The sequence below is a fragment of the Pyrus communis genome, chromosome 16, assembly GCF_963583255.1.
Source record: "Pyrus communis chromosome 16, drPyrComm1.1, whole genome shotgun sequence".
Lineage (NCBI taxonomy): Eukaryota > Viridiplantae > Streptophyta > Magnoliopsida > Rosales > Rosaceae > Pyrus > Pyrus communis.
Window position 1 is genome coordinate 356,351 of NC_084818.1, and position 271,167 is coordinate 627,517.

General features: G+C 38.9%; 46 protein-coding genes, 2 long non-coding RNA genes and 3 pseudogenes across 74 annotated transcripts; 22 read left to right on the plus strand and 29 right to left on the minus strand.

Annotated features, from left to right (window-relative positions):
- Positions 1-2,020: 2,020 nt before the first annotated feature.
- On the minus strand, positions 2,021-10,215 carry LOC137721334 (serine/threonine-protein kinase TIO-like). The gene is made up of 23 exons (XM_068460434.1): positions 10,174-10,215; positions 9,452-9,580; positions 9,296-9,370; positions 9,068-9,160; positions 8,848-8,922; positions 8,612-8,704; positions 8,390-8,453; positions 8,199-8,283; positions 7,729-7,801; positions 7,580-7,648; positions 7,396-7,476; positions 7,084-7,186; positions 6,857-7,000; positions 6,566-6,704; positions 6,293-6,464; positions 5,827-5,925; positions 5,199-5,735; positions 3,865-5,010; positions 3,422-3,655; positions 3,081-3,224; positions 2,846-2,926; positions 2,518-2,706; positions 2,021-2,380 (listed from the first exon to the last, which is right to left on the minus strand). The coding sequence occupies exons 2-23, from the start codon at positions 9,539-9,541 to the stop codon at positions 2,132-2,134; spliced, it is 4,035 nt and encodes a 1,344-aa protein (XP_068316535.1). The 5' UTR covers positions 9,542-9,580; positions 10,174-10,215; the 3' UTR covers positions 2,021-2,131.
- Positions 10,216-10,847: 632 nt separating this feature from the next.
- LOC137721399 (uncharacterized) lies at positions 10,848-20,429 on the minus strand. The gene is made up of 5 exons (XM_068460493.1): positions 20,238-20,429; positions 19,177-19,642; positions 18,805-19,038; positions 17,782-18,683; positions 10,848-11,148 (listed from the first exon to the last, which is right to left on the minus strand). Exons 1-5 carry the CDS (start codon positions 20,349-20,351, stop codon positions 11,110-11,112), a joined length of 1,755 nt encoding a protein of 584 aa, XP_068316594.1. The 5' UTR covers positions 20,352-20,429; the 3' UTR covers positions 10,848-11,109.
- Positions 20,430-21,806: 1,377 nt separating this feature from the next.
- On the plus strand, positions 21,807-26,820 carry LOC137720322 (uncharacterized protein At1g51745-like). Of its 2 annotated transcripts, none has more exons than XM_068459375.1 (4): positions 21,807-22,288; positions 23,195-24,225; positions 24,731-24,969; positions 25,465-26,820. In XM_068459375.1, exons 1-4 carry the CDS (start codon positions 22,098-22,100, stop codon positions 26,383-26,385), a joined length of 2,382 nt encoding a protein of 793 aa, XP_068315476.1. In that variant the 5' UTR covers positions 21,807-22,097; the 3' UTR covers positions 26,386-26,820. The 2 variants fall into 2 exon arrangements, with proteins under 2 accessions (XP_068315476.1, XP_068315477.1); XM_068459376.1 differs by having other exon boundaries at positions 24,737-24,969.
- An 880-nt stretch (positions 26,821-27,700) lies between these two features.
- On the plus strand, positions 27,701-32,958 carry LOC137720324 (altered inheritance rate of mitochondria protein 25-like). The gene is made up of 11 exons (XM_068459377.1): positions 27,701-27,779; positions 28,306-28,923; positions 29,256-29,342; positions 29,776-29,817; positions 29,925-29,969; positions 30,190-30,255; positions 30,359-30,415; positions 30,528-30,589; positions 30,715-30,835; positions 31,389-31,570; positions 32,586-32,958. Exons 2-11 carry the CDS (start codon positions 28,306-28,308, stop codon positions 32,614-32,616), a joined length of 1,311 nt encoding a protein of 436 aa, XP_068315478.1. The 5' UTR covers positions 27,701-27,779; the 3' UTR covers positions 32,617-32,958.
- A 412-nt stretch (positions 32,959-33,370) lies between these two features.
- Positions 33,371-34,875, plus strand: LOC137720924 (gluconokinase-like; annotated as a pseudogene).
- A 53-nt stretch (positions 34,876-34,928) lies between these two features.
- Positions 34,929-37,907, minus strand: LOC137720923 (cell division cycle 20.1, cofactor of APC complex-like). The gene is made up of 5 exons (XM_068460043.1): positions 37,591-37,907; positions 36,706-36,975; positions 36,320-36,589; positions 35,622-36,203; positions 34,929-35,496 (listed from the first exon to the last, which is right to left on the minus strand). The coding sequence occupies exons 1-5, from the start codon at positions 37,687-37,689 to the stop codon at positions 35,356-35,358; spliced, it is 1,362 nt and encodes a 453-aa protein (XP_068316144.1). The 5' UTR covers positions 37,690-37,907; the 3' UTR covers positions 34,929-35,355.
- A 457-nt stretch (positions 37,908-38,364) lies between these two features.
- LOC137719506 (uncharacterized) lies at positions 38,365-39,448 on the minus strand. The gene is made up of 2 exons (XR_011066400.1): positions 39,150-39,448; positions 38,365-38,818 (listed from the first exon to the last, which is right to left on the minus strand). It is a non-coding gene; the product is annotated as an uncharacterized lncRNA (long non-coding RNA).
- Positions 39,449-40,181: 733 nt separating this feature from the next.
- LOC137720968 (protein VASCULATURE COMPLEXITY AND CONNECTIVITY-like) lies at positions 40,182-42,553 on the minus strand. Its single transcript, XM_068460094.1, has 3 exons — positions 42,365-42,553; positions 41,212-41,414; positions 40,182-40,875 (listed from the first exon to the last, which is right to left on the minus strand). The coding sequence occupies exons 1-3, from the start codon at positions 42,458-42,460 to the stop codon at positions 40,533-40,535; spliced, it is 642 nt and encodes a 213-aa protein (XP_068316195.1). The 5' UTR covers positions 42,461-42,553; the 3' UTR covers positions 40,182-40,532.
- Positions 42,554-43,274: 721 nt separating this feature from the next.
- On the minus strand, positions 43,275-44,295 carry LOC137721571 (uncharacterized). The gene is made up of 3 exons (XR_011066655.1): positions 44,145-44,295; positions 43,741-44,032; positions 43,275-43,631 (listed from the first exon to the last, which is right to left on the minus strand). It is a non-coding gene; the product is annotated as an uncharacterized lncRNA (long non-coding RNA).
- A 377-nt stretch (positions 44,296-44,672) lies between these two features.
- Positions 44,673-45,278, minus strand: LOC137721021 (uncharacterized). The gene is made up of 2 exons (XM_068460146.1): positions 45,153-45,278; positions 44,673-44,945 (listed from the first exon to the last, which is right to left on the minus strand). The coding sequence occupies exons 1-2, from the start codon at positions 45,276-45,278 to the stop codon at positions 44,673-44,675; spliced, it is 399 nt and encodes a 132-aa protein (XP_068316247.1).
- Positions 45,279-46,747: 1,469 nt separating this feature from the next.
- LOC137721372 (late embryogenesis abundant protein At5g17165-like) lies at positions 46,748-49,490 on the plus strand. The gene is made up of 2 exons (XM_068460466.1): positions 46,748-46,973; positions 48,959-49,490. The coding sequence occupies exons 1-2, from the start codon at positions 46,870-46,872 to the stop codon at positions 49,233-49,235; spliced, it is 381 nt and encodes a 126-aa protein (XP_068316567.1). The 5' UTR covers positions 46,748-46,869; the 3' UTR covers positions 49,236-49,490.
- A 1,918-nt stretch (positions 49,491-51,408) lies between these two features.
- LOC137721439 (pentatricopeptide repeat-containing protein CRP1, chloroplastic-like) lies at positions 51,409-54,075 on the minus strand. The gene is made up of 4 exons (XM_068460533.1): positions 52,790-54,075; positions 52,536-52,688; positions 52,335-52,406; positions 51,409-52,210 (listed from the first exon to the last, which is right to left on the minus strand). The coding sequence occupies exons 1-4, from the start codon at positions 53,309-53,311 to the stop codon at positions 52,100-52,102; spliced, it is 858 nt and encodes a 285-aa protein (XP_068316634.1). The 5' UTR covers positions 53,312-54,075; the 3' UTR covers positions 51,409-52,099.
- Positions 54,076-60,732: 6,657 nt separating this feature from the next.
- On the minus strand, positions 60,733-61,814 carry LOC137721023 (protein LEAD-SENSITIVE 1-like). Its single transcript, XM_068460147.1, has 2 exons — positions 61,649-61,814; positions 60,733-61,516 (listed from the first exon to the last, which is right to left on the minus strand). The coding sequence occupies exons 1-2, from the start codon at positions 61,797-61,799 to the stop codon at positions 60,966-60,968; spliced, it is 702 nt and encodes a 233-aa protein (XP_068316248.1). The 5' UTR covers positions 61,800-61,814; the 3' UTR covers positions 60,733-60,965.
- A 527-nt stretch (positions 61,815-62,341) lies between these two features.
- Positions 62,342-64,352, plus strand: LOC137720355 (large ribosomal subunit protein eL13z). The gene is made up of 5 exons (XM_068459415.1): positions 62,342-62,499; positions 62,967-63,082; positions 63,202-63,335; positions 63,722-63,880; positions 63,978-64,352. The coding sequence occupies exons 2-5, from the start codon at positions 62,974-62,976 to the stop codon at positions 64,197-64,199; spliced, it is 624 nt and encodes a 207-aa protein (XP_068315516.1). The 5' UTR covers positions 62,342-62,499; positions 62,967-62,973; the 3' UTR covers positions 64,200-64,352.
- Positions 64,353-64,511: 159 nt separating this feature from the next.
- On the minus strand, positions 64,512-66,467 carry LOC137720353 (protein AGENET DOMAIN (AGD)-CONTAINING P1-like). Of its 2 annotated transcripts, XM_068459414.1 has the most exons (4): positions 65,863-66,467; positions 65,247-65,693; positions 64,759-64,776; positions 64,512-64,727 (listed from the first exon to the last, which is right to left on the minus strand). In XM_068459414.1, exons 1-3 carry the CDS (start codon positions 66,316-66,318, stop codon positions 64,762-64,764), a joined length of 918 nt encoding a protein of 305 aa, XP_068315515.1. In that variant the 5' UTR covers positions 66,319-66,467; the 3' UTR covers positions 64,512-64,727; positions 64,759-64,761. The 2 variants fall into 2 exon arrangements, with proteins under 2 accessions (XP_068315515.1, XP_068315514.1); XM_068459413.1 differs by having other exon boundaries at positions 64,512-64,776.
- Positions 66,468-68,508: 2,041 nt separating this feature from the next.
- On the plus strand, positions 68,509-70,218 carry LOC137719677 (uncharacterized). 4 transcript variants are annotated; one of them, XM_068458722.1, is made up of 5 exons: positions 68,509-68,900; positions 69,010-69,063; positions 69,176-69,301; positions 69,455-69,675; positions 69,910-70,218. In XM_068458722.1, exons 1-4 carry the CDS (start codon positions 68,544-68,546, stop codon positions 69,638-69,640), a joined length of 723 nt encoding a protein of 240 aa, XP_068314823.1. In that variant the 5' UTR covers positions 68,509-68,543; the 3' UTR covers positions 69,641-69,675; positions 69,910-70,218. The 4 variants fall into 4 exon arrangements, with proteins under 4 accessions (XP_068314823.1, XP_068314821.1, XP_068314822.1 ...); XM_068458720.1 differs by having other exon boundaries at positions 69,976-70,218; XM_068458721.1 differs by having other exon boundaries at positions 69,985-70,218.
- Positions 70,058-79,988, minus strand: LOC137719676 (cullin-associated NEDD8-dissociated protein 1-like). The gene is made up of 29 exons (XM_068458718.1): positions 79,697-79,988; positions 79,202-79,310; positions 78,879-79,048; positions 78,161-78,368; positions 77,219-77,384; positions 76,665-76,794; positions 76,340-76,454; positions 76,042-76,199; positions 75,823-75,946; positions 75,649-75,699; positions 75,491-75,573; positions 75,079-75,163; positions 74,894-74,995; positions 74,697-74,795; positions 74,448-74,558; positions 74,285-74,368; positions 74,054-74,194; positions 73,828-73,920; positions 73,576-73,697; positions 73,306-73,465; positions 72,989-73,228; positions 72,482-72,730; positions 72,218-72,394; positions 71,966-72,112; positions 71,669-71,785; positions 71,234-71,402; positions 71,054-71,131; positions 70,834-70,972; positions 70,058-70,679 (listed from the first exon to the last, which is right to left on the minus strand). The coding sequence occupies exons 2-29, from the start codon at positions 79,235-79,237 to the stop codon at positions 70,583-70,585; spliced, it is 3,651 nt and encodes a 1,216-aa protein (XP_068314819.1). The 5' UTR covers positions 79,238-79,310; positions 79,697-79,988; the 3' UTR covers positions 70,058-70,582.
- A 1,364-nt stretch (positions 79,989-81,352) lies between these two features.
- Positions 81,353-97,001, plus strand: LOC137720263 (protein MOR1-like). Its single transcript, XM_068459310.1, has 54 exons — positions 81,353-81,774; positions 81,924-82,029; positions 82,118-82,241; positions 82,837-82,916; positions 83,009-83,186; positions 83,278-83,342; positions 83,434-83,516; positions 83,706-83,791; positions 83,936-84,049; positions 84,229-84,348; positions 85,111-85,213; positions 85,406-85,542; positions 85,933-85,998; positions 86,100-86,217; positions 86,311-86,345; positions 86,552-86,623; positions 86,734-86,841; positions 86,938-87,043; positions 87,703-87,815; positions 87,930-88,017; positions 88,149-88,249; positions 88,400-88,507; positions 88,609-88,714; positions 88,794-88,873; positions 88,953-89,102; positions 89,217-89,292; positions 89,383-89,507; positions 89,603-89,713; positions 89,788-89,937; positions 90,209-90,283; positions 90,379-90,457; positions 90,533-90,645; positions 90,738-90,833; positions 90,912-90,986; positions 91,076-91,171; positions 91,255-91,356; positions 91,456-91,557; positions 91,663-91,845; positions 91,947-92,058; positions 92,189-92,265; positions 92,375-92,454; positions 93,297-93,359; positions 93,473-93,602; positions 93,778-93,904; positions 94,003-94,076; positions 94,206-94,364; positions 94,447-94,605; positions 94,754-94,851; positions 94,963-95,119; positions 95,209-95,325; positions 95,470-95,565; positions 95,695-95,766; positions 95,885-96,167; positions 96,272-97,001. The coding sequence occupies exons 1-54, from the start codon at positions 81,615-81,617 to the stop codon at positions 96,526-96,528; spliced, it is 6,051 nt and encodes a 2,016-aa protein (XP_068315411.1). The 5' UTR covers positions 81,353-81,614; the 3' UTR covers positions 96,529-97,001.
- Positions 97,002-98,938: 1,937 nt separating this feature from the next.
- On the plus strand, positions 98,939-101,675 carry LOC137721024 (ABC transporter B family member 19-like; annotated as a pseudogene).
- Positions 101,676-101,761: 86 nt separating this feature from the next.
- LOC137721025 (ABC transporter B family member 14-like) lies at positions 101,762-103,932 on the plus strand. Its single transcript, XM_068460148.1, has 2 exons — positions 101,762-102,137; positions 102,257-103,932. The coding sequence occupies exons 1-2, from the start codon at positions 101,762-101,764 to the stop codon at positions 103,720-103,722; spliced, it is 1,842 nt and encodes a 613-aa protein (XP_068316249.1). The 3' UTR covers positions 103,723-103,932.
- Positions 103,933-107,329: 3,397 nt separating this feature from the next.
- LOC137720264 (autophagy-related protein 13a-like) lies at positions 107,330-110,885 on the minus strand. 2 transcript variants are annotated; one of them, XM_068459311.1, is made up of 4 exons: positions 110,680-110,885; positions 108,749-110,267; positions 108,475-108,656; positions 107,330-107,839 (listed from the first exon to the last, which is right to left on the minus strand). In XM_068459311.1, exons 2-4 carry the CDS (start codon positions 110,123-110,125, stop codon positions 107,536-107,538), a joined length of 1,863 nt encoding a protein of 620 aa, XP_068315412.1. In that variant the 5' UTR covers positions 110,126-110,267; positions 110,680-110,885; the 3' UTR covers positions 107,330-107,535. The 2 variants fall into 2 exon arrangements, with proteins under 2 accessions (XP_068315412.1, XP_068315413.1); XM_068459312.1 differs by having other exon boundaries at positions 108,749-110,277.
- A 4,280-nt stretch (positions 110,886-115,165) lies between these two features.
- On the plus strand, positions 115,166-116,041 carry LOC137720908 (protein RESPONSE TO LOW SULFUR 3-like). The gene has a single exon (XM_068460029.1). It carries the CDS (start codon positions 115,231-115,233, stop codon positions 115,555-115,557), a length of 327 nt encoding a protein of 108 aa, XP_068316130.1. The 5' UTR covers positions 115,166-115,230; the 3' UTR covers positions 115,558-116,041.
- A 1,569-nt stretch (positions 116,042-117,610) lies between these two features.
- LOC137720382 (chloroplastic import inner membrane translocase subunit HP30-2-like) lies at positions 117,611-120,701 on the minus strand. Its single transcript, XM_068459448.1, has 6 exons — positions 120,273-120,701; positions 119,390-119,505; positions 118,610-118,736; positions 118,111-118,259; positions 117,926-117,988; positions 117,611-117,841 (listed from the first exon to the last, which is right to left on the minus strand). Exons 1-6 carry the CDS (start codon positions 120,561-120,563, stop codon positions 117,811-117,813), a joined length of 777 nt encoding a protein of 258 aa, XP_068315549.1. The 5' UTR covers positions 120,564-120,701; the 3' UTR covers positions 117,611-117,810.
- Positions 120,702-122,957: 2,256 nt separating this feature from the next.
- LOC137720009 (DNA-binding protein BIN4-like) lies at positions 122,958-125,905 on the plus strand. Its single transcript, XM_068458998.1, has 11 exons — positions 122,958-123,084; positions 123,369-123,474; positions 123,699-123,981; positions 124,063-124,139; positions 124,221-124,274; positions 124,456-124,573; positions 124,709-124,755; positions 124,872-124,898; positions 124,989-125,064; positions 125,164-125,303; positions 125,387-125,905. The coding sequence occupies exons 2-11, from the start codon at positions 123,427-123,429 to the stop codon at positions 125,489-125,491; spliced, it is 975 nt and encodes a 324-aa protein (XP_068315099.1). The 5' UTR covers positions 122,958-123,084; positions 123,369-123,426; the 3' UTR covers positions 125,492-125,905.
- A 151-nt stretch (positions 125,906-126,056) lies between these two features.
- LOC137720010 (pathogenesis-related thaumatin-like protein 3.5) lies at positions 126,057-127,418 on the minus strand. Its single transcript, XM_068458999.1, has 3 exons — positions 126,660-127,418; positions 126,306-126,567; positions 126,057-126,204 (listed from the first exon to the last, which is right to left on the minus strand). Exons 1-3 carry the CDS (start codon positions 127,150-127,152, stop codon positions 126,057-126,059), a joined length of 903 nt encoding a protein of 300 aa, XP_068315100.1. The 5' UTR covers positions 127,153-127,418.
- Positions 127,419-127,536: 118 nt separating this feature from the next.
- On the minus strand, positions 127,537-130,059 carry LOC137720011 (uncharacterized). Its single transcript, XM_068459000.1, has 2 exons — positions 129,897-130,059; positions 127,537-129,458 (listed from the first exon to the last, which is right to left on the minus strand). The coding sequence occupies exon 2, from the start codon at positions 129,451-129,453 to the stop codon at positions 129,016-129,018; it is 438 nt and encodes a 145-aa protein (XP_068315101.1). The 5' UTR covers positions 129,454-129,458; positions 129,897-130,059; the 3' UTR covers positions 127,537-129,015.
- A 1,229-nt stretch (positions 130,060-131,288) lies between these two features.
- On the plus strand, positions 131,289-133,417 carry LOC137719430 (probable ribonuclease P/MRP protein subunit POP5). The gene is made up of 4 exons (XM_068458468.1): positions 131,289-131,619; positions 132,288-132,475; positions 132,551-132,688; positions 132,939-133,417. Exons 2-4 carry the CDS (start codon positions 132,298-132,300, stop codon positions 133,085-133,087), a joined length of 465 nt encoding a protein of 154 aa, XP_068314569.1. The 5' UTR covers positions 131,289-131,619; positions 132,288-132,297; the 3' UTR covers positions 133,088-133,417.
- A 559-nt stretch (positions 133,418-133,976) lies between these two features.
- On the minus strand, positions 133,977-134,402 carry LOC137721026 (uncharacterized). The gene has a single exon (XM_068460150.1). The coding sequence runs from the start codon at positions 134,400-134,402 to the stop codon at positions 133,977-133,979; it is 426 nt and encodes a 141-aa protein (XP_068316251.1).
- A 1,798-nt stretch (positions 134,403-136,200) lies between these two features.
- On the plus strand, positions 136,201-136,704 carry LOC137721028 (cytosolic calcium-binding protein 1-like). The gene has a single exon (XM_068460151.1). The coding sequence runs from the start codon at positions 136,201-136,203 to the stop codon at positions 136,702-136,704; it is 504 nt and encodes a 167-aa protein (XP_068316252.1).
- A 476-nt stretch (positions 136,705-137,180) lies between these two features.
- LOC137720255 (UNC93-like protein 1) lies at positions 137,181-138,983 on the minus strand. Its single transcript, XM_068459297.1, has 2 exons — positions 137,698-138,983; positions 137,181-137,513 (listed from the first exon to the last, which is right to left on the minus strand). Exons 1-2 carry the CDS (start codon positions 138,852-138,854, stop codon positions 137,282-137,284), a joined length of 1,389 nt encoding a protein of 462 aa, XP_068315398.1. The 5' UTR covers positions 138,855-138,983; the 3' UTR covers positions 137,181-137,281.
- Positions 138,984-143,252: 4,269 nt separating this feature from the next.
- On the minus strand, positions 143,253-145,559 carry LOC137720538 (UNC93-like protein 1). The gene is made up of 2 exons (XM_068459622.1): positions 143,944-145,559; positions 143,253-143,759 (listed from the first exon to the last, which is right to left on the minus strand). Exons 1-2 carry the CDS (start codon positions 145,098-145,100, stop codon positions 143,528-143,530), a joined length of 1,389 nt encoding a protein of 462 aa, XP_068315723.1. The 5' UTR covers positions 145,101-145,559; the 3' UTR covers positions 143,253-143,527.
- Positions 145,560-147,626: 2,067 nt separating this feature from the next.
- On the minus strand, positions 147,627-149,367 carry LOC137721518 (UNC93-like protein 1). The gene is made up of 2 exons (XM_068460611.1): positions 148,211-149,367; positions 147,627-148,023 (listed from the first exon to the last, which is right to left on the minus strand). Exons 1-2 carry the CDS (start codon positions 149,365-149,367, stop codon positions 147,849-147,851), a joined length of 1,332 nt encoding a protein of 443 aa, XP_068316712.1. The 3' UTR covers positions 147,627-147,848.
- A 1,443-nt stretch (positions 149,368-150,810) lies between these two features.
- Positions 150,811-152,307, minus strand: LOC137721458 (UNC93-like protein 1). Its single transcript, XM_068460554.1, has 2 exons — positions 151,284-152,307; positions 150,811-151,097 (listed from the first exon to the last, which is right to left on the minus strand). Exons 1-2 carry the CDS (start codon positions 152,297-152,299, stop codon positions 150,842-150,844), a joined length of 1,272 nt encoding a protein of 423 aa, XP_068316655.1. The 5' UTR covers positions 152,300-152,307; the 3' UTR covers positions 150,811-150,841.
- Positions 152,308-156,332: 4,025 nt separating this feature from the next.
- LOC137719494 (bark storage protein A-like) lies at positions 156,333-165,165 on the minus strand. 16 transcript variants are annotated; one of them, XM_068458542.1, is made up of 16 exons: positions 164,828-165,165; positions 164,640-164,706; positions 164,258-164,437; positions 164,043-164,128; positions 163,784-163,973; positions 163,588-163,669; positions 162,809-163,416; positions 162,156-162,251; positions 161,973-162,029; positions 161,280-161,360; positions 161,070-161,179; positions 160,611-160,678; positions 160,192-160,347; positions 159,089-159,139; positions 157,167-157,231; positions 156,333-156,472 (listed from the first exon to the last, which is right to left on the minus strand). In XM_068458542.1, exons 9-14 carry the CDS (start codon positions 162,011-162,013, stop codon positions 159,098-159,100), a joined length of 498 nt encoding a protein of 165 aa, XP_068314643.1. In that variant the 5' UTR covers positions 162,014-162,029; positions 162,156-162,251; positions 162,809-163,416; positions 163,588-163,669; positions 163,784-163,973; positions 164,043-164,128; positions 164,258-164,437; positions 164,640-164,706; positions 164,828-165,165; the 3' UTR covers positions 156,333-156,472; positions 157,167-157,231; positions 159,089-159,097. The 16 variants fall into 16 exon arrangements, 14 of the variants coding, with proteins under 14 accessions (XP_068314643.1, XP_068314644.1, XP_068314642.1 ...); XM_068458543.1 differs by having other exon boundaries at positions 161,070-161,140; positions 162,771-163,416; XM_068458541.1 differs by having other exon boundaries at positions 162,771-163,416.
- Positions 165,166-167,060: 1,895 nt separating this feature from the next.
- Positions 167,061-170,671, minus strand: LOC137720719 (uncharacterized). The gene is made up of 9 exons (XM_068459825.1): positions 170,172-170,671; positions 169,770-170,016; positions 169,529-169,678; positions 169,171-169,228; positions 168,985-169,077; positions 168,726-168,791; positions 168,499-168,590; positions 167,708-167,767; positions 167,061-167,600 (listed from the first exon to the last, which is right to left on the minus strand). The coding sequence occupies exons 1-9, from the start codon at positions 170,384-170,386 to the stop codon at positions 167,358-167,360; spliced, it is 1,224 nt and encodes a 407-aa protein (XP_068315926.1). The 5' UTR covers positions 170,387-170,671; the 3' UTR covers positions 167,061-167,357.
- A 309-nt stretch (positions 170,672-170,980) lies between these two features.
- LOC137720227 (L-type lectin-domain containing receptor kinase VIII.2-like) lies at positions 170,981-173,800 on the minus strand. The gene has a single exon (XM_068459268.1). It carries the CDS (start codon positions 173,673-173,675, stop codon positions 171,630-171,632), a length of 2,046 nt encoding a protein of 681 aa, XP_068315369.1. The 5' UTR covers positions 173,676-173,800; the 3' UTR covers positions 170,981-171,629.
- A 1,993-nt stretch (positions 173,801-175,793) lies between these two features.
- Positions 175,794-177,586, minus strand: LOC137720038 (large ribosomal subunit protein uL6-like). The gene is made up of 3 exons (XM_068459036.1): positions 177,122-177,586; positions 176,139-176,261; positions 175,794-176,006 (listed from the first exon to the last, which is right to left on the minus strand). The coding sequence occupies exons 1-3, from the start codon at positions 177,494-177,496 to the stop codon at positions 175,920-175,922; spliced, it is 585 nt and encodes a 194-aa protein (XP_068315137.1). The 5' UTR covers positions 177,497-177,586; the 3' UTR covers positions 175,794-175,919.
- A 2,599-nt stretch (positions 177,587-180,185) lies between these two features.
- On the plus strand, positions 180,186-182,286 carry LOC137720949 (WAT1-related protein At1g09380-like; annotated as a pseudogene).
- A 5,737-nt stretch (positions 182,287-188,023) lies between these two features.
- Positions 188,024-191,832, plus strand: LOC137720867 (uncharacterized calcium-binding protein At1g02270-like). Its single transcript, XM_068459979.1, has 10 exons — positions 188,024-188,862; positions 189,055-189,159; positions 189,259-189,364; positions 189,582-189,802; positions 189,895-189,971; positions 190,068-190,176; positions 190,255-190,380; positions 190,470-190,580; positions 190,685-190,792; positions 191,053-191,832. The coding sequence occupies exons 1-10, from the start codon at positions 188,713-188,715 to the stop codon at positions 191,287-191,289; spliced, it is 1,350 nt and encodes a 449-aa protein (XP_068316080.1). The 5' UTR covers positions 188,024-188,712; the 3' UTR covers positions 191,290-191,832.
- A 2,785-nt stretch (positions 191,833-194,617) lies between these two features.
- Positions 194,618-198,089, plus strand: LOC137719987 (NAC domain-containing protein 91-like). Its single transcript, XM_068458975.1, has 6 exons — positions 194,618-195,032; positions 195,580-195,857; positions 196,409-196,936; positions 197,100-197,190; positions 197,296-197,558; positions 197,643-198,089. The coding sequence occupies exons 1-6, from the start codon at positions 194,852-194,854 to the stop codon at positions 197,940-197,942; spliced, it is 1,641 nt and encodes a 546-aa protein (XP_068315076.1). The 5' UTR covers positions 194,618-194,851; the 3' UTR covers positions 197,943-198,089.
- Positions 198,090-198,526: 437 nt separating this feature from the next.
- On the plus strand, positions 198,527-201,026 carry LOC137719988 (IAA-amino acid hydrolase ILR1-like 5). Its single transcript, XM_068458976.1, has 5 exons — positions 198,527-198,955; positions 199,076-199,201; positions 199,671-199,985; positions 200,224-200,352; positions 200,535-201,026. The coding sequence occupies exons 1-5, from the start codon at positions 198,605-198,607 to the stop codon at positions 200,919-200,921; spliced, it is 1,308 nt and encodes a 435-aa protein (XP_068315077.1). The 5' UTR covers positions 198,527-198,604; the 3' UTR covers positions 200,922-201,026.
- A 3,177-nt stretch (positions 201,027-204,203) lies between these two features.
- On the plus strand, positions 204,204-206,864 carry LOC137720117 (heavy metal-associated isoprenylated plant protein 9-like). Its single transcript, XM_068459128.1, has 5 exons — positions 204,204-204,437; positions 204,664-204,841; positions 205,050-205,222; positions 205,330-205,420; positions 206,149-206,864. Exons 1-5 carry the CDS (start codon positions 204,417-204,419, stop codon positions 206,649-206,651), a joined length of 966 nt encoding a protein of 321 aa, XP_068315229.1. The 5' UTR covers positions 204,204-204,416; the 3' UTR covers positions 206,652-206,864.
- A 2,553-nt stretch (positions 206,865-209,417) lies between these two features.
- Positions 209,418-210,671, plus strand: LOC137719453 (heavy metal-associated isoprenylated plant protein 24-like). Its single transcript, XM_068458487.1, has 2 exons — positions 209,418-209,740; positions 210,197-210,671. The coding sequence occupies exons 1-2, from the start codon at positions 209,617-209,619 to the stop codon at positions 210,544-210,546; spliced, it is 474 nt and encodes a 157-aa protein (XP_068314588.1). The 5' UTR covers positions 209,418-209,616; the 3' UTR covers positions 210,547-210,671.
- A 7,189-nt stretch (positions 210,672-217,860) lies between these two features.
- LOC137719976 (uncharacterized) lies at positions 217,861-222,912 on the plus strand. Of its 5 annotated transcripts, none has more exons than XM_068458961.1 (7): positions 217,884-218,021; positions 218,250-218,296; positions 218,551-219,251; positions 219,383-220,956; positions 221,084-221,200; positions 221,317-221,491; positions 221,583-222,912. In XM_068458961.1, the coding sequence occupies exons 3-7, from the start codon at positions 218,558-218,560 to the stop codon at positions 222,725-222,727; spliced, it is 3,705 nt and encodes a 1,234-aa protein (XP_068315062.1). In that variant the 5' UTR covers positions 217,884-218,021; positions 218,250-218,296; positions 218,551-218,557; the 3' UTR covers positions 222,728-222,912. The 5 variants fall into 5 exon arrangements, with proteins under 5 accessions (XP_068315059.1, XP_068315063.1, XP_068315061.1 ...); XM_068458959.1 differs by having other exon boundaries at positions 217,885-218,021; positions 218,543-219,251; XM_068458958.1 differs by lacking the exon at positions 218,250-218,296 and having other exon boundaries at positions 217,861-218,021; positions 218,543-219,251.
- A 598-nt stretch (positions 222,913-223,510) lies between these two features.
- Positions 223,511-225,053, minus strand: LOC137720278 (nascent polypeptide-associated complex subunit alpha-like protein 2). Its single transcript, XM_068459324.1, has 4 exons — positions 224,891-225,053; positions 224,690-224,807; positions 224,210-224,328; positions 223,511-224,111 (listed from the first exon to the last, which is right to left on the minus strand). Exons 1-4 carry the CDS (start codon positions 224,981-224,983, stop codon positions 223,761-223,763), a joined length of 681 nt encoding a protein of 226 aa, XP_068315425.1. The 5' UTR covers positions 224,984-225,053; the 3' UTR covers positions 223,511-223,760.
- Positions 225,054-225,667: 614 nt separating this feature from the next.
- Positions 225,668-227,532, minus strand: LOC137720279 (nascent polypeptide-associated complex subunit alpha-like protein 2). The gene is made up of 4 exons (XM_068459325.1): positions 227,341-227,532; positions 227,129-227,231; positions 226,490-226,608; positions 225,668-226,395 (listed from the first exon to the last, which is right to left on the minus strand). Exons 1-4 carry the CDS (start codon positions 227,425-227,427, stop codon positions 226,048-226,050), a joined length of 657 nt encoding a protein of 218 aa, XP_068315426.1. The 5' UTR covers positions 227,428-227,532; the 3' UTR covers positions 225,668-226,047.
- Positions 227,533-228,244: 712 nt separating this feature from the next.
- LOC137719477 (RPM1 interacting protein 13-like) lies at positions 228,245-229,622 on the minus strand. The gene is made up of 3 exons (XM_068458514.1): positions 229,198-229,622; positions 228,758-228,844; positions 228,245-228,646 (listed from the first exon to the last, which is right to left on the minus strand). The coding sequence occupies exons 1-3, from the start codon at positions 229,528-229,530 to the stop codon at positions 228,512-228,514; spliced, it is 555 nt and encodes a 184-aa protein (XP_068314615.1). The 5' UTR covers positions 229,531-229,622; the 3' UTR covers positions 228,245-228,511.
- A 2,210-nt stretch (positions 229,623-231,832) lies between these two features.
- Positions 231,833-232,504, minus strand: LOC137721029 (uncharacterized). The gene is made up of 2 exons (XM_068460152.1): positions 232,207-232,504; positions 231,833-232,137 (listed from the first exon to the last, which is right to left on the minus strand). The coding sequence occupies exons 1-2, from the start codon at positions 232,502-232,504 to the stop codon at positions 231,833-231,835; spliced, it is 603 nt and encodes a 200-aa protein (XP_068316253.1).
- A 4,178-nt stretch (positions 232,505-236,682) lies between these two features.
- LOC137719672 (caffeic acid 3-O-methyltransferase) lies at positions 236,683-239,437 on the plus strand. The gene is made up of 4 exons (XM_068458711.1): positions 236,683-237,183; positions 238,318-238,628; positions 238,801-238,865; positions 238,990-239,437. Exons 1-4 carry the CDS (start codon positions 236,765-236,767, stop codon positions 239,290-239,292), a joined length of 1,098 nt encoding a protein of 365 aa, XP_068314812.1. The 5' UTR covers positions 236,683-236,764; the 3' UTR covers positions 239,293-239,437.
- Positions 239,438-244,070: 4,633 nt separating this feature from the next.
- Positions 244,071-247,949, plus strand: LOC137721282 (caffeic acid 3-O-methyltransferase-like). Its single transcript, XM_068460388.1, has 4 exons — positions 244,071-244,550; positions 246,709-247,019; positions 247,180-247,244; positions 247,378-247,949. Exons 1-4 carry the CDS (start codon positions 244,132-244,134, stop codon positions 247,678-247,680), a joined length of 1,098 nt encoding a protein of 365 aa, XP_068316489.1. The 5' UTR covers positions 244,071-244,131; the 3' UTR covers positions 247,681-247,949.
- A 284-nt stretch (positions 247,950-248,233) lies between these two features.
- On the minus strand, positions 248,234-253,819 carry LOC137721552 (protein DOWNY MILDEW RESISTANCE 6-like). 2 transcript variants are annotated; one of them, XM_068460649.1, is made up of 5 exons: positions 253,369-253,819; positions 252,946-253,193; positions 250,303-250,627; positions 249,580-249,849; positions 248,234-248,387 (listed from the first exon to the last, which is right to left on the minus strand). In XM_068460649.1, the coding sequence occupies exons 1-4, from the start codon at positions 253,564-253,566 to the stop codon at positions 249,595-249,597; spliced, it is 1,026 nt and encodes a 341-aa protein (XP_068316750.1). In that variant the 5' UTR covers positions 253,567-253,819; the 3' UTR covers positions 248,234-248,387; positions 249,580-249,594. The 2 variants fall into 2 exon arrangements, with proteins under 2 accessions (XP_068316750.1, XP_068316749.1); XM_068460648.1 differs by lacking the exon at positions 248,234-248,387 and adding an exon at positions 249,108-249,394.
- Between the last annotated feature and the right edge of the window lie 17,348 nt (positions 253,820-271,167).

A 271,167-nucleotide genomic window follows, 5' to 3' on the forward strand; every position in this document is an offset into this window, starting at 1 on the left:
TGCATGAGATATCAAACTATGCTAAGCATATGTTTTGCTCGTCCAATGATAGTTTAGAGATGTGATTTCAGGCAACGCATCATTTTACATTCATACACAAACTTTCTTAATTTTAACATTTGAATTGAATGAATTAAAAGAAAACTAACAAACACTATATAGAATGACAAAAAAATATGTGAAAATTATTTTTCATATTTTATCTTTGTTAAAAAAAAAATTGATAACCAAAGAAATTTGGTGCGCCTAACGTCTTGCAATATTGAATGAGAACTATAGTGGTAAATGATGTGAAATATCGATTAATATTTTTAAACTCCCCATGTAAAATTAGGGAGGTTATTTTTAAATGATGTGAAATATCGATTAATATAGATTATTTCACCCTGTATTTCAAGCACATCGAAAAATCTCTTATACTGAAGTGGATTTGACTCAAATGTGACATTCTGCTCAGCGGCTTATAACGAGCTGAAATGTTTTCTTGGGCAAGCGACCAAGAAATAATCATTATCCTTAAACATGAAATCAAATATATATATATATATATATATATATATATATATATTAACAAACGATATTAACGATATCTAAAAGAAGAGCGTTGGTTTAGCCTCACAAATAATTAGCAATAATGTAGTTCAAATTCACATTTGGCGATGATTGAACCTAAGACAGACTTACAAGTGAAGAGAAATATCATTAACCATAGTATTAAGTAGCAAATATTTCTTTATTAAATATGTATTTTTAATGTTTAATTGTAATTTTATATATCAAATTTAATGGCAAACGACCACCTTTTTTTTTATAATGAAAAACCATCAATTTTTAATAACTAACAAACGAGATTGAAATACAAGTGTTCACGTCACTTGTATTTCTTTTAACAAATTATTTATAAAGGAGTAGGAGAGTAGACTGAGAAAAGTAGTCTAAGCCTCATAATGAGCTAATAATAACATAGTTCAAATTTACCTTAAGCAAAAATCGAATATAAGATTTCTCATTTACAAATAAAAAAAATATTATTAAACCATAATACTAAAAATAATCACATTATTTACATTTTAGTTTAATTGATCGTCTTCTATCCTAAAACTATCAAAATCAAAGAGACTTGTCCAAGTATTTCTCTTAAAAAAATACACCAACAACATTTACACACATGGCCCCCACTTTCCGACAAATTTGAAGTCCAACGTATTCAAAATAAAAAAGAAAGAAGAAAAAGAGTGCAAACTCGAAAGTTGTACGATGGCCATCTCCTTTTCACCGATACTCTCTCGACCACTCAATTCGCGACGCGACATTTGAGACGTTATCTTATCAACCACACCGCCTAACTGTAAGGAAACCCACAAGAGTCGCTCTTATTTTGAGTAACTTATATAAGACGCATTATTTTTCACTGTCATATATCAATTTGATAAAATAATATTACATTTGAAAAAATTACTACATAACGCATTATTGAACGAATAATACGTTAATACTGTAAGTTTTTATTCTCAAATATTTAGATTCCGTTTCTATGAATACTAAAATAAGATTTAATTATACTAAGGTCAGATTTTTTTTTTTTTTTTTGGGTAAATAGGTCAGGGAGAAATTTCCAACATGTGGCCATTGGTTCATTAATTGACCCAATTACCACCCTTCCTTTCCCCTGTAATAAACTCAAATTATAATACCTTATCAAGATTAAATCATCAGTTGCTACCTAACCGTGGTGAGGACCTAAACCCAAAATATATGCTACTATGCTCGACAAATTCAAAGCCTTAAGGACATACGAGATACTTTTTTTATTTGACGATATTCTAAACTAATTTAATTAACGGTTAAGAATTCAATCTTGGTGGAAGAACTACATAATGCATGTATGAGGCGTGCAAGAAAAACTAACCAGAAACATAATTTAGGAAACACCCTCCCACAGAACAGAATAATGAATTTGCTGATTGATGAATTAAACAAAGATCCATATACAAGCATACATACGTACAAAGGATTAATGTTACAGCATCTTACCTCAAAATCTGCAAACCTTCTTGCATTTGCATGCCCCATTTTCGAAATTCTCCGGTGAAGGCGACGGCTGATTAGTGGTAATGAGCCTCATTTTGTATCAGGAATCAGCAACTTTGGCGAATATCAGGGAGGCATGATTGGCAATTGTTGATTCCGGAGACTGCCGAAGCCGTCCGATCACAGTGAACAACGGTGATGAACCGAGGAATTGTCTGCAAGGCTGATGCGAACACATATTTGCCAATGCAATCAGAGCTATTTTAAGAGGTGACTCGTTTAGTGAATCTTTTCTACTAGGCGGGTTCAGTGCTACCACCGAACAATCAGCCACCAACTTCAGTAAAGACTACAACACAAAAGTGAGGGAGTTCATGATTCTATCCTGGCAATGTATATAGAAACAAAGCTTGAAAAGAGGTTTGATTTCGAAAAGCATGGTTAGTGTGAATATCTAAGACAGAGACATCAATTAAGACCGCAAACCTGCATGGCTCCTTTGGATACAATGTCTTCCCAAAGCTGATCGGAGTGGCGGACAAGATTGCTTAGTGCACCTGCTGCATTTGCTTTAGTCTTGTCTTCTTCAGACGAAACCAACAAATTCGCAAGAGAGGGTATGGATCTTCGTAGCTCTTCATATAACATCTTGTCATGGTAGGCGGCATTGCCAATCTGCAGAGAGAAATTAAGTTCAACAGTTAAGGTAGACACATATTCTTAATAGGATAGTGAAGAACAAAACTTAATTGATCTACTGCAACAGACAGCTCAAAGTAACATAAGAGTTTTAATTCACGGGAAGAGAACTTACAGCAAAGCAAGCAAATTTTCGTGTCCGTTTATCTGGATCAGTACATCGATCAATAAGGAGATCAATGATTTGATTCCTTGCCTGAGATCATCATATTCCATTTTAAGATACAAATAAGCAATCCAATCTCCTCCATATGTCTATGTGTATGCTTAAAGATGATAATTAGGATCGCTTTGATCATCAAGACAGTGTATTCGCAAAACCTTAAAACAATATATCCTTCACTACTTACCAGGGAACTATAAAAGTAGGAGCTGTGCCGGCACATATTTCCTAGAGCACTGCAAGCCTTGGAGCGCACATTAGGATCTTCATGGGTGAGAAATTCCTTGAAGAACTCCAATACAGATGCTCCATTAATGTATTTGTAGAATCCCTAAAGACCAAAAGGAGGAAGAAATCAGAAATAAAATGTTTCTTTTTTACCTTCCTATTACTTAGATGACAACAATTCCCCTAAACAATACGATGTTCCTTCCACAGCTCAGACACCAACATTAAAAAGATGAACATATATTGAACCACAATATTACATCCAGCAAGAACTATATCCAATCAAAAACCAAATCTGACCTTGTCCATGCGAGCCAAATCAGAAACAATCATCAGAACATCCAGCATCACCTCTCTTGGACTAGAACGGTCCAGCAATCTTCTCATCCTTTTAGGATCCAGCAAGCCTTTACCCACAATTTGAAATGCCAATGGTTGGTAACCAACCATTTTTGCAAGAAAGGCCACCGGTCTTCCCATGTCCTTTAAATCCAAGTGTCCTAAACACCAAACAACGATGCCTGGCACTCCTACCTGTAAACTTCAGAAGAAATTGAATTAGAAACACAGATCAAGATTCAGCTTATCAATTCATTCCGCTATCTAATATAATAATGATCTATATGCTGTGTATCCTCCAAACAAAAATGTCAAGTATCCAATGTACACCATCCTGGAAGATGATTCTAAACAAACTCCACCCGTCTTCACAAAGAGGAAAAATAAAGGAACGAAAATCGAACCTCAAAAAGGTTTTTAATATACTTCCCAAGGTCTTCTTCAATTACTTTCACCATGTCTTTGTCTTCCATGCCAACTCTCAGCCCTGGTGAACCCAGGTTGAGAAGGGCCCCGCTATTAACTGAAGCAGTGGCTGATGGCAATTCTGGAGCATTCTGTACGGCCACAAAAGGAAATGCCAAGACATCAATTACTGCATTTGTTATATCTCTTACACCATCTTTCCCTCCACCAGGCCCAACCCAAGACTTTACAAGCTTGAGATGCATATCAGCTATCAAGTCAGAGATGAGCTTGATATGATTACATCTAAGCAGAATCTGACGAAAAGTTAAGGCTCCACCTGAAGGGCAGTGACATATTGACGATATTGTCCATATGACTCCTATAGGGGTAAGCCCAACTTGATCATTGGTGCTACCAACTTCTGGTCGGTTGTTGGCTAACAAATCCACTAGAAGCAGAGGGATATTGCTTGCACACAGCTGTTTAACAGCTAAGGGTCCTCCCCACCTCAGTCTAGACTCCAGCAAGCCAACACATCCATCCCTTAGACCATGCCAGTATGAGAGAGTACCACTAGGGCCATTCGAATGCAATTCAATTCCATTGCCTGATGAAAGCTTCAGGTATTCACATAGTGTGGCATTTCTAGGAATCAAAGGCACTGCTACCTCGAGGATAGAAGACTCAACAGAACTGCCAGATTCAAGGGACAAAATGGAAGCCAGTGCTAGCATGGCCGATGCAGCATGAGCTTGAATGGAGGCACTTTTGCTCTCATCAGAAGAAAAATGATGAGCAAGAACAGAAAGTCGAGAAAGCTGCTTCTTTGGAGATGTTGTTAGCATAAATAGTGCAGAATTTCTTCCAGTTGCCTTCAAACATTGTGCAACTGTTGCAAGGATGAGGCATGAATGCAGAACCAAGGTAGTGGGATTGGTTAATTTGTTCTTGAAGGTGGCTGTCTCAACTGCTTGGGGATCTTTATTTTGAGATGAAATGCACAAAGACAACAAAGAGAATATCTCTGAAATAATGGTTCCATCACCTCCACCACTAACAACCGTAGTTACAGGTAGGGAACTAGGCAGGCCACAGAGAACACCTGGAACAATTCCATTATGCAAGCAGCACCTCAACAATAACTGAAACATGGAAAAATTTGTGATCATGAAAGCTAGATCCAAACACAAATGTAATTAAAAACAAAATTTCTCAAGAAAGTTTCCTTCCTACTTTACAGTGTAAAAAAAAACCCTGTTTACAGGTGGATTTCTTGAGAAATTTTAGGTGTTGTCTTTTGGTGTGCACGTAAATAGGATGAGATAAACACCTGAACGCCAGCATATAGCGAAGCTTCAAGTCGTTGATGAAGGCAATAATGAATAGCAACTTGTACTGCTTTTGATCTAAGGAATGCTCTCGTAATTACAGCAACAAGTTTTGCTGCTTCTGTCCTAATCAAAGAATCTTGATCTTGATCCCTAATGTCAAGTTGGGGTGAAGGCCGGCGCAAAGTGTTTAGGGGGAATAAATAGGCATTTCTTTTCATAGAAAGATTTTCTGATGCATCTATCAGAAACCAAATTGCCGTACATGCCTCACAAGCCGCACGCAGCATATTTGAAGAGCCTGAAATAAGACTTGACCCTGCGGTTGCTAAGCAGAGACAAAGTTGGTCCACTAAACCAGATGTTTTAGTGTGATTCAGAATCTGTTTCAGTGCTTCATTAGGATCAGAAGCTGCCTCAGGAACTGAAGTTGAGGAAAAAGCTTTAAGGCCCTGTGTGACTCTTCTTAGCATGACAGCAATGCAAGCAATGGACTCATACAAAACTCTTCCAGATGCATCTTCACTACAACCAACAACCTACACATTCAATGAGACCAGAAGTTGAGAACTAGAAGCAGGAACTTAAATTGTAGCAACAAAGCAATATGCACCATAAAAAGAATCATACCTGTGAAAAAATATCTGATAAGACAACCCAGTGCCTGAAATATGAGCCACCAATGCTGCTTCCAGCATTGTCAACCAAAATTTTAATTATTGAGAAACTCTGCAAAAGTTAAAAAACAATGTTTTTATCAGACACCTTGATCATCAAACAGAAAGGGGAAAGACCTATCTCCGCACTTAATGATCTGTTCAACTTAAAACTTCTTACGATGCTAAGTTTAAAAAACATAGAAGGGATAGAAAACACATTGCAGAAGTGTAAGATGAAATGGTGGGGGATGGAGAACATAATATGCTAGAACTTTTTTTTTTTCTTTTCAAAAAGTTACCAGCAAACAACGCATTAATTTTACTAACAGTCAATCATCTCCACGTGAAAACCAAATTCAAGCAAAGGGCATGGGGATGTGGCAAAATTCAAGATGCAGTAATCAGAGGTAAGAAACTTATAAATGATGCACTTATACCTTCGCTTTTAACTCATTTACTTCAGAAGATTTCATGCTCACAATGATGGCAGAGTAAGCAAGAAGTTCATGTATTATTTCATCAAGCAGCTCGCTGGAATGGAAGGCACCAGCTGCAACTAAGTTTGAAAGAATTCTAAAAGACTGGTTTGAATTAAGAATATCTTCATCCCTGTAAATATTTTAAAACAATCAACTCTTACAGATAAAAAAAAATGTAGGTTTCTGGATATATCATTGTCCAATAAATATAGGAATGCAATTCAGCTTTACCTGCATGAATCTGGGGGTCCATTGGAGCATCTTTTTAGTGGTAACAAAACATGTGCTAATGCTTCATTATCCTGACTTATTATTTGTGCACCCTTGACTGTACGAGAGTTATTTTCCAGTCTGTCCAAAATTTGGCAACCTGAAGCAAAATGTTACTAGGAAGTAATAATTGCAATAATGATGCTTCCGTTATAAAACATAAAGCCAGGGCCTCAATCATAATATACTAAATTTTAATTTATTGAACAAAATAGAGACAGACTATTTTTGCTCAAAATGAACTTTAAATACCTGACTGTTTGACTTCACTAGGATTTGTGAATCCTGGGAACTCATTTGGGGAAGAATTGACTGTTGTGGATTCAGGAGTATTTGCTTGAGCATCATTCTGAAAACATATCCCACTGTTGTTCTCTGAAGAAGCTGGAGAGTGGACTTTACCAATGACAGTGGAAGTATTTTAATAACAATTCAAAGAAAACCATTTGAAACTTTGAAGTAAAGAAAAATGTAACTACCAGGAGATGAAACAGCCAGACCATCTGATGTTTGAACTTTGTTTCCTTCACCCCTCCATGCCACAACACATCCCCTTTCTGCAGTAGTTGCAGAACGCATTTCCTGGAAAGATATAATAATTGCTATAGTTATGTAATTCTACAATTGACATTTAAGATGTTACCGTAAGTACAGGACAAAGATGTATGGACCTCATGTATAGTGAAACATTGTAAAATAACATAAAGGTCTTATTAGCAGAAGTGTTCTATACTTCTGCTAACTTTTCAAAAGTAAATATAGAAAATGCAGATAAGATGAGATATCAGTACCCTAGACTCCAGTTCGGGAGGCGTCTCTTTGACAAATGGGTGTTCCAGAAGAGCTGGCCAAGTCAATCGATTTTGAGGCACCTGTTTCCCAAAAATAATACACCTGTTAACCCTGGAGGCTAGCAGAAATAACTTTTGAAACAATTCAACTGTAAAAGCCATTAGTTCAAATTGTATAGCAAACCTTATTAAGCAATCCCTTAAGAAAGTTTTTAAAACTTGGACTTATGTTGTCAGGATATTTAACTGGATCCTGAAACATTCAATGTAGCATAGATCATACCTTTTATTGACATACCTAACAAAACTCACATAAAATTTGTTGACATGTACCTTAACAATGTGCCTGATGAGTGCATATACAGAGTTTGTATAAAATGGAGGCTGGCCTACAAATAATTCATATCTGTTGTGTACACAAAAATAATATTTTTCAACAAATATGGAAAAAGAAGATAAATAAAGATGAGACAGAAAAAATGGACCAACCCAAACAGACTGGAACTTGCTATTCCAACTATATTTATTTTGATTGTGATATACGGTAAACTGGGATGAGTTACAGAAGTGAAAGAATATACTATGACCTGCACAAAATGTCACATGACAGCAACACTAAAACAGAAATAAGGAAAGAAAGCATCTGACATGAAGGAATATATTAAATTAGAGCACTCTTGAACTAAGTTAGAGAAGTAAAAGTATCGCATGGGTCAAAATCTAACAAATCAGAAGCAGAACAGTTTAATCGAAACTCAAGGAAATTATCTTGATAGAAAGATAAAAGAAGGGATGCAGCGTACAATATTACTCCTAGAGACCACAGATCTGCAGTGTGGTTGTAGGGTTGTTCCCGTACTAGTTCAGGCGCCATGTACAGAGGAGTACCTAAGGCACATTAATGAAAACTTCACCTAATAAGCAAACACAATAACATAGTTCTTCAGGATCTTTGGGGAGTTTCCTATAAGTTAATCAAGAATTGTAAGCTAACCTTTAATGGATCGCAAAACAACAGTGTTTGTGGACATTGCACGTGCAAAACCAAAATCACAGAGCTGTGACAAACAAGAAAAGTTATCTGCACTGGACATACACTTATAAGAAACACCAGATGTATAAAACAGAAAGAGGGGGAAAAGTAAGAATATGAATTAATTTGATCAGTTGTTCCTATGTTTATATTAAACATACAGAGCTTATCAGGAGAATCAACCTTAACAATAGAACCAGCACCAATGAGAATGTTTTGTGGTTTCATGTCACGATGGATGATACGGTTGGAATGCAGATAATGTAATGCTCTCACCTGTGAAATTCAATACAGGAGAAATTTAACAATATATTTTATGGATAATAAAAGAAAAAGTATAAACAACAACCGGAAAAACTAAACAGTCAAATATGATAAATAATTGGGATGGACCCTAAAATTCGTAATAAATAAGGCACCAGCTGCTTTGCAATAGCTTGAACTTGTTCTTCAGGAAGGCACTTATCATCCTCAAGAATTTCAAATAGTTCACCCTGCATACCAAGAAATTCCTTGATAGTTAATGCGTCTGAACACATTCCACAAAAGCTAGATATCCTTGTACCTCTGGAAGAGTTTCCAAAATAACAACTAGTCTAAATAAATTAATGCAGTCCTATTGAAGAAAGGGATCAGTACTTGTGCAAATTCTGTGACAACACAGAACTCTTGTGGGCTTTCAAATGAATCAAGCATTTCAATGATGTTTTCGTGCTTCAACTTTCTTAGGATCTGCACATTTAGGAACATTGGATATCAACTAACTAAAAACTGAACAGGAAAATGTCAATCATAAATGCTAAACCAAATCAAGGAAGTTTTAAATGTAAACTACGTTTGATTTGAGATAAAAAATGAGTCCAATACCTCAATTTCTTGTCTTAAATTGTGGATATCTTTGTCACTTTTGCCATGCTTCATAATGAATTTCATCGCAACAGTCTGAAACAGCGACAAAAACAAGTCACTGGCATAAACATTAAACATTAAACACAAAGAAGAAGAAAGATAGAAAACAATTACCTGACCCGTGTGCTTTCGCCTTCCCTTGTATACCTTCCCAAAGGAACCTTCGCCTACAAGCTCAATCACGTGGTAGTTCTCGACACCCATCTTTTGAACCTACTGCTCTATATCTCTGCCCTTTCAGTCCTGTAAGATAAACAAATACGCAAGAAGTACTAAAATCAATCCGGTGCGGCTACCATTAGACTAATTCATGAGATTAAAATTTGAAAACTAATGTTTGATTACCAGTTAACTCCGGAGGCCCCTTGGAGCTGGTTTAGTCAAAAATTGATGCAATTCCCAAATACAAACTCAACCAAACCTAAATTGACATAAATATTTACAAACATAACCAAATTGTGTTTTGAAATTCAAATAATACCCAATTAAACTGGACCCTTTTTCAGCTTAAATGAAATAATAATAACTTCTACTCGTAGATCCTGAAATCAAAATAAAACAAAAACCCTAATCATCCTAATGGATTCTCGGACTGCCATCGGCATTTAAAATCCAACCCAAAAACAAGAGGGAAACAATTGTGTTCGGCACCAAAGCGAAATGAAGTGAAATAAATGAATCGTCGAATAATTTACCGAGCAACTAAATGAAAAAGGTAAGCATATTAGGAAAAATGAACAGATGAACAAATGCATACAAAACCCTGAAATTTAATCTGAAGTCTGACCATATAAGGAAATTACAGATAGTTTTTGGAAACAGTATCGAAAGCGTACCTGGGACTCAAGTTAGAGAGAAAAAGAGAGATTTGAAAATTGGTATAGACTGGACTGAGAGAGAGGTCAGGTTTTTGTGGATTTTTCCCGCTCATCTTCTATTTTCATTTTCAAGTTTTAATGGACAGTGTGCGAGCGACGGGTGAGCCTTATTAAAATGGAGTAGGATTCTGTAACATCTTTGGTCGATTTATTGTGAACGGTCTTGATTAAATTATGTCAACGATCTTCTATCAGATTTTTTTGATAAAGAGAGATTCTATAACATTTTGAGTCGACTTTTTATGGACGGTCTTAATTAAATTATGTCAAAGATCTTGTGTTAAACTTTTTTATAGAGATAAACTAAAGAGAGGAGGGGAGGTGAGGAGAAGAAACTTGAAGGGTAGAAGAGTAGAGAATTCTACTCCTATGAAAATATTAGAAAATTTGACTTTGACTTTAATACATTGTACTTGAAATGACATTAAATAAAGCATTACTTACCACTTAGAGATTTACCCTAAAATTGTTTGTTTTGTTGGGCCACATTCTGAATTATACTTTCTCATTCTACATTCTTCTTTCTTTTTATTATCTTGAAACTTTTCTTGATAATGAAACCCATTTATTTGAAATTGTATTTTATTCACATTGTTATAATTTCAATCTTTAAATAAAAATGTGGTTCATTAATTTACTAAATAACAATATCATATGATCGCTAAAATGTGACAAAAAAAATAAACTGTTCGAATCGAGTAACAATGCAAGTTTGGAAGGGAAAAAGAGGAGGTTGAACGACTAGAAAAATTCCAAAATTCCAATTTGATATGAGAATCTCCCGCTACAATTGCCCACAATTACTCACAAGTAATCTCAATTAAAGCAAACCCCGCAAAAAAATCATCATGTAAAATGACTATTCTCTCGCCTCACTCAGTCTGCATTTCTGTTTCAGTTCCCACCGCCTACCATTTGGTTCTCTGGTACTTCCTGTTAGGTTTTGAACTTCCGTATCATGATAAGGATACCTAAAAACGTGGATTGAATCAATTAGAAGTCATGACCATGTCAACAAATTGTCTCCTGAAATTGAGGGATTGTGGGAGACTAATCTCCTGAAATTGAGGGAATGTGGGAGACAAGTTTCCTGCAATTAAGGGACTGTGGGAGTATTATATCTTATCCCATTTTGATGTAAAATATAATAGGTATTAACTGATCCCATGATAGCTGGGATCATGTTAGGAATATAGCCTATAAATATGAAAGTCCCTGCTCACCAGAAATTAGTTCACTCGATCACTAGACTATCGCTAGTATTGGACATAAGGGCTGTGTGAGTAGAAGACTTTCATATTTATAGGCTATATTCCTAACATGATCCCAGCTATCATGGGATCAGTTAATACCTATTATATTTTACATCAAAATGGGATAAGATATAATACTCCCACAGTCCCTTAATTGCAGGAAACTTGTCTCCCACATTCCCTCAATTTCAGGAGATTAGTCTCCCACAATCCCTCAATTTCAGGAGACAATTTGTTGACATGGTCATGACTTCTAATTGATTCAATCCACGTTTTTAGGTATCCTTATCATGATACGGAAGTTCAAAACCTAACATTCTCCCACTTTTGAACTTCCGCTGATCATGTCCCTTGTCCAACGCATCAAACCAATCCCTTCAGTGATCACTTGAATCATTTCAACCATACAACAATTCATATCTGCCATGAAGAGTTTCAAAGAGTTGAACCCCAGAAAATTCGTACGTTATAATTTGTACTAACACTCTGAGATCACATCCCCCAAAACTGCTCATGCATGATATTCACAGAGCAAGCAGACATATTCATCATGTCATTCATTCACACTCCCACTGATCAAGCCAAACATCATTGTCAAGCTTTTATTTAGCTCCAACGATAAGCCTTTTATAATGACCAGCTCATTAAACATTGGTTTGATCAGTAATTCATCATTTCATAAAACTGCACATATATATTTGTACATATACACAGTAGTTGAAACAATCATATTGAATTCATTGTCATAAAATAAACCAACATATGAATACAATAACTCATGCTTATTAAGCTTTCATGAAAAAACAGAAAATGATGAGAGAAGTTAACCTTCATTCACGCATCACATAAGCATCAAAAGATTCCACAACACCCATGTACGTAACTTGATCTTTAAACACTCCAACTCCAAGAGGTTTTGTGAGAGAATCTGCCAGCATTTCCGATGTATTAATGTGCTCAATGGAAACTATCCCAGCCTTCACCTTTTCTTTCACTGACTGATATTTCACGTCCATCAACCTAGCTGCATAAGATTTTTTATTGTTTTTGGAGAAGAACACGGCTGCCTTATTGTCACAGAAAATGACAATTGGTCTTCTTATGCATTCAACAACCTGCATTCCAGTGATGAGATTCCTCAAGAAACTAGCTTGTTGTGAGGCTTCAAAACATGAAATATACTCAGCTTGCATTGTTGAAGTGGCCAAGGTTTTTTGTTTTGCACTTCTCCAAGATATTGCACCACCAGCCAACAGGAAAATAAACCCACTCGTGGACCTCCTGTCATCCTCACAACCTGCGAAATCAGAATCACAGTAGCCAACCAATTCTAATTTCTCAGATTTCCCATACACCAACATGTAATCTTTTGTCCTTTTCAGGTATCTCAGAACCTTTTTAGCTGCTGTCCAATGCTTTTCTCCTGGATTTGCTTGAAATCTTCCAAGCATACTTATGGCAAAGGCTAAATCCGGTCTAGTGCACACTTGAGCATACAATAGACTGCCAACGATAGACGCATATGGCCTGTTAGCCATCCCTCGCATTTCAATCTCATTACTGGGGCATTGAGACTTGTTTAATTTATCTCCTTTGCTCACTGGTGCTTCACCCTTTGAACAATCTTGCATGTTGTACCTTTTGAGCATTTTCTCAATATAGGTCTTCTGTGAAAGACCCAAAAGGCATCTTCTTCTATCACGAATAATTTCTATACCCAAAACGAAGGAAGCCTCACCCATATCTTTCATCTCAAACGTTCGTGACAGTAGTTTCTTTGTTTCCAGCAAGAGATTAAGATCATTACTTGCTAATAAAATGTCGTCAACATACAGAATTAGAAAGATAAACCTCGAGCCACATACCTTGAGATACAAACAATCATCAATTTTGTTTTCAACAAAACCAAAACTGGTTATTTTCTCATCAAACTTTAAGAACCACTGCCTGGAAGCTTGTTTTAGCCCATAAATCGACTTTCTCAGTTTGCACACCATTTGTTCTTGCCCCATTTCAACAAAACCAGGTGGCTGGACCATGTAAATCTCCTCATCTAACACTCCATTTAGGAACGCAGTTTTCACGTCCATTTGGTGGAGTTCTAGATTGTAGTGAGCAACTATAGCAAGGATGATTCTGAGAGAATCCTTTGAAGAAACAGGTGAGAATGTCTCAGAGTAATCCAATCCTTCCCTTTGAGTATACCCCTTTGCAACTAGTCTTGCTTTATGCCTCTGAACCTTTCCTTTTAAGTCACTCTTTGTTTTGTATACCCATTTGCATCCAATGGGTTTTATGGACTCATTTGCTTCTGTCAAGGCCCACACTCCATTCGAATACATGGAGTCCATTTCTTCTTGCATGGCTATCTTCCAATGCTCAGCCTTTTCACTTGTCATCGCTTGCTTGAAGGTAACTGGATCAATCTCTATGCCTTCCTCATGTTCAGTTCTATCTCCATTTGCTTGCTGAAAATCAAGTGAGTCATCGACAGTCTTCTCTAGTTTCTTAGCTTCTCCCACATAAACAAGAAAATCTCCTGAAATTGGAGACTTTCTTGTACGTTGAGGTTGCCTTCTTGTTGCAGGAACCATTACTGATTGCATGGTAGTTGTACCATGATTTTCACCTTCATTATTTTGCATGTTGCAGACTTGTGTATTGCTGCTGCTTGATGCATGCTGGAAACCAGTAGCCCCACCAAAATCACTTTGATAAAAATCTTCATGGACTTGGTTTTGCGTGTCAAGAGTTGCAAAATCAATTTTGGTTGATGACATTGGGGAAATTTTTGTCACAGCCTCTTCTTCTTCTTCAAAAATAAAATCACGAGCCTTATCTCCATTTGATTCTTCCGCTTCAATAAACCTTGCACTATTTGTTTCAAATATTCTCGTATGTAAGGTTGGAGCATAAAACCTGTACCCCTTTGATCTCTCGGGAAAACCAATAAAACTGCAGCTTACAGTCTTAGAGTCAAGTTTCTTTGCCTCTGGATTGTACATTTTTGCTTCTGCCTTACATCCCCATACATGAAGGTGATTCAAACTAGGTTTTCTTGAAGTCCATAGTTCAAATGGAGTCTTGAGCACGGATTTACTTGGGACTCTATTCGATATATAATTTGCCATTTTAAGAGCCTCACCCCATAGAAACATAGGAAGATCTGTCCTACTCATCATGCATCTCACCATTTCAATCAAGGTCCTATTCTTTCTCTCGGCTACACCATTTTGCTGTGGTGTTCCGGGAGTAGTATACTGAGCTTGGATCCCGTTTTCTTCTAAGAACATGGCCATTGGACCCTTTTGTTGACCTTTCTCTGTGTACCTGCCATAATACTCCCCTCCACGGTCCGATCTCAAGATTTTAATTTTCTTTTCTAGTTGTCTTTCCACTTCATTTTTGAAATTTTTAAAACAATCAAACACTTGATTTTTCTCGAATATAAGATATACATATGCATATCGAGAAAAATCATCAATGAAAGACACAAAATAGGCATTTTTGCAGATTGTTTGCGTGGAGAAAGGTCCACAAACATCTGAATGGACGACTTCTAAGAGGTTAAGACTTCTTGTGGAACCAATTTTCCTTGTGTTTGTTAATTTCCCTTTCCAACAGTCAATACAATTTTGCATATCATTAAAATCCAACGTTGGAAGCATTTGTTCTTTAACTAGAATTTCTAATCTTTGCTTGTTAATATGTCCAAGCCTTCTATGCCAAAGCATTGAAGACCCTTCATTAGTCAGAGACCTTTTCAAAGATAAATTTGATTCCACTGTCAAACATTTTGAATTTAACATTACTTGACAATTCATCCTCCAAAGATCATTGTTTAAGAAACAAATACCAAGCAAAAGATTCATATTACTTTTCTTATAAATCCGTACACTTTCATCTTCCCCAACAAAAACATAACCGTCTTTTACAAGCTTTGAAGCAGAAATTAAACTTCTAGTTAACCTAGGAACATAAAGAACATCTTGCAATTGTAAAACGAAACCACTTGACAACTTGAGCTTTAGGGTGCCTATTGCCTCTGCAGCTACTTTATTCCCATCCCCAACGTGGACATCATAGACTTCATTTCTTGAAATTTCCCTTCTTGTGAATCCCTGCAAAGAATTGGTAATATGCACCGAACAACCAGTGTCAAACCACCAAGAATTTGGAGGGATTTCAACAAGATTAACATTAACACAGACAAAAACATTTTCAATTTTATTACCTTTCTTAGGTGCCCATTTCTTTCGTTTTTCACAGTCCCTCTTCAAGGGCTGTGTGAGTAGAAGACTTTCTGTTAACTTCTTTTCAGTGTGTTTGCATCAATTCTCATGGCTTCTGCAGGTATATATGTATATATATATATACACTGATTCATTCATTCAAATCATCTTATTGTTTATTGTAATCTTAGCTTGGGACTAAATGCTTCTTCTAACAATTGGTATCAGAGCTTGTTAGTCTCACTGAGATTCAAGTTTTTTTGTATATATGTATCTGTACTTCATATTGCTTCTGCAGTGACTGCAAAATAAAGGAGGATCGTGAGTGGTTATGTTTTCTTTGTATAATTAATCGTATGAACTACATCAAAATGGGTTCATATTGAAATGTTAAACTAAGAAATCAGAAGTATGGGAATTCGTAGTTCATTTAATCATAACATGCATATAAGATCTTCTAAAGAAGGCAATGTATGAATGGTTCGATTAATGGAATAGGGCATAGTTTGGTGAATGGTTAACTGTGTTTCGGATTCTTGTCTAAAGACTTGAGTTTTGAAATATTTTTAACAAATAACTAAATGGATATGCATGGATTAAGTTCTTGCAGTAAATGTTCCTCACCCAAAGGTGTTGTATCTTACTGTGTTTTCCCTACTTCATTGTTTTCATAATGTCTAACCTCATGGCTTCTGCAGTGAATCCCACTTCAATGAATTTTTCCTCTATTGAGCCTTTAAGTGGAGGAAATTACAAAAAATGGAGACAGGATGTAGAGATTATTCTTGGACTAATGGACTACGATCTGGCACTGAGGGAAGATGAACCACAAGCACTGGATAACAATAGCACCGTTGAACAAAGGGTGAAATTTGAAAAATGGGAGAAAGCGAATCGCATGGCACTATTGGTGATCAAACGATCCATTAGTGAAGCTGTTAGAGGAGGCATTCCTGCAACTGACAAAGCGAAGGATTTCCTGGAGGCAATTGAGGCAAAATTTAAGGTTTCAGAGAAGGGAGAGATGGGAAACCTCATGACTACCTTGACAACTCTGAAATATCATGGGAAAGGCACTGTCAGAGAACACATTCTGAAGCTAGTGGAGGCTGCTGCGAAGCTCACAGACCTGGAGGTTCCCATTGATGATGCTTTTGTTGTTCATATGGCCCTTAATTCCCTCCCAGATGCATATGAACAACTGAAGACGTCATACAACACACAAAAGGAGAAGTGGAGTCTAAATGATCTCATTTCCATATGTGTTCAAGAAGAAAGCAGGATCAAAAGGGTGTCAAATGAAACAGTGAATTTCATAAAGGCAGAGACTACGAGGAAAACTATCTCGACATCTGGTAAGCCATATAAACCTTTTTCCTATTCTCATGCTGCTGGAAATGATACTCCATCATCCTCCAAGGGATCTCAAGGTTTTAAAGGCAACATAGAAAATATTAAATGTTATTTCTGCAAAGAATTTGGTCACTTGAAGAGGGACTGTGAAAAACGAAACCACTTGACAACTTGAGCTTTAGGGTGCCTATTGCCTCTGCAGCTACTTTATTCCCATCCCCAACGTGGACATCATAGACTTCATTTCTTGAAATTTTTAAAACAATCAAACACTTGATTTTTCTCGAATATAAGATATACACAAATTGTCTCCTGAAATTGAGGGATTGTGGGAGACTAATCTCCTGAAATTGAGGGAATGTGGGAGACAAGTTTCCTGCAATTAAGGGACTGTGGGAGTATTATATCTTATCCCATTTTGATGTAAAATATAATAGGTATTAACTGATCCCATGATAGCTGGGATCATGTTAGGAATATAGCCTATAAATATGAAAGTCCCTGCTCACCAGAAATTAGTTCACTCGATCACTAGACTATCGCTAGTATTGGACATAAGGGCTGTGTGAGTAGAAGACTTTCTGTTAACTTCTTTTCAGTGTGTTTGCATCAATTCTCATGGCTTCTGCAGGTATATATGTATATATATATATACACTGATTCATTCATTCAAATCATCTTATTGTTTATTGTAATCTTAGCTTGGGACTAAATGCTTCTTCTAACACTTCCTGCAATGCAGTTCTTGGCTTAATCTTATCTTCTGTCTTGATATTTAATTGACTTTTGAGCATTTTCCTTAGCTGCCTTAGACTCATAGCCTCCAATTCGCTCGCCACGCTATCCTTGTCAGTGGCATCCGCGTCTCTCTTGATCTCAACTCCTCCATTGTCAGTGCCATCATCAATGTTCTCCTCATTGTCGTCAAAGATGTAGCTCATGACTTCCGATCGCTTCTTGCTTGGAGACTTCCCGGGTTTTGAGAAAGTTGGACGGGGAAACTGAAGTGAAAGCTGCTCAGCTTCAAAGGGTGCCAATATTGGAGCTTTGTCCAAAGCTGGATCGCTTTTTGCACAAACATCAACTTCAGAGTTATTGATCTCTTGCATCTTTGCCCTGGTGACAACTTCTGCTACTTCAGTCACATTATTAGCATCAACCAAACTTTCATCACCAAATTCTTCTCCTTCCGAAGATTCAAATTCCTCACACTCAACTGAGTTTTCATCCGTGGCTTCATCTTCACTAAATTCTCCTTCAGTGAAGTCTGATCCAGAACTTCCGTCCTTGATAGAGTCTGATTCAAAATCGAATTTCTCGTTATAATCAGCCTCTGGCACCTCATACATTGATTCCTTGCCACCAAGCATAGGCTGCTGTTCACCGGACAAGCTCAGAGTCAATGCCTTAGGCTTAGCAGCTTCTTCTACATTAGCCACATCCTTAACTTCTTCAGTCTCCCCAGCAGCAGATTTCGAGTCAGAATCGTCATTCTCAAGATTTTGATCCTCCACCGCAGTGATATAATCTTCCGGGTTCTCAGCAGCAATAAAATGGTCTATGTCCACAGCAGAAACATCATCAGAAACTTTAGCGGCCAAACAGTTTTCGGTTCCTTCATCATTAGGTTCTGCAGCAATCACAAGCAGATTCAAATACGTAAAACGACATGGAACCCTGAATTTTGAATTGAGAACCATAAAATCAAATTCACAAATGTCTTGGCCACAACAAAATGTCATTAAACTTACTCTTGTCATCTGCTGCATCCATAACTTCTGAAACCACAATGTCATCTGAGGCTGACTTTGATTCACATACCTCAGATTCTGGTTCGGATTTTTGCTCGATATCATCTACTTCAAACACATCAGCCTTGCTATTTTCCTCCACATCACCTTTCAACTGCCCTTCATTCTCCAGTGAAACTTCAGAAACATCAACTCTCTCTGAGCTTGTCTCCGATACTGTCTGCATACTAGACCCTGTTCCATACCAACAAACTATGTCAGATAACATGATTTTACATCCAAACATACTTCTGAGAAACAATACATTTAGTTGACAAAAAAGACAATTTACAAGTAATGAAAACTTGACGTGCAAATGAGGAATGGACTTACCCTCATCAACTGAGCCATCATCAGTCTTCTCGGAATCATTGTTCATTTCTGTGGAAAGTTCATTCATCTTAAGAGGCATAGTGTTTTCATACCCCAAGCTCAAGCGAGCCATGGTCTTTTCCAGCAGCCTCACGGATCGCCTAGTGTTATACACGCTCTTCTGCACCGAAGCTGTCTCCTTCTGGGTTTCCATCTTCTTGCAAGCTGAAGTGGCAGGAGCCCTTCTCCGGGTGCTTGGTGCAGCAGGAGTCCTAGGCACCACCTCAGTCTTTTCCTGGTCCATCACCTCTTCAGCAACTGCTCGCCTTGTCCCACGGTGACTGCGGGTCAATGTCTGTGAGCTTTCTGGCTCTTCAATGATTGGCTTTCTTCGAACAGAGGTTCTTCCAGCAGTACGAGGGATACTTAATGAACCATTCATTGTTTTCTGCGGAGATTGATTCAGCAAGTCTTCAATTCCTTCCACCTGACATATTAATTAGTAAAACAGTCAGATTAAATGAGAGAAATAATTTCAATCATTCTGTTTGGCTGCAAAGAAAATACATGAATATAAAATCAAATACTTAGATGTTGTTTTCTGATTGGAAATAGGATCAAATCAGCTGTATATTGATTTACATCATAAACAAGCCTGTGATTCTCAGCTACCTAACAGAACAGGATTTCGTAGATTGATTCCCCAATTTAATTTTCTTATAAAATTACGATTCAGCTCAAGACGATTATATAGAATTGAATCAGATTTAGGAACGATCTGTGAGGATTGAACTCAACTCAACATAAATGATTACGAGAAAAAAATACTCAATGTCGCTTCCCATTTCCCCTTTCCCCTTTCCGGTCATTTTTTCTCACCAACCAAACACAAAATAATGTGGAAAATGCTATCTACAATCCAAATTAAATAGAACAGCAATCTCCAGCAGATTTGAATCTGGAAATGTACCGATCTCAGAGATTTCACTTTTCTATCAATTTTCTCCGGATCCAAACGGATACAAACTTAAACATATTTTACACCAAATCGGGAAAAAGAAAATGGGGGCTAAGAGCATTACGAGTTCGAGATTCTTGAGAGAATCAGCCATGGCGACATTGGTGAGGTTGGCTGGGAGTTTGTTCCTCTTGCACAGAGTCTGGAGCTCTCTTCTGGAAAGGGTGGAGAAATCCATGGCGGTACGGAAACCCTAGATGATCAAAACAAGTTGTTTTGGTCTTCGAAAGAGAGACGGCTATAAGATTGAGAGTGAAGGATGTAGAAGCGTTGGAGAAAACAAGCGAGCAATTGGGGATATTTATACAATGAGAGAGAAGTTTGGACAACCCTAGAATTTGTGACCGTTAGAGCGCGGATTTGAAATTTGAAATTTGTTTATTATATTTTTTATTAGGTGCGTGAATCGTATCCTTGAAAAAATTATGACAAATTCGTATTTGGTAAATATATCGTTGTATGTTAAAAATAATTAACACGGTAAATGAATCGTGTGTTATATTGCATTGTTATTTATTAAATATGAATTCATATTATGATTAATAATCGATTCATAATATGGAGGAAAGATGAAGAGTTCGAAATTATTATAATAATTTAGAAAATGAGTGGAGAAAGTTTCTAACTTGAGACGTATGAGTAAAATCATAACATCCTATCTATTAGGATATTGAATCACATGCACACACAAACTTATAACATTGTGCAACGGTGTGACCTAGGTCAAATTTTTTTCCATTCCAAAATCTTCACTACGTTATTTTTTCCTTATTTATTAAACATCGACATCCAATCAAATCACCTCATCCAGAAACACATATAACCGTGAGGAATAATAATGAGGTTCCTTGGGTGACATGATCAAGGAGAACTTTTTGTTTGGGTCAGTTGGGCCTAGAATGTTTTTGGGCTTGGAAGTTGTAAAAATAGAAGCCCATACATCTAACCGTCCACGTGTTCGAGATAAAATAGCTTTGGCAGCACGAGACAAAAACTCGTCCGATTTCCGCGTGGTAATTATTTGGCATATTTGTCGACAAGCGCTGAACTGGTATGGTATTGCGAAATTTTAATTTTAATTGATTACCTTCTCAAATCTTTATAATTAGTTTTTTTTTTTTTTGAATTTTAATTTTAATCAATTATTTCATTGAACTTTAATAAATAGCCAACTCCCTTTGCCGTTAGATTTTAAAATTTTCATCTAATTTTCTATCTATCTTGATTACAGGAACAACATATGATAACTGTATGAGGGCAAAAAGAATGGAAAATTGAATGGATGAAAAATTGAATGAAAATTTTTAAAATATAATAAGGAAAAATTGGTTATGTATAAAAGTTCACAAGAGTAATCGGCTAAAAGTTAAGTTCATAAAAAAATTAACTAATTATAAAAATTTAGGAAGTAATTAATTAAAATTAAAATTCAATGAAAAAATTAATAGTTATATACAAATTTAAGAGATAAACCGACAAATACGCCTGATTATTTATCCTCCCACACAGAGACCACAACGACACAGACCCACTGTTTGCTTGCTTAAGCCAGCCCACCTTCTTCAACCAAACCATCCAATATTATAATATATATATATATATATATTTTTCCAATTTTATTTTATTTTTAATTTTTTATTTCTTACAGAGAGAATAGAAACAGAAGGCCGGAAAAAACAAATAAAATAAGGCACAGAAATGAAAAATCCCCAATTCTGAATGGAAACCCTAGCCCTAGCCCTAACCCTAACCCGAATCCCTCAAATTGGACCCTCCATTTTCGTAATTCTTCGGATCTTCCTTCCCGCACTGCTCTTTGCTGGAGGCTGAGCTCAGCTCCGACTTTCTCCATTGTTCGCCGACCGAGAGAAATATAGAGAGAGGAGAGAGAGTGTGTGTGGGTGGGTGTGTGGTGCATGCGTTTATGTGTGTTATGGATAGTACGGATTCAGGTGCGGGCGAGTTCAGTGTAGGATCGATCGTCTGGGTGAGGCGGAGGAACGGGTCGTGGTGGCCGGGGAAGATAGTGGGCCCGGAAGAGCTCTCCACTTCGCATCTCACGTCGCCTCGCTCTGGGACCCCCGTCAAGCTCCTTGGCAGAGAGGACGCCAGTGTGTATGTCTCTCATTTTTTCCCCTTTTCAGTAAATACTTGTTAGTCTTAGCACTTTGGGTTGTGGTATGTTTATCCAGAAATTAGAAAAATAATAAAGTTTAGTGAGTATATTATCATGTTTTATTGTTGAATGAGCCGAAAAACTTGCGCTTTTATCTGTTGTACTTGAACAAATCACAACATATTGGAGCAGCAGTAGAAACCCATATCAGAGAAATACTGCAACTTTGTGGCCAACCAAGTTTTTAGGGCTAAAAGACACTGAAGATGAGATTATGTATGGAAAATATTTTGTTAGACTACTCTTCGGGATCAAATGCAATGTTAAATGCCAGGACTGAAACCCTATTCTATGCATACCTTTAGGTACACCTTGTCATGAAATACTTTGGTTATTTCTCAAAGGATAAAGAACCAAGCCCCAAAAATTCTGTATCTTTCATATTTTCATGATGTTGTTGTTGTAAGGTATATCTTTTATGTTGAGATTTATTTGTTAGCTGGTGAGTGGTTGGAGCACAGTAAAATCATGAGAGCAGTGGAATTCTCGGAGACGTTGTACTAGTACCATGGAGTCCCCTGTCATTATTTCCATGCCAATTTAATGAACTGTGTTCAATGTACATACAATTGGTTGTCATGTAGAACTATTTAGCAGAATCCTTCGAATGGTTCTGGCCTCCAGAGAATTATTACATACTGCTGATTCTTTTGGCCTTATCCGCCTAGCGGAAAATTTCATTACAAATTAGTTAAGATGGATTTCATTAACTATGTTATTCTCGCAGAATAGTCTAATTCAAACTGGAGTCTGTTCATACTTGCTGGTTCTTGTACTCTCACTTCTTTGGTTTTATGGTTTTACCTACTGTTATAGTAATGATATTCAGTGGTATTTCTTTTCAGTGACTGGTACAATTTGGAAAAATCGAAGCGTGTGAAGGCATTTCGATGCGGTGAGTTTGATGATTGTATTGAGAAGGCTGAATCAGCGCAGGGTATGCCTATAAAGAAAAGAGAGAAATATGCACGTCGAGAAGATGCTATTCTTCATGCACTTGAACTTGAGAAGCAGCTATTGAAGAAACAAGGAAAGTTAGGTATAAATTCTGAACGCTTGAACAGTAAGTTATCTGGTGTTGTGAAAAAGGAGTTAGTTATATCTTCCGAGAGTTTGGGAATTGACAATGTAAAACTTGGAAATTCCAAGTCACATATGTCTCATAGAAACGACATTATAGGCAGTCCTATGCCTTTTGAAAGAGTCAAAGAGGGGATTCAACCAAGTGGTGATGATGATCATTCTGAAGTCATGCCTCGGATGAGAGGCTTGCAAGACTTTGGTCTCAAAATTGCCCCTTCAAAGCGAAAAATTTCTTCTCTTGCTTCAAATGGTTCTTGGAAACCCACATTTAATGGTACCAATCCAGCTCTTAGTCGTGGTGGTCTTAGCATGGGAAGAACAAGTCATGTGAATGGTAAACATTCTTTAGAGAAACGGAGAAGGTCACATGATGGATTGAGTGATGAAATTTTGGTCAAGAGACCTGACAAACGTCGTCCTCTTGTTCAAGTTTTGCAGAATAGTGCAAAATTAGCAGTCCCACAGTGCTTGCATCCTGACAGTACTACTCTTTCTACTTCTATTTCAGGAGTGGAGTCGACTGGAGTTATTTGCAAGGCAAAGAGGAGTAAAATTGTATATTTGCCAGCTGAGTCTGGTGAATCCTTGGAGTATGAAGCGTCTCCTTCAAACCATGTAGCGATCTCAGCTTCCCCAGTTGGTGCTCGTCCTCATGCTGAATCCATGATTTCAGAGAACACTTCTGGCTTTACAGAGGATGACTCTGATTCTTCTGAAACTGATACTTCCGAGTCTGAGTTGGATTCATCTGAGACCGAACCAGATATGGATGAAGACATGCCTTTACTTTCAGGTTCAGCTTTTTACTACCTTTATATTTTGAAATTCCATGGTTTATGAGTTGCTAGATTGTCTGATTTAAAATAGCCTCACTCTTCATATTTGTTGGAAAGTTCAGCTCTATGATTCTTATTTATAATACATATGCTACATGCAATATTTTGAGTTCTTTTTGCATGTACCTCCATTAACGTTTGGTATGAATATTTTGATCTTTTATGGAAGATTCGATCTGTAGCATGTTTCTCATCTTAGTGCGCAGATTGTGATTTGGCAATTATGCTTTTAAATGTTTGCATTCGAACTACAGTCTATTTTTTTAACATAAATGAAGTCTATCGTTCCTAATTCTACCTTATTTTATTGTTTATATTTGTAAGTATGTGTTGTTATAGCTTGTGGAGTATGCACTTTATGCTATTGAGTTGGTTTCACTGGCTTTGGCCTCAATTGTTCATGATGGCTTCGCCACTTCTTTGTGAACACCCTCTAAATTTTGTCTGTAAATCAATCTATAGTACCAGAAGTGGGAAGATATGAAGCACAAGAACACAAAATCATGGTTGATGAGGAGCCTGATGAATTCTCGCATTCTGGTGATATGTCTCACCTCTATAGTCATGACTCTTTATTTGCTAGTGAAGCTGTTTCCAAATGGCAGTTGAAAGGGAAAAGGAATATCCGCAATCTTACGAAAAAGTCAGTGGATGCAACTTACGGCAAAGGCTATAATTATGGACCATATTCTGAAGAAAAGGTATGAACTTTTACCTAAATTATTCTTCAATCTCAAGTTTCCATTGATACATCAATGTTTTAAAAAATGATCCTTGAGGTGCGCCTAGGCAGCTTTGGAGGCGGGGCGGTGATGAAACGCCTCTGCCCAGCTGGAATAGGCTTAAACTTGCCTAGACGCCGTCGAGGCACGCCTGAGGCATTCAACTGGGCATTTTTTCTTTTCTTCAGAAACTGCCCAAGTTCAAGTTCAAGTTCAACTAGACTATATGACACACCCTTTAAGTTCAACTAGACTATATGACATACCCTCCGACTAGACTATATATGAATAATTTTAGGTCCCGTGAGACTATCGCCTCATGCCTCAAGGCTTTCATCTCACGCCTCAAGGCTTTCCCCTAGCCAGGGCTATCCATGAAACGCCTTGGCATCGCCTTTGCATTTTAAAACATTGTGATACATTGCTCTTAGTGATTATCCTCATAGAGTTAATGTCGATAGTAATGATTTTCAGACTGAGTTTGTTGGACTGGAAGATGAATACTCCATGGCATCAAGAGCTGCAGCAAGAAGTCGAAACAGTGTTGGTCAGAATATGATTGATTGGGAGGACTGGACCTGGGAGGATAGGTCTGCTAGGAACGAGTACTGGGACATCAAAAGAGAACGTTTTCACCCGGTATATGATGGCCATCATCGTTATCGCAGGAGGCCAAAATACTTGATAGATGTTGACTTGAAGGTCCAGGCAAGTTACCAAAAGGAGCCTGTTCCAATTGTTTCTCTGATGAGCAAGTTAAATGGGAAGGCAATAATAGGGCACCCAATCCAAATTGAAGCCTTAGAAGATGGGTCATCCAACTCGCTTCTTTCAACAGTTGATGAATTTGGTGAAGCAATTGACAATAATGGGGTTGTAACTCTTCCACATGCATGGAGGACAGCAAGGAGAACAGCAAATGTTCGAGTCCCACGCCCTCATTTATCATCTGCATTGGATGGTGATGAAACTGCTGACTACCTTCGCTTTTCAGATGAAGAAAGCAGACCACCATTTAAGAAATTAAATATAGGGAGCTTCAGTAACAAGGCAAGCCAGGGCAAAAGGAGCCTTCCTAACAACTCTCGGCTTCCCACTGATAGAAAGTTCTCAAAAAAAGCGGCCAAGAAAGTGATCCTATCGTCAAGCCAGAAAACGAGGACTATATCTTCAATACCCGTTGAACAGAATTTTAGTAACAAGCCTATACACCATGACAGCAGTAGTTATCAAAGGGATGGGCTGATCAAGCCGGAGTCTTCTGGGGCTGCTAAGACTGTAGCTTGCATACCTGTGAAATTAGTATTCAGTAGGTTACTTGAGAAGATCAATAGGCCGCCATCAAAAGCAGTTAGTACGGTTTTATTGAATAGCGAAAAGGGGAGAAATTCATGATAGATTTACTTGTACATTGTTATATAAGTACAATAAGATCAAACTGCTAGCACAATATTTTACAGCTATTCTCCTTTCTGGACGAGACTACCCACAAGGACACTAGAAGACTCTGTTTTTCTGCCGTCTTTTGGAATAATCAGATGAAGCGGGTTACCGACCCGAGGAAGCAGCCATGGAACAAACAGAGGGGTTGTCAACTGCATTGCATATTTGCTGGATATGGAATTCTGAGGATTTGAAGGAACTAGGCTTATGTAGGGAGGAAGTAGGTATAGATAGAATTCATAGGGAAATGTACATGTGATTCCATACAAGGCTATTAATTTGTATCTTGGCCGTCTTTCATTAACTAATTAAGTAACATGTAGCTATAAAAGGTGGGGAGTATGCTCTGTGAATTTGTAGTTGCTGATATTTCATTCCTTCTACGCTCTTTTTATTTTCGTACTCTGATTTTCCATGTATATATTTACAAGTAAATTGGATTACTAGTCCATATGCATTAGAAAAATGGGACAACTGGTGGCAAACTACAGTTTTTCACCACTTCTGGGACCGGATGAGGCTGGTTGGGAATTGCACCCTACTCGTGGCTACGATCAAGCAGATTCACAGCTTACAAAATATCAAACCTAGGACCTTCCTTTATTTCTTTTAGAGAGCTATTGTCTGCACTTTTCAACTGAACCACTTGTCTGTTAGTCCATAAACGTCAACTCTACGAAAATTACCTAAATTATAAATTGCAGTAATTTGTAGTTTTAGTTATCGAATTAAAAATTTATTAAAATTGACAAAATGTTTACGTCAATTCTCTAAAAAAATTCGTAAAAATTGTGCACGTACCTAAAAAGATGAAATTTTTTAATACCAACGAAAGTCCTACTCTAAACTAACACTATTGGGACGAAAAAAATTTAAACTTAGAATACATTGAATTAAAGAGAACCACCAGAACAAAAACCCAAAAAAAGAGAACCACCAGAACAGTTCAATTATTACTTAACACAGGAATTTATTTCTGTTCAATCACAATTTCCCGTGCTAATTATGCACGTGTCAAAATGCAGTGCAATTTTCAATTTCCTCCTTAAAAAGTTCACATGGCCCTACATTGCTGGGACTAGCCCAACCCATTTAAAGTTGGGTTGATTTAGATGTTAGGAACTCAAATTACCATACTGGGCCAGCCCAGCTTTTGTGGTATATAATTGACAGTTGACATGGCCCGGTCCAATACCACAGTGAATCCAAACCCTTTGAGAAACTTTTTGGGTCATTGTCCCGTTTCGTTCACAGGTAGAGAGAGATTGAGAGAGAGAGAGAGAGAGAGCGGGGAAAGCTTTGGAACCTCATCGGAGAGAGCGAGCGAGCGAGCGAAAGCTGCACTGGTGAGTTCGTCTTCCTCCATACTGTAAAGAAACAAGAATTTTGTGTTTCTTGATAACATTTTGACGATGATCAAATTCTATTGCGATCAAATGTGACCTGCGTTCTTCGATTAATTCGGTTTTTTCTAAATTGAATTTTGGTTTCTTGCACAAGACGCTAGGGGATCAACAGTTTCATTTTTTTTTTCTTTTGGTAATTTCATTGAAAACAATCGATGGAAAATAAAAATTAGAGCTTCAGAAAGCTTACTTAAGCATTGGAATTAATTGTGATTTTTAGCTTAATTTCATGGAAATATTCTTTAATTTCTGTTCATTATGTTTGTTTTTTATTTATTATAATTATGAAGCATTGGAATTCATCGTATTTTTAGCTTAGTTTCTTTGCTTTGGCTTAATTTCATGGAAAGATTCTTTAGTTTCCGTTAATTATGTTTGTTTTTATAATAATTATGATTCTGTAATCTGCATACACAGATTTATGCTTTCGGGTTTGATCAGTTCAAGAAATTGTAATATATTATAGATGAATTGGACAAGGTTTTCCACCAAGGTTTACAAAACTTGTGCGGCAGATTCCAAATGTGGATCCTCATTCCGTCATATTAGAAAACCCCATCAAAATGCTACTGAAGACACCAAAAGCATTCGTGTCCACTTTGGTTTTCAGTCTCAAAGAGGAAGTCTACCTGCTACATCATGCCCTCAGGATGGATCCTGTGTTTCTACTGTGGCTAAAGATTTTGAGCAGCGGTTGATTGGAGCAAGAAATGTAATTTCGAAGTTTAAAGGAAGTTCTATTTCAAAGTTTAAAGGAAGTTCTATGTGGTCTGAACAGAGACCGGTATCTTTGTCTCGTCAGTTTGGACACAAGGCTGGTAGTGGTGGTGATCCTGAATTGACTAGGGACTTCCTTGTACAGCTCTGGGTTGCAGATAGGAAAATGGAACAGTCTAAAAGAAAGAGAAGAGGGAAAGCTGTTAAGTATAGTAAAAAATCACCGTACCATTATTCATCCTATGGATGGTATCCAAGTGCACCTTTCAGTCAAGCAGTCTCTTATGATAAGGATGAACGCAATATGACACAACCGCCTCCAAGCCAATCCATCTCAGGATATCTGAAGCCAGAATCTCCAGAAGAGGTAAATTTTTTGCTCCCTGTTTTCTTTTCTGCCCTTAGAATTACAGCTTTTAAGCTTTTTCACAGAGATGCAATCACCTCATTTGCCATGCCCCCTGGTAATGTTTAGTAAGTATCGTCGTTTAAACTTAACTATAGTATGCTCTTAAAGAGTAGCAACTCAAATGTGATTTTTACTGCTGATAGAGACATTCTCTTATATAACTATGCTATAATTATTTGCCACAGTTATTTATTTATGCTCATCTTTCCAAGCATCTAGTATCCAAGCCATTGCTCGTTGTGCCTAGTTTGAGTAACATAAAATGTCTTGTCATTCGTTTTATTTTTTAGGCCCAGGTGATGCCTCTTCTTGCTAGATCAAATCTGCTGATTACTAGGGATATAGAGTGGGCAAATCTTGCTTTTGGATTTGAGCAGGTGATTCTTTTCCCTAATATTGTTCTCCCATGCACTAATTTGTATGTACATTTTGTCATGGCCGGAAGCATAAGATTATGTGCTTCAGTGCTTGACATATTTGCTGGTTCTATAACTGTCAACTTGACTTCTTTTAAAAGCCCTTGGTTTTCTTTCTGTTTGCCCCCCTCCCCGTCAAATTGTTCTCCTTGAATGTTCGGAAAAATATTTTATAAATTTAATAGGTCTGATGTTTCTATTCCAAATATATTTTGAGAACCAAGTCACGTGTAAAAGTTAGTAGAATTCTCCATCCCAGTAACTCTCTCTCTCTCTCTCTCTCTCTCTTTGAATACGTTATTTTCATGCAATCTGACATTTATTGGGCATCTCTTTCAGTTTGTCTTCTTGCTAGTGGTACTCTAGTTACTAATTCTATTTGACATAATTCCAGGAAAATCGGTATGGAATAGTGGATGTGTGCTACCCGGAGTCAGTGAGTAATCATTCTAGTTCATCTCACTCTCTTGACGTTTCCCATACAAGAAGTTTATGTTTTAAACTAATGGACCATATCCTGTTACTCAATGTTTTTTTTTGTAGCCTGTTGGTTTGATTCGTGAGCAGAGTCATGTTATTGCTAGACAGGTACTTTCTAACCCAATCTTTAAATTTTTGCTGATATTCTGTCATGTCCAGTTATGCAGCTTGAGCATGACATTGTTACTAAGTTACTTCATTTTGAATATTAAAGTTGATATGCGGATTCAAATATAAAATTACCTCCATTTGACCACTGATTGCTTCTTGTGCTTTATGTTATCTTAGGGAGGTTTTCCTGTGCTGATGTTTGCTTTTCATTTTGCAGTTGCTTCGTCTCAGGCGCCCTTTTGTTGCTCTTGTAACTGATGCCATGGGTAATGAGCTCTTTAGGGTGAGGATATAGAGCATTTATTTTTTATTTTTTGTGGAAAAATAAAAAGCATTCTGAATTATACTGACATTTCAGTTTGAGCCCTCATTTTTTTCTTATTTAGGTTCGCAGGCCTTTTTGGTGGATAACCAGCTCAATTTATGTAGAGATCAATGGTAAGGTAGGACAACTTGACATAATTTATCTGTTTGTCACCAAGCTGTTATAGAGATCGTTGAGAATGTAAATTCGCATTCAGATTGTTGATGGTGTTGGTTATCTGTTATTTCTAGGAAATCGGTGTGGTTCACAGGCGATGGCATCTTTGGAGGAGGGTGTATGATTTGTACCTAGGGTAATTTCCAAATGCTATTTTATTTTAATGTATTGTTTATTTGAATTCAGAATGAGTTACCTCATATAATCAAAGTTAGTGCCCTATACTGCACATTGTTGCCTTATGCTACATGGTTGTTGTAGGGATAAGCAGTTTGCAGTTGTTGAAAATCCTGGCTTCTGGCATTGGACTTTTACTTTGAAGGACATTGACGGGGGAGTTTTGGGTGAGATAGATCGTGAGTGGAGGGGTTTTGGCTTTGAGGTTTGTTTTCTTATCTTCTACAACATTAATATTGTATGAAGAAAATATTTTATGTTTCGGAATATGCATTTAGGGACCTAGATATCTTGTGATTAGCAATTAATGGTAAACTTGATCTTATGAAATCATGAATCTTTTAATTTTAGTTCAGTCTTTATGCGCGTATTTGGACTTTTTTGTCACTTTTTTTTTTCAGTTGGTTTCTTAAACTTTAAACATAAGGTATCATATTTGATCCCAAACGGATATGTACACTCCTGTGGGCCACCTCCGTTTGTTTGTGCTAGCCATCCAGATTGGAGGGTGTACACATGCCCTTGGGAATTATTTAGTTGGATTGAAGACCCAGATACCCCCATGCTATGAAAAAAATGCATATTGAGTTTGAGATAGTTCTCTGACTCAACAATATTCACCAAAGATTAATGCTCTATATATTCTTTTACCAAAGATCTTATATATTTTTGTATTTTTCAGTTAAGATATTAGATTTTATGTGGCATTGTTTGCAGATTATGTTGTAGATATACCAACTAACTTCCATATCATACAGATTTTCACTGATGCGGGGCAATATGTGATTCGGTTTGGGAGTTCTGATCCCAGCTCTATTACTGGTCCTTCTAGAATTGAAGAGTTGGAAGTCGTTCGACCACTGACTCTGTTAGAGAGAGCTGTAACCGTTGCTCTTGCTATATCGTTGGACAATGACTATTTCTCAAGACACGGTGGATGGTAAGCCAAAATCCAAATGACTCTTTCTTAAGTCACCATGGCTAGAATGTTCACGTTTGCATGTAGATACATACATCCTGACTTGGGTACAAATCACCGGCGTGTGCCATAAAAATTTAGAAAAAGTTCTGATCTATAGAGTATAGACTCAGGCAATCCAATTTCTGTCATCTTCACATTGTTTTCATAGTCCCATCTGAAGAAATCCATGGGAAATTTGGAAAAATAGCCAAAATTTGGCTTTGTCTATAATTTTAGCCTACTGTTTTAGTTTATCATAATTCTAACCAAAAGTTGGCTTGAAAGTACTCACATACTCTTAATGATTAGAAACTTGATTTCTTTCTGTCATTTCCCCTTCCCCACCCCTATATACTCTATTTGGTTCGGAGCCTTCTCTTTCATAGCATACTTGTCTCATAATTCCCAGTGCCGATTAACTTCCATTTTCTTGATCTACTTATGGAAACTCCGCCATAACTGGTACCATACTTCCCAACATACTCCTCTGTAACTCTTCCAATCCTTATTTTGGTTTTATTGAAAGAGAAAACGAATTAACAATCAGCATAGCTTTGATACTTAAAAGTCTACAACAACGGGAACGTATGACACCCAATTAACTTGCAGTAGTGTTTGTATAAAACTTTAGATATTTCTAATTTGATCATTGATTGATCGATAAAGATGAGAAGGAAAAGAGATACTTCAGATGATGAGAATTGGGAAGATGAGAAGGAAAGGGGAAGAGAGATGTGGTAGGCTAGGGTTTAGGCTAAGATTATCACAAGTCAAAAGAGTTGGCTAAATTTCTATATGGGACCTAAATTATGACTATTTTCTAAACTTCCTGAAATCTACGCTCTTTTATTCTTTATATCCTGTATGCCTTTTAGACTGTTTCAGTACTATTGCTGTCTCTGTCCTTGTTGCCTATTGAGCAAGAGTTGAAAATGCACGCTAATTTTGTTTGTATGTGTGTTGTGCGTGCGTGTGGTTTTTGTTTCGGTTCCAGGAGATTGCCATTTTATGAAGTAGGAGAATAGGCCTGGCTGGCTGTATGCTGAAGAAACAAAACTCCATATGGTATTGTCTTCGTTCTTAATAGGCGATGACTCTCAAAGACAAGGCCTTTCCGGCTGTGTTTAGGCGTGCGATTCTAGTGGATGATACGCTGTTTTTCTAGTTTATTTGTGAATACATTATTGTACTTTTAAGTCGTAAAGTGCCCATCTTGGATGATGAATGAGGATAAATTGTAAAATTACCATATCTTGGTATTGAAGGCGGATCAGTCTTCTAATCCTCGATTAGAAACCTCTTGTTAACTTCAAATTTCGACATGATATCCTTAACTTGTACAAACATGGCTTGATTATCCCGTTTAACTCAGTTTGGAATTTGGAATTTGCATAATATCAACTGGCAACCATGATAGTGGGAGCATATCCGCTCCCTTGCACCACAAGTTTAATTTGAATCATGGTACGTGAGATAGTTATAACTCTTCACTTTGTTTCTTGAGATTTAAAATTGATAGACGTGGTTCATGAGATTGTTCATCATCAATCATTTTGGTAAAAAAAAAAATCTTTTAAAATGAATAACTACCAGTTTAGGTAGAGGGATTGATTTGACAAAATAGTTGACAGTAGACAATTTAGGGACTACTTTATCGATTTTAAGTTTCAAAAGATTCACGTGACGAGTTATGTTAATTTCAGAAATTATGTTAGCAAAAAAAACCTCCCGTAAATTAGAAATATAAAAGGGACAAATGTGAAAATAAACCATAGAGGACGAGTGTAAAATCTAATTCAACCAAACCAAAACCAAATGCGTGGTTATGATTCGTGATGTCAAAATTGTCAACCTTTATGCTCATTACCATAGCTGGCATGATATCATCGCTCCAAATATCTCATCAGCACCATTTTTCACGTGTAAATTCACCCGACCTCTACCAGCATATGATTCATGAAGCTTGAAGAGGGGGGAGAAGAAAAGCAGCATTCTTTGCGGATCCATTTGATCGGTGAGCGCGACGAACATGGCTTCAGCTCTCGGCGGAGGTATTGCTTTGCTTTTGGCTGAATTTAAAAGAGAAGTTGGGAGAATTTCATATCTGGGTTTGTTTGGAAATTGAATTTTACTTCCAGTACGCGTCTCGTGAAATTGATTGGTTGTGAATTGTACAGGGATGGCTGTTGTGATCATGGGAGTCAGTGGTGCTGGCAAATCGTAAGCCTTCGACCTCAGCTTTTGTTATTTTTCATTTCTCTGTAAATATATATGTAACACTGTAGCACTGATGAGTTCATCATATCAAACTAGCATTTACATGCGCCCGAGCGAGGTCCTGAGTTCGATTACCGCTCCCTCCCCAATATTGCTTGTACATGGAAAAAACTAGCAGTCTTCAGAAGCACCACCGCACTGGATGCCAATGACTTTCTCAAATACCTTGGTGTGATTGGATTTAGATATAAATGGCATCACTTAAGAAAGTTGCAGTTTCTTATGTTCGATCCTCGAATGTTGTAGTTTCTGCTTCTTATGCATTCCGTTATGTGGTTCAACAGCACAATAGGCGAGATGCTGGCGAGAGAGACAAATTCTAGCTTTATATATGCAGATGATTTCCACCCTCAATCAAACAAAGGTAGATGCTGGTGTGTGTGTAGTTTACTTTCGATGTTAACAAGTTTTCTAGTTTCTAATCAATCTTTTATCTTCTTGTAATCAGAAAAGAAGCGTAATGGGAGCCCTCTCACTGAAGAAGACCGAATTCCTTGGCTTGAAACACTTTGAAATGGTGTAAGAGACAAGTTGCTAGGTGGAGGAACTGTGATTCTTGGGTGTTCAGCTCTGCAGAAGCGATACAGAGAAATTTTAAGATCTGCCGACCCTAATTATAAACCGGGAAATTGTGTCAGTTTGGTGAAGTTCGTCTTGTTGGATGCTCAGGCAGAGGTGTTGGTTGCTAGATTAGAAAAACGAATTACAGAAGGGAAGCATTTCATGTCACCTGCACTTTTGCAGTCTCAGTTAGGGTTGCTTCAGATTGATGATTCGGAAGGAATACTTAAAGTTGATGCCACTCTAACTCCTCAAGAAATTGTAAAGACCATTCAAAGATCGATTTTCGATTTAAGAGTTCAGAATTGTAATCATTAGGCCTGTTCAGTAGCGGCCTCGCACGAAACTGTAGATTTCTTCCGGTTCATAACGTTCTACCAGATGAAACTGTAATTTTCCACCATTTTTATGCAAGTTTGATATTAAGATGCATTCATATTCCCGCCTCTTTTGAATGACAGAAGAAGTGCTGTGAAAAAAACCTGTATTAATCATCGGAATGTAGCATAAGTATCCAACTTGAAGGTAAAGAGAGAGAGAGAGAGAGAGCAGAAACACACAAAAGTTACGTGGTTCAGCAATGTGCCTACATCCACGGGAAGCCAGACTGAAAATCCATTACTAAATAATTACAAGGATTTCCTATTTTCTATCACCCTTTCTATACAGGGGTATTGTACAAAGAATGTGGACTGAGATTGCCCTGTGATGCAGTCTGCAACTTTTGATGAAGAGAAGTTAGAACACAGCAAATCTGATGCACTTTTTCATGTTTAACTTGCGCTGCTCCAAAGTAAGGGTGTAACTTCTCATGTTCTTGAATCTTGATCAGCGATACTTCTCAGAGAAAGAAAACTACAGCTCCATCTGATGTAAATGTGCAAAGGCGATTGAACGGAACTCTAAACCCCTTATCACGTTCTTGATCAGCGAATACGGTTCAGATGAGCAAAGGGCTCAGGGTTAGCTTTGGGAGCTGGTTTAGCAACCTCGGGGACCCCAAAAACGTTCCAGAATCTGAGTGTTTCATCACCAGCTGCTGATGCGACCGTGCAACCATCGGGGCTCTGCAGTTAATTCACAATATAAAAGGATGAGGATTTAGTGTTCTGTCCAAAAAAAAAAAAAAAAAAAAAAAAAAAAAAAAGCTTATATATACTCAATTCAATTATAAGGTTGTCAGATTCATTACCTGAGCCATATAAAGAACTCTAGAAGTATGGCCTGTGAGCTCGGCAATTTTAGCCATCGAAGGGTATTTCCAAAGAGTGAGCTGATTCTGAGTAAACCCATGTGAGCTAAGCAGTTCCCTTTCATTCTTGTTCCACAGCAAAGCACAGACCTGAGAGCCAGTGTCGACTGAGTTCAAGCATGCACCTGTGTGAGTGTTCCAAAACTTTATGCACCGGTCACCCCCGCCTCCACCAGAAGCCAATAAATTGCCCTGGAAAGGACACCAAGCAAGGGCTTTCACTGCAGCTGTGTGATCTTCAAGCCTGTGAAGCCACTGAGTTGGTGAATTTGAAGATGCCACCGATCTGTCCCATATATGGAGAAGGTTGTCGTTTCCTCCACTAGCCAATTGCTGGCCTGAGGCTGACCACTTCAGTCCACAAACCTCTTGCTCATGTCCTCTGTATGTCTCAACAATGTGTGATCTAATTCTTACATCATTGTTAACAATGCAACCGTCCATCCCTCCAGTTGTAAGAATGTGGTTGTTCCACGCCAAAGAGCCTACTCGTGATCTGTGGCAACCTCTCAAAGTTCTCAGCTACAGAAAGAAACAACATAACAAGAAATGTTAGCAAAATTGGCCACAATGTAATATAAAATGGAAGAGGAATATGATGACCGGTCCAAGGATAAATGACAACCAAACAAACCAACCTGCTTTTTAGCAACCGAATCCCATAACTGTACTTCAGAATTGTCCAGTCCAATGGCAATGTGGCGCCCATCAGGAGCCCAACTGACGCTGGTAACAAATCCAACTCCATCCTCAAATGTGACCAGTTCCGAAGTAGAACCATTGGTAGCATCCCACAAATAAACTGTGCTTGCAAGAGCTATTGCGAGGACATTGCAGCTTCCCCAATCCAACAAATTGAGGTAGTAATCATCCACAAGGTCTGGAGCATCCAATGTCTTCTCTGAAGTCTGCACATTGCATCAAATCATTAGTAGTCAGTTAAACAGCACAACAATTTTTCAGAATAACCAATCAAGTTTAAGCAAATATATTCATGAGATCAGAATAAAAAAAATATACACACTTGAGGAATGTGCCTTCGGGCCTTTGCTGGTTTATCCTGTTGCAGAGAAGAGAACTCGCGTGGGAACATCTCAACAGGGGCAGGTGGCTTGTTCTTGAATGCAAGAATTCTACTCCGGTTCATGTTCATTGCCTCAGCCAACTGCTTCCGATAGGCCTCTCTGGATGGGGAAGAGACAGCTGGGTTTTCCTTACCTTTCCTACCTTCAGTTAACATCATGTTTGCGAAATCAAAATCCATTGCTGACCTGTTTGGTATGAACCTGTCCAACTGGTAATTACAAACGAGGCACATCAGAACGTCGGTCAATTATAGAACCCCTAATTCCAGAAATCGATTCGACATCAGATCCCAAAACTAGATGAACTCCAAACCCAAACCATATAACAAAAATTTTATTTTAAGGATGACACCAGAATAATTCAATCGAAGAATAAAACTTGTTTTTAATCAAATTTCAAAATAAATTTAACATCAGATCCCAAAAATGGGTAAATCCCCAAACCCCTAACATACAAACATAACATAATAAGGAAAACTAATGCAAAATATTTGAAAATTTTGAGTTTTAACAATAAAGACAAAATAAAGAGTAAAGTGAATATTACCGGGAATCCAAGATTGACTTTTTAGTGTAAAAATATGATTTTTTTTGTTAAAATGAACAGTATTATAAACTTTTCGTTAAAGTTTCCTAATTAATAAGGTAACGAGATTCAGAAATGAAATTCCAACCAATAAAAACAATCCAAATCAAAGTACAATAGATCCCTAATTTCCAAAATCAAATTGATTGAACCCTAATAAAGAACACAAAACCTAATTTCCGAAATCAAATCGACTAAACTCTAATAAAGATCTATCGGTATAAAATTAACAACTCACATTTTCCCGAGAATTCTTTCTCTGAAGAAACTGCTCTTGAAGAGGGCACCTAGACTGCGACTTCAAGTTAGATGGAGAACTCATTGATCCTGCATCCATTATGTAAAAATACCCACACAAAAAAATATATGTATATATGCGAAAAATTGAAAGAGAAAATTTTAAAAATCCTGCAAAAAGATTAGTTAGTTTGCAAAATCAATCCTGCAAAAAAGGGTTAGGTTCAATAAATCCCAAATCGAAAAATTGGACGGCGCGTGATGTGATTGATCTCTTAGCGTTGCAAAGAATTGCAATTTCAGAGAGAGAGAGAGAGAGAGAGAGAGAGAGAGAGAGGGAGAGAGAGAGTAACTGATTGATGCTGGGTTGAATCAGTGGGTTCATATAGCGATGAGATGAAGGGGATGGCTTTAGGGTTTAGGAAAATGAGGATCTGTTTTCAGAAGAGTATCTCGGGCTATGGAAAACTTGCAACGGCTATGTATCCCAGAGAGCCGTTGAAAACTTGTGTGACGGAAATGCCCCTGCGTTTGCTCAGATACACTACACCGTTTGAGTTGGAACCCCTAATCTAGTAATTTTAATTTTAATTTTAATGAAAAATCCCATATCACAATTATTATATATATCAACAATTATTCAATTATGTCTCATTCATTGAAAAATCCCTTTTCTTTATTTTTACAGATGGCCAACACTAGGGATTATCGGTAGCGAGACTCGAACCTAAGTCTTGTTCTAGCGAAGAGAACAATTGTTACCAACTCAACCAACTCTTGTTGACGTTTATTTATTATTTCGTAAAGAAAGAGAGTACATGAATCAAAATATCTCATTTGCTCCATTTCTGCCAAAATCAATGGAAAAATGAGAGCTTATGAATCAAGACATAGTCCATCCATGTAAAATTCGAAAATCTTAAATAATCCATCCAGCTAGTATTCATCCACATTGGGTTGGCGGGATCCGAGGTTGCCCCATAGCTACTGCCCCTCGATTAGGGATAGAACCGCCCCCTGACATATCACTGTTCTTTGCTGAGTTTAAGTTGACATAGTAGACAATTCCGAGTACCACACTAGCAAATGACAAAAGGGCACCTCCAGCAAACACTCCGGGTTTCACAACGTAACAGTCGTAGCTGCCAGAGTATGTGATTTCTACATCATGCCGGTGAGTGAGTGCGGCACCAGCCAGCAGCAGAAAAAACGCTATAACGAATGCGATCCTGCCCAGTGGAGATCAGAGTAAAACACAGGCATTGTTAATCCAGTTGAAACAGATAGACAAGTTGCAGAACCCAGCTCGAACTGTACAGACAGACAAGTTTCCTTTTTCTTGCAAAATGATAAAAAATATGCAATGTTCTAACCAGAGAAACAACGGCAGCAACAAGAATAGTAAGAAACTGGCAAGATAACAAAACGATGAACTCAACAATCTTGTTCAACATTTCCGCCCGTCAGATGGCCAAACCATCTAAGCCAGCCATGCTCTTGGATTAGCTGCCTTAGTTATTTTCCTCATGAATGATGCAACAAGTTGTCGTTGAGAATTACCAGGAAAAAACAATGAGTAACTGTGCTACCGTCGAGTTAGAGTTTGAAGGCTGGGGCCTCCTTTGGCAACAATTGCACCCGGTTGAAACATTTATAATTATTTGAGCTAACATAAGAGCCACTGCAGCAGTTACACCAAGTCCAAAAGCCGGAGTGTCGGGGTATTCACTTGCAGTAGTCGAGTCAAAATGAACCTGAGAACGCTGCGGGTAGAAAATAAAAGTAACAGAACATTTCAGCATCGGTTCCACAATTCAAACTGAATGCCAAGAAAGCTGGAAAAAATCCGGCGAAGAAAAAATAAACTAAACTTAGCATGAAGAGGCACTTGCTTAAAAGTTCTCAACAATCACTCCATACTGAAAGCTAATAACTTGTGAGCATATTCTAGTAACCTTCAAATGGAGAGGAAAGCGTAAATCTTTCAGTCTCTCCGTTAACCTCCATCGCAGATTCTTACACAACTCTTTTGATATCATTATAAACATTTAACACACTTAAATGAAAGGATAGAACCTAAAAATGATCGTTCTGAGTTCAGATTCGAGATTTTAATCGCATTTATAAACATTTAACACACTTACAAACAGCGTTTTAGTTTACTGAAGAAAAAAAAAAAGGCAAATCTTCATTGACAAACTACACTAGTTAAAGCATTGAAATCAAACAAGATATTAAAGCTTCAAGCTTTGGAATTTGTACCCTTCAAGGATGAACAAAACCGAATAGTTAGCTTTTACCACGATTCTGGTGCGCTTGGCGCCGAAACCTGCAGCTGCAGATAGCATCCCCAGGAGTCCCACAGCCCAGCAAACCGGAAGCATTTTTCGCTCCATCTCTGGCCTGTCAAGCACTTTTCTCTCCATATCTGGCTTCTGCGTTCAGCCAAAAGCAGCTTCCCAGTCACTCTTCTGTTTCTGGCTATTGGGCGTAGATTTTGGTGATTTGCCTGAAGAGAGGTTGTGCGTGAATTATGATGTCGGCCGAAAAAAGGCGGCAAGTCAACCGGCCAAGTAAAAAGGCGGCAAGACAGAAGAAAACAAAAGATTATAACTATAATTTTCATCGATTACAATTTACAAGGTTGTTTAGATACGTTAAAAGAGGACCAATGTGAAATGTCGGCCAATAAAAAGCCCATGTAAAATTCGTAAATTTTAAATAATCCATCCATCTGGCAGTCAATCGGCATTCAATCCATGCGCATTGGGTTTCTTGGACAGTACGGTATGCGCAAAATTAAATACAACCATAAGAAATCTACTGACAAAACGAACACAGGGATTATACAGAAAACAACCGATTTCCTGGAATTCCAACCATTACATCTTCAGAGACTGATCATAGGCTCATCCCATAAACTCTAGTGATGCATCCCCCGTATCATGTGAATTGCCGTCTCATATACGTATCTTCATGGACAAATACTGGTTCTTGGGTCGTAGTACTCTGCGGTGGGATCTGGAGTTGTTGCCCCATAGCTATTGTCCCTTGAGTTGGCGCAGAACCGCCCCATGATGTATCACCGTTCTTTGCTGAATTTAAGATTACATAGTAGACAATTCCGAGCACCACACATGCAAATGACAAAAGGGCACCTCCGGCAAACACTCCCGGTTTCACAACGTAACAGTAGTAGTTGCCAAAGTACATGCTTTCTACACCATGTCGGTCATTGAGTGCAGCACCGGTGAGCAGCAGAAGAAACGCTATAACAAATGTGAACCTGTACCAGTGTGGAGATTGGAGTAAAACACATGCATTGTTAATCCAGTTGAAACGGATAGACAAATTGCTAAAGCCAACTCAAATCGTACAAACAGACATGTTTCCTTTTTCTTGTGGGAAAAATAATGTGCATGTGCTTTTAAACCAAAAAAAGAAAACAGCAGCAACAAGAAAGGTAAGAAACTGGCAAGACAACAAAACGACGAAATAATGAATCGTGCTTAGCATTTACGCCTATCAGAGAGCCAAATAGTTCAAACCAATCATGCTTTTGGATTACCCGCCTTAGTCATTTTCCTCGTGAATGATACAACAAGTTGTAGTTGAGAATTACCAGGAAAAAACAAAGCAGAACAGAGCTACCGTCCAGTTAGAGTTGGAAGGATGCGGGCTCCTTTTGCAACAAATGCACCCGGTTGAAACATTTATAATTATGTGAGCTAACATAAGAGCCACTGCAGCAGTTACACCGAGTCCAAGAGCCGGACTCCGAGGGTATTCGCATTGAGTATTTGAGACAAACTGAACCTGAGAACCCTGCGGGTTAGAAACAAAAGTAACACAACATTCAGCATAAACAATGCCAACAAAACTGGAAAAAGCGGGAGAAGAAAACAAAAAAACAAAACTTAGCATGAAGAGGCACTTGCTTAAATATTCTAAACAATCACTCCATACTGAAAGCTGACGACTTGTGAGCATATTCTAAACAGATTGAGGTCCATCGACAATAACTTCCAAATGGATAGGAAGGCGTAAATCTTTCAGTCTCTCTTTTGACATTACAGTTCAAAATGAGCTATTATCATTATGTGCAACAAAAAGACAAAAAAATGAAAGCATAGAACATAAAAATGACAGTTCCGAGTCCAGATTCGAGATTTTTAGCCGCATTGGTAAACATTTAACACACTTCCAAACCACGTTTTAATTTACGGCAAACCTTCATTGACAAACTACACTAGTGAGTTTCCGCATGGTCATTTTGGACGCCCGAAAGTTAAAGCATTGAATTCAAATAAAGAATTGAAATTTGGACGTTGAGCTACATCGAAAGTCTTCCCGAAAGGGAGAAATGTAGAAGTCAGCTAAGCTAAAAGCCATTTTATTGATTAAGCTAATCCAAATAGAAGGGCTGGGTCTGGCCCGTCTGAGGTACCAAATGACAATATAAAAGGTGCCTCGATTTCGGAGTGGAACTTCGAAAACGCACAGTGGAACTGTGGAAACAACAAAACTCCGTTTCGTCAAAGCAAATAAGAAATTAAAGCTTCAAGCTTTGGAATTTGCACCCTTCAAGGATGAACAAAACAGAATAGTTAGTAATAATATGAAATCCCTCTCCTACTTTACTTAACTTCCCAACTTTTCCCAGCAACCAAACAGAGGGGCAGAGTATAACTAAGCAGAAAGCAAGCAAATTTAGACGAGCCCATGTGAAGAAAATAAGATCTAAGCAAAACCCAGATGAGCTTTTTAGCTTTTACCTTGATTCTCGTGCCCTCGGCGCCGAAACCTGTAGCCGCAGATAGCAGCCCCAGGAGTCCCACAGCGCAGCAAACCAGAAGCACTTTTCTCTCCATCTCTGGCTTCTGGGTTCAGCCAAAAGTAGCTTTCCACTCTTCTTTTTCTGGCTATTGGGCGTAAGATTTTGGTGACTTGCCTTAAGTGTTACGAAGAAGAGAGGACGTAAAGTTTGTGGTGCGTGAATTATGATGTCCTATATAGGGAAGCTCAGGGGGTCAGCACCGAACCGGACAAGTCAAAAGCGCCAAAAAAGGGGTAAACAAAAGGCTAAAAATGTAATTTTACTCTATTGCAATTTACAGGGTCGTTTAAATACAGAAAAAGAGGCCCAATGTGAAATGTCGGCCCAAGAAAAGGCCCAAAGCGACAAAATACATTGGTAAACCAGACCGAGAATAAATATAGGATTGTTTTTTACACGTTCATTTTTATCTCTCACACACTCCTGCTAATTTTTTGTCGTTAATCTTCTTCAATTCATATGATCCACGGCTGAATATTAAGAAAGGTGTGTGAGAAGTAAAAATAAATATGTGAATAGCATTATCATTGTTTCAGTCATGACACGTTCGATTTTCAATTTTCGATTTTTCCCCTTAAAACCGAACCGGTTTAGCTTATATAATTTTGTATTTGTTTTCAAACGTTTATTTATCTTTTGTCTCGTCATCTCTTTCACCCTTTCCTCCAAGCCAAACAAAAATAAGCAGCCCAACCAAAACGGCAAAACGTATTGTTCTTGTAAATTGCTAGTTTTATAATATCAAGCCAAACCGAACATTAAGCAGTATATATATTTTTTTTCTTGAGATATATTAAGTAGTATAAATTGGAACCTACCCAACTCGTAGGTTTACTTGTTGCTCATGACTTGTTAATTTCGTATATTATATTCATAAGAAATTGTTATTGAATCTCCAAATAAAATCATATCGCACGTAGAACCACAATTTCATTCAATCAGATACCAATATTACTCTCCAAGAAAGAAAAATGCTACCCTTCTTGAATTGATCTTTTAAATCTCAAAAACTCCATGTTGTTTTAAATGTGTGTTCATTGAAGACCATATACAAGCAAAGCTCCAACGCCGGCGAGACCAGCCACCAGGCCAATGATAACGGCAATCGGAGGCAAACTGCCACCAATGGCTTTCCCGGTGTTGACATCGTATCGTGCAAACCGCTTCTTTGGTGCTAGACATTGAGGGCATGCGTACGCATCCGGCTGCAAATGAAATAGTATTATGCATTGCTTACCATGCACGTCAAAATCACGTAGCACACAGCTTGTCTAACCTAATTCGTAATTGGGGGAAATGAAGCTAATTAAATACCTGTTCATCAAAAGGCTTCTGTAACGTACATATGAATCCATAGTCAAGGTATATGTGAGTAGCTCTAGCCTGAAAATTGTTCATGGTCCAACCATTCAATTAGTATTATTTATAGGGTGCAGAAAGTAAAAAATTACGGAACAAATAAAACACTGTCACATCAGTTGGTGTCTTCAAAGTTGAATTTAAGTTATACGGAATTCTTACCTTTCGAGTCTCAGTTAGTTTCCGTCCAAATCGAGGCGGAGCCGGTCACTTTGGCAGGCGTTTAACGTCTACAGTAGCACCACCTCTGCATTAAAAATGATCACAGCTAACTTCATTTTTACAATCTAAAACAGTGTTATTAATTAAATCAAAATCAATTTATCTGCTAAGAGGAAATTAAGAAATAGATAAGCAACCTGTTAACAACGAGTCTGGCTTGGCATTGATGGCAGTTTTTGTAAACCCTAGTTTATCTGCTGGCCATAATTCATCACCAAAGAAGCTGCTAGTGTAGAGGACTTGGTCCCCTGCCTTGAGCCCTGCCCTTGCTGCATTCCCACCTCCATCCACAGCCTGAACACAGTATCAATAGGTACATATATATATAATATAAGCTGCCAATTGTAAGTGATCATATTCATACATAAATAGGTATTAGCATTCCAAAATACTCGTTCCTTCTTTATTTTTACCTGTAAGGCGAAGTGCAAATAACTCTTTTGGAGTGCGACTAATTTTAATCTCCCAACTTCATACAATAACATGGGATCGTTTGGGACTTTTCTATGGGAAGAACTTATGTTCAAAAGCACTTTCATTAGCAGGTGTTTCTCTAGAAAGTGCTTATATGACTCAAAAATGCTTTTAAGTTTTTATACCAAAAGTAATCGGAAGCACTTTTGATAGTCATAGAACACTTATAACAAGCTTTTCAAAAAGCAATCTCAACCAGTCCTAAATGGTGCATTTGAAGTTAGAAAATGGAAGATATTGGGGTTTACTCCGGGCTTTTGACCCAAAGTGAGGCCTAATGGCTTGTCCACCTCAGCCTCAATCGACTTGGAAGCCCCTGTAGTTCTTGCTGTAACCCTAAGCCCTCTTCCTTTCCCTACGTTGTAGTTGCCTAAACCACTCCTGTTATTCTCAGCAGCTACCAGCAAAGAATCAAACACTCCCTTTTTGGCTTCTCCGAGTGACAATCCTTGGAAGCTAGTTTTCTTGACATAGCAAGAAAAAATACAGAATCATAAGGCTTGTGTAATGGCGTAGCTCATGAAACTTACTTAAATTGGAATGCCGCTATAACACTATCTCAAATTATAACACGCACTGCAATGCGTTGTAACTTTTTCATATTAGTTGGCATCTCCGTTGCAAGGAAGTTCTTCTTGTGCTTTGGCCATTGGATTAGAGTAGGTACCTACCTGGCACTGATTTGGTGCCAATTGCTTTGGAGTTGTGAGCTGTGGAGTTCTTGTCGAGTGGTGCCTTTTGAATGCGGCGGAGCAAGAGGAGGAGGAGGAAGCAGCTGCAAGCACCGCCTGTGACATGTTTAATTTGGCACCACTAAAGTGCGGCTAGACAAAGAAGCTAGAGTGAGTCAGGCACACAATCTACGGTCTGTCTTTTTTCTGGATGAAATTGTTGTGCACAGAATTGTGGTGCCAGATAAACTTTGATTGGCCACGATTTGATTCAATGGCCAGCCACAAATTACAAGCACCAATTTTCTCTGGAATTAATTTTTATTAGTTCATTAGTTTTGAGCAGCAGGAGCACTCTTCAAGGTTGGCCCAACAAAGGGGTTAAAGTTGGGCCGGCACCACGTTATAAGGGTTGAATGCTAACCAAGCCTGGCCTACCACGTACTCAGCCCATCCAATTCCAAAGCCCAAGGTAACGATAAGTGATTATTAAATTTGCAAAATCAATATTGATAAAATTATTTAGACGCATAAACGGCCTTGATATCTAATAGAGATGAAGCTTATCATGAAGAGGATGTGTTAATAAAAGTGCAGGTTTTGTGTGTCTAAATTAGAGGTGACCAAATGATACCAAGACTCGTGGGTCGGGTTGGATAAAAAGTTTATAAATCCAAAAACATGGAGGGGTGGGGGCGGGTCCACATATCTCTCACTCTCTCTCTCTCTCATCTATCAGACCACGAGCTCGAGCAGTCAACCCTCGAATTTCATTCTCTTGGTCTCTCCTCTCTCTCAAAGACCTTGATCTCTCCTCTTTTTCAGACCTCGATCTCTCCTCCTGACTCGCTCCCATCATCCCAGCTCCATCAGCCACCATAATCATCAAACCTCCATTTCTCCTCTTGACTCCCTCTTTTTGTCACAATCATTTTTAGACCTCGATCTCTCCTCAAAACTCGCTCCCACCATCCCAACCCTGTTCACCGCCACTATCATCATTAGACCTCGATCCAGAATAGCTGAAATCCTCTAGCCCTTTTTTCTATATACTTATAGGGAATTCCTTCATTTTTTGTGGCTTTAATTTATGAATGCATGCAAGAAATCGAAATAGTGAATGCAATTGTGGTTGAAATTCTGCAAAGTTTTCATTTTCTTAAATTTTCATTTTCTATGATCCGACCCGGCCCGCTCTATTTTATTTTCAAACAAATTCGGTCCGATCCCTCAAATTTTGGGCCCAGCCCAGGCGATGCCCACCCCTTTCTAAACAGTTTAACTCAAGAATATCTTATCAAAACACGAGCTAATCACCAAAGGCCACCGCATAACAAACGCCGCCAATAATGTCGCTAAGGCATTAAAACGAGAACATTCCAAGAAGTCCGTGTCACGGACGCGTAAAACAAACCCAACCCCCAAAACTAGAAACGGCGTCGCTTGGTACCAGCGAAGAGTACGGGGCCGTGTAGGTGGCGGTACAAACTGCAAAGAAGAAAGCCAGCTGGGGCAGGTGGATGTAAAACATCAGACACCACCTTCCACTGTATAAAACTGACTCATCAACCAAATCATTTTACACCAAAAGGCCAACCATCGCACGTTCGCTCTCTCTCTCTCTCTCTCTCTCTCTCTCTCAGCTTTCTCTCTCCACACACACACACACACTCTTTCTCTCTTCTCTCTATATCTCTCTACACTAGTCTTTTACTGTATGGCCGCCAATTCGAGCAGTCGAGGTATCGCGAGCTTGGGGAAGCGACTTATCAACGAGATCCGAGCGCGCGATTCAGCTCAGCTCTCTGCTCTCACTCTCAGGTATCGATTTTGCATTTGATTCGAGCTTTTTCGCGTGTATTTGCGTTTAATTTATGATCTATTAATTATGTGATGATCAATTTAAGTAGTTAATAATTTCATGTTAGAGGAGCTGCGATCTGATCATCTGAGTTGCTTCGGTGGTGGTTTCTCGGTTGGAAATTTTGCTTTAATTTATGGAAAAAAATAGTTGAAACTTACTGAACAGGAATAAATTATTAGATAATAGTGACTTTTGGAATCTGTCCTTCCTTTTGTGTGATCGTGGTGTGAGCTTTTGCTCTGAATGGATCGCTTTCTCTGTTTAAATTCTTTGCTTTCTTTTCGCTGCCACACCTGATGCATAATATGGTTAACATTTTGATGCAGAGCTTATCAAATTTTGTAATTCCATTTCGGGATTTTGTAGTATACTCCGTTAGATTCGTGAAAGATACAATGACCAAGATCTAACTGTTAAAAATTCCGAAGAATAGAATACTCCGGAGCACCTTAGGGTTTTCGCTCCATTTCAGTCAGCTTCGTTTTAATCGATGTTTTACTTTTTATGACTATCTTTTTTAAGGGAAGGAAAGATAAAATTTAGAAACAAAATTAAATAATAAATATGGGCATTTTCGTACCAACAACCAAGGGCCTGTTAGCCGTAGTACTCGCTGGGTGCGGGGTTCGGATAAGGACATGCTGCCACTGACTAGGATCCTCATTGGACAATTGTCCACCATATCATGATATAATAAATAAATAAGAGAATTGAGGAAGAAAAAATAGAAAGAAAGGATGTTACTTTTGGTAATTAGGCAACATAATTACGTTTATGGTTTTGTTTTTGGAGTAAACCATGGTGATGATCATATTTCGGAATCCTTAGATCTTTTGCGGATTTATATCTTAGGGTGGTTTTGTTTTTTCAGACATAGATATGGCAGTAAACCTTTCAATAGCGATAGATGTGGATGTGGATGTGGATGTGCCTAAAATCTAGTGTCATTTTCGTGGCAAGATTCTTTTAGTGAAATATCAACTTCAGATAAGAACTAGATAAATTTTTAGGTGCCTTGCATTTGCAGTTTCAGATTTATAATCTTGGAATGGTCCGTCTAATAGCATGGTTTTCAGTTCGTTTTTATTTCATTGTTCTTGAGATGCATCCAATTGTATGACGGTAATCTGTTTTTGTTTTTGTTTCTGGGTTTGATTATCTTTTGTTTTCTACTCATGTTCATAGATACATACATGTTTTGGACCGAGTGTTTTTGGTATAACAATAACGGAACCGTGAGACTCCACCGTCCACGGTACCATACTTGTCGCCTGTTAACATTAATACTAGTAATCCGCTTACTTTGACTGAAGATTTTTTATTTTCTTTGGTCAGATATTTGGTTTATAATTAGTCATATTACTTAATTCGGATGAATGACCATAGACACACTTGCCTGCTTCAGGACAATAGGCCGGCGAAGTTCTTTGTGAGAAATGCCATACCATACAGTATTAGTTTTGGAATAGAAAAATTGTTGGGTCAGTTGCTGGTCATTATCTACTAGTAGGTAACATGTTGGGTGACACCATCTGGTGTAAAGTCACGTGGTTGGCATCGATACCTACCCTTAAACAAATCCCTTTATGCTTTGGCCATTAGGGAATCTAATTAAGATAAAACCAGGTAAAGAGTACAAAAGTTGAAAATAACTAGCTAGATAGGGCATTGGCGGTAAAGTTCGTTCCCATGCTTGATGGGAATGTGTTGTCTGTCCCCATCTTTTAAACATGGCTAGCTTAAGCTGCACTATTTGTGGTAGGGAAGAAATAATGTCTTAAGACAAATAAGTGCTTTTACTTTTACTTTTCTTTTTTCGTAGAAATATTAGCATCCAGACGTACTCATCTACCATCTCAATTAAGTTTGGCCTAACTAAATTTAAATACCCTCTTGTATGTATATATAATTGATCGTGTCCCTTGTATGTATTGATATTCAGGAGGGCTGCTCACACCTCGACCTATGACAAGAACCCAGAGGAACAAACTCAAGCCAGCTTTGTTCCAGATGATGTGATCCCGCCCCAACCGGACAAGTACTGGGCTCCCCACCCAGACACGGGGGTTTTCGGGCCTGAAGCTGAACACACATCTTCTGCGGGCAGGGAGGACGGCTCCTCCCCGGGCGATGGTGGGGAGGGATCCTCGGTGCTAGAGCAGAAGGCGTGGTTTCGCCCTACCAGCATCGAGGACTTGGAGAAGCCTCACCTTCCCTAACTCTGAGGCAACATATGAATTATATATATTATAGATAAATAATATATAGGCGTGCTGCAGCGGAGGCTGCCTATATATGTGCTGAAGTGCTAAAAGTAGTAGTATTCTGTGTGCTAAAACCGGTTGGTAGCAGAGCTGGAGTTGACTCTGTTAGATATTATATGCAACTTAATGGTTACGGCTGTGTATTTCTAATTTTCTACGGTATCTTTTCCGTGAATAGAGGGATATGCCTTGTGAATCAATAGTTAAAGATGCCAATCAGTTAGTGCCACGTGGAATTTGGCAAAACTCAATTTCCTTCATCACAAAATCGCTTTACATGACAACAGTTGTGAACAACTAAATCAGTAAATCAAGAACGCTAGCTTAGGATTGAGTTGAATTTGATAACTTAATTGAATTGGATAACTTGATATTTGCAAGGCAAAAATGAAGTACTAGTAAAAATAGTCACATTGGGTGGTTAAATTTTTTATTTTTATTTTTTGGGATCAAACTAAAAAACTTCCATTAATTAAAAAAAAGGTAAGTACAAGAAAAAGGTAGTCTTCTACCTACATACAAGCCCAACTGCAAAAAAAAAAATACAGTAGATAAGCCTAAAAGTGGCCAGCCGGATAATAACTAAGATTGAAAAGGAAACCAACAACAGCCACCAGATGTGCCTCCATTGCAAGGCCACCACCACGAACAAGAGAAAGAACCAACGGAACAACTGGATCAACGGAAAATGTGGGTGAGTGAGACACCCGCATAATGAGTACCATAATTCCACCAAATAGTGCAAAGAGTACTTCAACAACCACCCAACACCCAAGGAGAAGCACCCAGGCCGAGTGGCAGAGGCCGATGGTAAAGGACGCATGATGTACAGTAGCATCAAAGCTGGAGAGGGCCATGAAGGTCCAGATCTGAGACCAACTCATGGGAATTGAGACAAAGTTCAAACAAAAACCAAAAGAGAAAAAAATTTCAGAAAATAAAAATCTAATCGAGTGGAAAGATGGGGGAAAGATGAAGGAAAGAAGGGGAAAGGGAAGATGCAAAGAGTGAAGATAGATGGGAAAGAGGGAAGGAGGGCTAGAAAAAGGTGGGAAGGATGGTGGAGAGATGGGGAAAGAGGAAGAAGCAGAGGGTGGAGAAGGAAGAGAAAGAAGGAAGAACGGATAGAAAGAGGTGAGTCGGGTTGCCGCTGATCACAAACCAGAGCAAGGAACGGCGGCTAGGAGGGTTTAGTTTTTTTCTGAAAGCAGAGAGAGGAAAGGTACTGAAGAAACCGCGTGATAGGTTCCATTGGGTAGTTACAAAGGTAGTTTAATGGGCGGTAATGAGCCCCCTGCTCCTCCATTGTCTTCGGATACTCCTCGTTGAATTGATTCATCATCGACATCCCGGTCATCTCCGTCATCTTTCGCGTTGAGCTTTTTAATTTCTTGAATGGCAAGGTAGGCAGAGTTTCTAGGGTGATAGAATAAACACGACATGAAGTAACCTATCCACGTCATGCTTCACCACCAGCATGCCACAATGCGAGTATTAGCATAGCCATGACTTATCTTGACACACTAATTCTCGCATCGTGGCACACCATGATAAGCGTCGCGAATTGTTGACAAAATACATGTCGTGTCATCATATGCATTTTGTTGACAATTCGCGACGCTTGTCATATTGGGATCAACAACGATGTTTTTGGCATACCACGATGTGACGGTTGTGTCATACCATGTGATATGATTATAAATCTCATTTAATATTAAGGACAAATGATCTAATATTAAGGACAAAACCGTAAAATAAAAATTTAGAATCTCATTTCCTTTTCGGCCAAGATGAGTGTTTCACATTTACATTCTGATTTACACTGATGTGTACGCCGGTATAGATTTGTTGCGTCTATTATAGTTTTTGACGGAATTTGTACTTTGCCGATTGTGTTGTTGTACTTGTGTTGCCATAAATGGGTTTTACTCAATTTGTGTATCAGTGCAAATTCACTCCCCGACCAAATTATTGATCACTGTTGCAATATACCCAATTAACTCTTTTGTATTTAGTTTTATTGATTAATAAAATACTACTATATCGTTTCTTGTCCCCAAAAAAATAAAATAAAAGCCACCCACGTAAGAAGAAACGTAAAATGTTCATTTCAATGTATCTCCAATCTCCAAAGCTTCCATATTGCTCACAAATAATAAATATTAAAATTATATTACAAGAGCTGTAAGTCTCAGGGTGACAATATAATGTCGGCAAAGTTATACATCTCATTACTGAGATAGCGAGAGGACTGAAAACTGGCACTTTGAAACGCCAACTTTTCCAATTCATTCTATGTACGGAACGGAATACTGTTTGAGTTGCAGCACTTCGAAAGCCCAATTCTTCCACACCAATGCTGCACAGGAACCAAGTTGGTAGCTCATGAAAGCGACTCGTCCTCTCAAGTCTGAAGCTGAGTGCTTTCGTGTTGCACATCCCCGGTGTTGTCCACGATTCCAACGGCTAAACCTGAAGCATGTTTCATTATCTATACAACATACGTGCTCTTATTGCCCGTTGCGATTGTCAGTTGTGCAGTATAATGTGGCAAAAATCAACACCCCATCTGGCTTCAAGTGTTTACACTACCATCATCCCGTAAGGCCTGAGGAAGTATTTGATAAACCAAAATCAAGGTCAATCTGGTATAAACCCATACGAGTAGGAGTCTAGGAGTCTGAAACGTAAAGTGAACAAGAAAAGAAACGAAAGAGAAGATAAAAAGGCTCACCATAGTTGGACTGCTGAAGGGATCATAGGCCGTGTCCATACAATACTGGCATAGCACATTGCATCACAAACCAATCCATTCACTATTATTCACAATACCTCTGTTGAAGGACCATTAAAGCAACTTGTAACATCTGTCTAGCCTTTCTATCCGGAGTGCATCCGGCACGTTCCATTTCCTTGTATATCTCCAGGACCTGATCAAGAAACCGCTTGCAATTTGAGAGATTCAGAAAAGAAAACAAGCTTCCTACTCTCTCTTGAGATGAGAGTTGGAGTGGAGACTAGAGAATTTAAAAGTTATTGAAGAATATATAGCACCTTATCAAACTTCCTTGCCCGAATAAACGCCTTCATAAGTGTAGTATAAGTAACCACAACAGGGCTAAAACCCTTCAAAGAAAACAAAAGCAGCACCATTAGAAAATTAGCTGAAAGGTATGACGAAAACTGAATTGGTTGAAAAAATTCAAGATATTTGACATCCCAACTAGAAAAAATTCAGGCAAAAACAAGACTTACACTTTCTTTTATATGGTGATAAATGGATAACGCCTCTAAATATCTACCAGCAACACCGAATGCATTGATCAGCACATTCAGCATTATGACGTTTGGTTCGATTCCCTCAGCTTCCATAAGCTGGAGTACCTTAACTGTCTGATGACATAATCCCTGCATTAAAAAGGATAAAGACATTGTAATTTGCACAACATATGGATATATTTCGAGATATAATGAAATTCAATGAAAACAATGTAAGAGAATTGGAATACCTGCTGAGCGTAGGCGTTTGCTAAGACACAAAACATGCTAGCTGAAGGAATAAGACCTTCAGCTTTTATGGCAAATATACACTCTTCAGCATCCTGAAATTTTCCATACTGCCCATAAATATCAACCAAAACAGCATAAATTATCCCACTTTTCTTATGCCCTCGGCGTTTCATGTTCTCAAAAGTCTTCTGGATCACATCCCACTTCCCCTGCTCCCCCAATTGGCTGATAACGGTGACAAAGATCTTTGGATCAGGATACAACCCCTGTTCCTGCGCCTCTGTAAAAAACTCAAGTGCCTTGCTTATATTCCCTGCCTTACAATGCCACCGTATCAATGAATTAAACGTCATTATATCAGGCTTCACACCTTCTTGTTTCATCTTATCAAATACTTCCAAAGCTTCGTCCAATTCACCATATTTCCCAAACGTATCAATAATGCTGTTGAAAATCTGTTTATCCAATGCCATCCCCATCTCCCTTATCTCTCCAACAATGTCCATTGCCTTCTTCCACATCCCATTGTCCCTGTAAAGTCCAATAACTTAGCTATACACAAACGAGCTCAACCGAAACCGATTGCGCTTCATCTCATTAATCGTTGACCAAGTATCTTCCAACCTCCCGGAACTGACATAGTAATCAAGAAGAATCTCATACGTCTCTTTATTTTTCTCCGCAACCAAATCGCCCATTACTGCCAAAACTCTAGTTGCAAGTTCTAACAGGCCTTTCTTCAAACACCCTCTGAGCATAACATCGTAAACCCTGATTCTTGGCCTCAACCCAGAACATATCATCTCCTGAAACAACACATCGGCCTCCAAAGTCCTGCCATTGCTCCCGAGGCCCTCAATCAAATGAGCGTAAGACATCGAATTGGGTCGGACGCCGAGAGCTTCCATTTCTGCAAGAACAGTCATTGCCTGGTCGATATGCCCCGCTCTGCAGAACCCACTTATCAAATTGTTGTATGATTTGCCGGAAAGTTCCTCTCCGGTCGTTTGAGCAATTAGGTAGTTCGGAATTTAAGTGTTTTCGTCATTGGGTGCTGTAAATTTGAAATCTTTCGCGTTCTTGGTACGATTCGAGTGAGTGAAAGAGGCGTGGAAATTGTACGTCTCGGAGTGTTTGAGGCATCTCAGACAGAAGAGAGAGAGTGGAGTGATTGCGAAGCTGCCTGCGGATGAAAGTGAAGGTGAGTTGCGACACCAAATGGACTGCACCAGCATCGCCATGCTCTCATTGGCGCCAAAGATTTCAGTGTTTTTGTTTGCTTTTATAGGACCGGTTAGATAGGACGCTGACCCAACCAGGTGTCTTGGATCGAGTCCTAAACATATTCCAACAACGGAATTCTTTAACAAGAGGGATCCTTATTTTTCTAAAAAAATAAAGACACTTTCTTGATCGTTGGATTTGACTTTAATGAAATTATGTGACATGTGATTTAATTTCAACTACACAATTTCATTAAAGCCAATCCAATGATAAAGAAGATGTCATTATTATTATTATTATTTTAAATGGAGATCCTCTTGTCAAAAGGGCATGTTCCAACAACATCTAATTTTGTTTGTCCAAAAATAAAAGACATCTATTGTGATTTGGAATAAAAAAAGATTTATTTTGGACATCACACCCAACTCCCTCACTCCTTTAATGTGGGTTTCAAAAAAAAAAAATTAACGTTTAAATGAGAAAATTTAAGCTTGCTAGAGAATTTGAAATGACAAATTTTTTTTCAAAATTTGTAAATTTTCTTGTGACGAAAAGGACAATGAAATTTAAATATGAAATATAATGTGTATATTGTCATTAATATATAAATAAGGCATTGTAATTAGGAAATGTGTTAGTAGTAGTGGCAGCGACAATGATGATGATAGTAGCGACATGGGTATGTGGCAGTGATCATGTTGTGTTGTGGCAGAGAAGACGGCAGTGAGCATGACAATCGTATGGCGATGACATGTGGTGGTGGTGATGGCCACTCATGGTTGTTGTTTTTTATTTTTAAATTCTCGCTCATGAGAAAACTTGAAAGTAACGACTATTTATGTCAAGGGTAATATATGCAACATTCTTACATAAAATTTACTATATTGTCTTATGCTCTAACATCAAGTGTGAAATGAGTTCAATTCCGCTCTCCCACGCATTCTTTTGACTAGGCACTTTTAGGTTTAAATTTATTCACATCCTTTTTTCCACTACATTACACTTTATGGTTTCGTCACCCTCCAGGTGTCGGCCAGCACAACTCAATTTGGAGTCCAAGTGGACATTCCGGGTCGGGGTGTGTCAAATAAGCAGTTCATGTAGAAAGAGTTTCTTTTAGTGTTTTCAATTTGTTCCTTTTATTTTGTCTGCAATTTATGCATCAATTTCCTTGCTTCCTGTGTAAATCTTCCAGGTCAGGACGACACACATACCGGGGCAATGTCGGGATGTTTAGGCTTGGGTGGAGACGTGGACTTATGGAAGCGGAGAAGTAGCTTAGCTCTATGTCATTATCATTATCTGTTCTATGCATCTCTATAATCTTACAATGCTCATTTATTAAATTGCAAGATGTTGGGACAGGTTACTGGAATACAAGAATTGGAACAAAAGTGGTTGACAACACAAGAGTCGAAACCAAGTGTGAAATTCACATTGAAATGACAGGTGAGAATGCTAATCATATTCTTAAAAAAGGTTGGTTTTCCTGGTGAGTTCTCTGGCTGCTAATTTAGTGATTTGGAGGTAATTTTGTAAATTTTTTGAATGAAGTCATTTGTTATTTAGCTTACCTTGCGTTTGGTTTGGTTTTAGGAGAGGGTTGCGCATGATCGGTAGGTTCAATCTGTTTTCGTTAGAATCACAATTTAAGGTCGGTATTTCCAACATGTTTCATTTCTTTTTGCTGCATGTTCGTGCATGTTTGGTCTCTGAGATTTTGTTTTTAGCCATTGTTTATTTATAGTTTATGTCTCCTTTGGCTACATATTGACACAGGTTTATTCTCAGTATTTTTTTGTTGGGCTAAGTGGTTTGGTGAGTTCTGTATTTATTATTTAATCTTAGGGGCTATTTTAAGTAAAAATGAAATGTTGATATTGACATAGCATATGGCACACTTAATCCACACTCCTATATTCGGTCTTCTTGCGTCCATTGCAACACTCTGCATGTCCCACCCAATGGTTTTTTTTAATAATGATGTAGTCAAAGCAGTTATATGCTTGTTGATCCTAAAAATTACAAAATCTACGTGGTGCGCAGGTCGAGTAATTAATGAGTTAACTACGTCCTTCGGTTGATGCGGGGCGTGCCAACTCGTCGGCTGAGCTCGGCCGAGGAGTAAAATTTGTTGATGTTGCATTGAGCGCGTTGCTGACTTCTTTATCTTGCAATTGCGGCCGAGGAAGGAACACTCTCGGTCTTCGGGTTCTAGAGCTTGAAGACAAGGCTGCTAGTTCTACGAAGTTCACAAATCGTCGGTGCCTGATTCGGTCATCGTGATTATATTCGTAAGAGTATAAGCATGTCGAATTGACACCAGACTATACGGACACAAATATTCAAAGGTGATGTATGTCCTGATGGTAAAGGTGGTTCGGCCGTCAGAATGCCGAACTCTGAAACTCACTTGTGAGTATCCGATCATAAAATCACTCGGCGTCCAGTACGCCGAATGTCGTAGCTCGTAACACCTTACTTCGCCGAAAAGGCTAATAAGATGACCTCCTCCAACAAGGATTCGAAAACCCTTCTCGGCCGAGACTTGGATAGGTAACCAGTCGGCCTCGACGCAGTGCTGTTTATCCAAACTGAAGGTGCTCCTCGGTCGGCTGATTCTACGGCAACAGTGTTGTTTATCCAAACTGAAGGTGTTCGCCGGTTGCCTCCACAGTGATGTTTATCCAAAATGAAGGTGTGTCGGCGAGAAAAAGAAAATAGAAATCTCAAGCTGTTTGAGAGGTTTTGCGCAGAGCAATTGTGTGTTGAATTGAAGGTCCTTAATTGTTGCATGATTTCTTGTATTTATAGCACCAACTCCTTGAGATCGAATTAAACTCCTATCTGGATTGGGAGTCCTTGGTCCGTTCCAACTTTGCTTCGAACAACCCTACTCCCATTAGGACTTTGAACTCACCCCCCTTCGGGGCTTTATTCATTGTTGGTCGAGAATCCTAGTTGCACCAGGACTTCCTCAACCCTCTTTGCTTATCTGGACTACTCCTTCTTGCGATAAGACTCGACCATCCCTGCTAAATGGCCCGGAATCATCAAGCAGCCCATAGTATTTTGACACGGCTTTGGGCCGAGCACAAACCTACACTCGGCCCAACAATATTATTTTGGGCCCAAACAGTGCTCTATCAAGTATGTTTTGTATATAGTTGTGGTAGTTTCAAGGAAATGAAATACTTGTGTAGATAATTGGTAGTTTAAATATATAGAAATAGAGAATAATTATAAATGAAGCACCTAGGATATTTAACATTGTTTTCTTTTCCATGTAATTTTTTTCTCATGTTTAACATCTGCTTTTGTTTAAGCATTTGATTCAAGTGCTATTTTTATTAGTGTTAATTTCGGGTTGCATATCCATAAACTAACCCAGTTAATTTTGCTTAGTGCTGATATATAAGTAGAACTCTCATCGCATCAACTTGAACAAACATTCTTCTACTTAGATGCTTAGCTTGTTAATTTTTATGCTCTATTTGCCCTCTCCATTTCCAGTTGAATGAATTGGTTAAAGCGTTTTACTATTTATCTCTGTTGTTGCACCAGATTTAACCTTGGTTTTTGACTAATGTCTAATGGTGAACCATGCGGTGCTTTTATTGAGGAGTTTCAGAACTGGGACATGGCATGGGCCCGCGTTATATGTCACACTTATGAGATTAGGGTTCTAGCTGTGAGGGTAAGACCAATAGTTTAGTTTTGTTTGAATAATGAGATATATGCTTTATTTCGTAATTGGTTGTTGATATCTTGGGAAGACAAATCAACTAAGACTGTTATGCGTAGTTTTGTAGACTGGTTTTTTCTTTATTGAACATTAGCATGTAAATATATAGTGATATGGACGAGAATATATTTTTATATATTTCACACATTTAACACAATTGCGGGCTCAATTTCTAGTCATTCCTATTGGATAAGAGTTGTTGACTGAGTATACAAACTGAAGAGTTTGTATCTAAAGAGGAAATTACATGACACGGTCTAACAGAATCAAGACACAGAAGAAAAGAAAGAAGTAGCCTTGGAAATAAGAAAAGCAGTCTTGGAAGTGGCAGCATCATCAATTCCGGATGGAGAAGCAGCACTACTAGTACAACTACTATTTGATGAATCTGCAAAACTATTCCCCACAGACAAAACCCTCACAACCTGCTCGCTCACGTTCGTGCCTCTTTTGCAATAGCTGGCAAAGTCCTCGCAGTTGTTTTTAAGCAAATCATATTCACCGAAACCCGTCCCATGAGTCGGATCCTTGTCGAAAATCTCTGAGGCACGACGAACCGTTTCGCCTCCCGGATAACAACTCTCAGTGCTGCAAGTCCCCTTGTTTTTGATATTGAAGCGATCGTGAGACACGTTGTATTCGAATCGAAAAAGGCCGTGACCTTTCAGGAAGCAATCGACGCAGGTTTTTAGCACTCCGCGTGCCGTGTTTGGGTCGTTCTTGCAGTCGCTGCATGGAGGCTTTCTCTTACTACTTGTTTTCCCTTTTCCCTTTGTTTTAACAAAATGAATAACCCTACCTTCCCCCACGTATATGCCTGCATGCATGCAACCATGCCATAAATATATATACACATATGCTTAAAGTGGGATTTATGCATATATCTGTAAATTTTTGTTATTTGGATTGAATAAATCAAGCAAATTCAAGGCACATAAATAAATGAGCATGTAAAAAGAGAAAAAGGAATGCAAAATTTTTATTTTTATTTTGTAATTAAATAATCACCATGGTGGGAGTATGTATGCGCTTTTCTATAAGCATAAATGTGATCTCCCGGCTGGAGCACCTCCCTGGAAATCCTGTTTGACAATAGATTCATCTCTCTCTCTCTCTCTCTCTCTCTCTCTCTCTCTAGGTTAGCATTCAGCACTCCAATTATCTGCAGTTAAATTGAAGATCCCCTCACTCAAGTTAACATATATATATGCGCATCGTATCCACCCCCAGTCCACTAAAGACTTTTTTAGAAGAAAACGAAATGGTTCATGTTTCTCACAGCTTGCCACCTTCAACATCGACTTAGCCCTAGTTACAAGCAGCTCACCCACGACTTGATCTTCTCTAGATTTTCACACTTGGTTGGAATATTCAACTACGCGTTGTTTTTCATCATGTCGAATATTCAACTACCTGCCTGTTTTTATGTAGTTTTAATACACTCAAGACCAAAAAAAAAAAAAAAAAAAAAAAATCAACTTTTGACCAACATATTACTTTCTTTTGTGGGCTGTAACTGATCCTAACTGTTAAAAATGAATTTTATGTTAATGAGAAGAGAGACCTTGTTGGGGTTTATAAGTAAGTTGAGCTCATTCCCATATTGCCAATTGTTTTAATGGTGGAACTTCAAACTCCAACTTTCTTCAATAACTATAAAGCCTAAATTTTAGACTAGGCAATTTTTTTGCACAACCCATTAACACTCGACATAACATTGCACGACCCATTAACACTTGACATATCATAAAACGAAAATAACAGACTTTGAGTCAACCCGTTAACGAGTCAGGTCGTGATTGAGTCACCCGTTAAGAACCCATTAACACTCGACATAACATTGCACAACCCATTAACACTCAACATAGCATAACACGAAAATAACAGACTTTGAGTCAACTCGTTAATGAGTCAGGTTGTGATTGGGTCACCCGTTAAGAACTCAATAAAATGTTATTTGTCAGACCTAGACATTAGGCATGACAACTTCTTACATAACCCATTAACCTGACATAAATGGATACGATGGTTAACAAATCGGGTGGTTATCAGGTCACCTATTAAGAACTAGTTAAGGTAACAAATTTAATACAATATGGCTTATTAAGATAACGAGTATAATATGAAAACGATATGAACACAACAATAACTAGAAGGAAGCTTATAAAAAAATAACTAGCCGTATGCTTCAATAAAAAAAAATGCTTATTTTTAGTTACGCCTTCTAGAACTTTATTGTAATTTCACTTTGCTTCTTTCAAAATTCGCTCCACTTTGCCTCCTAGAACTCGACTTTAGTCCCATTTTGCCATCTGAAACTCGATTTTGATCCCATTTTGCCCTTGAAACTCAAAAATTGTCTTTATAAAACTCAAAAGTCGCTCCAAATTGCCTTAAACCTGTTAATTTCTTATTTGAGTTTGGTTTGGGTGCTCCAGGCTAATCAATAAAATGTAGTCAAAGCTATGTGCTCTATCAAATATGTTTTGTATATAGTTGTGGTAGTTGCAAGGAAATGAAATATTTGTGTAGATAATTGGTAGTTTAAATATATAGAAATAGAGAATAATTATAAATGGAGCACCTAGGATATTTAACATTGTTTTCTTTTCCATGTAATTTTTTTCTCATGTTTAACATCTGCTTTTGTTTAAGCATTTGATCCAAGTGCTATTTTTATTAGGTTAATTTCGGGTTGCATATCCACAAACTAACCCAGTTAATTTTACTGTATATCTTTGTTGTTGCACCAGATTTAACCTTGGTTTTTGACTAATGTCCAATGGTGAACCATGCAGTGCTTTTATTGAGGAGTTTCAGAACTGGGACATGGCTGGGCTTTGCCTGCATTATATGTCACACTTATGAGATTAGGGTTCTAGCTGTGAGGGTATGACCAATAATTTAGTTTTGTTTGAATAACGAGATATATGCTTTATTTCGTAAGTGGTTGTTGATATCTTAGAAAGACAGATCAACTAAGGCTGTTATGCGTAGTTTTGTAGACTGGTTTTTTTCTTTGTTGAACATTAGCATGTAAATATATAGTGAAATGGATGAGAATATATTTTTATATATTTCACACATTTAACACAATTTTAAAACCTAGGGCATCGCGCGGGCTCAATTTCTAGTCATTTCTATTGGATAAGAGTTGTTGACTGAGTATATCTAAAAAGGAAATTACATGACACGGTCTAACAGAATCAAGACACAGAAGAAAAGAAAGAAGTAGCCTTGGAAATAAGAAAAGCAGTCTTGGAAGTAGCAGCATCATCAATTCCGGTTGGAGAAGCAGCACTACTAGTACAACTACTATTTGATGAATCTGCAAAACTATTCCCCACAGACGAAACCCTCACAACCTGCTCGCTCACGTTCGTGCCTCTTTTGCAATAGCTGGCAAAGTCCTCGCAGTTGTTTTTAAGCAAATCATATTCACCGAAACCCGTCCCATGATTCGGATCCTTGTCGAAAATCTCTGAGGCACGACGAACCGTTTCGCCTCCCGGATAACAACTCTCAGTGCTGCAAGTCCCCTTGTTTTTGATATTGAAGCGATCGTGAGACACGTTGTATTCGAATCGAAAAAGGCCGTGACCTTTCAGGAAGCAATCGACGCAGGTTTTTAGCACTCCGCGTGCCGTGTTTGGGTCGTTCTTGCAGTCGCTGCATGGAGGCTTTCTCTTACTACTTGTTTTCCCTTTTCCCTTTGTTTTAACGAAATGAATAACCCTACCTTCCCCCACGTATATGCCTGCATGCATGCAACCATGCCATAAATATATATACACATATGCTTAAAGTGGGATTTATGCATATATCTATAAATTTTTGTTATTTGGATTAATAAATCAAGCAAATTCAAGGCACATAAATAAATGAAAGCGTGTAAAAAGAGAAAAAGAATGCAAAATTTTTATTTTTTTTGTAATTAAATAATCACCGTGGTGGGAGTATGCATGCGCTTTTCTATAAGCATAAATGTGATCTCCCGGCTGGAGCTCCTCCCTGGAAATCCTGTTTGACAATAGACCCATCTCTCTCTCTCTCTCTCTCTCTCTCTCTCTAGGTTAGCATTCAACACTCCAATTATCTGCAGTTAAATTGAACTACGCGTTGCAATATTCAACTACGCGTTGGAATTTTCAACTACGCGTTGTTTGGCATCATGTCGGATATTAGTCATTGACACATTTGGTTGGAATATCCAGGCTAATCAATTTCTTTTTCATGTTTCTCATCTCTTCAACTTCTTTTAAAATTAAGATTTTCTGATTGTTGAATGTTAACATATAATGGAAAATTATAATCATGTTGCACATGTGGTATAGTCTTATTGGGTATTGGGTCTCACATATGTTTCAAGATGCGACATATAAGTTTTAAGAAGAAAAGAGAGTCTACAAATCAAATTGAAAATTTTTTTGAGTTTCAAGGACTAAGATGGTGATTTTTAAGTTACTAGAGACAAAATGAGATCAAAGTAGAATTTTAGGAGGCGTAATTAAAAATAAGCCAAGAAAGAACAAGCCGTATGATGTGCTCGGCCTACAGGGGCCCGGTTGAACTAAGAACAAAACAGAAGGTGGGAGAAGACGAGGCCCAAAACTTCCGACCCAATACGAAAGACACACTCGGGTTTTCTGCTACCTATCATAAACCCTAGCTCGCACCAGTCGTTGAGGCCGCGCGGGTAGAGGGAGTAAGAGAGCATTTCATCGCGAACTCCGATTTTAGGTTTTCCTCACTTTCCCTTTCCCTCTCTGTTTTTCTGTAGAAATCTTCGATTAATGTTTCTCATTTCATTGTTTTCTTCGTCTCATGTTTTTTGGTCTCCAAAACCGAAGATTTAGGCGTTTAAATTTGCTTATGCTTAGATTTCTAGGGTTTTATTGCTTCTGATATGCTGTGGATTTTTCTTAATCTGGTTTTGTATCATTTTGGTCGCTGAGTTTTTTATCGGATTGGAATAATTATCGTGTGCTGGATTCTTTTTCTGCTAGCAATGTATTGCGTTTTCTGAACTTTATGATTTTTTTTTTTTTTTTTGAGAAAGATGAACTGTATGATTCTTATTTTTGAGGTTTTTTATTATTTGGGATTGATCCAGGGAGATGATTGTTATTTGTGCATTTGGAATTCGGTATTTGTTGTGTTATTTGTGCATTTGGAATTCTGAATTATGCGATTCGATTACCTCATAGGTAAGCCATGGTGAAGCACAACAACGTTATCCCGAGCTCTCACTTCAGGAAGCATTGGCAGAACTATGTCAAGACCTGGTTTAACCAACCTGCTAGGAAGACCCGGAGGAGAACTGGTGAGTTAAAGTAGTCGTTTTTATCACCTCTTTTCTTGTTTCTTAGCTTTACATGCACTATTATTTCACAAACGATAATTTGTAGTTCGACTGACTCGACTGTTTTGAAATATCATCAGCTCGCCAGAAGAAGGCTGTGAAAATCTTCCCTCGTCCAACCACTGGTCCCCTCCGTCCCATTGTACACGGACAGACTCTGAAGTATAACATGAAAGTGAGAGCTGGTAGAGGCTTTACTCTTGAAGAATTGAAGGCAAGTTGGGTTGTTTTTCGTCAATGCTTAAACTTTTTGGAATTAGTGTTATTTACTCATAGATTCTGATCATGGTATGCGTGTTCTACGTAAATCTTTGACATAGTGCTTCATTTCCTTCATTTATATTTTTGCTTCGGAATTAGAGTTGGAACTCATCCAGCTTGTATTTTATGAGTTTATTGAAGTTGATTACCGGAGGAAGCGTTATAATGATAAATAAAATACAATTGTTTTTCAGTTTTGAGCAGCTCGCCAGATTCCATAAAAATATAAACATGGTCTTAAATTTGGAATTGTTGATCAGCTTTATTTTGCTTCCGGCTTTCACCCATGCGCTTTTATGTGATGATTTTAACAAGTTGTTTACCTTGTTTGCTTACCAGTCTGCTGGAATTCCAAAGAAACTTGCACCTACCATTGGAATTTCTGTTGATCATCGTAGGAAGAATCGTTCTCTGGAGGGTCTTCAAGCTAATGTTCAGCGTCTGAAGACATACAAGGCCAAATTAGTGGTCTTCCCAAGACGCGCTAAGCATATCAAGGTGATGTTAAGTGGTTGATGTAGAGTAGTTTAAGAAACTTGATTTTCTGTGGGCATGGTATCTTATCTGCATAAGTACATTTTTTTTCCGGCTACAGGCTGGTGATTCTTCTGCAGAGGAGCTTGCCAACGCCACCCAGCTCCAAGCTCCCTACCTTCCAATTGCACGTGAGAAGCCTACGGTTGAGCTTGTGAAGATTACTGATGAGCTGAAATCATTCAAGGCTTATGACAAACTACGTGTGGAGAGGATGAACCAACGCCATGTTGGTGCCAGGCTCAAGAAGGCAGCAGAGGCCGAGAAGGAAGAGAAGAAGTAGAGAGAGCTCGATTTTGGAAGGATTTTTGTTTAGGTTTTCATCTGTTTACTGCCGGACTTGTTTCATGAACACATCAATTTCAGAGTTTGTAAACTTAATCCAAGTTAGCGAGATGCTGCCATGGCTCTTTATTTTTGTATCATTTTCGGTTTTGTGATTTGCAGCATCATATTGTGTTTTATGATGCATTTGATTTCGAATGATGTGGACTCACAAAATGGTAGAATCGCTTGCAAAGGGTTCACATTCCCTTAACGCGCAAGCAAAACCGCGCGCAAAAACTCAACAATCTCATTCTGTACAAACTAGAAACGAAAAATGACTCGGATAATTTACTGTAAAAGAACAAAACGCTAGTACAAAAGAAAAAATGGTTTCCAAGGTTGAGATTGGATCGTTTCCTAACCACTTCTCTCTTAACATGGGCTTAAGCTTTCAACACGAGGGAACCATGTCATTAAAATCACGTCCAACGACTGCGGAGTCTACGACCAGACGTGCCAAGAACTCCACAAAAATGTACACCACCTCCTGATGTAATGCTTTTGGCGATGACCACCGATCAATGCTTCAATGCCTGAAAAAATTCGTCGTTAGCAAGCCTAATTCATAGAAATACGATGTAAAATTAGTTCACCCCTTCTACAATAGTTACGACTGCCAAAAACCTCGGTGAAACGTGGAAAGGAAGAAGATATAGCACGATTCAGTTCAAAGTTGCCATAACACCCTAGTTCCTGATACACCGGCAGTCACAGGATTAACTGTAATGAAATAATCTAGCTTTGATTTAGTTTCAACCAAGGAATAGGTTTAACAATGCAACTCAGAATTTATCGATATTCAGCATGTCTAGATTGTGGGTGTTTGCGCACTGTGGCTACAAGCATGTCAAAAACTTGTCCAGATGTAAACAAATTTGCAGTTCATATCGAAACAATCTAAATATTTTGACTAACACATGGTAAGGTCCTAAAGGGAAGATCTTCAGACGAAGAAACATGCTTTAAAATTGCATCAACGAAGGAGAGTATTTAGAAGTTATACCTGAGAAGCCATAACCCATGTTCTATCTATCCAATCCTGGCGTGGCCTCAAATCAGAGTGCTGAAGCAGCAGTTCGTCGTCTGTACCTTTGAAGTAAACTTTGTACCTTCGGCCGTGAAGGACCTTGCGTATCACACCTTCCCACCAGCCATCATTATAGAAAGCATCAACCTCTTCCGTCAGACTGAAACTTCCAGCCACAACAACTTTTGGAGGACGAGGCCTTACGTGCATTGCGTCAACCTCTTCCGTCAACAACTCTCTGTTATCATCTGTTTTTATTGCCTTATATCGAATGAGAAACTTGTCCCTTTCCATTACTTCGACAATATTAGCAGCAAACCAAGCACCTTGAAATCCATCTTCGTCAGTGCAAACCTCAACCGCTGTTCCTTCGATCAATTCCTCTTTCATCCGAATCTTTGGTTCTTCGGCATCTAAGACATCCTGCAGCACATTGGGAAAAAGTATGTACTAGGAAGATGTCACTACAAATTGTACTAGGATTAGGAACATGTCACTAAAATCATCCTAGATCATTGGAAAAAGAACATAAAAACAAAGATTCTCAAAACCCTAACCGGCAACAATCAAACACCAAGAAAATGTTACTTACTCCTTGTTGAAGAGGTGGGATCCAGGACCCATTGACCCACTCCCGGTGAAGGCGTAGTTCCTCCGGCTCGAACTCAAACTTCTCCTTGGCGAACCGGAAGTAAACCCCGAACGTGTTGTACACCAAGACGTCAGTGACTACGACGCCCTCCCACCACCCGCCGCAAAAGAAGGCGTCAACCACGTCGCCTAATTTGAACCGGTAGTCGCTCTCTCGCGGCGGCGACGGACGGAGGAGCGCAGCGTCGACCTCTTCCCTCAAGGCTGTATTGCCACCCTTGTGGCCGCCGCCGATCTTGCGATCGATCCGAGCCTTCGCTCTGTTGTATTCGACTTTGAATTTCGATTTGGTTCTCGACTTGGCGACGATTTTCGCCGGGAATGTCGTGCCGCGCATGTTGTGGATTGGGGATGTGACCTCCACCTCGTCGCCTACCTCGAAGTGGGCGTCCGCCATGGCCGTCGCCTGTCAAGCTCTCTGTCTTTGTCTACTGGAGGGCTTTTAGGGCTTTTTGCCTCGAGGGTTTCGAGCCTTCAATCACTGTGGCGGGAGATGAAGTTGATGAAGCGCCAAGACGGGGATTCGTTGGACGAAAATACCCTTACTTCCACCGCTGGAGGGTGTTCCATTTTCGCTAAATTTTTCAGCGTTATAAATAGTTAGAGAGATAAGCTTTTACTAGTTAAAGAGATGAAACAGATGTAAAATATTACACTGTAATTATAGCATGAGAGGATGGCAAATAAAGGATGTAGAAATAAATAATGATGTTATTGATCTTTTCTTTCTTTCTCTTTTCTATATCTGTTGATAGCAGTCGTAATGCTTTATTTATAAAGCAACTCCCTATTATTACATTTTGAAAATTTACACCAAACCTTTTGAAAAATGATCTCCTTCATTTCCAAGTCCACATATCAACATTGTCAATGTTTTCATTCATCTACCAATGTTGCAAATCCAATCTGTGTGAGTATTGAAAAAATCTACCAAAGTTTTCAATATCACTGTGGACATTCATTAACCCACTAGCATTTTGAACACTCACTTATTTTTTCTATTTTCTTTTGTCCAGTTGTGGGCCAGCGCATATTAGTTTGGGCTCTGTCAGCCCATTCATCCCACTTCGAAGGGTGAATCACTCTAACGAATGATCTAATGTATACTTACTTGAACTTGATCCAAATTATATGTGAATATTTTCAATTTGTAATTCAATGATTTAAACTAAACTTGATAATTTTCTACATGATTCGTTAACTTGACATGAAATGATATAAATATAACAGGTTTTGAATCAACATGTTAACTAATTGGGTCACTCGTTAAGTAGGTTTTGAATTTGACACATTAACTAATTAAGATAACGGATTGAAGCGGGTCTACCTGCGGATAATTCGTATCAACTCGGTAAAAGTTAGTTTGCTAATTTCTTCGCTACTAAAAGAATCCTACTACAATAACCATAAGATCCGATACCCTCTCGCTTTATATCTCTCTCCCGGACTCCCCGACTCCCAGTACCAACTCGACTCTGTTTGTCTTCTTTCTGCCCACTCGTTCTATTAAGTCTTAGAAAAAATAATTTTTAATATCAATTGCCGGGACAATTCATTTTACGAGTTGAAGATACATTTGGACAATTACTGTAGCATGCCAATCCAAGATAAGCAGCAACTTCTTCTCCCTAGAGCTTTTGCCGCCTTTCCTCGAGCAATTTATATCCTAATTTTTCTATACCATGCCAATTAGGCATCTGTCTGCCCAAAAACGTATAACATTTCTTCCCCTTATAAGTTACGCACTGGAAAACAAATCCTTGAGAGAGTACCATGAGATATTGAGCAAGGGCATCCTATGAGAATAGTATCAAAAGATACACTCTTCAGATTACCATGGAACCTAATCAGAAGATTCGCTTTCAAGAGCTGGAATTCTGTGGAAACGTGCAAAATATCGACATTAGGACGACGCATCAACGTTATTTGACGCCGCCGATCTCTTCTGCCTTGCCGAAAACCCCTTACCAGAAAGTGAATCGTACAAGTCACCCAAGTCCATCCAATATAAGCACTTACTTGGCAGGTAAACCTGTAAAAGATAGCAGAGACAGCTTTCTCAGGGTCTGGAAATATAAAGGAATAAATACATGCATGCATCGAAACCACAGCTACGAAACCTAGCTTTAAGAGGATTTGGATTCTCTCCTGAGCTCAGCCTGCTGAGCCTCCTGAGTAAATCACACAGATTGTTGGATTTTGATCAAACGGCTACAATTATTATAACTTTTAAAAGGATCCCTATTTATAACCGTTGGATCAAAATCCAACTGTCCGTGTGATTTGCTGAGCTCAGGAGAGGATCCAAATCCGCTTTAAGAAACCCTGAACGTAAAGTTCATAAAACTAACATGGAACAGGTGCTGTAGACATTTCTGACTGAAATGATCAAAATCTCCCGCCAAAGTTTCAATCTCTCACGGTTAGGTACGCCAAGGGGAGAGCAGTGTGCCGGAACATGTAGTTAGAAACTAAACGAGACGTCGTGTGTTTTGTTAGCTTGTTACAAATAAACGACATGTCGTTATGTGTGGAGGTGAAGTGCTCGCTCAGCTAAACCGCTTATCAGTACAGCTGAAACTCTCTCTCTCTCTCTCTCTATCTCTCTCTCTCACATCTTTAATGGCGACAACGCTTCGGTGCCCGCAAGGAGCGGTACCGCTTCCGTGGAGGGGGAGAAGGCCCAACGGCGGCAGAGGCCCCCGCCATTGCCAGGTGCCGAACATCAAGGCGTTCCAGCGCAGCGACATAGGAAGCTTCGCGAAGGACGCGTGGCGGAGCGCCAACGACGGATTCGAGCGGTTCCTTTTTGAGGCGAAGAAGACCGCCGAGCGCCTCGACCGTCAGTACGCCCTCTCCCGCCGCTTTGACACAATCGCTCGCTCCGCCGTCGATCGCGCCAGAGAAATCGACAGAGAACTCGAGATTGGAACGCGCTGGCGCGCCTTCAGCGTGGATTTCAGCAGAAATTGGCCTAGGGTTTGTTCTTCTCTCGCTCTTACTCTTTTGCTTTCAGTATACATGTACGCGACATGTTGTTATGTTTGCTGAATTTTCGGGTTTGGTTCGGTGTTTGGCAACCGTGCAGTACAGGAAGCAGCTTTCTGAATTCATGGAGGCCCCATTGGGAAGAAGCTTTGCGGTAAGCGTATTACCTCACTTTCCGAAATTATGCAAAGATTTTGTCTTGTCTTGTAATCATTTCGTGTTCGACTAATTCGCATTTTGTCTCATTTTTTTGAATGATTTTGAAGACAATTTTCTTCCTGTGGTTTGCATTATCCGGATGGCTGTTTCGGATATTGATTTTCGCTACATGGGTTCTGCCGTTTGCTGCTCCTCTTCTCATCGGAGCAGTTGCCAACAGCCTTGTTATTAAGGTATTACTAGTTGCATATGTTTGTGTTAATGTTAGCGATCTGCTAGTCTGCAACTAAATTGAGTGCGTCAAATGGAAATTTTAACTTTGTAACGCAATCATTTGGTTGGCTATTCGAATGGCTAAGTGTGTGTGTTGTGCGAAATTTGGACAGGGCGCTTGTCCGGCATGTAAGAGGCAATTTGTTGGTTACAAGAACCAAGTAATCCGCTGTGGAAGCTGTGGAAACACCGTGTGGCAGCCAAAATCAGACTTCTTCTCAAGAGACGGTAGAGGAGGCCCTTCTTCTTCGTCAAAGTCAGAGCCGGAGATTATTGATGTTGAATTTGAGGAGAAATGAAGAGAAACCCAAGATGTGGGGGAAGCTCGCGTATGGTAAGACTTTTAGATTACATACATAGGGTAATGAGAAGGCGTACAAGCTTTTACCTTCCATTTATTTTGATATCAAGTCTTGTTCTTTGCTTTCGTGTCTGTAAATTGTGCCTCCTGCATTTTTCTCTACTAGGAAGATCGCGTACTCTCGGTTGTTGCATATGTTTCTTGTGAGAATTGTGCAGTCATGCCGTTTTGGTGATCACTGATCAGCTATTTTGGTGCTTCTGTTAGCTCTAATCTAGAGAACGGATAAATTGTCGCGTTTGCGTTTTTACAAGAAATCTCCCTTTGTGTCAGAGACTCTAGCTTGTATCATCATCTGAATTTCGTGGAGCATGTCTCGTTTGATGGATCAATCTTAAGAGCAATACAAATGACGTACCCGCAAGAAATGCTGGCATCACACGATGAGTTCAAAGATTTAGAAAACTATAGCTTTTAAAGGTTTGCTAAACATCAAGTGTGCATCTGTAAGAGATTAGAAATGCTTGATGTCCAGACCAAAGTTTGGTTTTCATCTTTAAACAAGAGCTTGATATCTCCATTGTTGCTTCTTCGGCAAATCCGACCAATACGCGTGTTTTCTGTAGTAAACTTGTTTCCTACTGGAAAGACAATTCGGCAATCTTGATGCTAACCAAGGGAATACAAAAAGATGGTACTGATACTGATATCACGTTACAAAAATACGGTTGCAGAAGGCCAAAACCACGCAATTGCTCTAAAACCTATACAAGAACCATAACCGGTATTCCTACAATACGACAACATGTTCATACAGCCTCCCTCTATTTCTTGTATTCTGCCGCAGAAAAGCTTAAGCCCGCAGATGTCCAATAATGATATGATAGCGATTCAATCTCTGTTCTTTTTATTCGTTGCAGACAACACCAACACAGGCAGGTCATTCATTTCGGATAGAAACGTACTTGTCACCGAGCGCTGGAGATTTTAAAATTTCATTCATAAGGTTCTTGAATTTAAGGCTGCAATCTCCGCCACTGCAGGATAACAACATATAACAAAAGCATTACAAGGTTCATTCAACGTCATAAGTTCAAAACGAACGCATACGCGAACAGTAAGGAAAGGAGAACAAACATGAATTTCGCGCAGAATGTACAGATGGACTAGAATATAAAGCAAGGGCAAAACCTTATACGGTGCAAGGACGCAATAGCTCTCAGAGCGCTGCGAATCATGTCTTCATTGCGGTCTACTTCTTGCTTGACAGCATCTTGCTTTGGCTTAAAGTTGATAGTTTTTTGGAGAGGATCCACCAACGAGTCCAGCACTGAAGGATAGAAATATTTAGATTGCAACAAACTGCAGAACTTCTGAATCTCAGGGAAGAAAAATTGGTGAATTAACTCACCTGCCAGTACGGCGGATGGACACTTGTCCGCAAGCTTTGAGAGGATAAGATGGCAAGGCATCTTGACATCATAATGATCTGGAAAAGCGAATCCAATTCAGTTTAAAAGGTAATAAATTTAATAAGCATCACATGCTAACTATCCATCTTCAAAAATGCATGAACAAAAACGAAACTCACCATCCAGACCAGATCTAAGATGTGGAACAATAAAAGACGAAGGGTTCACTTGATCAAGACAGCTATCCAGCAATGTGTCCACGCATTCAAATGCAGCCTTCCTTAACTCAAGCCCATCATCTACAATGTGCTTAAAAGGGCCGAGATCAACTGTCCTGATCAACTCTTTCTGCATCCAGGATTTTCAAGCGAAATAAGAGACCAACCCATGGCTAACACAAGGTAAAACAAATGAATGAATGATAGATGGTGCTGTTACATATAAGATGGAGCATCCAAGATCGACTGATACAAACAGAAGAAAAGGAACTTGGACTTCTACACAAGACAGATAATAATGCTAGAAATGTAGTAATACCATGGATGTCCTATATTCTGCAAAGGCAGTCTATCAACCACTTAACACAGGGACAAAGTTCAGAACACTCAACCAACCTTGATGACAGTTTGATCATAAAGAAGCGGCAACAACTCTGGCAGGAGCCCCTTGATCAGATTTGGCTTATTGTGGGCAAATGTACTTAAAACCAACACAGCCGCACGCCTCACATGCTGCATTAGGCCATACCAAATCAGTCATCACAAAAGTCTAAAAGTCCAAACCAACCAAGAACATAACAGCTAACACAATACTGAATACAGCAACATTCAAGGGAATCGAAAAAACTAAAAGATGGTTTAAAACCCAAGCACTTTATTTAGCATATCAAGCATCAGAAATCTAAGACTTACCCGGTCATGATCCTTAATAAGCATCAGGAATGATGAGATTTCAGGGTATAAGATCTCATCTATCCTCTCCGGCCTCTCAACTATCGAATATTTAACTGCAATGACAACAGTAGCTCTTGTGAAAGCAGCTGGACTGGATGTTCGTTCCTATAGAAACTCAGGATTAGAAACCATAGATATGAAACGGCAACTCATCAAATATTTTAACCATAAAGATTATGCAGAGGGCAAAGGGTCATTTGATCAAAATACCTTAAGTGCAGGAACAAGTTTTGCGGGTTCGATAAGTGCAATTTTACCAAGACACTCAGCTACTACGTTGCGAACACCCTCTTCCTCACTTTCACAGTGATTAAAAAGTAAATTAAGTATCTTCTCAACACTGGAATCCGGAAACTCTGCTTTATCTACAGATTGCCTTACTATGACCTGCCAAATGGATGAATACAAACTTAAATACGACAAAACAGACGATACAGGTAACAAAATCAGGCTTTAAAGTTCAGAAGAATGCACCTCTTTCAGAGAATGAAGCAAGAGATACTGTTTTTTCTGCTGATTGTCAATCTGGTCCAAAATAAAAGGCAAATACTTGAGTAGGTTACCAACAGCAATATTGCCAAGAGCATAGGAGGCGGCAGATTTGATCTCTTCGAAAGGAGATTGAAAGGACTCAATGACAATATTCTCTATATGGTCATGGGAGCCTAGATCTTTCCGCCTCCCAATCTCCCCGAGACACAGCAAAGCAAGGTGCTGCTTAGCCTATATCATAAGAAAAAGAAAGCAATTATACTGGGCTCAAAAATAATTATAGTAATAAATAATAATAAATCAACTAAATCCCATCATTCTACCCCAAACCACTGCCATCTTGATGACCGAATACTACTAAATTGTCTAAAATCTATTGGTTTACCTCAACTTTACAATGACATTTTGCTTACAACCACCAAATCACTGTCATCTGTGAATATAACCTTAACTGAATATATTTCCTCTTTTTTCCCGAATAGGACTTACTGAATTTGTAGTGCTGTCATATTTGAGAATTTCAGTAAGCATTTTCACGGTAGATGAACATTGCTGGGCACCAGCAGCAAGGCAAAGGACGGCCACACATTGAGCTATTGAATACAAAGCTTGCTTTGCAACCCCACCCGAATGAGGAGAGGGCTTAGCACTCAAAAGAAGAGAGTCTAGTAAGGCATCAAAACTTGTATTTGCAGAATGCACCAAGGAAGCAAAAAAGTTTTGCAATGCCTGCATCATTCAATGAAGAATGTTTTCAAACATGTGCAAAGTTTCCATATCATAACACCAGATAGAAATTTTTTTACCAAAAGGGCTTGCCCCTGCAGCAATGAGCTTCTAATTAACGTTAATGCTTGCAGAAGAACTTTGCTTCTAACAGCCAAACCAACAACTGGGCTTGACCTGTCTGCCATCAAGGTGCAGCAGAGTTCCAGGGCAAGGGCCGTCATATGCAAGTCCGAATCACTGTAAAGGGGTAACGAAACTAGGGTTCAGAAACTAAATCACCCAGCTAATGATCACACAATATTATAAAAAGAACAAAAAGAAACAAAATGGTGAAGTAGCAACAGAACCTTATTAGTGTAGCAAGTTCTACAATAATTACTTCATAAGCTGCTGCACCAATTTTGTCGCCGTAAGCAACAATTAAGGAATTCAAGGTCCCTAATGTTGCCTGTCTTAAAGGCCGATTAGCCTGATTTCCACAATAGCACAAAATGTTAGAAAAAATTCCATACACCTTTGGGGGGTTCTAAAGCAAATATCATAAAAATTATTTGTAAAAAGATTATCAATTCAACATCAAATTAAACAAATTACCGCACCTTTCTTAAGAATGCAGTCAACTCTGCAATCACTTGCTCCAACACGCAAGATAGATCTATTTTCAGTGGAGAAGCAGCAATGACAGCAAATGCCTGGAAGAAAAGCACTTAAGAGCTTAATAACTAAACACAAACATTGAAATATAGTACCCTGTATGTATGTCTCAGGAGAAGAAAGCCTGAAAATGAACATGCACATAATCACAAAAGAAAGCAAATAAATTACCTTCACTGCTGTAAGTCGAGTAATCTCGTTTCCCATTCGATCAACAAGAACAGGAAGGCATACAGGTAATTCAGCATCAAGGTTATCACCAAATGTTGACACAACTAGACCCATGCAAGATATAGCACATTCCTTGACCTCCTGAAGAAGAGTAGGCATGAGCAAAAATATAGACAAAAACATTTAAGATGAATTATTCGTAAAGTACAATCTAAGAGAAATTATACTGACTTGATCTTGATCTTGGTTTGTCAAGCGTGACATTATAGCATTATATATTGGATGAACATAAGGTTTGAAGTCAAAACCAATTCCCTACATGAAAAAATCCAAATAATATAAGCAGAGTGGTTTGACAATGCATCAAGCCTCCTAAGGGTGCCAACTAATTCACCTCAATATTTGGGCGAACAACACGGACAAGTTCCCCACACACTCTTAATGCCTCAGCTGTGACTTTGTAATAACGCTCCCCCACAGCAGATAAAACAGGACTAGAAAGGGCCTGCAATAATATCAGTTTATAAATGATACTGTCACCATACCCACACAAAGTGCACCTTGTGGTCTATTTCTCACTATCGTAATGTATCATATCAGCATATTCATAGCATAGCATAAATGTAAGAATTACTGTACTTACCTTGATGTAAGGATGGAAAACAGAAGGATTGTGTGACTCCAACACCAATCTTGTAAATATAAGAGCTTCAATCTTCAAATTGGAGGTAGAGGACTTATCCTAGAAACAAAATTAACGAGAACAAATATCAGCATTAGAGAAACTTATATTAAACTATTAGGGAGTAAACTTCCAGTTTCAGAGAATATGATACTTACATTTAATGCTTTTTCAATTCCAGGAATGAGTGAGCCAATGTGATCCGCCAGGCAATCTGGCAAGACCACCACAAGTTCTTTCAAAACGGAAAACGTGCCAACCTGCAAATAGATAAATGTTATATAGTTCACTTCATAATATGCCCATAATGAACCCATCCGAAAGGTGCATCAGAAATTCCTACCTTTGTCTTGATAGATTTCTCACGTAGCTGCCTATTTATAGATCTGATGATCTTTGGCACTTCTTGCTTCAGTAGCCATCTTGGACTGCAAAATATGACCATAATTCAGCCATTATTACATCATATATTCTTGATAACCAGAAAAACCATGCAACTCAAGCAATGGGAAAAATGAATTAGAGAGCCCAAGGTGTTGCTGACAGATCTCCCTAGTTGTGGAAGGCAATCATAGAGTAAAATAAAGCAGTGATGATAACCATGCACAACCTTTTTAATAATCAATTCCCCAGTCAAGAAACTAAAATTTCTAAAACCATATTCGTCCAAGAAAACGCTAGAGAAGAGGTAAGAATGAAAACAAACTGCATGTGATTTGACAATAGGATAACACACAAGTATACAACTAAGTTACCTCTGTTCATTTATATCATTTTGTCCTTTAGTAACATTTCCAGTTTGCTGCAACAGTTCAATGAATGTATTGAAAACGTCCATCTGTAGAGAAATAATATCAGATAACCAACCCCATGAATCTCAAGGGAACACTAACAGATGTTCATTCTGGCTTACCTTGACATTTTCCTCCCTCTCTTTAAATCTGTCAATTAATTTTGGACAAGCCTGCAGAAAAGCAGAAAAGCAGAAACCCACATATTAATAATATCATGGAGAAAACCAAAATCATGCAAGCAACTACTTTTGTGTGAAAGAAAAATTAACATAATTGAGCTATTTCAAAGATACCTCCCCATACAGCTTTGAAAGCATCTCAGGACGTGATACAATTAACGCCGATAAGCATTTAGCTGCAGCTCTTCGAACTTTCCAGCTGACATCTTCATCATCTGTATATTCTGTCGCACTCCCACTACAACATAATAAAGAAGCCAGAATAAGTAGAAATTTTATTGTATAGCTCTTGCCCTGTGACTATGAATCAAATATAACCTCAAACACACGTACTCATCTTCCTCCTCCTCATGAGTTTCATCATCAGTATCTTCCTCCATGTTATCAGTGAAGTTCGGGTCATAACTTAGATATTCCAAGTTAAGATGAAGAATTTCATCACAATAGGGGGAAATGTCCCTGGGGCACCTAAGCAGAAAACTCTCCAATGCCTGCAATCAAAAGCATATATGAGTATAAACCAAATTTATAAATAGTATAAATAAAATCAGTTTATTATGCACACACCTTTTATATAATCCTGGAAATAAAATGAAAAATACCAAAACAATAAAGAACCAATGTACAGTACCTGCAAGCTGTATTCACGAAGCTCCTCGTCATTCTCTGATGCACTTGTGCAGTAATTAATTAACACTGGGACAGTGTCAGCAAGATGGGGTCCAAAACGATATCCAACAGCACGACTGCACATAGTGATATAAACTAGTTACCAAAAGTAAGTTAACTCTAAGACTAAAAGCAGATACTTGTATATCGATGGGAACAGTAGTGTACCCCAATTTTAGGCCATATATTGCTCCCCACTTGAAAGTGAATAATATCAGCCTCTATTACCTCAACTATAAACAGGGAAATGGAACCAAAGGCATTTCATTAAAACCCACAAAGCTCACCTTAAAGCACCAATCATCTGAATATTTGTACGAGTCATTTCTGATTTTGTGCCCTTATTTCTCAATTTCTGGACAACTTCAGCGGTTACCTTTGCTAACAGATCATCTGACAAGCTCGAAGCAAGAGATGCTGAAGGCAAAACAATTTGTACGGTTTAATCAACTATTTTATTTATGGAACATAAAAAGACAAAGCCGCATCTAACTTGTTAATACCAACTTCCACAAGAATGAACTATTGTAGCATGGTAGCACCAAATCAAGCAGGTTTCTCAATACATGGTATTTTGTACATGTTTACTTGGAAAGGATGATTAGTTAAGCTTGGACAACTTTTAGATTTCAGAAATAAATAATAAGACCCAAAATAGTATAAACAGACTAGTTGTGACTGGTCGCAACAGTCAATAGATTTTCCAAAGGGCCTTCAGATCTTCGAAAGAACTTGTACTTGTTTCAGGCAAAGCAAAATAAAGTTGATGTAATCAAGTAAACGACCCTCTTGAACTAGTATTATAAGCATAAGGGAGTACAAAAGAACCAGTGAATCTTACCGATGCATGACACAGTTTTCTTCCTCACGCTGGCCTGATTGTAGCTCAACTGAGACAAGAGGGCACTTAATAGCAGCTCATGGTCGGTTGCCATTAAATTGCCAAATTTATGAAGAACGTCACATAAGTTATCAAGACATTCACATTTTATCTCATGGTTCATTCCCTGGGATTACAGCACAACAAATCAGAAATAAAAACCAAATTTGGCATCTGGGAATAGTAAAGCAAAAATAGAAAGGGGTGTGATATCCACACACCCCATTTTACTTCTCACACACCCTCCTAATTTTCGGCCGTCGGATCGGATGAATTGAAGAAGATCAACGGACATAAATTAACAAGGGGTGTGTGAGGAGTAATTTGGGGTGTGTGGATAGCACATCCCAAATGGAAAAACAGATGACAACAGATGAAATGAAGGATAGCATAACCTGAATAATCCTTTTTTTATTGAATTAATCCCTAGTTTATGAGCCTTTATTCAAACGAGATCACAGATCAATTAACTAGAGGATATTAATCACTCATTTCCTTTCCCTTTCAGGTATTACCCCAATTTTCACTCTTTAATTCCAGTTCTTCATAGACATAGCCTGCAGAACCAATTCACCTTCTACTAACACAGTTGCTAAAAAGAAAATAAAATACCAAGATAAGCACACATCAATTCTTTGTGATAGTAAAACTGCAAAGTTATAAAACCTTTTCATTGTTTAGACAGCATTCACACTTTCCAAAGTGTGGCTACTTACAAATTTCAAATTTTTCTAAGGTCACCATGGATGTGAATTTGTAGAATGCATGTGCAAATCATCAATCTCATTAGTTACTTCATCTCCAAGTTAGTAGTACAGCACTTATTAAATAATAGAAAGAGTAAGTACCCAAAAGGGAAAAATATCTATGATAAAGTAAAAAGTATGAGATCTATTAACTCACTGGATCAGTAATTCCCTTAACCAACTGTGGCAAAATAGATAGAATAATAGACTGCGCAAGAGACTGAGTAGAAATTTCAGCAATAATAGTCTTCAAAGCTATGCTTGCAATATCACGATGCTCCTTGTCCTTTAGTAATTTCTCACAAAGCTTATTTGTCATCTCCACAACTCTTGGCTCGCTGACCTTCTTAACTAAGGGAACGAGACTGCAGCATCACATAAAAATAACAAACAAAGAATCAAATTAAATGTTGCATAAACATTCTACTGCAGCATTTCCGTATCATAAAATTTTATTCCAGATATTCCACTTATACAGACATTATACACCAAAACAAGATAAGACATCAATGAAAGATCATGACAAGTTTTTTATGATTACTAGGACACTTCAATTTGGAGATGTGAGTCAGACAATTGAGGACATGATACTTGAAAGCATCCATGCCTGAAGCTTCTTCGGACTTCCAGAACATTCTATTAATCAACCTACAAACTGTGCCAATATATCTAAAATTTAAACAAGGTTAGTTTACTAGCAAAGAACTAAGAAAGCATTATAATTTTGTATGATTCTTTATTACAATTCACCAACACCATTTATATAACAATTACTTGCACAACAATGACAACAATGAATGGTGAACCGAATTAAAGGAAGCATGGTGTAACCAACAGATAAGAGCAAAAACAACTGTTTGTGTAATAGGTAATACCATTTCACGGCCAATCCTGATACATCACCAGCAACATCATCAAGTTGTTGTATAATAATACTTGTCAACTTTATCTCAAGATCAGAATCAGCTTTAAAATTATCCTTGTTTAATTCGTTCAGCAAATCAGAAGTAGCCATATATCTGAAATCCTTATCCTTGCCGGTCATCTGTAAAACAAACTCAAACAAGTCAAAACATATATAAACACGTACATCATAGCTGAAATAACGGGTGAGAATTCATCTTCCTTTCACCAACAAACATGCTCCCACAAACAAATTAGTGCATATCATGTAAACACAATCTTAAAAGTGACATACCTTCTCCAGTATACCGGTCATTGCTAAGTTCGCCATCTTGGCGATGCTATATGAATGGGTGCTGTCCGCAGCGAACTCGAAAAGTGTCACTGCCTACTTATATCCAAATCTAACAAGAAACCAAAATGAAATTTCAAAGATTATACAATAAAAATTACAAAACCCAGTACACATTATATACAACACAAAAGAAATTAGACAAATACATCGTGCAACCCAAAAGAAAAGAAACCCTAGCTGCATAATCAGTAATCAATAACAGAAACAACTGAATCCATGATAAACACTAACCCTAGCGACATTGCCAAACTAAACGCTATCACTTAACAAAACTATGAACAATCTATAATATATCGTCCCTCAAACGCTTCTCGAATATTGTATCACAAACAAATAAAGGAAGAAAATGAAAACGAGAAAAAAAAATGAACACGGGAAAATTGAAACGAGTTGAATCGCATGGGAAGAAAAACAAAAGACGAAAGAAAAGCTTACCGGCGGTTTTCAGCGGCCGGAGACGACGGAGCTCAGTGAATCAGTGTGGTGGGTTCGGAGGTGGGTATTTTGCGCAGGGTGGAGGAGAGAGTGCGAGCAAAGGGAGGGGTTCTGATATATTTGGACAATTAAAGCACTCGGCTTGTATCCCAAGATCCGCAATCCCCTCTGTTAAGAGTATCAATCGCATTGAGTAAAGGAGAGACCATCATCTCAACTTTCTTCGTAATATCAAACGTAGGTTGTCGTGCGGGTGAAGTTCAAGTGCCCGCTTTGTTCACTGTAATAATAAAAAGAGGAGAACCTTTGTACGAGCTTTATAATTAAGCTGCGATATTTTTTATATAGCTAATTGGTTATAGAAAACTCTAATTTTATTCATAGTATTAAACTATATATGTTAGGCTTGAAAAGTTACAGTAAGTGAGGAGTGTGTTAAGATTATCAATCATACATAAAATAAAAAAAAAATTGAGGGTTCTTGTAAGTAATTTGAGTACTTCTTATATTGTTAAATAATTTTACGGTTGAACCTTAATTTTCTTCATCCTCTCACTTAGAATAATTTGGTATATGGTCTTTATGAAGGACAATTTTTGAAATGTATATGAACTTATACATATTTTTAAATTTGTCATATGAAATAAAATTTTAAGCAATTTTTCATATGATTTTTCTAAAATCATTAGTTTCTCAACTCACTCTAAATCTGCTAAGTTTTTCTTCCAAAAGAATGTTATTTTGGACTTTTGATCTCATTTTTCATAAGTTCATTCATTTATTTATTATTTGTGTACAAAGATATATGTACTACAGTACTAGGGGTCAGCAATAAATTGGTTTTCAACTTTTGACTTTCGTTTTACAAGTTATCTACGTATCTATTAGTACGGAAAAAATGTCACATTCGTTTCGTAAACTTATGGTGATTCGGTGAACTAGTAAAAAGTAAATTTGGCTTACTGACATGGGGTTTAACTAATTACAGGTTTCGAAAATACATGTTAACGTTCAAAATTGGAAGGTTAACAAAAACCAGTGTAGTCGCCCATTGATGCATCCATGTCACATATTGGATTAAAAACTCACGTTACAGCCCACTACACAACAAAGAATAGTATCCATGTCTATTTCATTCATAGGCCCATGGGCCTTTTCCCGTTGAAGCTTAATGGGCCTTAAATCCAAAAACCACATGCCCAACCCAAATAGAGATAAGGTTCGATTTCCCCACTGTTTGCTTGATGTGGGGGACTTGTGAACGGTCTCGTGTCGTTAAGAGGCTCGAAAAAGCGAAAACAACATCACACCGAACCAGACAGCGATCCACTGCGTCGCGCTCACAACTACGTAGCCTGAAACTCCCGCAATGCCGGCCTTTAATTTGAAATACAAGGTCAAAATGGCGACACTTCAACGGGCAACTTTAATCGGACGGCCCAAACGCCATCGATCGTAAAACGGAGAAAAAATTTGAAAAGGAAAAATGGAGTAAAATTAGAACGGCAGCCTCGTAACGCTTCTGCCGTCTAAATAGGAAAGGATTCTCAACGGTCCATCAAATTCAGCAAGTTTATTTATCTACATCGTTAAAATTTAATCAAAGATTACGAAGGACTCTCGACGGTTTGGATGGTGGACTTGGTGGACTTCCTAGAAGGAATGGAGAGATCCCTTTCCGTCTAAATAAAGCCAAACAGCAACAGTGCGTCATTTTCTCTCTCTCCTCGATTGGGCGCTCCCTCTTTCTCTCTCTTGCCCAACACACTCTATGGTTACAATAGCTTTTTAGGTTTTGCTCTTCGAATTGCTTTTTCAAAAATTCTGGATCCCGATCTGTCCCTGCGCACTCTGCATTTGCATTTGGGCGGATCAGATTGTTTGGGCACGGAGAATTTTCGGTTTTTTGATTTGAGAAATGTCGGAGGAGGAGAAGTTGTTGAAGGAGGCGAAGAAACTGCCGTGGGATGATCGGCTCTTCCACAAGAACTGGAAGGTGAGGAACGAGGCCAACATTGACTTGGCCGCTCTCTGCGACTCCGTCGCCGATCCCAAAGACTCTCGCCTCCGTGAATTTGGTAAGATATTACACTCGGGGGTAGTGGGTTTTGTGTGTTTTTAATTTTGTTTTAATTTAATTTTTAATTACTGGTTGTGAACAATCTTGCTCTGCATTTGCATTTTGGAGTCGTTGTAATTCTGTTTCTGCGGGTGTTGTTTTGGTTAGGTCCGCTTTTTCGGAAGACATTGGCGGATTCCAATTCGCCGGTGCAAGAGAAGGCCCTCGATGCATTGATTGCATTTTTACGAGCTGCGGATGCTGATGCCGGAAGGTTTATTTTTTTTCTTAATTGTTTTTTGAACTTGTTTTGTTCGAAGTCTTTGTTCGAATTGCTAATTTTAAAGTTTGCGTGCTTGCAGATATGCCAAGGAAGTTTGTGATGCCATTGTGGCGAAATGCCTCACTGGTAGGCCGAAGACAGTGGAAAAGGCTCAAGCTGCATTTATGCTTTGGGTTGAATTGGAGGCCGTGGACGCTTTCTTGGTAAGTTATGCTTTTTGGTTTGGTTGTTTGCATGGTAATACGCTCCAATTTGGACTCGAGGTATTTTTTTATTTTTTATGGTTGCAATAGTTTTCAACTGAACTCTCATATGATGTAGTATTAGTAGCAGCAGCAGTAAGTTGTGTGAAGTGTTGGTGGCTGTTTCCGTTAATTTGATTAGTCCCGTTAGCTGTTTCTTAGTTTTGGTCGTGGCATGAAGGACTTGTTGAATGTAGACATATGAGCTAAATGTGAATTATTAAAATTTAGAAGCAGAGGTTTTTCTGCATGTAACAGAATGAAGGCATTGCTATTCCAGTTTTGTGGTTGGAAGTTTTTCTTACTCCTGGTCTATATGTAGGCATGCACGGACTGTAGGTGAGAGAAATGAAGGGAGAGAGGGAGTGTGTCTTGTTGGGTTGGAACCATGCTAAGTAAACAAAGTCAGGATTAGTGCCGTAGGCTATAATTGTTTTGTTGATTTCTGTGTACTGTGTTTGGCATGATAGTGAAATCTTAGATTAATCATATTTTTCTTTGCTGTGGTTGAGGAAGAAAGTTTTTGGACCTTTACAATGGTTATGGTTTATTGTAGGATGCTATGGAGAAGGCAATAAAAAACAAAGTTTCCAAAGCTGTTGTGCCTGCAATTGATGTCATGTTTCAGGCCTTAAGGTTTTTTTTCACAAGATTTCTTTTCTAAAGACTATTTGTCTAGTCTTTTCCGTGTTCTTCTAACTGGTGTATATTATTACTCGCTGTAATAGTGAATTTGGCGCAAAAGTTGTTCCTCCAAAAAGGATTTTGAAGATGCTTCCTGAACTATTTGACCATCAAGATCAGAATGTTCGTGCATGTTCCAAAGGGCTTACTCTTGAGCTTTGCCGTTGGATAGGAAAGGACCCTGTTAAATCAATATTGTTTGAGAAGATGAGGGATACAATGGTATGATAAATTTTTGTATGTTGCGTGTACCTTTTTGTTAATTTTTTTCTTGGCAAAACGAATAACTCTATTGCCCCCTTCTTCCTTGAAGAAAAAAGAGTTGGAGGCTGAGCTTGTAAATGTTACAGGGACAGCCAGGCCATCTCGCAAAATCAGGTGAAAAGTCTGCTGTTAAATGTGTTTTTAACTGCAGGCAGGACACATCTATGTAGCTATAACTTATGATTGTCTTAATTCTATTTATTAGATCGGAGCAAGACAAGGAGCCAGAAAAGGAAGCTGTTTCTGAAGTAGTTGGTCCTGGTCCTTTGGAGGAATCTGCAGCAGATGGTATGTGATTGACTCTTGTGACTTCTAGATGCTTTACCATTTCTCAAATGATATTTTGGTAGATTATGTAGATCTTCTTGCAGTGAGATAATAATTTTATATGTTAGGCTTTAGACATTCCAGTGCCACTATTTTATCTGTTGTGCTTATATATTTTATCAATCTTATCTAGTGTATCTTTATTGTCAGCTCCTCAGGAAATAGATGAATATGAGCTTGTTGATCCGGTTGATATATTGACTCCTCTGGAGAAGTCAGGATTTTGGGACGGAGTGGTCAGTTTTATCTCTCTATTTTAAAATGCAGCTTTTTTTTATTTTTTATTTTTTCTTCATAAGGAATGTGAATTATTTGTTTTCATAGTTATGCATGCTTTCTTCTAGCTGCTTATTGCTGTCAATATTGTCACTGTGTTCTAGAAAGCTACAAAGTGGTCAGAGCGAAAGGAGGCTGTTGCAGAGCTAACCAAGCTTGCTTCAACTAAAAGAATTGCCCCTGGCGATTTTACAGAAATCTGTCGGACATTAAAGAAGGTATTTTTGTGTATTTTAGTTGAAACAAGTATTTTTCTGCTCACTTCAACATTGTTCTTTTTACATTGCCTATGGGTACGGATGTTTTATTTTTACAAGAACAGTACAGATGATTTAGTACATAAGTGATTTATCTCTGCCCAATTCATTTCTCTCAATGAACTATATTTCTCTTGCAGCTTGTAACAGATGTGAACATAGCTGTTGCAGTTGAAGCTATTCAAGCTATTGGTAATCTTGCTAAGGGTTTAAGGACTCATTTTTCTGGAAGTTCACGATTTCTATTGCCAGGTTTACTTGTAAGTTTATTCCTATACCGTCTTGAAGGTTCATTGTTAGTTTAATGTTGAAATGTGTTTAAAGAAAATCTGACTATGTCTCTTATGAGGTATCCCAGAGCTCAGTTACTTCTACTGCCATGCCTATTGTCTATATTTGTTTTATTTGATTATTTTTCAGTTTTTAAGTTTAAGCTTTATATTTCAAGTGGTTTTTTTATATTTTGCACTCTTGATATTGCCATGCCTGCTTTGATGTTTCGAAGTGGAAAGCTTTTATTCTGCTTGTTGGCATGCTTTTTAACCTTTTCCCTTTACTTCTCATGGTCATGTATTATGATGGTTTTGGGCAAACAATATTTCATCTTGATTAATTTATTTCACTGAGGCTATGTTTGGACAAATGATTTACAAGTATGAAGGGGTTTTGGATAAATTTGTCTGAGATGAACTACTAAACATTAGATAGAGGGATTTAAACTGCACTGCATGAGGGTTTAGCTATGTTTGGATGAAGATTCAGAAGTACCAAGGGGTTTTGGATAAACACATTACAAAGACTTAAACAAGGGATTTATAAATGAATTCTTTCAAGTAGTCCTTTGCAAATCCCTCTTAAAGCATTATATCTACAAGCACTGCAAATCCCTTGCTACTTGCAAATCTCTCCTCCAAACACAGCCTGAGGATTTAGCTTATGAAGTTTATTTTATACTACATCATCTGTGATGATTAGAAGATATTTATGATTCAATACTTACCTTTCTTTTTTGTTTGGTATAGGAAAAATTGAAAGAAAAAAAGCCAACTATGACCGAGGCACTCTCTCAAACTCTTCAAGCAATGCATACTGCTGGCTGCTTAAATCTCATTGACATAGCTGAAGGCGGGTTTTATGTTTTAGTCTGTAATTTATGCATCATTTTCACTTTGTGTATTTTATTTGTATGCACTGATGTCATCTATCACTTCTTGGTATTGATTGTTGTCTTAATTTATTGTTTATGTGAGGGCAAGATGTTATTCTCTCGTTAGGCAGTTTTTGAGGCTAATATTGGATGAATGCTTTTCATTGCAGATATTAAGACAGCAGTAAAAAATAAAGTACCCCTTGTGCGTTCATTGACTTTGAACTGGGTGACATTTTGTATTGAAACAAGCAACAAGGCTGTTGTTTTAAAGTTGCACAAGGACTACGTTCCTATATTTATGGAGGTCAGTGTGCACTTGCCTTTGTTGTCTGCTGGTGTTTTTTTCCTTTATTTTTTTGTTTTAACATTTTCGTAATGTTTTGAAATATGAATATTATGTGCTCAATGCTTCCATATATGTGAAGAAAAAAAAAGTAAGAAAAAACTCTATATTTATTGCATGGAGGTTGAAATTTCATGTCTTATGATTTGTTTGGTCAGTTTTAATAGCCAATCCAGAACAGTCCACAAAACCAATCCTCTGGGATACATTACTAAATATAAAAATGAGTACAGGTGCAAACCTTTTAGAACAATTTCATTTAGCAGGGTTTAAACTATTCGTTGCTATTTTTTTCCTTTCAATTTTGTAATTGTATACAATGGCTGAAACAAAACAATCTGGACCTTGTAGTGCCTCAACGATGGAACCCCAGAAGTGAGGGATGCATCCTTTTCAGCTTTGACAGCAATAGCTAAGGTAGTTTGTTCAATGCATTAAACCGGTTTATGTTTTGTGTTTTATGTTTGAATAGCAAATATTGACAATAATTTCATATCTCCCATGTCCATTTTCTTTAGATGGTTGGTATGAGGCCCTTGGAAAGGTCACTTGAGAAACTTGATGATGTCAGAAGAAAGAAGCTCTCTGAAATGATTATGGGTTCTGAAGGTGGTGCATCCACTACTGCAAGCTCAGGTACGTTTTCCTTTTTGGCAATTCTAATGACTACTTCTCTTTAAATTTCCAATTTCTCACTCTGCTCTACACCTCATGATATGCCAACTACAGCCCAAAGCTCTGGTGTGACTGCACCCTCTTTGGAGGTAGGTTTCTAGTCTGTCAATTTAGGGTTCACATTACACACTACAGTTTGGTTGTTAGAATGCCTTCTATTGTCTATTGTCTTTTTGCTCTTATTTAAACAAATATATCCTGTTACATCTTTTGCATTGTTAGATTACCATTACCATTCTGGATACCAGAGTAACTTTGATCCTGAAGGTTTTTGTGTTGACTAAACTGTATGCAGACTACGGACAGTTCATTTGTTCGAAGGTCAGCTGCAAGCATGCTTAGTGGGAGGAGGCCTGTTCAGGCAGCTGTGAGTTCATTTTCACTCTAACTTGTTAATCTGTGTTTACCTTTTTGAAATTATGTGGGATAAATTATCATCATTATGTTTCATGGTTGACACATTGATATTTTCATTAGCCTGCAAAACAAAAAGGGGGATCTGTTAAATCGGGTGGCAGTAAGAAAGGAGATGTAACTGTGCAGCCAAAAGCTTCTAAGTTAGTTGAAACCCCTGAAGATGTTGAGGTACTTACTTTTGACTAACATGCTCTTTGATTCTTTTCCTAGAACATTAATAAAGATGTTTTCTTTACTGCACCTTTGGTCTGTGAAATGTTACAGCCAGGAGAAATGAGTCTTGAAGAGATTGAAAGCAGATTAGGCTCTCTTATACAAGAAGAATCTGTCTCTCAATTAAAAAGTAGTGCATGGAAAGAGCGGCTTGAAGGTTGGTGATGAGCTTATTCATTAATGTTATTGATTATGACATTAAAAGCTTATGCCTCTTGTTTCTAAAAAAATTCATGTGTAGATATGGTTATATTTACACTAAAATATTTATTTTAAACCAGCATTGATTTTTAAGATCTGCTCATGAATGCATTCTGGATACATGCATGTCAAAATGTATAGTATGTATTCCTTGAATTAGATTAAGTAATTTTTTGACCTTGCATTTTCTTCTGGTGGTAGGAATTGACATCATGATCTAGGTACCAAAGCTACGCGTTTTTCCCTTTTTAGCCTTTTGAAGTTATGTTATGCTGATGAGTTATATTGCTAGTAGGAAAGCTACCATGACCGGTACCAATGGCTCAATTATTTTTTGTTTAGATTTTTCTTCATTGATGCTAGGACACATTTCTTATTGAGTAGCATAAATTGATATGATACTTTAAATTCAGAAATTCCATGAACTTTTTTTCATTGTATTGTGTGTATATTTAGTATTTTCTTCAATGGTAAAATACTTTTGATAATGTCCTGTTGTTGATTAATGTGTTTGCCTTTTGTCTTTGGTTGTCAATTGACACGGTTGATGTTCCCATGTTTTCCATGCAATTTTCGGGTTGAATTTATTATAATCATGATTTGATTTTGTTGCAGCCATATCCTCATTTAGACAGCAAGTCGAAGGTTTACAGGACATTGACCTGTCAATTGAGATGTTAGTTCGTTTACTTTGTGCTGTCCCTGGTTGGAGTGAAAAAAATGTTCAGGTAGTTTATGGTTGAACAGTTTGTTAGGCAAATTTAATAGTCTCTTGCTTGCTTTTATTTTTTATTAGTGTTTCGGTGTAAAATTTATTAAGACACGTATTTTGAGTAATGCAGGTTCAGCAACAGGTTATTGAAGTTATTACCTATATGGCGTCCACTGCAAAGAAGTTTCCTAAGAAATGTGTAGTACTTTGTCTTCTGGGTGAGTTTTCTTTAACTTAGATTAGGCATCAGGATTGGCGCTTGTTTGCTTTCTGTCTCTCCTTGGTTGTTTTGTGGATAAGCAATACGGTTGTCAAATCTACCTTCTAATGGTGTTGTGCACTTTCACAGGTATTAGTGAACGGGTTGCAGATATCAAGACTCGGACTCATGCCATGAAGTGCCTCACCACGTTTTCTGAAGCCATAGGTCCAGGATTAGTTTTCGAAAGAGTAAGCTCGGATTTGATTCTTCTAATAGCCATCATTTTTCTGGATGCCTTCTGTTTTTCCTGAAGCAAGGATGCTTAATCGTATACCCATGAGCATGCACTATATTTTGCTTGTTCTCCAATGATTGATTGGTATTTCTGCTTATTGTAGCTTTATAAAATTATGAAAGAGCACAAGAACCCTAAGGTTCTCAGCGAGGGAGTACTGTGGATGGTTTCGGCAGTTGAAGACTTTGGTGTCTCACATGTGAAACTTAAGGTTTTTAGATTCCGTTCCGATTTAGCCGATTTTGTTTTCTTCCATCAGTTCCAGTCATCAATAGTAATTTATTTACATAAAGGGAATATTATGTTATACAGGATTTGATTGATTTTTGTAAAGAAACTGGACTTCAGTCCAGTGTTGCTGCCACTAGGAACTCTACTATTAAGCTTTTGGGTGCTATACATAAATTTGTTGGTCCAGGTGACTTTTCGTTTTAGTTCGAATTCTCCATCTACCTCATCTTCATTTCGGCACTTCTAAGATTATCTCTATGTTTCAGATATTAAAGGGTTTCTTACTGATGTTAAACCTGCACTACTCAGTGCACTGGACGCGGAGTATGAAAAGAATCCATTTGAGGTATTTCTTATGATAGCCAAAGTTGCATACATCAGTCTTTCTTGTTTATTGGCAACTCATGTCCCGTATTATTTTCCAGGGTGCTTCTGTGGTTCTGAAGAGAAGTGTTAGGGCAACGGAATCTACTTCATCTGTCTCTGTTGGCGGGTTAGATGGCCTTCCACGTGAAGATATTAGCGGAAAGGTCACACCCACTCTGCTGAAGAGCTTGGAGAGTCCTGATTGGAAGGTCTTGTTTTTGAATTATGTTATTTCTTTATGCTGTGTGTAATGGTTGTTTTAAGAAAGTTGTCATTTGTTAGAAGCTATATTGAGTGTGTTTTTTTTTTTTTTTGTCTTCCAGGTTCGCTTGGAGTCAATAGAAGCCGTCGATAAGATTTTAGAAGAGGCTAATAAGCGCATCCAGCCAACTGGAACTGGTACAAACCATATATATATTTTATGTATTGTTACGTACAGAATAGTTGCCATTCAGTTTCTTGAGAACTTGTTTATTGTTTGACTGCCAGCGGAGTTGTTTGGTGCCTTAAGGGGGCGCTTATATGATAGCAATAAGAACTTGGTCGCTGCAACCTTAACGGTTGTTGGTCATGTTGCTTCTGCAATGGGCGCACCAGTTGAAAAGTTCAGCAAGGTTTGTTTATATCCAAATTGACAACTACTTCCATGACGCATCTATTTTGTTGTTTTTAATACAGTTGACCTTTTGCATTAATTGGTTACTTGCAGGGCATTTTGTTGGATGTTTTGAAATGTCTAGGAGACAATAAGAAGCATATGAGAGAATGCACTTTAATTGCTTTAGACTCGTGGCTCTCTGCTGTTCATCTTGATAAAATGGTGACTCTTTTATCTCTATTTGTGTTTTGAAATTTGAGTCTCATGTCAGGTAGTGTAACAGTATGTTGTTGTAGGTTCCTTATATTACAGCAGCTATATCAGACGCCAAACTTGGTGCAGAAGGGCGGAAAGATCTTTTCGAGTGGTTGACAAGACAGCTTTCTGGGTTAAGTGAATTCTCTGATGCTGCTCATCTTTTGAAACCAGCTTCCTCTGCTTTGACGGTAAATTGTAATTGAGAATGAGTTATTTATTATAAGAAATTCTTGTCTTATTTATTTTAACCCTGTCCATCCATCAAAGCACACATTGAAAACATCTTACAATGATGTAAAAAATTTAAGTTAAACAGACACTCTCTCTGTGACACGGACACACAAATGTGTAGATATACATATACATACATGTACATATGATAATACATTTATATAAGCTTAAGTGCTTTCACATATTACTCGCTGCTGAAATCACTTGAATGTCTGGAATCTTTTATAGGATAAATCCTCAGATGTTCGTAAAGCATCAGAGACATGTGTTTCTGAAATTTTGAGAGTTAGTGGGCATGAAACGGTAAGCGTGCTGGACAACTATGGTTAACGATTTTTTCCTTTTCACATTTCAATTGATTGATATCTTCTCATTTATTTGTTTATATTACTGTTTAGGTTGAGAAGATTTTGAGAGATATTCATGGGCCAACTTTAGCTCTTGTTGAACGATTGAGGCCTCATGTATCTTTTCAAGGTGTGCTTGTCAAATTCTTGGCTCTGGTGTTTTTGCTTGTAATGCATTGAACTAATTTGAATGGTTTCCTCTTAGAATCTTTTGAGTCGGGCAAAGCAATATCGATGGCCCCAACTTCCAAAAGCATTTCAAAGGCTGGAAAGCCTGCTTCCAATGGAGTTTTGAAGCATGGAGCCAAAGCTACTTCAGTACGTCCCTCTGATGAAATTTATAGCATTTATTCTTTTATTTCTTATTATTCTTATGATCATATTAATTGATTGTCCTTTGAATTGCAAAGAGGACCATTCCCACAAAGGGATTAAATTCAATGCTGTCCGTCCAAGATATAGCTGTGCAGTCACAGGCCTTGATAAATGTTAAAGATTCAATTAAGGTACATATGGCGATAGCATGGAATTTGAACTTGTATACTAATCTTGAGTCTACTGATGAATGGGTATTTGAACTGCAGGAGGATAGAGAGCGATTGGTAGCTAAGAAGTTTAAGTTTGAAGAGCCACGGATAGAACAGATTCAAGATCTTGAGGTTTGTACTTGTGCAGATTTCACTGAACTTCTTGTGTTTTCCATTGTCATTGCATTTATGAAAGAATTTGACTCGTGCATTTTCTGCAGAATGATATGACGAAGTACTTTAGAGAGGATGTGCATAGGCGGCTTCTTTCTACTGATTTTAAGAAGCAAGTTGATGGCCTTGAGATACTACAGAAGGTATTTGTCTGCTATTCCTAATATCCCAATTTGTATCGAATACACCTGCTTAGTTTGACCAATGTTCTATGTATGCATTCCAGGCACTTCCAACCATTAAAAAGGAAATTATTGAAGTATTGGATATACTGCTGAGGTGGTTTGTTTTACAATTTTGTAAATCGAACACAACATGCCTGTTAAAGGTATGGTCTATTTATTTTCCTTCAGTCTTCTTTCCTTGCTTTTTAAGTGCTACGGTTTTCTAGGTGTGTTATCCTAACCACATATGTTCTGATTTACAGGTGTTGGAATTTCTTCCAGAACTTTTTGATACATTTAGGGACGAGGCATACATGTTGACTGAATCAGAAGCAGCCATATTTTTTCCATGCTTGATAGAGAAGGTTTCTGTTTTAATTGCCAGACTTTGGAAGATTTGAATATTTTTGTATTTAATAGAAGGCTTGAATGGAATTTCACTGACGGAAATGCTGAATCTTGTGCTGCAGCTCGGGCATAACATTGAGAAAGTGCGAGAAAAAATGCGGGAGTTGACCAAACAAATTGTGCAGGCATATACCGCTGCAAAAAGTTTCCCTTATATTTTGGAGGGATTGCGTTCTAAGAACAACCGTACTCGAATTGAGTGTGCTGATCTTGTTGGATATTTGATTGATCACCATGTAGCTGAGGTAAGCCTTTGCATACTTGTCTGTTTTATATCCAATCATGTATACACTACATTTTTCTTAATTGTGTTAAGAGGATACTTACATTTACATCTTTCTGACAGATTAGTGGACAACTAAAGTCCTTGCAAATTGTTGCGAGCTTGACAGCAGAAAGAGATGGTGAAATTAGAAAAGCTGCTTTAAATACGCTAGCTACTGGTTATAAGATTCTTGGTATGTCATGATGCCACATAATGAGCTAAAGCTGTCGGTCGTAATTCTAAACTAATGGGTAATATGTGCCCAAGGTTTTTCCTGATGTGATATGTTCTCTCATCAAGCAATTTTTTTATCCTTTCCTTAGGTGAGGACATATGGAGATATGTTGGAAAGTTAACAGATGCTCAGAAAAGCATGCTAGATGATCGATTTAAGTGGAAGGTCAGTATATTTTTATGCTCTCAATTTTTTTTTGCCGAACTTTATGTTCTCAATTAAGTCTAGGTACTGTGATTTATTTCTTCTTCCTTTAATTAGAAATTTTTTATAGGTTCGAGAAATGGAGAAAAGGAAGGAAGGAAAGCCAGGCGAAGCTAGGGCTTCTCTGAGGCGTTCCGTCAGGGAAATTGGGTATATGCTTTTGCTTTGACTTTTGCACATCAATAGAAGATAGAGAAGTTACATAGTTCCTTTAAGAGAACGTATAAATCACTTAATCTGTTCAGTTAGAAATATGGAACACAGCAGACTAGGAATCCTTCATTTTGAATAGGAAACTTTGACTAGTTCAGGGTCTGGTCCAAGGTACACATTTTTGCTCACTTTTTATATCATTGGACTTGAAGACTTTGGATGGTTGAGATTGCATCATCTTAACTGTGCATCTATTTTATTGTTTCAAGAAAGTTTAATGTCTCTTGGAATTTTAAGCACCTCCTCTCTCTCTCTCTCTCTCTCTCTCTCTCTCTCATTCAAAATCCAAAGGAAACGAAGATTGGCAGAGTGAGATGAGAACCTCAACCTGATGGTTAATGTCATATGTTCTAAATTTTCTGTTTGCTCTTTCAAATCCGATGGCAAAGATTACCGAAAAGCAAAAAAGCATTGTAATTTTTGGTAAAGTACCCAAATAAAGAACCTAAAGCTTCTTTATACGACAAATCAGTATTCATATCAGCTTTTCTAAAGATCGCAGGTCTGAAGCTGATTTTGGATATCATATTGTTTTAATGAAAAATCACTATAAATAATGTTTTTCCAACTTTCCTGAAGCATTAATGGCTGCTTGTATTCTCTGAAATCGTACCCAAATAAACTTTAGGTACCAAAAGATCTCAGTCAAAAGAAAATTTCAGGTTGAGAATCAGAAAATTTCTTCCTTCAATTGTGAAAAAATTTGTCCCGTGACCTGACCCCAGTCTATTGCTTGATAAACGTTATTTAAACTTAGATCTTTCTATATTTGTCATTAGGCCGGATGTAGCAGAGCAAAGCGGGGAGGTTGCACGATCTGTTTCCAGTCCAACACTTTCTAGGTATACCCAAAATTTTCAGTTTTTTATGTATTATATCTCGTACAAGTACATGTAGTTTTCCAGTGTAATTACTTCTCTAATTTTTGTGGGATATGTTGATATTTTTCTTCTAGGAGAAACTATGGCCATCCTGAGCCTCACATGGAGAGGCAGCTGGTGCCACCCAATGTACTCACTAGTGCCAATGGCCCCACAGACTGGAATGAAGCTTTGGATATCATTTCTTTTGGTTCTCCTGAGCAGGTATGCAACTTATCTCATTTAGTTTGGATGTGGTAACAATCTATTACTTATAATCAAAGGGACGTAGACTGTGGTCAAGGTTGTCATATCTTAATTTAGTTGTTCCTTTCTTGTGCATATTTCCTTGTTACCACCTTTCACTTTTTCCTTTTGTTTCTGTTTTCTGGTACTGCAGTCAGTTGAAGGAATGAAAGTCGTGTGTCATGAGTTGGCACAGGCGACTAATGATCCAGAAGGCAGTGCTATGGATGAACTAGTGCGGGATGCAGATAGACTTGTTTCTTGCTTGGCAAATAAGGCAAGTACAGTAACAGTTCATTATAGATGCTTCTCCATTTGGACTTGTCGAACTCTGGTGTTTATTGAAGTTTCTCCGTCCTTTTATTCTTCAAATAGGTAGCAAAGACTTTTGACTTCAGTTTGACAGGAGCTTCATCTAGGTCATGTAAATATGTCCTGAACACTCTTATGCAGGTAAACATACCATCAAATTCTTGCCTTAGCTTTCATTCATGCTCATGTGATCCAAATGTACTATGTAAAAGATTATTACCTTTTACGAACTTCTTTCCTAACATTCTGATTTTTTGGACTTCTTTGCAGACATTTCAAAATAAAAGACTTGCTTATGCTGTCAAGGAAAGTACTCTTGACAGTCTAATCACTGAGCTCCTACTGTGGCTTTTGGATGAAAGGGTTCCCCATATGGATGATGGCAGCCAACTCCTGAAAGCCTTGAATGTTTTGATGCTAAAGATTCTGGTTAATATCTACCTGTTTTTCCATTGGTTTCCCCTTGTTAATTGGTATTACGTCAGTTATAACTGTCATTTGTATCTTGCAGGATAATGCAGATCGGACTTCGTCCTTTGTTGTTCTCATCAACCTCTTACGCCCTTTAGATCCCTCAAGATGGCCATCACCTGCTTCCAATGAATCATTTGCTTCCAGAAACCAGAAGTTCTCTGATTTGGTTGTCAAATGTTTAATAAAACTTACAAAGGTATTGCCGAATTTGTGACCTTCTATTCAGCTTCTTTTTTCATGAGCTGCGGTGTCTGTGAAAAATATGTCCCACATGCATACATCGAGTCTTTCTTTGTGTTCGATAATCTTTAGGTTTCTCTTAAATCATCATTTCTCTGCCGCAGGTTCTTCAAAGCACAATATATGATGTCGATCTGGACCGTATCCTTCAAAGCATCCATTTATACCTACAAGATTTAGGGATGGAAGAGATTAGGAGAAGGTATTCTTTAAAGAGATCCTGATATCCACTCCCCAAAACCCCATCCTGTCCTGGTCATTTTCATGCAATGTTATTTTCTCTCCTGACTCATGAAAAATAAATTCATTACAGAGCTGGTGCTGATGACAAACCATTGCGTATGGTGAAGACTGTTCTACATGAGCTTGTGAAGCTTCGTGGAGCTGCAATTAAAGGTCACCTTTCCATGGTTCCTATAGACGTAAAACCGCAGCCAATCATTCTTGCCTACATTGATCTTAATCTTGAGGTAATAACTGAATTCTGCAGTCCTATTTCTAATTATACAGGGACATCAATTTATCCTTAATTTCCTTTTATTTTGGTACAACCTGGCAGACTTTAGCTGCGGCAAGGATGTTGACATCAACTGGGTCTGGGGGCCAAACTCACTGGGGTGATTCAGCAGCCAACAATGCTTCATCTGCCACGCATTCTGCTGATGCACAGTTAAAGGTAATATTGTAACCTAGTTTATCTTTATCAAACTTAACGGTAAATTCTTTTGTGGTTCCTGACAATTTCAGTCTCTGTTTATGAGTCTCTCTAAGATGGTTAAATTTTTTTTATGCTCATTCTTTGATTCTGTTTCACTTTCAGCAAGAACTTGCTGCCATATTCAAGAAGATTGGCGACAAGCAAACCTGTACCATTGGTCTGTATGAACTATACCGCATAACCCAACTGTACCCAAGAGTAAGTAATGTGTGTCAATTGTCTTTAGGAGTTATTGACGTGGTTTAGGTTTTTGCCCCCTCTGCATGACATGCAATTGATTTCTGTGCATGAATCTTCTGTTTCTTAAGTTTGTAATACTTATTTCAGGTTGATATATTCTCTCAACTCCAAAATGCTAGTGAGGCTTTTCGGACATATATTAGAGATGGTTTGGCGCAGGTCAGTATCATCGTTATCACCGGCAAAATGTTCCCTCTGGCACACACTCCATGATTCCTGAAAAAGGTAAATTAGGTTTCCTTGCCATAGAAATAAATTATCATTTTCTTTGTCACAGATGGAAAAGAATGCCGCAGCTGGAAGGACGCCTTCAAGTTTGCCAATGCCGACTCCTCCCCCAGCTACTCTAAATGCTTCTTCTCCTGAATTTGCACCCCTGTCCCCTGTTCACACAAACTCTTTGGTTGATTCAAAATCATTAAATGTGAAATCCGAACCAACTAGCTTTAATCTACCGCCATCATATGATGAAGAAAACAGGCTTAATAATGCCATTACTTCTAGAGGTCTCACCGAAAACTCATTGGTAGACCAAAGGAATGAGAGATATATTGGTGGAGGTAATTGTATTTTGTTTTTTACGTTGTTTCCTTCTGCATTGTCAATTATTGTTTTTTTGTTGACCTTAATGACCTTACGCTAGAACTCATCTTGGAAAATGCAGTGACCAACGGAACCTTAGATGCGATTAGAGAGAGGATGAAGAGCATGCAATTGGCAGCGGCTGCTGGGAACCCGGATCAAGAAACTAGGCCATTAATGTATGTGAATGACAACGTACACCAGAGCCTCTCTGGTCAGATTCCTCGTGCATCAGAGAATCCCCTCCAGGGTGGGGTTCTCCCTATGGATGAGAGGGCATTATCCGGGCTTCAGGCTCGGATGGAGAGACTTAAAAGTGGGACAATCGAACCCCTTTAAAAGGAAGAGTTAATGCGAATAGGAAGCGGATTTCTTGTCACGCCTCTGTTCTTGTAAATGGCTGGGAGGTGGTGCTGTGCAAATTCGGTTGCAGCTTCAGTACTGGCGTCTCATTGCAACCTTCGATGTTGTGGGCCTGTGGCAGAGTTTTGGGGGAGCATGTGTTCTAGCAATTTGGCATTTGTATATTGTAGAACAAGCTTTTAATCGGGGAAATTGGCGGCTGCGTCGTCATCGTCGACGATTCAATTTAGTACCAGTTCTCAGTACAGACCATTTCCTAGATCCTGAAATTTTTGGCCGAGGTTTTTTGGGTGGGATGTAGCACTGTCTCTGCTTTTGGCTTATTTTTTTCACTGCAATTATTTGTCAATTTGGCGTTGTATATTATTGTTTCAGAAGCATTGAGTTAGTCCTTGACAGTTATGCCACCTTCCTTTTTATATAGGGTAGTATTATTCACACATTTTTTTTTACTTCTCACTCTTATTAAATTGTCTACTGATCTTCAATTCATTCGATTTGATGGCTGGAAATTGAGAGGATGTGAGAATTAAAATTTGATGTTTGGATAGCACAACCTTATATTTAATACAAAGTACAAAAAACTTTGATTGTTCCATTCCGATTTTGATTTTTGTTTTGTTAATTGAGAAAAAAAAAAAAAAATCACTATCGTCAATCATTCTAATTTATGAGAAATTCTTTGTTTTACTCGCACGCGAGGAATGAATATTTATCAATTTAATTATCAATTTTCTGTTATTTTATATCACTCGTTCTCAAAATGTAAGTAAAATGTTTTTGATTCTGTGTAATTTACGGAACACTTTGGAAGTGATCTCTAATCAACTCAAACTTTAGACTAAAACTTTATGTGTTCTAATTTTTTTTTTTTTTTTTTTTTTATTCTCGTCCTCAACTCTTAATACACCATGCCACGTGTTTTTTTTTTTTTTTTTTTAAATTTCAGAATTGTTTTTTATATCATTTAAGCAATTAAATCTAGCAAAAATTGTTTTGAAAAATCTAACTTATTATGAAACTTAAAATTTATTCCACAATTTAAGGGGATTTGAAGTCCCACATTTTGTGGCATGTAAAAGCCTCCCAAGAGACCAAAACGTTAGAAACAATATATAGTTGCATTTCAAAAGAATGCATATCTATAGATTCCGTACATATATAATATGGGTACATATAATCAATTAATGTACCCATATTAGTATGTGTATAATAATACGGGTAGATTCCGAATAATCGATGACTTATGGGTACATAAGGTACAAGTAAAAAAATAAATATTGTATTCATTACGTAGTACATGAAGAACATTGAGAGGGAGGGGGGAGCGCAAGATACAAATTATTTATTTGAATTTGAAAAAAAATAAAACAGCTAACGTGGAAATACATTAATAGTGAAATAGTGATGTGTACAAAGTTTGGGAACTTATATAAAAAATTGAAAACCAACAAGGTTTCAGTTATAGAATATTGGTACTAGGACGAGATGATGAATTGTAGGAGAAAAAAAATGTGCGAAAATCACTTTCCGGACAAAAATAAAATATAGCATTTAACCTAACTGTATCAGACACAAATATCATGCTACAACCTACATGTTTTAAAAAATCGACTTTGAAAACCAGGAACTGGTTATTCTCGTCTGCTATATAATTCGGAAACGTCTATAACACCAAACCTAGTACAGTAAAATCCTGCAAAAACAAACTTTGCCAGCCAAATACAAATATCCGTTGGATATGCTTTCGGATTAACTTAATTACTAGTTAATTCTCAATCAAATACATATGAATATTAAACAATGTCACCATCTTAACTTAACTTACTTATCCAGATTCTAGCTGATACAAGGCAAGCAAATTAAACAAATCCGACTTTGATCCGTTCGATCGTCAGCCTCCGGTTCCGGTTGTTTTCGATGCCTCTGATTAAGAATATTCGTAACTGTTAATTCATTGATAACAATTTCGATTTCAGATGAACGTTCGAAAATCGTTAAATAATGATTCAGGAGTTAGCAGGGTTTAACTTATATACAAATCATTAACTTCTTGCCATGCAAGCATCTTTGTTTCCCTCTGCATTTTTTATGCAAGTCGTAGGAATCGAACACTATAAGATGCAGCCAAGAAGAAGAGAAACCAGGACGTTTTCTTTCTTGGTTTTCGACGTGGAATATTCCGAGATATACCTGCTGAGCATCTGTATACACGTATTGTTTTCATAAATTTTGTATAATTTAAGCTAGTGATCGGGATGCAGCCAAGCTGAAACAGACCTTTTCAATTTTATCGCAACGACTGTCAACATATATAATGAAACACGCATGCATGCAAATGGTGAAAATTTAACTAAGTGCCCGAAAACGTGAAAAGCTGATGCAGATGGGGAAACAGAAAGGAGCAACCGTGGAGGACGAGAAGGCGGAGCTTGTCATAGCCGAGACTCTGGGATTCAGTAAGCTGCTGAGCTATGCGGACGCGTTGGATTGGACTATGATGGTATTGGGGACGTTGGGTTCTGTTGTCCATGGTATGGCTTTTCCAGTTGGATATCTTTTGCTCGGAAAAGCTCTCAATGCGTTTGGAAGCAATATCAACGACACTGAAGGCACGGTTAAAGCCCTGAAGAAGGTATAAACATGCAATTAAAAACTAATCAATTCATTAATCATGTGCTTGAAACAGCTTCCATGCTAAAACAGCAAATTTTCGAACGCAGAAAAGTAGAAAAACCATGCTTCTCATGAGTTTGTTCATGTTGTTTGTTCTTCAGGTTATTCCGTACGTGTGGTACATGGCCTTCGCCACATTTCCAGCTGGAATAGTTGGTAAACTTCGTATTCTTTATCTGCAATTTATATTCCATGCATATATGGGTGACTACTCTAAGGGAGATCGGGGCGATGAAACCATATATAACAAAATGGTTTGATCGGGATCACTTTCCTAGAGTTTACCATGATGATCTACGTAGCGGAAACATAATAAAAGCCGATAATCTGTTTAATTAGTTACTTTACCTGCTGCTTGGAGTTTGCAGAAATCGGGTGCTGGATGTACTCGAGTGAAAGGCAAGTGGCGCGGTTAAGACTGGCCTATCTACGAGCAGTCCTTAGCCAGGAGATTGGGGCTTTTGATACAGATTTAACCAGTGGAAAAATCATCAGCGGGATCAGTAACCACATGAGTATCATACAAGATGCAATTGGAGAGAAGGTATACAAAAATGCCACTACCCTTGCTCATAAATGTGTGTGTGTGTACGTGAGCGCGCGTGTTAGACAAATTAAATTCATGACAAAATCTATGGTAATTAGTTAACTATGAATTTCGGGTCACTCACAGATGGGGCATTTTCTGTCATGCTTTGCAACTTTCTTTTCTGGAATTTTGATTGCTGCCATATGCTGTTGGGAAGTAGCACTGCTGACCTTGGTGGTTGTTCCTTTGATTCTTGTAATCGGAGGCACTTACACAAAGAAAATGAACTCCATCTCCGCCACTAGAATGCTTTACCAGTCAGAAGCTACGTCTATGGTAGAACAGGTAACTCGAGCCAAAGAACAAATCTAATTCAAGGAAAAAAATGATCCAAATGAACTAAGTTACTGATCATATTCCTGCATCACAGACAATATCTCAAATCAAAACCGTATATGCATTTGTTGGAGAATGTTCTGCGATCAAGTCTTTTTCGGATTGCATGGCAAAACAGTATTTCCTAAGCAAAGGAGAGGCTCTGATAAAGGGAGTTGGAACAGGAATGCTTCAATCTGTGTCTTTCGGTTCTTGGGCTCTCATCGTTTGGGTTGGTGCTGTTGTAGTCACAGCCAAGAGAGCAAGCGGGGGAGACATTCTAGCAGCTGTGATGAGCATTCTATTTGGAGCTATGTAAGTAAGCAGAGTAAAATAAAATCCATGACTGGCGGAAAGTTCTTTGAAAGAACTAACCCAACTTGGTTTGAATTTCAGATCACTGACTTATGCTGCACCGGACATGCAAATCTTCAATCAGGCAACAGCTGCAGGAACTGCAGTTTTCCAAGTGATCAATAGAAAGCCGGTTATAAGCTACAATTCAGAAGGGAAGATACTTGAGGAGATTCATGGCAACATTGACATCCATGAAGTGCACTTTTCCTACCCGTCCAGGCCGGACAGAGCCATCCTTCAAGGGTTTTCATTGTCAATTCCAGCAGGAAAGACAGTAGCCTTTGTTGGCAGCAGTGGGTGTGGAAAGAGTACTATCATCTCCCTAGTTGCAAGATTCTATGATCCCTTAAAAGGTCTGTTACCTCTCCTCAAATTAAATGTTTGAAAATGGTTGCTTGATTTACTAACAGTGAATCACTGATCGCCGAGTGCAACCCTCAGGAGAGATTCTGATCGACAACCATAACATCAAGGATCTTGACTTGAAGTTCCTGAGGAAAAACGTAGGAGCAGTTTCTCAAGAACCGGCACTGTTTGCAGGATCCATCAGTGACAACATGAAAGTTGGTAAGATGGATGCAGAAGATGAAGAGATCCAGAAAGCAGCAGTCATGGCTAATGCACATACTTTCATATCCCAACTTCCAGACCAATACTCAACAGAGGTTAGCTACTCTAACCATATATCTGAATTAACTGAAAATTTGGATTATGGACGATGTTAAGGTAACTCGTACATTTTGACTGAAATGGGGTACAGGTGGGACAAAGGGGAGTCCAGTTATCAGGAGGGCAAAAACAGAGAATCGCCATAGCAAGAGCAATTCTAAAAAATCCTCCAATTCTTCTGCTTGACGAGGCCACGAGTGCTCTTGATTCGGAGTCAGAAAAGGTGGTTCAAGATGCCCTTGACAATGCTATGCAGGGAAGGACAGTCATCTTGATCGCACACAGGCTCTCAACTATTATCAATGCAGATATGATTGCTGTGGTAGAAAATGGACGAGTTTCAGAAACAGGGACGCACCACAGCTTGCTTGACAGCAGCAAATTCTACAATAACTTGTTTTCTATGCAGAACATCAACCCAGTACGCGACTCGAGGTTATTAATTCACACCTTAAAATCCCCCTTGATTAATTGTTACTCATGTAATCTGCATAAGACAAAAAAAAAACATATCTAACCATACTACAACGTTAACTGAATAACAGAGAAACTAGTACCTCCGAAGAACCTACAAACACGCAACAACAGATTTCACTTGAAGAGATGGAACAAGACAAGGAACCTAGGGAGCCTGACAGCAATCTTAAGGAGTCTCCCAAGCATGAAGAACAGGAAAAAAGCAAAAGAGCTATATTCTTCAGGATCTGGTATGGCTTGCAAAAGGGAGACCTCGGAAGGATTGCTCTCGGTTCCTTCGCAGCAGCTCTCTCAGGCATATCAAAGCCTGTCTTTGGGTATTGCATTATAAGTATTGGAGTGAGATACGTTCAGCCAGACGCTAAGAGGCATGTTGAAAAATATTCAATCGCCTTCTCTCTAATAGGATTTCTTTCGTTGTTCTCTCACACCGTGCAACATTACTTGTTTGGAATAATTGGAGAGAAGGCCATGACAAACCTAAGACTCGCTCTCTATTCAGGTATAATACACTACCAACACAATCACCTCATGTTTTCAGTATCAGTAAGTGGAATCTTTCTGCTTTAATTATATATCAGAAAACTGAAAAATTTAACCCGCTCCTTTGAAATCATGCAGGTGTACTACGCAATGAAATCGGATGGTATGAGAAACCTGAGAATGGCATTGGTTTGCTTACTTCACGGATCATCAATGACACCTCGATGGTGAAGACCATAATTGCTGATCGTATGTCTGTTATCGTTCAGTGCATCTCCTCCATACTGATTGCAACAGTTGTCAGCATGTATGTTAACTGGAGAATGGGATTGGTAGCTTGGGCTGTGATGCCATGCCACTTCATTGGTGGTTTGGTTCAAGCCAAGTCTGCCAAAGGGTTTTCGGGTGATGCAGCTGCTACACATGCTGAACTTGTTACTCTTGCTTCTGAGTCTGCAACCAACATAAGAACTGTGGCATCCTTCTGTCACGAAGATCATATACTCAGAAAAGCCAGAATATCTCTAGAAAACCCCAAGAAGAGGTGCAGGAGAGAAAGTATCAAGTACGGCATAATTCAGGGTATTTCCCTTTGCTTATGGAACATTGCACATGCTGTTGCGTTGTGGTATACGACAGTTTTGGTTGGTAAAAATCAAGCAAGCTTTGAGAATGGCATAAGAGCGTACCAGATTTTCTCTCTCACAGTACCTTCAATTACAGAGTTATGGACATTGATTCCCACTGTCATCTCTGCCATCGGTGTGCTAACCCCTGCATTCCAAACCCTTGACCGCAAAACTGAAATCGAACCAGATACACCAGAAAGTTCAAATCCTGACAGAATTAAAGGGGATATCGAATTTCAGAATGTCAAGTTCAATTACCCTTTAAGACCGGAAGTAACTGTCCTGAACGACTTCAGTTTACAAATTGAAGCTGGAAGAAAGGTTGCTTTCGTTGGCCCAAGTGGAGCTGGAAAATCTTCCGTATTGGCCCTCCTGCTACGATTTTATGATCCAATGGAAGGAAGAATACTCATCGACGGAAAGGAGATAAGGGAATACAATTTGAGGTGGCTGAGGAGACAAATAGGACTAGTGCAACAAGAGCCTCTTCTTTTTAGCTCCTCAATTAAAGCCAATATCTGCTATGGGACCGAGGAGGCTTCTGAAGCTGAAATTGTGGAGGTATCTAGGGAAGCAAACATAGATGAATTTATATGTAACTTGCCTGACGGATATGAAACTGTTGTTGGGGAGAAGGGCTGCCAACTTTCAGGAGGACAAAAGCAAAGAATAGCCATAGCTAGAACACTGCTAAAGAGGCCTGCAATTCTGCTCCTCGATGAAGCAACCAGTGCCCTTGATGCTGAATCTGAGCAGTCCGTGGTGAGCGCATTGGAAGCAATAAACTTGAGAAGTCTGTCAAAAACCACACAAATTACAATTGCACATAGGCTTTCCACAATAATACACTCCGATACCATTGTCGTCATGGATAAAGGCAAGATTGTGGAGACAGGTTCGCACTCAGCCCTGATAACAGCATCAGAAGGAGTTTACTCAAGATTATATCAGCTGCAGAACTTGGGAGAAGAGTAACACATACATACATCGAGGGTTCTTAGGAAATATTTAGGGCTAATATATATCTGAAGGAGCTTCAAGTATAAGCTTTTTTTTATGACAATAAGTGTTGAATAGAGAAGCACAAATGTAGCAGTACATCAGATATATTGATAAATGAGTAAATTTGTTCTCAAGGGGTACAATGTATGTATACAAGAGAATACACTTGCAAACCAAGTGGAGGGCACAGGTAGTCCTTCCATCCGAAAACATTAACAAAGAGTATAAGTCTGTTTTCTTGAGCTCCATTAAGCTTTATTCCTCACCCTCAAAGGTATGTTTCACTTGTACAGCAGAGGTCAACAAAAAAACTGCAACCGCAATATCTTCAGAAATCAAAATTTTCTTCTGAATGGTGGGGGTAAACCTTCAATTTTCTCTTTCAGGGTGCATTGAAACCCAATGTATCTCATCTGTCCCTTTCCTGTCTCATTGTATACACGCGAACTATTTGTTCCTCTAGCCAAAGACAACTTGAAAAGCTTCTGCCCAGGTCTCAAATGTACAAAAGGTTCTTCTAGAATTCAAGAAAGACGCTTTCCATTGTCTTAAGCAACCCCTTTTCCTCCCCGCTTGCAATTCCAGGATCGATATAGCACAACTGAAACAAAACCGTTACATCAGATCCAGTCCTACAGAGTAATCAAAACCAAAGGCAAATGTAAGATTTAAATAGTCATTACCTGGTATTGTGGCTTTTTCAGTGTCTGAACCCCTCGTTTTACAAACTTCTGCCATCCTACCTTTTCTCTTAGTAATCTTTCCAGATCTGCCATTCTCTGCAATTATGTGTCACAACTCACAAGAGTGAAAATCCAAATGTATTCGATAATGAACTGCAAAATAAAGGATGATTTTATAAAGCATAAGATGCACCACGGAATCCTAAAAACAAGCGGCAACTTACATGGCCAGGCTCTAATATTAAGAGATTGTGTTGCTGCACGCCATTACATTGACCCTTGACTGGAATCCCAACAATCATTCTCGAATGTCCATCGTGTTGGAAGTACAAGGGTCTGCTCAAAAAACCTCTCTACAAATTAGACCAAATTATAAAACGTAGTGGTTTTATGCATATTGCACTCTTGGTACTATAGCTACTCATCAAAACAGAAACTTACGTTTTGTCACTGACAATGACCTGATGATTGCCAGATTTGGTAGAATTATTATCAGAAAAGTAGTTCCAAATCCAATCAATGAGAACCTGATGACCCTTGCTTTTCCTTGTAAACTTATTTCCTGAATTCTCATCACTAGTTTTACCCATAGAGTCACCAAGTTGGATACTAGAACATCCCGACTTTTCAAGTCCACTGGAACTTGCTTGAGTAGTATCATGATTAAATACCAACAAATACCTATCCGTCAGGCCACGAACCTGGATTGCTTTCCTCTTTCCGCCTTTATGTATTCTCTTTACCTCTTTCCCAAGACTTGAACCAGGAAGAGAAGGATAAAATGATTCAAGTTCCTTGGGACCAAAATCCACTACCCTTGCTCAAAGTCCAAAAAAAGGGAAAAGGGCAGCACATTCAGTAGCTCCAATCCATTTTCTCGAGCCATAAACGTTCTCAGCAAAATAATCAGAATCAAGTGTGTCAAAACCCTTTCCCCAAGCAATCTCAAGCCACCTTTGAAGTGATGGGATATCAGGAACAAAACCTGAACCACGAAACAAAACCTCCCGAGCTTCTTGCCTTTGCACAAGCAAGTGGGAGCTAAGCATTTGGATGTTATGCCACCCGCAACCCCACCCCTTGTCCTCGGATTGAATGCTCTGAAAATGATCAATATAACCGGACACAATGGTGGTTGCATTTCCATGTTCTAACTCCAAACAGCCTCTAAGCAATGCCATTAAGCCACCTTCAATCTTGTGGAAAGTAGTCCCAGTCTGTAAAGCAATCAAGCAAGAAACTTTCTCCAAAATGGCAATTCACCGATTGCTTGATCTTTCTGCAACGCATATCAATACGAAACTAACAAGTTGGCAGACTGACTTCGGATTACAGCTTGAACGAAGAATAACAAGAATAGCACAAACAAAAAAAGTATTATCTTTTCTAAGCAAAACGAATAAAAATCTGTTCTTCTATCCTGTATGCTTTCAAAGAGCAAGGAATAAGGGCTTGTTTGGGACTGCTTCTGTAGGAATCACTTGTGCTCGAAAGTGTTTCTGCTATAAGTGCTTCTATGAGTCTCTGGTTTTTCTTTTACATCATAAGCGCTTTTGATGGCCAGAAAACACTTTCAGCGATTCGAAAGCAATTCCGAAAAGGGTAACGGGGAGAAAGTAAAAGAGTAACTACCAGGGCTGATGGAGGTGAAGAAGGAGCAAGAGCAAGCTGTTGGGCAAATTCCAAATCCCTCGCCAGTTGCTTGTCGACCTCATCATCCTCAACCTCCTCGAAGTGACCGCTGGCATGCCTGCAATTTGAATTCATACAATCACAATATCAAACACATCAAAAATCCACCAAAAAAAAGGGATTTATTTATTTGCAGCATATTGTAGTACCTTTCAAGTGCTGAGGACGGAACTGTCAAATCACAGAACGGGCAACACGAATATCCATGGCTCCGATACGACATTATCAACCCGATACACTATTTTCACGGCGGCGGAGCTGCTGAAGAACGCCGAGGGCCTCCGCCGGTGCGCGCGCTTTGTTTTGCTCTTGCTCGAACAGCGCGGTTACTCTTTCTTTTTCAACCACGCACGTGTGTTTGCACACCTCACGTGAGAGTGAATATTCGGCGGCGCAAGATATCGCAGCAGAAAGAGTCAATTATGCCCTTACTATTTTGTACTTATTTTACCTTATTCTCGTACTGACCTCAGGGTCATTTGTCGTATTCTTGTCAATTTAAATAGCTCAGCAAATTAGAGTTCAATTTAGACCTAGCAAACATGTTGTGTTTATCGTGTTCGTGTTGTTTTCGTGTTATATTCATTATCTTAAAGGATCGTATCATGTCAAATTATTTATTTTAACAGGTAACCCAATAACGACCCAATTCATTAACTAATCGTGTCGTTTTGTGTCGAGTTACTAAGTAATGCAAGAAATTGTCATCTTAATGTCTAGATCTTACAAACGATATCTTATTTGTTTCTTAACGGATGATCCTATACCAACCCGACTCGTTATCAGGTAGATCTGAAATCTATTATTTTTGTGTCAAGTTAACAAATCGTACATAAAATTGTCAGGCCTAATTCGGTTCCTTCGAGGTCCATTTTCTTTTTCAATATCTAATATGTTATTGATTCTAATTTTGATTCTGTTATTTTTTTCCATCGTCAAGAAGATTATCCCTTGCACTTGGTGCAGCGTCGTTTGCTTTTGTACCCTCCTCCTCTGCTTGCTGCTTGTTGTTTTCTTTGTTGCTTGCCTTCTGTGGGCTTCTTTGTTCGCTTGGCTTCGGCCCTGGTTCTATGGTATCCAGTTCTTCAAAAAAAAAAAAAAAAAAAAAACAAGACTATCCAAATGTGTCAAATTCTAAGTTTTTGCTCGGATGCTCTGTGTGTGTGTGTGAGAGAGAGAGCGATAGCGAGAGAGAGAGAGAGATCAATGTAAGGTATAAACACCCTCTAAACATTAACGGCCATTAAAATCCCAGTAAACAGATTTAACGATAGTAACTAAGTTTTGGGTCATGATATATACAGGCTGTTAGTCCTCCATTCATTCTATTCACATGAAAATGTATGTTTTTTTCTTTTAAGACGTTGAAACCATAGCGCGGCAATGGCGCTCAACTCGGGCAATAGACTCTTTACGATTCATCTTTGGCAAGCACCCCCATTCCGCTTTTAGAGAGAAGAAGGTCTTTCATTTCTCGGTAACTTCTGAGCTCCTCCAGTGCATCAGATGTCTTCCGAGGCATAAGGAAACCAGAAGCCGTAGCAACTCCTCCCTCATGCTCATTCTTTCCGGACTGGGATGAGTAACAACTTGAATCTTGGCGCAGAGGCGGAGCCGTCTTCAGCATCTGAACGAGAACGCCGACAGCAGCATCTTGTGATTTTCTACCCATTGGCAGTGACTGAGATATGAACTCTGAAGGCCCTTTGCTGTCACTATTCACCCAAAATGTGAAAAGAGAAATATAAGATGATACGGGGCAAGCTATGCATCTTTGCAGCAAGCAATATCCCAAATGTACATTCAGATCAAGTGTATACGATAAGGCTAGAAAAGACACGTCAATTCAAGTCATTCAAAGTAATTAACCCGTCAACTATAGTAATCATATGTTTCCATTTCTTACGTTTTTCAACATACCATAGCACATTACCATAAAAAAATAGAACCGAATATATCAGATTTTGGGTGCAGTGGTGCAGTGCTTGCAGACAAAGTGAATTCCGTTACAAGAGCTGAACCAAGCAAACGATAGATGATCATGTACACAAACACACTAGTTTTAACTTAATCACAGGGATCCGGGTAGAAATAGACCAAACTATGTTCTTTTTTATGCTTCTTTTATCCATCATAAAACCCAGCAATTTAAGAAGCCGAAAGCAAATAAACATTAAGGTGAGAAGCATAAAAAATGCATGTAGTAAAGTAGTCACAACAATGGTGGTGGAATTAATATAATACAATTGCTGGAAGATTCGATCAAAAAAGGGCCATGACCATATATATAGATATAGCATAAAGATTCGACCAGAATAAAAAAGTATACACCGTAAAAATTATTAAGTACCTGGTTTGAGAATCTGATGTATCAACATCATCCACGTCGAAAGGACATGAGATATCAAAATCATCCAAATCGTCCTGGAAAGACAATCTACTAGAGCTTCTAGAAAATCCAACACGTGGTGAGCCACTAGACGACAACAATCCTGAGAAACGCCCTGAATCATCTTTGCTGTCTTTTGTCACCTATGAAACAAACAAAAACTGGTGTTACTAGAAACCATGAGAAACAATTAACTTCAAGACCAGAGGTTGCTTAATCGGGAAACAGGGACTACCTTCTGACCAATGTAATGATTCAAATTTCCAGGGTGAGTCTCTCCGGCCCTTGAAACCTCCAATTTTCTGATTGCCCTGATTCCTGATGGAGACTCTTGACAGGAATGATCATTTCTTGTGCTTCTGGATGATAAAGGAGGAAGAGAATTTCTACTTGGATCAGAAAAATTGGGGGATAAGCATCTAGGGCTTCTGCCCCCCATTGGAAGGGGGATGCTTACAGGGGAACTTCCCGAACGAATTCGAGTTTGCATAGGACTGAAATGACCACTGGACAAGTATGTTGGGGGAGATGGCGATGGGGATGCCGAAAATGGAGGTGAAAGCTGATACTCATCAGAACTCACATTTCTTCGATGACTTAGAGATCTAAAGTTTTGACCTCTGTTAGCAAATGTATCAATAGGAGGAGATCCAACATCATATGACATAGGAGATGCATGATATGCTGTTGGAGATCCAGCTAAGGGTTTATTGTGTACAAAGGAAGGTGACCTGTGGAAGCCACTTGTCCAGCTGTGTGGGTGTTGGTGTGGCGCACCAGATGGTGGTCGTGCTCCTCCCAACGTAAAGGAAGTTGCACTAAAACCCTTCTCTGATGAGGGGAAAGACCTCAGGGGGTCAGTGGCAGGACTACCAACATAATCAGTAATTATCCTTGGTGGCATTGGTACTGAAGGCTCGAGATTGAAATCAGCTAGTGTTGAACGGTAAGTCACAGATAAAGAAAGGCGGCCAGGATGAGCCTCTACGGGAGCAAAACTGTGCTCCTCCATTAGTTCCTCCTCCGCCCTTGAGAATGGATCTCTAAGTGAAGACACCTTGTAGATGATATCAAAATTGTAAGTCTGACTAGATGTACTTAGCTGTCTAAAGATCCTATAAGCTGGAAGAAGCCTCATATACGAATAAAGGGTACGTAAAAGTATGATGGACTTCTTGTATGTTTTCTTGTAAGAGGCCGAAGTGTCACCAGTTTGAGGAGCCACAACCCGTGGAGTTTCGTACTGGACAACCCACCTCTCTATGATCGTCTCAACAGATGTCCCCTCCACAGAATTCACATACAGATTGTCAATAGAAGAAGAACTAGGTCCTCCATGAACAAGTATTATGTCAATTATCATCGGATCCATTACACTTCTGTGCCAAAAATTCAAATTCTCAAGAGCTGCAGGGCGGTCCCCTAGTATTAAGTTAAACCACTTGTCACTCTTTCTCACTCGAGTAGCAGATGACAGGTCACCGCTGCGATCATGCGGGTGAAGAGAAGGAATCCTAGAGTCCAAAACAATATGCAAGCTCTTCAACAGAAATTGGGAAACTATCTGTTCCATTTTCCCCGATTCTAGCTGAGAATAATTCTGAAAGTCCATAATTCCTCAAAATTAAATCTTTAACCAGAGCCCCACTCCCTCTTATACAGCATTTCACTCAGAAGCAACCGGTACCCACAAAAACCACTCCTTGCCCAAATCACTCAAAAACAACAGCATGAATTCGGATAAAGTCTCGATCCTGCATTAAACTATAGAACTATTTGATGTGCACCAATGCAATTATCGGATTAAACGAACAGACGAAAGCAGTGAAAATTAAACACCCACTTCAAAAAACCTTTTTCAACCAAGATGATAATGCAATTAACAAAAATGAAGCAAAATCAGATGACCCATATAAAACCCACATCCAAAATTCAATATGCAAAGCATTCAATGACCCATTAAGCATCTGAAAGTAACGGATCAAGCATATCGGGTAAATGGGTCCTCGGATGATTCAACAAGAAGATCACGAAATTCGTAATAAATTAACACTCTTAATCAAACTATAAATAATCAGATTACGTTAAAAACGGGAGATCTAATCTTCCCAGATGATATTGAAAACGAAATCAGAAAAATAAATGATGCGGAAACAGGAAACTTACTGAAAGGGAAGAGCGACGGTAAATTTGGAGTTTTCTTCTGCAATGAGAGAGAGAGAGAGAGAGAGAGAGAGAGAGCCCACGTATTCCCCTTCTTCTTCTTCTTGTTGCTCAATTTGATTGATTGTTTTGAATTTTAAGTGAACATTTCAAATTTTTATGAATAAAAAAATGGCTCAATCATTTGCTTTGGGTTATGTCATTGCAAGTGGTCTGGCTACTGGAGGCGGCGGGGGACAAAGTGGGGTGGGGGATAAACTTGGAAGAATTTGGAGAGGATCCTCGGATCAATCATCGTGGACCGTTGAATTTTTATCCAACGGCTACAAACAGGGGGTTCCTTTAAAGTTATAATGATTGTAGCCGTTAGATAAAAATCCAACGGTACATGATGATTGGTCAGAGGATCTTCTACATTAGGTCAAGAGATGATCCAAATCTAACTTGAAAGATGATGGTTGATTTATTACATTAAAATTAAGATTTTTTTAATTAAAATGGTCATTGAAATTAGTATAATCTCTTATTTTGATTTTTAAAATTTAAAATCAATAAAAGTGGTACTTGAGTTTATCCATCGTCAATCATTGATGAAAAATCTCTGTTAAATAAGGATTAAATGATAAAAATATCCTCAATTTATTAACCAATTAACCAATTAACCAAAATGATTTGACAAAAATTGAGGGTATTTTTTTCATTTTATTCTTATTTAACAAAGATTTTTCAATAAAAACCAAAATAATTGACGGTGAACAAACTCAGAAAATACGTTTATCGACTTTAAATCTCAAGAATCAAAGTTAAGAATTATGTTAATGTTAATGATCATTGAGGTAAAAAAACCTTTAATTCTTACGCTCAAGATGAGGACAAAAAAATAATATAATTCATGGCACCCCGTCGAAGATGCCAATGGACAAGTAGTGGGCAATATTGACCATATTGGGCCTTTGGAGAGTCGTAACTTGTAAGCCCAATCCATCAAATTCATAAACTGCACGGGAGTCTAATCTCGTATCGTCTTTTCGGCCCAACGTCCATTAACCATTTTAAAATTAACATTTTTAGAGCGATAATTATTTTATATTTACTCTTTGTATTTGAAATATATGAAAAGGAAAATGCTTTGAACAACTTAAAATAATTTGTGGTCTTTTAGTTTTAAGACTCGTCTAGAAGTGCTTTTGAAATAACTGAAATTGAATTTAGAGAAAATGTTTTTGGGTTCCAAAAATACTTGAAGTGTTTTATGTAGGAAACATTAGTGTGCTTCTTTCAAAAAGCATTTTAAGTGTTTTTTTAAGATTTACTTACATTTTTATTAAGAATTAGTTCCAAAAATATTTTCACTAAAAACACTTTCAATCATTTTACAAGCACTTTCAAACGAGCTTCGTGTTTTAATTTTTACACGGGTGCCATCGAGCTTTAAAAAGCAAGAGTTGACAATAACACATGACGGCAAGTTGTGTTTGTTGGGTGGAGGGCATGTCATAATCCATAAAATCATACATAGAAAAGGGAAGATTAGAATGATTAATCGTCAGGGTGCCAAATATTCACTTTAATTTTATCTTTCACTGACACCAACTAATTCTATTAACGGTTAGAAATATAGTTTAATACACAAAATGTCATAATACAAGTGATTAAATTTGTTTTTTTTTAAAGTATCCAACCACTTTTATTATAAAATTTTATGTCTTGAAAACTGACTGTGTTTCTGTGACATTGAAAAATTTCTTTCATAAAGTGGGTCTTATAATAATCTCTCACTCATGCATGCTCACCAATTTTATGTTAGCTCTTTGAGTGTGGTTCTAGTTTAATTGCTCATAAATTTGGTCTTTCTTTAAGCCGCTAGTGTGATTACATGGGTTGGCCAAAATAATATACTTAGCAACTAAGCACTCGAGGTCAATCGTTATTTTCGTAATTTTTAAAGTAATTCATTTAAAAAATGATTTGACAAACAAAAGTTGGCACTGGATGTTGGTCCAATTCGAAATACCACTTATGTCACAATTAAAAGGACAACAATGGTAGGAATGGCCACAAACCTTCCACGGACCTGAGTTGAGATGGAATAGTACTATTCACACAACTCGTTTTATTTCTCACGCATAATTCTGAATTTTTTATCATCATATCAAATAAATTGAATAAGATCAATGAAAAAAAATAACAACAGTACAATGAGATAAAAATAAGCGTATGATACTATGAATAGCACTATCTGTTAAGATAATATAACGAAAAATAATCAGCATTTAGAAAGACACACTCATTTGTTTACCATTTATATTCATATTACATCCACATAAATAAAAGTAAACATGGAATAAATCGTCAGTAAATATTGGAGTTCTAATGTTTTAGATTACATTTTTCACATTTTCAAAGTAATTTGATCTGAAACTTTCTTTTTTGTCTAAATTATGGACAGAAGATGGCATATACCTTTATTCAACTTAATAAACTCATGAAGCACAATGCTTATAAGGGCAGATAGACATGGGAACTAAGTGGTCCTACGACCACTTGTGTTTTTGGTACATGCCCCTTCATGCCTACTAAATGTTTGATTGTTCGTAATGAATCGGGAGGTTTTTTGGCTGCTAAATGTGGGAAGTTTTTTTATCTCTTCTCACCCCTCCAAGCAGAGGCTGTGGCGGTCCGGGTTGGCTTGATTTGGGCATTTGAAAGAGGATTTACAAACTTATTATGTGAGAGTGATTCGCTTCAAATTATGGAGGTTGTCTGTGATTCTTTTGTCAATTTGTCTTCCATTGGACAAGTGATAGAAGACATCAAGGCCAATGTTTCTACAGTCACTAAAGTTTCTTTTACCCACACTCGTCGGCAAGCTAACAGGGTTGCTCATAGGCTAGCTTGTACTGGTTTATCTGTGGATCAATTTTGTGAGTGGTTAGGATCTCCTCCTAGTATTATCGTGGATAATGGTTGAGGATTGTTCATTTCCCTAATTTCCCTTTGATTCATTGTAATGCATTGTTATTGAAATACAACTGCTATCGTTTCCTTCAACAAAAAAAAAAGTTTGACAATACTCGACAAGTTACGTCAATAATACTTGACAAATAGATAAAACAAATTAAATAACTCTATTTCTTTACACAAAAATTTGAAACACTACATATCTAGTATTTATCGAAAAAATTAATAACATTTATTCGTTCACTCGGAATTTTCATCGTGTCGCCGCATGCTTACTGCGTAACCCAACTTTATGAAGATAAGGACGGCCCGCCCAATAGTTTGTCAATCAATTGTCTTATGCGATCACGAAAGGCCACGATGCTCCTTTAAAAAAAATTAAAATCCATTTTTCACATAGAGGGCTAACACTAATGCAATTTATTTAAAAGTGTTTTTAAAATAATTGAATGTTTTTTTAATGAAAGTGTTTTTGTGCTCTAAAAGTGTTTTTTTAATGATTTACTTGCATTTTTAATAAAAAATTGTTCAAAAAACACTCATCTAAAACGTTTTCAATTATTTTAAAAACACTTACAAATGTCAATATTAATAATGTGGGATAACAATGAAAAATTTGGTCAGCTATATTGACGTTAACCAAATCAATCTTCTTCGTTATTTGTTTTTATTTACTTATAATTTGGTGACAAAAAACGTTACTAAATATCTAAGTGAGGAGATGATTAGTTAATCGGAGATAACCACATACGAATTCTATTATGCTTCGGGTATCTTATAATTCAAAGTTTTTAATCATAAAAATTTTAATTAAAAATTAATAATCAAGATTTGACAGTTAAAAATACTAGAATACATTACGAGTTCATATGGTGGTCATCGATTTTTGGGCCAAGACTTGAACGTGCTCGATGACTCGCCTCTAAGGTCATCTCCAACCTACACTGTAGCATTAAAAGTAGCTAAGAATGACACGAAAACCATCTCCAACAGATGACTAGGCCAAAGAGCTTGTGGGTCCCACTGGGCCCAAACCCTCAAATCAAGCCAGCAAGCTAGCCATTTCTAGCAAGCCAGCCCACCCTCCAGCCCTCCAGCCCACCCCCCCTAGCGCCAAAATATCAAGCTTGACATTTTACCAACCCTCCAGCTCAGTCCATTTGAATGATAACAGCTACTAGACGTTAGCATGACGCCAGCTAATAACGGCTAGTTAACGTCATGCTGCCGTCAGATTACCATTTAACGACGTCTTTAGTCCAAGTGGGTCCGTCCAAGTATCATTCCATTAAAGTTCGTCCATGCACGTAATAGACATGGAATTACACTAACTTTTAAGTCCAGTTCGATCTAATAAAAGTTAGTAATGGCAAACGAACGTTCCTCAAATAAAATAGAATTTTGACACTACAAAGAGTTAGGATGACAGACGCAAATGCGTAAGCAGAGTCACAAATTCGAAACCAAAGCATTTACATTGAACCTGGACACCTTTTGTTGGCCTATATAAACGTACTCTGCGCACCGCAACTCACAAAACACTTTGTATTTTCCGTTAGCTGAGAGCTGTGAGCTTCTTCTAATCTAACAAAAATGGCGGTAACGAAGCAACTGCCGGAGGCGGAAGAAGAGAAGCTGCTGAGGCAGAGGAACGAGGAATTGGAGAGGGAGTTGAGGAAGAGCCAGGAGAGGGAGGAGCGGATGAAGGCGGAGCTCCAGAGGGCCCGCGAAAGGCTCCGAGTCGCCGAGGAGGCGGAGGAGCGCCTCTGCTCGCAGCTTGGTGAGCTCGAAGCCGAGGCAGTCGATCAGGCGCGTATGGATCATGCCCGGATTCTGGCCCTCGTGGACAAGCTATCGCAGGCCCAGCGCCTCCTCCAGGCTTCTGCCCTTGCCCTGCCACCGGGACTCGCTTCCAAATGACGGCCTGGTTAAAACTTGAGTTACTAACCGCTTCCTCTTCTATAACTGTTCTTGGTCGTGTTGTTGGTTGTAATTAGAGGCGGATCCTTTCCTCAACCACCAAGTTTGGGTATCCGGCCGTTGAAATTTGATCAATTGCTAAAGTTATTATAACTTTTAAAGTAGGTTCTATTTGTAGTTATTGTATCAAATTTCAATGATTTAGATTCTCGAATTTGGTAAATTAGGAGAAAGGGATGTGGAGATGATCATTTCCTGTAATTAGAGTAGGATAGAGAAATTTGACCCGTCGATGTGTCAATATCTCAAACCAATAATGTATTTCTGTAGCTAAGTCTTATCGTGAAAAAGTAAATGAATTTTTCGTTATAATTTAAGCGTGTACGTGTTATGTATTATTATGTTGTTTGACGATCTGAATCATTTGATTCATTTTCTTCCCCTTCAAGGAACACAAATATATAGGGAAGAAGAGATTAATATTGTTTTGCAATTCTTGTTCTTGGTGTTTGCAATTTCTCCGTCCGGTTGATAGTCTTAAAATGCTCATTCGGTGTCGATTATATCATATTGGATTGGATAACTCGTCAGGTTTAATGCATGTTGAATGAAAATTTGATGTCTATTTTGTTTAAGCTGAAATGGGATATCTTCGTTAACTTACACTGAATTTAGTGAATTTTTCACTGAGGAGGCCACCATAGTTTGTGGTTGTGATTTTTCAGTATTTTCAGAATACAAGTACAAACATCATACATTATTATACAAGTGAATGAAATTTTAAGAAAAAAAAAAACGTTTCCTTCACTTTTATAATAATAATGACATGCCAGTCTGTTTTTCGAACACATTAAAGAATATGTCACTTTGAAGAATGTAAACAGAAGAGAATAATTAATTTTGTAGGGTAATTAACTGATTATGATCAGTAATTGAATTAATTAGAGCAAAGGAGAGCAAAATGGTAAGTGAAAAAGGGTCCACCATGACCGTAAGTGCTAAAACTGAACGGTGGAAACGAAGCTGGAGGAAAGCCATCGATGGTGCCACATGGGTCCACACACCATTCCAATTTACGTGCTCTTGCCTAATCCTCTCTTTTTCTTATTTACTTGCATAAGATAGATTCACCATCAAATAATGTTACGGTTCAATAATATATTGTTACGTGCAAATTTTTCTTCACATGACAATGTACTATTGAATCGAGACGCTATGTAGCGGTGAACCTGTTTCATATAAATTGCTCTTCATATTTCAATTTTTATGTAATTGAGACGTTATTATGACGATATCTCAATTTAATTAAACATTGTCATATGAAATAAGTACAATATAAAACAATACTCTATTGGAATAGAATACGGTTATAGCAAACAATGGTTGGGTTAAAATACCATTACAATGACAATAACGTTCCGATTGCAAGTAAGTTTCTCTCATGTCATATGAACCGTTGGACGAATAACGTTTTGATACAATACATGAACACTCCGTTCGTCTGTCATACGTGATCGTATGACATCTTGCAATTCAGACTCTGTTCATAAGTCATACGTGTTTGTGTAACATAATTGCTACGCATTTCTCCGCATTCCGCTTCTTACTTCATGTGCGTTCAGTTTCCACCTCTATCCGATTCAGAAAAGGACGGGACAACGGCAATGCGAATCTACACGTACAGTGCAATCAATTACCCCCGCAAGAAAAGATCACAAAGAAGACAATGGTGTCCATGTGAAACCACATCTGTCATCTCCAGCGCCCATGTGTAATGTTGTACTTTACTACACATGTTCCTGTAACCAATAAGATACGCTTACTTCATGCATCCAACGAGATTAAAGAGTACAATTTTATGAACGACTCCATTAAATGTTTAATTCAAAATACGCAAATCCAATCATCCACTAAACCGGTGGAAGACGCATTGTAAAATTTTGGATTGATCAACTTGCCTTTTGGAACTCGGGATTTTTTAAGATACCCCGGAGTATGGGATACTCTCGATGTTTTAACCATTATATCTTGGTGTTTGTATCTGGTCTGTAAATAGAAAAATTATGCAATCATTTAATTTAATCTAAGCAAATTGTAGCAGTTGAATATTTAAGGACAGTCGACAACAAAATCACATTATCTCAACTCAAAACATATCTCACTTCTCAGTCCAAGGTTTAGATCTGGAGATAGAAGGGCTCTCCTTTAGGATGGCGATGCAGACTAAATCGACAAATACGCACTTCAACTACTCTATCCTCGCCTCTCTTTTATCTCCGGGTCCCTGAAACAAAAAATTTAGTCATAATCCAAACCAAATCACAAGTTTGTGGGTGCGATATAAGTATTTACGGAGCATGAATCGTACCTCTGAATGTGATCAAGAATGAGAAGCCTGGGTCCGGGAGGGATTTTCACGTCTCTAAGAGCACTGAAATGAAATGGCAGGACAAACGAAAGGGCGTTAATTGAAGTGGTTTATAAATACGGACATACAAAGTAACTTTTATGATAGTAAGGAATGATAAAGAATTTGAAGGTCCTGCTACTTGCCTATCGTTGAGCAGAGGCAAAGTGTTGTCGGATAATAGGCCTTTCTTGAAATTCTTCTCGTAACTCTGGAGGCCAAGGTTGTTCAACATGCTTCTTGTTTTAGCGTAGTAGATATCTTCAGTTGGTGGTTGAGAAAATTTTTGCCCCAACTGCATAACCATGTGAAAAGTGTGTTCAGTGCATATAAGAACGAGACCCCGATACAAACAAACATGCATGCAAGCAGTACTAACTCGTACAGGTAGCAGAGTATTAGAACTATGAAATTGGAATAGCATGCAACCGCATAGACCTTCATTTATATTTGGTATTTTCGAAAAAGAAAAAGAAAAGTGAGTTCCAGATTTTCAGCTGCTTCATTGCGTTTCAAATGACATGTTTGTTTTACTAATGTCTCCCAAAACCGCAATGCAATCATGTAGCTAAGGACTAGAAAATGAAAACACTTCACTTTCCAGCTATTACCAAACTGATAAATCATATCTTGTGGGAGTCTCACCTTGAAAAGTCCACCTTGAACAAGTGCAAAGAAGAGTCCAGAAGTAACTGCATTTGCTGCTTGATTGGGGCCAGCCATGCCGCTCACAAGTGAAAACAGGGCTCCTGAACCAAAAGCAGCCACCATGCTGCAGTACATAGAAACAAAAATACGGTTTTCACAAAACAAAGAAACGAAGGCCACTTGGACCAGAAATACATGAAATCTATAATAGTGGCACATTGAAGTAGTTATATAAATGAAGAACAATTTGATAGATGATCTATTTCTAGATAAAGAAACACTTTTTCATAAGAAAGAAAAAGGAGTGGTGGGGCGGAAGAAATAAATCGACAGGAGATCTCCTTGGGACTTGCTGAAAATCTAGGCAGTGGTGGCACACCCTTGACTTATACAGGGGCAAAGAACCCAGAATTCGCATCTCACCCTCACAGTAAGTTTCAATTTTACCAAATGAACCAAAGGAACCAATCCATTAAGGTCTGTTCCTTACTCCACATGACCTAAATAGAGCCTAAAAGGCAGCAGGGCAGCATCCACATAGACAGGAATTAAGATAAATTTTAAAAGAAAGGTTACCCTAATATTATTTCACAATTCATATAATTTTGGCTAAGTCACAAAACAGAATAACTATGGCCATATGAGACCAGGTATCCACAACGACTTCAATGTTGTTAACCACTGCCTATAATTCTTCATTAAAGCAATCATGATCTCAATTGAATGTGACTGCAAATTTATAAACACCAAACAGTGTGGACAAATGAATATGCTCACCTAGACTGGACATCCTCCTTGCCTCTCACTCTTTTCATGACACAGGATATGCCGGCATTGACACCAGTCATAACAGCAAAGTTACGAGCTTGGACCAACGGACCACCAGCAAGGGCCTATAATCAAGACAAACAATTTGTGTATATCAACGGAACTGCTCCACCAAGTAAGAGTTACTGTTCAAACTAATTCAAACAGTAGCCATGTTTCAAAATTTATCTGTTATCATTGAGAACCTTGAAGAATGTTTGGAGTTCATACTAACATACACGACTACAGGAACAAGTTTCAACTTCTACAAATGTTTAACAGAACTACCAAATAATAGTAAATTAGAAAAACACCCTGACAACTATAAGTTTCCTAGAACAAACACTTCAGTTGATTCTTAGTTGCGAAACTCCTTCAGTGTCCTCCCACTGCAACGTAAGCAAGGTTGGATTTGAAGTGTTTTTCTTTGAAGTGTAATATTTTAAAGGGTTATATGTGAAAAGCCGAATAATTAAAGTACTAACGCATGTAAAGTGAAATGAATCAAATTTTAGATAGGTAGTCTCCGAAAGGAAGAAAAAGATATAGAATTTTCCGGCACCGACAGCAATCACAGTAAGCAAACTCACAGAACAAAGCAATAACTTTTCCCCAAGAAATTAACTTTCTCTGCGTTTAATTACTGAAAATTACTACAAACAAGAAACAAAATATTGGGATTATTCATGAAATCAAAATGCCAAATTGGGTGCGCAAAAGTTTCAATCTTTCTCCAAATTCTCCGCGCAGTTCCCAATAGAAATCCAATCCAAACAAAGGGCAATTCGTAGTTTAAGCGAAAATAGAATGAAATTTGAGAGAGAGAGAGAGAGAGAGAGAGAGAGAGAGAGACCTGAGCTTGCTTGAAAGAGGCCATGGCTTGGGGGTTGAGGCCGGCCTGAGGAGGAGGAGTGGGAAGAGAGGAAGACACGTCGTTGGTGAGAGTACCCATGAAGGCACCGATGGCGGCGCCCTGAGCGCCGCTGGTGAGGGTGACGACGGCGGCCTCGACGGGCAGAGACTGCTTGGCCAGCCAGGCCCTGAAGCCAGCCTCCAGCTCCTTGAAGCGAGCCTGCAATTGCTCTATTGGGTTCTGAGGAGGCACCATTTTCGCTACCATAACTCCCTGTTTACCTTGTTCCATGCAAGATTTGACTCCCCACAATCGATTTCTGCTTTTTCTTCTTGTTCTGGTTCTGTAAATGGTATTGGAGCATACACTCTCTCTCTCTATGGATGGATAACGAGGTTTCTTTGTTTTGCTCACTCTTTTATCTTTCCCTAAAACCCTGCCCTAAGCGCTGTGGCTTATAGACCTGGCCAAAGTAAACCCCCCAATTGATAACTTCCGCCGCTCAAAACACTCGTGTAAACTCTCCTTAGTTGCGGTAGGTTACTAGATTTTCAGTGTAAATAATATTATTTGTTAAATAAAAATTACCTTAAAATTTACATTTATGTTGGTTTTTTACAATATAATTTTACAGATTCAAATTTTACTTTTTTTATTAAAGCCTCAGATGTTAAAATATCTCCAATATTTAAAATTTAAAAAACCAAAAAACAAAAATCTACTCCCTCCCCACGTTCTCTCTCCCTCTCTCCTTCTCATTTTTCTAAAAAAAATGTGTTCATACACACAAAGTGTATAGGCAAATGCCAGTATGAATGAATTCTTTCCGTTTTAACAAATTTGTCGTCAGAGAATTTGTTCCTCTCCAAAACACATTAGCAGTATTTATACGAGATACACGACTCCCTATTAGACTTTCCTTAATTAATTCAGAATCTTCTTCATATCTAAATCTAGCATGTAATATAGGAATGTAATTTTTAATAATTAGTTCAAGATTCCGACCTAAATAGGGATTAGTATAACCCTATATATTGCAATATTTTCTAAACATTAATTCAAGGACTCATATTTGTACAAGTTTCATTCAGCTGATATTCAAACTTTGCTCTTCTGTTTTGTACTTAATTTTCCAATGGTTATCTCCTCTTCTACCACTGTTTGTGATCTTCCGAACGTCTCTCACGTTATCAACGTCAACGTCAAACTCGACTGCAACAATTACCCTGTTTGGCTGGCCCAAATTGTTCCCGTGCTTAAGAGTCACAAACTCATGTCTTTTGTCGATGGTTCTTCTCCATGTCCACCTCAGTTTCTCTCCTACGACGATGATAGAATCAAAACCGACGACACTGTCAACCCCGGTTTTGAAGATTGGGTCCAAAAGGACCAGCTTGCTCTTTCCTTGATCGATAGCTCCTTAAGCGCTTATGTGCTTGGCTGCATCGCTCAGCAGGACCGTATAGCTCGCAAAACTTGGCTAATTTTGGAAGAACGGTTTGCCTCAGCCAGTCAGACACATGTATCGCAGCTCCGCAGAGATCTTCGTCGTACTACTAATGTGGACAGGTCGATTGCTGAATTTCTTTCTCGCGTCAATGCCATTGCCCACGAACTAGCGTTAGCTGGTTCTCCTGTTCCTGAGACCGAAATCGTTGATGTGATCATGGAAAATGTCGGCAGTCACTATAAGAATGCAGTGATCCGTTCTGCTCAGTCTCGCCACAAGCCCATTACTTACAGAAACTTAAAGGCTCTACTCCTCGCGGCTGAAGCTAGTTACAAGAGTTGCTGGAATACTACGCGTGCGGCGGCATCTGTAGTGTTTGTTATCATAATGTTAGTCGGATTTTATATCTTATATGTCAAATCTACAGCATAGTTCTAGTCCATAATTTTCTTGTGATGGGGTTTTATTCTTAGGCTTCAGGTTTTTGTTTATATTGTTTCTTCTGTTTATGGTTGTTTCTTGCCCTTGGACAAGGCCGATCAAATTTAATATATCACTACCATTATCACAAAGTATATATAACATATAGCAATACACTCACACATTTAGAACTGTAAATATAGAACTAATGAAGAAGTTGCTTCTGTTTTGAATATGCTTTCAGAGCTTATGTATCTATACACCCACACATAAGGTTTGCCATCCATCTTTCAATTTTGCATCTGATGGTTCTTTACATTCGGAGAAGGCTTATGTGATGTTGTCTCACTGAGACGACGATATTATATAGGGATATGATATCCACACATCTTATTTTATTTCTCACACATCTTTTTAATTTTAAGTTGCCGGATCGGATGAATTGAAAAAGATTAACGGACAAAAATTATCAAATGATGTGTGACAATTAAAATGGAGTGTGTGGATTGCACATCCCAATTTGGTAATGTGCATTTTTCTTTTAAAGTGACTATCGATGACCTCAATGAAAATTATATCCAATTTCAGATGAAAAGATTCTAAATAAGTCAGGTGGATCCTCGAAAGGTAATAATAATATGCATTATACGCGATGAAAATTAACAAAAGCAAATTTGAAGGTCAGAAGAGGCATATCTGAAAGAAGAAAAAAAAGGCTCAAGGCCCAAAAACACACAAAATTAAACCTAGGCCTTATAACGTACAGCCCAATTTCAACGCAACGACCAACATTGATTTACTTTTGCAAGTCCCGCGTTTTTTTTTCACCCTCTCTTTCGCGGGGCGGCGGTGGTTGAATTACATACTTTTGGCGCAAATCGAATCACGCTCCGGTGGCAGCAGCCGTCTGATCCACTCTTGCGCCGCCGGCGTCTCATCGTGGTACCTTCTTTCTTTCACTTCCAGATACTTGTATTATTTGCTCCACAAATGTAGTTCGATATCAGTTTTATGCCCAGTTTCCGGTTTGTGGTGTTGGCATTTTCACAAACACCTTGTGAGCATGGCTGCTGCTGATTCTTTAGCTTCACATTTATGCATACGGATTCTCTCCCTGCAATATCTACCGAATCAGCTCATCTTATATGTTAATTTTGTATTACATTGTCTTTTTTCCTTTATGGTAATCGTTTGATGAAATGCTTTAACAAATTTCATGCAAGAAGGTGGAAAGGAGGAGGAGGAGGAGGAGGAATCAAAGTTTAGTGCTTTCGAGGAGCCGGAATGAGCACGTCGAGGGAGGAGTCGCCAGATTGGCTGCGGTCTTTCCAGGTGAAGACTCATTTTCATTCATCCTCTTTAGGGTTAAAAGTTGAAGCTTTCATGCCCTGATGGGTAGATCTTGTTCATGTTACTGGTTAAAGTTGCTTAGCAGATTTACCGGATTAGGGATTTGATTGGATTTTTATATCTCTCTACTTCTGTATTTTTCGTAAATTTTTTTTTAATTTTTTTTATTTTTTGGGGTGTTAAGTGCAAGGTTTCTTTCTTTTCAGGTACCGGAAACTCTTTCATCGGTGGAATTATCCTCAGATTCCGAGGCTTCACTGAATGGCGTTCCTTCGGGGGAGGATAAAACTGATTCCGCAGAATTGTCTCCACACAAATCTTCTAAACTTTCTGATGAAGATGAGAATTCGGGTAAAGTTCTTGGGGAAAGTGCTGCAGAGTCTCCATCCGATAAGAAGTTAAAACGAAACTCTCCAAAACAAAGGAAAAAAGTAGAAGATCAGAAACCCCTGAAAAAGAAGAAACTTGAGATATCCAAGGAAAGAGAAGGTAATGCGGAGGGTTTGGTTGAAAGTTTTAGCGCCCTGATCATGAGGTTTATAGACTTTTAAGAGGGAAATTTTGGTTCAGGAAACAGTGATGATGTGGAAGTTGCAGAGGCAGAAGTTGCAGAGGAAGAAGCATCTGGCAAGCACATTGAGCCTCATGTAAGAGTATATAGGCAACAATGATTTCCTATAGAATCTTTTTATAGCTAGTGAGTTGCTTCGGTTATATGTAATTTGCAGGTCTCCACCTCAAGGTTGCCCTTGGTGCTCTCTGAAAAAGTCCAACGCTCAAAGGTACATTAGGACATTGTTCTTCTCACTTGGTTATAGGTTGTACCTATAGTCAGCAAGATAGCGCTCTTATTGAAAGTAGAAACTAATGTTGACGAGATATTGTTCTATAGCTTGGTGTTTTACCTCCCCATTTACTTTCCCTTGTAAAAGAAATGCTTTTTTTTTGTTTTTTTTTTTGTAGGCACTTGTTGAGTGTGAAGGAGAATCCATAGATTTGAGTGGTGATATGGGTGCTGTAGGACGGCTAATTATTTCAGATTCCAAATCTGCAGATCCTGAAATGTACCTTGATTTGAAAGGTGTGTCTTGTTTATATAGATAAACAAATTGGTGGTTGTTCAGCCTTGTCAGTGTTACTTATTGTGCCGCATGTTTCTTCATTAGCTGCCTACATCTGATTAGTTTATCTTTGGTTTAATGGTTTAACGTTACAGGAACCATATACAAAACAACAATAGTTCCTTCCAGGACATTTTGTGTTGTAAGTTATTGTCTCTACGTAGTCCCTTGCAGAAATCAATTATCTTTCCGATTAACGAAATCAGATGCACTATAACAGTGATGTGATAATGACACATTTTTTTTTTTTTTGTTCAGGTTAGCTTTGGTCAGTCGGAGGCAAAGGTTAGTTAACCGTTTAGTTAGGTTAGCATAAACTGGATAACTCAATGAAAAAGGAATCGTTTAACTCTGAATTGTATATTCCTTGAGCAGATTGAAGCTATCATGAATGACTTCATTCAGCTGAAACCACAATCAAATGTTGATGAAGCTGAAACAATGGTTGAAGGTTGGTTTTCGTTGTGGTGGCTGTTTCTTTATTTCCATTTTCTCTTTGAAAGTTCTGAAACAGTAATTTCCTCAACATCTCATTATTTTGAATGAGTAGGAACCCTAGATGGATTCTCGTTTGATTCAGAAGATGAGGGTGACAAACTTCCTAAAGCCACTCCTCAACAAGCTGATCAAAACGAGGATGCTGAAGAACAAACTAAGGGGGCAACCATGGCGAAGGCTAAGAAAGCATCGGTATGTTTAAGAACCATAATTTTTCTAATTCGTTTGGGTAAATGCAGTGAATTTTTTGATGATATGAAGTTTTCTGTCGACAGACTGTTGTAAGGAAGAGAGCTAAACCTGCCGGAGGGAAGCCACAACCAGCAAAGAAACCAAGAAAGAAACCTCAAGTTTCCAAGAAGGCCAAGGGCAAGAAATGAGGGACACAATTTTGTTTATCATTTATTCTGCCGCAAAATCGGAATATTAGTTCTCATAGTTGACAGGAGTGGATTGGTGATGTAGAATACCTAGCGGATCAGATTATGTAGCAGCTCAACAGACGTAGTCACAAGAATAACAAGGTTTGAGTTTTATGAAGTGGCGGCCCACTGTGTCTGATTTAGGCCGATGATATGCCATTTCGAAGGGATTGATAATACGCCAATGTATCGTATTACTGTCATTGTTTTAAGTTGGTTCATGGAGTATTTAGTGACCATTGCTGTATAACAATGCCGATTGGTGGCCTATATTCCTTTGAAATTTTTACATGTAGGATCCATTGTTCATTATTAGATACAAATATTGTATTGCAACGACTGATCTACTACATTTCAATGCAATTTGGTGTTCCTGAATGAATGATCTAATACGCTCAAAGTAAGTTGTCAAAGTCTCTGTTTGTTGAAGCCCACCGATCCCATGTACTCGATCATAGACAAGGGAGGTTCTCGTCTACAATGTTACTTCAACACTCCCGGCTTCACAGTTGCTTTCAAACGATCAAGATAAAATGTAGACGATGAGAAGAAGGATTAGCAGCGGAACTGGTAAGAGCCTGTTCGAAGAAGAATAAACCATCTGCACAACCTTCCTACTTCCAAGCACTTCATATCTTGGAGGAGCTAACGCATCATCTGAATTTCTAGTCCTGCATCACGGATGTTTTTTCGTGTGAAAGCCGAGAGTTGAAAAGAAAATAAGCAGTTGTTGAATTTAAGCGAAAGATGATGATGGGGAGAAAAAATGTACCCGCCGTTGGGGCAGAAGAAAATGGCGTAATCAAAAGCCTTGCATGTAAAAGTGCTTGTGCCATCATCAAAAGCATAACTGTAAGCTCTTGGACAAGCTCTTTTGAAAATGGTGGAATAATTGGAAGGCTGGCATGTCGTCGGGTTAGCAAACTGTCCGCTGCAGCAGTACTGGTCCAAACCAAATGCCTCGCAGGCGCTCTTGCATCCAATCACGCTCCCTTCGCTTCCTCCTCCCACCACCTGAAGCTCTTTCGGGCAACCTGCATGCATGTTACATTTCCGCCTTCAAAATTTTAACCATTTGGTGCCCAAAAAACTATGAAACTAAAACTTGATCAAGACCTTAGTTTACCTGCGTTGATATCTGAAACGCAGCCGGTGGCATTACATGCACCAAACACGCCGCGTGGGGCGGCAATGAGGGGCAGATTGTAGCCGTCTACAATGCTGACGTCGTAGAAATCTAAACCATTTCCGTTGCCAAGAGTTATCTCAAATAGCGAGGCTGGTGGAGTGGCACCACTGCCACCACATTCCAGCCTGCCTCCGCAGTCGCCGGTTTGACACGTGCCAGCTCCCAGCTCATCGAATGTGCAACCTGTCCTAGCCCATATACGCCCTGACCATCCTGGAGTAGAAGGAAGTTTCACACTCTGGCCGGGGTCCAACCGAAACCCCGTTGTTGGGAGCTGAGGGGTGCCAGAAGCCGCTAATGTACCAGGCCAGATGGTTTCCGGGCAGTTGTTTGTTATAGTGAATGTGGCAGAGTACGATAAAGAGATGAAAAAAGGAACGAGGATGTAAAAGAAGCGAAGAAAAGTTTGAGGTCTCGCTGTAAATGGCATTGTCTAGGCTTATAGGTTTTGGTCTAGTGTTTGGCTTTTCAGGTGGAACGGGATTTATGGAAGGATGGGAAGAATCTGTGAGGGAAGGAGACGTGCAATCTCAGACGCAAGATGACCTTTTCGGGTTTAGGATTTCTTTTATCTTGGATGGCCTCTTCAAGAAGCGATTCCTTTTCTTTCTACCAAAAAGAAACTTGGATTAATCAAACTCCTAATCATATAATCTTCATCCGAGGAAAATAAACGATATTCTTTCAAAGGTGTCTTCGAGAACAAGCAACATCTGTTTCAACACTTGGATTGAATTCGATCTCTCTACATGTACACAGGCAGTGTCTGATCTATAAGCTTGAGCCAAAGTAAAGAACAAGAAGCCGGAAACACTGACCATGAAAATGAACATGAACATGTAATTCCTTGTTCATAAATTGTGTCGATTACAAGCTCGCAATGTTTTTACAAACTGACGATGCCAAATTAATAAAAACATATTGACATCACTAGAAAATTTACAAGCATCGAGAGGACTTTCCTCTGTTCGTCTAGAATAAAAGGACTTCGAAGTTAACAGTAACCTAAAAGATAACAAGTAGCCTAGAAATGGTTCAACGAAAGGCTAACAAAAGGCTGGAGGCAACAGTTCTGCCAAGTTACAACTTTCAATACACTTTCTACCTTATTAGCACAGTAACTTTCAGACACGCTGGTGCAGAGGGATTTGCCTTACATGGAAACATTGACGACCCAAATAGGCATGGAGCGGACAACTCTAACACAATTTATGTAGAACCACCAGCACAAGATAAGATGGATGTAATGTGACTCAAAAGTAGTTGAATGTGGCTACCAGGTGCTTTGATGGCTGAGCGGACAGTGCTGTGTAGTACTTCGCCAGTAAGGCAAATCAAAGGGATTGATAAACTACCATATTCTGGAAGTTTTATCATATTTCTGCACGAAGTAGCTTTGCCCGTGTAAGATACAAAGTCATTCCAAAGACAAGCATTTAGAACGGCCAGGTCAACTCTCCAGCATCACCAGGTGTAGCTTTGTCCTCCAAGAAATTATACAATTACCTACAGAGAAAACAAAACAAAATTCATAAGAAGCCATATCAGAAAATTTCTAAATAAAAACAACATTATTCATTATTAACAAGCATATCTAATATCTCCTTGATAGCACACGCTTCAAGTCCTGCAAAATTGGCCAATTTCAGATACATTCAGTCAAATAACCATAGCTAAAAACAATGTAGATGATGCAAACATATAAAACAAGTGAAATCCGGATTATTCCTTCGTAACCTGTACTAAACTAGGGAAAAGTAACCCAACAACAATCTATACTGCCTGCAATCGTAGCGAACAAGAACCAATAATATTACAGATCCAAATTAATACAAATAATTGCCTTTCGACGACATAAACATCATAAATGACAACAAATAAGAAATTGGCGATAAGGTTAATTGGAGTATGATAAAAGAAGTCAAAGCTAAATCATGACAAAAGTCGTACAAACGACCTGAAAGCACCCTGCGGCAAATAGAGCCAAAGTTCCTGACCAGTAAGGCTAGCAAGAATAAGAATTGAATCCAAGATTCTTAAGCAGTTAAACATACCCTGATCACCCCTAAATAACATTCTTTTAAAGTCAAGAGCTTATGGAGGAGTTAAATTGCAGTAAACAGGACTACAAATATAGATTGTCCCTACAGACGGGTAGGACACATTAGGTCCGCCACTTAAAGTACTCATCAAGTTCATCGTCCATATCCGTTCCACGAAATGAATATAGGGAAAAGTTTAAAAGGAACAAGATTAAGATAAGCAATAAGGGTCTTTCATTTATCTTATAAGTCTAGCTCATATCCATGCCATCTCCAACTTTGCTGCAGATCAGACTGGCAGTAGTGAAGGATCGCTCGAAGGGAGAAGGATGGAGCTGGGCATCCCGTCTGCGCTTAGAAGAGCAACTGTCTGCAGAAGAGTTCTCCGACTCGAGCTTCCTCCGGACCCCTCTCACAGCCTGTTCCTCTACTTGTGTAAGGGGGAAAATCTTTCGGCTTGCCCGGCAAAGGGAGCTATGGTTATCATACACAATCCTCTGATCACAGTTTTTGTCACAGATGTGAGTGGCTCCAGTTAGCTTGCAGAGGTACATATTCGCGCAGACGTGCTCGTTCTGACATTTCCAGTCACATTTGTGCACAGGATTTGACCCATCACGGCCCAAAATTGTCGACAGATAAACAACATTCGTTGGTCCTGCCACCACAGAATTGCCATCCACCTCCATTGCAACTGCGAATTGATGAGTTTCGGAACGTCAATTCAACAGATTCCACCAGCAAACATGGTCCCACGTAAACCTTGTTTGCATTTCTTAATGTTTAAGAATCAAGCTACTCAAAACATTTGTTTTAATTAAGGAAAAAAACATGGTACTATGTTAATTAAGGAAAAAAAAAACATGGTATTATGTACAAGATGACAGAAACACTAATCATGTTCCATATGAAGCCAACAATTCACTTTCTTCATCAGATCTGATGCATGTATCAACGTGGGATATAAAGTTACACAATTTAATTTACTGCCCCTAAAATTTACAGAAAAATGTATTTACTTTTTGCTTTACCCGATTAATCAATCATAAAACATAATTATACACAAGCAATTATCTCAAACAAAACTAATAAATTCCAGAAAAAATAGAAAACAAAGAAGAAAATGACTCACTTGCGCTGTTCTTCAACGCTAACCCAGCAACCCAGCAGCACCACCACCTACTCCTCACCTCTCTCTCTCTCTCTCTCTCTCTCAAAGACTCGGACTTTCTCTCTCGTTATCCAAAATGCCTAGCAAGCTAACAAAGAAATCGCGTGTGTGGGGGTTGGTATTTATAGAAAAAGTAGAGAGAAAAAGGGAGAGGAGAGAGAGAGAGAGAAAGTGGGGTGGAGTAGTTGACGTTGTAGTTACTGTAGAGAGAGGAGAGGACAAAAATCCAAAAACTCCAACCCAACTAACCCAAACTGATAAAGCGCCAAATTCCCAAATGAAATACGAGTGAAATTTCGGGTAAATTGCGGTTGAAATTCACTTCGTGCCCCTTTTTTTCCTGTTTAAAATGCGACCCAATTTCTCAAGTGGACTTGACTTTTCAAAGGGTTCACCTACAAAAGTGGATAATCCAAGCATATTATCTATTTTCTTTAAACAAATACTAGATCCGCCTTCTATTGTTGCATGATATTATAAATCAACGATATTGCAATACATGTCTCTTTTTATTGTCGATAATCGAAATACGTTACAAAATGAACTTCACATAAAAATGTGTCAAAATTATATAAAAAAGTAGTGACATTATCCGTCTCCTTTTATTATTATTGGTACTTGTATGGGCACACACAAAGTATGTGAGAAAATTTTTTATTTTTGTTTTTGAAATAGAAGGAGAGAGAAAGAGAGCGATAGAGAATGTGAAAGTGGGAAGCTTTTTTTTTATTTATTTTTAGTTAGAAATATGTTATGATTATATGTATGTGAGGCTTTGAAAACAAAAAAACAAAATTTAGTTGTATAAAATTACATTTCTGTCTCATATTTCTTATTCATATTCTGTTTTTAATTAGAATGTTAAATTGATATTTTCATAAAATTTTAATTGACAATAAATATTTTATTAATTAGTTGAGATATGACATAAAATAAAAAATACGAGATCCTGATCAGACCTAAGTATTTGATATTTTAAAATATAATCCAAAAATGTATATATATTTAAAAAAAATGTGAAGCTCGAGGTCGGAGTGTCATGAGTTTCCGGTCCCGCCTCCAACGGTCTTTCTCTTCTTCGTAACGACTCAAACGCTCTCCCTCTCTTTCTCCCTCTATGACTTTTTACACGAACCACCATTCGCCACGTCTGTTTCTCCCCGTCTTCCTCGCTGGGCTGTTCCTAACTCCCACGGGCCCAAATTCACAATTCCGGACCTCGGGCCCTCGAATCTTTTGCTTCTCCGGTGGTGGCGAACAATGCAGCTTGCGTTGCGGGAGATGCCCACCCGTCTGCCCGGCCCGCTTCTCACCCGATAGAACCGCTCACTAACTAGCCGGACTAGTACTAGTGGGGCCTTATCTGGAGGCATACTGAAAACCATGCCATTCGAACCGAACGCAACGCCTGTGTTCCAAATCAAAAGAAAAATGGGCCCGTTGGGAAGAAAGATGCAGTGTGGCCTGTAGAGCACATGTAACGAACAGTCGGGTTGCTCGCGCAGTGGATCTCTCTTTTGAGTTTAGGTTGTGGATCTTGACCCGAAAACCATTTTTCAACCCGGCTAGCTCCGTTGCTCTTGGCTCCTCACCCTATCTCCACTGTTTGCTACGGTTACGGTCTCTGAATCGCCACCCTTGCTCCTCCCTGCGCTCGGATATCAGTTTCAGACTCGAATTTTAGGTCTGCCTATATCTCTTCTGCGTAAAATTATTTAAATTTTGTTTAAATTCGTCACCTTTCTGAAGAATTGGTTTGGAAATTATTGGCTTTGACATTGACTGTGTTTTTTTCCCCCTCAATGTTTATTTTTAATCAAATTGATAAAAGTATGATACTTCAATTGATGTTAATCATGGTATAGTTGTTTCATGTGTATACTAATATGATTTCTGTGTATGTATTATCATGATTTAAATTCTTAAAATAAAGAGCGACTCGAGACAATAAAGTTCTCTGCTTTGTGAGTGGTTGGGGAATGTACGTAGCCTTGTTCTTGTTTTGGCAAAAAAGACTGTTTTAACGGCTCGAACCATGACCTTTTGTCACAAAGAAGCAACTATTCTGTGAAATTATGCAATTTCAGGATTCTGGAAAGAAAAAAAACCAGTAGTTTCTGTTTTGATAATTCTAAATTTTTTTAGGTTTCTACCATGTGTTTTCGATCTCTATCTTTCATATTCGATCATAAAGTTAATTGCTTGAACATATTTTCGCTGTGAAGGTACTTGTTTGTTGAATTTGAGATTGGAAAAAACAGTTTTAAGTTAGCTACTGAGCTTTTCGTATGATATTTTTGTCTAATATTCTTATTAGATTTCATATATCAGATGCGGTTTTGTTGTAAGCAGGTAAAGGATCATGGTGGGATTTAAGAACAGGTATATGGTAGTGGAGGTTATCTTGGATCCTAATAGAGAACTGGTGAGAAAAGATCCTGTTATCATTACCTCGTACAATGTCACGAAAGCTATCCGAGACAGCATTCTGGTAAATTTTGGGGAGTGCGGTCTGGCTTCGTCACTTGGATCATTCCAAGGTAAGTAGTATGCGCTCTTGCAGTTAATTTTCCGTAAAATGGCCTCTCTCAATTTCTCTGTGTAATTTTGTGCAGTCAAGTATGTGAATGACATTACGAGAATGTGTATCATTAGAGCTTCAAGGGATGAATATCAGAAAGTGTGGGCTGCAATTACCATGGTCAGGAGCATTGCAGATTGCCCGGTTCTATTTAATTTGTTGGACCTAAGCGGTGAGTTGAATTACAACAGATCAAGTCTTGTGGTTGGCTGATATTTTTCGAAAATGCACAATACCTTATTCATTTGACTCTTGAATTCAGTTACTGTGCTCGGTTAAGAGGTCACATTTAATCTCGTAGTGTTCGTTTTTTAAGCTAATCTGAAGTTACTGTCATCACAAAGACACAACATAGTTGTCTTCTTTCCCATCTGTTAAAGAAAGTTTAATACCAATGATTTCTTTCATTTTCTTTGTATCAGGAAGTATCAAAGCTTGTAAAGAAACCGCATTGAAGTGTGATGAATCAAAATTTGAACAGCACAAGCTGCTTGTTGGATCTAATCTGTCGGCTCAAGATACTCAAAAAATGCAGTACTATCTTGACAAGATCAAAGGCCTGGAGCACTAAGGTTCTACTCCATCTATGGTGACATTCCGTGTTCAAATGCCACTCCGATCAATCAGCTCTTCCGATCCAAAATTAATACAGTAGAAATTAACGTCGAGTTTAATTCATATAACCAAATGAGCACCAGATTACAGATATCACATAGCTACCGTAGTGGCATTTTTTAACTCCTCCTAGGCTTCTTCGCCTTGTGTAAATTTTGTCTATGCTGGTGAAGTAATAGAGGATGATAAGCTTTCGGCAGATACAACATCCATTCACTCTTTGAGGGATCAGGTTGAAGAGAAAAATGATTGAATGAATTTTTACTATAATTATACTTTAAATGGATGAAGCATATAGAATCGTGTTACTTGTCAAATAATTGTATAACTTAGTAAATGCTAAATCCGCTTCTAAATCGCTTATAATATTTTTCTTAATGCATGCAGACGTAAATTCTCATCTGCATTTTTCACATAAAGTATGAGCATATTTTCATTTCAACGAAGGAGGGACGAATGTTTATATGAAAATCCAAGCTAACTTGGCTAATTTTTTTAAAAAAAAGCTGTTAATTCGATTTTCTTGCATGTACAAATACAAATGATCAAAATGTAAGCACAAACTTGTATTTGTATCCTCCTCTACAAATCAATGAATCTCCAGTAAGAGAGGCCGTTACCATATCAAAGATAACCTAATCAAGAAAAAATTAATTAAAATACAAAAGATCAAGAATTTCTTGCACAACACGCATGTCCTCATGTCCTTTGTCTGTCTGTGTGTTTCTGATCACAATTGAAATATACGGTCTCTGCATTGCAAGAAGATTAAAAAGATTAAAGCTTTTCTTGACCTCCAAGAAATCAGCCAAATCGTCATCATCAACTAGGTCGTCTTTGTCGACTCAGAAAAGCCCGAAAAGAACCGAGAAGCCGAGGACGATCAGCCAAACAATGTGAACCAAAAGCAGCGCCTGAGCGGAGAGAGGGCCTGCAGAACCCCCACTGCCAACTTCACAAAACCCTAATTTTGCCACTTTGACACCGGCACACTGTGCCTCTTGGCACCCACACCAGTAGGTCACCCCGTCCACCCCACACACCGGGTCAGGTCTAAAGCAGTTTACCGGACACATGGGGCGGGACAAGGGTGACTCCAGTAGTGCGCTGCATCGATCCGCAGACGTGGCATCTGAGGGCAATCGGAGATTAATGATCGTTGATGATTCGTGGTCGGATTGAACTGTGGAAAAGGAACAGAAGACAAAGATTGGGAAGAGGCTTAGGAGGATGAGGGGGACAGGTACCGATTTCGCGAAATGGGCATCCATTAGATCAATCTACCCCGCAAAGGCGAGCTTTTTCCTTTTCTTTCGTAAAGCAGATGAATTCCGAAAGAAAAGCGAAGTCAAGCTCGCCTTTATATTTCGCAAAGAAAATGATCTTTGCCAAACCTTTCTTCCCAGAAAATCATCTCACCTCAGCTCCCCAAAAATCCTTGTCGATCTTCTTCTTGCTCCCTGAACCTTCCCCAAATTTGAGAGATTTGATTCTCCAAATCAGGTCAGGTTAGGTTTTGCGGTTTAATTATGAAGTTCCCGAATCTGAGTTTACCATGGGAATGTTCTTCCCTTTTGACTACTTACTCAATATATCCCCTCCATTTCTGGTATAATTAGGGAGATGGTTAGCTTAACTTCCAGTTTGATCCCTAATTTTTCGGTGTTTAATGAAGGGAACAAAGATCGGACGCGTAATGTGCCTCCTAAATTTGAGTTCGATTTGTGCATCTACGGTTTCGGTTTTGCTTATGATGGATTTGGACACTGAACGCTAATATCGGCCGGATTTTTGGGATAGCCATTGTCCCCGCTTCTTTTTACGTGTAATGATAGAGGATTTTGGCGCGTATGCCATTTCTTTTTACCAAATATACATTTTTTTTTCCTTTTTCCTTTTCCAAAAACTCAAATGAATTATGTTCTAAGAGATTTTAAGTTCGATAACTGATTATTACGATTGACATTGACGTATTGTGTGACTTAACCTAAGTTTTTATTTTTTAGTATAAATATGTCTCTATATTAACAAGAAACGAAGAAGACACACTGCCTTATGGATTGCTAATATTATGTTTATGTACGAGCTAAGTCAGCTAATTAGATAAGTGTATCCCTTTAATCAAACGATTATATTTGTAATACTAAATTAAGCACCAAGATCAATTATTCGTTTAACTAATTCTTAAATTTCTTATTCTTTTAATTAAACGGTCATATGTATATTTACAAATATTTTTAAAATATGATGAGACCAAATTTACACATTTATATCCTCAAGTATACATTATTCCGCTAAAGACAAAACATGTTTACATATTTTTATTAGAGATGCTATCATCGTTAGAACGAGCTCCAAGACATTTTTGTTACCGCGAGATATATATATATATATCATCTGATTAGAATGAAATTTAAAATGAGTACACTTGAAGACATTGTCCGCGAGTTTAACTCATTCGATCACCCTCAACTCAGCCATCCCATTAGCTTGGTCCGCAAGCAAACAATCATATATATATATATATATATATATCAACTCAGCCATCCCATTAGCTTGGTCCGCAAGCAAACAATCATATATATATATATATATATATATATATATTTCAAGTAACTTTCTTAATAATCTCAGTTTAGTAGTTAATTGTTTTTGTTTTTCTAGGCGTCGTTGATCTAAAATGTTGGAACAAGGGACACTTGGTGAAGGGGGCAGCCGCACAAAATTGGAAAACGACCAACGGTATTAACGAACTGGAAGACCACCATCCTCTAATTTCCCAGCAAGAAAATCGGAGGAGACAGAGAAATAGAGTTGTCGGGTTTGAAAAAGTCATGGAATATTTATACAGAAGAGAATGTTGGTACCAAATTGCAGGTAATTGCCAGGCTGATGACCAACGATTTCTCCTAAACATAAGACCCATCTTCCACTATATGAACCCTTTCTGTCCTAAAACATTTTCCCTCAGCCTCAAACACCCTCCTCTCCTTTGATAAATACCTAATTCAGGACCCCCGCGTCCAACTCCAGAGACTCGCTCACTCGTCCCATCGACCCAATCAAATCATGGGAGGCTGTGCGAGCAAGCCAAAGGAGTTCGACACCCCTCGCCCAGAGGCCCTCCCCAGCGAGACCACCAGCCCCAAGAAGGCTGATGGTCCTCAGGAGGGCGAGGCCACTACTACTAGCACCACTGCTACTACCACCGAGGCTGCAAAACAAGAGGAGACCACCAATGAAGCACCATTGATAGACCTCTCAAAGCCAAAGGAAGAGGAGGCTGAGGCTGCGGCCGCACCTGCTGTTGCGGCAGAGGCTGAGGTGGTAGCAACCAAGAAGCCAAAAGAGGAAGCGGAAGTTGCTGTCAAGCAACTAGCGGAGATCAATCTCGTTGAGGCTGTGAAGGAGACCAAGGAGAAAGAGCTGGTGGAGGAGCCTGCACCGAAGGCGAAAGAAGAGAAGCCAGCGGCGGATATCAAACCAAAGGCCACAGAGGAGGATGTAGCAAAGGCAGCAGCTCCTGTCGCCTCAGAGGACAAGGCTAAAGATGCACCTCTTGTCACTGTTTAATCGCATCGCACGCGCTTCCAATCCGGCTATGCATTAATTAATGTATCCCAAAAAACAAGAACCCTAAAGCCATGAGGTGTAACAACAGTGTTGACGATGGATATTGGCGCACTTTGTGTCTGATGAATTTTTGGGACTCCAAAAGTAGTGAAAATCCCGTATTTTATTTAATTTTTATGTACATGCCAGAATTATATATTGATCATGTACGTTTTAAGAATAAAATTTGTCACAGATAATGTAAATTACAACCGCCATTTCCTTTCTATGGAGAGTCGGATTCAAACTCAGGTGCAAGTGAGCAACTGACCTACGCCAATATTCATTCCCTTAGCCTTAGGTGCCCGTTTGAAAACTGGAGATCATTGAATTTCTAAGCATGACAGAAGCAGGCCTGTGCTTAGGAACGAATCATTCCAACATTTTTTCAAATCATGAACTTTGATAACTCAGTAAAATACTTGACAATTTGAACATGATACACTAATTTGTGAAGATTCGATTGTATGAACGTGTAATTAAAACAAATATTCGGATGGCTTATGACTAATTTGATCTGCTAATTAAATCATCATGATCACTTCTCTGAGGCTACAGTCTCAGCAACCTTCTCCTTGGTAAATTCCTCCACATCAGCCTTACCTTCATCCTTCACGGCCAGCAAGATCAGAACCACGAGCAGCGGATAACTCACGGTGTTGAGCGCGAAATTGGTAACCAATTGGGAGAGGAAGGATGCCTTGCGCGTGTCGACTTGCCAAGCAACTGCTGCCCCTGCACTCTGTATTCCCTTGTAGAATCCAACATACCTGTACAAAACATGCACAAAATTATGAGTTTTCAGCATCACACTTTGTTCTGTGACTGTAACTAAGGCCACATTTCGTGCGCAGGATTGGATAGGATTGTCCACGCCTGCGCACGACAAAATGCCTAAACGCACGAAGATCATTGAGAAATTAAAAACTTGAGAAGCAAGGAATATACAGTTACCTGCTTAGAATTTCAGAGTTATCAGCCAAGGCTCCAATGACCCAGTAAACCATGCTCTGGAACATGGCATCAAGCAGCCCAAAACTAAAATACAACACGAAGGGTCCTGCGAAAGCAGAGCCGGAGTCCTTAAAATCCAACTTCTCAGGCAAATCACTGCGAGAGTAGTTGAGCTGGTTGACAAGTCCGCCAATCCAAATTGTAGTCCCGAGAACACCAACCACTGAAATGCCCGCGAAGCCCCTCATCCTCCTGCTCTTGAAGCTGAAATCCATAACGTATCCAATCCCGACGGACCCCAACATTTGCGCTCCCCAGTACAACACATTGTTCAATCCTCTAGTCCTCAGATTAAACATAATTTGATTGACGTTGTTGAACTGGTAGGTGTAGAAAAAATTGCTCGACCAAGCAGCCGGGATTATAAGAAGCATTTGCCAATTTGTAAACAGCTTGGCAATCTCAATGGCCTCAGTCGTAACATCTGAGTACTGAATGTCCGTACATTTAGTCCCGTCGTCCCGGACAACTTTGCTGGCGGGCAGGATACCGAGGGATAAAAGAGTCCCAATGGACATGAAAATCATGAACCCAATGTAAGTTGCGTCGTTGACGGAAGCCGCTTCGCTCCGGTGGTAATTAAGGATGAAGGGAATTAGTCCACCGATGACGCCACCCATGCTGAAAATGCTCCAGAAAATCGAGACGTATGTCCCCTTTCGGTTCGGGGGAGGGTATGACGTCATGATGGCGCCTTGGCCGGCCCAGAGGAGGCCGGCGCCGATTCCGAGGATTGCTCCGGCGACAATAGCGAAAGCCTGGTGCTTGTGGTGGTTGTAGTAGAGGAAAGAGCCGGCGTAGAGGACGTAGGTGGAGCAGGCGGAGAGGAGAGTGAGGCGGGGGCCGCGGATATTGTAGATGCCGCCACCGAGGATGCCGAAGACGGCGAAGGTGGCATAGAGGGCGGTGGAGGCGTTGTTGGAGGCAGTCGGGTCGACCTGGCCTCCGCCGCCCATGCCAGCGAGGGCCATGAACATGCCAGGGCAGCAGAAACAGACCAATCCGATCAAACTCACTTGGACAAACGGCGAGTTGTACCTGAATTTCGACTGGGGCACCTCCGTGCCTCCCGATTCTTCCACTCCTTCGGAAACCATCGAATCCCAGATGATAAATTTTTCGACTTTACGTGATTTTGATTACAAAGTTCCTCCCTTTGAACGCCAAATGGAATTGGGATCCGAGATTTTTTAGAGCAATATTCTAAACTAATCTAATTTACGGGATTTTAGTGGAGAGTAGAAAGGATGAACTGACATATGTGGTTGTGGTTAGCAGATGGATTTAGCTCGGGACGAAATAGTCCGGGACTAATTGCAAGGGTCAAAACGGACAAGGACCCTTGGATTGGACAAAGAATGCATAACAAATGACATTTTCTGGAGTCCACGCTTTGTCTGGGCCTTCAGAGTCGAGCGGGGCGTGTGAGAATGATGCTGAGAAAAGTCGGATTATAAATCCTTAATCCCGACGGGACGGGATATGAATATGCATAAAAAAAATCACAGTTTCAAATTTTTAATCATTCGTTAGATTATGGGTGGAAGAGAATCTTTTATTTTAATTCCCAAGTGGGAATGGGCATATGAGTATATGTCAAATGCCAAACTGTCCTTGATTCATGGTCCAAGAAAAGAGAGACAAAAGTGTGAAGATCCAAAACAACTTTGATGGTGTGAGCGTTAAAGAAATAAAGACGCACGGATAAAATATTACGTATAATTCTATTTTATTGGTGTATCATGCTATGTTTTTGATAATTGAAAAATCTCTTCATAATAACGATGTATTATTTATTATGAAGAGCATGATTTGAAGTTGGGTAAAAAATGGAAACAATATCTTAACCAACTTAAACTCACGTCTGCAACGTATAATCTTCTATTTTCCGAAACATCAAATAATTCAGTAATTAATTAAACTTGGTTTGTCTAATATGATTATGCAGGCATAGATAACCAAGTAATTGTATATTCCTTCCCAAGCGCGAGGGAGAAATTTTAATAAATTAAGAGTAGCTATGTTGTTTTCAACTTGTTTGGCATACTTCACAGAAAAGTCTAAATTTGCTGCTGACATTGACAAACCCATCAAACGCAAACGCAGCAAGTGATGTTGAAGCATTTGGCATTATTAGCTCAGTAAACAGCAGGGCGGCTGGCTGCAATTCCTGATCGACCAAAAACTCATTTCAATACGTTCTGTGAATTTTTCGGTCTATAAAAAGTAGATTATTATGATGAAATCACTAATTAGTTTCATTTTGAAGAAAATAAAAGGAATAAAAACTCATTTCAATAGGAAGTTATTGAGCTTTCTTGAGAAGAAGATTATTGTTTTTGTTGGTTTGTGGAAAAAAAAAAAAAACATTCGACAATTGTAAACTTGGTCTCCCAAATGAATGAGTTTTTGTTAAATAAGTTCATTACTCAAGCAACTTTTATAATCTTGTTCAGAGTTCAATTATTACTGTTGTGCGACTGACTTAAGATACAAACACAATATCATGATGACTTAAATGTTTACATACGCCGAGAGTATTACTGTATTAATATTTCAAAATAATCATACAAATTTTAATAAGATGTGATTGACTTTTCATCAGTGCTTATGGTGGTCCAAGAACGGACCACCAGCAATAGGGTTGTGGAAAGGATACAGGGATGACGCACGTTTCAAGATTATAGACTTTGGCTGTACACCATTTTCTACTATAGTTTTGGGAAGTAGATCCTAATATGCAACAAGATCCAACGAACACATAAAGTATCAAATCGAAATCTGGGACGAGGTATCCGAAAGTCAAACACATTATTGCTCCACGATTACGACCCTTCCTTACTAAAAGACGTTTAACAATATGACGAAAACCCGTCAAGATAATCCGAAGCAATGCTCGAGCCCTGTCGAGGCCCCTTCAAGTGGCACTCGGACCCCCACCGAGGCCTCTTAAGCACTGCTTGAGTGGTTAAAACTCCAGAAGGCTTTTAACATGTCATAAAAACATAGATTAGGATTTAGACAGCCCAATCCAGTCACCTACCAGCAAATACACACCACAAGTAAGGCAGCCTTCGAAATTTAACGGGCCAAAGGAAACCTGATCTACTGCTCATATTAAGTGGACATGTCTTACCTTCTGGCTAAAACAACAACAAAGGCATCCAACGATGAAAAATGTCTGGTGTGAAAGGACCCAGTAACTGGTTGAATTGGCAAACAACTGAGAGAAGTCAAACTCTGTGCCGGAGAGGGCGTTGAACATGCCAGAGCAGCAGAAACAGACCGATCCAATGAGACTCACTTGAACAAAAGGCGAGTTGTACCTGAATTTCGATTGGAGCACCTTCGTGCCTCCCGATTCTTCCACTCCTTCGACACCCATATCCTAGATATAAATTTAACGACTTTTTGAGAATTTGGGAATTCGGCTTTTTTTTCCATTATTCTAAACTAATCTAATTTACTAGAAGCGGGATTTGAGTGGAGAGTGGAAAGCAATAAAATTAAAGGATTTTAACAAAAAGTTTCTGGTATTGTTTATTTTAACAAAAAAATCATATTTTTATTCTAAAAAGTCAATCATGATATTATTCACTTCGCTATTTATTTTATCTTTATCGTTAAAACTCAAAGTTTTCAATTTATTTTCATTAGTTTTTCTATAAAATTACGGATAAAGAGTGATGAACTGACATGTGGCTGTGATTAGCCGATGGATTTAGCTCGGGATGATATTTGTCCGGGACTAATTGCAAGGGTCAAATCGGATTATAAAACCTTTATCCCGGCGGGACGGGATTTGAATATCCATAAAAAATAATATCTTACTTCAATTTGAATTCAGGGATTCGGTATCATTTGTTAGAATCCTACATAGGTGGAAAGGAATCTTGTATTGTTAATCCCCATGTGGGAAAAACTATACGTCCATGCCACATAGTCCTTGATTCATGGTGTAAGAAAAGAGAGACAAAGTATGAAGAACAAAAACAACTTAGATGGTACAAGTGCTACTAAAATAAAGACACTAGCTAGAAATTTTTTAGAGTGACAGAAACATGGTTCGGTACATCAAATGTAATTTTTTTTTTTTTTTTAAGTTTCTAACTAATTGTGTTATTGCACTTATATTTAGTGTATTAGTGTTCCCAACATACAAAAAAATCTCTTTACAAAAGCGGTGTATTCTTTATTATTAAGAGCATGACTCGAAGTTGGGTAAAAAGTGGAAACAATATCGTAACTAACTTAAGCTCCACATCAGCAACGTATAATCCTAGTCTCTTGTTTTTCATAACATCAAATGATTCAATAATTAATTAAACTTCGTTTATGTCTAATTTACAAGCCCAAATAATCAAGTAAGAATAATGTTAGGACGACTAAATTTTTAAACCAAATATCTTCCTAGCATTACCCATCGAATAATTGTATTTTTTTTCCCCAAGCCTAAGGGAGTAATTGTTAAGTAAGAGTGGCTTGTTGTTTTGAACTTGTTTGGCGTATAGCACAGAAAAGTCTGAATTTGATGTTGATATAACCGGACTGAGATCACCTCTGGATCCCACTGTACGGAGTCAACTGACCAAAGATCTCATCCTTCTATTTTTTATTATGTAGCCAAGAATCAATTTAAATATAAAAAATTAAAAAATTAAAAAAAAATCATGCAAAACACGGCAAGATGATCGTCTGGTCAGTTGGTTCCGCAAGCTAGGATCCGGAGGCAATCCCAATCCGACGTAACCTTCAAACGCAAACGCACATGCCAGATGGTGATGTTAAACACCATTTTCTACTGTAGTTTGTGGAAGTAGATGCTAATCTACCACAAGATCCGACAAAGACATCAAGTATCGAGTCGAAATCGAGGACCACGTACGTGAAAGTTAAAACACAAATGCTTGAGCCCTCTCGATGCCCTCAAGCGGCACTTAAACCCCCACGAGGCCCCTCTCAAGAACCACTCAAGTGTCGCTTTGAGTGATTAAAGATTTGTTTGAAAGTGTTTTTGAAATGACTGAAACTGTTTTTGGTAAAAATATTTTTGAAACCAATTCTTAGTATAAATCAAGTGGATCTTAGAAAAACGTCTAAGTACTTCTTACAAAAAATATATATTTGGTGTTGCTCCAAAAAGTACCTAAGTGCTTTTGTAACGCATCAATTTGTACCGAAAATAATTTCAATAATTTTAAAACATTTTCAAAATTCAGCTATGCATTAATTAATGTATCCCAAAAAACAAGAACCCTAAAGCCATGAGGTGCAACAACAGTGTTGACGATGGATATTGGCGCACTTTGTGTCTGATCAATTTTTGTGACTCCAAAAGTAGTGAAAATCCTGTATTTTATTTAATTTATACGTACATGCCATAATTATATATTGATCATGTACGTTTTAAGAATAATATTTGTCACAGATAATGTTAATTACAACCGCCATTTCCTTTCTATGGAGAGTCGGATTTAAACTCAGGTGCAAGTGAGCAACTGACCTACGCCAATATTCATTCCCTTAGCCTTAGGTGCCCGTTTGAAAACTGGAGATCATTGAATTTCTAAGCATGACAGAAGCAGGCCTGTGCTCAGGAATGAATCATTCCAACATTTTTTCAAATCATGAACTTTGATAACTCAGTAAAATACTTGACAATTTGAACATGATACACTAATTTGTGAAGATTCGATTGTATGAACGTGTAATTAAAACAAATATTCGGATGGCTTATGACTAATTTGATCTGCTAATTAAATCATCATGATCACTTCTCTGAGGCTACAGTCTCAGCAACCTTCTCCTTGGTAAATTCCTCCACATCAGCCATACCTTCATCCTTCACGGCCAGCAAGATCAGAACCACGAGCAGCGGATAACTCACGGTGTTGAGCGCGAAATTGGTAACCAATTGGGAGAGGAAGGATGCCTTGCGCGTGTCGACTTGCCAAGCAACTGCTGCCCCTGCACTCTGTATTCCCTTGTAGAATCCAACATACCTGTACAAAACATGCACAAAATTATGAGTTTTGAGCATCACACTTTGTTCTGTGACTGTAACTAAGGCCACATTTCGTGCGCAGGATTAGATAGGATTGTCCATGCCTGCGCACGAAAAAATGCCTAAACGCACGAAGATCATTGAGAAACTAAAAACTTGAGAAGCAAGGAATATCCTGTTACCTGCTTAGAATTTCAGAGTTATCAGCCAAGGCTCCAATGACCCAGTAAACCATGCTCTGGAACATGGCATCAAGCAGCCCAAAACTAAAATACAACACGAACGGTCCTGCGAAAGCAGAGCCAGAGTCCTTAAAATCCAATTTCTCAGGCAAATCACTGCGAGAGTAGTTGAGCTGGTTGACAAGTCCGCCAATCCAAATTGTAGTCCCGAGAACACCAACCACTGAAATGCCTGCGAAACCCCTCATCCTCCTGCTCTTGAAGCTGAAATCCATAACGTATCCAATCCCGACGGACCCCAACATTTGCGCTCCCCAGTAGAACACATTGTTCAATCCTCTAGTCCTCAGATTAAACATAATTTGATTGACGTTGTTGAACTGGTACGTGTAGAAAAAATTGCTCGACCAAGCAGCCGGGATTATAAGAAGCATTTGCCAATTTGTAAACAGCTTGGCAATCTCAATGGCCTCAGTCGTAACATCTGAGTACTGAATGTCCGTACATTTAGTCCCGTCGTCCCGGACAACTTTGCTGGGGGGCAGGATACCGAGGGATAAAAGAGTCCCAATGGACATGAAAATCATGAACCCAATGTAAGTTGCGTCGTTGACGGAAGCCGCTTCGCTCCGGTGGTAATTAAGGATGAAGGGAATTAGTCCACCGATGACGCCACCCATGTTGAAAATGCTCCAGAAAATCGAGATGTATGTCCCCTTTCGGTTCGGGGGAGGGTATGACGTCATGATGGCGCCTTGGCCGGCCCAGAGGAGGCCGGCGCCGATTCCGAGGATTGCTCCGGCGACAATAGCGAAAGCCTGGTGCTTGTGGTGGTTGTAGTAGAGGAAAGAGCCGGCGTAGAGGACGTAGGTGGAGCAGGCGGAGAGGAGAGTGAGGCGGGGGCCGAGGATATTGTAGATGCCGCCACCGAGGATGCCGAAGACGGCGAAGGTGGTATAGAGGGCGGTGGAGGCGTTGTTGGAGGCAGTCGGGTCGACCTGGCCTCCGCCGCCCATGCCAGAGAGGGCGTTGAACATGCCAGGGCAGCAGAAACAGACCAATCCGATCAAACTCACTTGGACAAACGGCGAGTTGTACCTGAATTTCGACTGGGGCACCTCCGTGCCTCCCGATTCTTCCACTCCTTCGGAAACCATCGAATCCCAGATGATAAATTTTACGACTTTATGTGATTTTGATTACAAAGTTCCTCCCTTTGAACGCCAAATGGAATTGGGATCCGAGATTTTTAAGAGCAATATTCTAAACTAATCTAATTTACGGGATTTGAGTGGAGAGTAGAAAGGATGAACTTACATATGTGGTTGTGGTTAGCAGATGGATTTAGCTCGCGACGAATAGTCCGGGACTAATTGCAAGGGTCAAAACGGACAAGGACCCTTGGATTGGACAAAGAATGCATTACAAATGACATTTTCTGGAGTCCACGCTTTGTCTGGGCTTTCAGAGTCCAGCGGGGCGTGTGAGAATGATGCTGAGAAAAGTCGGATTATAAATCCTTAATCCCGACGGGACGGGATATGAATATGCATAAAAAAATCACAGTTTCAAATTTTTAATCATTCGTTAGATTATGGGTGGAAGAGAATCTTGTATTTTAATTCCCAAGTGGGAATGGGCATATGAGTATATGTCAATGCCAAACTGTCCTTGATTCATGGTCCAAGAAAAGAGAGACAAAAGTGTGAAGATCCAAAACAACTTTGATGATGTGAGCGTGAAAGAAATAAAGACGTACGGATAACATATTACGTATAATTCTATTTTATTGGTGTGTCAGGCCATGTTTCCGATAATTGAAAATTTTCTCCATAATAACGATGTATTATTTATTATTAAGAGCATGATTCGAAGTTGGGTAAAAAACGAGAACAATATCTTAACCAACTTAAACTCACGTCTGCAACGTATAATCTTCTATTTTCCGAAACATCAAATAATTCAGTAATTAATTAAACTTGGTTTGTCTAATATGATTATGCAGGCATAGATAATCAAGTAATTGTATATTCCTTCCCAAGCGCGAGGGAGAAATTTTAATAAATTAAGAGTGGCTATGTTGTTTTCAACTTGTTTGGCATACTTCACAGAAAAGTCTAAATTTGCTGCTGACATTGACAAACCCATCAAACGCAAACGCAGCAAGTGATGTTGAAGCATTTGGCATTATTAGCTCGGTAAACGGCAGGGCGGCTGGCTGCAATTCCTGATCGACCAAAAACTCATTTCAATACGTTCTGTGAATTTTTCCGTCTATAGAAAGTAGATTATTATGATGAAATCACTAATTAGTTTCATTTGGAAGAAAATAAAAGGAATAAAAACTCATTTCAATTGGAAGTTATTGAGCGTTCTTGAGAAGAAGATTATTGTTTTTGTTGGTTTGTGGAAAAAAAAAAAAACATTCGACAATTGTAAACTTGGTCTCCCAAATGAATGAGTTTTTGTTAAATAAGTTCATTACTCAAGCAACTTTTATAATCTTGTTCAGAGTTCAATTATTACTGTTGTGCGACTGACTTAAGATACAAACACAATATCATGATGACTTAAATGTTTACATACGCCGAGAGTATTACTGTATTAATATTCCAAAATAATCATACAAATTTTAACAAGACGTGATTGACTTTTCATCAGTGCTTATGGTGGTCGAAGAACGGACCACCAGCAATAGGGTTGTGGAAAGGATACAGGGATGACGCACGTTTCAAGATTATAGACTTTGGCTGTACACCATTTTCTACTATAGTTTTGGGAAGTAGATCCTAATCTGCAACAAGATCCAACGAACACATAAAGTATCAAATCAAAATCTGGGACGAGGTATCCGAAAATCAAACACATTATTGCTCCACGATTACGACCCTTCCTTACTAAAAGACGTTTAACAATATGACGAAAACCCGTCAAGATAATCCGAAGCAATGCTCGAGCCCTGTCGAGGCCCCTTCAAGTGGCACTCGGACCCCCACCGAGGCCTCTCAAGCACTGCTCGAGCGTTGCTCGAGTGGTTAAAACTCCAGAAGGCTTTTAACATGTCATAAAAACATAGATTAGGATTTAGACAGCCCAATCCAGTCACCTACCAGCAAATACACACCACAAGTAAGGCGGCCTCCGAAATTTAACGGGCCAAAGGAAACCTGATCTACTGCTCATATTAAGTGGACATGTCTTACCTTCTGGCTAAAACAACAACAAAAGCATCCAACGATGAAAAATGTCTGGTGTGAAAGGACCCAGTAACTGGTTGAATTGGCAAACAACTAAGAGAAGTCAAACTCTGTGCTCCTTTCTTGCGGTTCTGAAGTGAAAACCATGATTCCTTTGCGTTATTTTGATTCTTTGATTCCTCGATCATTCGAACACCATGATCAAATCCTTCCGAGGAAGCATCATCACTGTGCGTGCCTCCAGGTTATCCAAGGGTGGAAGGATTGTTAACCAAGCATTTGTAGATACTTAAGGTTTGAGAGATCATTGGAAAATCACGTCAAATATCATCTGGCTCCATCCCTAGGGTTGACATGAAGGTTCCTCGATGAGTAGAAGACTCTCTCAGTATTCCTTCCAAGCATGCATGAATAATATAATGGACAATCGTGGTCAAGAACTAGTCATTTAGACATTTTATAAAAACATGAACTTTGATTACTCTGTAAACTACTTGACAATTTGAACGTGCTACATCAATTACACTAGCTTTTCCATTACACTAATTTGTGAAGATTCGATTGAATGAACGTAATTAAGAATAAACAGGATGTCTTATGACTAATTTCATCTGCTAATTAAGCCGTTGATCATTACAATCACTTCTCTGAGGCTGCAGGCTCAGCAACTTCTCCTCGGTAAATTCAGCAACCTTCCCCTTGGTAAATTCAGCAACCTTCATCCTTCACGGCCAGCAAGATCAGAACCACCAGCAGTGGATAACTCACAGTGTAAAGCGCGAAATTCATAACCAATTGTGAGAGGAAGGATGCCTTGTGCGTATCGACTTGCCAAGCAACTGCTGCCCCTGCACTCTGTATTCCCGTGTAGAATCCAACATACCTGTACAAAACATGCACAAAATTAATTAAAGTTTTTAGCATCACACTTTGTTCTGTGACTGCCACTAAGGCCACATTTTGTGTGCAGGATTGGATTGGACTCTCCAGTCATGCGCATGAAAAATTGTCTAAACGCACAAAGATCGTTGAGAGATTAAAAACTTGAGAAGCAAGGAATATCCTATTACCTGCTTAGAATTTCAGAGTTATCAGCCAAGGCTCCAATGACCCAGAAAACCATGCTCTGGAACATGGCATCAAGCAACCCGAAACTAAAATACAACACGAACGGTCCTGCGAAAGCAGAGCCGGAGTCCTTAAAATCCAACTTCTCAGGCAAATCGCTTCGAGAGTAGTTGAGCTGGTTGGCAAGTCCGCCAATCCAAATTGCAGTCCCGAGGACACCAACAACCGAAATGCCCACGAAACCCCTAGTCCTCCTGCTTTTGAAGCTGAAATCCATAACGTATCCAATCCCAATGGACCCAAAAATCTCCGCTCCCCAGTAGAACACATTGTTCAATCCTCTAGTCCTCAGATTAAACATAACTTTATTGACGTTGTTGAATAGGTAGGTGTAGAAAAAAATGCTCGACCAAGCAGCCGGGATTATAAGAAGCATTTTCCAGTTTGTAAACAGCTTGGCAATCTCAATGGCCTCAGTCGTAACATCTGAGTACTGAATGTCCGTACATTTAGTCCCGTCGTCCCGGACAATTTTGCTGGGAGGCAGGATAGCGAGGGATAAAAGAGTCCCGATGGACATGAAAACCATGAACCCAATGTAAGTTGCATCGTTGACGGAAGCCGCTTTGCTCCGGTTGTAATTAAGAACAAACGGAATTAGTCCTCCGATGACGCCACCCATATTGTAAATGCTCCAGAAAATCGAGATGTATGTCCCCTTTCGATTCGGGGGAGGGTAGGACGTCATGATGGAACCTTGGCCTGCCCAGAGGAGGCCGGCGCCGACTCCGAGGATTGCTCCGGCGACAATAGCGAAAGCCTGGTGCTTCTGGTGGTTGTAGTAGAGGAATGAGCCGGCGTAGAGGACGTAGGTGGAGCAGGCGGAGAGGAGGGTAAGGCGGGGGCCGAGGATGTTGTAGATGCCGCCGCCGAGGATGCCGAAGATGGCGAAGGTGGTGAAGAGGGCGGTGGAGGCGTTGTTGGAGGCAGTCGGATCGACCTGGCCTCCGCCGCCCATGCCGGAGAGGGCGTTGAACATGCCAGGGCAGCAGAAACAGACCGATCCGATGAGACTCACTTGAACAAAAGGCGAGTTGTACCTGAATTTCGATTGGAGCACCTCCGTGCCTCCCGATTCTTCCACTCCTTCGACACCCATATCCTAGATATCAATTTAACGACTTTTTGAGAATTTGGGAATTCGGCTTTTTTTTTGCATTATTGTAAACTAATCTAATTTAATAGAAGCGGGATTTGAGTGGAGAGTGGAAAGCAATAAAATTAAAGGATTATAACGAAAAGTTTCCGGTACTGTTTATTTTAACAAAAAAATCATATTTTTATTTTAAAAAGTCAATCCTGATACTATTCACTTCACTATTTATTTTATCTTTATCGTTAAAACTCAAAGTTTTCAATTTATTTTCATTAATTTTTCTATAGAATTACGGATAAAGAGTGATGAACTGACATGTGGCTGTGATTAGCCGATGGATTTAGCTCGGGATGATATTTGTCCAGGACTAATTGCAAGGGTCACATAGGATTATAAAACCTTTATCCCGGCGGGACGGGATTTGAATATCCATAAAAAATAATATCTTACTTCCATTTGAATTCAGGGAATCGGTATCATTTGTTAGAATCCTACATAGGTGGAAAGGAATCTTGTATTTTTAATCCCCATGTGGGAAAAACTATACGTCCATGCCACATAGTCCTTGATTCATGGTGTAAGAAAAGAGAGACAAAGTATGGAGAACAAAAACAACTTAGATGGTACAAGTGCTACTAAAATAAAGACATTGGCTAGAAATTTTTTAGAGTGACAGAAACATGGTTCGGTACATCAAATGTAATTTTTTTTTTTTTTTTAAGTTTCTAACTAATTGTGTTATTGCACTTATATTTAGTGTATTAGTGTTCCCAACATACAAAAAAATCTCTTTACAAAAGCGATGTATTCTTTATTATTAAGAGCATGACTCGAAGTTGGGTAAAAAGTGGAAACAATATTGTAACTAACTTAAGCTCCACATCACCAACGTATAATCCTAGTCTCTTGTTTTTCATAACATCAAATGATTCAATAATTAATTAAACTTCGTTTATGTCTAATTTACAAGCCCAAATAATCGAGTAAGAATAATGTTAAGAAGACTAAATTTTTAAACCAAATATCTTCCTAGCATTACCCATCGAATAATTGTATTTTTTTTCCCCAAGCCTAAGGGAGTAATTGTTAAGTAAGAGTGGCTTGTTGTTTTGAACTTGTTTGGCGTATGGCACAGAAAAGTCTGAATTTGATGTTGATATAACCGGACTGAGATCACCTCTGGATCCCACTGTACGGAGTCAACTGACCAAAGATCTCATCCTTCTATTTTTTATTCTGTAGCCAAGAATCAATTTAAATATAAAAAATTAAAAAATTAAAAAAAAATCATGCAAAACACGGCAAGATGATCGTCTGGTTAGTTGGTTCTGCAAGCTAGGATCCGGAGGCGATCCCAATCCGACATAACCTTCAAACGCAAACGCACATGCCAGATGGTGATGTTAAACACCATTTTCTACTGTAGTTTGTGGAAGTAGATGCTAATCTACCACAAGATCCGATTGTATGGACGTAATTAAGACAAACATTTGGATGGCTTATGACTAATTTCATCTGCTAATTCAGCAACCTTCCCCTTGGTAAATTCCTCCACATCAGCCTCACCTTCATCCTTCACGGCCAGCAAGATCAGAACCACCAGCAGCGGATAACTCACGGTGTAAAGCGCGAAATTCGTAACTAATTGGGAGAGGAAGGATGCCTTGCGTGTATCGACTTGCCAAGCTACTGCTGCCCCTGCACTCTGTATTCCCTTGTAGAATCCAGCATACCTGTACAAAACATGCACAAAATTAAATAAGTTTTTAGCATCACACTTTGTTCTGCGACTGTCACTAAGGCCACATTTCGTGCACAGGATTGGATTGGATTGTCCAGACCTGTGCACGAAAAATTGCCTAAACGCACAAAGATCATTGAGAGAATAAAAAGTTGAGAAGCAAGGAATATCCTGTTACCTGCTTAGAATTTCAGAGTTATTAGCCAAGGCTCCAATGACCCAGAAAACCATGCTCTGGAACATGGCATCAAGCAACCCGAAACTAAAATACAACACGAAGGGTCCTGCAAAAGCAGAGCCGGAGTCCTTAAAATCCAACTTCTCAGGCAAATCGCTTCGAGAGTAGTTGAGCTGGTTGGCAAGTCCGCCAATCCAAATTGCAGTCCCGAGGACACCAACAACCGAAATGCCCACGAAACCCCTAGTCCTCCTGCTTTTGAAGCTGAAATCCATAACGTATCCAATCCCAATGGACCCAAAAATCTCCGCTCCCCAGTAGAACACATTGTTCAATCCTCTAGTCCTCAGATTAAACATAACTTTATTGACGTTGTTGAATAGGTAGGTGTAGAAAAAAATGCTCGACCAAGCAGCCGGGATTATAATAAGCATTGTCCAGTTTGTGAACAGCTTGGCAATCTCAATGGCCTCAGTTGTGACGTTTGAGTACTGAATGTCCGTACATTTAGTCCCGTCGTCCCGGACAATTTTGCTGGGGGGCAGGATACCGAGGGATAAAAGAGTCCCGATGGACATGAAAATCATTATCCCAATGTAAGTTGCATCGTTGACGGAAGCCACTTCGCTCCGGTGGTAATTAAGAACAAACGGAATCAGTCCTCCGATCACGCCACCCATGTTGAAAATGCTCCAGAAAATCGAGATGTATGTCCCCTTTCGATTCAGGGGAGGGTACGACGTCATGATGGAACCTTGGCAGGCCCAGAGGAGGCCGGCGCCGATTCCGAGGATTACACCGGCGACAATAGCGAAAGCCTGGTGCTTCTGGTGGTTGTAGTAGAGGAATGAGCCGGCGTAGAGGACGTAGGTGGAGCAGGCGGAGAGGAGGGTAAGGCGGGGGCCGAGGATGTTGTAGATGCCGCCGCCGAGGATGCTGAAGATGGCGAAGGTGGCGAAGAGGGCGGTGGAGGCGTTGTTGGAGGCAGTCGGATCGACCTGGCCTCCGCCGCCCATGTCGGAGAGGGCGTATGTTTTCAGCATGTGAATTTTTTTTTATGAAATGTGTTGAACCAAAGCACATGACAGCATCGGCGGCAGCACTCATGCTTTCCATTATTCCATCCGACAACACATGACAGCACCGATACTTTCAATAAAATGCATGAGGTAGTCTTGCCTCAGAAGTTTTTTAATGTCATGCAGCACTTATGATAATATTTTGAATTCACCAAAGTGAATGATTTGGATGTATATTCTGGCTAAGAAGGGTTTAAAGATTCATTGCATGTTCATACTCTTTTCCAAAGGAAAGAATATATAAAATGCGTAAAGTTTCAATGAATCATTCCTTGTATAATCTTGTAATTATCTTGTCCAAAGACTTGATATATCTGTGATAAAAGATGATTGAAGTGGTCAGAATGTACATGATGACTTTGAATGGGTGTTTATATTTCTAACCTAAAGGGGAGATATAAACATGTGTAAGTGATGCATGAAATTAAAATTGTATTTAATGTTTTATTTGGTTGCCTCAGCAACATCGTCCGCACTTTCATCGATCGAGCCTCTCAATGGAGGAAACTTCAAAAGGTGGAAACAAGATGTTGAAATTTTGCTGGGCTTGATGGATCTCGATTTAGCATTGAGAGAAGATGAACCTGCACCGCTGGCTGACACTTCGATTGCTGAGCAAAGATTGAAGCATGAAAAGTGGCAGAAAGCCAACTTAACAGGCCCTAGATCCATTGTGTTGTTAAATTGCATGACAGCGATAACATGGGACTCAACTATTTTGGTTATTGCTGGTTTCTCATTTGTTAATAACTACATCACTTTGGATTCTATGAGAGATACCATTATCCCGGGCTCGAGGGTACAACGGGAGGTCCATAGTGCCAATGCTTTAGTATGCGAAGAGGAATGAAGTGGCCTGCAACGAGAGCTTCCATATAATCCAATTGTTCAACTCCGGACTCAATGAGTTGGTTCGTAATCCGGGTCTGGATCTTTCACCAACACCATTGAAGCATAAGATTGAGAAGTGGAATAGCATAATCTACCCCAATTTCTCAACAAGAAAACTATACAGCGGTGAACAAGTCGTTCGACACACTGGATACAATCGAAGATCATTTAAGCAGTTGGAGATACCTGTGTGGAGATGAACTCACACTTGCAGATGTTTGCTTGTTCACTACGTTAATCTGGTTCGATCTCATTCACAATTCGGTTCTATTTTTTCTGCTCCTATACTAACAGCTTGGTTTGCAGTAAAATGTTAAGAACAATTAAGAACATTGTTCTGTTACAGTAAAGGTAGAATATTTGCCGTTTAAAACTCATGAAATGTTCACATTCTTTTCCAAAGAAAGGGATGAATAAATTGTTGGTAGTTTTAATCAGTGTATGGTATCATGTAGATCATGCCATATTCTTGTCCAAAGACTTGTAATAAATGCATGATAAGATTCTTGAATGATGGCTATACAATGAAGGTCAATGGCAGTTTTTATCCCTTGCCCAAAGGTGTGATATAAACATGCATTTAACAATCACTAATGGTTGCTTCAAGTTTTTCATGTTTTCCTCAATCAAATTTTTATTCACTGCAAGAAAAGGAAAGACGAAGGCTCTTCTTGATGGGTGTAGAGGTTGCGTACACCCAAGCACACTAGATTGTGAGTATCACTAAATTTTGATGTATTTATTAGTGATTTAATTTGATTGGCATCTGAATTTTGATGGAATCAACCTATCACTATTTTGGTTTAATCTGATCCAAAACCCCTTAGTTTTCTTGTTATCAAGTTATCAACTGCTCAAAATTTGTATGTGTGTGAGTAACTGAAAGGAATAATAGAAATACTTGATATCGGTTGGCAGTGCATATAATTGATTCATCTATGGGAATAAGAATCATACATGTTATTTCTATATGTGATTGATGCCTGACATAACCCTTACATGGGTAAGTCTGTTGCCTTTGATTTCCATTTGAATGGGTAAAGTAAATTCATGTAAATCAATTTCTCAGCCTGCTCTATGATAATGTATAGTAAATAAATATTAACTGAATTGAATAGCCACGTTATTGGTTGCTATGGGAAATAATCAATATGGATTAAAAATCTCGAGTTCTGCATACATGAAGCAAAATTGACATATTGTGTGTTTAAATAAGGAATGAGTTGTCTTACATTGCTTAAGCTTGAGATGAACCAATGCAAAGACACAAATATATGTATAAAGTATAACCTTGTAGTATCAACTTGTGTACATATGTTTTTCACCGAAGTGAAAAGACTTCCGGAATTGGATTGTGTAAATTATGAATTTAAAACTCAACACATGTCAATATTCTTTTCCAAAAAGAGGAATGTATGAATGGTTTGCGATCTTTTAGGGTATAACATTTTTACGGCTATTGAAATGTGGGAGTGCATGATAAGGATGCCCATGTTGCAAGTGTGCATGATGGTTTTGAATCAACTGAAATGTGGGAGTAAAGAAAGCGTTACTGCGTAATTTTGATAGCATCTGGACCTAATGCTTGGCTTATCTTACTTTCCCTATTGTGATGGTTGGCTTATCTTATTTTCCCTATGGTTATTGTAAATAATGCCATGTTGATTCAATTTATAATATATATTAGTACAACTGACTTATGTTCCAAAGAGCATGTTGGTTTCGTATGAGTATGCCGGAAGCTTGAAAAGCTAATATCCAGTGATTAAGGTTGAAGGCAACATAAAGTTAGCTTTATAAAGGTACACTGGGTAATTACATGTATGAATGTGTATTTATATGTATTTGCATGACTGTCAGTATGCCATTACAATTATGAAGTGATGGTTTAAGACTGAGTTGCAGTAATAAATATGCATGTGCTGAATCTTTATGATTATTCTGAGTTATATAGCTTATATAACATAAAGTGGTATATGATTTTCAATTCAGTAAAGGAACTGTGATTGTCCAAAGATGATCCATAAAGTTGATTGAATTGATTCATAGAAAAATGAATGTTAAGTTCATTGAAAGTTTGACATCATACAGATTAGATTCAAATGACAGTGATTTTAGAATGCATGTGCCAATGAGCTGCACATGGTTTTCTAGAGTTCGACATTTGAACTAATACTGGTAGATGTGGGGAAGCAAGTTACGTGTAACTGGATGTGATCACTAAGGAGTCAATATTGTAATTGTGATAACATTTCAATTAAATGATTAGTTTACGTCCAAGTGGGAGAATGTTAGAAACTTAATTGGACTAAACTATCATTCAGTGAAGGATGAAATGTATTTGGTAACAATACAATCTGATGTAAGTTGCACACATGGAAAAACTGCTTCCTATAAGCAAGGATATGTGGATAACATGCAGTAATTGATAACTGCTTATCCATTACTTGGTGAAAACTACCGGCAACTGCAGGTAACTGATTTCCATGATAGATGGAAGTTAGATGAAGCCTGTGTATATATAATCCAATTCCCTACTTGTGAAGAGTTGTTCTGAGATTCGAGGGTTCTATCACCTTTACAACATAAGGTCTTAAACAAGTAGAAGAATTGCATTTTTCAACCAAAAACATGGCTGCCTCAGGTATTACTAGAAAATGTGCCCGCGCGTTGCTGCGGGACTTGAATGCATCACCTTGAACTGCATGAATAAGAAACATTTTACCTGAATAAATTCAACGCAATCATAAATGAAGAAAGGGATAGATGAGTGAATGAGGTCCGTAAGATATGCAGCTTCGTTTTTATATACATTCAACTGAGCTGACATGAAAAGACATTGTACAATGAACAGGATGAAACTGAACGTTTTGGTTCCCTAATAAACGGATGAAACTGAACGTTTTGGTTCCCTAATAAACAGAAGTAACATACAGTACACACAAATCTTGCCGTTGTAGTCAATGTGGCAAAATATACATCCTCTAGGTTAGGCAACATAAAAACTGTTTCGTTCTTATTCTAGCATCTAAGTTTTCAAGCAAATGTTTCCGTAAGAAACAGAAGTAACATGCAGTCCATACATATTTTGCCTTGCAGTTAAGATGGTGTTTCGTTCTTGTTCAAGCAGCTAAGTCTTGAAGCAAAAATGTTGAAAGCCAAAAACATGTAGAACGCCATGCAGCAGTCGTTCTTGTTCAAGCAGCCAAGTCTTCCGCACTATAGCAAAGAAAATAAATCATAGTTTAAAAGAATATCTCACGATGGTCCTGTTTAGAATCACAATTTACTCCCTCCCAATTTCCACCTAACTCCGAACAAACAATATTGATAAATCTTTATCATCACCTTTAACAAAACAGATCACAACGAAAAGAAAAAGAAAAAAAGTTCTTATGCAAACAAATTCTTCTGGATGTCCAACTTAACCCATCTATGGGAAGGCAAGCAATCGAACGTAAATTGTGACCAAGGAAAATAAATTATACAATTAAAAACATCAACCGATTCTCCTGAAGAGAACACACACACATGCCAACATATTATTCACCAGATTCTAAGCTTTCATTTTCATTCTATCCCCTTCGTTATCTAAACTTATACTTATCAAAACAGTAATAGAATCATAGAGCAACCTTCAATCATTTATCAACACTGAATTAATTAAACTTCTGCTCAGCACTCCGTTAATTTTAATTGCAACTCTCGTTCTAAAAATTAAAAATTTTGCATTTGAATAATCAAACGCACTTACACATTACATTCCTTTTATTGGTTCTTGACACAATACATTTTAGGATTTGATGTTACAATACTATCATTGCAAACATGAATCGCGATAGATATAGAAACCAAACTTGCACACAAATGTTCGACTGAATTCAGAACCACTTAATTCAACATAAAAAATTACCTCACATGCTTGCTCCCCTTCTGCTCTCAAATCGTTGGCTGCGCTTCCAAACGGTTAATGAAGTCCTAAAAATAGAACAAAAACGTTTACCCATCCAACATTTCAACATATGGTTTTGGCAGGTATAACATTTCAACGTAAGCATGATATAGAAAGACAGAAATCCACTTTGTTTTCTCAGAACCAACAAAAAGGGCAACTATAAGAGAATGTAACCAATTTTAAACAGTAAATCAGTCTCCCAATAAAGGAGAACATAAGCATGACATACAAAGATCGAAAGGCAGATTTAATTTGGTTTCCTTAAAAGCAACGAAAAGGAGGCTAAATCAGATCAAATTAAACAAAGTGAAAACCGGATAGACAAAGATTAGAAATTTGCTTGCATCTCTATCATATCCCGCATTTCCTTTACAAAATAAACAATCATGAATACAAAGCACATGAAAATCAGCAAACCCAAAAAAACAAAGATAAACGCACAAATTTCCAAAGAAAGCAAAGAAATTGAAATTGTGTCATGAAAACTAACTAACGAATCATATTGAGACATCTTTGCTTGGTGCTTGGCAATGCTCTAACCCACTATGGGGTTTTAAATTATTCTATCCAGGTACAATGATGGGGATGCACTGCCAGCTGATGACCAGTCATTTATACTTGATAATGTTCTCAATTACCACCTGGATAAAGCTGTTAAAATGCATTCTGGAATCGGTCATCTCACAATATGCTTATCTACCCTGTTTTTGCTTAACTGCGTTTTATTTAGAATTATGTTTCAGCGCACTTTTGATGCATTATGCTTAGAATCTGTGACTGATTTTATTGTTATATTGGTTATTGTAATGTTCATTTCATTGTAGGGCAGACAGGAAACATTAAAATAGTAATGAAGCTCAGAATATTCGCTAAACACCAAAACCCACAGCACATGCCCTCTACCCAACAAAGATAAATTAAAAACTACAATACAATGCTGAAAAACTAAAGTAGCCAGAAACCAAAAGATTTTATTGACAACTTGCACAGACGTTACAAAAATGCAGGACTCAAAACACATCAAAACATCTAGAAACTCGAAGTTATCGCTATTTGGTTATGAAGATAGATATATATCACCAGGGAAACCAAAAAAATGGCCAGGACTTGCCAAAATTTGTAAATCAAACACAGATGCATCAACTCCTTTTCCTCTATTAGTCTGTTATCATCTCACATGCCACACTATTCGAGACAGGATCAATTCGATCACAACCAAACTGCCAGTATTAAACTTAAGTAAGTACCGATCAAATGATCTAAACATTGTGTATTACAGATCCAAATCAATAGTGGTAATAAATAAGATAATTTCAGCTGCCATTTGCAATTAAATTTGAACAATGCTTACTCCCAAGGAATATCTGACATTGATTGCAGCAATCAAATGTGCGTTTAATTGAATTAGCTATGCATTTGAGGATTTGGGAAAGGTTTTTTGAGAGTAAACAGACATTAATTATTAGCTATGTATTTGCTTAACAAACAGTAGCTGAAATTGCTATGTATTTTTCAATGGGGAATTTAAAAACCAATCCCAATTTGTCATTGCTCAAACAAATTGGAGTTTCAGAACCAATTTCAATGATCAAATTAACGAAATATTTCTTAAGCTAATTTAGAAAGGCAAATTGCAAGATTTTGAAGGAATTTGAACAATGAGTGAGAAAAAACCAAATTAGAAGGTCGTGCCTTATCTCCCTCACAAAATCAATCGCACAAAAACCCTTGCTTTTGATGGGATTTCAAAACCAAACAAATCTCAAAGATGAAGTTGTCATGTAAACATGTCTAACACAGATTTCTCAATTATTAACACTACTCTTTCTCAATTATTAAAAACATAAAGATCAAAGTCAATTGGGTGTATAATTATATACCTCATCATGTCAAGCAAAGCAACCAACTTCTGCCTCCAACAACCCAAAATTCTGAAAATTCCAAAAAAATTAATTTAAAAAAAAAAACAACATAAGAAAGATAAAACCCGGCATAAGAGAATTCTACAAACTGGATGCCAGATCATCAAAAGATTAAAAACCACTCATAATCTATTAGCATTTGAGTCTAAATATGAGAAATTGTGAATTTGTTCCATAGGATAGTTAACAGGATACTATCATATCAAAACCAACGCTGAATAAAATCGAGCAATGAGATTGCGATGATATAACGTCATTTCTTTAAAGCTGCATATACTAACCTAAAAAAGAAAATATGGGAAGAATAGACTGCCTCCATTGGCCCTCCAAGTCTCCTAACCACCAAACCACCCGTCTAGATGCATTTGCCCGTTCTTTCCCACAATTCTTAGAAATTAAATAGAACCCTCGGGTTGACTGGGGACAATATGGAAATCCTTTTTGAAACTGTAATACAGGAAGAAATGAATAATTTTGACAGAAAGACACACAAATTGTTGAGGGAGGATGTAAAGCTTCTGCACGGAAGGCTTCTACTCTTGTACATCTAAAAAAATTAAATGAAGCAAGAGAAATTCAACAAAAAAAAACTTGTTAACCCTTGCCCAAAAGAACTCACTAAATTCAAAGGATAGCATCTACACTAAGTCACTAACATACATTGCTCAGTTAGGACTCTGTTATACTCATCATCCTTGATCAATGTAATCATATATTTCATAGCTACACTCCCCATTGACATACACTAACATAGCATCTACTTTTTTGCTGACTTTATTTGCTCAGTTAAGCAATAGCCAACATACACAATCTGACAATCATAGCAGCTACAGCAATCATCCATAAATGGGCAGAAATACAAATACTATTATATTGGGGTTTGGAACAAATAAACCAATCATCCAATTCGAATGTCGTTTGGAACAAATACACCAACCATTCAATTGAAATGGCATTTGGTACAAATACATTTTTCTATTAATTGGATATTCAATTAACTGGGATTAAAAAAAGATTACCAAACAAAAGCCAATTTTCTAAAGAAAATTAGTGTTTTATACCTGCCAATTCCAAAGGCCTGTATGAGGCCAAAATTGAGGGATGGTGACATCTCCAATTTGGAGTTGGGGATCTGCATTTCCTGCAATTCCATAGTGTACAACAGCTTTCACCTTGAATAGGGTTTGTAGTAATTGAGTTGAGATGCCTGCATTGAGCTTTTCACAGGTTTCTACATCAATTTTTTTTCCAGCAGGTTTCTAGAGAAAGTACTTCAATAATATTGAATGATACGGGAAATAAATGGTTAAAATTTACACTAAAAGATTTAATAATTGTCGAATCTAACGGATAATACATTTGTAGTATTGAAGCCAGACACTGTTTCCACATCATTTATTAAATACATTATCGATGATATGCACTGACCAACGAAATTAATCAAAGTAAAATAGATGGTCATCTGCATAATTAAAGATACCATGCTCAATCCGGTCATAACAATTATAACCCTTTTGTCTTCCAATAGTCCGATTCGAAACCTTCTTCCTGTCAAATTGAGTATGTAGAATTCGGTCCAAAGTTATTTTTCTTTCAATTACAATATTCTATGTATTTATAAATTTCAGAGCAGAACGTGCAAAGGCAAGAAAAGCAACAACAACAAAACTCATATATACCATGAGCTATAAAGATAAACATTTTAGCAAATGATACTGATTTCCGCATACTCATTATTCTCCATATACACTCGTGTTTATTTTGGTCATTTGAATTGAATAAATAAATAAATAAAAGGACAAAAATTCAACAAAGGTGCAGAATAAGAAAATAGTGTGAGAAATCAGTTTCTTTTAGGAAATATGTACATAGCACTCAAAGAACACCCATGTAATTATACAAACTTAATGAATATATATATATATAATTTTATGCTTACCAGCAAAATCCAAATACGGTAGCTTCTGATCAGCCACAAAGCTTGTAGATTGAAGTTCTAACCAGAGAAATCTTTGAAAAAGGCAGATCAGATTCATGAGGAAATAAAAACTGTATGTTCAAATGCGAAAAGCAAATCAAGAAACGCAAAAACTTGAGAACTAATCGAAACCCAATAGAGAAAAACGAAAATCCAGAGAAACCCACTAACCTGTTCGAAGAGTGACAACCATGCAAACCTTCCCCATTTTGACAGGAAGAATAGCAGGGTGTGACATAACCATTCTGAAAACTATAGTAGCAGGTTTCCAAATCATTGAAGATAATAAATGAATAGCTAGACATTGAGAATCGTTTTCTTCATTAATTAAACAGTAGAATGTGTACAGGGCATAAGTGAGGTTTGCTAATATAAATATCCTCTTTATAAATATCACTAAAGCGTGCATATACATTGTGAGGTTTGCCAATATTTCCAGCTATTTTCAAGTGTGTGCTGGTGTGTTTTTTTCCTTTCAAATATGCAGTTCTTTTCATTTGAGTCTAGATGTTAATATTTCTACGATTCAAGTGCCATTTTATTTCTTCACTTGGAAAAAGAACTAAGTCTTTTAAAGTGGCCGTGGTGGAAAGTAGCTGGACACCATTGTATAATTTCTTGACTCACTGCCCATTTTGTACCTAAAATTTCCACTTGATTATGTTTTAGCCTCTACCTATTCTCTTCCTTAATTTGGCTTTGCCTAACCAAAGTCTTTTCCTGTTTAAGGACGCGCCCCCTATGTTATTTCCTTCTCCACTGCATTCTCATCTTGCTAAAATTTATAACATCAAACCATCAGAATCGCAACCCATAATCAGTTTTACCCGCCCACAATAAATCAGAATCCTCAAGCCAACTTACATTTGATTCGGGAAGTAAAGTGACTTGTGAAAATACTTCATCAGTGTCTGGTTCAGCCTATAATTCAGCCGAAAGAAACATATTATTCCCTCGCAAAGCCCAATAACTTGAGTACAAAAGAAGCAGCTAAACAATTAAATCCAGAATTCTTAGTTTTCTTTATAAGAGCAGCCACCATACTACCTTCAATGATACATTGATAATTCGACAAAGAATCTTCGATGCAAGATTATACACTGGCATCTGCTGATCAGCCAGCTGATTAGTCGATGCCTCCACCTATTTTTGAAACCAGAAAATCCAATTGACAATTAGTGATAAAACCCAGAAACACAAAACCTAATATGCATCAGCTACAAAAACCCAAATAAATGAATAAAACACTCAAATTTCTATGTAAAAGCGAACATATTTTGACCCCAAAACAAAGATGCCATAGATGGAGGAAGAGAGAAGCGACAAAAAGGGAGAGATACTAACTCAACCCCACCATCTCTCTGCAGCTAACACACTCATTCCCTCAACCCTACCCTCAAATCTTGTACCCAATCAACTCTCTTTCTGTCCCCCTAATCGTGCACCCGCCGTCACCTTCTCTCTGCAACCAACCCCCTCTCCTATCTCCCCCAAATCACACCCCCACTCTCTGCAACCAGCCCCCTCCCCTCTCTCCCCCATATCACACCCGCACCCCGTGAAGGCACTAACACCAGACCACCTCCCTAAAAACCCATACCCATACCTCCCTTACCCGTTACCTTTCTCAAAGCAAAAAGTGTTATATATGATAGTACTCACCCCAATCTGGTTAATGACATTCACTGCATAACGCTCACCAGTAGGTATAGTCTCGCTCTTTGAGAAAGGCCTGAGGTCAAAATTGGCAACAACAAATTAACAAAGCCAAATGAAAGAATAAATCTACAGTCACCACAAATATTTTCTAAAATGGACGATAGACCAGAGTCAAACAGGAAAGGGATAGCAGACACGGTGAGCTTTGTCTCAGTTTGAAAAGAAAAAAGAAAAGAAAATTGGGTAGTTTCAGGAGCAAAATAGTTCATTTGTGTAGAACTATAACAGCGTCTGAGAGCTAGGAAGTTATCACCCAATAAATTTTGTTATACCAAAGATTCAGAAAATGGGATTAGGTATGGTAGTACCCTTTCTCTTCACATTTATAATATACGGAACTAATTAACTATGTTGAGTATAGTGAAGGGGGAAAGCCATGCCTTCCTATGAATGAATTTAAAAGAGGGGATTTTCCTGCATTTTTAGGACCAAAAACGAAGCAGCTAACATTTCTTTCTGTTTTTTGCGTTTTACGATCTACTGATCTTCTTCTAGTAACATGGATAGCTGAAGCAGGACTGCCATTGTATCCAACATATATCAAATTCGCCAAACTTCGGTTTGGATTTAACAGTGTCATGAGGGCCCACTGGAATCACAAAAAAACAAAGATATAATTACAATTTACAATTGGCTAAGGAGATTCTTTACACAAAGAAAAAATGGAAACATGTATATCATCCAAAATAAATGGAAAAAAAAATTCATGAAGAGCATATGTAAGCTAATTTAAACAGGGTAGCAATGAAAACGAAGATACCTCAGACAAAAATGCATTAAGAGGTAAATTCCCAGATGCCGTTCTCCCTGCAGCATCCTTATAAGGAGCTTCACTCCAAGGACTGAAATTTCAGTAAACAGCGTATTAAAAATCTATTTTTGGAGAATAAAAAGAAACCATGATAGGAACATACATTATTTTATCCACAAATAACAAAAGGGTAAAAGGAACATACATTATTTTACCCTCACCAGCCATTTCCAAGTCAATCCATACCAGGGGCATTTTATACTCTTCTGGAGGTATCTCCGTAATTTGCTTACTCTGCTTCTCATTTACCAGCTACGACTCATTTCCACATAAAGATACAAAATCTGGATAACAGCAACTAACGCCAAATCCGAATAATGCACAAACCCTAAACCCTAGATTAACATAAATTACATAAATCATGTGAAAATACAGAAATTACAACTTGAATACCAGAGACAGACCTGAAGAGGGGAAGACTGACTTGAAGCTGCTTGACAACTTGTGACCTGGTGACGTACCTAGCGACATTTCCTTCCTTCTTCTTTCCCTGCAAATTCAACGAACAATCAACGGGAAGTGTGAGAAAATGGTGAAATTAAATATTGGAAATTGTTCTTTTAATATTGATGTATATAGGAAAGCTTATAGGAGAAGGAGGAGGTGACCTAGAACTCACCGCAGACCTGAAATGCTTATGCTTCACCGGGGCCTCGATTTGCAGATAGAAGCTCGGCCCGATCGTAACGAAGCACAGCCTCTCTCCCGCTTGAAATCTGAAATCCTCACCCAAAAAACCACGCACGGGCCTTCCTGATGCGAAAGACGACATAAGCGAGAGAAGGGATCACCGAGGGATCTGAGGGAAATTACAGAGTGAGAGAATTTTTCTTGGGATTTTTATTGTGTAATTTGAGTAGCTAAAAGAGGACTACAACAGTCAAATATAGTGAAAGAATAATTAAGGGCAAGCTGATTGTATGATTAAAGAAATCTCAAACATTGCATAAAAAAATCAAAGCGAAAACCAGAGAAGCGTGAGGATAGGAAGAGATTGATACCTTACCGGACGATGGGGGTAGCCCAAGTTGACTGAAATCAACGAAACCTTGCTCGACCTCTCTCTCTCTGTCCACATGAGAAAGCAACATCACCCAAAAGGTCAGAGATTTCCAAAACCAAAAGGAAATTAAGAGAGAGAAACGGAGGAGAGAGAGAGAGAGAGAGAAAGAGAGAGAGATCGGAGTACCGTTAGTTAAAGCGTGGACGGCGTTGGTTCTCCGACCACTGTAATCCCTGAAGATCTCTTCCGCCCGCCGACTCGAGCCCATCTCTCTGCTCTTCTCCTTCATCTCATCGAAGCTGTCGAGTTACAGAAATGAAGCCGAGTTTGTGTGGTTTTGGTTTTAGGAAGCAGGTGCCGATGCTATTCCAGAGATGGTGTTGTGGCTGCTAGGTTTGAGAAAGTGGAAACGAAGCCAGAAAGTTGGCTAAAAGCACCTGAGTGGCAATCTTGTAAATAAACTGAAATGTGGTTCAAAACACTGTTCATTTCTACAGTGCAATTTTGCCAGCTTCTTTAGACTAAAGTAATGTTAACCTCTATTAGTAATCTAGGAAACTTGTTAATATTATATACTCCTAGTTTTCCAACACGTTGAACATGCCAGGGCAGCAGAAACAGACCAATCCGATGAGACTCACTTGAACAAACGGCGAGTTGTACCTGAATTTCGATTGGGGCACCTCCGTGCCTCCCGATTCTTCCACTCCTTCGATATCCATATAATCCTTATCCCAGATGATAAATTTAACGACTTTTTGAGAATTTGATTATGAAGTTCTTCCTTTTGGATGCCAAAGCCAAATGGAATTTGGGAAATCGGTTTTTTTTTTTGTTCGAACGATATTCTAAACTAATCTAATTTACTAGAAGCGGGATTTGAGTGGAGTGTGGAAAGCAATAAAACTACGGATAAATGGTGTGATGAACTGACATGTGGTTGTGATTAGCAGATGGATTTAGCTCGGGATGATATTTGTCCGGGACTAATTGCAAGGGTCAAATCGGACAAGGACCCTGGGATTGGACGAATTGCATAGCAAATGACAATTTCTGGAGTCGAGGCATTTTCTGGGTTTTCAGAAACCAAACCCGGTGTGGGAGAAAGGTCGGATTATAAAACCTTAATCCCGGCGGGACGGGATTTGAATATGCATAAAAAATAATATGTTACTTCAATTTGAATTTCATTTAAATTCAGGGAATCGGTATCATTTGTTAGAATCCTATATTAGTGGAAAGGAATCTTGTATTTTTAATTCCTATGTGGGAAAAACCATATGTCCATGCCACACTCTCCTTGATTCATGGTGCAAGAAAACAGAGACAAAGTATGAAGAACACAAAAACAACTTAGACGGTACGAGTGCTACTAAATTAAAGACATTAGCAAAAAAAAATTTAGTGTGATAGAAACTAAGCTTGGTACATCAAATGTAATAAATTTTTTTTTTTAAATTTCTGACTAATTGTATTATTACACTTAGTATATCAGACTGTGTTCTCAACATACAAAAAAATCTTTTCTCAAAAGCGGTGTATTCTTTATTATTAGGAGCACGACTCGAAGTTGGGTAAAAAGCGAAAACAATATCGTAACTAACTTAAGCTCACATCAGCAACGTATAATCCTTGTCTTTTGTTTTTCATAACATCAAATGATTCAATAATTAATTAAACTTCGTTTATGTCTAATTTGCAGGCCCATATAATCGAGTAAGAATAATGCTAAGAAGACTAAATTTTCAAAACCAAATGTCTCCCTAACATTTACCCATTGAATAATTGTATTTTTTTCCCCAAACCTAAGGGAGTAATTGTTAAGTAAGAGTGGCTTGTTGTTTTGAACTTGTTTGGCATATGACACATAAAAATTTAAATTTGTGTTGACATATCCAGATCCCAGTCTGCGGAGTTAACTGACCAAAAGATCTCATTCTTCTATTTTTTTTTCCTGTAGACAAGATTGGCTCTGCAAGCTGAGATCCGGAGGTGATCTCAATCCGACATAACCTTCAAATGCAAACGCACATGCCAAATGGTGATGTTGAACACCATTTTCTACCGTAGTTTTTGGAAGTAGATTCTAATCTACGACAAGATCAGACAAACACATCAAGTATCGAGTCGAAATCTAAAACTCGTTTGAAAGTGCTTGAGCCCTCTCGATGCCCTCAAGCGGCACTCAGACCCCCACGAGGCCCCTCTCAAGAACTACTCAAGTGTCGCTTTGAGTGATTAAAAACTCGTTTGAAAGTGCTTTTGAAATGATTGGAATTGTTTTTGGTAAAAATATTTTTGAAACCAATCTTTAGTATAAATCCTAGTGAATCTTGAAAAGATATTTTAAGTGTTTTCCTGCAAGAAACACATGTCCAAATCAATCTTGAAACTCTACGAAGTAGGGGTGTGGGGGGCTCCGGAACCCAATGGCCCAAAGGAAAACCTTAAACGTTCACCATTAAACTAGGTGAAAGGACAATATGCAAAATAATGAGTTCCAACCCAAAAATTTTCAGTTCCCTTATATGATTTGGCATCTGTCATTCTCATTGCAAACATTTAGACACCCTTTTAGTTAATCACAGCTCATATTAAGTGGACACGTCCTACCTTCCGGCTAAAACAACAATGAAGCATCCTACGATGAAAAATGTCTAGTGTGAAAGAACTCAGTAACTGGTTGAATTGGCAAACAACTGAGAGAAGTCAAACTCTATGCTCCTTTTTTGCGGTTCTGAAGCGAAAATCCTGATTCCTTCGCATTATCTTGATTCTTTGTCTCCTCGATCATTCGAACACCGTGATCAGATCCTCCTGAGGAAGCATCATCACTGTGCGTGCCTCCAGTTGATCCAAGGGTGGAAGGATTGTTAACCAAGCTTTTGTAGATACTTAAGGCTTGAGATATCATGCCAGCAGGATTATTTGAAGCACTAGGAAGCAACACTGTTGTGCCCTGCAAAACCGTTCACGGAAAAAGAAGGCAGAATACTTTATTAATCAATTAAGCAATCACTAGACGTAGCATATATGTTGACCAAAGTTAGAAGGTTTGGTTTTCACCTGTTTCGCGATATTACCAAAGGCATCAACATACTGCTCAGCAATTTTCAAAGCAGCTGCCTGCAAATCAGACCTTAATATTAGCTGCTTTCCTCCACAGATACAAAGCACGCAACAGGGAGTTTCTAAAATCTATGCATCACATGATCCTTGCTTGTAAGGAAAAACTCTTGGCTCCAGAAGAGGCGATGCAGAAAGGTTTTACGGGGGATGAGCAAAAACAGTAGATCAGAGTGAACAAGGAAAAACAGCGAGCAGTTAAAGAGCCAAGAGTTTTTCCTTATAAGAATGAACAAACAAACAGGTTGAACAGAATGAAGTATTGGCAAAAAGAATGCATCATCTCCCCCAAAATTTCAATAACTAAGATAAAGAGCCCGAGTTTAGCAATATTCTTCCCAACTAATAGTAGGCCTATTTGACAAGATGCAGGAGGGGAAACCATACGATGTCACATATTTTTAGATGAAACATAAGCAAAATAACAGTGTAATCATTGTAGTGGCTGACAAGTGTAATGTGTTGGACATGCAAAATATCTCGCTAACAGTCATGGAGGGTTGAAAGGTCTGCAAAGGTGGGAATGTGAATGTGTAATACATACGAAAGTTTTGCGATTGCTGCATTAAGATGTCAAAAGTTTCTCATGAAGAAAAATGAATTTTCCAATTATACACCTTTTAACAAACATTAACACTACTTGTAGCTGAAGGTGAAGTATCCCAGCTTGAATATTCAAATGCATTGATGGTTTCATAAGAAGCACAATGAAGGGAATTGAAGAACCTCACCTCTGCACCCCCACTTTCCTTGAGAGTCTTTGACACAAGGGAAATTCCTCGAGATGTTGCATTCGCTTTAGCAAGAATGGATTGCGCTTCTCCTGTAAAATGAGAATGCGGAATTCAGTGGAAGAATGTTTGTGTCAAATCTATGCGACTAAAGGACCATGAACATCAAATTAGTCCACAATATTGTATACTACTGGGACTGAATTATTTCAAAGAACTGTATCTACCTTCTGCTGCTAAAATTATAGCACTCTTCTTTCCATCTGCAATATTTATGTTGGCCTGCCTTTCTCCTGTAAAAGATTAGAAAACATCAGTCTCTGCCAGCGCATATTTCTATTTTATAAAGTGACTGAAAATACTTCAGGTAAAGGAAAACCAGAAATTAAAAGAGAATGCCATCATCTGTTTGCAATCATTGGGCTTAACTATAGCATTTCACTGACATGTATAATTGAAATATCAAATAGACATGGAGTTCCTTACCCTCAGACTCAAGAATTTGAGCTCTCTTTTTGCGTTCTGCTTCTGCTTGCATCTCCATAGATTCCCTCACCGCACGAGGAGGAGTTATGTCCTCTAAACAAGTATGAACGGTCAAGCAGTTAGAAAACATCTCTGAAGAAGATGACAAAGAGTATCAGAAGAAAAACCAGCAAAGGGATCTCTTACTGATTTCATAGCGGAGGCACTCCAACCCCCAAGCTGACGCAGCCTTGTTGAGAACTGTCTGCAAAATGATGCCACTCATATTATTTCTTAACCTAAAATGTTAGCTTACAAAGAAAATGAGGTTTCATTAAAGCTGCTGAAACAATATTTAAATAGACAAGTGTGAAGGCATACCCCCATGACCCATCAAACATTTTCTTGTTACCAGAAAATTATCACAGAAATATCATAAAAATACAGGACAAAACACTCTTCTCAGAGACCAAACCAAAATTATTACTCCAAACAAGAAGAATGATTCATTTCCAGAGTATTAATCTTTACAGTTATTAGAAGCAAAAAAAGGAGATAAACATACCACTATCTCATCATTGAGGGATTCCCTTTCCTCAAATGTCTTGTCAAGGGTGATTTTCCCGATAGCAATACGCATGGTAGTCTGTGCAAGCTGAATAGCTGCATTAATAGGATCGTCAACTCCATAGGAGGCCAGCATAGGATCCACAATCTGCACCCGCACAAGAAATAATCGAAAAGAAGCTCTCAGGAACCCAGTAAAGAAACATACACACAAACCCAATTCGAGAATGTGATATTACCCTGACGTAAAGCACACCATCAATCATAAGGGCGACATTGTCTTTGGTAATGGCAGACTGGTCAGGAACATTGATGACCTCTTCTTTCAGTGAATGCACATAAGCTATTCTATCCACAAACGGAATCAAGAAATGGATTCCAGAAGGCAGAGTCTTGACATACTTTCCGAACCGCTCAATCACAAAGGCCTTCTTCTCAGGCACAATCCGAATGCCCCAATTCTTGGGAGGCGTAATCCCATAGTTTCTACACATACAACCCGAAATAACTCACTCAGACGCACAAACTCCACGAACCCATGATTTCAAAAACCACAAACACGCAAACCCCAAATCAAATCTGCAAGTCATTTCAGATTACCAATAACCCACCAACCCAATACACACAGGAGAGCAAATTACCTGAGATCGCGGCTGCTCCGGTAGTTCCGAATGGCGAGCAGATTGTGCGACGGTGCGAAGGGAGACGGCGACGGAGAGGGGGAGAGAAGTGGGTTCGACTGTTTGAGGATTAATGACGAGCAGGTGGTGAGCGCTCTGACGCCGGCGGATTGGGAAGCGTGGAGGTGCCTCAGAGCTCGCAGCGAGTTGAGGGAATTGAGCTTGAACATACTCATCTTCTTGTCTCTTGGGCGGATTTCAGTGGCGGAAGAATTTGAATGGAGGCTTTTACAGAGGCGAAGACGAAGACGAAGGCTAAGGGTTTTATAAAGCCCTTGTTGTCTTGTTGGAGAATCAAATCTAGCCACTCTCTCCCAGCTTTCTTATTTTCTTGCTCTCCAAGAACAATTCCGCTATTTTCTTCTCATTTTATTTTGTTTACTTTTCGTTTTGACATGTAATTACTTGCGGTATTTACCTGAAAATTTGCTTGGCCAACGGTATTACTATTACCAACACGATTTATCCCAATCTTATGTTTTGTCTAAGAGAAATGTTACCGGAATTTCTCAATGTGGTACTTTTTATATATTATGTCATCTTACGTTTTTAACACAGTATTTTATATTGTTATTACGGAAATAACATTAAAATATGATGTGATAGAAAATTCATAAAAAATCTCACTTTTAAAAGAGTGTCATTAGTACTTCTTCTCGTTTAATCATCAATGTTAGGCTGGCTTCGTTGGACGGGTCTTCCACACGAAGCTCTCAATCAACGCTTGTAGCAAAGCCTAAATCGTGTAAGAGCGTTGATCGAGAGTTTCGTGAGGACTAAGCTTTGTTACTTCAATAATTATATAATACAACCGATTGCAGCAAAAAATTTAAATTAACAAGCAAAACCTAGTCTGCAACAATAGAGAACAAGTTTAAAAAAAAATAGTGATAGAATGCTTGTTAATGATCAAAACAGGGAAAGTGGAGAGCCGATGAAACGTGTTGGAGCATTGATTGAGAACTTTGTGGGGAAGAGGGTAACTGTTAAAGGGTGGGGGAACGAAGGAGGAGGAAGAAGGGGGAAATAGAGGACTAGTAAAAGATACAACGGTAATGATATCTTAAATCAATCATATACTGTTACACTATCGATATCTCTCCAATTACGGTATCATCTTACCAACTTATTGCTCAAGATGGGCTATTGGCACTGGTTGAGATTGCACGTCGCAGCTCAACTCTTCCAAACTCAAAAATCTAATTAGCACATCATTTCACATCCATACTAATAGACCAGCAATTATAACAACAACAACAACCAAGTCTTAGCCCATTAAATACGGTCGGTTGTGTGAATCCTAGAACGCCACTGCCCTCGCTTTTGTGCCAATTGCAATTGTGTGTCCCTTACAAAACATATTGACTGCATACAGGAATGAAGCACATAATATTGCTAATTGGATTCACATTTCCAATTTCATTTGAAAGAAGCACAGGAATAACCGGTGCAAAGGGCGCCGGTGCTGCTGTAAGGGAAGAGAGAAACCGGCCGACTGGGTGGCAACTCGGGGATTTGTCTCTCCATGCAAAGAAACTCCACCACTTCCTCCATACAAGGCCTACCTTTGGTCACATTCAAAGTGCAGAGCAACCCTATTTGCATAACCCTAATTGCTTGCTCCAAATTTATCACAGTGCCCATCCTCTTATCCACTACCCTCACCCTCTCATCAATCTCATGCATTCTCCATGCAAAATCCAACAGATCCCTCTCCTCTACTGGCCCCGAATCCGCCTCCAATCGCCGTCTCCCACCGACCACTTCCAACACAAACAGACCAAACTCGAAAACATCCGCACTTTGGCTCACTGCGGACTCAAACCTTCTTGATTCTGCACCACTTAGCACAAACCCGAAATCGCCTAAAACAGCCCGGAAACTGACGTCAAGAAAGACACTAGTTGTCTTCAAGTTCTTGTGGGATAATTGTTTGGAGTGCAAGAAACTGAGGGCGTCAGCCACATCTTTCACAACCTTGAACCGCCGCGTCCACGGAAGCACCCCCACCCCAAACAACCATTTATCAAGGCTTCCATTTGGGAAAAACTCATACACAACCATGGTTTCCTTCTTGTCGTGACACCACCCTCGGATTGGAACCAGATTCGGATGCCTAACCCGGCTAATCCCCTTTATTTCCTTGAAAAGTCTCCGCCTATCTAGCCCTTCCGAGCTCAAAAACAGAGAAGAAAACCGCTTCACAGCCACCTGACAACCATTCAAAAGCTTCCCTCTATAGTACACGCCTCTTTCGCTGCTACCAAGAATTTCGTACTCGCTGAAGGACCGAGTGGCCAAGGAAATTTCGCAGATTGTGAAGTATCGAGGCTTGTTCGGAGGCCTCGGTCTCTGCTTCTTCTCCGGCAACACAACAGGAGTGTCTGATATTCCGGCGGTTTTGCGCCTGCCGCTATAGTACAGACTAGCCACCACAGCCAGAGCCAAAACCACCACAGCAATGAAGATTAAGAAAGTGCCGCGAGGCTCAGCGCTCGCGGCACTACTTCCTCTGCCAGTCACAATTATGTTACTCTCGCACGCTTCCATCGACGGCATCCAGAGAAAAGCTTGACTAGTGGAGGTGAAATTCCACGAGAGGACGGTGTGGATTTGCGTGTGGTTCCCTGTTGAAGCAGAGAATCCGACAAACATGTACTCGTTGAGAAATGGTGAGAGATCAAGAGGGCCAGAGAAGATTGGTTTTCGTGGCGGGTGATTAGTACTGTCGTCTGATCCCAAACGAATTTCCATCCAACGGTTCGGACCATCGTAGCTAATCCACGCTCGGTGGACTGAGCCGTCGTTGAGAAATACACCAACTTCCGATGCGTTAATTGTTTCGGTGGAGACAATTGTTCCCAAGTTGATTCCAACATGGTTGTCATTCGGGTCTCCGAATTCAGGGTTGAGACGGGTGTCAAACTCGACTGCAACCGCCTTGTAATCATCTTCACAAGCGTCGTTAAGCATGGCGAGCCACGGGCCAGGCCTTCCGACAGTGAACTCGTCAGGGACAATGATGAAGGTGAGGCCACTACCACCATGATCAGAAGCGTTTAAATTGGAACCGTTGTGGAATTGGAAAGAAAATGTTGTTTGAAAAGAAGCAGGCGATTGAGTGTGAGGGTCGAGGAGTCGGATGGGAGAGGAGTAGAGGGCTCGGCCTGCTTGCTGTCTTAGATGATGGATATCATCGCTGCCGTTGACGTCGGAGTACTGATCATGATCATCGGGGATTTGTATGGCTGACGATGAGCTTGAGATTTTGGCACTGCCTAGGAGCCTTACATCTTCCAAAACTCTGGGGTTTTTGACAAAGTTAAAATCTTGGAAATTGAGATGCTTCGTCACGTTAACAACAGGTCCATTAAAATGGTGCTTCTTCTCCCTACCTTGAACAAGAACAAGATAAGCCGAGCATGTCAACCACAAGAAGTAGTACTTGTAGGTGCAGCAACCCATTTCCGCGGCGGCGAAGAAGAATTCCAACAAATTTCCTCCGTGCAGAACGTCCCCGGAAATCGTCTCACGAAGTTGGAATCTTCGGTCGAGCACGTCTCTATTAAAAGAGTGAAGACAAGTGAGTGAAATATTTGGGTGGACAAGCTTGAAGTGGTACTTATTGTGATAAGTACGTAAGGACATTGGAGGCCTACATGGGTGGCTTTTTTATTCGTTTAATTATTGATTGATCATTGACGGATACTGGCAAATATGCGGGTAAGATACAAAAGCAAACAAGTTAATCTAATTGATTAAGACGCATCGTGGTGCATTTTTACGGTGATGATCATTCTCATTAATTATCGTTAGATAAGTTCAAATTTCGAAATTGTGCCTTGATCTATTAAACTACCAAATTAATCTACAGCAATCAATGGGTGGTGGGATTATGATAGCTATTTTATATATATATCACATCTTATTCTATAACTAGACTCATTTGAAAGTATTTTTAAAATGACTGAAAACTTTTTTGGAACCAATTTTTAGTAAAAATGAAAGTGAATTTTGAAAAAACACTTTAGAGCTTCATGTAAGAAACAAATAACTGATACTTCTTGTAAGAAGTACATTAAGTGCTTTTGAAATAAAAAAAAATATATTCTAAAAGCACTTGTAATCATTTTAATTGCAATTCCGAACTAACCTATATAATTCTAGAGTTGTCTTTGGCTAAATGGAGAAATATTATGATAGTTAATCAAGTGGATCTATGAGAATATTAAAAAAAAAAAAAAAAAAAAGAAGTTATTTTTTGATCGCGGTGAGACATTTCTACCTAGAATTTTTCAGCTACGATGGAGATGGCTTTTGGGTCCATGGATGTGATGTGCTTAGTTATGTTATTTTCCCTCTACTCAGACTTCCTTCCACAGCCACCAATTTTTCTTTCATTTGTTTTTGGGTGCTCTTTGCACTCTCTTTTTATCTTTTGCATACTTCTTAATTCACGGTGCTCAATTATGTTCTTTTCCCTCTACTCAGACTTCCTTCCACAGCCACCAATTTTTCTTCATTTGTTTTATACTTCTTAATTCACGGTGCTTAATTATGTTCTTTCCCTCTACTCAGACTTCCTTCCACAGCCACCAATTTTTCTTTCATTTCTTTTTGGGTGGTGTTATTCGCACTCTCTTTTTATCTTATGCATACCTCTCAATCATCGGTCATCAGATCCAATAAATATAAAATAATCAAATGACGAAAATTAACGAAGCGTGTGAGATAAAATGAGATGGATGAGTAACACCACCGTTCTTTTTTTGTTCTTTGTCGCGTTGTTGTAGACCGCCAAACCATATCAGCAATAAAACAAACGAAATATCATCAACGAGGCATAACTAATTAGTGCACAGCGCATATACGTATAGTAAATAATAGCACCAATAATTCATCTAAATATTTTGATTAGGCATAACTAATTAGGGCATGCTTTCGTTTTTTGGCATCAAGAGGATTAGGCATAACTAATTAGTGCATGCTTTCTTTTTTTTGGCATCAAGAGGAAGGGTGAAGTCCGACAAATATTTCGATTTTGGGACATTCTTTCGTGGAGAGTTGCTTATACGGAACAAATTCATCATCACTTGATGTCTCGATCTAACCCTAATTTAATTGAAATAGAATACTACAGTAATTGAGAAATCATTCTCAATTTAATTGTAAGACATCGTCGGTAATCATTCATCAATGACTTTCAAATCTTGTAATACAGCTGATCTTCTCGACGAATGGCCATTAGTACTCACTAGTTTCAAAAACAAAAATTTAGATTCAATAAGTTTACCAAACCTAAATTTACCAAATGAAGATGGTCGGGTGGTGTATGTGGAGAGGTCCCGTGATTGAGAACTTACAGAGGGCTCGGTTCTGTGAGCTCGTCGATAAGTTCATGCTTTGTACATCACATTGGACTTCAATATAGCGCCGAGGAAGGGGTCGGAGTACCAAAAGGGGGATATCAGAACATCCAAATAGCTAATGACAATTGAGTAGTAGGAACAAAAGTTATCACCCAATATATTTAGGTCCAACAGAAAACCAAAACCTAATGAAATATTACTTTTGAACACAAAATTATCGAATCCAAATTCAACCAAACTTATAAAAGTCGTCCACATGAACTCTCGAACAAAAGGAATAACTAGCCAATTCGATGAAGAAATTAAACTACATTCAGAAAGTACGCAAAACAAACACACTTCATTCATCTGTAAGGATGGTTCCCCTCTCGCTCACATAGATACCATCAAGAAACTTCCTGATATCCTTGTTCTTGACATGGCATTTCTGTCGAAACAAATACAATATGTAAGGTATCAGCAAGTGAGCACAGCATTATACATGATAAATATTGCATCTGCATAGAGAGAGAGGGAGAGATAAAAACTAGATCAATAGAGTGGGGAGAGAGGAGGGGACCTGGTTGATCAGGGCACAAGACCGAGAAACAAGCTCGATATCATTTCCATCCAAGATCAGCTCATCCTTGACCTTCTCAGATCGGGTGATGGAAACACCATCAAGCATATCCACCTTTCTCACCTGATTGAGCAAGCACACAAATCATCGAGACAAATAGACTAGAAAGCACAACATTACCAAATACTAAAAGTTGTTTCATGTTTAAAAGGTAAAAATAGTTTAACCTAACCTATGACATATTCATTAATAATATACAACCGCGATCTTGCAATCAGACACAAACTTTTCATTTCTCATAACCATGTCATTTGGCTCTTTATATTCCCATGAAATAATTGCCAACACCTTATTGCATTCAAAGAGGGCGAAAATCACCAAAGTCTAGCAGAAAAATGAATGTAAATGTTAAAAACCTAATTGGACCTAAATTAAGAATACGGGCTACTACCCTGTGGACTTAACATAAAACACGAATCAAGCAATAACCAGAAACGGACATATTTCTACAACAACGATAGGAAAGATTCATTCTTTTGGTGTCGATTGCCATGGAAAATGTCGATATGCTATAGTCAGGGACTACATTACATATGCCATCTTCAAGAACTAAATTACACCAATAACAGTGAGGACTACAATATCTAATGTTGCCTTAGGCACAACACGCAACCAAGCATTCAGTCGAACAAAAATTAAGTAATCACGACAAGCATGCCCAATCTAAACTCAAACCCGAAATAAAAAGCATACTATCACCACAGTTAGTGCAATTCGACAATATCTACAGGAAAATAATCATAAATCTCAGCCTAAAATCGTAATGAAATCTCACATACAAAATCAACTTTCACAGTTCAAATAGTTGCGACAAATCATCGAGCACATAAAAACCCAAAATGCACAACAAACAATCAAACTCCAATAACCACAAAAACAAATCAAACCCAGTTAAAATCTGGCAAAAGGGTGCAAAAAGGTACCTTCTTTTCACCCAAAAAGTTACGGATCTCGATCGCCTTGGCCTCATTAGTGATGGAGGCATTGATGGGAAAATGAGCATACACGAAACGCATCTTGTAGCGGTACCCCTTGGTGACTCCGGTGATGAGATTTCCGACGTGGGAGAGGGCGGTGCGGATGGCGGCGCTGGTTTTGCGGGTGCCGAACCAGGCCTCGACCTTCAGCTTCCGCTTTCCGGTCTCCTCGTCGGTGACGAGCTGAAAGTCCAAGTTCAAGTGCTTGAAGTTGCGGATAAGCTTCCCGCGAGGACCTTCGACTTCGATCATCTTGGCGTGGACCTTGATCTTGACACCGTCGGGGATGTCCATGGTCTCGGAGGAGAGGATGGTCTTCATCTCCGCTGCTCCGGTTGTTTATCTCTCTCTCTCTCTCTCTCGCTCTGCGGCTCCGGTTGGTGTGTGAGTGTGATTTGGGCGAGGCAGGAAACCCTAACCTCTTGTCAAATGTATAAATAAGAATGTTAAACCCTAGGACTTATTCTTGTATGGGCCGGGCCGGTCGTAGCTCATAGAATGAAGGTGATATCGACTTGGGCTTTATTTTTAAATTATAGTACAAGCTGGGCCTGTCAAGTTTTTTTTTTGGAAACTAGAAATGTATTACCAAGACAAAGATGTCAGAGAAATACAAGGAAAGCCTACACCAGGGCCAACAAGCACCAAAGCAATAAAAAAACAAGCAGTGAAGGGGATATGGAGAAAGACACTAGAACCGGGTTCAAGTGTGACCCCTACAGCTGCCACCATAGATCAAAGGGGACAAGGTGGGCCTGTTAAGTTAAGAAAAATGAAAACTAATGAAAATGATTCGAAAACTTTGAGTTTTAATCAAAATGACAAAAATGTGTTGTAAGTGAATAGTACCAGTAGTGACTTTTTACAGTAAAAATATCGTTTTCGTTAAAAGTGAATAATACCGAAAGTATTTTATTAAAATTCCCAAGAAAATTGGTGTGTAGATTGATTAGGTTCAAGTGGTAAAGGTTTTGGGCTCTTCCAAAATAGTATAATTATTTACGACTTATTTGGGATTGGCTTCTCGAAACTTTTACTTGCGAAAAAAGAAAATTATTGAAACTTTTTTGAAAAAGAACCCATGCTTCCTTGATTCATTAGCAGTTTCATGTTTTTCTGTGAAACGCAATCAAAACTTTAGCGAGAGCTCATTGTATCTCATTGATAGAAATTTAAATAAGATAAATTCTAACAACTTTGGCACTAATTTTTGTATTTAGACATTTTCACTTCTTCACATGACATGTGTCATTTTTTTTACATAAACTGACCTTCACCATTAATTTATAGCCAAAAACATTGAAGGTATCGTTTTTATGTAAAATAGTGTCATTTGAATTGAATTAAAATAGTGTTCATGAAAAGTTAGTGAGTGAGTTTGTGTGAACAAATTAGAGGTTTTAGCCATCACTAATTCCATCACTAATGAGGCCAAGGCGATCGAGAATTAAGGAACAAAAATAAAATGAATTAAGGAACAAAAATAAAATGTGAATAAAACTTTTAGGGACTAAGCTGCATATCAAATTTTTTTCCATCATATTAAATAAATTATAAATGAATTAAGGAAAAAAAATAAAATGAATTTAGAGCTAAAAAAATGAGAGTGCAAATATCACCGTTCTAGAAAATAGATACGAAAATCTTCTGGAAAATCAAAGAGTTTCCAATGGCTTAGATTAAATATATACTTTAAGTGGGGTCCAACCAGAAGGATCATTTCATATAAGAAATTAAGAATTGCACATATGAGGAGACATTCGTGATTCCCTCGAAACTAATTATGTAATTTCCAAGATATCTAGTAGTTTGACCAACTTATAAGATTGAATTTGTGAATTTTTTTTTTTGTTTTGCATGAATATGGTTCTTTATGTTCTTTTTTTCCAAGTATTTCTTTAGTTTTTAGGGACTGGCTATCAAATTCAAATTGATTAAAAGAAGAAAATAAGGAATACAGGTGTTATGTTTTGATTTTCAAAAAAAAGCTACCTGGACGATATCTCATAATAGCCTTAGCTCTATACAATGTGTTTGAACTTTCCTGCATAATAATGTGTGACCAACTAAAAAACAACGTCACGTGTCTTAGTTGCATAGTTGTTCTCGAGAAGTGTCGGATTTATTGATTAAGCATTAAAACTGATATGTTTTATCATAGTTTGGTATTCGATATTCTTGTTGCATGATTAACAACCCAGAGTGACAGAAAAGGGCAGGGCACTGATAAGAGCCATCGACGTACAAAGGCTGAGAGCGTAGTAGCATTGGCTGTGACTGACTGACACAGAGAGGTTCCTAACAACGAATATGTATATGGCATCTGTACCCATCTGTGAGGGACGCAGACTGACCTAATTCGATTTCCATTTCCTATGTGCATTTCCATTCATTTCTTTCGTTCTTTCTCTCTTTCAATGTGTTTTGGGAATCATCGCACCATACAAATAGTCAATCATTATCCCACTTAATGCATTGTCGTTTGATTCTTCTCTCCATATATTGATATCATCAATCAAATACAAAGTGAGTCATTGAGAACAGTTGATCAAGGTAGTCTATCCAGCCATTTGCATCTTAATTTGATCCATCACATTCATAGAGTTAATTAGGTTTAGGCACTATTTTAAAATTTTCAGTCTAGTGCAGCCTCGGTCCCGTCTAAGCGCTAGTTGGTTGGTCACTGCTGTGATTAATGTCTAAGAGTTTGAAAATAAAGAAATGACATCTTGACCTGCTGAGGCACCTGCCTAGACCGCCTAGGTCATAACTCACTTAGATAGAAAATAGATCACTTTCATCTTGGATTTTATTTTTTTAATAAATTGTAAGAGACTTATTACATACTTAAATGAACACACATTATATCCTTATTCCCCATGTTTTCATTAGTTTCAATACTTTATAATATATATGTCATTCTATTTTGTAGTTTATGATCAAGTTATATATACCGGGCAGTGTTTTCGGCCTTTTGCATCCTAGTTCGACACCATCAGATATATTGAGAGCTGTTAAGGTATTGGCCAGTTGGTAAGGCCGCGTGTCTGACTTATCGCCTTCTAAAAACAAGAGAGCTATCAAGAGACTAGAGAGACGGGCATGGAAATGGGATTTGTGAAAAAATGGTTCAAGTGGTCACAGCTAGTGTTGGCCATGTTGATGGTGCAGATATTTGTGACAGGGATGCAACTGCTTTCCAAAGTTACACTGAGTGAAGGAACCTTCATTTTGGCACTCTTCGCGTACCGGCACATCTTTGCCGCCGTTTGTGTCGCCCCTTTCGCCTTCTTTCTTGAAAGGTTTTTGTTCTTTGCTAGCTCACGTTCTTCCTGTGATTTCTCGTGTCTTTTTCTTTGCATACTCTGAGACTGAGTGTTTTTTGTGGCATTTTTTTGCAGAAAGAAAGAAAAAAAGTTAGGTTGGTGTGTTTGGTTCTGGCTCTTTGTCAATGCCTTAACTGGGTAAGCCTTGTTTGGTATTGTTTGATTTTGCTTAGAGTTTGGTATTTGTTATTTTAAATCACTTGAAAAGTGGAAATTCAAAGATTAAATGCATTCCTTAGAAGTATGGCCAAAGAACCAAATCACAACAAAATGTAAATTGCACAAAAGTAGACTCCTTCTTCATATGTATTGATCAAACTGCAGTATCACAATAGCAATGGGATTGTATTACTACGGCCTTCGGGACACCGCGCCTGCATATGCCACCAACTTCCTCAACTTAATTCCGGTAGCTACTTTCGTGCTTTCCATCGTAACCCGGTAGATATCTACATATTGTGATGGAAACTCCACAACCTAAGTTATTTCCGTGTGCCCCTTTTTTGTTAGCGATGTGTTTAAAAAGATATTTCTATTTTTATGTTTGAATGGTTGTAGCATAGAGAAACTGAACCTGCAAACTAGGGCAGGCAAGATCAAGACTTTTGGGGTAATTGTATGCGTGGGAGGGGCCATAACTGCGAGCCTTCACAAGGGAAAGGCGTTTTATATGTGCCAGCACAGTAATCACCCTCATCGATATACTGTAAATACATCTGATGCTCATTGGACTCGAGGCACTTTCATGCTCGCAGGTAGCTGCCTGTCCTATTCTGCGTGGTTCATAGTCCAAGTATGTATTCGAAATTGACACTAAGTTCTTTTTTTTGTCACGGTGATTAGCGATATTGTAAACCTGTTTGATATTTGTATCGTTCTCAACAGGCTAAGTTTCTGAAATTATTCCCTCTGAAATACTGGGCAACAATGTTAATGTGCCTCATGGCAGCCGTGCAATCAACAGTCATAGGCTTATGTATGGACAGACGGGCAGCTTCATGGCGGTTAGGGTGGAATTTGCAACTCGGTACTATAATTTATTCGGTAAGCTGCATTGGTTTGTTATCTTGGTTGAAATATAGGATAAGTTGTAGGCTAGCTGCATACTAAACGAAGCAAATTAAATTGCATAGGGAGCACTAAACACGGCTGCAACATTCTGCTTACTTTCATGGGCCATCTCAGTCCAAGGACCTCTGTATCCTCCCATCTTCAACCCATTGTCTCTAATTTTGGTTGCCTTATCGTCAGCTCTCATACTCGGCGAAGAGATCAGAACCGGAACGTATGGTTCATATGGTTTGTTAAGTATTTTTTGTATGTCAAAATTTTGTTTCATTACGCCAAAAATGTCAATCAAATACTTTGCTTGAACTCAAAATTGTGCAGCTTGTTGGGGATGGTTATGATCATAGTTGGGCTGTACTCATTTTTGTGGGGTAAAAGAAACGAGAGGAAAGCCTCAGCTTTGCCAGACTCACAAGTTCAGCCAGAACCGGCAAAAACAAACGATGAGCCGGCCGCCACAGGGTCACAGTTGACAGCTGTTGACCAGTTCACTATCACGGAGGTGGCGTTGATAGATGCTGAAGGAAGTGGTGATAAACACAGAAGAAAAAGCCTAGGGATATCAGGATTCTGTTTCAAATGAGATCGATTCCTATAACTAATTTTAAATAAAATGGTTAGTAAACTAAATTTATGTCAAGATTTAAGAGAGACGGGCATCTGACGCTATTAAAAGTCGAATAATTCATTCTATATCGTAATTTATCTTGTCAGTTATCTAATGTAGGACTTTGTATTCTTAAACTATTTATGCATCTCAAAACATTATATAAGGATTCAACATACAACAAAATAAAATTAATTAGTACATAAACTAAGGAAAGCATCTCTAATAATTTCATGAACTTCTGATGAGTTAAGAGCAATGTAACAGTAAACTAACTCCTCCATATCATTCCAATCACAAACTCCCTCGGACTGAATCATCTCCCGTATCGATTCTCTTATATCAAAAATCGGGTCTTTACTGTGCTTGACCACACACACACTACCTGCAAAAACACCACAAACATCTTCAGGCAAGCTTGCTGAAAGGCTGATTCTGTTATTCCATCTCTGCTGCCCTTTCTTTTCTCTCTTCTCGTTGTGTTCTTCAGTGACATACATGGCTCCTGTAGAAAAATTCTTGGAACGAAGCTATTGAGTAGCCAGCAAGAAGTTGACAATTTGTAGTGGCATTCAGTAACTGTGAGACATGAGTTAATGCAGCTGCTGTTACTTGTGAACATAGAGCAGGCGCCAAATGAAAAATCATGTGAAGATTTTAATGGATTGGCAGCAAGGCACAACTATTCAAATTTCAAACATCTGTATGATAAAACTGAGTGCAAACTTTTGAGCATCAAGCATCTCCTAAATCCAACATGCTCAATCGTAAAACTAGCAAACGACCTCGTTCTGCAAAAAGTAATCTTCCCAAACGTCCTCGTTCTGCAACTTACGGAGTGTAATAACTAACGTCTTCAAGACAAGCGCATTAAGTAGTAAACTCTTTATTGCACGTTGTGTCTCATGAATCATGATCTCCGTCAAATTCAGTAACTTCAACCACCTTTAGATGCGACAAGAAACAGTGAGGCACAAGTCTATATCATCTTGATCTAACGGAAGATGAAATCCCTGATTGATCACCATAACAAGATAAATTAATTTGACTTTTAAACATGATAACAGACACTAGAATAACCAATATACTACAAGCTTGTATATTTTTGCAGAGCTTGAAGGCAATGAGAGCTTTGTAGTCGATGTTTTCTGTGACATCTAATCAAGAAGGGGAAATTATGCAAGTCAATGTTTGGATTGAGCAACCATACGTATTGATAGAATTTTTAGTACATGTGCAAAGAGGGTTAAAAAATCACACAAAATACTTGTAGGAGAATAAGGTGGTTGTAGTAAAAATGCTCATGCAAGGTCATTTTCTACGGGGATTCAATGAATAATTTGTATTTAAACTAATTCTTAATTAACTATTTAAAACAAAGTTTCGAAAAAATTGATTTTATGACCTAGAATATTAAAAACGAATATTAAATTAAAACAATTAAAGAGACCAATTAGAAAGGGAACAATCTTAGAAAATAATGATAAAAGGACACTAGAGTTCCGCCGTCATCTTAACAATCCTATGTAATTTTACCAATCACTTATGAATTACACATGCAACTTTGAAGGTTAGGTTTTCCTAATGCATATTCTACTCGTGGCATTCAAGCTAGAACGCATATCAAGCATGCAATTTGTTTATGGCATTCAAATCAAATATAAACATTCATATTATAAGCAATACTCAATCCTCTGGTGATATTCTAACCGAATTGCATCCAATACTTATCTAAACATCTTAATGGTAGTTAAGCATTAAGATATAGAGACAGTTTAAACATAGTGATTAATAATTCAAAGTATGCATGCATAATATTATAAGCAATTGAACAAAAACTACATATTCATGTTAAGGCTCAAGGCATCGCCCTAGCAAACAGAAATTAGTTACGAATAACCATAAAATAAAAAGAATTTTTATTGAAATAGAAAAATGATAGAAAACACATTGAAATACAAATCGTCAATGCGTAGCTAAGTTCTCCAAATTGATGCCTCATCCTCCAGGAATGCGCACTACACACTAATGGCTAAATAGCCTTATTTATAGTATTAGAAAATAAAATCCTTCCTAGAAAATGTCTTCTAGAAACTAGGAAACATAATAGAATAAAATAACTAGGAAATAAAAGGTTTCATATTTAAATTGAAATTCGGATTTCTCAGAAAATAAAACTTTTGACCCACTAAATCAACTCCAATTTGGTCCCAAAATATCTCTTTTGAAATCTTAAGTTGTCTCCAACAAATCCTCAGAAGGAATGTTCCTCAAAATATACCATCTTGACCTTCAAAATACCCAAAACGTGTAAAAACATCAATTCGGGAAAGTTACGTGCTAGGCTTTCTTTTTTTCGCCATGGTCAAACAGCTTGGCAGAAAAATCTGAAATTTTCATACAATCATCTTGAAAAACTCACAAACATCCTCTAATTAAAATCACTCCAAAATTCATTTGTTTGATCATTTTATGCTTCAGAGGAATTCAAATGTCATACATTAAAAATACATAACAAAGTATTAAAGTTCTACCAAAATAACTAATAAATTATAACTAAGATTAAGGTATGATATACAGTATAATATGGACTCATCATCACATATATCCACCTTTTTCATAATATGCTCATTTTAACCTCTCTAGGGTTGAACAATGATATGATGCGTTGAATCGTTAGGTAAGGTCATCTCCAACCGACCCAACCAAAGAGCCATAGGATTAAAAATAGTTCGGAATGATATGAAAATAATATCCAACCAAGGGCTAGGCCAAAGGGTTTGTGGGCCCCACCATGCCAAAACCAGTAAATCAGAACAGTGGGCTGGCCATTTCCAGTCAACCCTCCAATGCCAAAATGTCAAGCTTGACATTTTGCCAGCCCTCCAGCTCAACCCATATGAATGCCAACGGCTAATTGACATTAGATTACCGTTGGAATTTGAATATTTTTTTGGACGAATTTAAAATCCTAGAAATACCTAAGCCATTCGTACACCATTTCTCAATACTTTTCACTTTAGCGACACGTGTCACTCGAAATCCTATCCAAAAAATTATTAAGATTATATAAAGATAAGAAATCCGAAGGCTTATTCATTTGACAACAAGTGACACTCAAAATATGTCCGAAAACCTTATTTTAACATGGTAGTTTAATTTAATTAACCATATTAATTCAATTAAAATAATAAATTATATTTGGCTTATGACTCTTTGACCCCCTTGGTTGGAGTCTTGGAGATGGTTTTTTGTAGGGGTGGAGGTATCCCAAATCAAAAATGGGATCTCAAATCCCAAACCAAAAATATTTGGGACGGAAATTTGAAGAGCAATCACAAACCGAAATTTCGGTATTCCCAATTTTCGAGATTCCTAAAATATTTTTGGTATTAAGGGATGAATCATGATTGCGTTTTGGCTTTTGGCCATAAATTTGAGATTTTGTGGCTTTTGGCTTAAAATGTTGTTGCCCAAATTCATATTAATTGAAATTTAGATTTTTTACCTATTACCAATTTGAAATTTCTTATCAATTGAAATCTCAAATCATTCTTACCAAGTCAAATTGACGTTACAAAGTTCCAAACTACTTAATTTCATACTTCTCTTTCTAATATACTCTACTCTCAAATTACTTAAATGCAATATTCAACATGCATAAACCAAAATAAATATACATATATATTTTTGGTTCGGTTCAGAATTTCCTGGTTCCATATTTTTGGTTTGGTTCGGTCCCATACCGAAAGGTTCAGTATCGGTTCAGTATGGATCCCAAAAGTTTCGTTACTATCGGTTTGGGAATTTTTTGATATGGGATCGAGATTTTTTTGGTTTGGTTTGGGATTTTCGGGAAAAATTTTCAACCGTGGTTTTTGTCAAAAGACTATGTTTGACCTATGACTCTTTAACCCCATCGGTTGAAGATGGTATAAAATATGATCTGACATTATTAATTAAAATATAATTTATTGTAAGACTACAGGGTTAAAAGAAACTATCTGACGCTCCTTCAAGTGATTGGAGATGGCCTAAATCACTCAAACTTCTATGGCTGCTGCTACGCTTTCCTTCTTTAAGAAATACGTGGTGCAGAATCTTGCAAGAATATCAAGACTCAGCAGAAGCAACCCAAATTATTCCTGAGACATGCAGCCAAATCTTAGCCGCAGAATCATTAGAACAACTTCAGGGTTCACAACTAATTAATAAATAAGCCGGGTCCAGGTCCGGGTCAGGCCATGGATTTTAACGGATCTAGTTTTAAAGCCTAACCTATCCTTCCATTGGGTGTGAAAAACCCAAATAACCAAGAGCCCAAATTATTTTGTTCTTATCGTTAAAACTCAAAATTTTCAAGTCATTTTCATAGTTTTCTATATTTTTTTTCGAATGCCAATTGCCAAACATGTTGTCGATCCAATCCATCACTGTATGTGTTCAATCACGCAGACGTAGTAATGCCTCCCACCTCTTTTTGGGGCCACCAATTGTTCCAAGAACGCAATAGTTTTATAAGGTAGAAATCAATTTTCCATAGTTGGCCATAAAAATAGTAATTGTAATTTACACTTGAAAAAATAATTATGCACTCTAAACATTTTGTATTTAGAAAAAAAATTACTCTTACGTATCATTATATGCTATATTTTTGGTAATCGCTTTGATTCTAAGATCTTAATTTAGTAGAATGTTCGTGATTAGATACTAATTTAAGCACTCTCAATAGAGTATATACAAATACACGTCGGCTATAGCGTTCAGTTACCATCACATCAGAAACTTGTTCCGAAAAGGATGATTATTCCCTTCCAACTATGCTCCAAACCTTGATTAATACGTGCTTAAAGGCAACAAAGCACTATCTAATTCCTAGTAGGCAACCAGAACAAATCTCAATCATGATAGTCATCCAACTATCCAACTTTCGGCCGATGGGAAACTAGAAAGATTAGCATTCTGTGGAGCCCCTTTGTCAGGGAAGAGATCCCCTCTGGATCTTTCCCACCAAAGCCCACCAATCAATTAATCTGGATCTTTAAAATTTGATTCAACGGTTAAAATTATTATAACTTTTAAAGAAATTTCCTGTTTGTAGCCGTTAGATCAAATTTCAAAGATACGGATTAATTGATGGTGGGCTTTGGTGGGAGAGGGAGGGGATCTCTTCTCCTTTTGTCAACCTTGCCTGCTTGTAATTACCCCCACATATATTCCTCGAAGATGAACTACGGTCTCACCTTTTATTTTTATTCCCTTAATCATAAGGGCTATTGTTTTCGGAAAGTACTAAAATGTAATAATCAAGGACGTCCTAAAGAAGCGATTCCAAGTATTTCTTAGAAAGTTAGGGGTGTATTTAATTGAAATTTTGAGTGAATTCACTCAAATTTAACAAGAGAAGTTGAATTTATCAAATGCTAATGTAGAGTATGAAATTTTCCTAAATCCATCAAATCATTCATTTTATAAAAAATATTGATAATACACTTGGACTCGTACTCTTTAAAAAATCTTTAATTGATACACCCGAATGCATATCATTTTATAAACTATTTTATAATTTCCCAGAACTTTCATAGACCCAAAAACGAAAATAATTAATATTAAATTTTCTAATGTCACATTTTTCGAAAAAAATAAAGAGAAGGGCTAAGGAAATTACGTGGAACTTTCCATGACGTCTCTATAACTTTATGTTTTTAATATATTATTTTATAATGTTAGCGTAAGAATCAAAGTTAAACTATAAAGTGACATAATGTCAAAAAAAAAAAAAAAAAATCACTTTAAAAAAAAATCTCCTTTAACATTTCTCCAAGAAGATAATTGGAACTTGAGGAAGAGGGCAAGCAAAAGAGGCAGGAGGGAAGAGGTCGCGTTGGTTACAAGCAAAAAGAAAGAACCTTCTGGGATCCTTCGGGGATCAAATTGCAAAACGCGAATAATGCGCGCAAAGGTATTTATTTTTGGAGGGTGGAAATCGAATCCCCAAAAGATACATGCTTTTTTAGCCCCCCATCCATGGCCGTCCTCCTCCTCCTCCTCCTCCAACTCTAAATATATTCTCAGAGACACTTCACAAAATACACGCACATTGTTTGTACTACATAACTGACGCTTTCACAAAGACAACATATATGAGGTTGTCCCTTAAGCACAACCCACGACAAGTAATCCGAGGTGGTTGTGGTAATCCGAGGTGGCTGTGGTGGTGGTCTTTGAGTCCGAGGATCACTCCCCAACTACCTGTAAATCCGTTAATTTCTCCCTCCTACTCGTCTTCCTTGTCCCGAACGCTAGCGCATCTTTTCGAGAGCCCGGTCATTTTCTTTCAATCCAATCGACGTCAAGAAAAAGCAGTTTTGTTTTTTTGTTGTGCCCATTGTTTTGGGCCCTTGTTTCCGGCAAAAGGCAGCGGGCAGTTGTTTTGCATTTTTTGATATTGTGGGTTGCTCTGCCTCCTCTGTCTGCTGCGGCGAGATTTGTACATGTTTATTTATTGGTGGGAAGGTTGAGAGAATAATAAGACGATGACGATGACGAAGACGAAGGGAAGGATTTCGAGAATTGGAAGCTACGCAATTGCGTCTTCCAAACGAGACGGCCACCACCAAGAGCCCTGCATTACCTGCACCACTTTCAACATCCTCGCTCCAATTTACAAGCGCCTCAACCATGACGTTAGCATCTCTCTCTCTTCATTTTTCATTTATTTGGTCAAAAGCTTATGCCTTTTGATTTTGTAGCCGATTCTTTCTCATGGGAAATCTTAGTTTTTGAATTTTATGGTAAACCTTGGAAGTTTGATCCTATTTTTCTACCATTTGGTAATGGAGTTTGTTAATCTTAAGCTTCTCCCTTGTGATGTTCAGGACCCCGATTGTCGGGAAAGCAATTACAGAGCCTATTGGCTGGCCAGGAATCAAAGGATATTGGATTGTTTGTTGGCTGAGAGATCCTCCATCATTTGTCTTCAGGTTTGCATTTCTTACAACCTTTTGAAAGCATTAGGGATGGGAGTTGGAGTTGCTACACAATTTTTTTGTGGTGTTTATACCTCTCTCTGGTTGGCACAGGAGTTCTGGGTCGGCAACGAAGAGCTTGTTAACATTTACGAGAAGAGACTTGGGGATGCTGGTTATATCAATCTCAAACTAGGACGAACCAACAACCGTGGCGATGGTACCATCATCAATTCCTTTAATCCTAGATTCGAGAAAACGAATAAAAAAGAAATGGGGAGATGGGGAAAGACTAACGAAATAAGTTAATTTTGCGATTTTGAATGGAACGAAGAATCTGTTTTGTTGGGGTATATGATGGAAACTGCTTATACTGTTTTTATAGACACATTAAACATTGTCGTCATGAGGTGTTTCTCTTTCTGCTGGTGTTTCAGGTTTGTTGACCGCAGTGCATAAAGACTACTTTAGAGTTGTAAACTATGTAGAGTTGCACTTCAATGATTGTGGTGATCGTGTTGCTCAGTTGTTACATGTGGAATTAGCCACCCCAATTTCGCAGTTTCGAAACAATGATATTCGGCAGGAAATTCTCATTGTGAACACCCACTTGTTATTTCCTCATGACTCGAGTTTGTGTTTAGTTCGACTGCATCAGGTAGCATCATTCTCGATTTCATACTCTTCCTTTGTATCTACACACCGATAACATTTTCTTAGTGATAACATTTTGTCGATTTCTCATTGTAGGTCTACAAAATCCTTCAACATGTAGAATCTTATCAGAAAGATAACAAGCTTAATCCCATGCCGATTATACTCTGCGGGTATTTCTAATGCCCTACATTTTGGATTTTTTTTTTTCCCTAGTTTTCAAATTGCAGCCATTTGTAATATTTTGTTTCAATCTGTTCTTTCTTCAGTGACTGGAATGGAAGCAAAAGTGGACATGTTTACAAGTTTCTTCGGTCCCAGGGGTTTGTATCTTCTTATGATACTGCTCATCATTACGCCGATGCAGATGCACATAAGGTCAGTATCTTCAACTTTACACCTACAATTTCGTTTCTGTATGCCTGTAACTCATGTATTTCATATTTTTGTATGCAGTGGGTTAGCCACAGAAACCATCTGGGAAACATATGCGGTGTTGATTTTATATGGCTTCTCAATCCTAATAGATACCGTAAGCTACTAAAAACTAGTTGGAGCGAAGCAGTATTTGGCATGTTCAAGGTCAGCAATACATGTTCATTGCTTGTATACTTTTTTCAGTCACATTGCTGTCCGTTCTGTTTCTAATGGGATAAATTTTCACAATTCAGTACCAACTACGAAGAGCTTCGCTGACAGAGGCCGATGCCTTTGCCTTTCTAAAGGCTGATAATCCTGGTGATTACATAACCTCTTCAGGTTTCTGTGAAGCACTTCGACAGGTTCGATGTCAGTTAAAACTAAGATTTTCTCCTTATCTTTTATCTTGTTCTGAATCTTTGCCTGTTAATACCTTTTCCAATTGGTTAATTGCTATGTTATACAGCTTAACATGACGGGTCATTGCCATGGACTTAGCCTCGAAGAGACAAAGGATTTGTGGGTTCAAGCAGACATAGATGGGAACGGCCTTCTTGATTATATAGAATTTCAGGTAAGTTATTTTCACCAACTATTTCTCATTGTTATTAGTCTAATATACACCACGGAGATTGATTAGTAGTACAGGGAGTTTAAGCTTTTATGTAGGAAAATGCTTTTGCCTTCTGGTGTCAGTGGGCGTAGGTTGTTCGCGCTTGTGGATTTTTACCCCTGCTATTTGGTTTAGAAAACTTCGCCGTTTAAACTTTCATCTATTTTCTGGCACCATTAGACAGTTTTATGACGTTTATGCTACTACTAATGGCATTGCAGCAGCGAATTTGGTATCCTACGGGGTCAGAGCAGAAGGATGAAAGCGGTAGCGACTGTGACAGTGATTCCAAGGGTATTCAGGAACAAACAGTTGGTTTCAGTGTCAAAAACGCGGTGCTCTTCCCTCCTGAAGTGGAGAAAGGAACGTGGCCCGAAGATTACTCTCTTTCCGATCATGCACGACTCACAGTGGTTTTCTCACCAATAAGAATGCCTTGCTCTCAGATGGTTCCCTGACAACCGCAAGCTCAGAACAACATTGGTTTGAGACTTTGTTACATAACGAACCAAAAACTTGTAAACGGGAATAAGGTCAAGGGTTACAGCCAGACCGTGCGGAATGGATGTAAACCAGTTTTCTTCAGCAAAGAGAGTGAAAAGAACTTCGATCGGCATTCCTCCTTTTTAACTCTGCCTGTTCGAAGCTCAATCTTTCGTATCCAAGCGGGCAAGCATCAGGAAACTGGCCTTTGATCTAAAAGTTTGCAACCGAATAACCGAACTAGCGTCCGGATTACACATTTGGGCCTTTCCATTGTGCCCATTGATGTGGTGAAAAAAAGAAGGAAGCTAAGAAGGAAGAAAGAGATGTATAGCTGCTGTGCATGTGTAAAAATCCTATAGAGTTCTATAGCTGTCTGTGCATATATATGTAGGCTTGCAGCTATCCCCTACTTGTAATTTTGCAGCAATGGTGAGATGGGCCAAATTAGAAGCCCTTTTGTAGCTAACTTTTCTAATGTTCTGATGAAGTGTTACTCTAACCTACTTTAACACGAAGAGGGATTCAAGCTCAAGTGCAATGAGGTGAATACACTGTAATAACTAATTAGCCGAACTAACGTCTGCATGATAATCATAAAATAAAGGCAGATTAATTGTTTGACTTTATCGTTAGTGACCTTTAGTATAGGCTTAGTCCAGTTGGCTAAAGCAATACGCTACTCCCTCTAAACTCAAGTTCGAAATGTCATAACCAATTGGCTGAACCCATGTCTGCATGACAATCATAAAATAAGTGTGGATTAATCGTTCAACTTTATTGTTTGTGACCTTTTTTTAGTATAGACTTAGTGGAGTTGGCTAAAATAATATGCTACTCCCTCTAAACTCAAATTCAAAACGTGTTGTTTTGGACTATGATTCCAGGAACCATTACTTGTGATTAACAAAGCATATAACGAAAGTTTTAATTAGGGAAACAATTAACAGTTCCTGCCGACCCTAATCTCAACAAGTTTCTCTTTTGTTTTCTTGTATGATGTATCAAGCTATAAAACAACACAAAGTTTACTTCGAAGATCTCCCTACTTTTTGGTCAAATGATAAAGATGATACGTAGCTATCGAACTTAAATATTAATTTCAATACCTTTTTTTTAGCTTTTTATCGTGGGTATATATATGTGTGTACATATTTATATAAGTTCAATGGAGAAAGATTAGGTCAGACTAATTTTTCGACAATAGTCGTGTGCGAGATACTTACTCTCTCTCTCTCTCGTGGTGGTGGATCATTACATCGAAAACTTTCCGTCCATCCCTCCTCCACCATTTTTTTAAGAAATATAAAAGAAATTAAATGAAGAAGAAAAAAAAAAGCAGAGGAACTAAGCCAAAACCAAATATCAACAAAACCGATCATATAGACAAAATGATGTGTGTGTGTGTGTGCGCATTTATAAATAGTAAATACTGAATACCAATGCGCAAAATGCTTTGTAATACATGTGTATCATCTGATATGACAAAGAATATGCACACGTCAATGTATAAATTCATCTCACTAAATATTAATTGTATGTAACAATCATCGCATATGATAGGTACACAATTGTCTTGTATGACGGAATCCAATATGATACAAAAGTACAATCTCTCTAACATTGTTGTTTACGAACCCTGTTGCACATAGCACAATGGAAAAGATTCGCAAGTGATTTCTTTAATACTCGTGCACATGCTAATTCATTAATAAGCCTTTTCAACTCACTTTTCTTTGTGTTCACATTATTAGTAAATAATAATAATATACATGAAATATAATCAAAAGTTGTGGAATAAATTGAAATCCTAACTGAAAAAGGAAAAACAAACAAAAGTTGGGTGAATATACATAATAAGATTACTTTAATCTTATGAAAAGTTTAAAGTTCAATATTCCCGCACCAATATTGACATACAAGCATAACTAAAGTTCTTTACTGTATTCTACACGGTACTGTCCTAACTTTAATTTTTAGTATTATCACATCATGGTAGTCGAGGAAATGTTGAAATACCTTTTGGAATCTTCTCGGTCTCTCAAAAGGTAGAATGCCACAGCGAAACTACCAGTTGGTCCCTTTAAAGAAAACTCCTAAAACTCTAGATGACCTATGTGAATATACCACGAACTTCAGGGTTTTTCCAACAACCTTCCCAAACGATGTCCATTGTAAATATCGTGGAATTTGATAGTTCTTTGCCTGGAAATTTGTTTGTTTATGGAGTTAACATATAATATTCGACATAAATAAATGCCAATGGCGTCTCTATCACTTCTATTTTATCTATATAATTAATACATTAAACTTAAACTTCATATTTTCCCAATATCCAACATAAAAAATAAATACAACTTGAATTTTACACAAATACACTATTAGCACATAAAATATCCATAGGAAAACCGAACTCGAGGGTGGTACATTCATTTTTTCTTGTTTTGATGCAACGATATATTTATACTAAATTATTTCAAACTCGTCATCCACACAATTTAAATTTAAAATTTCTCATTTACAAGTAAAAAAAGTACTAGTAGACCGTAATATACTTGGTTACATCTATTTACTAGTAAAAAATTACCGCTTAGAAAATAAGGAAAAATATTTCGCACATAATGGTCTCGCGTGTTATGTTACCAGTTTAAGTAAATTCATACGTAAATAACCATAAATGTTGTCCAAACGATAATCAAATACTATACCATATCAGAAAACGCACTACACCGGAAAATAAGTCACATTCTCAAAATGTAATTCCGCACATTGTAAAAGAAATCATGTATACTAACTTCCTTAACGACAAAGTATCATCTCACCATCACTGCATCACAAATCCATCGACAAGGGCCGTGTTCATCTAGTCCCCATCAGTCTCTTTTGTCATTTCTCAGGCCACCAAACTTAATTTATTTTAAATATTATTTAGTTTTGTTATACATAAGAACAATTAAATTGTTAAATACAAAAATAAATATATGAAAAATTAGGGTAAAGTTCATAGCAATTTCGTAGCGGGACCGGGCTTCCATGCACAATCCTCCCGCGATACCTTCGTCGCAACGCTTTGTAAATTATCCATAATACCCCTACCATCACTCAAAATCACTTCTCCTACCTAAACGCTCTCTGTTCAGGCACCACTTATTACATACGAACAATGGCACTTTCGAAATTATGAGGCATTAAATACCCCTGTTAGTTTTCTCGGACGCGGTATTACGTGGAATTTAAACGCGGGTTGGTAGACTCGGTAAATATATATAAACTGTGTCTCTCTCTCTTGTCTCTCATTAGTCTCTCACCTTTCTTCTTTAGTCTCTGCTGAAAGAAAAAAAATCTAGAGAGAGAAAGGTGGTCCACATCTGATAACAGAACACCAAAATCTCCATTCCGAATTCGATAATCTGTCCGATTCCTCGGTTTTTCTTTTGGGTTTCTGGAAAAAAGTTTTGGGTTCCTGAAAAAAGCTAGATTTTTTGGTTTTTGTTCACTCTCTCTGTCTCTCTGTTTCTCTCTCTAGAGTTGCGGTGAATGCTGGTGGCGGATATGGAGACGCTGTCGATGGATAGTCTGCCACTGGGGTTCAGATTTCGGCCGACGGACGAGGAGTTGATCGATTATTATTTGAGGTCGAAAATCAATGGCAATCATGGACAAGTGGCTGTTATTCGTGAGATTGATGTTTGCAAATGGGAGCCCTGGGATTTGCCTGGTATTAAATTTTCTTTCTTTTCACATTTTTCTGATAATCTTTTAGCTTTCCATTAGTGTGTTATTTAGTTGTTAAATTCACTATTTAGTTTCCATTTCGTTGTAATTAAGCTGGGATTTTGTTGGATTATTGAAACTTTGGGAAAGTTATGAACTTTTTGTAGCAGCAAGTTCTTGATTTTCTCACCAGTTATCTAACTTGAGGGTCTTCAATTTTTGGGTTTTGTTTCTGCTCAATGTTTAAGCTTATTTATGCTGCAGATTTATCAGTGACTTTTTAACAATATGTACTCTTTCTGTTGGGGTTTTTTGATAGAATGTGGTAAAAAAATGCTTAAACTTTCTTATGATTATCGGCTTGTCGTAAAAACAATCCATGAATGTCTTATTGAGTTGTAATTAGGCAGGGAATTTGATGAATTGTTGTTAACTTAGGGAAAATTATCAACTTTTGGTGGCAACAACTTGTTTTTCTCACCAATTACATATTTTTGGGGTTTTCAGTTTTGTAGATTTTTGCTCAATGTTATGTTTATGCTGTGCTGCAGATTTATCAGTGATACAGACAACCGATCCGGAGTGGTTCTTCTTCTGTCCACAGGACAGAAAGTACCCAAATGGGCAGAGGTTGAACAGGGCTACAATTAAAGGGTATTGGAAGGCCACTGGAAAAGATCGTCAAATCAAGTCGGACAAAATCTTGATTGGAATGAAAAAGACATTGGTCTTCCATACCGGGCGTGCTCCCAATGGTAAGAGGACGAATTGGGTTATGCACGAGTATCGTACGACACAGAAGGAGCTTGATGGCACAAATCCTGGCCAGGTCGGTTTTCTCTTCAACTTTTATTTTGCTTCTTACTTCCTAGTTGTCTGATTACTTAGTTTATGATATTTAATTGATTCTATGAGCACATTTGGACACCAAAGTCTTGAAAATTCGTGGTTTGTGCAATCGGTTTAAGTGTGTGATTTGTATAATTTAGTCAAATTCTATTACTTAGTGGAGTTTTAGTTTTAGTGAAATATCGTATAACCGGTTTGAGTAAAATGGATGGATTGGATGTCTTATCTTAACTGATAGAAAAAATGATGTTCATTTCTTGGTAATTAGGAAAGGGATTTTTTTTCTTCGTATGTATGACCTAGTTACCGAGTGTTATTGAGAAAGTGATAAATCTCAATCTTCAATAGAGTCTCTTTGCATGGAAATAAGTTATGTTTTTCAATTCAAGTTATTTAATTGGTCTGCGTGTGCGTTTGTATATTGCATTTTCGTAGGTCTCCGAAACACATATGCTCAGATCACTGACTGGCAATATAAAATGACTAAACTTTCAATTACTAATCAGATGTTATGTCCATGTTATTATGCAGAGTTCCTTTGTCCTTTGTCGCCTGTTTAAAAAACAAGATGAGACTATCGAAGATTCAAACTTCGATGAAGCGGATCCTACTGTTTCATCCTCCACCGCTGCCCTATCTTCTCCTCAAGACGTACAGTCTGATCATGCACCGCTTCCAACATCACCATCTCTTGAAAGGCAAGATGAAAGGCCTCTTACCAAAGTCGAATGCACCTCTGCTGATAATTGTAATGCGATGGGATCAGACACTCTACCACCTCTACCACCTATTGAGTTCCCTAGCAACAACTGTAGTGGTTATGATGCAGAAGATCAACTGAATATGCCGCTGGGGGAATTAAACATGTTTTATGATCGCCCACAAGAGCCACTTTTTTCTCCATTGCACTCGCAGATGCACGCAGAGCTCGGTTACTATGGCAGGAATGACTTTAGCCCCCCTGATGACCAAGACACATATGTATCTGAGTTCTTGAGCTCAATTTTCAACAGTTCAGGGGAGCAGATTGATGTCGATGGAAGAGCAGCGGAATTACCGGTGAGTAGAAGATTTCATGTTACATTTTAACTTCAAGTAAAAATCGTATTCTTAAGGCTTGCCTCCCAACTTGCAGTTGTACATATCTGCAGCATTCTGTGTCATGTTCTTTTAAATATGTGTCTCTAGAAAATTAAAGTTTCGCTGATCTCATTTCATACAGTTCGAGCCAGAGCTTCAAAATCCTGTTCAGCCTGAGGGGAATATTGACAGAAATGGTCCATCACCGTTGATGTCAATTCCAGAAAATTATGGTAAGTCTTTTTTAGTATTAACATGGATGAGTGTAAGAGATATGTGGATGGTGTTCTAGATGAATGTTATTAACGGAATGCTTCTCCATTTGGTTTTTGCTGCAGGCCAATCCTCAAGGTCTGAGGTAACAAGCAATCATTTGAATGCAATGATCAATTGCGATGCTGCTCATTTGAATGCAATTATCAGTCGCGATGCTGGAACTGAAATCAGGCTTAGGCCTCGCCAAACACAAAATCCGACTAGCGCAGAGAGCTTTGTGACACAAGGTGATGCGAATAGAAGATTACTGATTTTGACTAAATTTCTGCAACTCCAATGCAGCAGTAGACCAGAAGACAGAGAAATAAAACCAATAGCCATGGAGGTGAGAAGTTTGTGAAGCACAAATAACGTCAAAATTTGATGACATATGTTCGGGGGTTGGTAATGAGTTTAACGCTGTTTGCAGGAGATAACCAATAACAAAAAGAAACCTATCGGTGCTGTTGCTACTGATGTTATTAGTGCTGACATTGATCGACCAGAAAAAGGAACCGTGCCCACAAGACCAAACTTGACTACGGAGGGCAGAATTGTTACCGGCAAAAGGGTGCCTTCTCTGTTCTTTAAGGCCTCTCCCGCCGGTCGATCTATGTGGTCCTTTGCCCTTCTCTTTAGGGTAGTTGTGGTTGCATGCTGGTTCATAATCTTGCTAGCTTATGGGGATTTCATTAGTTTTGAAGCCGTCGGAAGACCCTTCGCGGCCTAGCATGCTGCCTAAACCCCACTTTTTAGGGGCTTGTTTAAATTTTGTGAGGCTAAGCACAGGATAGATTTTATAGGTTCAGAGTCCTCGTGTGATTATGTACAGCAGCTAACAATTTTATCAGAAATTGTTCTTTTTTCTGTGAACTTATATCCTTCGTGCAATCGACATATGTAATTCACTGAAAAAAACTAACCTACCTTGAAATGTGACAAATGTGATTGTGATGGTATGTCACATATACGATGCACTGTCAAACCCTTAAACTCCACGTCAATCACGAGGTGTCGTATATTTTAACTTCCTCGTGTGACCATGTACATTTTTAACTTTCACGTACGACCGTTTGTATTTGTTTGGATACCGCCAGCCACAGTGAGACTGTTTTGCAGCTTTGCTACAGTCGCCAAACTTTACAAGTTGATATCTTTTAATTAATGAAAATAATTTGAAAACTTTTAGTTTTAACGAAAATGATAAAATAAAAAATAAATAAAATAGTACCAAAATTAATTTTTTAATATAAAAATATAATTTCTCGTTCAAATAAACAGTAAAATTTCCATATATAAATTGCTGGTTGTGCCTATCCTTCCCTTATAGTCAACCCCTTCTGGTTCTGCAACTGTTGACTTGCATCTCCGCAATTCCGTAAACTAACAGATATGCGTTCTTGTTCGATTGCCAATTTCCTCTTCGTTTTACTACTCTTACTCACTTCTCTTTCTCTTGGTACACCCCATGGCGCTCCTGATCAAACCCACTACGCAAAAGAGCTTCTGAGCGCAGCCCAGCAGGATAAAAACTGGTTAATCTCCATAAGAAGGCAAATCCATGAAAACCCAGAACTCAAATTCCAAGAGCACAACACCAGCGCTCTTCTGCGCAGAGAACTCGATCGGCTCGGCATCCCTTACAACTACCCAATTGCCCAAACCGGAATTGTTGCAGAAATCGGGTCCGGTTCGGGCCCCGTTGTTGCTCTTCGAGCCGACATGGACGCCCTGCCGTTGCAAGTAATATCCGGGAACTTCTCCTTTTTTTGTTTTGATTCTCTGAGGAACTTGTCTTTAATTTATTGTGAATTTTAAGGTTTAGCTTTTGGTTGATTTTGTGGTGGTGGTGGTGATGTGTAGGAGCTTGTGGAGTGGGAGCACAAGAGTAAGGTTGATGGGAAAATGCACGGCTGTGGACATGATGCTCACACCACCATGCTTCTTGGCGCTGCTAAGTTGCTTAGTCAACGAAAAGATAAGCTTAAGGTCAGTTTTACGTCTTAGCAGATGCGGGTTAGCTCAGTTTAATCATTTGACTCAAGTATCCCCTTGCCGTACATTGTTTAGAATATAAAAAGAGGTCAGTTACGTTTTATGTTTTGCAGCAAATTGAATGTGCATTTTGAGGTTCTGAGTTAAAAGTTTCAATTTTTATGTTGAGAGCATAACTTTTTGAACATGGGTTATGCCGATTGGCTAGGGTAGTGTTCTCGTCCCGTTGGACATAAGTTCGAATCCTCTTTCCTGTTAATTAGGGTAGTGTAGAATATATATCTTGTAAAAGTAAATCGGTGAGTTTTTATGTCGTGCAACAAAGTGAATGCGAATTTGAGATTCTGAGTTCAAAGTTTCAATCTTTCTGTTGAGACCATAATTCTCAGCAATGAAAAATTGCAAATTGTGATACAATGAGAAAATTTTGCCTAAAACTTTCTTACATATGGTGGTGTTGAAGGGAACTGTGAGACTTCTTTTTCAACCTGGTGAGGAGGGAGGTGCTGGCGCCTCCAAAATGATAAAAGGAGGTGCTCTTGGTGAAGCTAAAGCGATATTTGGGATGCACGTTGATTATACAATACCCACAGGAACTGTAGCATCGATTGCAGGACCGCTCTTAGCTGCTGTTTCCATGTTTGAAGCCAAAATAGTCGGGATAGGCGGGCATGCTGCAGAACCCCACAATACTGCTGATCCAATACTTGCTGCCTCATTTGCAATTTTGGCGTTGCAACAGCTCATCTCAAGAGAAACTGATCCCCTCCATAGCCAAGTACGTGCCTTTAAAAGAAGAAGAGATTTTTTTTTTATTATTATTTTTTTTCTGGTGATATCGTAGCTTTAGTTTCATCGCAATTTCCATTGTTTGTCAAACTGATCCCTCATTGTTTTATCATTTTGGTAAACTTTAAACGTGTTTTGGGTATGAAAGAACTACGCATATAGAAGGAAAAATAACATAAAAGGTTCCACTGCAGCGTATTGCTAACAGCTAGTTTTCTGCACTGAAGGTCCTATCTGTTACTTATGTTAGAGGTGGGACTGCATCGAATGTAATTCCATCGTATGTTGTATTTGGGGGCACTTTGAGGAGTCTTACAACTGAAGGCTTGTACTTACTCAGGAGGCGATTGAAAGAGGTAAACAACATACATTGTTCTTTAACCTCGTTCCATCGGACAGTTAGACTTAAGTAGAAATAATGCTGGATGTTTCTTTCATCACTCATCAGTAAATAGGTAGACTATCAACTAGCTTGTTTTGAAAGAACAAAGAAATAAACGAGTGAAGCATTCGGTTCATAAATTGGGATTTCTTGCAGGTTATTGAAGGACAGGCAGCCGTGCATAGATGTAACGCATATGTTGACACGAAAGATGAAGAATACCCACCATTGCCTGCTGTTGTCAACGATGAAAGCTTGCATATGCAGGCACAGAGGGTTGGAAAACTTTTGCTTGGTCCCGAGAATGTGAAGTTGTGCGAGAAAGTGATGGCAGGTGAAGACTTTGCCTTCTATCAGCAGTTTATTCCTGGAATCATGCTTAGCATTGGAATTGGAAATGAGGAAGTGGGTTCAGTTCACTCGCCGCACTCGCCTTACTTCTTTCTTGATGAGGATGTGCTTCCGATTGGGGCAGCATTACACGCTGCCTTGGCGGAGAGTTATTTGGACGAGCACCAACATTCTGTACACGCTGAAATTTAAGTGCGATTGGAGAAGCCTTGATGCTTGCATACTGTCATGGAGAAATTTATAAATAACATAAAAGAAATAACTTTTGTGAAATGTGAATTTGCAAATAGTTTGTAACTTGCTTAGTTAAGAATTTCACCTTACATTCGAAGTCCCGGGTTTGAATCTCCTTCCCAATCTTTGAGCCCATATAGATGGATTAATAAACCATTCCTTAGTCCATATAAACTCCCAAAGTATCCCCATAAACAGTTGCCATGGATCCATGATTATAAGTTTGATTTATTTTAAAGATGGTATTTGGTTTAATCAAGTTTGCTGGCTTTTAGGTCTTTTGTTGGTGGTTGTAGAAGGAAGACACTGCATTTGTACACTAATCTACACTAGGAAAGGGGGAGGGTTTGACCCAAGATGTACTGGGTTGGACAGGAGGCCTTATTCATTGGGGCAATTCATAATTGTATATTGGATGTTTTAAAGTTTAAAATACATTATGAAATCTCTCCAAATCTAATAACATTCATATCTTTTAAAATGATTTAAAATCAAATTCTGATTTATTACTCCTGCACTTTTATAGACATTTAAAATTCTAAATAAATTCTCCTAAATTTTTATTTTCTTTAAAATTCTAATTAAATATCGAATTTTAAAACTCTTTCAAAATCTCTATTAAATATACAACTAAAAATAATGATAATGTGCTAATATTTATATGTTTATGGGATCATTAGATCAGGTGAATTTTGTACTAGAAACAACTCAATCCAAAAATAATTGGGTGGTTTTGACATTAAAAAAAAAAAAAAAAAACATAATTGGGTGGTTGATTGCGATTACTTTACTAAGCAAGCCAAGCAATCGTCTAGATTCTTCGAACCGCCCATCATTCATGCATTGGACCGCACTTTTGTGCCTTGATTAAACAGAATGTCTTCCCTAATTGATGCATAGACTTTTTTAGAGGACAAATCATTCTCCCCTACGCAACCTAATATTTCCAACTTTTTATTGATAATGGATAAAAGAAAATCAAAGAGGTCAACCTAAATTGTATTTGGACTGCCTTCTTTTTGGCTGATTAAACTTTAATTAAGGAGCTGCATGAGGCCGTAGACTGGAAAGATTATGTTGTTGGTTGGTGAAATTTGTGTATCTTTGATTTTTTTTAAGGAAAACTAATAAAAATAACTTGAAAATTTTGAGTTTTAACGATAATGACAAAATAAAAGGTAAAGTGAATACCAGAATTAACTTTTTAGTGTAAAAATGTAATTTTTTGTTAAAGTAAATAGTACCGGAAACTTTTCATTAAAATTTCCTTATTTTTAATAGTTGTGAAATCAGTCACCAAACTTTTCCGCTGGGAAGGGACTTCTGTTGCTGTTACTGATGCTGTTGCTGTTGCTGACTCATTCCCACGTGTGACCACCATGCATGCATGGTAAGTTGGGTCTCCTCTTTCTGAATGTTGGTGCGAAAGAAAAGATTGATATCTTCTTTTTCTTCAAAGTTTCTGTATTTAACTTTGGGAAAACAAACCTAACAAGGGAATGGAGAATCAGCAGTTTTCAGCTTTCCTTAATTTCAAAAGCTTGGTTGGCATTTGATTTGATAGAAGTAGATATATGAACCAAAATGGATAAATTATATGCACCAAACTCATATATATATATACACTTAATCTACCGTAAGGCTATAATTATATCCATTTAGTTGCAGTTTGGTAAAGTTGTATGGTGAAATAGGTGTAATGTTTAAGAGCGTTGTGATCTTGTCATCTGATATTAAAAATTTACTCATGTAATTGTATATTATTCATCAATATTATACTTCAAGTCCATGACATATCAACCCTCTTATTTATCACCGTCATTTGATAAGTTGTTAGGTGAAATAGGAGTAATGTTATTTTCAGGCTTCCAAATATTACATGTTCACTCATATGCGTCAACAATCTGTATTTCATATAACAATAGAGTGTCACACTCAAAAGTTTGTCGTGAAATAACCATGCCCGTCACTCTCTTGGTGCATGGAAGTGAGAACTTTTTGAATATTCAGCAAAGAGAAAGAGAGAAAGAAGCGTTTTCAATAACCTGAAGAAACATCGATCAAAAGAAAGAAAAATTGACAAAGATTAAAGAGAGGACTAAGCTTTGTGATATGGAGGAAGCAACCCATGTGAGATCAACTTTACTATAGCTGGCTCGTGTGTGTATATATATATTTTATTTGGAAATAACACGAAAACTTGGAATGCAAAATTTCGCATCCCCACGCTTCATACATCCCAACTCAGTTATGTATGATTCATAAAAATTGGAACTCTCTTTGCTTAATTAGGAGGTTTGTTTAAGAGTTTAAAACACTTCGATTAGTTTAAATCATCGTTTCCTCTATCTGCACGTAGCTTAATTTATTCTTATTTCTTCCTACAGTTAATGGCTAAATTAATTAGGACCACCAAGAAAGTTGGTCATCATGTATGGTCTAACAACAGTAATGAAACATGCAGAACAGCTGATACCCAGAATAGTGTACAAACACTTACTTGTTTAATTTGATCGTCCCAAGTAAGGCATGATCATCGAGTCTTATGTTAGGTCTGGAGGCTTGTCTCTAATCAGAAAGTTAAGCGATTTTTATGTCCAAGCATGTTTAAGTGTCGTCATATGTGAGGTACATGTGTAGGTGTGGAGCAATGTCTCTCATTGAAAATTTAAGTGACCTTGCATATTCTTATAAAAACCACAACTTACTTTAGATTATCAGTGAAGCGGCACATAAATAGACAATCAAACGGTGATAATGAATGATTTATCATGCTATACCAGATTACCTATAACTGTTATGTCATGTGTTAATTTTTTTAAAAATAGTACTGCGTAATTAGTTTGTAATAAAAAATTCTCCTTGTGTGAAATTTACTCAACTCTTTGAATAAGTTGTTTAAGGACCAAGGTATCCAGGTTGTCCAAATGAGACTAAAACGGTTACACATGTACACTTCACCACCTTTGTCATGAAAAATCCACCAGCCGGTGGGTCATGGAATTATTATCCTTTTTTTTCTTCAAGTGGTTATCTTTTCCTCTCATTCTTTTTCTTTCCATCTCCTCTCTATCTATTCACCTCTCCCTGCTGCTCTATAAATCTGCCAAATCTGCTCCACTGGTATCTCCTCTCTCTTTTTCTACCTTCTCTGCCATGGAGATTGGAACAAGAGTTCAAAAAGAAACATTATATTAAGAGCTCCCTTTTGTATAATTTAGTGGCTTTGCATGTGCTGTAGAGTAACACACTCACTTTATATTCTAATATCCCAACTGCAACCGTCCATCCATCATACTCTCCCATCAGCTCACTCCTCTCACCTGCATATAAATTAACACCCTCTTCTCTTCTAGCCTTCTCCCCTTCTTTCTCTCTATCTTCTGCTCTTACATTTTTCTGTCCAATTTCGGGGAACTCAAAGTTCATACTCATAATTCAGTAAGATAACAAATGGGTGAAGAGGCTAAGCAGGTTAGTGGATTGCATTAATGTTTTCTAATTGGCTTGTATGGATCTGCATGAGTTTGTTGTAACTACACTGTTTGGCTTCTTTACGAAAGATGTCATTTCTCGTTTCTGCAAATAACAATTTGATATAAGTTGAAATTAATAAGTTAACAAAAACACAAAACAAATATTTTTACACACACGTAAAACTGTGAAATGTAATGCTTATCAACTCTTTGTCATTGGATAGGAACAAGCTAAGGCAGAGCCTAAGCCAGAGGAGAAGGCCGAGGAGAAAGTAGAGGAAAAGAAAGAAGAAGAGGAGAAAAAGGAAGAGCCAAAGCCTCCTTCTCCCTTCGTGTTGTTTGTAGACTTGCATTGTGTGGGATGCGCAAAGAAGATTGAGAGGTCCATCATGAAAATTAGAGGTACTTCCTCTCATTCTTCCACCTCTCTCTCTCTCTCTCTCTCTCTCTCTCTCTCTCACTTACTAGAGGAACTTCTTTACGACAAAGATAGGACCCTGGCGGTAACTTAAGCCTATTACACAGTCTCACCCCGTTGCAAATTTTTTATTTTTACTCTATGTTTATAGTTGGTATGCATGGTTATTACAATTTGTTTTTTAAAATGCAGGAGTGGAGGGGGTTGTGATAGATATGGCTAAAAATGAAGTGACCATAAAGGGAATAGTGGAGCCTCAGGCAGTGTGCAATAAAATCATGAAGAAAACCAAGAGAAAAGCAAAAGTCTTGTCCCCATTACCAGCTGCTGAGGGTGAACCTATTCCAGAAGTTGTTGCCTCACAGGTCCAACCGAAACCTTATTAATCAAAATTAGTCAAATCACATTGAAAAAAACTAAACTACATTTGTTAAAACAGTGAACTCATAAGGGTGGTTTCTTATTGCTTCAGGTTAGTGGACTTGTAACTGTAGAACTCGAAGTTAACATGCACTGTGAGGCCTGTGCAGAGCAACTCAAGAAAAAGATACTCAAACTCAGAGGTATATATCCTCTCTTTTTTTTTTTTTTTCTCTTTATATTTGAGTTAAACTGAATTATAAACGGTACCCTTTGTATGAATTACAACTAATGTGGGTTAAATTCGGGGTACGACTATCGCACCTTCATGTGACAGTGTTAATCACACTGAAAAATTACTCAAAAAATTACTATGGCGTAGAGTGTAGTTTATAATGTCATAGCACATGGTGCCATTTTCTGAAATGGCAAATAAAAATGGGAAGTGCCAAAATATTACTTCAAATAAGGGAGAGACTTTTCAATGTGATCGGTATACGGGATGATACATCACGTGTCATTATACAAATGATGGGATATGTGTGCTAAAAAGTTAATAATTTAAAAAATAAAATTTTCCACCATTCCTATTAAAACACGTGGTGTACCACTTGTGTTTCCGTCATAATTAAAAATTTCTCCACGTAAGGGTTCATTCTGACCTAAAACTACAAAAATTTGGGTCCTATCTGACGTGGTCCAATAGGCTAGATGCGACTTAAACAAAAAATTGCACAAAGCTCCTTTTCTATGCTTCCAATAATTGGGGCAATCTATCCAGCTCATTTTGTATGTAAAATCCACTAGCTTTCAACATATATATAGTTTTTGGTCGATGGCTTTCAATATATATATGATTGCTTGAGATAAAAGAAATTCTCTTTGCACGGTGTCTTGTCTGTTAAACTAATTGATAAATTAATTACTGCAGGAGTGCAAAGTGCTGTGACTGAACATAGTAGCGGGAAGGTGATGGTGACAGGGACCATAGACGGGGACAAGCTAGTAGAGTATGTGTATAGACGAACCAAGAAGCAAGCCCGAATAGTCCCACAACCCGAGCCCGAACCCGAGAAGAAAGAAGATGAGAAGCCAGCTGCAGAAGAAGCAAAACCCGAAGAGGAGAAGAAAGAAGAAAATGCAGGGAAAAAAGAAGAGGATAAACCGGCAGAAGGGGAGGGAAAGAAAGAAGAGGGCGGAGCTGACGGCGGAGAAAGTAATAATAAGGAGGAGGAGAAAGGTGGCGAGGAGAACAAAGAAGAGGGGAAGAAGGTGGAAGAGATGATGAGTGGCAGTTACGTAAATAGTGGCATGGATGAGGAACAGATGAAAAGAATGATGCAGTACTATTATCAACCTCTTTACGTGATTGAGAGAATCCCACCTCCTCAGCTGTTCAGTGATGAGAATCCCAATGCATGTTGCATTTCATGAACAACTTGATCACGATCAATAATCCTTCAATATTCCATAATAACAGTGTATTAAAATGTTATTATGTTACTTAATTATGTAATATATAAAAGTGCCACCGCTCGTGACCAGAATTTTAGACAAGTTTTGAGTTAATTTGGTGGATATGGTATCAAGTGGAATAAATATAATATATGTTTCCTACAAATTGATAATAAGATATTTAGTTAATCATTTTGTTATCATATTATATAGTTACTTATTCACGTTTTATAAAATGTAAATGAACTATATAAATACATAATAAAATAGGTACACAAGCATATTGTAGGAAGAATAAATTTCTGGTATTTGTAAACGTGCAAGGCGGCACAAAGGGTTATTTAGTTACGTAAAAGTTGGCTTTTTAAGCTATTTTAATTAAAAAATTAAATATGTATGTTTGAAATAATAACGTCACGTGATCTGTTTCAAATAAATCACAAATCACTTGCTCAAAAAATTGAACCAGGTCAAGCAAATGCTGGAACAACCAAAGCAAGTGAACAAGAATTACACAAGATTTGTGTGCTATTTTTTCATGCATGCAGCACATGTTAATATCATACAGTTAGATCATGTCTCATGAGATGCCCTCTTAAGTGAAAACTACACACGAAATGGATTAGAGGAACATAAACGCTAATCAAACTCTCTCAAAGTGAGATTCTTTATTAACTCTATGTAACCTCACAATTTAACGTTTATATATATGCCAACATTATAAAATGAATATTAAAACATAAAATGATAGAGAATTAATCTCACTTTTAAGTTTCCTTACCATTTTTCTTAGAGGAAATAGTTTCTGACTCGTGAATATTCGGTTCATGATGACGAACGAATATTTTTTGTTGCAATCATTTGTCTTCGGTTTACAAATTAATCAAGGTTGTAAAGCCAACATATGATCTAATCTTTTTATCCATTAATTAACGTAATTAAATCCAAAAATCAGGTTTTGTGTTTGTGCATGTCACATGTAATCTGGATAAGTCGTTAACAGGAAACAAATCTGATTGGGGCCGTCGAGATTCCCTGAGATAAAAACAGAGGTGTGGTGTGGGTTTCACATGGTGGGCTCCAACTTTTAGTACTTGAAATCCGAGTCACCAGGGCATCACGTTAAAAGAGAGCCATGAGCGGGACCCACAATCAAATACTCTAGCGTGGCAGAGACGGTGATGCCATCGCACCTGTCTATTTGTCGTTTTGTCGCTTTGACAAAACAAGCTTAACAATGCACGCACCCGCCATGGCCGACCGATGCATGTCATTTGCTTCTCAAAAGTGGAAGACATACAATGTGAGCTCCGTCGGATAGCCAAAAGGCCGAAGGAGGAGGAAATGTTGTGATTGCATAACTCAAAGCAATCGTCCCCTCTGTGTGAGAGGAGTAGGATTTTCTCTGCTACTTCAAATTCTCATTTTTCTGATTTCTTTCACACTTTTTTTTGGTTTATAAAAAATTCAACACAATATATTAGCTTAACCGTAACCATTCGAATAAAAAGAAAAAAAAGAGGAGATGAATTTGGAGTGAGAGAATCTTAATTCGAAATACTATGCTCGACTAACAATATGTTTTAGTTAATATCAAACACTAGTTATGTAAGCCACAGACGATTATATAGATATATTTTGTAATCTTACCAAACAAAATACTTCTCCTTTTATAATTCATGTAGGGAACGTAAATAGTATCCTTGTTCAATATATATTACGTAGCGGAAAATTAATCCCCAATGCAAAATATAACAAATCCCCAAACAAATTAGGCTTTGAAATTTTCTTCCCTTAACTCTCTGTACATATTTGGTTCAATATAGTCGACCTAAATTACATAGACTCGTGAGAAACCAAACTTATTATATAATAACGCACGGTAATTAAGGAAAAAAAATAGTTAAAAAACAAAGTGTACATTAGAAGTCAGAAGCTAAAGCCTGAAAGATGATTAAAGCATCAATGAAAATCAAAACTTTAAAACTTCAGAAGCTACTTTTTTCACTCGAAATAAAGCATACGTATCTTAACTTCTTGATTATTCTCAACGCAACTAAACAAAGTAGCTAGAAAACCACTTTTACTGTGGGACTAGCCTAGCGTTTTTCAATATTGGTACTTTCTAGACTTTTAGGCATTTGAGGGATATTAGGGTTCATCTGTTCTGGTACGATCAAGAAATTAAAAAATAAAACTTGCATGCATGTGCACGGCGGCATAACCAATAAGAGCGCAAAATGATGACATGGTGCAGTGAGTACGAATGTTTATCTCGAGAGGAATTACATGATTGAGAGATGTTAAATTTAATCAGGATTAAGATAATTAATAATTAAAAGTAGTATTGTTGAAAGTTCCAAAGTCTGAAAGCCAAACTTGGTTGATAAGGAAAACAAGCCACATGGGAGTCATAATCTGAAAACTATATAAAACTGAACGACCAGCAGATATGCATGCATGCATGAAAGGGAGATCAACACACACACACACAATGCACTTTTTTTGTATATCCAAGCGCTGCTGACACATCCTTCCAATATCCAAACCAAGATTTTCTCTAATCAAAGTATCTTTAATAATCTTTAATCAGGAATATTATTGCTTAATAATCTTTAATCATACGAACTGGTCAATCAGCAGCCGTGCATGGTAAAGCTTAAACATAACCATGATAAAAAAAAAAAAAAAACACACTCGATCAGCCTAGCTATACCCATTCTTTTGTAAAGATGTCCAGGAATACTTAGCTGAGGACGTCGACCTCCTACAATGTCTAGTAACTTAATCCTATATAAAGCCTTGAAAATGTGATGATACATAGAGATAAACAATAAGGGGAACATCTCAAAAAACCATGCAAGAACAACAGGAACAACAATCTCTTGCATGCATGCATACATCTTGAAGCTTTATATAATTAAATTAGAGTTTGGATTTCGATATGGCCGATATGCAAATTGTTCCTGCCTGCAAAAACGTAGAAGCGCAGTATGTGGAGATGATGGTTCCTCTCTATTCTCATGGATGTGAGAAGAAAATAAAGAAGACCCTCTCCTATCTCAAAGGTAAACTATACCTCTCTATACGTACATATTATGATATATTGCTAAGCGCCACCATTGTCGATATTTTTCTCAGGTATTTCAGTTGGAAGTCATAGCACATATAAATCTAAAGTACTAATATTTTCTAACATTTTCTTCAACCTAACAATGCAACATTGCAAGGTGGTCAGTCCCCTCAAGTTTTATGTTTTAATTTGTTGTGTTGTGTGTGCCCGCCCAGGTCATGAGTGAGACATTATAGTAGCAGTCGTTTAGTTTGACTATGTCTGATATCCTAGGCCCTTCGCAAAATTGCAGCCTGAAATTAGATAATTTTTGTGGGCCTGTGGCTATACATTAGGGTTTTCACTCATTTTACAGTCTGGGTTGGTCCAGTTGGGGTATTAAGCAGCAGTAAAAGTGTGAACTAAACCCTAACTAATGTTGTGTTGTAACAATATTTATATGTACGTGCAGGGATATACTCAGTGAAGGTGGATTATAACGAACAAAAGGTGACGGTATGGGGAATATGCAACAAATACGATGTGCTTGCAACTGTAAGGAGCAAGAGAAAACACGCATGTTTTTGGAACCCTAAAGACAACATCGCCTTAGAAGATCAATCACCAGAACCACCAGCGGTGACAACACCACCACCTTCCTCTCCTTCTCCTATTCATAATACTTCAAGTGGTAAATACACAAAGCCTTCTTTGGCTCTGATTAGGGTTCGATCTTTGAGCTGGAAAGCATGGACTCCATGGAAGAAAGTTTTCAATAGGTCTTATTCATTACCCTCAAGGCTGAAGCTCAACGTTAATTGATTATATACAACGATCGATAAGAAAATGTAAAAGAAGATAATGCTTGCTGCCTTCCTCTTGTTGCAATTTGGATTGGATAACTACTATGTACTTTAGTTGTGTGGAATTTAATCATCTGCCAGTAGAAGCTGCACTACCACAATATAGGCTATCACCGGCGGACCAAAAACCGACAAGAAACCTCGATTTCTGTCGGAAATTTGGCAAAAATCCGACATAAAACACTGCAATGTCGGATTGGAATAGCGACGCCATTGCTACCGTCACTAAAGGGCTTCAGCGTCGCTTTGTTCGCTTAATCCGCCACTACGCAACGTCGGTTTAAAGCGACGCTGATGTTAACGTCGGTTTAAAGCGACGCTAGTCAACAATTAACTAAATAAAATATGCAAACTAGTGACGGTTTAAAGCGACGTTAGAGAACAATTAAATAAATAAAATATGCAAACTAGTGATGATTTAAAGCGACACCACCTTTGATAATAATAATTTAAAAAAAAAGTCGAAATCTGTTTCTGTATTCGTTCTCAAATAATTATAACTCAAAAAAAATTATATAATCGAAATAATAAATTTCAATTTTAGGCCAAAACAAACAATAATAAAAATAATTCAAAAGAAAAATAGTGCCATAATATACAAATGTTTTACATCTAACATTCCATATAATTTACAAAAATTCATCCTCCATGCTTTCCTGTGCTTGCCTTTGTCGAAGACCACATATTTTGTAGCTCCATAGTGCCATATATAATACTAGCAACTCCATGCTGCCATGCTTGCCATCAGATCAGTGCTCCAATACTTTACTACTTCAACATTAAGGCTCTAATCTCTATAGATTAAACTCAGGTTTTATACCTTTAAAAAATTATGGATCTGCGATTTCCAGTGTCCTTGCTCTTCAGATCCAACATGCATAAATACAAAAAAAACAATTAAAAACCAAGAAACAAAAATAAATTTTCAATTTAAGCATAAAACTATTTAGAATACAAAATAGAAACTAAAATTAATAATCATAATAATTTAAAAATGAACCACCTTCAAGCTCTTCCTCCTCGAATTGGAGTTCTTCAGAATGTTGATCTGCAAACTGGTGATCCAAAGCAAACGGGGAAGGAGTTGAGGAAAAAATGAAAAGGAGGAAGAAGGGGACGCACAGATGAAATGGGGAAGGAGAAGAAGAAAGTCTGAAATTGGGGGAGAAATGAAAGCACGGTTGAAATGGGAAAGAGAGGGGTTTAAATATGGGTACTTAGTTTGCGTCCGTTAAAACCGACGCAAACGTCTGACACTTTTTTTGAAATTCACATAGCGTCGCTTTAATGAAACTTGCGTCGCTTTAATGAAACTAGCGTCGCTTTAAACCGACACAAACTTCTGACACTTTTTGAAATTCACATAGCGTCGCTTTAATGAAACTTGCGTCGCTTTAATGAAACTAGCGTCGCTTTAATGAAACTAGCGTCGCTTTTAACCGACGCCAACTTCTGACACACTTTTTGAAATTCACATAGCGTCGCTTTAATGACACTAGCGTCGGTTAAAACCGACACTAAGTCTCTCCATCCATTCAAACAAGCGGGAAATTTCCCGCCTAATATTTCAAATACTATAATTTTATATATATTAATTTTATAACCCTAAAAAATACTATAATAATTATATATATTAATGTAACAATTTTATACCCCTAAAAACTATAATAATTATATATATATATATATTAAATTAAATTTTAAAAATTGGTGACCGTTGGATCAGTTTCAATATACATACCATTCAATTTCTTTAAGTGTTATACATACAAAATAAATAAATTTAAATCTACTTAATAAATATATATATATATACACACACCATTGAACTTGATGGGATACAAATTCTATGGAACTTTTCGATGGTTATAAAACGAAAAACTAATTTAAATCAATATGTCGCTTAAAAGCGACACTGGGTTTCAAAATATTTAAAAAAACTAATTTAAAGCGACATTGGATTTCAAAATATTTAAAAAAATAATTTAGTGTCGGTTATAAGCGACACTCATATAAGGGTAGGTTTTTGGGTGTGCAAAGCACCATTTTTGCACAAGTCAAACCACCTGGTTTTTTCTTCTAAAAAAGAAAACATATATTCCGTATAATACCTCCTGGTCCCAAAATAAGATCTCTTCAATTAATTGGAAGGATACTTCTGAGAATTTGTATTACACAAGAGCAAAAAAATAATAAAAGTTGAGGGCCATATTTGTGCGCTATACAGCACACACACTCCACACTCTGTCCATCAATTGATAGTGAAATTAGTTTGACGGTTGAGATCGTTGAAATTAGTTTCGGAGAATTCATATCCCATCAAAACAATAGATTGACTAACACTTAGAGTTTATTTATACTTTCATTAAGTATAACATAAGATTTTGTGGTATCCACTTGTGTAAATATTTTAATTTGAAGATCGAATTCATTCATTCTATTCATAAAGGGTCAATGAGTGTAGCTGTAAAAAATCATCAAAATCGGAGTTAAAATAACCGTTAAATCGTGATTTTTCGTTTATAACCGTCGAAAAGCTTTGTCCCGTTACTTGATCTCTGAATGTTTGTTTTTTGTGATTTTTTGCTGATGTGATCTCGAAGCATATGCAAACAAGTTTGATGGTTGGGATCGTTGAAATTAGTTTCGGAGAATTCGTATCCCATCAAAACAATAGATTGACTAACACTTAGAGTTTATTTATACTTTCATTAAGTATAACATAAGATTTTGTGGTATCCACTTGTGTAAATATTTTAAATTGAAGATCGAATTCATTCATTCTATTCATATAGGGTCAAGGAATGTAGCTGTAAAAAATCATCAAAATCGGAGTTAAAATAACCGTTAAATCGTGATTTTTCGTTTATAACCGTCGAAAAGCTTTGTCTCGTTACTTGATCTCTGAATGTTTGTTTTTTGTGATTTTTTGCTGATGTGATCTTGAAGCATATGCAAACAAGTTTGACGGTTGGGATCGTTGAAATTAGTTTCGGAGAATTTGTATCCCATCAAAACAATAGATTGACTAACACTTAGAGTTTATTTATACTTTCATTAAGTATAACATAAGATTTTGTGGTATCCACTTGTGTAAATATTTTAATTTGAAGATCGAATCCATTCATTGTATTCATATAGGGTTAGGAGTGTAGCTGTAAAAAATCATCAAAATCAGAGTTAAAATAACCGTTAAATCGTGATTTTTCGTTTATAACTGTCGAAATTAGTTTCATAGAATTCGTATCCAATCAAGTTCAATGGTGTGTGTGTATATATATATATATATTAAGTAGATTTAAATTTATTTATTTTGTATGTATAACACTTAAGAAATTGAATCGTATGTATATTTAAGCCAATCCAATGATCACTAATTTTTTAAAATTTAATTTAATATATATATATATAATTATTATAGTTTTTAGGGATATAAAATTTAATTTAATATATATATATATAATTTAATATATATACACACTTTATGTCGCTTAAAAGCGACACTAGTATTTAAAAATTATTAAAATAATGTTTACGTCGGTTTAAAAGCGACATAAACATTTAATAACGCTTATAAGCGACAGTAAATCCGACGTCATGTTCAGTTAGTGTCGCAACTGCCTAATCCGCTACTATATTAGATTAAAGCGACACCACCCTCCGACACTATAGCCCCCTTTTGTAGTAGTGCTGGTATTGTTTAATTACCGCTAAAACTTAGTTATCCCTCTACTTGAGATAGAGAGTTAAAATAAGTATACACTCGTGATAACACACCCAAAATAAGAAGACCGAGTCAAATCGATATGTAAAAATCTCACTGTAGTGGTTCGTAAACCAGACTTCCTCCATTGATCGGCATCCTCTCACTTTGGTAGTCAGAAGAAATTGGGTACTGGTCTTATCTATCCCCTCTTTCTCTTTATATTTAAAATTATTTGGCACGATTTGACAAGTTTATTCCTTGTTAACTCTTTGGTAGGGTCAGCATGATGATCATGTGCCCATATAGTTACCAATTTACTGCAATTCAGAATTGTAATACTACCTAAATAAAATGACATATGCATGTACAAATGCACGAAAATCACATATGTTAAGTTAGATACTTGTGGGAAAGCAACAAAAAGCAGAACCACATGGCATTTTCCTCATTTTCCCCTGCTGATTTGATGCGAATTCTCAAGCATAAAAATATGGTTAGTACACAAAAACTTTCTAACTTTTAAGCCACTTCACGCCCATCCATCCAAAACCCTCCACTGGGTTCTTGCCACATCAGCCAACAAAAAGTGGTGAGGTGAGTACAAACAAAAGTCTTATAACCAGGCGAACAAAACGTGATTAATACCGCTTTAATCATTAAAATTTACGCCTAAGCTGACCAGAAATGTGATTACCGTGTACGTAATCTGGGTGAAGAAGTCTCACCATATGGTAATTTTCGTCCATAATCCACATTATGCCTAACTCGATCGGAAAATAAATAGAAGATACCAGAAAGTTGAAAATCCAACCAGAGATAAAATATAATCTGTATGCATAATCTACATGGATTTATATGCATTTTTTGCCGTCACCTCACCTGATATCCATTACCTTTAAAATCAAAATTGGCTAAATAAAACCCACACGTTACACCAACTAAAAGGTATATATAAAGTCACCAACCATCTAGGACTTTGAAACAAAGCTTTGAAGGCGGTAATTGCTAACTATATAGCTACCTACCAATCAATACCTCTCTCTCCCTCTCCCTCAGTAGCCGCTCTCGCTCTCTTGAACGGAGGCTCTACAATTTGCGGGGGTGAGAAAATTAATTATAAAAGAAGGGATGATAAGGGTAGGCATTGTTGCAGAGCTGCTAGGGTTATACACGGCAGCCCTTGCGAGGATGGCGGAGGAGCTCGTACCAGCAAGGCGGCACAATACCAGTTTTCGTGATCTCGTGAATAATCTTCGTCTAGCTTCTCGGCCGGCGTCCACTCACGACGCTGCTTCTTCCTTTTATCTATATTTTTAAGCTAGTACATCACTGATGGATACACGATCCTGAGATGGATTGGGCGGCTTTCTTTCTCTAATTGGTTGCTTAATTTGCACGTCTTTCATTGATATCTTTTTTATTTGGTTACTTTATCTGCATTCATTTTTGGATGCTGCAGTATGCTTCCATGAAAACGGTGTATGTATATGAAATTCTTTGTTTTCTGCAGTAATCTTCTATTAGTTTAATTTATCGTAATTAGTCATACATGCATATGTAATCTTGGATCATATATTATACAAGTTTTATATTGCAGGCAGCAGGTTTTTGTTGATTAATTAGTCTCTTTTGTATCCGTAATAGAGATCAAATGATGATTAACTAATTAATTTCCTGATTTAAGATTATTAATATTCTATTGATTGCAGATCAAGCCTCAAGCTGTGTCAATGGAATATAGCCCGTTATCAGTAAAAATGCTTTGAGACATATATATCGTTTAAATTATACTAAAATTGGTAAACAAATAAACTAATGCAAGAAAACAATTTGATAAAATTAGACATAAATCTAATTTCTTTTGCAGTTATTAGGTATATTTGCTTGACTGCTTCAATATCTTAACTGACAAATGACATATAACCTATAATATAAAACAAAAACCAATACTTATCCCATGCAATCGGCCGTACAAATACTAGAACACTGAACACCACAGCGTTCGAATTTGCGTCATATATTTCGTTAGCTCCAAATACTATATCTTTTCTTAAAGTCTCTAACTAAGTGTTCCTAGGTCTTCTTTTATCTTTTTTGTCTTGAGTCTTTGTCTCATAGTCACATTTTTTAGTCGGGACATTTGTAAGTCTTCAGTTTACGTGTTCAAACTTATAATATAAAAAAATAATTAAAAAAAAAAAAAAACCCTTGAATGATGGGACGGAACAAAAGGTGACAAATTTTATGATTGATTATCCATGATTCATTAATCAGGACTCTTAATCAGGTAGCTTTATAATAATTCAGATCATATGTATATCAATATATATTTATATTTATATATGTTATGTGAACATGAACTAAGAAACAAAACCACAAACACTCCATGCCTCCGACTGCTTGCTTGGTCGGTCTAACCATTCACAAGTTTGAATCATAAAAAATAATAGAGAAAGCTGTCGGTGTGGACATTTAATCTTGAAGATTTTCCAACGACTTGACTAAAACAGTAGTTAATTAAATAATTATAAATAGAGTTGAAATTTTGAGAATACAAATTATATTTTGTGACATGTTCAAATTTGGTTTAGTAGCTAATTAGTTTGAGCTATCTTTAAACTTTTTCTCACTTGACAATTAGTTGCAAACGATAGAAACGAGTCATGAAAGATGGTTGAAGAAGATGCACTGCATTTTCTCTGAGAGTTGTCCCACCCAACGACTCACACTCTCAGACGCTCTTTTGGTTCATTTACAACTCCTTTGCTCTCATAAGTATGGACCTAAACCTTGTCGAGTTTTGCAATGAAGCTCGTGATAATAAAGTCTATCACTGAAAATGATTACCTAATTATGACAACTCACATATCGTACTAGAGAAATATAAAACTGGTGCAAAATTAAAATATAAAGAGTCTCATGATTTTAAATGTATTTTGATCAACCATGCGGTCAAGCTTTTTCCTTATTTAAAACTGTTTAAACTAGGGTCTCATGTATTAATATTCTTCATCATGAAAAATTGTTATATGGTATTACTAATTTACATGTTATGATATGAATTGATTTGTCAAACAATATTTTGATCATCATTAAAGAATTACTTCAATTTTAAGACCTAGATTCATACATACAACTCCATAATCTTTCTTTTCTGATTCACAATTTGCAAACATAAAAGTTGAACATTGTACTTTGTTTATACAAACAATACTGAGAGTAAAAGAATCAAACTTAAGATGTCAAACGCAGAAGGTTAATGTTGAATCTTCAGCCGATTTGAAAAAAAAAATGGAGGGAATACTTTTACCCACCTCCTAAAGTAAGAGTGAGCATCACTCCTACCGATTGTCGTTAGATTAGTTTAAATTGTGATATTCGTATTTTAGATCGATTAAAATAAATTAATTTAACAATAACAAACAAGAAGAGTGAGCATCACCTCACTTTTAGGACGTGAGCAAAAATGCACTTGAGATGAAAACAAGTTCAGGGGAAGAAAAATGAATTGTCAAAAGTAGGGGGAGATAAATCATTTCTTCGAAATGAGAGAGGCTTCTTTGTAGATAAGCGTAAATCAAGGGCCAAAACCAAAGAGGGTGACTTCTGAGCCCAAAATTCTCCTTTTCCTGGCTTCTCTTGGACGGTGAAGACCCGGAGGACACTCTGCCACCAGTCTCTGCCTCTCTCTCTCTCTCCTCTCTCCTCCCTCACTCGTCACTCCTCTGGTATGAATTTCTCTCCAATTGATTCAAAATCTCAGATTTCTTGATTAATTTCCAGATTGGTTTATGATTTTGCTGTTCTTGCCATATTCTGTAATCTGGGTTTTCTTATTGATGTAGCTGTAGGATATAGTTAAGCAAGAGAACTATATATATACATATTCAAGGGAATACTACTGTTTTGTAAATTTTACAGCTTTTGTGCTTTCATTTCCTTCTTGTTTTACCCAGTTAATTGGGTGATTGCTGAAAACGGATGCTCTGATCGTCATCATATTGTAAGCAGTATCACCAATTGTTTCATTTTTTTTTTTTCGCACGATTCTCAAAGATCATAATAATTTCATTGTTATTTGATAATCCTTATTGTGTTTGACAAATGGTTTCTTCATAAAGTTTTGATTTTTGTCGTGATGTTCATGTTTTTGGAAATTTTAGCTCTGGTTGACCTTTTTATTTCAGTATCTCTTAGTTGATGTTAATTTTAGTGGATCTTGATCAATTTACTTTAATTTGCGTGTTAGAACCAAAGTCTAAGAATGGCTGGAATTGTGCCTTATGGAATTGGAGGATCTTATCCATATTCATCATCATCGCCTTCAAGTTTATCGGCTTTAGCGCCACCTTTTACTGTCGATCGGCCTGTGCCAAAACCCATGTCAAGCTCACTTGATGTGACTGAGCCACCTTATGTTGCCCCCATGAATTCTTCTTTGCACAATTGGCTTCCTTCTCACCCGACCACTACCCCATCTAATTTCTTTGCCAATCCCACCCCAGATCTCAATTCAATTCCTCCATCGAATGCGTATGGATATGCAGGCCTGCAGACTGTTGAACCATCCAATACAAACTTGCCTGCTTTGAACACTATTACCACAACTTCTCCCAGTACGTTTAAGTACGATCAATCCTTCAATGCTGCTGCAACTAGTTTTGTTGAGGCCAAACCTTATTATCCCTCTTATCTATCCTCAACAGTTCCGAGTGTTCCCCCCATGGTGGTTCCTAGTCAGCCGAGTTATGATTGGCTGTCTAGTACTCATTTTGCTCCCTTGGATAGCTCCTCTCACAATGATTACACTCAAAACCCTTCTGATCCAAAGTATACCACCCAGTGGGGTGGCTTGTGGGAATGGGAGCATGGTAAACAGGGAGACATTAATGGAAATTTCTGCTCAAAGAAGACTGATGTTTCCGGCTCATCACTGTACAAGAATTACATGAACCAAGGTATGTCTTCCCCAAGTTATGCGTCTATGGAATTTTTCCAGTGCAACTACTTTTCTTTTCTTTTTTTGTTCACCTCCTGTTTGTTATGCAACCCTACTTTATTTTCCCCTTACTATCTGTATAATGTGCAGACCCCTCATGTGAAGAAGCATCACATGGTATCAATATTCAGGGTTGGGAAAAGCATGGTGGATCTGTAAGTGCAGAGCACTTAGGTGATAAATCCTTTTTGGTGAAAAATTCCAAATTCATCCCTGCTGATGTCACGGGATCCTTTTCAGTAGTTCCAGAAATCCATACTAAGCCATCATCCTCACAATTTGTCATGAACACCACAAACTGTAAAGCACCGTACAGTGTATTCTCTGAGCAACAACAGCATGATGCTAGTATGGATGATATTTCGTCCACTTCAAAATTGTCCTCTGCCCTTGCCACTAGAATTCCAGCTATTGGCACTAAATCTTCAGAACCAGAGATAGGTCTGTTCAAAAGGTTGAATTTCAGAAGTGATGCAGCTGAGATAGGTCATGATGACTATTATCTTTCTAGTGTACAAGAGTCTCGTCAGCCACAAGTTTCTGAAGGCAACTGTCATTTCAGTTCAAGCCAACTTGACAGTGTTCTTGGAATAAATGATAGCTTCTTTGCAGAAAGAAAAGAAGAGCTGTCAAATAATAGAAGTCTCAACAAGAGTCCATGGGATCATGTGTTTAAAGTGAAGTCTGGACTGGAAAATCCTCATGTTAGTTCTGGTGCTTTTAATGTGGCACTTAATACAAATGAAACCGTCAATTCGTTTCCGAGTTCATCTGACAATGTAGATCCTAATAATCCAGCTGTGGACTCGCCTTGCTGGAAAGGAGTTCCTGGTAGTCGGTTTTCTCCATTTGAATCCTCTGAAGAAGGGGTTCCAGAACAGATAAAGAAACTAGAGGACTACAATGGTTTGCATTTTCCAATGCCACCGATTTTTCCACTAAACGCTGCGGAAAATGCTTCCTCCCAAAAGCCTATCAAGAACACCGTTGAATACCATGATCTTGGGTGGCTGGAAAAGGGTGTGACCCTTCCTTTGAAGAGATATTCAGTTGAAAACTCAGCTTTTGGAGAACATAAATTAGATGATACCGCGAAGACCACTTATGACTCAGAAACAAGCCATGGTAGAGGACCTCCAAGTTACAGAAATGTCCTCCATAAATCAGGGAATGGGGAAAACTCCTTTGGTCTCTTTGGCCATTCTCACACAATGGAACAAGGTTGTGGTGGAGAAGACGGATTAGCAGTGGAAATGAAGAAAACAACACTGACTTGTGGTCCAGATGTTAAACTGAATGTCAGTGACACTATGGAATATGGTTCATTGCATGTGCCTTCTCATGCTGTAGAAAATATATTGTGTTCATCTGTGGAGGAAGCACCTACTAAGCTTTCCAAATCTGATGGGGAAGATTCTATGCTGAAAGTGGGTGCACAGATGCTGGTTGATACAATGAATAGCTTGTCAGAATTGCTGCTTAGTAATTGTTCATATGGCTTGGTTCAATTGAAGAAAAATGATATCGAGGCAATAAAAGCCGTGATCAATAACCTGCATATCTGCATATCAAAGAACAGCGAGAAATTGTCACCGACACAGGAAATGCCATCGTTCCAGCAAAATACTTCTCAGTGGAACGGAGAGTTCATAGAGCATAATAAGGTATGCTGCTTAAGTTTTTGGAATCTTATTTGGGACTAAACCTTCAAATGAATAGCGGGTGCTTCACCATGCAGTTACTACCTCATACTCTATAATAATGTTTTGCTTGGCTGAATAATTTCTTCAGGTTGTGAGTGTAGACAGGGTCCCATTGGCATCTGCCTCTAACATTCAGGATGAAGTTACAGGTTCTGTTTCTGTGAAAAGTGACAAAAACATGGCGAAAGAAGATAAAATGACTCAGGTACCCCTATACCTAGCATCATAAAGTAAAATGTCAAGTTATATTGCTTGCCGTTGAGGGATGAGGTAGTACAAAAAAATTAGCTACTTATTTTGCCATGGACCTTGGTTTTTCAGGCTATAAAGAATATTCTTAGTGAGAATTTTCAGGCTGAGGAAACAGACCCTCAAGCCCTCTTGTACAAGAATCTATGGCTTGAGGCTGAAGCTGTATTATGTTCCATTAATTATAAAGCTCGCTTTAATCGTGTAAAGATTGAAATGGATAAGTGCAAGGCAGAGAAATCCGAAGGTTTATGCTCTTTCATTACGGCCGTAGTTTTATACCTATAAATGATAAACTTTGATCTTATCTTTATTTTATGATTGTGTTTGTGTTTCAGACGGCTTTGAATATAATGCAGATATGGTGAAGCAATCAATGGCTGATGTTTCCCCTGACTCAAACCCAGTTAACCCATTGACGCCTGATGCTCAGGATTGTCCAACTTCAAATCTCCAGGATTTACCTGTATTAAGTCAGGAAGATGATGTATTGGCAAGATTTCGTATCCTAAGGGACCGTGTTGAGAACACAAATTCGATCGGTGCTGCCAATGGGGGTGAATCCAGCTCCAAGGTTTCTGAACCGAACAAGGTTGATAATATTCCATCTGAAGTAAATGGTAACTTATCCTCACTTGGTATTTCCATTCAGGATTCTCCTACATCAGATACAGTTGGGATGACAGATGATTACGAGGCTTCTGTTATGGCCAGATTTCGTATCATAAAAGACCGGGTTGAGAAATCGAAATTCATTAGTTCTGCCAATATGGAGGAATCATCCAGCTCCAATGTGTGTCTTGAACCCAAGAGTGACATAATTGCACCCAACGCAAGTGATTTTTCGGGACCTGAGTTCAATTTCCAGGATTCTTCCATTTCAATCACGACCAGCCAATCAAATGATTGCGAGGCTTCTGTTCTGTCCAGATTTCATATCCTCAAATCCCGGATTGAAAACTACGCTGACTTGCATACTGAAGGGCAACATCTTCCCGACCCCAAGATATCTGCAGTTGCACCTAACACGAGTGATAGCTTAATGCCCGAGATCAACATCCATGATTCTCCTCGTTCTAGCACGACCGACCGGGGAAACGACTGTGAGGATTCTGTTATGTCGAGGCTTCAGATCCTTAAATCCCGGATTGACAACTCTTACATGCATTCAGAAGGGCAGCAACTGCCGGAAACTGGTGGTCTTGGATATGCTGGTATGAGAAACCCCTGGCCGTTTATTAGCAAGAGATCGGAGGGTGAAGGTTCAGAACTGAAGGAGCAACCTATTTTGCAGAGTCATGAAGCTGGCAGTAGTGAAGGTAATATGGTGGCTGCTAAGGAATTCCATCTGTTCGTGGGCGGTCCACCGACAGATAATCAGAAGATCAACAGGCCTGGGAATCTGCTTCCGGCAGGTTGGTACGATAGCTCTTCCTCGGATTGGGAACATGTCATGAAGGAGGAGGTTTGGGGGCAGAACTGAAGAACCTGATGCTGGAAAGAAAACACCCCTTCCTGGGTGGTGGATGATTTCTCTCTCCTCTTTTGTTTATTTCCAAACTAAATGACTCTGGATACGATATTTTTGTACAAAGTTTGTGAACGTAATTTGAATATTTCGGAACGTATGTGTTCTACAATTATGTAATGACGATCAAGTCTTCGATAGTGTGTGGGCAGGTGCATGGATGCATGCATGCATTTCATTACACGTTCATTCGCAGCTCCGGGTGTGGTTTTATACTACTCCGCGCACCTTAGCGGAGACAATCGTTAAGGACGAGGTTCGAAAAGGGTCCTCTCGGGATCCAGGCGTCGCAGCCGGACGATTGCTTATGATGTTGCAATTCTGTACCAGCTTTGTTAGGGTGAATTAATCTTGCACATGTTGCTCCTTTTAGGGCATCGATTCCACGTCCTCTATCATGACAAAGTAAGAGCTCGTCTCCTTTTAGGGCATCGATTCCATGTCCTCTAACATGACAAAATAAGAGCTCGTTTAGATGTACTTTTAAAATGACTGAAAACGCTTTTAGAGAAAATAGTTTTTGGTTTCAAAAGCACTTCAAAGTGCTTTCTGCAAGAAGCACTATAAGTGTTTCCTGAATTTACTTGCATTTCTACAAATGATTGGTTTTAAAAACATCTTCACTAAAAACGCTTTCAATCATTTAAAAAACACATCCAAATGAGCACTAAGACTCGCTGCCAAACAACCCCAGGGTTCGATCTATGTCATTGACAAAGCAAAGCGAGATCGAGCAAATTGCAAGAGACAACCCTAATGTGGAAGATTTAAAAGACGAAATGGAAACCTTAAAAACTCATGACATAGGAGTGAAGTACATCAGCAAACCAGAAGACCTCACTACCAATGTCTTTTGAGTCCACAAAAGAAAAGAAAAGCACAATAAATCCACACATAGACGAGCGTCCGTTTGGACAACAATAGCTAACGACCGACACTGACTCAAAAAAACTCATCATCAACTGACAACGAGCACGAGGATAACAAATTAAGTGGTGAGCTCCATGATAGCGCTGACAATGTCCCCGCTGTGAGTCTTGAGAGCCTTGACAGCCTTGCTCCTTGACACCCCGGCCTGTGTCATGACCAAATCAATGTCCTTAGGTTCCACCCCGGTTTCATCAACCTCTTCCTCTTCTTCATCTGCCTGAGGTCCGGCAGCTGCTCCAGAAATCTCTGGTTTCCCCATCACAGAACTCATGTCCGGCATCCTGAACTGCTGGGCAGCCTGTGTCTGCAGCTGAGAGCTCAAATCCTCAATCTTGGCCTCGCCAAATATCACATAGGTATCGGAGTTTGGACTCTTGAAGGCATCGGGTTTCGAGATGACAAATAGTATCTGAAACACACAAAAAAGAACAACCAATCAACATCGACGGTTCCATTGGCCATAACAATATCTCAATTTCACGAACCGGAAATCAAACAGCAACTTACGTTTTTCGTCTTCTTGATTGTAACCCTGCTAATACCAGTAACAGGCTTCATACCCAGCTTCAGCATTGCCTTCCGACTCTTCTTCTCGCTTCTGCTCTGTTTCGATGACTCATTTCCACCTGTTACATCGAATTAACATTGCTCGAAGCACAACACAGATATAATACATACTCATTGTGATTGAGCAGCAAAAAATACTGTATAAATGAACGAAAAAGTTTGAATCTTTATAGTTTTCAACAAACAGAACTACGATTCGGCTTTTGGGTTCTACCGAAAACACTTCAAAATTAACATCAAAATCACTCGAGCTACCTGTTACGCTCTCATTATTTCCATAGCTTTTGCAAAATTCTAATATTTTCACCCTCTATATGCTCCTACCCATCAAACATGCCCTTAAAAAACGCAAAGACATCCATGACAAATCCAAAACTTCAAGCAATCGAAACGATAAGAACAGCAAAACAAAGGACAAACCTTGACCGCCGTCTTCCTTATCATCATCGTCGTCCTCGTCCTCATCCTCATCGTCCTCGTCCTCGTCCTTGTCGTCGTCCTTGACGTCCTCGACCACGACTTCTTCTTCTTCCTTGTTCTGACAACAGTAGCAGCTCAGTATTCGAAACATATATAAACCAAACAAAAAATGGGTACGTTAAGCAAAGGGAGGAGCTTTACCTGATTAGTGTTCTTGAGAAGCTGGTCGGCGGAGACAACCTCTTCGGCGGCCGCGGCCGCGGCCTCGGGCTGAACCAGTGGAGCAGGTGACATGTTTCGCGTATGTCGGCGGAGACTAGAAGCTCTGAAACGGATAAAAATATGATGTGTAAGCAATTCGTAACGCTGACGCAGCGGCGTATAGAGAGACAATGACTCGCGAGGGCAAAGGGTTTCGGTTTCTGAATGGGCCCGCTAGTTTTTGACGGCACCACCAAGCCCAATCATTAAATCGCTTGCAATATTTTTCCGATGGAAAATGTTTTACACTGATTTTTTATCCCGTAGTTCACCACTTGTTTTGATTTATTCTTTTCATAAAATAGGATCAGTTGATGGCTTCGTACAGCAATTCATATTTTCGGCGGCTAAAAAGACTTAAAGAGGATTTTAGCCTTTTATGAACATCATCGTATGATTTACTAATGACATAGATTGAACTTACAACGTGTCATATGATATATAGTCCTGGAATTCGTCTAAACCACTGGACCACCCCGTTGTGTTTACTTGTTTTTGTTTTTTGTTTATTGATTCTTGTTATTGGTAAGAGTTTATTACGACAGACAAACTTAAGACTCTTTATTTATAAGTAAAAATGAATATTACCGAAGAGTAACACTATATGACAACATAAACCATGCTATCCTATAGACACTGTTTGATAAGATGCGAGATTTGATGAACTGCTTATTTACAAGTAAAATTGACCGCACAATGTACAATGAACAAACACGATTTACGAATCTCTAGAATCCTTACCAAAAGAATCCGGAGAGGATCCTGTTGGTATCATTAGTACTAGTTGGTCAAATCTCGTCTCTAATTAAACAGTGAAGTACATCCTAATCCATGAAGCAGACAACTCTTACGAGGAAGAATTAAAAGATGAACGTAGAAAACTTTAAAAACTCATGACTCAGGAGTGAAGTACATCAGAAAACCTGAAAGCCATCACTGCCAATGTTTTGAGTCCTCAGAAGAAAAGAGAAGCACAATCCAGATACACATAGACGGGCGTCCGATTGAGCTACAAAAACCAATGACCGACACGACACTGATTCAAAACACTCATCAAGTAAACAATGAGCATGACAAAAACTATTGACATTGGCCAATTATGTGGTCAGCTCCATGATAGCGCTGACAATGTCCCCGCTGTGAGTCTTGAGCGCCTTGACGGCCTTGCTCCTCGATACCCCAGCCTGTGTCATGACCAAATCAATGTCCCTAGGCTCCACCCCGGTTTCATCAACCTCTTCCTCCTCTTCATCCTGAGCTCCAGCAGCTGCTGCCGAAATCTCTGGTTTCCCCATCACAGAACTCATGTCTGGCATCCTGAACTGCTGAGCAGCCTGTGTCTGAAGCTGGGAGCTCAAATCCTCAATCTTGGCCTCGCCAAATATGACATAGGTGTCAGAGTTTGGACTCTTGAACACATCAGGTTTCGAGATGAAAAATAGTATCTTAAACACCAAGAAATAGCAAACAAACAATGAATATCGAGCATGATACAACAATATCCCAATTGCACCAACTGGAAACCAAACATCAACTTACGTTTTTGGTCCTTTTGATGGTAACCCTGCTAACGCCGGTAACAGGCTTCATCCCAAGCTTCAACATTGCCTTTCGACTCTTCTTCTCACTTCTACTCTGCTTCGAAGCCTCACTTCCACCTGTTCATCATCGTCTAATCAAGATCACTTTAAGGACAACATAAATAACACATACTCATTGTAATCAAACACCAAAAACAATCAGGCTCACAAAGAAACCGTAGCATAAATGAACGAAAACGGTTTGAATCTTTACAGTTCAGAACAAACTGAACTACACTTCGTGTCAAAACAACAACAACGGCAACAACCAAGCCTTATCCCACTAAGTGGGGTCGGCTACATGAATCCTAGAAACATTAGCACAAATGAACACAAAATCATGCATCTACGTTTCGGGTCGAAAACATCTCAAAAACTAACATCAAAATCAGCCAAGAAAACTTTTATGCTCTCAATATTTCCATAGCTTTTATAAAAATCTGAACTTTTCATCCTCTGCGTGCTGCTAACATTCGTAACAAATCCAAAACTCCAAGCAACAGAGAACATTCAGGAAGCACGGAGAACAAATAAACAGCAGAAACAAAATGACGAATATGCCGTAAAATCGAAGAGACAAGAAGGAAAAAAGAGCAACCTTGAGCGCCGTCTTCCTTATCATCGTCGTCCTCGTCATCGTCCTCGTCCTCGTCATTGTCGTCCTTCACGTCCTCGACCACCACTTCGTCTTCCTCCTTGTTCTACCAATAATACCAGTCCACCATTCAAAGTTTAGTAAATAAACAAAAACGGAAAATGAAAACAAATTATTTAATCCCCACAAAAAAGAGCAAAAGGGAAGAGCTTTACCGGATTAGAGCTCTTGAGAAGCTGCTCGACGGAGGAGACCTCGTCGGCTGCGGCGGCTTCCTGCTGAACCAGTGGAGCCGGTGACATCTTTTGTGTTCCTCGGCGGAACTCTGGAAATTCTGAAACGGATAAAGGGGAACAAGTCTTAGCCGTTCGGCAGGGGCAGGAGCAGCAGCGCGTATATAGAGACAGCGTGATGGAGATGGATGATGATTCGCGAGGGCAAAGGGTTTCTTGTTACATGTGGGCCCGCCATATGGGCTTTTCGTTTATTTTGTTCGCTTGTAACGTTGCCCACATTCATATCTTGGCACACGGTCAATAACTAAATCACGTGTGTTGTATTAAGAAAATTCAAACTCGGGTGCAAGAAATTTAGCATACTTACAGCAGGAACCAGCCTAAGTTACATATTTATATGTTGCAATCACATTAAGACAGAGATAATTCTAAAGGCACTAATTTATTATGCCAAATTTTGGTTACCAATTGATGTGTCCAGTTAAGCAAAGTCCTGCTGGAACTTAACCACAGGCTAACCTGCGATCACCCAATTTTTTGAGTATTTTTTTTTCAAGCAATGGGACATGATTGGTCGTTGTGCGTCGCCACCTCCCACCTATGACTACACATCCGGTTAAGGTCTCACAGGACTTTCCGCAATCAATCAGAGCATACAGATATCCCTTCAACGCAACGTAGGTCATTGAAAGGACCTTGAGATACTCGCGGCTTGATGAACCATCACGTTCATGAAGATTTTAATTTTCCGAATAAGCAACAAAAGACATATGCAACTTGATAGATGCTTTTCCATGTCATGAGGCATATGCAATTCCGGTTACCAGCACTAAAAACCCACTCATACCTGCAAACTAAAACAAGAAAGCAACTCGAATTGAACTAATCAAATTTGATTCCATCTCTACCAACATCATAAGTTCATCAGTAACTACAATTTTTCGAGTCAGAACAAACGCCATTTCAAGTACCTTCCCTATGAACAAAATTACTTGAACTTGACCGCTTACGAGCAAAACAACAGTTCACTTTCCTGGTATTTCTCGCATCCCGTAACTGCAAATCGGCCTAATAGCGGAACAACAGTTCAGTTTTTTGGTATTTCTCATATCCCATTAACTGCAATTCGGCTAAACAACGAGAGTTTTGTTCACTTCTTCACCGCGGCTTGCTGCTTCCTCAACATCCTTTTAGACTTCCAATCACCAATGTGCCCGGCGGCATGGCAATGTGATAGTGTCCATAACCCACATGGAGCGGCAGAATCACAAACGTAGCAGTAGCACTGCATAAAGTCAGTGAATTCACTTTTCAGATGCCAAGTTAAACAATAGAACTAGGGAATCAGGGATACAGTCACAAGACGCAAAGATTTGAAGTTGTAAAACTCCATTACCAGATCACAGTAGCTCTCATGGGGTGTCGTCCCGAAAGGAAATTTCAGGCAGAGGTGCCTTGAATGTGGATAGTCTCTACAAGCAACCTACACAGCATCAATTCAAACCAACATAAGGCATCAGATATTCACAAAATTAGCTCATAAATTCACAAAAATTGGAATATGAACAAATAAGCACAAAAGTTGGAAACTTCTTATAAATTTCAAATCTTTTGAGGTTAAACATCTGAAGGTTCATAGGAAAAATGCCACAATGGGGTTATAATTTAAAATCCATTTCTTCATCTGCATTTTCCCAGCAACCAAACACAAGAACAAAGAAATAAAATGGAGTTATGATTTCAAATTCAGTTCTTCACCTGCATTTTCCCAGAAACCAAACAAAAGAAAGAAAATTGACACAAAGAAACAAATGGGTCATGGGTAAAAATCAAAACCTGTCCTTTCTCAGCAACAACAGCGATATCGGGAGAACCATCGTGACCACCACCACCATTATCCGACACGGACAACTTGAACAACTGCACCGGCTCCGAGGGATCGAAATCCAAGATGAAGCAGTCCTCGACGTCCTCGAAGTGTTTAACATCAACCTTGTTTTTGACACAGAGAATTTGCCTGATTGGACTCCCGTCGTCGTCCTCCGCGGAAGAAGACGGCGGAGCCTTCTGGGGAGATTTCTGGGTTGTCGCTCTCTTCTTCTTCTTCACGCACGACGGCGTCGACGAAGGCTGATTAATCACTCTGACGTCGATTCCGGTTTCACCCATTTTCTCTCTGGCTCGCTTTCGGTTACCCAGGATTTTGAATTTTTTTGAATCTCTTTTCGTCTGAGATTCGGAATCCGAATTTCGGATGAACAGTCGCGTTTTTGGCTCTTGCTGCGTTTTAAACGAGAACGTTAAATGGGAAGGAGGACCGCCATGTTTTAAACGATAACTTGGGCCGGGCCAAAATTGTGAATTATTTTGTACAAACTGGTCGAGGCCCAAGTTCCAAATTATTTGGGCCTGATACGGGTTGTATGGATTCCATATGCTGGAATAAAGTCATATGCTTGCCATTAGTAAGCGGATTTGTTTGTTTATTTCATCGTTACTTATTCGGACTAGTAGAAGTTGTGATTGAGAATGATACCTGATTGTTCTGGTATGAAATTTTATTCTTGATTTTTTATGTAAGTAAAACATAATCCAAATCATGAAAGAGAACGATACTATAACCTTACATATCCATTTCCCATAAACATGTTAAGGGCATGGACATCTTTGTACTTTTGTTTTGTTAGGAGCTTTAGCCGTTTGATGCAGTCTGACTTGGTTCATATTTTGGTTTCGATTTTCGATTTCAAGCGTTGACCCTTAGTTATATATCTTATACCAATGATAATGTATTTGGTGGAACATTACAATTAATATATATTACCCTTGTATCTCAACATATCCTCCTTTATACCATTTGATTGTTGACCAAATATTATAATCAAACACATTTGAGCTACTAATTATTATTTTTTTAAATTCTTAATGCTTTTGCAGGGTTGGGAATCCGAATCATTTTTGTGAGGATTATAGGAATTTGTGAATCATGTTCGTTCATCATACATCGTGAGATCATAAATTGTTTTAAGTTTTTTTATTTAAAATTGAACACAAACAATATTTGATAAAAATTAACCGTACCATGTACAATAGACATACACAATTTATGAATTTTCGAAATTCTCATAAAGATGATCATGTTGGCAGGGTTGGTGAGGATGTTTTGTTAAAGAGTTGACACCTTAGGAGTTTGGACCTCTTCCGGTTTTGAATTTTTTCGAACTTTTTTTTATTTACATCTCAGGCTCTGGGTCTCTGGAAAAGATAAGTTTCTTCAAGAAAAAGATGGGGTCCAATTAAGACGTGGAAGTAGCACTTTGATTTTATCACCCATGAGAGCTATTAACTGAAGCCGCTTGATCAATGCTTCTGCTAAACCATTTTGAGTATGGAGATGAGGAACAGGGTGTTCAACATCAATGCCCAATGTCATGCAATAATCATCAAATGTTTGAGACGTAAATTCACCAACATTATCAAGTCGGATTGACTTAATGGGATAATCTGGGAACTGTGCTCGTAACTTAATTATTTGAGCAAGAAGTCTCGCAAAGGCTACATTCCGAGTAGACAAGAGACAAACATGTGACCATCGGATAGATGCATCAACCAAAACCATAAAATATCGAAATGGTCTACATGATGGTTGAATAGGCCCACAAATATCCCCTTGAATTCTTTGTAGAAATGATAGGGATTCAGCATCAACATTTAGTTGTGATGGTCTAATTACCAACTTCCCTTGAGAACAAGCTTTGCAAGGGTTATCATTTGAGACAGCAACGTGTTTGTTCATTAATGGATGTCCATTAGAGTTGGTAATGATCCTACGCATCATGGTAGATCCTAGATGACCCAGACGGTTATGCCAAAGCATGTAAACTTTTGAATCAATGAACTTCTGGTTCATGACAATATGTGATTCAATTGTCCTTATGTATGTATAATACAATCCACTCGACAAACCACGCAACTTCTCCAATATACGCTTCTAGGTATCATTGGAGGTAATGCATAGATACTTCACATTTTCTGTACTTTTCGTTTTAATGTAGTATCCATTTAAACGTATGTCTTTGAAACTCAACAAATTTCGAGTAGATCGAGTAGCATACAATGCATTCTGTATGGACAATATTGTTCCATTTGGTAACATAATCTGGGCTTTCCCTGAGCCTTCAATTACATATGAAGGTCCTGATATTGTTGTTACCCTTACCCTTGTAAGTATTAAGCTTGAGAAATACTTTCGATCACAAAGTATTGTATATGTGGTTGCGCTGTCTGCAAGATAAATATCTCCACCATTTCTCATGTTCTGAGAATAACCACAATTTTTATCCATGCTCTCTGAGTAGGGGAATCAGAGTTAAAAACAAGTTATCACAAGACATTTACATGCCACTTTTATTGAATCTAAAATACTACAAGTTCAACATAATAAAAGTACATCAATGATTCAATTGGACAGCTATACTTCATTTCCCTTTTCCACAATAAAATTTGGAACATCTAAGTGGGTTGTGTTCAACTGCCCTGATAAGTCAAACACTGGATCAGGTATATCCATTGGTCTAGCTTGGTCGAGAAAATTGGTCTCGACATCCTTCTCCTTGAGGGAAGCTTGATACATATCCACCAGATGTTTTGGGGTACAACAAGTACGCGCCCAATGCCCATTACCACCACACCTATAGCAGGCTCCTTCAGAGTTCCTGGGAGCATTGTTCATATGAGCTTTGCCTTTGTGGTGATTCACATTTTTGAAGCTCGGGCCTGAATTATGCATCGAAACCTGGTTGTGAAACTGAACTCCATGGTTATTGCCTTTCCTATTCTACCGACCTCGGTTGTGGCCACGTCCTCGTTTATGATTATCACCACCAGAGGATGTGGCGTTCACCTCGAGGGAAGCAGCATTCACTTCTGGGAATGGTGTAGATCCAGTAGGTCGGGAATGATGGTTTTTCATCAAGAGCTCATTGTTCTGTTCAGTTACTAAAAACACAGATATCAGATGGTTGTACTCAGTGTAGCCTCGCGCTCTAGACTGCTGCTGCATGAGCACATTGGAGGCATGAAATGTGCTGAGAGTCTTTTCCAGCATATGTTCTTCAGTAATAATATCCCCACAGAGCTTCATTTGAGAGGTAATTTTGAACAACGCAGAATTGTACTCTGCCACTTACTTGAAGTTTTGGATCCTCAGATGAGTCCACTCATAGCGGGCCCTTGGAAGAATCACCGTTGTTTGGTGATTGTATATGTTTCTCAAGGCATTCCAGAGAGCTAACGGATCTTCAACCGTTAAGTACTCACTCTTTAGCACCTTATCAAGATGACGACGAATGAAAATCATGGTCTTTGCCCAATCTTGAGAGGATGAGCTACTCTCTTCCCTGATGGTATCTCCAAGATTCTTTTCTTCCAAATGGATCTTGGTATCCAGTACCCAGGTCAGGTAATTCTTCCCGGTAATATCCAGGGCAGCAAATTCAAGCTTCGCCAAGTTCGCCATTTTCTTTTCTGAAAGAAAATGAGATGTGTAAGAACTTGCAATAATATGTATTCCTGGAGGAATATGACGTTAGAACTTCTGGTTCTTACAAATTTTTCATTTTGATCTTTAGGCCAAAATGATAAGCACTCGAAACTTCTGGCTCGAGATTTTCAGGGTGAATGAGGAGGGTGATTGTACCGCACCATTCTCATTGAAATAATGTAACATAGAATGGGCGATTATTCCGCACCACTTAAGTAGTAGGAAAATTAAATACGCATAGCAGGGTGGGCGATTATACCGCACCACCTAAAATTGCAATGAAATTAAACAGCAGACAAATTTAAATATGCAGGGTAGGGTGGCCGATTATACCGCTCCACCTAAAATTTGCATTCCAAGCTAGGCGATAATACCGCACCGTCTTGGATCGCAGTAAGAATAAATATGCAGTTCAAGATGGGCGATTGTACCGCACCATCTTGGATTGCAGTAAAATTAACATAAATAAATACTGGATTAGTAATCAATATCCAAACCAAACAAGAAATCAAAGATGTATGTAACCGTTAGGTTGAGAACTAAGAGCATGCATGAAGCAAACAGTTCGTCGCAAAGGTATACCGCGCACTTGAGGCAGAGGAATAAGATGAACAGTAAAAACCTTAAAGGAAACATTTTTTCTTTCCTTCGTTCAGCGAAGAGAGATGAGAGAATAATTATATTTAGAGACTTGTGCTGATAACGTGTTATAAATAGGTCAAAGTTAGAGAAATGACCTTTTAATGGTAGGTGCGAGGCAGATGAAAAATGTCACACTAAAACTATAGCATAAGAGGATAACAAATAAATACGGATGAATAAATGATGTTATTGATATTTTCTCTCGTTCTCTTCTTATATATTTTTCTGTCACTTGAAAACATACGGAATGCTCTATATATAGAGCAACTCCAAACTGATGCATTAACTGCTCATTGAAGTTTACAGCACTTCCCTTGACAATACAATCTCCATGCATTTACAAATTCAATTTTACTTTGCATGGGCATTGAAAACTTATACCAATTCTAAAAAACTTCTGCCAATATACTGTGGTCATTTATTACCCACCAGTCTTTTCAACACCCTTGTATCTCAACATATCCTGCTTTATTCCATTTGATTGTTGACCAAATATTATAATCAAACACATGTGAGCTAATAATTTTTTTGTTTTTTTAATTCTTAATGCTTTTGCAGGGTTGGGAATCCGAATTTTTTTGTGAGGATTCTAGGAATTCGTGAATTATGTTCGTTCATCATACATCGTGAGGTCATAATGTTTTAAGTTTTTTTATTTAAAATTGAATACAAATAATATTTGACAAAAATTAATCCTACGATATATAATAAATATTCACGATTTATGAATTTTCAAAATTTTCGATCATGTTGGCAGGTCGGCAGGGTTGGTCAGGATGTTTTGTTAAAGAGTTGACACCTTAGGAGTTTGGACCTCTTCCGGCTCTGAATTTTGTCGAACTTTTTTTATTTACATCTCAGGCTCTGGGTCTCTGGAAAAGATAAGTTTCTTCGAGAAAAAGATGTGGTCCAATTAAGACGTGGAAGTAGCACTTTGATTTTATCACCTAGAAGTGCATCCGATCCGACATGATTAGGTGAGATGTGATCCCCTTTGATTTGTCCAACCCCGACCAATTATATAATACCATTTGTAAACCTAATTAATCCTTCTTGGAGTTTTCATTTGTTTCAATTTTCAACACACTAGTTTGTTAATTAATTAATTTGAGCAACTACTATTGACATTAATATGAAGTAAGATTCGATGTCTATGTTTAAACTGTTTTCTTTTTCTGAATTTTCGTAGATTAATTAAGTTGACGTCGTATAGTACATATTTAAACTGATTCAAACTGTTTATGCATGTAAAACTCACAAAACAAAAACGATGATAATCAACTTACTCACATAATTCATATGTGCGAATGATGTCTCAATGAGGCATGAGAACTAAATGTTTTAGACCCTTTCAGCTTAAGTGGAGTTGAAGAAATCAATAATACAATACCTGAATTATTATGGAGAAGGCATAATTGGTGTCTTCTAAGTAACACAACCATATTTATATAAATTAGGTCAAGTATTTAAACATTTGTAAATGGATATTGATAGGTTCCACTCACCAACTGATTTGATCTTGCACCGCAGCTTAGGTAATAGCATATTATAAGATACCTGGACAGCTCCTTATTAAATTGTCACACTCTTGTTTTTTATTTTTGTTCTTATTTGTAAATTTCCAATAGAAATACCGATCCCTTTCATACATCATGGATGAGTCACGATGACACAAACCATGACAATGATATCATCTAAATCATGGCTTTTAGGCAAAATGATGTTTGAAATTAGCATAATCCTCAATTTGATCCTTAATAATGAAAATCAATAGAAGTGGTTTTTAAGTTTGTTCATCGTAAATTATTTTATTTTGTGAAAAATCTGTCACTATCCTCATTAAATTGTCACTTGGACGACCACGCAACCACCTTTTTAATGATGAGTCAAACCAACCCCTTCATTTAACGATGATATTGACATATTTTTCACAGAACGACCAAAGTGATTTACAGGAGACAAACTCAGGGACCACTTCTATTAATTTTCAATGTCAGGGACTAGAGTGAGGAGTTATACCAATCTTATGGATTATTTTGGCTAAAAGTCTCTCAATCAATATATGTTACCATTCAAGCTTGAAGAAAATATGATGCTTGATCAAGAATCCTACGAGGACTCATATGAAACGTGTTAATGTTTGACCACTCAACATTCAATGCTATAAAACATTGTTGTCCTTTTTATCATCTTATAAAATTTGCCGAATCAACTAAAGAGAAAATTGAAGATTAAAATCATTTCACACACTATTAAAAATAAATAAATAATAACGACCTTATTGTAAATTTATGCTCTATCACCAGCTAGAAGGACTTCAGATGGACAATTCACTATTCTTTTCTCCAATTATCCCTTGTCATGTTGTATTTCTGTAGAAAAACTTGCTTAGTTTTTTAGGAAAATTAATGAAAATAACTTGAAAACTTCGAGTTTTAACGATAATGACAAAATAAAGAGTAAAGTGAATAGTACCATGATTGATTTTTTAGTATACAAATGTGGTTTTTCATTAAAGTGAATAGTACCGGAAGCTTTTCGTTAAAGTTTCCAAAAAAATATGACAAAAAAGTAAACCCTTCAATCCAATGGGTAAAAAACTAGAGAACTTTAACATTAAAACTCAAAATTTTTATATCATTTTCATTAATTTTCTTTATTTTTTATTGCATGCTTATGCTCGAACTGGTGATGTATACTATAAAGTGGAATGATGTGGTAGGCAACCCATTGACCTTGAGTATAGCATTCGAAGAAAAATTGTACTTTGTAATAGGAAAGTTTGGTTTTGTAAATTATGCATATTTCTTTTTAAACAACAATATTAAGGGGAGAAAAACCAAACACAAATTAAATATATACTCTTAATTAAACAACTAATCTAACAAAGCTTATACAAATCCTTTATATTGAGTGTGAATTCCGACTACACACCCTCCTAAAAAAATATAAAACAAAACAAAACAAAACCAGATAAAGAATTGAAATTATTTTAATCACCTTTATAAAAGGTGAAGACGTGTGGGACGCATGTGGGCCCTGCATGGGTGGTGGATACCTTTGCTTGCACAGCAATGGTGGTGGGTGAGCAAGGAAAAGCATATATATTACCACTTAGCACACACCGTCTCTTCCACCATCAGTCCTACTCCTCCTCCTCTCTCTCTCTCTCTCTCTCTCTCTCTCTCTCCCCATCAACACCAACACCAAATCCGAAAAATGGGTTCGACCCCAGAGACTCAGATGACTCCAACCCAAGTCTCCGACGAAGAAGCCAACCTCTTCGCCATGCAGCTAGCCAGCGGCTCCATTCTCCCCATGGTGCTCAAGGCGGCCATCGAGCTCGACCTCCTCGAGGTCATGGCAAAAGCCGGGCCTGGCGCTTTTGTTTCTCCGGCTGACATAGCTTCGCAGCTGCCGACCAAGAACCCCGACGCCCCCGTCATGCTGGACCGCATACTGCGCCTCCTGGCCAGCTACTCCATCCTCACTTACTCCCTCCGCACACTTCCCGACGGCAAAGTCCAGCGGCTGTACGGCCTCGGCCCCGTCTGCAAGTTCTTGACAAAGAACGAGGATGGTGCTTCCATTGGTTCTCTGTGCCTCATGAATCAGGACAAGGTCCTTATGGAGAGCTGGTAATTACCGTTCTTCTTTTTTATTTATCATCTTAATTTGATCGTTAACAAACATTAAATAATGGGGTTGAAATAGGTTGACCATAATACAATATTCATAAAATGTTACGTTCTAACTGTGAGTTATGGCTTGAATATGTGATTGTTCTCTATTTTTTCCTAATGTGTTCTTCTTTGTTCATGTTATCGTAGGTAATGCTAAGAAGATTAAATTTGTAAACTAAAAGACATGGAAGTTAATGATTGGTTTATTACTTAAGCTTTCATAAACGTGCTCATTCCTATAGGTGACACATCATTTAGTTTGCAAATTTAATCTTCAAATTTAGTCTCCTTAGCATTACTCAATTACTTTTGGCCGATTAGGCTGTCGGGGACGGACATGATTCAAAATTGACTTCTTGTTAGAGTTTTAGGGAGATCAAATTTTTAGGCAAAATTTGTAAAGTAAATAAAAAATCATCAATATAAAATGAGCACGTTTATCGACATCTAAGTAATAATCAAATCATCAATTTTTATGTTATTTAATTTGTAACTTTTTCCTACTCTATACGACGACTGGTCAACTGTTTCATGATTACTACTTAACCAAAATTGGGTGGAAAGTTGGTACCCCCGCTTTACCAACCACACCATAGTGTTTCGATGTTACACGTTTATTTCTTATCAATCTTTTTCCTTAGTAGTACAACTCTATATTTTAACTATTTTATTCTTCTATACAGAGCCGATGTAGGTTACATCAATTAGCCAGAGGGTCCCTCTCTCATTTTTATCAAAACGATAGAAATGATAATTTATATTGGAATCTAAGTGGATGCTACTTTCAACAAACCATATTATTTGACTGAGTAACGTTAGGAAAACTTCATTTATAGATTAAATTTTGAAAACTAAATTATTGATTTATTACTTAAACGTTGATAAACATGCTCATTCCTATTGATGACACATAATTTAGTTTGAAAATTTAGCATCCTTAATAATCCTATTTGATTATTGTGAGTTATGCGTGCCTTGAAACACGTGGTAGGTGGGTTGGCCCAGCTCACAAGATTGCTCGTACTTAGGTATTGTAGATTGAGCTTTAAACACAAATGAGTCATGCATGATAGTTTTGGGCTTGTGCAGGTACCACTTGAAAGAGTCAGTCCTTGAAGGAGGTATCCCATTCAACAAGGCCTATGGAATGACCGCTTTTGAGTACCATGGCACTGACCCAAGATTCAACAAGGTCTTCAACAAGGGAATGGCTGACCACTCTACCATTACCATGAAGAAACTTCTTGAGATCTACAATGGCTTTGAGGGCCTCACATCCATCGTTGACGTTGGTGGTGGCACCGGCGCTGTCCTTAACATGATCGTCTCTAAATACCCTTCGATTAAGGGCATTAACTTCGACTTGCCTCATGTCATTGAAGATGCTCCCCAATATCCTGGTATGTTCTTCATTTCTGATAATGTTCGTTACCTAATTACTTAAAAGCATTTACCTTTACATTCAATCCCTCAAGGTCGATTTCCTCCTCCCCTAATATTATTGTAAGAATAATGTTTGTACTACTTATCAATTTTCCTAATGATTATGAGGTCAATGGATGTTGAATATAGGTGTGGAGCATGTTGGAGGAGACATGTTTGTAAGTGTTCCAAAGGGAGATGCAATTTTCATGAAGGTGAATTATTATTTATCCAAAAAGAGCCGATGATTATTTTGTAGTGCTAATATTAATTTCTTATAGGAGCTTAGTTGCTCAGTATATTTGGAACTAATATCAAGTCCTGTATGCAATCTTACAGTGGATATGCCACGACTGGAGTGACGAGCATTGCTTGAAATTTTTGAAGAACTGCTATGCTGCGCTCCCAGACAATGGGAAGGTAATTGTTGCTGAGTGCATTCTTCCGATAGCTCCGGACAGTAGCCTTGCCACCAAGGGAGTTGTCCATATCGACGCGATCATGTTAGCTCACAACCCTGGCGGAAAAGAGAGGACGGAGAAGGAGTTCGAGGCCTTGGCTAAGGGATCTGGATTCCAAGGCTTTCGAGTCGTGTGCTGTGCTTTCAACACCTATGCCATTGAATTTCTTAAGAAGAATTGAGTATAATTTCCCTTTGGTATGCTACCATCTGCATTTATATTGCTTTGGTTTTTTATATGGTGATCGTGTATCTGTACCTGGATTTTCCACCATAAGTAGGTTTTCATATGTTACAAAAAAATAATAAGAAAGTGATTTTGTTGCTTTGATACCATGTAACTCTTTGTATTGTTGTGTGAAAAATATTACAACATATATGTACAAGGTTACATTTGTAACATCCCACATCGCCTATGGGAGTGGATTCTGATATTCCCATCTTTACATAGCACGAGGCCTTTTGGGAGCTCACTGGCTTCGGAGTTCATTGGAACTCCGAAATTAAAAGAGTAGCGCAAAAGCAATCCCATGATGGGTAACCCACTAGGAAGTTATCCTATGAGTTCCCAAAAACAAAACCGTGAGGGCGTGGTCGGGGCCCAAAGTGGACAATATCGTGCTACGGTGGAGTCGAGCCCGGGATGTGGTGGGGGCTTGGGCCAGGAAGGGGGGTGGATTGTAAGATCCCACATCGCCGGGGGAGTGATCCTTATATGTATATTCTCATCCCTACCTAGCACGAGGCATTTGGGGAGCTTACTCGCTTCGGGTTCTGTAGGAACTCCGAAGTTAAGCAAGTTCGTGCGAGAGCAATCCCAGGATGGGTGACCCACTGGGAAGTTCTCGTGTGAGTTCCCAGAAACAAAAACTGTAAGGGCGTGGTCGGGGCCCAAAGTGGACAATATCGTGCTACGGTGGAGTCGAGGCTAGGATGTGGTGGGGGCCAGGGCCAGGATGTGACAATTTGGTATCAGAGCCTAACCCCCGCCTTGGTGTGCCGACGAGGGCGTCGGGCCCCTAATGGGGGTGGATTGTAAGATCCCATATTGCCCATGGGAGTGATCCTTATATGTATATTCCCATCCCTACCTAGCACGAGGTCTTTTTGGAGCTCATTAGCTTCGGGTTCCGTAGGAACTCGGAAGTTAAGCGAGTTCGTATGAGAGCAATCCCAGGATGGGTGATCCACTGGGAAGTTTTCGTGTGAGTTCCCAGAAACAAAATCGTGAAGGCGTGGTCGGGGCCCAAAACGGACAATATCGTGCTACAGTGGAGTCGAGCCTGGGATGTGGTGGGGGTCCGGGCAGGATGTGACAATTTGGTCTCAAAGCCTAACCGTGGCCTTGGTGTGCCGACGAGGACGTCGGGCCCTTAAGGGGGTGGATTGTAAGATCCCACATCGCCCAGGGAAGTGATCTTTATATGTATATTCTCATCCCTACCTAGCACGAGGCCTTTTGGGAGCTCACTGGCTTCGGGTTCCGTAGGAACTCTGAAGTTAACCGAGTTCGCGCAAGAGCAATCCCAGGATGGGTGATCCACTGGGAGTTCTCGTGTGAGTTCCCAGAAAAAAAATCGTGAGGGCGTGGTCGGGGCCCAAAGCGGACAATATTGTGCTACGGTAGAGTCAAGCTTGGGATGTGGTGGGGGCCCAGGCCGAGATGTGACAATTTGGTATTAGAGCCTAACCTTGGCCTTGGTGTGCCGACGAGGACGTCGGGCCTCTAAGAGGGTGGATTGTAAGATCCCACATCGCCCATGGGAGTGATCTTTATATGTATATTCTCATCCCTATCTAGCACGAGACCTTTTGGGAGCTCACTGGCGTCGGGTTCTGTAGGAACTATAAAGTTAAGCGAGTTCGCGCGAGAGCAATCCCAGGATGGGTGACCTACTGGGAAGTTCTTGTGTGAATTCCCAGAAACAAAACTGTGAGGGCGTGGTCGGGGCTCAAAGCGAATAATATCGTGCTATGGTGGAGTCTAGCTCGAGATGTGGTAGGGACCCAGGCCGGGATATGACAATTTGGTATCAGAGCCTAACCCTGGCCGCGTGTGTACCGACGAGGACGTCAAGCCCCTAATGGGGTGGATTGTAAGATCTTATATTGCCCAGGGGAGTGATCTTTATATGTATATTCATATCCCTACCTACCACGAGGGCTTTTGGGAGCTCACTGGCTTCGGGTTTCGTAGGAACTTCAAAGTTAAGCGAGTTCATGTGAGAGCAATCCTATGATGGGTGACCCACTGGAAAGTTCTCGTGTGAGTTCCCAGAAACAAAACCGTGATGATATGGTCAGAGCCCAAAACGGACAATATCGTGCTATGGTGGAGTCGAGCTCAGGATGTGATGGGGGCCCGGGCGAGGATGTGACAAATTGACTTATATAACTAATTTGGAAACTTTTTAAAATTACCCACAAATGCTTTTGAGACGTGATCACATCTGTTTAACCATTTTCGGAATGCCTAACGAACCTTGTAGATGACATTGTGACGTATCTTCAGACCCCAAAAAGTTGAAATGCAATGGTATCATAATGCAAATAATATAACTAAACTAGCAATGACAGTATCTCGAAACAATCACTCACGATTACGGGAAAAAAAAGAAGAGATAATATACAACTGAGATGATACTATGATAGTATTACGAAACAATCATTAACTTGTATATGACATGAAGTAATGAAATTTTCATTCCTTTTTTCAGCTGCATTCTTTTATATATTGATGTGTAAAAAAAAATCGCTAAATACATGAAAAAGTTTATTTCTATATCAAATATCACTAAAATCAACATTAAAAGAAGAAATATACAGAAACATTAATTAAATATTATAATTTCGTGATTTTAGACGCAAATGTACAAATTAAGTTTACATAATTTAATTTTTTTAACCAATTCTTTTTCAATTGCCTATGACTTTATTTGTCACATCCCGACCCGGGGTGGATCACTTCCCGGGCCCGCTCCACCACCGTAGCACGATATTGTCCGCTTTGGGCTTACCATTCCCTCACGGTTTTGTTTTTGGGAACTCACGAGCAACTTCCTAGTGGGTCACCCATCATGAGATTGCTCTAGCCCCCTTCTCGCTTAACTTCGGAGTTCCTACGGAACCCGAAGCCAGTGAGCTCCCAAAAAGCCTCGTGCTAGGTAGGGATGAGAATATACATATAAGGGTCACTCCGCTGGGTGATATGAGATGTCACATTATTTTTTGATATTTTTATTGAATTTTAATTGTAAAAATTTACCTATGTATATATATATTTAAAAAAAAATTTGGAACCCCTTTGACTAAATTACCTATAAATTTGGAACCCCGAAGGCCTTCATGGGTGGTGGACGCCTTGGTACTACCACATCTCTCTCTCTCTCTCTCTCTCAACCCACCAAGCCAATACCAAAATAAAAAAAACGGGTTCAACCAGAGAGACTCAGATGACTCCAACCCAAGTCTCCGACGAAGAAGCCAGCCTCTTCGCCATGCAGCTAGCCAGCGTTTCCGTTCTCACCATGGTGCTCAAGACAGCCATCGAGCTCAACCTCTTTAGGATTATGGCGAAAGCCAGGCCCGGCGCTTTGGTCTCTCCGGCGGACTTAGCTTCGCAGCTGTGGACCAAGAACCCTGATGCGCCCGTCATGCTGGACCGCATGCTATACCTCGTGGCCAGCTACTCCATCCTCACTTACTCCTCCCGCACGCTGCACGAAGTCGAGCGGCTGTACGGCCTCGAATGATCTATGTACATACTAGTGAGAGTGAGTACTCTATGTACTCACTTTCTGATATGACCTAATAAAAAAATACCATGTGTTCTTTATTTTTTAAAGCCCAATAAATATTAATAACATGTCCATTATTTTTTAAAACAAATAAATATATGCTAAAATATAATTGGACAAAATTAAAAGGTGAGCACTCACTAATGAGCATCCAAGTATTATCCGTCAAATATTACAACGACATTAAGTACAACACTATACTGAAGAAACCCATCACTTTTTATATAAAGTTTGGATTTGTTAATCACTAATTTATTATTTAATTTGATTATATTTCTTTAGGATAATAATTAGATACTCACTAGTAAATACTCTATACACATACTTTTTATTTCGGCTCAATGATATTTTAACACATGCTTTATTGTTTTAAAAAATAATAGACATGTTATTTACTTTTTTGTGCTTTAAAAAACAAAGAACACATGACATCTTTGATTTAGTCAAATCAGAAAGCAAGTATATGAGGTACTCATTAGTGGGTCTTAAGTATTATCCATACAAGATATTAAGATAGAATCAAACTCGATAACTCAAATATAACGATGAATACTCCTAACCAACTCAAGTACAAAGTTTTCAAATAATCATATTGGGTATATGATTCATATGAACTCTTACTGCACACACATAAAATAATAAAACAAAATTCTATAGGCATGTCGGCAGGGCCGGTCCTAAGAATTTGGGGGACGTCGGTGAGCTTTTGAAGTAGGTTTCTAGAGTTCTCTGACCCTCAATTTTTAATATATTGATACGTGTAAAAAAATCACTAAATGCATAAAAAAAAGTTTATAATTAATATCAAAAGAAGAAAATATACAAACATTAATTAAATATTATACTTTTCGTGCTTTTAGATGCAAATGTACTAATTAAGTTTACATAATCTAATTTTTCAACCAATTCTTTTTCAATAGCCTATTATATTATTTTTTGATATTTTTATTGAATTTTAATTGTAAAATTTATTTTTATATATTTTAAAAAAATTTGGGACCCCTCCGAAGTGGAAGCCTTAGGTAGGCACCTACTTCGGCTACCCTCAAGGCCGGCCTTTTATATCGGGGCCTGCATGGGTGGTGGACGCCTTGGTACTACCGCATCAATGGTGGTGAGTGAGCAAATAAATCAATATATATTGCCACTTAGCACAGCCTTCTCCTCCACCCTCGCTACTCTGTCTCTCTCAACCGACAAAGCCAATACCAAAATAAATAAAAAATGGGTTCAATTGGAGAGACTCAGATGACTCCAACCCAAGTCTCCGACGAAGAAGCCAGCCTCTTCGCCATGCAGCTAGCCAGCGTCTCCGTTCTCCCCATGGTGCTCAAGGCAGCCATCGAGCTCGACCTCCTTGAGATTATGGCGAAAGCCGGGCCTGGCGTTTTCGTCTCTCCGGCGGACTTAGCTTTGCAGTTGCCGACCAAGAACCCTGACGCCCCCGTCATGCTGGACCGCATGCTGCGCCTCCTGGCCAGCTACTCCATCCTCACTTACTCCCTCCGCACGCTTCAGGATGGCAAAGTCGAGCGGCTGTACGGCCTCGGCCCTGTCTGCAAGTTCCTGACAACGAATGAGGATGGTGTTTCTATTGCTTCTCTCTGCCTCATGAACCTGGACAAGGTCCCCGTTGAGAGCTGGTACTTACCATTCTTCGTAATTTATCATCTTAATTTGATCATTATCAAACAATAATTAATAGGATTTAAATAGCTAGGTTGATCATAATACAATCATAAAATGCTACTGTTACCTTTGGCCGGTTTGGTGTGTGGGGGTTCACAGTTTTAGAGTCCCGTTAGATGGAAGCCGTTTCATTTTTTTGTTTGCGTTGTTTAGAGTTAAAGTCTTTGCGTCATTTAGTACTACAGTTTAATGGTATTTATTTTCATTTGTGAGTGAGAGGTCTTAGGTTTGATTCTCAGTATAAGAGAATTTGAACTACATTATTGCTACCTCATTGTGAGGCTTAGCCTTCCCTCTCCCCCTTAGTATAAATAATATTACTTGTTCAAAACTAAAAAAAAAAAAGTCCTTGCAACAATTGTTTTGGAGACAAAATCTCATTACATTTTTTTTCTTAACAAACGATATTATCTATAAGGTAGAGGAGTAGGTTAAGGTTTATAATGAGCTAACAATAATGTAGTTCAAATTTGCCTTTTAAATGGCAAATCCCATTATGTTTTTTTTTTTGAACAAAAGATATTATCTACACTAAGGGGAGAGAGTGGGCTTAATCTCACAATGAGCTAGCAATAATGTGATTTGAATTCGTCTTTGGCGAGAATCAAACCTAAGACCTCTTACTTACAAATGAAAAAGAATACTATTAGATCGTAGTATTAAGTGGCAGATCCCATTACGTTTTAAACCTTCAAATAAAATCTAAATTTCAAATTAACAAAGAAGTGACCAATTATTACCACGTGACATGTTACAGTTGTTGGATTTGGTTAGTTGAGTCTCAACATTAATTCATAAGTACATCAAACTAAAGTTAGAATATAGTCGAATTTACTATACCTTTGGACTTGTGTTGCATAAAAGGCAGAAGGCGTTGGAGAGGACCGATTAATGGAAGAATAAATTGACAACATATGCCTCATACTCGAAAAGATATGAACGGTATACGATGAGTGATTTCTGGTGACCTATTTTATGATGGGTGATGCTTTGCATACACTTATTTTTATGTTTTTATATACTCTTCTCAATTTCTGACTGTTGGATCAAATGAATTAAAAAAAATCAATAGACAAAAATTAATAAAAATGTGTAAGAAGTAAATAGAGTGCGTAGAGCACTACCCCCGATTACCACCCTTGTTCTTTTCATCATAAAAATGTAATTACAATGTGAGTTAGGTTAATTAACTAAGAGTAATGCTATTCATACCATGTTTTTGTACCACATTTTCATACCACCTTAGGTGGTATTTGATGTGGATAACCACATTATTTGAATTAATTAGATTTTTAAATTTAGTTCATTATTTAATAAACTAATAATTAAGAAAAACTAGTTAATTAAATTATGATTGTGGTATACAAATATAGTATGAATAGCATTACTCATGACGTATAAAAATATAGTATGAATAGTATGAGGTATTATGAAAATGAGGTATAAAAATATAGTATGAATAGCATTACTCATTAACTAATGACGTGTGTTTTTTCACTGACACTTTTTTTTTTTTTTTTTTTTTTGGAAAATCTCGACGGTACGAGAGAAATTTTATTGATAACGAAAAACTAAGTTATACCTAGTCAGGGGGAACATAAACCTTACCCCTCAAAAAACAAAGACAATAAAAAGGAATACATGAAAAAGAAGAGGGGACATAAACATTACCATTCTAAAAACAAAAAACGAAAATGAAATAAAGAAAAAAGGGGAGGACATGAAACCTAATCCCTCTAAAATCAAAGCTAAAGGTCAAGAAACCGGGATTGGGCAGAACTAAAAGTGAAAATATATAATATAAAGTTTACTCATAAAAGCAGTTTACTAAAATGTCAGAAGTTCTTTCTCATAAATTATAAATTTGAATTTCTTTCTCATAAATTATAGTAGTTTAATAAAATGTCAGAAGTTAAAATTTAACTCGGATACAAAGGTTTATTGCTTTACCAATTGCTCAGTCCAATATACCTTGTGCCTTTGCTATTGTAGTATAAACCCATATGGGGCCAACCCACATGACCGTTACTGACCTATTGGCACATTGTTTTCTTTTACACATAATATATGCTTTTGGTTGTGAGTCTGACATGTATGTTTGGGTTTCTGCAGGTACCACCTGAAAGATGCAGTTCTTGAAGGAGGGATTCCCTTCAACAAGGCCTATGGAATGACTGCTTTTGAGTACCATGGCACTGACCCAAGATTCAACAAGGTCTTCAACAGGGCAATGGCTGACATCTCCACCATTACCATGAAGAAAATTCTTGAGACCTACAAGGGCTTTGAGGGCCTCACATCTGTTGTTGATGTTGGTGGTGGCACCGGTGCTGTTGTTAACATGATCGTCTCCAAGTACCCTTCGATTAAGGGCATTAATTTTGACTTGCCTCATGTCATCAAAGATGCCCCCCAATATCCTGGTAGATTCTTCATTTACAATTATGGTTGTAGCTCAATTGGCTAAGAAAAAAAACTTGTGTTCGATTCCTCTCCTCCAGTATTTGCTTGTATTAAAAAAAATATGCATGTACTATTTATCACTTTTCCTAATGAGTTTGAGATCTATGGATTTGGATACAGGTGTGGAGCACGTTGGAGGAGACATGTTTGGAAGTGTTCCAAAAGGAGATGCAATTTTCATGAAGGCAAGTTATATAATATTTATCAAAAATAAAGTCGATGACTACTTGTAATGCTAATAACAATTTCTGATAAGATCATGCTTGGATGGTTAATATATATGGAGCTAATATTAAAATTGTGTTTGCAATCTTACAGTGTGTATGTCACGACTGGAGTGACGAGCATTGTTTGAAGATTTTGAAGAACTGCTATGCTGCGCTTCCTGATAACGGCAAGGTGATTCTTGCGGAGTGCATTCTTCAGGTAGCCCCGACCAGCAACCTTGCCACCAAGGTAGTTGCCCATCACGACCTGATCATGTTAACTAACAGCCCTAGCGGAAAAGAGAGAACGGAGGAGGAGTTCGAGGCCTTGGCTAAAGGATCTGGTTTCCAAGGCTTCCGAGTCACGTGCCCTGCATTCAATACCTATGTCATTGAACTTCTTAAGAAGAATTGAATATAACTTTGGCTTTGGTATGATAACGTCTGTATTCATATTGCTTTGGTTTTTTATATGGTGATCGCATGTGGATTTTTCACCATAGGTAGGCTTTCATAAGTTATAAAAAAAAAATAGAGGAATTTACGCAAATACTATATGTACTTTTGTCTGTGTGCGCATCTACCACATGAACTTTTCATTTGTATTATTTACCATTTTAACTTTGTATTATGTTGCAATGTACCGCCTACTTTTAAAAATTTTGTTAATTAACAAGTACAACATTGGGCTCAAATTTTTCTATTGATGTGAATGCCACGCGATGAATAAATATTTATTAATTAAAAATGTTATAAATTAATACAACAAAAAAAAAACCATGATATCCTTCCTCCTCTTTATGAAACCTACAATTCGTAGTGAAACCAGACATTTTTAAATCACTCCCAAATGAGTCGTACAAATGAGAAAATTTGTCGTACAATAGACAGATGTATGTACTGCCACAAACACAAAATCAGGACTCCCTGTATTTTCTCATCACGCAAACTTACTGTTAATAAGGTTCGACATACAGCTGCTCATACACAAACTCTCCTAAGAGCAACTCCACCGTGTGAAACCTCCTTCTAGGCAATACACTATGCTATCCACCCAGTGAACAATAACTGCCCTAATGAACAGTAATCGCCTTTTGCATCTCCACCGTTGCACCAATAGCCCTGGCAATAGGCAATGAAATATTAGTATTTTTTTTATTTATAAAATAATACAAAATAATTTTAATTGTAATTTTGGATAAGATTTTTAATCGTTCTCGTTGCGCCACATGTCATTATCGGAAAAATTATTAAATAATACAAAATAATTTTATTTATAATTTCGAATAAGATTTTTAATCGTTCTCGTTGCGCCACATGCATCAGTAGTCATTTTATTGAAAAAATTTGGATTGAAACTTTGAGAGAAAGATAGGAATGTGATTGAAAGTATTTGAGAAAATATGAAATTGTGGTGTAAGATAGATGATAATGAGAAGGTTCTATAGAAAAGTAAAAACACTTTTAAAAAAAAAAATCAGATTTTTTACAATTTTTTAAAAATTTTTATTCAACTATTTTTTCTTTTATTTATTTATTTATAAAACATATTAATATCGACCGTTGATCTCAGATCGAACGGTTGATATTAAATAAGATTTTTTTTATTTTTTTTACCATTGACATTGAACGGTCCAAGTTAAAGAGCCGTTGAGATCGAACGGACCGTGGGAAGCCACGTGGCTTCCCAACTATAACATTTCAATCCGAAAAGTTGGCTGCTTTTTCTGAAATTATGTTGGGTGACGCGCCCCCACTCGAGAGTGGGGTGCACGCGCCTGACAGAAAAAAATTAAAAAAGGGCCTGACGCCGGGCTGACGTCAGCCCTAGCGTCACATCCACTCGGTCTGGCAATTCTTCACAGGCCCGGAGTTCAGGCCTCCACCTCCACTCGCTCCTTCACGCTGGAGCGAATCCACAAGGCCTCGGGCCCTTTTCTCTGGCCTGTCCCCCGAGCAATCCACCACGGTGAAGTTGCTCTAAAACAGAGAAAATGGCAAGAAGGGGATAATAAAATGACAGACATTATTATTCATGACGAAGCTGGGAAATTATTATTTATGATGTTCATTCAAACTGATACTATGATCAAGAAATTAAATCAACAAAATTACAGAAGCATTCCTACCTGCCATGAGAAGCCATAATTAAATAAGCAACAAATATACTACGAGTAATCCTTTAGATTCAAAAAACCGACCGTATTATTATGGATTCTCTATTACTTGTACGTTCAACATACAATTAGAGAAAACATCAATAATGCGGTTAGTTTTGTGCGTCTACACAGTATTATTGAATAAACAAACGCACGTATGTTTGATGAGGCTAGGGCTGCTGCTGAGTCTTGAAAAGGTCCAAACAATGGTCTTTCTCCAAGTCCCGAGTCCAAAACTTCTTATAATATTCAGTGTAGGTATAGCCCCTATATATGGCTGCAGATCCATCCTTTGTGAGAGCTTTTGCTGGGCTTATTAGAGCATCGTCTTGTGGGCAGAGGAATGAAGCCACTGAGAGCCTTGCTCTTTCAGTATTGGTAATGGCCCGATGCCACACACTCTTGTAAATCCCATTACTTAGAGCCTGCACCAATCAATAATATCATTTGCGATCAATTTTATTTGACTTAATTTTATCTCATTTATGGCAATGGTTGATATACATGTAAATAATCACATTTTACGGTTTCAATTTTAAGGTATAGTATGCTAATTATTATGTGGATATGCTTAAAGAATCGTCTCGATGAGAAAACCTTATTTCTTCAATTCTCTTTAACTTTGATTAAACTTCTTACTATGGTTGCTTGTTTTAGGGTGTAAATTAACGATTGGATAAAATTTGAGTTTGAATAAATAATCTGATACCTATAATAAAAAATCGAAATTCCAAAGCGCAATTTTTACCTATGTAATCAACTCTCTCGACGGATATGATTAAAGTTAATAAAATTGATCGCGAGTGGTATTCTTCAAAACATTCAACCTTTAAGAAGAACAGACGTCATACAGAGAAATCTTTTGGATTATATGTTACCTGTAATTGATCACCAATGTTAATGACAAAGGCATTGGGTTGGGGACTGACAGCAACCCATTTGCCATCTTTGAGAACTTGAAGGCCAGCAACTCCAAGGTCTTGGAGCAGAATTGTTAGGGCATTTGGGTCGGTGTGGCCCGGCAGCCCGTAAGTCAGCTCGGGCTGCGGACACGGCGGGTAAAAGTTCACCGCCATGTGCTGTCCTTGCTCGCCCAATGTGCTCCTTATGTAATCTTTCTCCAGCCCTAAACTTTCTGATATTAATTCCTCTAATCTGTATCCGAGTTCTCGAACCTCTCTACAGTAATTACTCACAGTGTCCCTGCAGCTCACAAGAATTAATGTAAGAGATTGAAAGAGCAAACCAAACCCAATTTCGGCCTGAACCGGTCCAAAAAAGATTAATTAAAAGAAGATTTTTGTTAATGACAATTAATTTTTGAAAAACGAAAAGCTTCCGATACTATTTATTTAACGAAAAACCATATTTTTATTTTTAAAAGTCAATCCTGATACTATTCATTTACAATAGTTTTTTATTAAAATTCAAAAATTTTAAACTATTTTTATTAATTTTCCGTTAATGTTTTGGTAACCCGTGTACCATGCACCTGAATTTTAATACTATTTAGCTACACGGACAAATAAAATCCCACGCATTGGACACGACAAGTTTCGATGGCCCAATGCTGACTCAGTATCAACTTGAAGAAAGGCCACGGAAGACAAAACGAGACACGAGGAAATAATTTTCAATGTTTTATAATGCGGAATAGTTTATTATAAAGTGAAAAAAGTTAATTTTTTAAGTATTTCTTCACTTTGTATAGTAACATATAGCGACTATGTCTGTGTTCTAAGCACATAAAAAACATGTAAGTATATCTTAAACCATATTTTTATGTAAGAAAAAAAATTAAAAGAAGATTAAAATACGTAACAAAACGTGATAAGATTTTCATCTTTATTTAAACGTTGCTGTTTAATAAGTCTTTTTTCGAATCGGGTTGAGATTACGTCAACATCTCGATTCGACTCTCGCACTACTCTCGTGCAAAGTTCAATGCACTGCCACGGTATCACTCTATAAAATCGAATCATATTAGATTTGTTTTTTCTTTTGGAAACATCATATTAGATTAAATTAAATTAAGTTAAATTAAATTGGTTGCGTGCTGCTTTTACACGTAGCCAATCACTCATCAACCACATGATCCATACTGCCTACGTCAACGCTGAATAACCCTTTACGTCACTACCCCACTATATTATAAACCGAACCAAAATGCATCAACGGCTGGGATCTCCCCTTTCCTGCCCTGAAAATGCCGCAATCACCGTCAATCAGCCACGACTCTCGTACGGGTAGATTTTCAAATGCGTAACATGTAGGTCGGCCCGTCTCAAATTAAAATATCATCCGACACCTACCCACCGCCGTTGATCGAGCCCGATTCGACTCTGACAAAGTCAACATGCATCCGTTTTCCTCCTACAATAATCAGAAATGGCCACAACTGCTGCCGACTAAACTACTCTAATTATTTTCATTTATTCTTAATAAACTACTAGGAGCATATGCTAACTAGAAACTACTCATTAGCAAAGCAACATAAAAATTATATAAAAATTTATGTATAAAGAAAACTAATTTTGATAATTAAACATTGTTTAGAAAACCCTAGAAACCTAGCTAAACTCTATAAACTAAAAATTATACAAATTACACCTGACTGAATCTATCTGGTTACTTTTGTAATATTTCGCTTTTCAATGTACAGAAAGAGATTTTAAAGTTTTAGAATGTCTTCATGTTAGTATTTTAGAATATGAAAAGAATAGATCAAAAATTTTCTGATTATAAAATTTCTTGTAACAGACGTAATCTATGAGCCTTCTCAAGAGTTCAAATATTAGATAAGCATGTCACATGTCATGAAATAGATGATGTAAATTTTTTGCACTTTAATTATTTTCTAATGGAATACTTATTTTATTAAAGACCTATACGATATATCATATATGTAGTCAATGTTCCAAAAAAACCCCACCTAGCGCTGCCTAGGCGACTGGCCACCGTTTCGATTAATGCTTAAGCATTTAAAAATTAAGAAATGGTGCCTAGATCTGCAAACACCCGCCTAGCCCGTCCAAACAGCCTAGCCACCCGCCTAAACACTGCCTCGGTTGCAACTCACTTATATAGAAAATAAATAAATTTCCTTTTGCGTTTTATTGTTTCTAATAAATTGTAAGAGATTTATTGAATACTTAAATAAACACACATTATATGTTTGTTCCCCATGTTTTCATTATGTTCCGGTACTTCATAATATATATGATATTCTATTTTCTAGTTTATGATGAAATTACATATATTGTAAATATAAACAGACACTTATTTACACGAAATACAATAAATTTACTTAAATTCGTCTAATTCGTCTAGACGCCCGTTCCGCTAGCCGCCTAGGCGCTAGGCCCAGCCCGCCATCGCCTTTTAGAACCTTGTATGTAGTACACTATGAATTACATATGATAGAAAGCAACGTAAAGAATAATATACCAATGGTGTATGATGCATATCTGAGAGAGAGACAAATAATTGAGAGAGAGAGAGAGAGAGAGAGAGAGACGTACCTGAAGGACGAAGGATTGGAGGGCCACTCGGGAACGTACTTGTCCAAAGGATAGCAATGGAGGCGAAGAAAATCTCTCCAGTTATGAACCTTTTCCTTGTTTACATTAAAACTTGTTGAAAGTCTCATGGTTTTTGAGGGGTCTTCTGAGTACAGCTTCAACTTTTCATCCAGAGGAAGGTTAAAAAACTCATTGGCCACCCCTACCATTTTGTCCACTCCTTCCGTTGACACCCCGTGGTTAATAACCTAGCACCGATATCACTCGAATATCAAGAAATATGTACGCACACATATGTACATGTACTGGGTTTGTGAAAAATGCGGTTGTTGAGTTTCGCAATATCTTGTATCTTAACTAAAGTGAGATAGGGATCGATCCATATAAATAAGATCCTAATTAATGATATAGGGAGGAGGGTACCTGAAAAAAACCATAATATTTGCAGGCATCGCCAACTTGCTGCACAGTTTGGGCTCTGTTGGGAGAAGCCAGGTCAATAACGGGAATGTTTTCGCATTCGGAGACTTCGGACAAGTGAGGCCGGTCGGATTCTGGTCTGACATAGCTTTCCGGCAAGTTGGTGTATATGACTCCGGAGGAGAGTACTTTTGTCTCCATGTTTCGGTATTAAGTTTGAAGGGGGAGACAAAGACAGCAATAAAAAATCTGCATTCTCTCTCAGTTGCTAAGCTTAATTTGGAGCAAGTTCTAGGAAGTTGCACAGCTTAGTGAGTTAGTGATATTGCACATGGTATTTATAAGGGAGTTGATACCCTCAAATTTCAAGATCAGCATTGACTTGCAGGCTTCGGTCTTGCGGCCAATCTTTATGTGACACTTGGTGCGGGATTAATGGACAGTAAAGTGGCTGATATGTAAAAACTACAGACAATCAAATTATAAATGTGTCTTATCTTCTATCTTTTATTTAGCGAGCAACCGATCAAAGTCTTATTACAAATTACAAATCGAAGAGGTGGGGCCTTAGTTCTATAGAAAGTAGAGTAAAGGCAACGTACTGGAATTGCATATGAACAAGCTACAGGGCGGCTCTCTTCCTTGATCAGATTCTTTAGTTTTCAGACATGCATAAACAACCAACCTGAAGCACTACTTTCATCGTATGCATGGATTGCTAAGTGTTGGTTGTATACTAGAAGAGAATCTTTGTCCGAACAAACAAAAAGGTTCCCTAAATTTTTTCGATACCGTTTTAGGTCACCATTTCGAAGTAGTACTGGTGATCATGGGCTCGGGTCCTCGCCGGAACCTTCATAGCGGAGCTTCCGGACCAATCATTTCGTGGCCGTTAGATGATATCCTACGGCTAATAATCCATTTTCTGTTAATAGTTTTAACATAAAAAAAGTCTCTCTCTTTCCTCTCCCCCCCTCTCTCTCTATTTTTTCCATCAAAAAGCTTAGAACCCAATTTCGCATCAAAACATCCACCTCTCTCCCTTCTCTTTCAACACTGCAGTGACGAGCACGCCATATCCACGGTTTCCCTTTTAGGGGCTACTCCTCGAGCCTTCGAGTTTCGATCTTCGTGAGACGGCTCAAGCGAAGATCGATCCAAACTATTTTTCTCCTTTTCCTCCCTTCATGGTTTCACATCAAACACGAAATCTGACAAATTTTTTCTTCCTCCTTGCAATCAATTACGTGGCTGTTTGGAAAATTTAATTCATGGGTTATAAGGGTGTTTGGAAAATTGTTTGGGCCCAAAATATCTTGGGCAGGCCGAGCAGTCATATGTGCTCGGCCCAAGGTAATAACAGATGCTATGGGCCGGATAATAAAACCCGGGCCAGCTGGCAGGGTCAGCCGAATCCTATCTCAAGAGGTCCAGATAAATAGGAAGGATTGAGGAAATCCTGGTGCGACCAGGATTCTCGACCAGCAAGAAATAAAGCCTCAAAGGGAGGAAGATTCAGAATCCCAGTGGGAGTAGGTTTGTTCGAACCAGAATCGAAATGGGACAAGGACTCCCAATCCAAATCAGAGGAGGTTTCAAGGAATGGGGTACTATAAATACACGAGATCATGCAACATTCAGGGGACCTTCAACTCAGCATACAATTGCCCTGCGCAAAACCTCTCAATCACCTTGAGATTTTTCCTTTTCTTTTTCCTGCCGACACACCTTCAGTTTGGATAAACAGCACTGTGGAAGCAACCGGCGAGCACCTTCAGTTTGGATAAACAGCACTGCTGCCGCAGAATCAGCCGACCAAGAAGCATCTTCAGTTTGGATAAACAGCACTGCGTCGAGGTCGACCGATTATCTATCCAAGTCTCGGTCGAGGAAGGTTTTCGAACCTTTGTTGGCAGAGGTCACCTTACTAAGCTTTCTCGGCATAGTTAGGTGTTACGAATTACATTGCTCGGCGTACTGGTCGCCGAGTGGTTTTATGATTGGATACTCACAGGTGAGTTTCAGGGTTCGGCATTCCGACGGCCGAACTACGTTTACCATCAAGACATATATCACGTTCGAGTACCTGTGCCCATACACCTTGGTCTCGATTCGACGTGCTTATACTCTCACGAATATAATCACAGTGACCGAATCGGGCTCGGACGATTTGTGAACTCCGCAGAATTAGCAGCCTTGTCTTCAGGCTGTAGAACCCAGAGACCGAGAGTGTTCCTTCCTCGGTCGCAATCGCAAGTTAAAGAAGTCAGCAACGCGCTCAAAGCTACATCAACAGATTTTACTCCTCGGCCAGGCTCGGCCGACGAGTTGGCACGCCCCGCATTCGACCGAAGGACGTAGTTAGCTTATTAGTTACTCGGCCTGCGCGCCACGTAGGTTTTGTAATTTTTAGGATCAACATTTTGGCACGCCCAGTGGGACGATTGTGCTAAACCTTCGGAGTTCATGACCATTGAGACACGGTCTACGAAGCAGAAAACAACCATGGGAAAGTCAACAACTGACTTGCCAGTGCAAGGCCTTGGGCAGGATTTGCATTCTACAAAAAATCCGATCATAATTGCGCCGCCCGAGGCCACTAGTATAACACGCCGGGAGAGTGAAGTCTGTCTCGGCGGACAACCTTACAACCCCACAGTCCCGAATCAAACGGCTGGAATGTTCATGGAAGAGATTGTAGAAGATTGTGATGACGATGGTGGAGAAGGTTCCGATCCACCAACTAGGACATTCCTTCGGAGACGACTGGATGAACAATATCGTCAGGTCGAGCAGTCGATTGGTCAGAAGATGAATGATTTGCTAGACGCAATACGTAGTAATAGCGATACACAGACCAGAATGCTTGAACTACTAGTCAGTAAAGCTTTCGAAGATGGCCAGGTCGGCCAACCGCGGCAGCTCCCGACGAATGTGCCCATACCAGCCGAGAGAGGGTCCGCTCGGCCACAACCAGTCCCCTTAGAAAGAAGAGGACCAGGGAATAGAGCCGAGGGACCAAGCCAGGGAGAAGAAGTCGCCTCCATAAACGTGACCGAAGTCCAGAGAATGATTGATTCGGCCCTAAAAAAAGGGCCGAAGTTTCCAAAATTCATTCACCCGTACCCGGCTTATGTGGAAAGGTTTGAATACCCACGAGGATTTAAGATCCCCGATTTCAGCCTCTTCGCCGGGGAATCATCATTATCCTCACTAGAACATGTGGCTCGGTTCACAGCGCAGTGTGGGGACGTCAATAGTGATTTTTACAAACTACGACTGTTTAACTTTTCACTGACAGGCTCAGCTTTCGCCTGGTACATTAATCTTCCACCCAACTCCGTGCAGAGTTGGGAAGAGTTGGTCGAAAAGTTCCATGAACAATTTTATCGGCCAGGGATGGAGATGTCCGTATCCTCCTTGGCCAGGATGGCTCAAGCATCTGATGAATCTCCAATGGAATACCTAACAAGGTTTAAATCGGCCAGGAATTGGTGCCGAGTGCCACTCCCCGAAGTAGAATTCGTCAGGATCGCCCTCAACGGATTAGACGTGGAATACAAAAAGAAGTTTCTGGGGGCAAATATTCGAGATATGTACGAACTTGCTCAACACGTCGAACAATATGAGTATCTGCTCCGAGAAGAGAAGATATCAAAGTCACCATCCCGGGGGACGTTGTATAAGAACCCCACGGTGAGCTATGCATCGGCCGAAAGTGAAGACCCTCAGTACGCTAGCGTGGATGCAGCCGAGATAATAATAGACAAACCCTATGTTTGCAAGGCTTTGGCAGAAGTAAATACCAAAGACGCCAAAACACGTTTGACCGCCGAGGAAACGGCTAAGTCATCAAAAGTATACACTTTTGATATCACCAAAGCTGACGCAATTTTCGATCAATTATTGGCAGCAAAAATCATCAAGCTTCGGCCGGGGCATACTATCCCTAAGGCCGATGAATTAAAAGGAAAGATATACTGCAAATATCATAATTCTAATAAGCATGCAACCAATAATTGTGTTGTGTTCCGGGACACAATTCAAAGCTGGATTGAAAAAGGAAAGTTGAAATTTCTGGAAAAGATGGCGGTCGACGTTAATCCTTTCCCTTCAACAACGATTGGTATGGTGGATGCTCACCTTCCCAAAAACAAAGGGAAGGCCGAATATGTCCCGGTGCAGCATATCCGTCGACCAAATGGTCAAACAAGACTAAAGCTTGATATCTTTTCAAATGCACCACCAACGGAACAATCGGCGCAACCCGCCGATGAGCCGATGACAAGGTCAAAATCCGACGGAACTTGTGGATCGAAGGTGTTATGTGACCATTGTAAAACACCAGTGGAGCCTGGAAGGAAGATATCTTCAACACCACCTGCGGCCCCTACAACATCGTCGACAGGGTTAAGTCCACGACATCAAGTGTTTGATCGACTCGGCCCACAAGTACGGCCGAAAGACCAGACCTCGGTCAGGCGGCGTCTGGATTTCGACGCACCTTTCTACAATGAGGATTATTACTCGCGCAATGCTAATAGTTCGGCCTCACCGGCCAATCGCAAAACTTTCAAACCACCAAGGACATCGGATCAACGCTGGTACAGTTACAATTCTCCGACTGGTTTGTATACGGCACTGTCCAAATCCCAAAAACGGCGTCGTCAACGGATAGATTGCATGGCTCGGCGACGAGGAGCGCAGGCCAGCCCGGCCAATCAATGGCAACCAAAACAGGCCGTGGAAGATAGTAGCGAACGGCCAACCCCGACTATCATGACCGAGTTAGCCGAAGGGAAGAAAGTAGCGGAGGCTGATTTCGAAACCACCATTGAAGAGGCTGAGAAACGTATTAAGATCCTTCTCCGGCCTGGGGAAACGAGAGCTCGTCTAGAGTACTTTACAAAAGAGGCCGAAAGGAAACTTTCTCCGTTACCACCGCGCGAGCCGCTTATCAAAATACGGCGCAACTTACACCCTCCGTTCCTCGGTGCATCCATGGAATACATGCGAGAATTTCATAAGAAGTACTCCGCAAATGACTTGTACGGACTCCCCAAGGCATGTCAGGAAGCCCTCGACTTGGCGCTAACTTGCCCTGATGCCGAGCAAATTATCCAGAAAACTTCTGATCCAGCCATTAAAGCTAGGTTTCAACATATCCGGGAGGCTCGGGTCCTTGGTTTTGAGGTCGATCCTTATACAGATATCGACGCCGCCGAATTACCCTTTTCGCTCGAAGACCTTCAGCACTTACGATATCATTTCGAAGTCTTCTCGGCTGTATCGCTCTTCGGCCTCACGGCCGACGAGGAAAAACGGATAGCACGATTGGATACCTATTTAGACACAAGAAACGCCCGTATTGCATATGAAGAACGAGCCCGTGTAACAAAGGACCAACGAAAATCTTCGGCAGTACACATCGCCGAAGGAAATGGCTCACCCGCACTCGATTTGGTTCCCACGTCTCGGATACCGGCTTTTACCGAGGAACTCAAAAGTTTGATCGAAGATTTTCCGACGACTGCTACAGAGGATAGTTCTCCGGAAGACGACGACCATGACCCCATGGGCCCCTCGGTCCTCGAACATATGGAGATCAGTATGGTCCACGTCCTACCGGCTGAATTCCAACCAAGTACCCACCAGTCAAGTTTCTTGGACGGGGACGTAGTTGCCGAGGAAGCAACACAAGTAGACTTCGTCGCAAACGACGACGATAGAGAAAACCAGAGCGGGGACAACCTTAAAGCCGTTTTGGCCGAGCTATTTCCCCGCTCCCCCTCGGTTAATCTCCAACACCTGAAGCCGTTGTACGTCACGGCTCACATCGAAGGATTTCCCATTTCTAAAGTGTTTGTCGACTGTGGAGCCACAGTCAACATTATGCCGATATCCGTCATGAAGGCCTTACGTCGTTCTGATAATGAACTCATTCCATCAGGAATCACTATGAGCAGCTTTGTTGGTGACAAATCTCAAACCAAAGGGGTGCTCCCGTTGGAAGTTAGCATTGCCGGCCGTCAACACATGACGGCATTCTTTATCATTGATTCCAAGACCGATTATAACGCATTACTTGGCCGCGACTGGATCCACCAAACCAGTTGCATTCCTTCCTCACTATACCAAGTCCTCATCTTTTGGGATGGCAAATCGGTCGTAGTCCACCCAGCCGATAACCAACCATTTGAAACCAACATGATTCAGGCTCGCTATTATGATGATCACGTCGGCTACATCACCCTCCAAGGCCTTAACGAGGATGGGCGGCCGACGAGAATTTTGGTACAAAAAGTGATTGAGGTCGGTGCCGAGACTGTCCAACAGGATTCGGCGAGACTTGGCTTGGCGAACTTGGTCATCAGTGCCGATGATTGAGCACACCACGCAAGAACGGCGTCAGGCCGCGGTTTCATCTACAATGGAACGTCTGCTGGCCCATTGGTACGCCATTACCAAGCAACCACATTCTGGCATCAATTTGATCGAATTTCTGGCCGAAGCAGATAACGGCCCCGTTCTATCGTTCGATAAAGTTCAGGCTGCGCCGGCCGAACTCGAAGACCATCGACCTCAAGTCAAGGACCCGTTAGAGGAAGTTAACGTAGGCACGGCCGAGGATCCTCGAACATTATTTATTAGTGCGTTACTCCCACCGTCCATGAAGGTCGAACTCCGTAAGCTACTCCATGAGTTTAAAGATTGCTTTGCGTGGAGTTATCATGAAATGCCTGGCCTCGACCGAAATCTTGTAGAACATGAGCTACGCATCAAGGAGGGGTGTAAGCCTTTTCGACAACCTCCTCGCCGATTTTCAAACGAAGTACAACTCGGCATTAAGGAAGAATTAGTTCGGCTTCTGAAAGCCGGGTTTATTAGGACCGCTCGGTATGTCGAATGGTTGGCCAATATCGTCCCCGTTTTAAAGAAAAACGGTGCCCTTCGCATTTGCATCGATTTCCGTAATCTAAATCTGGCTACTCCCAAGGATGAATATACGATGCCGATTTCAGATTTATTAATTGATGCCGCAGCTAATCATGAACTGCTATCTTTTATGGACGGTCATGCGGGTTACAACCAGATTTTCATCGCCGAAGCTGACGTCCACAAGACGGCTTTCCGTTGCCCGGGGGCACTTGGTACTTACGAATGGGTAGTCATGCCTTTCGGCCTCAAGAATGCCGGCGCCACATACCAACGAGCCATGAATATGATCTTCCACGACTTAATCGGTACAATCGTCGAAGTTTATATCGATGATGTGGTCGTAAAATCCAAACGTCGTCAAACACACCTGGACGACCTAAGGCAAACGTTCCTTCGCATGCGCAAAAACAACCTCAAGATGAACCCGGCCAAGTGTGCTTTCGGTGTTTCGGCCGGTAATTTCCTAGGATTTTTGGTACACCATCGTGGCATCGAGGTCGATGAAAATAAAGCCCGCGCCATCATCAGCGCCCCACCTCCGACGACAAAGAAACAGCTCCAGTCGTTACTCGGGCAGATAAATTTCCTCCGGCGTTTCATCGCCAATTCGGCCGGTAAAATGAAGGCATTCTCTACGCTCCTTAAACTGAAGGAGACCGACCGATTTGAATGGCGCGAAGAGCATCAAACTGCGTTTACGCAGATCAAGGTGGCCCTTTCCACTCCACCAGTGCTCGTTCCACCTTGTCGCAACAAACCCCTTAAGTTATACATTTCGGCAGCCGACGAATCCATTGGTTGCCTCCTCGCGCAAGATAATAATGTCGGGCGTGAACAAGCTATCTTTTACCTTAGCCGAAACCTGAATTCCCCAGAGATTAATTATGCACCTGTCGAAAAACTTTGCTTAGCGCTGTTTTTTGCCGCATCCAAACTTCGGCATTACATGCTCCCCACAGTTACGCAGGTCATCGCCCAAACCGACGTAATTCGTTACATGCTGACTCGGCCTATGGTCAAAGGCCGAATCGGGAAATGGACACGCGCCTTATCCGAGTTCAGCCTTCAGTATGTACCACAAAAGGCCGTCAAGGGACAAGCCCTCGCCGACTTCCTGGCACAACACCCATCCCCTTATGGTTTTGAGGGGGGCGACGTCGACATCGGTTTCGTCACCACACGGGATAACCATTGGACTATGCATTTTGATGGTTCCAGTACTTCGACCTCGGCCGGGGTCGGTATCGCAATTCAGTCGCCGGACCACTGCCGATGGTATTTTTCTCTCAAGTTAGATTTCAGCTGCACCAATAATCAGGCCGAGTATGAAGCCCTCATTATCGGCCTCCATGTTTTACACGATCTGCGGGCCCCCCGCATTCTCGTCCTTGGTGATTCTGAACTTGTGATTAACCAGCTGAACGGCGTGTTTCGCTGCATGAGTTGTACTTTAGCTCCCTATCACATGGTCGCCACCTACCTGGCCGAGTCATTCGAACGAATCACATTTGAACACATTTCACGTATTCACAATACTGACGCCGACGAACTCGCCCAGATCGCCTCCGGAGCACAACTCATGGGGGGCAAACTAGGTCGAATTGTGGGAATTGCGACCACGGGTCAACGATCGTACCCCGCCTTGATCAATCAGCAAACTCTCCAACGCGCGCACGTAATACGTACAAGGGTAATGTCGCTCCCATCCCTACTAGAACGAGGAGATCCCATGGAAGTATGTGCCGTCGAAGTAGAACCAGATGATTGGAGAAAGACGATGTTACGGTACCTCGATAACCCCAATGGGAAACACGACCGAAGAACGAAGGTGCTCGCCACGAATTATGTGTCGTATCAAAATGAATTATATCGCAAGGGCGAGGATGGTTTACTACTATTGTGCCTCGGCCCACACGAGGCTGCCCAAGTAATGGCCGAGGTACATGAAGGAATTTGCGGAGCACACCAATCTGGACGAAAGATGCGCTGGTTGCTCCGACGACACGGTTATTTTTGGCCCAATATATTAAAGGATTGCATCGAATATGCACGGAGATGCGTATCATGCCAAATTCATGGACCCGTGCAAAGAGCCCCGGCCGTATTGCTACACTCGGTTACTAAACCATGGCCGTTCAGGGGTTGGGCAATGGATGTAATTGGCAAAATCACGCCGTCATCAGGGGCAGCGAAGCACGCATGGATAATTGTAGCAACCGATTATTTCACTAAGTGGGTCGAGGCAAGGTCATACGCCGAATTAACTGCTAAAGAGGTATGCAACTTCGTAGAGGAGAATATTGTGACCAGATTCGGCGTGCCAGAAACAATCATAACTGATAATGGCACTATATTCACGGCCGATAGATTTAGGGAATACGCGGCAAGTTTGAATATCCGACTCGAGCAATCTACGCCGTACTACCCACAGGCAAACGGACAGGCCGAGGCAAGCAACAAAGTGTTGATCGGCATCCTTGAAAAAATGGTAAAAGAGAAACCTGGTTTGTGGCATTTAAAGTTATATGAAGCATTATGGGCATACCGAACTTCACCCCGGTCGGCCACTGGAACCACTCCTTATGCGTTAACTTATGGACACGATGCTATGTTACCGGTCGAGTTGAGTATAAGCTCGTTGCGAGTAATCAAGCAGAATGATTTGTGCAGTATTGAATACAGTCAAGCGATGCGACAAGAGTTGGAAGACTTAGAAGAAAGTCGAATCGACGCAGGTAACTTGTTGATTGCGCAAAAGAAAATTGCCAAACGAGCATATAACCAGCGTGTAAGACAAAAAACGTTCGGCGAAGGAGAATTGGTTTGGCAAACTGTGTTGCCTATTGGAATCAAAGACCCCAGGTTTGGTAAGTGGTCGCCAAATTGGGAAGGGCCATTCATCGTTCACAAAGTCCTCGGCAAGGGGGCATATCATTTACGAGATCGGACGGGTTCAGTTCACAAATTGCCGATTAATGGAAAGTTTTTAAAGAAGTACTACCCAATTACATGGGAAATGCAAGAGTAAGTCCATTATACTGACAGCAAAACGACCATTGTATTAATGGCAAAATAACCATTGTATTGATAACAAAAGATTCATTACAAGAGAACAAATACAATGATTAAATTCCTAAGGGGTCGAAGGGAGGAAGGTCTCGAGGGCAGCTTTTAGCTCCAGCCACTTGGCTTCGCTCAAAATTATCTCAGCCTGCCGGGTCTTCTTGTTGCATTGCAGTTGCTGGATACGCCGTGCACCGGCAGCGAAGGCCGTTAGCCGAGTCTTGTTGGCCTCAAAGTCCTTCTCAAGCTCAGAGGCAGCGGCCGACCTTTGCCGTTGAAGGTCAGAAATCTGACGTTGGAGGTCAGAGATCTGGCGATCGAACTCGGACAGCTTGGCTTTCTTCGCCTTGAGTGCCTCCATCTCCACTCGGCCGGCCTCATGCGCGACCTTGGCCACCTTCAAGTCGTCCTCGGCCTGCAAGGCTCGCTCGAAGACAAGAAAGTGTTGCCGAGTTCGCTCCAAGAGGTCGGTAAGGAAAGAGATACCCTCCGGGCTCAGATGACCACCGCTGGCGAGGTCATTGAGACACTCTCCAACAGAGTCGAGGCCTTTGCACCGGAGAGCTTGAGAAGCAGTCAGAGACAAGACTTCGTGCAGCTTCACGAAGACTTCGGCGGGCGTGGCTCCCACCGATTCGGCCGGAGCAGCAGAAGAGCCGGCCTCACCGGTCGTGCTCTGGAGTAGAGCGTCAAGCTCCATTTCCCAGGACGGCTGCACATAAGAGGAAAATTTGGTGAAGAACAGTAAAGACGTGATGTAGTGCATAAAGGAAAAAAGAGAATGTTTGAGACCTGCCGAGAAGAGACTTCGGCCATGCCCTCTGGGTCATTGCTCGAACCCAGGGAACTTAATGGCCGAGCCCAGTGCCTCAGACCGCTACGCAATTCACGCGGCCGATGGAGGTCATCTACATTTGATGGCCACGATGGCGGCCAGGAAATATAAACAACGCCCCTCGGCGCATAAAATTGCCGGTGAAATGAATGTTCGGGCACCTGACATGTAATGGTCTTAAAAACATGTATCAAAAGAGAATCAACACAAAAGAAGAAAGACTTACAAAGGCCGAAGAGACTTCCTGCGGAGGAATGGGGAGATCTGCATCCTGCGGATGAATCGGCGACTCGGCCGTGGCCTCAGGGTCGACCATGGGTCTCTTGCCACGATCCGCCACTGGAGGAGTCGGTCGAGTGGCCGCCTCCACAACCGGAGAAGGACAGACGGGAGGAGAACTGACTGGTCGGCGACGGCGTTCCAGGGGGACCTCTTCGCTCTCGCTCTCGACATCCTGGACAAAAAGAGATTATTTTACGACCAAGAAACCTGAAGGAACAAGAGTAGAAGCAGAATTATACCTCCAAAACGACCGTTGGAGTCGGGGGTGTTTCGGCAGGAGCAGCCGATTTCCCCATTTTGGGCGCCACGACCGGCTCTGAAGTATGAACAGATGCGGGTGCGACGATTGGGTCGGCCTGAGAGACGGCTGGAGGATTCGAGGTTGGAGGTGCCTGGGCAGCCGGCACAGATGGAGAGCCGGCAGGAGCGGGCGTCCCAGTAGTGTCACTGGGGACGACATGAATCTCCCGGTCGCCTTTCTTCGCCAATTTCTTGACGCGCTTAGAAGGACGAGGGGCCTCTTCCGCCGGCTCGGCCCCTAGGTGGGGGCGTTTGGCAGGGATCGACCGCTCGGTGACAAGGGTCCTCTTCATAGGCGCTTTCTTCGCCTTTGCCACCGCGGCGACCACCTCCACCGTCCTCGGCACGCGAACCCCTGAAAAGCGAAGTAATTAGCAACGAGGATCAAGTTGTAAAACAAAGGAGGAAAGAAGAACGAAAAGGCTACCTTGGGTCGACTCCTTAGGCTGTGTCGAGGATGTTGACCTAGGGCGGTCGCCGAAGATCTTCATCGCCAGCTCTTCGGCCGGGGCGCCGAAGAAGTTGCCGGTGTACTCCTCCCACCAGTCCCCGAAGGTATCAGTTCCCAGAGATTCAGGGACCGCCGGCCGAATCCTGAATTTCCTGCACTTCTCTTGGAACTCCTGGTCGGACGTCTTGCACTCCCTCTCAGAGGAACCGGTAAGACGCCCCCGACTTAGGAGTGACCGAGAAGCGAGCAGGGGGACGGGGCTGCCTTGAATATAGCCGAGCTGCCGGGCGACAAAATGGGGGTGGTAGACCTCCCAGCCAGCTCGGCGGGCATCGCAACCCAGTGGAAGGTCGCGAGCCAAAACAAACGACCCCCAACGCTGACGAATGTCCGCATCCTCGGACGCGGCCCACGCGGCCGTAGGAAGCTTGAGCGATGAAGGGTACTCCTGGCGCCGGCACACCAGGAACTCGTCATCCGAGAGGACATCTAGGCCGAGGAAGTGTTTGAAAACCTCGTCGGCCCGGTGAGGTGGTGCCGGTCGAGATGCCAGTTGAAGACCGAGGGCGGCCGTTCGCTGGAAGGCAGGGACCTCCGGTCGAAGAGTAGAGAAGTAAACCTGCAACCAGAGTTGGAACACCCAGAGGGGTCCGTTCTGATGCGGGTCGATCTTGCCAATGGTCGCCTCGGCCAGGCAACGGTAGAGATTGGCGAGTATGGCTAGACTGAGCGCCAGCAAGCGACCATTAGCCAGTGCCTGGGCCACCGGCATGTTCTCCACCAGGCATTTGTTCGACCGAGTACAACAAATGAATTTGTTGTACCAGTAGAAGAGGAAGGCCTCGTGCTCTCCCTTCCTAAGGCTTTCCTCGCCTCGGCCGGCGAAATGAAGAATGAGAGTGTTATAGTTGAAGAAGTTCTTGTGGAGCTTTTGAACTTCTTCCCTTGAGGGCTCCCGATCACCCCGGCTTAGCGTCTCGACAGCCCTTTCGTCGAATAGTGCCTTCAGGTCGAGAGGAGAAGGGTATCCGGAAAGGGCGGCGTCAATAGGAAGGCCGATCGAGGAAGTCCCAAGGATGGCCGAGACGTCGAGGATGGTGGGGCCGAGAGGGCCGAAAGGCAGGACCATGGTGTTGGTGGCCGAACACCATAAACTCAGGGCCGCCATGAGCAGCTCCTTATCCATGGCAATCTCCATGGTTGACAGAATAATGGCATCGTAGATGCCGAGAGCCTTCCACTCCTTGGAGAAGAAGGAGCTCATTCGGTCGACCCAGGCGGCCCAGGCCGTGGTGGTCGAGGGCCAAGCTCCTTGAGGACGAGCCAAGCACCATTTCGACCAGTCAAACCCTTGAAGAAGGGGGGTTAGACATTGTTCCTTGAGCAAGTTGGTGACAGACGACGGCACTGCGTCTTTGAAGAGGGGACCCAGAATCTGGTGGGTGGTGGCCATATCCTCTTGAAATCGCAGCGTCTTGACGGCACTGCGATCGATGAATGACTTGCACTTATTGATCTCATCGGAAAGCTTCGAAATAAAGGAGGCCATTTGCAGAAGGAAGAACTAAAAAATTGCAGAAGGTCTGGAAGGTTTGATTTGAGCAAACAAAGATGAGAAATTAGAGATTCTGGAGTTTCTGAGGGCGTAAGAGGCGAATGGCAGAAATGTGGGTATTTATAGGCTTTTCAGAATGAATATCAAACGTCTGGAATTCAAAAGCGCTGGTTCAGATTGGGGGGAAATGTAACCGGGAAAGTCTGCAATCATTTCGGATATTTTGGGAACCTGCGAAAATGGGATCGAGGAGTCGAAAATCCAGGACGCACGATGGCGTGTGGCGACAGGTTCAATGCATTTAATAAGGATGAGACGGTTCAATTAGTTCACGGTTTCGAGGCCCATGAGTGAAGCTTTTAAGAACGGCGGAGAATCGACACGTGGCCACGCGTTGGGGGCGACGAGGAAAGTGCAATCATGTCTCATAAAAATGCAGGAATAATGATCATTAAGGGAGTAAAGTTCAAAAAAGCAATAAATGTCTTCGCTTCTTCAAGGTCGAGGCCCGACCAAGAGGTGACAGTCGGCGACCTCAGAAGCGAGGGGGCAATGTTTGGGCCCAAAATATCTTGGGCAGGCCGAGCAGTCATATGTGCTCGGCCCAAGGTAATAACAGATGCTATGGGCCGGATAATAAAACCCGGGCCAGCTGGCAGGGTCAGCCGAATCCTATCTCAAGAGGTCCAGATAAATAGGAAGGATTGAGGAAATCCTGGTGCGACCAGGATTCTCGACCAGAAAATAAAGCCTCAAAGGGAGGAAGATTCAGAATCCCAGTGGGAGTAGGTTTGTTCGAACCAGAATCGAAATGGGACAAGGACTCCCAATCCAAATCAGAGGAGGTTTCAAGGAATGGGGTACTATAAATACACGAGATCATGCAACATTCAGGGGACCTTCAACTCAGCATACAATTGCCCTGCGCAAAACCTCTCAATCACCTTGAGATTTTTCCTTTTCTTTTTCCTGCCGACACACCTTCAGTTTGGATAAACAGCACTGTGGAAGCAACCGGCGAGCACCTTCAGTTTGGATAAACAGCACTGCTGCCGCAGAATCAGCCGACCAAGAAGCATCTTCAGTTTGGATAAACAGCACTGCGTCGAGGTCGACCGATTATCTATCCAAGTCTCGGTCGAGGAAGGTTTTCGAACCTTTGTTGGCAGAGGTCACCTTACTAAGCTTTCTCGGCATAGTTAGGTGTTACGAATTACATTGCTCGGCGTACTGGTCGCCGAGTGGTTTTATGATTGGATACTCACAGGTGAGTTTCAGGGTTCGGCATTCCGACGGCCGAACTACGTTTACCATCAAGACATATATCACGTTCGAGTACCTGTGCCCATACACCTTGGTCTCGATTCGACGTGCTTATACTCTCACGAATATAATCACAGTGACCGAATCGGGCTCGGACGATTTGTGAACTCCGCAGAATTAGCAGCCTTGTCTTCAGGCTGTAGAACCCAGAGACCGAGAGTGTTCCTTCCTCGGTCGCAATCGCAAGTTAAAGAAGTCAGCAACGCGCTCAAAGCTACATCAACAGATTTTACTCCTCGGCCAGGCTCGGCCGACGAGTTGGCACGCCCCGCATTCGACCGAAGGACGTAGTTAGCTTATTAGTTACTCGGCCTGCGCGCCACGTAGGTTTTGTAATTTTTAGGATCAACAAAAATACAAAAAAAATCGTATATAAAAAAATTTCTGGGTTTATGGGCGTTTTTTGTTGGGTGAAGAAAAGAAGTAGGGATTAGAGATGGAGGACGGGGGTAAAGATTGGGTTTTGGGGTGTTTAATGAGTTGGCTTGATTGATTTTCTGCTTGAGACCAACAAATATACTTGTTTTGAAATATGAGATGTAGGAGGCGAGGGGAAGGTGACATTGAGAAGCAAAATAGAACGGAGAGAGAAAAATGTCACGCAAGCAACCTCGATTTACACCATCTCCAACTCATGGGCTAAATGTAACATCCCACATCACCCAGGGAAGTGATCTTTAAATGTATATTCCCATCTCTACCTAGCACGAGGCCTTTTGAGAGCTCACTGGCTTCGGGTTCCGTAGGAACTCCGAAGTTAAGCGAGAAGGGGGTTAGAGCAATCCCATGATGGGTGACCCACTGGGAAGTTGCTCGTGAGTTCCCAAAAACAAAACCGTGAGGGAATGGTAAGCCCAAAGCGGACAATATCGTGCTACGGTGGTGGAGCGGGTCCGGGAAGTGATCCGTCCCGGGCCGGGATGTGACACTAAAACCTAAAATTTTTAATCCAGAAAATTTAAGTTTTAGCCTAGAAACAGTTTTTTTGCTTCAACCCTTGTAGCCTAAATTTTTTTAGCCTGAGATTATTAAAGAATAAATTTAGACTAATTTTTTCTTTTAAAGTAATTAAAAAAAATTATGTACACTATCATAATTTAATTTTATGAACATTTTAACCTAAAAATATTTAAATTCCGATAAATATTGAAAAATCACTAAATTTGGGTGAATTTTGAGTTAAATAATTTTTTAAATTATTTTAGCCGTTAGATTTTTTTTTACCATTAGATTTGATTATATTTGATCTCAACGGTTAGATTCAATAAATCCTGAGAGACATGCCCATGTGGGTGGAGTTCTGCTGGTGGTGCCCACACCATTTTCTAGGCTAAATCCTGGGGAAAATTTGGCTTTTGTTTGGAATTAGCTTTTAGCCCACACATTTAGCATGGGTTGGGTTGAGTTTGGAGGAGGAATAAAACCTAAAAAATAGTATTTAGCACATGGTAGTGATTGGTCTTACTGGAAACGGTGAAGAGAAGAAGGTGAGGATTGAGAGAGGGTGAAGAAGATGATGAAAAAGAAAGAGGGAGTTCTGTAAAGAGAAAAAAAAAAAAAAACAAATCAAATGAATCCTGACCGTTCCTCTTTTATTGAACGTTGGTGATTAAAGGATCCCCGGGGATCCCTAGAGCAGGGATCCGAAGAAGATCCTATCCTGGTGAGCATTACCAATACATTAATTATTATTAATATTTAAAATTTGTGTAGCACATTTTTTTATCTCTAATTTAGACTTAGACAAACACATATAGGTTAAGTCACTCTCATTCAGCTATAGTGTAATGCTCACAACCACTTAACTTTTTTTTTTTCTACTTGCATAATAACATATAATGTATTATCGCATATTCTAGACATATTGAAAATTTTCTCTCTTTCAAGATTTATCAATGTATAAAGTCAACAAAAAGTAAATTAAAATTCGAATCAATGCAATTGGCGAATTTTTTTTTAAATACTTACTCATGGCCTACTTCCTATCTAGATTTTATTATTTCTCATAAAACCTTCAAATGTTGCATAACTTGCGCATGGCTCACTTACTAAATATGGATTCCCAAAAATATAAACCTCCCCCACTGCCATTGGTCCACAGCCACGTAAATTACCTTTACTGCCCCCATCAACGTCTAGCAATTGCAAGTGCGGCTACGTCAGCCGTGGAGTGTAGAAAACGCAGTTTTTGTGTGGTTTAGAATGGCTAATATACATCATGGCTAAAACCCTAGAAGATTACGATTATAGCTAATACGAATGGGATTATGCACATATTTAATGAGTTGAATATTTTTTACGTATAGAAAACTTCAACCATGTAATAGTACTAATAATTCCTTTCGGTATTAGTTGTCGAGAGTTGGCTTGTCTATCTTATGTCGGGTTAAAACGTGTAATCATATCTTTCCGACCAAAACAATCAATCGATTGATTACGTTCCATTCACACATGCAGGATGATAGTAAAATACAATCGAACCTCTAAAGCTAAGCTGTGGAAAATGAATCAATGGTGTAGAAATAGGATGATAGTTTTATGGACAAGAAGATCTCCTTCCCCACCTCATGATGCGTGCTTGCCCTAAAAAAGGAAAAGGGTCGGTTTGACTGTCTGTTAGTATTTGTTTCTTTTGTTGAGAATAAAATTCCGGAAGGAGGGAAAATATTGTATATAAGCTAGGTTATTTTTCATATTGTTAATTGATTTTGTCGTGAAATTTAAACTTTCTTCATGATATTAGAATATGTTGTCATACGTGTTAAGCCCAATGGTTATATATGCTTTACATCACTTCGTTATATTGTCTACTTATTAGACTTGAAAATTTATCACATATAAAAAAATGTATGAAGAATGAATTTCCACATCGATGAAGGATGGACCTTGGCCGGCAGGGCAGCCACTAGCCCATAGATAGATGTATTAATGCATGCATGTGAGCATGCGGTTGACCAATCACCAATACTTCCTATTAATATGGCGGTAGGAAAACTGGTGCGATGCATTATTCAAATATTGAAAGACTTGCTTAGGTTGGGTGCCATCCAATCC

Coding starts and splice junctions, on each gene's coding strand:
- LOC137719494 (XM_068458536.1), bottom strand. CDS start 163,036: ATGAACTATTTTGCTCCTGAAACTACCCAATTTTCTTTTCTTTTTTCT. Junction 162,030..162,155: donor TTATCAATGTATCATTGAAG/GTAGTATGGTGG, acceptor GCTGAATTATAG/GCTGAACCAGACACTGATGA. Junction 161,180..161,279: donor GGTTGTCACTCTTCGAACAG/GTTAGTGGGTTT, acceptor TTGAACATACAG/TTTTTATTTCCTCATGAATC.
- LOC137719676 (XM_068458718.1), bottom strand. CDS start 79,237: ATGGCGAACTTAGCAATGACCGGTATACTGGAGAAG. Junction 76,795..77,218: donor GAAAACTGTGTCATGCATCG/GTAAGATTCACT, acceptor TTTTGCCTTCAG/CATCTCTTGCTTCGAGCTTG. Junction 76,200..76,339: donor TTCGTGAATACAGCTTGCAG/GTACTGTACATT, acceptor TTTTGATTGCAG/GCATTGGAGAGTTTTCTGCT.
- LOC137720117 (XM_068459128.1), top strand. CDS start 204,417: ATGGGTGAAGAGGCTAAGCAG. Junction 204,438..204,663: donor TGGGTGAAGAGGCTAAGCAG/GTTAGTGGATTG, acceptor GTCATTGGATAG/GAACAAGCTAAGGCAGAGCC. Junction 204,842..205,049: donor GTCCATCATGAAAATTAGAG/GTACTTCCTCTC, acceptor TTTAAAATGCAG/GAGTGGAGGGGGTTGTGATA.
- LOC137720324 (XM_068459377.1), top strand. CDS start 28,306: ATGAATTGGACAAGGTTTTCCACCAAGGTTTACAAAACTTGTGCGGCA. Junction 29,970..30,189: donor GTCATGTTATTGCTAGACAG/GTACTTTCTAAC, acceptor TTCATTTTGCAG/TTGCTTCGTCTCAGGCGCCC. Junction 30,590..30,714: donor GTGTATGATTTGTACCTAGG/GTAATTTCCAAA, acceptor TGGTTGTTGTAG/GGATAAGCAGTTTGCAGTTG.
- LOC137721439 (XM_068460533.1), bottom strand. CDS start 53,311: ATGTGGAAGAAGGCAATGGACATTGTTGGAGAGATAAGGGAGATGGGG. Junction 52,407..52,535: donor ATCACCATATAAAAGAAAGT/GTAAGTCTTGTT, acceptor TTTTCTTTGAAG/GGTTTTAGCCCTGTTGTGGT. Junction 52,211..52,334: donor GGGCAAGGAAGTTTGATAAG/GTGCTATATATT, acceptor TTTCTTGATCAG/GTCCTGGAGATATACAAGGA.
- LOC137719677 (XM_068458722.1), top strand. CDS start 68,544: ATGGCGACAACGCTTCGGTGCCCGCAAGGAGCGGTACCGCTTCCGTGG. Junction 68,901..69,009: donor TCAGCAGAAATTGGCCTAGG/GTTTGTTCTTCT, acceptor GCAACCGTGCAG/TACAGGAAGCAGCTTTCTGA. Junction 69,302..69,454: donor CCAACAGCCTTGTTATTAAG/GTATTACTAGTT, acceptor AAATTTGGACAG/GGCGCTTGTCCGGCATGTAA.
- LOC137720322 (XM_068459375.1), top strand. CDS start 22,098: ATGTGTGTTATGGATAGTACGGATTCAGGTGCGGGCGAGTTCAGTGTA. Junction 24,226..24,730: donor AGACATGCCTTTACTTTCAG/GTTCAGCTTTTT, acceptor ATCAATCTATAG/TACCAGAAGTGGGAAGATAT. Junction 24,970..25,464: donor GACCATATTCTGAAGAAAAG/GTATGAACTTTT, acceptor AATGATTTTCAG/ACTGAGTTTGTTGGACTGGA.
- LOC137720923 (XM_068460043.1), bottom strand. CDS start 37,689: ATGGATGCAGGATCAATGAGTTCTCCATCTAACTTGAAGTCGCAGTCT. Junction 36,590..36,705: donor CCCGAAGGCACATTCCTCAA/GTGTGTATATTT, acceptor TGCAATGTGCAG/ACTTCAGAGAAGACATTGGA. Junction 35,497..35,621: donor GAGTTCTTTATATGGCTCAG/GTAATGAATCTG, acceptor AATTAACTGCAG/AGCCCCGATGGTTGCACGGT.
- LOC137721372 (XM_068460466.1), top strand. CDS start 46,870: ATGGCCGCCAATTCGAGCAGTCGAGGTATCGCGAGCTTGGGGAAGCGA. Junction 46,974..48,958: donor CTCTCTGCTCTCACTCTCAG/GTATCGATTTTG, acceptor ATTGATATTCAG/GAGGGCTGCTCACACCTCGA.
- LOC137721458 (XM_068460554.1), bottom strand. CDS start 152,299: ATGGGCGGCGGAGGCCAGGTCGATCCGACTGCCTCCAACAACGCCTCC. Junction 151,098..151,283: donor AACTCTGAAATTCTAAGCAG/GTAACAGGATAT, acceptor TGTTTTGTACAG/GTATGCTGGATTCTACAAGG.
- LOC137720011 (XM_068459000.1), bottom strand. CDS start 129,453: ATGGAGGTGGATGGCAATTCTGTGGTGGCAGGACCAACGAATGTTGTT.
- LOC137721552 (XM_068460649.1), bottom strand. CDS start 253,566: ATGGAGACAAAAGTACTCTCCTCCGGAGTCATATACACCAACTTGCCG. Junction 250,628..252,945: donor TCCAATCCTTCGTCCTTCAG/GTACGTCTCTCT, acceptor TGTGAGCTGCAG/GGACACTGTGAGTAATTACT. Junction 249,850..250,302: donor ACATTGGTGATCAATTACAG/GTAACATATAAT, acceptor TGATTGGTGCAG/GCTCTAAGTAATGGGATTTA.
- LOC137719672 (XM_068458711.1), top strand. CDS start 236,765: ATGGGTTCGACCCCAGAGACTCAGATGACTCCAACCCAAGTCTCCGAC. Junction 238,629..238,800: donor AGATGCTCCCCAATATCCTG/GTATGTTCTTCA, acceptor TGTTGAATATAG/GTGTGGAGCATGTTGGAGGA. Junction 238,866..238,989: donor GAGATGCAATTTTCATGAAG/GTGAATTATTAT, acceptor GCAATCTTACAG/TGGATATGCCACGACTGGAG.
- LOC137721025 (XM_068460148.1), top strand. CDS start 101,762: ATGGAACAAGACAAGGAACCTAGGGAGCCTGACAGCAATCTTAAGGAG. Junction 102,138..102,256: donor AAGACTCGCTCTCTATTCAG/GTATAATACACT, acceptor GAAATCATGCAG/GTGTACTACGCAATGAAATC.
- LOC137720908 (XM_068460029.1), top strand. CDS start 115,231: ATGGCGGTAACGAAGCAACTGCCGGAGGCGGAAGAAGAGAAGCTGCTG.
- LOC137721282 (XM_068460388.1), top strand. CDS start 244,132: ATGGGTTCAATTGGAGAGACTCAGATGACTCCAACCCAAGTCTCCGAC. Junction 247,020..247,179: donor AGATGCCCCCCAATATCCTG/GTAGATTCTTCA, acceptor ATTTGGATACAG/GTGTGGAGCACGTTGGAGGA. Junction 247,245..247,377: donor GAGATGCAATTTTCATGAAG/GCAAGTTATATA, acceptor GCAATCTTACAG/TGTGTATGTCACGACTGGAG.
- LOC137720719 (XM_068459825.1), bottom strand. CDS start 170,386: ATGAGTATGTTCAAGCTCAATTCCCTCAACTCGCTGCGAGCTCTGAGG. Junction 169,229..169,528: donor CCCTCAATGATGAGATAGTG/GTATGTTTATCT, acceptor ATCATTTTGCAG/ACAGTTCTCAACAAGGCTGC. Junction 168,792..168,984: donor TCAAATTCTTGAGTCTGAGG/GTAAGGAACTCC, acceptor AATCTTTTACAG/GAGAAAGGCAGGCCAACATA.
- LOC137720355 (XM_068459415.1), top strand. CDS start 62,974: ATGGTGAAGCACAACAACGTTATCCCGAGCTCTCACTTCAGGAAGCAT. Junction 63,083..63,201: donor GAAGACCCGGAGGAGAACTG/GTGAGTTAAAGT, acceptor AAATATCATCAG/CTCGCCAGAAGAAGGCTGTG. Junction 63,881..63,977: donor GACGCGCTAAGCATATCAAG/GTGATGTTAAGT, acceptor TTCCGGCTACAG/GCTGGTGATTCTTCTGCAGA.
- LOC137720010 (XM_068458999.1), bottom strand. CDS start 127,152: ATGCCATTTACAGCGAGACCTCAAACTTTTCTTCGCTTCTTTTACATC. Junction 126,568..126,659: donor CGTTTCAGATATCAACGCAG/GTAAACTAAGGT, acceptor ACATGCATGCAG/GTTGCCCGAAAGAGCTTCAG. Junction 126,205..126,305: donor TTCTTCTGCCCCAACGGCGG/GTACATTTTTTC, acceptor TCCGTGATGCAG/GACTAGAAATTCAGATGATG.
- LOC137720867 (XM_068459979.1), top strand. CDS start 188,713: ATGACGATGACGAAGACGAAGGGAAGGATTTCGAGAATTGGAAGCTAC. Junction 188,863..189,054: donor ACAAGCGCCTCAACCATGAC/GTTAGCATCTCT, acceptor TGTGATGTTCAG/GACCCCGATTGTCGGGAAAG. Junction 189,365..189,581: donor AACCAACAACCGTGGCGATG/GTACCATCATCA, acceptor CTGGTGTTTCAG/GTTTGTTGACCGCAGTGCAT.
- LOC137719976 (XM_068458958.1), top strand. CDS start 218,558: ATGGCTGGAATTGTGCCTTATGGAATTGGAGGATCTTATCCATATTCA. Junction 219,252..219,382: donor CAAGAATTACATGAACCAAG/GTATGTCTTCCC, acceptor TATAATGTGCAG/ACCCCTCATGTGAAGAAGCA. Junction 221,492..221,582: donor CAAGGCAGAGAAATCCGAAG/GTTTATGCTCTT, acceptor TTTGTGTTTCAG/ACGGCTTTGAATATAATGCA.
- LOC137720038 (XM_068459036.1), bottom strand. CDS start 177,496: ATGAAGACCATCCTCTCCTCCGAGACCATGGACATCCCCGACGGTGTC. Junction 176,262..177,121: donor ACTTTTTGGGTGAAAAGAAG/GTACCTTTTTGC, acceptor TTGCTCAATCAG/GTGAGAAAGGTGGATATGCT. Junction 176,007..176,138: donor CTTGTGCCCTGATCAACCAG/GTCCCCTCCTCT, acceptor TTGTTTCGACAG/AAATGCCATGTCAAGAACAA.
- LOC137720263 (XM_068459310.1), top strand. CDS start 81,615: ATGTCGGAGGAGGAGAAGTTGTTGAAGGAGGCGAAGAAACTGCCGTGG. Junction 89,293..89,382: donor CATCCAGCCAACTGGAACTG/GTACAAACCATA, acceptor TTTGACTGCCAG/CGGAGTTGTTTGGTGCCTTA. Junction 93,905..94,002: donor TTGCTTGGCAAATAAGGCAA/GTACAGTAACAG, acceptor TCAAATAGGTAG/CAAAGACTTTTGACTTCAGT.
- LOC137719477 (XM_068458514.1), bottom strand. CDS start 229,530: ATGGGTGAAACCGGAATCGACGTCAGAGTGATTAATCAGCCTTCGTCG. Junction 228,845..229,197: donor TTGTTGCTGAGAAAGGACAG/GTTTTGATTTTT, acceptor GATGCTGTGTAG/GTTGCTTGTAGAGACTATCC. Junction 228,647..228,757: donor ATGAGAGCTACTGTGATCTG/GTAATGGAGTTT, acceptor GACTTTATGCAG/TGCTACTGCTACGTTTGTGA.
- LOC137720278 (XM_068459324.1), bottom strand. CDS start 224,983: ATGTCACCTGCTCCACTGGTTCAGCCCGAGGCCGCGGCCGCGGCCGCC. Junction 224,808..224,890: donor TTCTCAAGAACACTAATCAG/GTAAAGCTCCTC, acceptor TACTGTTGTCAG/AACAAGGAAGAAGAAGAAGT. Junction 224,329..224,689: donor TAAGGAAGACGGCGGTCAAG/GTTTGTCCTTTG, acceptor TCGATGTAACAG/GTGGAAATGAGTCATCGAAA.
- LOC137720227 (XM_068459268.1), bottom strand. CDS start 173,675: ATGGGTTGCTGCACCTACAAGTACTACTTCTTGTGGTTGACATGCTCG.
- LOC137720255 (XM_068459297.1), bottom strand. CDS start 138,854: ATGGTTTCCGAAGGAGTGGAAGAATCGGGAGGCACGGAGGTGCCCCAG. Junction 137,514..137,697: donor AACTCTGAAATTCTAAGCAG/GTAACTGTATAT, acceptor TGTTTTGTACAG/GTATGTTGGATTCTACAAGG.
- LOC137719988 (XM_068458976.1), top strand. CDS start 198,605: ATGCGTTCTTGTTCGATTGCCAATTTCCTCTTCGTTTTACTACTCTTA. Junction 199,202..199,670: donor AACGAAAAGATAAGCTTAAG/GTCAGTTTTACG, acceptor GTGGTGTTGAAG/GGAACTGTGAGACTTCTTTT. Junction 199,986..200,223: donor CTGATCCCCTCCATAGCCAA/GTACGTGCCTTT, acceptor TCTGCACTGAAG/GTCCTATCTGTTACTTATGT.
- LOC137721029 (XM_068460152.1), bottom strand. CDS start 232,504: ATGAAGCTCTGTGGGGATATTATTACTGAAGAACATATGCTGGAAAAG. Junction 232,138..232,206: donor AGGACGTGGCCACAACCGAG/GTCGGTAGAATA, acceptor TGCATAATTCAG/GCCCGAGCTTCAAAAATGTG.
- LOC137721026 (XM_068460150.1), bottom strand. CDS start 134,402: ATGGATGCCCATTTCGCGAAATCGGTACCTGTCCCCCTCATCCTCCTA.
- LOC137721399 (XM_068460493.1), bottom strand. CDS start 20,351: ATGGATTTCTCCACCCTTTCCAGAAGAGAGCTCCAGACTCTGTGCAAG. Junction 19,039..19,176: donor TGATGGCTCAGTTGATGAGG/GTAAGTCCATTC, acceptor GGTATGGAACAG/GGTCTAGTATGCAGACAGTA. Junction 18,684..18,804: donor GGATGCAGCAGATGACAAGA/GTAAGTTTAATG, acceptor TGATTGCTGCAG/AACCTAATGATGAAGGAACC.
- LOC137720382 (XM_068459448.1), bottom strand. CDS start 120,563: ATGGAACAAGGTAAACAGGGAGTTATGGTAGCGAAAATGGTGCCTCCT. Junction 118,737..119,389: donor AAGGAGGATGTCCAGTCTAG/GTGAGCATATTC, acceptor TATGTACTGCAG/CATGGTGGCTGCTTTTGGTT. Junction 118,260..118,609: donor TTCAAGGTGGACTTTTCAAG/GTGAGACTCCCA, acceptor ATGGTTATGCAG/TTGGGGCAAAAATTTTCTCA.
- LOC137720009 (XM_068458998.1), top strand. CDS start 123,427: ATGAGCACGTCGAGGGAGGAGTCGCCAGATTGGCTGCGGTCTTTCCAG. Junction 123,475..123,698: donor ATTGGCTGCGGTCTTTCCAG/GTGAAGACTCAT, acceptor CTTTCTTTTCAG/GTACCGGAAACTCTTTCATC. Junction 124,756..124,871: donor CTTCCAGGACATTTTGTGTT/GTAAGTTATTGT, acceptor TTTTTTGTTCAG/GTTAGCTTTGGTCAGTCGGA.
- LOC137720538 (XM_068459622.1), bottom strand. CDS start 145,100: ATGGTTTCCGAAGGAGTGGAAGAATCGGGAGGCACGGAGGTGCCCCAG. Junction 143,760..143,943: donor AACTCTGAAATTCTAAGCAG/GTAACAGGATAT, acceptor TGTTTTGTACAG/GTATGTTGGATTCTACAAGG.
- LOC137720353 (XM_068459414.1), bottom strand. CDS start 66,318: ATGGCGGACGCCCACTTCGAGGTAGGCGACGAGGTGGAGGTCACATCC. Junction 65,694..65,862: donor TCCCACCTCTTCAACAAGGA/GTAAGTAACATT, acceptor AATGTGCTGCAG/GATGTCTTAGATGCCGAAGA.
- LOC137721028 (XM_068460151.1), top strand. CDS start 136,201: ATGGGAGGCTGTGCGAGCAAGCCAAAGGAGTTCGACACCCCTCGCCCA.
- LOC137721334 (XM_068460434.1), bottom strand. CDS start 9,541: ATGGGTGTCGAGAACTACCACGTGATTGAGCTTGTAGGCGAAGGTTCC. Junction 9,371..9,451: donor GGCGAAAGCACACGGGTCAG/GTAATTGTTTTC, acceptor TCGCTGTTTCAG/ACTGTTGCGATGAAATTCAT. Junction 3,225..3,421: donor ATTTGGCTCGCATGGACAAG/GTCAGATTTGGT, acceptor TTTGGTCTTTAG/GGATTCTACAAATACATTAA.
- LOC137720279 (XM_068459325.1), bottom strand. CDS start 227,427: ATGTCACCGGCTCCACTGGTTCAGCAGGAAGCCGCCGCAGCCGACGAG. Junction 226,609..227,128: donor TAAGGAAGACGGCGCTCAAG/GTTGCTCTTTTT, acceptor GATGATGAACAG/GTGGAAGTGAGGCTTCGAAG. Junction 226,396..226,489: donor CCATCAAAAGGACCAAAAAC/GTAAGTTGATGT, acceptor TTGGTGTTTAAG/ATACTATTTTTCATCTCGAA.
- LOC137719430 (XM_068458468.1), top strand. CDS start 132,298: ATGGTGGGATTTAAGAACAGGTATATGGTAGTGGAGGTTATCTTGGAT. Junction 132,476..132,550: donor GTCACTTGGATCATTCCAAG/GTAAGTAGTATG, acceptor AATTTTGTGCAG/TCAAGTATGTGAATGACATT. Junction 132,689..132,938: donor TAATTTGTTGGACCTAAGCG/GTGAGTTGAATT, acceptor TCTTTGTATCAG/GAAGTATCAAAGCTTGTAAA.
- LOC137719453 (XM_068458487.1), top strand. CDS start 209,617: ATGGCCGATATGCAAATTGTTCCTGCCTGCAAAAACGTAGAAGCGCAG. Junction 209,741..210,196: donor GACCCTCTCCTATCTCAAAG/GTAAACTATACC, acceptor ATGTACGTGCAG/GGATATACTCAGTGAAGGTG.
- LOC137720264 (XM_068459311.1), bottom strand. CDS start 110,125: ATGGACTTTCAGAATTATTCTCAGCTAGAATCGGGGAAAATGGAACAG. Junction 108,657..108,748: donor ATCATTACATTGGTCAGAAG/GTAGTCCCTGTT, acceptor TTTGTTTCATAG/GTGACAAAAGACAGCAAAGA. Junction 107,840..108,474: donor ACATCAGATTCTCAAACCAG/GTACTTAATAAT, acceptor TTGGGTGAATAG/TGACAGCAAAGGGCCTTCAG.
- LOC137720968 (XM_068460094.1), bottom strand. CDS start 42,460: ATGGAGAGAAAAGTGCTTCTGGTTTGCTGCGCTGTGGGACTCCTGGGG. Junction 41,415..42,364: donor CCGAGGGCACGAGAATCAAG/GTAAAAGCTAAA, acceptor TCTAACCCGCAG/GGTTCTCAGGTTCAGTTTGT. Junction 40,876..41,211: donor TTCTGCTTTGTTTTTTCCTG/GTAATTCTCAAC, acceptor ACACTGGTACAG/GTTCACATTTGTTATAGCGT.
- LOC137721023 (XM_068460147.1), bottom strand. CDS start 61,799: ATGGGTCTATTGTCAAACAGGATTTCCAGGGAGGAGCTCCAGCCGGGA. Junction 61,517..61,648: donor TTCTTTTTCTCTTTTTACAC/GCTTTCATTTAT, acceptor GCATGCATGCAG/GCATATACGTGGGGGAAGGT.
- LOC137721518 (XM_068460611.1), bottom strand. CDS start 149,367: ATGGGTGTCGAAGGAGTGGAAGAATCGGGAGGCACGGAGGTGCTCCAA. Junction 148,024..148,210: donor AACTCTGAAATTCTAAGCAG/GTAATAGGATAT, acceptor TGTTTTGTACAG/GTATGTTGGATTCTACACGG.
- LOC137719987 (XM_068458975.1), top strand. CDS start 194,852: ATGCTGGTGGCGGATATGGAGACGCTGTCGATGGATAGTCTGCCACTG. Junction 197,191..197,295: donor GTCAATTCCAGAAAATTATG/GTAAGTCTTTTT, acceptor TTTTTGCTGCAG/GCCAATCCTCAAGGTCTGAG. Junction 197,559..197,642: donor TAAAACCAATAGCCATGGAG/GTGAGAAGTTTG, acceptor CGCTGTTTGCAG/GAGATAACCAATAACAAAAA.
- LOC137721021 (XM_068460146.1), bottom strand. CDS start 45,278: ATGTCACAGGCGGTGCTTGCAGCTGCTTCCTCCTCCTCCTCTTGCTCC. Junction 44,946..45,152: donor TGGCACCAAATCAGTGCCAG/GTAGGTACCTAC, acceptor TGCTATGTCAAG/AAAACTAGCTTCCAAGGATT.